At 40.4% G+C, this 288,358-nt stretch overlaps 1 protein-coding gene, 3 long non-coding RNA genes, 1 other non-coding gene and 1 pseudogene across 11 annotated transcripts; 2 read left to right on the forward strand and 4 right to left on the reverse strand.

The window, feature by feature from the left end:
* Positions 1-7,031: 7,031 nt before the first annotated feature.
* Positions 7,032-41,451, forward strand: LOC148161873 (elongation factor 1-alpha 1 pseudogene; annotated as a pseudogene).
* A 16,286-nt stretch (positions 41,452-57,737) lies between these two features.
* Positions 57,738-144,353, reverse strand: LOC148161874 (uncharacterized). 3 transcript variants are annotated; one of them, XR_015767323.1, is made up of 4 exons: positions 144,240-144,353; positions 67,973-68,080; positions 58,415-58,590; positions 57,738-58,174 (listed from the first exon to the last, which is right to left on the reverse strand). It is a non-coding gene; the product is annotated as an uncharacterized LOC148161874 (long non-coding RNA). The 3 variants fall into 3 exon arrangements; XR_015767321.1 differs by lacking the exon at positions 144,240-144,353 and adding an exon at positions 69,586-69,998; XR_015767322.1 differs by lacking the exon at positions 144,240-144,353 and adding an exon at positions 68,756-69,323.
* LOC148161875 (uncharacterized) lies at positions 67,855-214,013 on the forward strand. 5 transcript variants are annotated; one of them, XR_015767317.1, is made up of 7 exons: positions 67,855-68,090; positions 69,796-70,027; positions 142,972-143,052; positions 147,544-147,649; positions 148,391-148,551; positions 149,771-149,819; positions 160,474-161,717. It is a non-coding gene; the product is annotated as an uncharacterized LOC148161875 (long non-coding RNA). The 5 variants fall into 5 exon arrangements; XR_015767319.1 differs by lacking the exons at positions 67,855-68,090; positions 160,474-161,717 and adding exons at positions 202,008-202,063; positions 213,572-214,013 and having other exon boundaries at positions 69,555-70,027; XR_015767320.1 differs by lacking the exons at positions 67,855-68,090; positions 160,474-161,717 and adding exons at positions 202,008-202,063; positions 210,426-210,820 and having other exon boundaries at positions 69,555-70,027.
* On the reverse strand, positions 163,129-190,131 carry LOC148161876 (uncharacterized). The gene is made up of 3 exons (XR_015767315.1): positions 189,726-190,131; positions 167,822-167,961; positions 163,129-163,224 (listed from the first exon to the last, which is right to left on the reverse strand). It is a non-coding gene; the product is annotated as an uncharacterized LOC148161876 (long non-coding RNA).
* LOC148161877 (U6 spliceosomal RNA) lies at positions 196,888-196,994 on the reverse strand. Its single transcript, XR_015767325.1, has one exon. It is a non-coding gene; the product is annotated as a U6 spliceosomal RNA (small nuclear RNA).
* Positions 206,887-210,351, reverse strand: LOC148161878 (breast cancer metastasis-suppressor 1-like protein). Its single transcript, XM_088020523.1, has 4 exons — positions 210,287-210,351; positions 209,531-209,570; positions 208,764-208,890; positions 206,887-207,074 (listed from the first exon to the last, which is right to left on the reverse strand). Exons 1-4 carry the CDS (start codon positions 210,332-210,334, stop codon positions 206,957-206,959), a joined length of 333 nt encoding a protein of 110 aa, XP_087876649.1. The 5' UTR covers positions 210,335-210,351; the 3' UTR covers positions 206,887-206,956.
* Positions 214,014-288,358: the final 74,345 nt, after the last annotated feature.

A 288,358-nucleotide genomic window follows, 5' to 3' on the forward strand; every position in this document is an offset into this window, starting at 1 on the left:
GAGCCTGATGCGGGACTCGATCCCGGGACTCCAGGATCATGACCTGAGCGGAAGGCAGTCGCTTAACCAACTGAGCCACCCAGGCGCCCTATATATATATATATATTTTTTTATATAAAGGAGGTGTGCTTCAGCGGGATTCCTTCCTAGCTCCCGATTCCTTGGTCTTTCTTGACCACTGTGTTTGGCCCTGTCCTGTGTCAAGGGCCTGCACTAGCATGTGGTCCTTACACACACACTCAGTGTTTGACGTCTTTTCTCTGCCTGCTTTCTCAGGTTCTGTAAGTACCTGTAAGGTTGCCCAGAGAAAGGAATTAGTTAGCATTTCCAGATTCCTCCTTGCCAGAAGCCTGCCAGGGAAGCATAAAACCATCATACAGCCGGCAGTTATAAAATCTTACGTCTGACGTCCATTAATTTTAAACAGGGCACTTCACATTTGTTCTGCTCTCCACCTCAAGGGTATTTCTGAAGACAGTGATGGTTTAATAATCTTTCTATATCAAGCACTCTGGGCAATGTTATTTACTAGCTTCAGCTCTGATCTAATTTCTGTTACATTTGCCATAGAACAGGAGAGCAAACTGAAAATAAGTGATTTTACTGCATTCTTGGGTCAGAATGAAGATTACCTTTTGCATCATTCAGTTTCCACAGCAGCTCTTTGAGGAAAAGCTAGTGTAATCATAGTAACAAAACGGATTGTAATGCTTCTATCAGAGTGAATCGGGTAGAATAGATCTAGCCATGCAAGCGGTTCTTAGACAAAGGAGGTCTGGATCGTTAACACGGCATCTTCCACATAAGCTGTGTTCGTGGTATTTTGTTAATGGAAAGCCAGATAGACTGCGTAGGTGATCAGTCAGTCTGCGAGGACTCTGATTTTCGGTCCTTCCTTCTGTCCACTCTTTCTTCTGAGTGTCTCTGCATGTTGGAGGTGTGGATGGAGTATGGAAAGGAGAAACCAAATCATACCTGGACTTATACTTCCTGCTGTCCAGAGACAAACATGCTTAACATAAGCTGCACATTTAGTGTGACCTTTGCAAAGGTACGTGTGCTGCTTGTGTCTGAGTTTCCCTGTCTTAAGTAGAGCTAAGCGTTTCTGTGGCATTTAAAAGGTAGCTTATTTAAAATACATAGAAAAGTTTCTGGTGTGGTTAAACTGATATTCTATCAATAGAATTATATAATTATATAATTTAATATTTAATACATGATATGTCAGTAGAATTTTTTCTCTTTTTATAAAAATACCTCTTGTTTTGGCACTTACTCCACATGGCCCCTGGGCCATCCGGAGAAGTAGGAAGAAGGAATTCTACTTTGTGGTACAAGATTTAGTCCCGGCCCATGAACCGGCTGTGTGACACATTCCTGTCAGGCATTGTGACTGACAGACTGATGCCACAAATACTGTGGTTTTGCTGTGGAATACCGTCACCCTCTTGGGTTTGCTTTTGGCTCTTCTAGGTGGCATTACTGTAGCTTCCATCTTTGACCTGCTTGGTGCTGAGGTCACGGGAGGGTCCAGGTACTCCTGTGGGGCCACTTGTCCACATCTTCCATAGGCCACCGGTCTGTTCTGATCCAGTTACGACCCAGTAGATCTAAACCCTAAGGGTGGAGGCCCATGTGTGGTAGACTCCAGTTGTTAAGAAGGAAATGGTGGCATGGCATCGGCTGTGCCTTTCTCGTCACCTGCTTTATGTTGCAAGGCTGGCTCTTGGGGCTTTTCTCAGGGTAGATATGCCGGCGACTGCCATGGTAGTATGGGCGTGACACCTCTTGGTTGTTGCTGGTCCTGCACATCTGTCCTGTATTCAGGTAAACCCTAGATTTGAGGTGTGGCCCAGAGTGGCTTGCAGGTCCTAGCAGTCTTTGCCTGTGACCAGGGCTCTGTCTCCTTGAAGAGTGCTTACCTCCAGTTTCAGAAGTTGGGACCTGCCCCTATTTGGTGATCTTCTCTAATATTACTGCTTTAGAAATGAGAGCTTATTTTCACTTCCTGAGTTCTTGGAAGCACTAGGAACTATTATGTTTTGTGGTTTATAATTACTTGATGCATGGAGAAGTAACTTTTGCTGTCTTTAAGCCATAGGTGTCCAGGATGGAAGTCAGACTGACCTGGAGAGTCTAGGTGACATATATATGTGTGGGCCTGTTCCTTGGAGAGGGGAGGTGAAAGTACACGTCCCAGGCAGAGGGCTCGAGCAGATCTGTAGTGCAGAAAACCTTCCCGGTGATGGTGCCACGTTTGCCTGATTCAGAGCCACTCCTCTGACAATACTGTCTTCAGTCTCTAAGGAACATAGGCTTGACAGCCATTGTCCCCTCTCTCTCTCAAGGCAAGGGGGTCACAAGTAGAATTGTAAGAAATTACGTATACACTGTGAACATGGTCTGCAACAGTAAATATTCTCCTGCCTGAGAACAGCTGCATAGAACTGTATTTCCTGCTTCGGTGGATGCGTTATGTTTCATGTTACTAACACTCAGTTGAGACTTAGAGTTTTTGTTTTTAAAGTGGTATTGTCTTCCCACCTGAGACTAACCGCATCTTTGAATTCAGGAAATACAGTATTTCAACATATGAGTGTACCATGAATTTCCTATTTATAGACATTCAGGTTATTTCCAGTTTTTTATATTGGATGCTGCTGGGATCCTTGTTTTTTTGTTTTGTTTTGTTTTTTAGGATAAATTTCCGGAAGTGAAACTGTTTGGTTAAAGTGTGTGCAAATTTTAAGGCTTTTGATAACACTAAGTTTGTTAAGAGAATATTTTGGTGTCTCCTGCTTTGGATTTTCATAGTTTTTTCTCTGTCTTTACCTGTACTAAAACACATCTAGATAGAAAGGGAAGAAGGAGGCCTGGGCTCTTTTCACAGTGGCGTGATCTTGTACGCTGGGAAGTCTGAGGTGTCCACACACAGAGAAATGTTAGAACTAAGAAATGAGGTAGGAAGGTTGTCGGGTACAACATAGATACACAAAACCACTTGTATTTCTGTATACCAGCAGTGATCATCTGAACATGAAATTACAATAACAGTTTCGTTGTTGTGGCATCAGAAAGAAAAAAATAGGAATAGATTTAGCTAAAATACAGGGTTGCCTGTTGGAAACTAATAAAATATTTTTTTTAAAAAAAATCAAAGATCTAAATAAATAAAAGTCATCCCATGTTCAGGAATTGAAAGACAGTATTGTTACAGTGGCAGCACTCTCCAAATTGATCTGCAGATTCAGCACAATCTGTCAAAAATCCCACTTGGCTTTTTGGCAGAAACTCACGAGCTGACTCTAAAATTCATATGGAAATGCAGGAGACCCAGAGTAGCCAGTGCAACCTAGAAAAGAAGATCAGCATTGGAGGACTCCTGCTTCCCCATTTCAGAGCTCATTTCAAAGCCACAGTAATCAAGAAGGTGTGGGACTGGCAGAAGGATAAATGACTAGACCAACGAACACAACGTAGAGTCCAGGAATAAACCTTTACATTCATGACAGATTGGTTTTCGGCAAGGATGCTCACACCGTCCGGTGGATTGTTCAGTGCACTCCACGAATGGTGCTGGGGCACCTGGACAGCTGGATGCGAAAGAAGGAAGTTGGGCCCCTCCCTCAGGTCATACCCAGAAAACCCCTCGTAATGGATCATAGACCTCAGCGGAAGAGCTAAAACTGTAAGACTCCTGGCGGAAAACATAGAGGCCAATTTTTGTGATCTTGGACGGTAAAAGCCCAAGTGACTAAAGAAAAACTTACATTCTATTTATCCAAATTAAAAACTTCTGGACATCAGAGGATACCATCAGGAAAATAAAATGATAACCTAGAGTGGGGGAAAATATTTGTACTCTCACATATGCTAATCCCATGTCTAACGAGGTACTTGTTTCCAGAATAATACAAAGAGCTCTTACAGCTTCACAGTGAAAAGACAAATGACACCGTTAACAAGTGGGTGTAGGATCTGAACACACATTTATCCCAAGAAGATACGAATGGCCAATAAGCTCCCGTTAAGGGTTATAACCACTTTGGGAGGAAGCTTGGCTGTTCATCAAAATGCTAAACGGGCCACATCACCCAGAAGAGGCGAATTCATAGAGACAGAAAGTTGGACTCATGGTTGCCAGGGGTTGGGGGCTGGAAGAGATGAGGGTGACCACTGTCCAGTGTGGGATTTCTCTCTCTTTGGGGTGATGAGAATAGTCTACAGTCAGATGACGGTGATGGTACAACTCAGCGTAGCAGGGAGGATCAACTTTGAGTAAACACAAGGGCTCACCTCATGTGGCCTGTTGGTGACACAGACACAGCCCTGGAGTGACAGACTGTTGTCCTTTGAGGGCAGTTGTCCAGCGTTGGGTCATTCACAGAGTAGCCTGGGGAATGCGCGTCCGTGTAACATGCAGCCTTCTGAAGAGTCTGTGGTCATAGAGAGGTAGACTTGAAGAGTGTTCACACTCGGAAAACACAAGTGTAGCCTCTGAGCTGTCAGCCACATGTCGGGGGCATAACAGATTTCACAAGAGATCACAAGCACATCAGAGTTTATTTCTGTAGCCTCAAGTTGACCTGTTGAGGTTTTGCTTACAAAGAGGACAAGCCTGCACAGGAGGAGGCTGTCGTGTTGGGATTGCGCCGCGTTCCTTCCTGCTTTCTTCCACCAACAGAATTCAAGCGCAGAAAGCATAAGATTTTATGTCAGCCTTTGGTAATTTGATATTTAAAGGCACGAGCGTTCTAAAGAGAATTCCTGGGGTTTTTTTTGTTTTTTTGTTTTTTCAGATTGTTGATTTCTTTTTTCTTTGGGTTACTAAGTATTTTCTGATGTTTAGCTTGTACATGTTATGATATGAATTTAAAAAAATTATTTGGGAATAGGGAGAATTGTAAATCATTTAGTATGTGTTATATTCCTCTTGTAGTGTTTCATTATTACTTTTTTGTCTTTTTTCTTTGTTTTCGTTTATGTTTTAGAAGTAATATAAATGGGGGGGAAGTAAAACTGCTTTGGTAAAAGAATATTCCCTTAACTTTTTTGTTAAAGCTAGTTTTCTCAAATACCATATTTTATTTTGTTTTATAGGGATTTGTTTTGGCTGTTACTATCATGAGGGAAGCAATTGATGAATTCCAGCGTTTTCAGCGAGACAAGGAAGTGAATTCACAGCTATACAGCAAGCTTACAGTAAGAGGTTAGCAAGACCCTTTTGATCTAGCTTATCATTTGCTAACTGTAATCATCATTTTAGAGTGAACATAAGTGAAAGAAAACGTGTCTTAATTCTGTTACAAAATAGTATTTTTCGATTACATATGGTATCTAATTAATTTTTTTTAGTAATCTCATGACTACAATTTCAAGAGAACACATGTGAAACCCAACTGGTGTATGCACATTTTCTGTGAATATCACCTTACCTAAAATCTCTGTTTGTGTTCTATTTAAACACAGTCGTAAGGGTCGGACAGACATCTGGTACCATGGCCTTAAGTGAAGGGACTCGGAGCCCCTACAATAAATGTCATGATCCAAAATGATAACTGCTTTATGCCCATTTCTCCTTCACTTCATTCAGGGCTTTAACCCTTCCCTAATTTTATGTTGTTAAGGAGCTTGTTTATTTGGTCTCTCAGTCCCAGTGGAGAAGAAGCGATGTGTAGAGGAGTGTGGGAGAAGCCATTATAGGCGGGAATTATGCCTGTCGGAAAGTGACACCGTGACAGTCATTACCTCAGGGAGGGACAGTGAAGGAGGGCACTGAAGAGCTAGACAAGTATGCATAAGAACTTGGAAGCCTGTTTATAAAATGAGGTTTAAAGTGGAGTTTGTATCTTCTGTTTACATGTGGACATTTGTACACTGAATTTATTTATTTGAAAGAATTCTCCAAAAAATATTTCTGTAGCTTATTGGGATATATTTCATATAACATAAAGTTTATCCATTTAAAGTATACAGTTCAGTGGTTTTTGGTATGTTCACAGAGTTATGAAACTATTAGCACCATCTAATTTTGGAACCTTTTTTTTTTTTTTTAAAGATTTTATTTATTCGACAGAGAGCACAAGTAGGCAGAGTGGCAGGCAGAGGGAGAGGGAGAAGCAGGCTGTCTGCTGAGCAGGGAGCTGGACGTGGGGCTTGATCCCAGGACCCCAGGATCATGACCTGAGCTGAAGGCAGCCGCCCAACCAACTGAGCCACCCAGGCGCCCCTAATTTTGGAACATTTTTAACATTCTAGAAAGAAACTGAATATATTAGCCATCATCCCATTCTTGCCCCTTCTGACCCTCTTCCAGGCCCAGGCAGCCCCCGGTCTGCTTTCTGTCTCCGTGGATTTGCCTCTTAGGACAGGTCACAGAAGTGGAATCGTGCAGTATGTGGGCTTTTGTCACAGGCTTCTTTCACTTGGCATTCTGTGTTCAAGGTTCATCGGTGTTGTGGCACCTGTCAGGCTTTATTTCTGTTTGTTGCCAAATAATATTCCACTCTGTGGTATTCTGCGTTGTGTTCACCGATTCATCTGTAGACGGACGTTTGGTTTGTTTCCACTCTAGGCTGTTGTAAATAGTGCTGCTGCGAATGTCCGTATGTGAGTGTTTTTGTGTGAACATTGTTTTATTTCTTTTGTAAATATACCTAGAAGTGAAATTGCTGGATTATATGGTAACTATGTTTTTGATAAACTGCCAAGCTGTTTTCCTAATTGGCTACCCCATTTTGCATTCTCACCGGCAGTGTGTGAAGGTTCCAGTTTCTCCACATCCTCACGGGCACTGTTACTGTCTGTCTTCTTTATTGTGGCCGTCCTGTTGGGTGTGAAGTGGTATCTCACTGTGGCTTGATTTGTCTTTCCCCGACGACTAGTGCTATTGAGCATCTTTCCATCTGCTTATTAGGTGATTGTATGTCTTTGGAGAGATGTTTATTCAGATTTTTTGCTTACTGTTTTTTTTTTTTTTCTCATTGTGTGTACCTCTTTTAAGATACCACCTTTTTTGCTTTTCGCAACGGATTTGCCGCCAGAACACAGGTGTCGTGAAAACCACCGCTCAACCTAAAACCAAAATGGGAAAGGAAAAGACTCACATCAACATCGTCGTCATTGGACACGTAGATTCGGGCAAGTCTACCACTACTGGTCATCTGATCGACAAATGTGGTGGGATCGACAAAAGAACTATTGAAAAATTTGAGAAGGAGGCTGCTGAGATGGGAAAGGGCTCCTTCAAGTATGCCTGGGTCTTGGATAAACTGAAAGCTGAACGTGAACGTGGTATCACCATTGATATCTCCCTGTGGAAATTCGAGACCAGCAAGTATTACGTGACCATCATTGATGCCCCAGGACACAGAGACTTTATCAAAAACATGATTACAGGCACATCTCAGGCTGACTGTGCTGTCCTGATTGTTGCTGCTGGTGTTGGTGAATTTGAAGCCGGTATCTCCAAGAATGGGCAGACCCGTGAGCATGCCCTTCTGGCTTACACACTGGGTGTAAAACAACTAATTGTTGGTGTTAACCAGATGGATTCCACTGAGCCACCCTACAGCCAGAAGAGATACGAGGAAATCGTTAAGGAAGTCAGCACCTACATTAAGAAAATTGGCTACAACCCCGACACAGTAGCATTTGTGCCAATTTCTGGTTGGAACAGTGACAACATGCTGGAGCCAAGTGCTAACATGCCTTGGTTCAAGGGATGGAAAGTCACCCGTAAAGATGGGAATGCCAGTGGCACCACACTGCTTGAAGCTCTGGATTGCATCCTGCCACCAACTCGTCCAGCTGACAAGCCCTTGCGTCTGCCTCTCCAGGACGTCTACAAAATTGATGGTATTGGTACTGTCCCTGTGGGCCGAGTCGAGACTGGTGTTCTTAAACCTGGGATGGTGGTCACCTTTGCTCCAGTCAATGTTACAACTGAAGTAAAGTCTGTTGAAATGCACCATGAAGCTTTGAGCGAGGCTCTTCCTGGGGACAATGTGGGCTTCAATGTCAAGAACGTATCTGTCAAATTGTTCGTCGTAGCAATGTGGCTGGTGACAGTAAAAATGACCCACCCATGGAAGCAGCTGGCTTCACGGCTCAGGTGATTATCCTGAACCATCCAGGCCAAATCAGTGCTGGATATGCACCTGTGCTGGATTGTCACACGGCTCACATTGCTTGCAAGTTTGCTGAGCTGAAGGAGAAAATAGATCGTCGATCTGATAAAAAGCTGGAAGATGGTCCCAAGTTCTTGAAATCTGGTGATGCTGCCATTGTTGATATGGTTCCTGGCAAGCCTATGTGTGTTGAGAGCTTCTCTGACTATCCTCCTCTGGGCCGTTTTGCTGTTCGTGACATGAGACAGACGGTTGCTGTGGGTGTCATCAAAGCAGTGGACAAGAAGGCAGCTGGAGCTGGCAAGGTCATCAAGTCTGCCCAGAAAGCTCAGAAGGCTAAATGAATATTATCCCCAATACCTGCCACCCCAGTCTTAATCAGTGGTGGAAGAACGGTCTCAGAACTGTTTGTGTCAATTGGCCATTTAAGTTTAATAGTAAAAGACGGGTTAATGATAACAATGCATCGTAAAACCTTCAGAAGGAAAGGAGAATGTTTTGTGGACCATGTTTTTTTTGTGTGTGTGTGTGGCAGTTTTAAGTTATTAGATTTTAAAATCAGTACTTTTTAATGGAAACAACTTGACCAAAAATCTGTCACAGAATTTTGAGACCCATTAAAACAAAAGTTTAATGAGAAAAAAAAAAAAAACATACAACCTTTTTTTTTTTAATTTTATTTTACTGTGTTATGTTAGTCACCATCCATTACATCATTGGTTTTTGATGTAGGTTCCACGATTCACTGTTTGCGTACAACACCCAGTGCTCCATGCAGAACATGCCCTCGTAAATACCCATCCCCAGGCTCACCCGTCCCCGGGCTTACTGTTTTAACTGGATTAATTGTTTTTTAATTATTGACTTGTAAGCATTCTTTATACAATCTGGATTTAAATCTCTTGTCAATATATGGTTTGGAAATATTCTGTCTCGTTCTGTGGCGTGTGTTTTCTTCTTCTCGGTATCCTCTGACGCACAGAGTTTTCATGTTATGATGTCCAACTCATCTGTGTTTTCTTCTGTTGCTTTTGCCTTTGGCATTGGAGCTAAGAAACAGTTTACCAACCCGAGGTCACGAGGATTTACTTCTTTATTTTCTTCCAGGGATTTTATAGTTTTAGCTCTGACATTCAGATGTGTGATCCACTTTCATTTCATATTTTGTGTATGGTGTGTGATATGGGTTCACATTCCTTTGCATGTGAGTATCCAGTTGTCCCAGTACCATTTATTGAAAAGACTATTCTTTTGAGGTTAAGTTGAATGATTAACTATTAAGAAGCTTTGATGCTTAAAGCTGTGGCATGATAGAGGTTAGGTGTGTTGTAGAAAAGAGGTATGCTTGCGTTTTGGAAAAGAGAGTCCCCAGAATGGCCAGGCAAATTAGGTGTAACCTTGGTATGTCTTTTTTAGAATATAATACAGATCCTGGCTTATTTTTTAAATTGTTTTTAACTGTGGTATTTGGACTGTGTAAAGATTTGTTTCTGTGTATTAATTGTATCATTCAGAACTAAATGGTATGGTGGCATCTGAGAAACTGGCAGAGGAGGCAGTCCTGCATGCCCTTCCTTTCTTCCACAGAAGCACGGAAAAGTCAAGCTCCTGCCATGAGGAATGCAGCCCACAATCTGGACTGGGGACTCTGGACCCTGCTCTGAAGGGAGTAGAGCAGAACTTAATTGCAGAGAATTGTGTCTGTCTGTCCAACCTGTGAGGGACACATGAAGGACGGACTCAGGATGTCTTTCTTTCATCTAACATGGATGTCACTCAGGACAGAGGAGCCAAAAGCCGGTGGGCATTTCTCAAGCCCATGTCAGGCTTAGGAGAGGCAGCAGTAGCTTGGGGCCAGCATTGACAGTCGACACACAGAATAGAGGGTCACGTGCCAAGCCGAGGAAGCTGGAGAGGGGACTTCTTTGGAAAATTGGGGCATGTAAAAGTGCCCGTGTTTACTGGGGAGTTTTGAAAGTCAAATCCAAGGCCAGCCCTAGATCACACTCAGAAAAGACCCCGAGAAAGCGTTTTGCCTCTGGCCAGTCTCTAGGCTCAGTGCAAGCAGAGGTGAAAGCTCAGGCTGAGTTCTAGGCAGCCTGGCTCTGTGTTGGAGTCCCCAGCACAGAGGCAGTCTGCGACGATCGGGAGAGGTTGGTCTCCCTTTCTCCCTCCCTTGCTTCGTTCCTCCCCCCTCGCAACGCCTTCCTTCTTCCCTCCCACCATCCTTCCCTTTCTTAGTCTCGCCCCCTCCCCATGCAAGGAAATCCTTTCCAAAACACTGGCTGAAAGACTTCTCTCCATACATGACAAAGAATACACACTTTACAAAATGAGTCTACAAAAGTCACTCTACGTGCATGGCTGCAGCATATACCGAACAACAAAACAAACCCAGAAGAGGGGGAAGTGCCTGATTTCCTGAGTTACCAGATTATAATAGTCAAAGTGTACAGGTTTCCACAAAAAACTTACAGAACATGCAGAGAAACCATGTGGCCTAGTCACAGAGGAAATGAACAGAAACCGTCCCTGCAGAAGCCCAGATTCTGGACTTAGGAGACAAAGTCTAGATTAGCTGCCTTAAGTCTGTCCAAGGAGCTAAAGGAAACAACTGAAAAACACTGACAGGATTAGGAAAAATGATGGGTTTTTTTGTTTTGTTTTGTTTTTTTGAGATTATATTTCTTTCTTTGACAGAGACACAGCGAGAGAGGGCACATAAGCAGGGGGAGGGTCAAAGGGAGAGGGAGCAGCAGGCTTCCCGCTGAGCAGGGAGCCCGAGGTGTGGGGTTCGATCCCAGGACCCCTGGGATCATGACCTGAAACGAAGGCAGACACACTTATCGACTGAGCCACCCAGGCACCCCGAAAAATGATGTATTAACATACAGAATACCAATAAAGGTATAGAAATTATAAAAGAAGCAAAAGGCAAAAATTCTGGTGCTGAAAAGTACAATAAATTAAAGGAAAAACTCACTGGAGAGTTTCAGCAGAGTTGAGCTGGCAGAAGAAGGAATCAGTGACCTTGAACCTAGGTAATTTCAATAACTAGATAATTTCAAGTGGAATTACCCATTCTCAGAAGCAGAAGGAAGAGTGAAGGAAAATAAGCAGGTCCTAAGGGACTTGTGGGTGGTGCCAAGTGTACTACATGTGCACACACTGGGCATCTTGGAAGGGAGAAAGGGTGGAGAGAATGTTGTAGGGAGTAGTAGCCATTAACTTCCCAAATTTGATGAAAGACATGACTCTACATACTCGGGAAAATCAGTGAATCCCTAGAAAGATAAATGCAAGGAAATCCGCACTGAGACACATGACAATCAAACTGTTGAAACCCGAGGACCAAGAGGATATTCTGAAAGCAGCAAGAGAGAAACACACAAGGAAGGGCTCTTGAGTGAGAAACGCTGGAGGTCAGAAGGACGTGGGGTGACATTATTAAGATGGGAAAAGAAAAAAATGATCCACCAAGCATTGGATGTCCGTAAACCTCTCATTCACAAATGAAGGCGGATTGAGACATTTCCAGATGCCTTTAGAATCGAAAACAGGGACTCAGGCAGATAGGCATCCACCCATGTTCATGCAGCACTATTTATAATTGCCCACATGTCCACCGGTGGGTGAATGGACAAATTATGGTGTTTTTTCACATTGGAATATTATCCAACCATAAAAATTAATGAATACTGATAAACCCGGATGCCCCTTGGAAACATTACACTCTGTGAGAGAAAGCAGACACAAAGGGTCACGGACTCTATGTCATTTACACGAAGTATCAGAACAGGTAGATGAATGGAGCTAGAAAGCAGGTTGTGGTCGCCACGGCCCTGGGAAGTGGCGGCAGCGGCGGGCGGGGGGCAGCTGCTTAGTGGGCATGACACGTCCTCTGTGTGAGGGAAATGTTTTTGAGCTTGATAGAGTGGGTTGCACAACATCGTGAATGGACTCAGTGCTGTATTCACTTTAAAATGGCTGATTTTGTTATGTCATTGTCACCTAAAAATAGTAAAAAATGAAGAAGGCATACTAATCATATCTTTTACACTTCTGTGACACTCCAACTCAGAATATTTTAAAAATAATTGTCAGTGGGTTTATTTCAAAGACAAATGCAAATTTACCTTTTTAAACAAGATAGATCATCATTGGTGATCTTTGGAAGGACATTTTTACGTGTAGATGATGATGATACTGCTTTTTTTTTTGACTTCCTCGTGAGTGTCAGTAACTTGCTCATTTGCATAACTGCCATTCAAGGTAGGTTGGCTTATCTCCATGTTACAGGTGAGGGACCTGAAGCTCAGGCCATGTGATTTGCCCTGAGCCACTGCAGTTTTGGTAGAGTTCATATTTGAACCCAGACCATTCTGATGTCAAACCCAGTGTTCTTTCAACTGTAGTGCTTTGCTCCGTGGCTGGTTATTCTGATGCAAATGACTGATAGGTAAAATCTGGGATGTAAAAAAAAATGCATGTATATGCTCATTGACTTTAGTTTGAAATTTGTTTTCTTGTGAAGAATACGTTCATCTCCTTAATTTCTAGTATTTCGTAGTGATCTGTTCTTTGAATGGCATTGGTGGCTACTTCCTTATGTGACTTAACTGTGGTTTGTTATATTTACAGTATTTGATCTTTTTGTATTTGGAGTTCTTAAGCACATTCTTGTAGAAATACTCTGGGAAAAGTTTTCTCTATGTTTTCTGTGGAAAAGGAAAGCCATGTCCACTTTTAAGTATGCTCCTATCTTTGGGGTGCTTTGTTAGAAGCAGAGAGTATTTTAACTGGTATGCAATGTCAGTCAACACTGAGATTCTTTATTTATTTTTTTCAGTTTATTGATTTATTGTTTTAGTCATCTTTGCACCCAGTGTGGGGCTCAGACTCACGACCGTGAGATCAGGGGTGTTATGTGCTTCCTGTGGAGCCAGCCGGGTGCCCTGACACGGACGCTGTTTAGTTAGCTGCATGTGTCGTTACTTGAGAAGCTGCTTCTCTTGCCGTGTGGGAATTCTCTGTGTCTGCTGCTGCCCCTGTCACTGCTTTCTCCCTGTTTGTGATGACTTTATTCTTCATGTTTAGCCCAATGGACAGCATCTGAGTCAGAGCCTAGCAGGAGAATGTGAAATTGTTGGCAGCTCTTACAAAAATCCCTGATGAGGACTTTGAATTGTGGGGCCGTTCTGTACTTTGATTCTTTTTACCTCTTGCTCAGGAGAGGTGTCTGAACTGCACACTTGGCTGCAGTCATTCCACTGGCTGGCTCTCAGTTCGGTTCCCGATAGTCCCTAAGAACCCAGTGTGTGTGAGACACTGCGATGACCTGACGGGATTCAAACATGAGTAAGTCCTGGACGACGCTTTTTAAAGAGTTCATGCACTATCCTAGCAGGGACGATAAATTCAGAGTTTTGTTTTTGTCTTCATCAGCCACCAGATCTCAGCAGGACAACATCGTGTCACCCACTGTTGGTGGAAATTCCAAATTTACACCTAAAGCTAATGTGGGACTTTCGATTCAGAAATGGATCTGGAATTCTGTGATTGCAGAATGATGCAGGTGACTGCAGGTGATGACTGCAGTCAGTCTTAGCTGTTTCTTGTCATGGTTACGGCATTTTGTTATTTAACGTGCTTTCTAATATTCAGACATAGGAGAGAGGGAAGTCTGTTGTCTTTGAACATTGTGGGCATTGTGCGTGTGTGCACGTGTGTGTATGCGAGGAAGAACATTTACATATTTACATGCTTCTGGTGTTCCAGTTTCCTTGCCAAAAAGGAACTTTATCCACAGAAAGTGGCCATGTCCTTTATTCCTGTCTGTTTTAGCATCTTTGATCCTTACCGTCAACACTGTTGCTACATACTTGTTAAAATTCTTAGTAGCTTTTTTTTACATAAAATATCATGAATTATCTTAATGAAATTCATCTTTTAATGAAATTGTGTGTCATAGTTATTCTTGAAAAATCAAGGGATCTTAAAATCCGTCCTTACTGCCTTTTACACATTGTGGGTGATGTGCACTTTCACAGGGAAATCCTAATATGTAACTGGTTTCATGAGTTACTGCATGTTCCACTTGGTAAGAAGGATTTCCTTTTGTGACAGTCATGTCTTCAGATAGTTGGGTTTTTTAAAAAACAGTATTCTCAAATGTTAGCAGAATTTTCCCATCAGAAATTGCTTGAGAGCTCCTAAACTCAGAAGTAATCAGAATGGATTGTCGCCATGCAGTCCGCAGAGAGGCGTCAGTGACTTTCCTTCTCTTATTCGAGTGGTTTCATCTCTCAGTGGTCCACTTTTGTGACAGTGCAGGTGAAGAACAGTGGGTACTTGGAAGTCCTTTCTGTGTGTTTTCTGTATGTAGTCAGAGCAGTCCTTTGATAAATGTGCTCACCTTCTCACGTGTTTACATCATGCGGTCTTCTTTCCTGTCTGTGGTCTGAGCAGCGTTTGGAAAGCATCCATAGAAGAATGTACAGTATACATTACTACATTTGTACCATATAATAGTAGTTTTTTTTTTTTAAGATTTATTTATTTATTTATTTGAGAGAGAGAATGAGATAGAGAGCACATGAGAGGGGGGAGGGTCAGAGGGAGAAGCAGACTCCCTGCTGAGCAGGGAGCCCGATGCGGGACTCGATCCCAGGACTCCAGGATCATGACCTGAGCTGAAGGCAGTCGCTTAACCAACTGAGCCACTCAGGCGCCCAGTAGTTCTTGATCCTAGTATGTGTCAGGAACACACAGACAGTTGAGATTTGTTATCTCATCAGTTCAGTTCTCTGTGGCTGTACCAAGGTGGACATAGATACCCGGAACTAGGTATGTACTCATTACCCTCACCAGTCTTTCTTCCTCACGTCACCCTAAGAGGATCTGTATGAGCTTAACTTCATGATATTCATACACCATGTTTTGTGTTGTTTTGTTTTTTAAGATTTTTTATTTATTTGACAGAGCACAAGCAGAGGGAGAGAGAGGGAGAAGCAGGCTCCCTGCTGAGCAAGGAGCCCGATGTGGGACTTGATCCCAGAACCCTGGGATCATGACCCGGGCCGAAGGCAGCCGCTTAACCGACTGAGCCACCCAGGCATCCCCCTTTACACCGTGTTTTTTATTGCATTGTTTGGAGATTAGGGGCCACGAGAAAGTAATGGAAAAAACTGGCTAACACAAAGTACCTTTTCACAGGTGAGAAGTGATTGTTGTTTTGTGTGTAGGTACCTATATGTGCTAGCATCTGGGACCTCTCTCTGCTACCTGGTGTCACTCTGGTGGTCACCCTTAATTATCGGCTTCTCAGCTGTGTTCATACCGCTATTTTCTCCCGAGTTACGCAGGGCGGCTGGCATATGTAGGGACTCAGGAAATGGGATGACACCCGAGGAATTTCCAGATCAAATAGGAAAAGTTTGAAGCCTGATCTTGTCAGCCAGCCGCCCAGTGAGGGTTCCCCTTTCCTGACGTCCTTGCCCGCTTTACTTTCTTTAACTTGCCAACTTCCGTGGTGAAAAATGCTCTCCTTGTGTTTTGCTTGCTGCTTACCTTTTAACATTTCATTGTTCATTTTGATCTTTGATAAAAGTTTATTCATCTTTTTTCATACATCTTTACCTTTTCATAATTTCTCTAAGAAATTTATCTGGTGACAAATATTTTTGTCTTGACTCATTTTTGTATCTTTTTCTTTTAAATGTAGATAAATTTGTACTTTTTATGTATGTAGATCTGATCTTTTCCTCTGTGGTTTTTACTTCAATCTTAGAAGGTCCATTCAACCCCGATGTAAATGAGTGTTTTAATCTCCCTACAGTGTTTCTGTGTGTTCATTTTCCGTAGCCGCTTGTAATTTTACGTATCAGGTGTGCGTTGTATGGAGAAAGGGATCTGTCTTCTTTTTTCTCCTCAAATGGTTAGTTAGTTCCTTTAAAAGCAGTTATTAACGTGACTAAAGCTCTTTTCTCAGACCTTGGAGAAATGGATCAGATTTGTTTGGGCCCTTTTCTTCGCTTTCTTGTCTGCTGCACGGGCTCATCCAGATTTCCGTGCCAGTTCCATTCCAGTTTTAAATAATGTTCCTTTTTAGCATGTTCTAGTGTCTTGGAAAATCTTTCCCTCGCTCCCTCCTCCCCTCCCTTTCTCCATCAGTTATTTTTCGTTTTCATTTTTTTCTTGTTTTCCCTGAGAAACACGAAACACTCTAAATATAAGATGATTGGGAGTTTTTCCTTCTGCTTGTGAGTTAGACCAGTGGCGTCGAAACCTCATAAATAGGCTCATGGTGGCTTGCCGTCTTCATCCGTGATTTCTTCATTCTTCTACCAAGGATCGATGTCAGCCTCCACACTTGGGAGTCTTTGAGCAGTAAGAAACTGCCATGGGATTATTGAAAATCTAAGGAAATGAGAGACTAGGGACAATTTTGAACCATCTTTAGTTCATATACCTCTCAGTAGTAATGTCACCATGCTGATTCATGTAGGGCCTTGGAGTTTTTGTACCTTTGTAGGCCCAGGAGAGAGGAAGGCTTTTCATAAAGCTTCTGGTTTTCGTGTTTGAGAACCTTAGAACTTGTTAATTATGGACTGTTCATATTAACAATATTTTGTATTTTAACATTTGGTAGATGTATAACAATTCTTTCTAAGCACAGAAAACAAAGATTAGACATTTCTCTTATGCAAACACCAGCAGGCTTCACCAAGACTTTGAAATGTCCTGTCAGTAGTAAGACCCTAAAAATTTTCATTTGTACCTGTTAGTTGAGAAAATATTTAGTATTGAGATACTAATTTTTCAAACCCTTGTACTTTTCTACAAAATCTTCAGTTAACGCAGTGAATTGCAATCGATACTTAATTTCATTATTTAGTTCTGCATATTGCTTCAGGCAAAAGATGTGTGCCGTGGTGGGCTATAAAGTATTCTGTATGGATACGCTCTTCTGGCAGCTTCTGAACTCTGTTGGTAATTACATGGATGGTATAGACTGTTTTAGCTAGGGACATCATTTTAGAGGGGAAGTGGTTGCCTCATATAATTGATCCAGTAAAGAACATTATGTGCTTTAAATGTTTCTTACCACGATAGAATATTTTATTATTTCCATATTCTTTCTAAAGCTATCTCATTTTTTTTACTGATGGAACAAGAAAAAGATTTGATTTTGTTTAACTTGAGCATCTTAATTTTTTTGTTATTGCTAAAGAATGCTTTTTAAAACTACTCTAATTATTGCTAGTGAATGTTTAAGAGTAAAAGTTGGTTACTTCCAGCAAGATGCTTTATAACCCTCACCCCAAAACAGCAGTATTTCCTTTTTTTTTTTTTTTTTTTAATTTCCTAGGCTGTAATTACTACCGTTCAGACATCACTGTATTTGATCTCGCTCTGCTTTCTGTCAGCTCTCTGGAGTGTAGGTTTCCTGTGGGCAGGGCCTTGCCCATTTTGTTCCCACTTTTGTCCCCAGCCTGTGTTGGGGGAGGGATACCACATGCCTCCCTGCCCCTGCCCGCCTTCAGCTGAAGGCAGAATGGGCCACCCAGCCGGAGCAGAGTCCTGGCCTGTGTGCTCCCAGACGGGTTTCACGGGGCCCGTCTTTGTTTCCATCGCTTACCGGGGACAGCCTCAGACTGTAAAGCGCCCTTCATTGTCACGAGATTTTGTCCATCTCTATTCGTACCCTTGCCTTTTCCGCTGTGTTTCTAGCCCTCAGGTTCCTTCCCTGCCTCTGGCTCCCACTGCAGACCTCTCTGATGTACCTGGTGTACCTTCTGGACTTCATTGAGTGCGCTCTTCCTCTGCAGCCCTGTCACGTGCTGGTGGTTTTTCAAGCAGGGCCTAGGGCTGCTTCACCTGGCGCCAGGCACTCCTCCTGTCTCTCCCTCTTCCTCCCTCCTACACCCGATCCAGTGGCTTTCAGCTGCCGATTCCTTGCTCTTAATGCCTTCACGCTGCTTCCAGCCCCTGTCATGTTCTAGCTGAAGAAGTCTGATTTGGCAGTTTTTTCCTTTAGGATTGTGCTTTTGCTTGGCCTAACTAAAGTTCAGAAAGATTTTCTGCTATATTTCTCCTATGTTTCTTCTTCTAGAAGTTCTTTGGTTTTAGGGTTTGCCTTAGGTATATCCATTTTGAGTAAAGTTTTGTACCAGTACCTGGTGTTTGTGTAAGTACTTTTTTCGCATGTGGATATCCAAATGCTTCTAGCACCATGTTTTGGAAGAGTGATGTTTTTCACATGGCATTGCCTTACACTTTTGTCAAAAATCAGTTGTCTTTTGGGGCGCCTGGGTGGCTCAGTTGGTTAAGCGTGGCTCAGTCGGTTAAGCGCCTGCTTTCGGCTCAGGTCATGATCCCAGAGCCCTGGGATCGAGTCCCGCATCTGGCTCCCTGCTCAGCCTGCTTCTGCCTCTCCCTCTGCTGCTTCCCCTGCTTGTGCTCTCTCTCTTTCTCTCTCAAATAAATACATAAAATCTTTAAAAAAAAAAATCACTTGTCTTTTATCTGTGGGTTTATTTCTGGACTCTCTTCTCCATTTATCTGTTTGTCTCTTTATGCTAATACCATTCTTTTTTGATTACCATTGCTGTATAATAATTCTTGAAATCATGTACTGTTTTCCCTTCAACTTTGTTTCTCATTTTCAGAGTGTCGTCTAGGTCCTGTGTATTTCAATATGACTTTTAGAATCAGCTTGTCGATTTCTGTAGAAAATGCCTGCTACGATTTGGACTGGGATTGCATTGAATCTATAGATAAATTTGAGGGAGAATCAACATCTTATTCATACTACGTCTTCTGACCCATGAATGAGATAGATCTTTCCCTTTATTTAAGTTTTAAAATTTCTCTCAGCAATATTTCTTTTCAGAGTCTAGGTCTCTTTTAAAATATAGTTTACTTCTATATGTAAATAAACGTATTAATTACATTTCCCAGCTACCCACTTTGCTTCATAATCCATGTTAAATTCGGCTTCTACCTCCTCAGCCACTTAAAGTGTTGAGAGAGTTGGTGGGGGGTGCCGGTCCCACCCAAACAACAAAGACAAGCCACACGACCTGCTAATGTAGTGTGCAGTTGTCTGCCTGGGAACTACATGTGTCATCCCCTGGTGACCTTCTAGAGTGCCATTTATATGTCATCAGTTCCTTTTTTAAAAAGTTGCTTAATTATCTTCCACTCTTATTGCCTGTGTGTGTTTTGTTGGGAAAGAAGTAATGATATAATTTCATCCTTATTTGGTAATCTGTGTCTGGTTCAGTGTGGCTTATAGAGCTACTTTGCCATTGGTCCATTACGACATTTGGCTCATTTAACTGATTAAGAATAGATTGGTCATAAACTTGTCTTGTTTTGAAGTGGGGTAAGTTTGATGCATTTGCAAAAAACAAACTAAATGTCATAAAAGTATATTTCAGTTATGCTTTGAACCTGTCACAGGATCTGGGTTTAGTAGACACTGTGATGTTAGTCTGTTCATAGCAGGTAAGCACATTGTCAGAGGTGTGCGTGCATACTGGGCGCTCATGTGGGTCCCTGAAGGCTTTGGGAGGCTCTGTTTGCTGTGGAATTAAGGAGGGCTGTGAAGGGAGGGCTTCCAGTCAAAAGAAACAGCAAGTATAGAGAACTCGGGCCCCAGAGAGTTGTAGCATACAGTGCTAAAAGCAAATGTAGACCCTTTTAAAGCCAGAAAATTAATTTGAGATTGGTTGTCAAGAATATGTGTATAATGATGTAAGTCTGAATTATCTTCTAAGTAATTGTCAAATAATGGAGATTTTTTTTTGGTGGAGATAAACATAATCCTTAGTTTTGCCACCCACTTCATCTGGAATTCATATTGAATTAGGGAGTTGATAGTAATGGAGACCATTTAGGGGAATATTCTCTTTATTCAGGTAAAAAATGAATAGCACTGAGATTGGTGGGCAGGGTCTATGTTTAAGAAGCTTTGGAGTAAGGAGAAGTAGTCCTTTGAGTTACTTCTTGATCTTTCAAAGAAGCCTGTGAAACTTGGTTCATGCAACAAGCCAGTCGAATGCTTTTCTTCTGTGAGAAACATGTAAGCTGCTGCACTTTGGAAGCATGGTGGCTGGGAACATTTTTTGCTAGGAGGAGAGCTTAATGGAAGGATTTCATTGCAGTAGTTTAGAGAGGGGGAAGGATGGCTGTTAACCTTATTTGGTAACATTCACTGTTAACCATTTCACCAGAAAAGGCCCCAGCTTGTACTCCAGGTAAATTGAAAACAGTATTTTTAAAAACAACTGTCCTTAGGTATAAGTGCTGGCCTATACATCATTACTGTATTTAGAACTTGCTTCTCTCAAGTGTAACTCTGAAATTCTTAAATTTTATTTTATTTCATTAAGATTTTATTTATTTGTTTGACAGGGAGAGACACAGTGAGAGAGGGAACACAAGCAGGGGGAGTGGTAGAGGGAGAAGCAGGCTTCCCGCTGAGCAGGGAGCCCAATGCGGGGCTCGATCCCGGGACCCCGTGACCATGACCTGAGCCGAAGGCAGATGCTTAACAACTGGGCCACCCAGGCACCCCTGAAATTATTAAATATTAAATGCCCATTTCAAAAACACTTTGCGTTGTTGATGGCTCTATTGGGTTGTGAGAGCAGGTGGCAGTTCTGTCTTTTCTTTGTGCTATGACATGTAAAATTTAGGGATTTTCTTTTTTTTCTTCTGTGATCAGTCCCCCAACTCTGATAATAGTATGTCACTATGGTCAGCTGTCAGCTCAGTTCACAAAGGGTGGCCGGAAATCAAACCGTTCTTGTGGGCATGAGCTGTTCCCATTGGGCAGCGAGGGTCATGGTGCTGGGCTGTCACTGCAGGGGGTCAGGTGCCTGGGGAGCAAGTAATATTCCTCCATCTTTTCTGTCTAATGTCCTAACTGCTCTTGAAGAAAGAGAAGAGAAGTCAGTGAGTTCATGGGACCAAGGCTGTAAAGGAAGTACAAGGAGTCCCCTGCACAGAGATTAATTAAAATTGTTAGAGAGCCAAGAGCCATTAAGCAATTTGACCAATTCTTCAAAATTCAGAAGTGTGTACTTTGAGGAGGTATGTGAGGCAGATTGCCATACTGGTTTGACATGATAGCCTTCTTCTGTTTTGTTCATATTGTCATGTTCGTAACGTGAGAACTTTCTCCAGTGTATTTTACTTTCACTTGTCTTCCTGAAACATATAATTGTAAGTAAGTTCCATAGAAATGAATAAAAATCACTATATAATGCCCCCAAACTAAAGGCTATTAAATATAAATTGTGTTTGTTATGTGACCGAGTGAGTAATATCTCTCTTTCTCAGAAATATAAGATCTTGATTAAGGAGTCAGAAAAGGATATATTTTTCTGTTTCAAAATATGTATCAATTGTTTATACATTTATTTTATCTTATGATTACAGCTGTTTCTCTACCTCTCCTTTTTGAATGGGTCCATTATAAAGAATATAGAAAAGCAGAAGGGAAGCAAAAGTGGATTGGATAGTAGGAGAGAAAATAAAATTAAGTGATAAGACAGGCATTCTGTTGAGTAATACTCAGCATGAGATCAGTGAGTAACTTTGCTGCCTGGTGCTTAGCTATAGAAAACATAATCGTGGGAGCACAGACAATGAAGCTTGAAGGGACCAAATGAAAAAATAATTAAAATAGACATTCTTTTGTAAGTATACTTTCTGGCTATGAATAGACGTATACTTACCACTTATGAAGATATCTTAAGATTTGTTTCACATGTAATTTTAAAGAACATTGCTATTTTATAATATGAATAAAAAAATAGCTCCCCCCCACTAGTTCTAGTCCTTATGTGTTTATTGTATATTTGAGGAACATGAAAAAATATAATAGTTACAGAACTTTTTTTTGATGTCCTCAAAACATCTTTAGGAACAGGTGTGACACTGATGAAACTCAGCTGCTTCAAGAAGTATTTAGGAAATAAGTTTGTAATAAGTTGAACGTGGTCTAAAAGTGGTATGGCTGGTAATGTTAGTTTTTGATAATGTGATAGGAACTTACCTCTTGTTCTGTGAGCTTTCAGAATAAATTGAATGTAAAGACATAGGTCTTTTCCCATGTTAAAAGAGCCACTAAAAGGTAAAAACAGATCCACAAGGCTGTTGCCAGTTCTAAAAGGGAGATTGACGGAGGGAGGGAGGGTCCAGAGTCCCAGGGAGAGAGAGAACTTGAGTAAGTTTTGTTACTCATGTAGGATGGCATCTCGAGTTATGTATATAACATTTCATCTACTCTGTATGATCTTCACATTATATAGTGCTGTCTGTTAAATTTTATAGATGATTATGATACTAGATATTATATAGATAATCTAAGAATTTACACACTGTATCATGTAGAAGAATCACTTCTCGATAAGGCTTTCAGCCTTATCGGTATCAGTTACCAGTACGGAACCATCTGTAAAGCTACCAGTGCACGGTGATTTTATGTATCGTTTTCTTTACTTTTGTTCTGTCAGTTCCGTGTCCATCAAGGCATTCACAATATTAATATGAGGATCTTATATCTTCATTTTATTCACTCATTAAATCATCTTTAGTGCTGCTTCTCGTCGTCATTGCTGGACCCAGACCTGAAATAATGGCAGATTTGGGAAGAACCTTCCGGCTGGAGCCATGTCCCACACCCCGCATCTTTGATTGGGGGGCAGTTAACTGTTTGCACTTTGGAGCTGACTGAGAGAAGTTAATTTTTAGTGACTGTGTCTGTGTGAAATAAATTTATTTTGAAAGTATAAGTACAGATAAATTCCTAGTGTTTCCCCCCCTCCCCAAAAGTTATTTCTAAAGTATTATTTTTCAATTGAAACTTTAACTCTGGTGTGCTGTTGTTTCCTTGAGTTGATTATACTTCTTTTTTTTAAGGTAAAGTGCACGTTAAGAGTTCAGACATACAAGTTGGAGACCTCATCATAGTGGAAAAGGTTGATGCATTTTTTATATATTTTAGACCTGTCTATGCCAGTGATTAACGTTTAGCCTGATTGCAGTAACTTTGAATCTGAAGAGAAATGGTCTGAGACACTGATTCTAACTCGTGACTCCTTGTGTAAGATACGATGGACATAAAGGAAACCCAGACTCTCCGGAGCCGGCTTCAGTGCACTCAGTGTGTGCGGGTGAAAGTGTATTTTGTCTAAAAGAAGACATGTGTGAACTGCTTAATATTGCATTGTTAGGATTATTTCATTGGACCAAAGAATTACATTAGTTAGAACCTATTTAGAATATGTTTCATTTTCTAAAACCTCCTTTTATAGACAGATATATTACACATGGGAATTGGATATTATTCTTGGGATTGAGAAACTTGAAGAAGGAAAGGTCAGTGGAAGTAAGAGAATCTTAGAAAGAAAAGGCTTATTAGGCCATTGTAGGAAAAGGCCATTAAGAAACCCCTCAGTGTCAGACTGGGAAGTTTTCAGGTGCCCTGCTGGGTGACTGGGTGGGCCACCTGCTGTGGATGCAGTACTTCTGCATGTCCTGACTTCTCTGAGGAACGGTGCATGAATGCACAGCCTCTGGTTTTTCTTTTTCTTTCTTTCTTTTTTTTTCTCTCTGTTTTTAAGGCTCTAGAACAGCTTTGAAATAACATTCTTGTTTGAGAAGTTCTATTAGGGCCTCTTCCAAGAATAGTTGGAGCCCATGCTGCCATCTGGTGCCATGTACCCAGCCTGAGCCACATCGTGGAAATGTTTGGTACAAAAAGGTCTTTTTCCTCAAGACTAAAGTGGGCTTTATCTTGCTACAGTAATCTGTATACAGAGAATGTTTTTGGGTATGTTTGATTTTACAAAATGGGACTAAATTGAACAAACTGATTTTGGAGCTCATTTCTATAGCATTCAGTTGTCTGGACACTGTAAGTTACTAGCTTTTGATCCATGCTTAGATTTTCAGGTGGTGTCTGTGTTGTGCTGTTATTATAAAGTGCTGTGTGAGCACCCTTCTACATCCATCTCTGCCTGTTTCTGTAGGATAAATGCTGACATGAGAGATGATTGAGCCATATGTGAGTCAAACACCAGTGTTGATTACCTCACAGTTTCTGTGGTCAGGAATTGGGGTATAGATTGGTGTGGGTCCTTCTCGGGGCTGTAGTCAGCCAAGTGGCCGTCACCTCCAGCTCACTCGAGGCTTGTTGGCAGGTTCAGCGCCTCAGTTCCATGAGATTTTGGCTGGAGGCCTCCCTCATTCCTGTCCACAGTGGGGAGGGTTGGGGGGGCCCTCCACAGGGCAGCTCACAGTGGCCTGCCTGGAGAAGGTGGGAGTGCCAGCAGTGTGGACTCGGGGCTGGGACCTGCTGTCAGCAGTGACTTCCATCACCTCTTGTTTCCCTTGTAAGAGACGGTATAGTGTTGATGGTGGGGTTTGAAGAGCAGATAGTCTCTCGTTGTGATTCAGGGAATGCTGTTTGGCCTTCTCATTTCCTTTGCTCTCCTGTTTATGCGCATTCTCCTTCCCTTTGCAGCCTAGGTTGGTGGAGTGGTGCACCCTTTGGTGCTCACATTTTTACTGAGTCACACGTGAGCCCATCTTGGCCACGTTGTAAGAGCTCATCTCTTCAGTTCTATAGATGGATGTGAAAGACAGACATCTAGATCTGTGTCTGGGCCTTCCCCTTGAGCTTCTCTCTGGCCCCCAGGTTGCTCTCCACCTGTGAGAGATGGATGAGTGACGTGGGCCTTTGTAGACGTCCAGGGAAACGTTTTACTTGAATGCGGTGGTAGCTGTACGTCTTTCTTTCTGTTTGTCACTTCAGTGCTCCCTGGGCAGCACGGTGTGGGTAGTCCTCCCGCACTAGATCCATATTGTATACGAGCATGTGTATGGTCCCTACCTGACCCTGATGTTTACAGATTTGGTAGCAGCAGGACTTCTAAAATATTTTCACTAGCCTTTAGGAAATGTTGTTGTACGCTAAAAAATAGGGGTGGCCTCTGTACCTGACTTAGTTTTTTTATATTTCCAGTTTTACACTCATATTGAAAAATTTGAGATATAATTTCTAGTAATTACTATGAAATGATAAATTTTTAGTGGATTTATATTTGTTAAACCAATTTTGTGATTTTTGTAGTGATAAAAGTTACTGGTTGACTTAACCATCATAAAGAAATAGTAACAATATGGTTGCAAATTGCTTTGTCCTTTTATTTTTTATTTAAGGATCCTAGCAGTACTTATCACTAACCAGAAAAGTAATTTCTCTGTTATTTGACCATACTGCTACTCAGGAATTAATGCTTGGATATTTCCATGGTGGATTTTACATTTGAGGGTAGCCCTTTTAATTCTGTATCTGAATGTGAAATTAAACTTAGTGTATTGATAGTCATTGTGTGGGTGTTTGAAGTGTGTTCACCAAACCTGGACCAGGTTTGCGGGTATAGGGAGTGTTGTACAGCTCACAGGAGAGCAGCAGCCTGGACAATGGGAGAGAGTAGAATGTGGGCTTTCATGTTAGATGAGTCCGGGTTTAAACTCCTCGTTTTCCAGCCTCAAACTCTCCGTAGGAGAAGCAGCTCATTGACATGCACTTAGAAAGTGGTAGGCTAGAACTCTGCAGAGTCAAGGTTAGATCATGCTTGCAGGGCGAAGAAGGAAAACCCGAAGAAGATTGTTTCCTGGCTTAAGAAGGCACCCTCCTAAGAAGCACCTAAAATTGTAGACGAATCTGTCGACTTCAATATTACTACTTGAGGAATGTGTCAAGGAGGGTAACTGTTTGGAACAGGAGACTTAGAAGTGGAAGGTTGTCCAGGTCCTAACATCGGCTCTGAAGTCCAGGTGTTTGAGAAGGATCCAGAGGGACACAAGCAGAGCAGGACTGAAGGTGACACTTGAGGGGTCCTCCTTCGTTACTCAGCCTAAACATCTTTTTTAACAGGTAAATTTGAAAGACAGTTTCTTTATCCTGTTTTTTTGAGGGAATGCAATTTAATAAATATTTTAAACAATTTAATAAGTATTAGCATGTATATTTTAGTACCCAGAACAAACACTACAAAAAATATGCATAGAGATACAGTCTGAGATACTAAGATGGACTCCTGAAAAGGGTTCAGGTAACACACAAGAAAGCAGGAAATTTGAAACCGAAGAATGAATACCAGAGGAAACCAATAGAAAACAAATAATAAAATGCAGACTTATACTCTAATGTGTCAGTAATTACTTTTATTATGAGCAGTCTGAATATACCAATCCTGAGATAGAGTGGATAAAGAAGTGAGACCCAGCTGTGTGCCATTCACGAGGAATTTAAATCCAATGACACAGGTAGGATGAAAGAAAGTAACAGGATGGGAAAGATAAACCACAAAAAATTGATCAGAAGTAGGAGGGCCTATATTAATATCCAGTGAAATAGAGCTCAGAGTAAAGAAAATGACTGGAGATAAAGAAGGACATCACATAATGATATCAGGGTTACCCATCAGGAAGAAGAAAATAATCCTCAATTTGCACTCACCAGATAACGGAATCACAAAAGTCATGAATCAAAAACTGTTGGAGCTGAACAAAAGAAATAGACAAATCCACAGTTATGAGTGAGAACTTCAGCGCCACTCTCTGAGCCTTGGATAGAAGTGCTGGGCAGGAAATCAGCAGTGACAGAAGATCCTCACTGAATCCGCCAGTCAGATCTAACTGACGTATACAGATCACTCTACCAAACAGGAGGAGAGCACATATTTATTTCAGGTGTCCATAGAACATGTACCAAGATAAAGCATTTCCATAAAACCTCAAAAAATTGGAAAAGAATTTGAAATCATACAGCGGTTGTTTCATCACAGTAGAATCAAAGTAGAAACTAGAAACAGCGCAACAGGAGAACTCTAAAATATGTGAAAAGTAAACAGTGTGCTCTAGTTATGAGATAAGTATCTCAGAAACAAAATATATATAACTGCATGAAAATGAAAAGACAACAAAGTACACGGAATGCATGTACAGCAGTGCTGAGAGGGAATTTCATAGCAGTCAGTGCCGACTTAAGATCTCAAATTAATAATCCAAGTTCCTCGCTTGGGAAACTAGAAGAAGAAGAGCAGAATTAAACCAATGCATGCAGAAGAAAGGAAATAAATATCAGAGCAGATCAGTGAAACAGAGAATAGGAAGACAAGATAGTAAATCAGTGAAAGCAAAAGTATTCACCAATCTCAGGGATGACAGAGGGGACATTACCGCTGGTCCCGAGCCATTGAAAGGGTCATTGCGGAATACGCCACCGACAGCTGTACCCCAGCTTAGATGAGATGGACCGATTCTTCCCAAACCACAGACTATCCGAACTCGGTCAGAATTAAACAGATCGTATGAATGGTTCTACAAACAGTAAGGAAATGGAGTTAGCAATTTAAAATCTCCAGGAAGGAAATATCTAGGTCCAGATGTTTTCAATGAAGAATTCCTTGAGACTCTTAAAGAAGACTAGTGTCATTTTTACACAGTAGTTTCCAGAATATAGTTGAGGATGGAACACTGCCCAGGCTCGTGTTAGGAGTCCAGTTACTATCCTCCTGTCAGCACAAGAGAAAGACAGCACAACAAGAGAAAACAAATATTCCCTGTGAATAGAGACACAAAAAAAATTCTTTAAGAAAATAATTGCCTGTTGATATCCGCAATATATATAGAAAATTCGACATCATGATGATGTGGAGGTTATTCCAGGTACTTAAGGCCCATTGTGACATTCTAAAATCACCCAGTGAAATCCACTCTATGAACAGGTTAAAAAAAAATTATATGATCATATCAACATGTGACTACATCCAACACCCATTCATGATAAAAACTATCCACAGTTTGGATTAGATGGTAATTACCTTAATTATATTTAAAGGGCATCTGTAAAAACATAGAGCCAACATCATACTTAACAGTGAAATTCTGAATGCCTCTCCTTTCAGACTGGGAGTAAGTCAGGGATGTTTGTTCTTAACCACTGTTATTTAACTGACATTTCTAGCTACATAGAATAAGGCAAGTAAAGGAAATTAAAGGAATTCAGATTGGAAAGGAAGAACTAAAAATGTCCCCATTTGCAGACGACATGATTGTGTATATAGACAATCCCAAGGAACTGATGAAAAACCTGGAACTAATGATAATGAATAGGTTCAGCGAAGTGGCCAATTATAAGATCACCACTCAAATACCAATCCCATTTCCAACATGTGGAAACTGAAATTAAAAATGAAGTACTCTTATAGGCAGTACTAATGAAAACAAAATCTTAGGTATGCTGAAAATAACTGTGTTCGTGAAAGTAATCAAAGACACTATAAAATTCCAGTTTTCCTAAAATTGAATATAGGTTTAATACAGTTCCCATTAAAATCTCAGCGAGGTTTTTTTTTTTTTTTAAGAGATTTTATTTATTTATTTGACAGAGACAGCGAGAGAGGGAACACAAGCAGGGGGAGTGGGAGAGGGAGAAGCAGGCTCCCCATGGAGCAGGGAGCCTGACGCTGGGCTCGATCCCAGGACCCTGAGAGCATGACCTGAGCCGAAGGCAGATGCTTAACCACTGAGCCACCCAGGTGCCCCGAAGTTTTGTTTTTTGTTTTTACTTTTTTAGACACAATAAGCTTATTCTAAAACTAATTTGTCAAGGCTAAAATGGCAAAAACGGCCTTCATAAGGAGAATAGAGTGAGAAGGGTCACTTCCTGATGTTAAGGCATACTACCTAGCTTTATTTACCAACACAGTGTGTAAGAAGAAATAAAGATCAGTGGAATGGTGTGGAGAACCCAGAAATAGACACACCCAAAGGCTCAAGTGATTTTTTTAAGAAAAAAATTCCATTATGATAACATTAAAAAGAATAAAATACTTATAAATGAAATAATTGTTAAGAATAAGCAACAAAAGTGCAACACTTGTACTTTGAAAAGTACAAAGCAGTGTCAAAATATACTAAAGGAGACCTACGTAAATGGAAAGACATCCTAGATATCATGGATTAGAAGTATTAATATTGTTAAAATGGCAGTACTCCCCAAATTGATCTACATATTCTGTGCTATCCCTCTCAACATCCCAGCTGACTTTTTTGCAGAAATTGACAAGCTGATTTTAAAATTATATGGAAACAGAAGGGACCCAGAATAGTGAAAAACAGTTTTGAAAAAGATGAATAAAATTTTAGTATTCACACTTTTCCATTCCAAAACTTTATTCAACGTTAGAATAATGTAGACAGCATAGAACTCGCAAAAATTCAGAATTGAAAGTTCAGAAACAAAGCCTTAAATTTGTGGTTAATTGCTTTTCAACATGGGTGCCTAGAAAACTCCATGGGGTAGAGGGGTATATTTAGGTGAGTGCTCTTTTTTTTTTTTTTGGACCCGGTACTGTTGGTGAGATTCTCCCATTTTGTTGTGGGTAGCCGTAATTCATTCATTTTGTTGTTACGTAGTGTGTCTTTTATCCATTCTACTGTTGCTGGATATTTGGGTAGCTTATTAGTCTTGCCTATTAGAAATGATAATTCCATGTCATACTTGACTCAGTTGGTGGGGAAACTTGGAGTTGGGGTTACTTGGAGTTAGAAGTGGGAAACGGAAGGAAAGAAGGAAGAAGATAGGTGTGTCTCTGTATTGACTCCCCAAGGCTTAACAGAGCCTGGGATTACAAGCTTTTCTGAAAGGCAGGGGCTCCCTCGTGGGAATATCCTGCAAGTATTTCCTGCTGGTTTTTATAGTCACATAAATAAAATGCACCCATTTTAAATATATGGTTTGATTTGTTTACATAAGTGTAATCATCACCACAGTCAAGATACAGGATATTTTCATCATCCCCCGAAATTTCCTCAAGGCTTTTATTGTCTCACCCCAAGTCCCGGGGGCGACCACTGATCTCCTCTCAGTCGATGTGGATTATTGTCTGTTCTTGTATTTCATATAAGTGGAATCCCACATTAAACACTGTCTTTTCATCTCACTTCTTTTGCTAAACAATGTTTTGTTTATTAAACAAATATTTTTCATATTTATTCCTGCTTGTTTGTAGCAGAAGTTCATTCCTCTCTACTGCTGAGTAGAGTTTCACTGTACGAATACACCACAGTTTGTTTATCCATTCACCTGTTGATGGATATTTGGATTGTTTTCAGGTTTTGGATGTTATGAATAAAGCTGCTATGGGCATGTGTGTACAAGTCTTTGTGTGGACATATGCTTTCATTTCTCTTGGGTAAATATTTAGGGGGGGATTTCTGAATCTTACAGTAAAGTGAAAATATAAGAAATTGCCAAACTATTTTCCAAAGTGGCTGTACCATTATGCAGCCCCATCAGCACTGTATGTGAGTTCCAGTTACTTCACATCCTTACCAGCACTCAATATTGTCTGTCTTTAATGTTAGCCATTCTAGTGTGTGTATAGTGACATATCACTGTGATTTTAATTTGCATTTTCCTGACTAATGTTCATTCATCTATTTATGTGCTTAATGACCATTCATATATGTTCTTTTACGAAACGTCATTCAAATCCTTTGCTCATTTTTAAATTGGGTTGATTCCTATGTTGACTTCAACTCTCAACTAAGGGTGACAGCACTTCTGACCAATTTGATTTAGAGCTGGTAATTTGAGGCTTTCTAATGGCACTGCCAGACTCAAAATTACTAGCCAGGGTTCAAGTGAAAAGGTCAAAAATATATGGAATGCATAAATCAGATCGCCATCACTCTCCTGCTTAAAACCTGCCAATGGCTTCCCTCGATTATTAGAATAAAATCCAAACTCTTTACCTTGGCCTCCAAAGTCCATGTGATATGACCTCTGCCTCCCTCTCCAATCTCATCTCTTGCCATTTTCCCCTCGCCCACCATGCTCCTGATACTTTGATCTTTTCATCCCTCAAACACACCACATTCTTGACTCTGTCCCCTCTGTCCAGGATCATATTCCCATAGAGTTCTGTATGTTGCCTCCTTCCATTCAGGTTTCAACCTCAATGTGAGGACTTCCCTGCCTAATCCTGATAAACAGCACCTCTCAGTCTCTCTCTATCTAGCTCTTGCCACTGTCTGTTCTTATCTGTATTTTATATGTGTTTCTCCCCTACTAGAACTCATGCTTCACGAGTACAGGTACTTTGTCTTGGTCATTGATGCATCTCTGGCACATATAAACAGTGTCAGGAACATAGTACCAGCTAATTAACTGTTTTTTGGAAGGAAGGGAAGGAAGACAGAGGGATAGAGGGAATGAGAAGAGAGGAAAAGAAAGCTGGTTTTCACAAAAATACAAGATAAGACCACTCCCATTCAGACTCTCTATATGGAAAGTGCTTCATTCAGGGCTTCGCACAAAGCCTGCTTCTCTTTTCCCTCAGCCGTTTGTCCCTGCAAAAGTCCCAGCCTCTAGGATCTGAACGGCCTTTGTCAGAGCCAGAGAGGGCCCTCCTTGAAGAATGCACCGAACGTATTCAATTCGAAAGCATCATCATCTCCCCAGGCGCCCCAGTCATAAGCAGGATTCATAAGATGAGGTAGGCAAGAGAAAAGGGGTAGCTTTGGGGCACAGTGTTTGGCCAGGAGTGGGGAAAAAGGACATTTCAGGGCGCCTGGGTGGCTCAGTTGGTTGAGCGACTGCCTTCGGCTCAGGTCATGATCCTGGAGTCCCGGGATCGAGTCCCGCATCGGGCTCCCTGCTCAGCAGGGAGTCTGCTTCTCCCTCTGACCCTCCCCCCATCTCATGTGCTTTCTCTCTCATTCTGTCTGTCTCTCAAATAAATAAAATCTTAAAAAAAAAAAAAAAGAAGAAAAAGGACATTTCAGAGATTCTTTCATTCTTTCACCTGAGCCGAATGCAGATGCTTAACCTTAACGACTGAGCCACCCAGGCGCCCCTCTGTGTATTTTAAAGATGAGATTAACATTTAAAATCAGTAGCCTGGGGCGCCTGGGTGGCTCAGTGGTTAAGCGTCTGCCTTCAGCTCAGGTCATGATCCCAGGGCTCAGGTCATGATCCCAGGGTCCTAGGATCGAGCCCCCCATCCCGCTCCCTACCGGGCGGGAAGCCTGCTTCTCCCTCTCCCACTCCCCCTGCTTGTTTCTCTCTCATGCTGTGTCTCTCTCTGTCAAATAAATAAATAAAATCTTTTAAAAAAATTTAAAAAAATTTTAAAAAAATTAAATATCTTCACAGAAACATCTAGAATAATGTTTGACCAAATATCTGGGTACTGTGGCCTAGCCAAATATGATAAACCGAAGGGTCAATTCATGAGTGATAAGAAAGGGTGCTAACATTTCCCGAGCACTGACTATTATGTGCCAAATCCTTTGCAGACATTAGTTCACATATTAAACCATTGGTAGATTATATATATTATCTGCTTTTACAGATCAAGAAGATAGAGCCTAGAGAAGTTGAATAACTTGTCTGAGATCATGCAATAAGATTCTAACCCATGTCAGTGTGGCAGTAAAGCCCTTGGCAACTTGGGCAAGAGAGTATTCCAGGTGTGCAAGAAAGGTAGCGGGTGGAGGGGAAGATTGGCTGGGTGACTTAAAAGTTCTTCCTCTGAAGTCAGGGAACTTGTTTTTTTTTTCCTAACTCATGATGTCATAATCTATCATTTTTCACTGAGAGATTTTTTTCTGTGTGAATATCTTTCTTAAGAATGGAAGTCTAGAGTCTAGATGTTCATGATTAAGCATGTAAACCTACATGCATGATAAATAAAAATAATATTTAAATGCTCTTCCAAAATGTTTATCCCTGTGTTCTTTCTAGTTTAGTATTTATGTCTGAAGTTATTGTTTTCTTTTAGTTTCTAGTTCTTTCTCTCTTTTAAAAACCACTTTATTGAGGTATGATTGACATAGAAAAATTTGTATATATTTAATTGACACAACTTGAATATGGAGGTAAATATACATTTGTGAAACCATTGCCACAATCTATGCCATAAATATATCCACTGCCTCCCAAAGTTTCCTCCTGCCCTATTTATTTACTTATTTTTTTTATTTTTACTGCTTTGTGATAAGAACGCTTAACATCAGATCTCTTAACAAATTTTTAAGTATAAAATACAGTATTATTATGTATAGACAGTCTGTTTTACAGTAAATCTCTCTGACTTATTCATCTTGAAAAAATGAAACTTCATAGCTTTTGACTAATACCTCCCTGTTTCTCCCCGCCCCCAGCTGTGGCAACCACCATTTTACTCTCTAAACTAAACCATTTTACTCTCTAAACCATTTTACTCTCTAAACTCCTATGAGTTTAACTATTTTAGATTCCTCATTTCAGTGGTACCATGTAGCAATTTTCCTTCCATGTCTGGCTTATTTCACTTACCTTATATCCTCCAGGTTCATTCATGTTGTCACCAATGGCAGGATTTCCTTCTTTTTTAAGGCTGAAGAATATTCCATTGCATTTATATATTACATCTTCTTTATTCATTCATCTTGTGATGAACAGTTAGGTTGCTTCCATGTCCTGGCTATTGTAAATAATGCTGCAATAAATTTGAGAGTGAAGATAGCAATTCAAGACCCTGATTTCAATTCCTTTGGATAGATAAAGCAGGATTGCTGGGTCATATGGTATTTCTTCTTCTAATTCTTTCTGAGTCCTATCACTTCATTTCTCTGTTTTTCTAATTCTGATTTTTTTCGGGGGGGAGTGGGTCATGTCTTGTATTTTCTTCATGTCTTCTAGCTCACATTAAAATAGGAGTACAGTTTTCATCTGTCCTATTGGCTTGTCTTTCTGGAATGGTATAATTATCTCTAACAGTGATTTTTTTTCTTACAGTTTTATGTAGGATTTTACCTCAATAATTTCTGTGGCTTATTTATCACATGAAATTTGTTTTCCTAAACTTTTATATGGAGGGGCGCCTTGGTGGCTCAGTCGGTTAGGTGTCTGGCTTCAGCTCAGGTCATGATCCCTGAATCGGGGTCCTGGAATCGAGCCCCGCATCATGCTCCCTGCCCAGCAGGGAGCCTGCTTCTCCCTCTCCCTCTGCCTCTTGCCCCCTGAGCATGCTCTGTCTCTCTCTCTCTCAAATAAGTAAATAAAATCTTTTTTTTTTTTTTCAAAGATTCTATCTATTTGAGAGAGAGAGACACAGCGAGAGAGGCAACACAAGCAGGGGGAGTGGGAGAGGGAGAAGCAGGCCCCCTGCTGAACAGGGAGCCCGATGCGGGGCTCGATCCCAGGACACCGGGACCATGACCCGAGCCGAAGGGAGACGCACAATGACTAAGCCACCCAGGCGCCCTAAATAAATAAAATCTTAAAAAAAAAAAACAAAACAAAAACTTTTATATGGAGGCCTAATTCGGGGCAGCTTTCTTTATAGAGCTCCCTCTTCTGTTGCTTTCTTGGTGTTCAAAAATATAGCAGCTTAACTTCTTATATTCCCCAGGTCTGTCCCCATCTCCCACCTTTACCTACACCTGCTCTTCCCCTCACCTGTTATCCCTGTCATACTCATCTGGGACACTAAGAAGGGAATCCTGGATGGTCAGTTTTGAAAATTCACAAGGGCTAGATTTCTTCATCTTCTTCAGGCCTTACCACTGTCCCCTTGCACTAACCCATTATCAGACTTGGCAAAACCTCTCCCAGAGGGGATATATCATTTTCAGGGATTGCAACCTAGCCCATCAGGCTTTTTAGGAAATACTTAGAGGCGACTTTAGAGATCTGCTCTTCTCAGGTCAAACATTGCATTGTTTCCCTCTGCTTTCCCCCAGTGAAGATGCAGGTCCCATGCAGGTATCATGATAGTTACTGGTTTTTCCTGCTTGCTAGTATTTTACAGTTCACAGGAATGCCTTATGTCTCAGGTTGGGGATTGCCAGAAGCATCCATTATGATGGAGTTTAGAGGGCAGAGTGCTTCTTAGGAAACAACACAGATGAAAGGAATGATGGGGCAGAAGGACTTGCAGAACTTCAGTGCATGCTGGCAATGCCTCCAGCAACCCAGCAGAGGTCTGGAGAAAGTATTGCCTGTCACAACTGTCCCACCGTGGATGCAAACGGCGCCAAGTGTATACTTCCTCTTGTTCAGCTCTTGGAAGTGGCCTGCCCCGGGAAAGGTATGATTGCAGGCAAGGTGGCTCTCTGCAGCTGAGGCAGATCCTGAAATCGCTGAGAGCTCCTCGGAGCTGGGCAGCCAGTCTTTCCTTCAGGGGCACATGTCCTTGTCTCCCACCCATGGTCACCTCGTTTTGTTGTAAATATTGTCGGCTGCAATTTTACTTGGGATTGCATTGAATCTATAGATGAATTTAGGAGGACTATGTCTTTACAATATTGAGCTTTACAGTCCATGAGAATGATACATCTCTCGTTTAGTTATATAGTTTTGTGGTTTTTATAAAGTTTTATAGTTTCCTGTATAAAAGTCTTGCATATCTTTTATTAGATCTTCCTCCTAGTTATTTAATGTTTTCAGTGATATTGTAATATTATTTTTAAAATTTTATTTTCTAATTGTTTGTTGCATCTTGAATTTTATATACTGATCTTATATCTAGTGACCTTCCGAAATTCACTCATTAATTCTAATAGTGTTTCTGCAGATTTGTTTGATTGTCTAGACATGTAATCATGACATTTACAATTCATGAAAGATGTATTTGTTTGTTCATTTGTTTCAAATTTTTATATATTTTATTTCTTTTGTTTGCCTTTTTCTGTGCCTAGGATTTCCAGGAAATGTTGAACAGAAGTGATGATGGCAGGCATCTGTCTCATTCCTGGGATCGGAGGGAAAGTTTTCAGTATCTCACCATTAACTATGATTTTACTGTAGGTTTTTTTGAAGACACATATTTACAGATTAAAGAAGCTTTCTCTATTCCTAAGTTTTTAAATAACAAATGTAAGTACTGAATTTTACCAACTGTGTGTTCATCTTCTGAGAAAATCATATTATTTTTCCCCTTTATTCTGTTAATGTGTTGAGTTACATTGATTGACATTTTTAATATTAAAGAACCTTGCATGCCTACCTAGAATAGAACTTGATTATGATATATTACCTTTTTTAATAAATTGATATTCTATTTGCAAATATTTTGTTTAGAACTTTTGTATCTATATTCAATTCTTCTGTCACTCCCCAGACAATATTAGGTCCTTAGAATATTTCAACTCCATTTACATCACCATCGCCTTTTTAAACTCTTATTTTCATGCCTTTTAATTGTGCATATATTTAAAACCCAATAACATCATTATTATGGTTTTTTTATACAATTTTTCCATTATCCATTATATTTTTCTACCTATTTACCTCTTCTGTGGTTCTTCATTTATTCCTGTATTTCTCTATTTCCTTCTGGGATCATTTTGCTTTTGCCTAAAGACCTTCCTTTAGTAGCTTTTTTTTTTTTTAGTGCAAATCTGTTTGTGAATAATCCTCTCAGTTTTTACCTGAAAATACCTTCATTTCACCTTCTTTCTGAAGGATATTTTTGCTAGGTATACAAGTTATTCTCTTTCAACTCTGAAAATTCTGAAAGCTACCTAATAATGTTAGCTAATGTAGCATAAGACAGCTTATTAAAGTGTTTTTTTTTTTCTTTATGTCTGCAACTAGGAGCGTTCATGACTGCAAGGTTGCAATGACTAGTCAGGTGTCCTATTGAATAATAATGATGAATCTTAATTATACTTTTATCATATACTAATTTCTTACTCATATTTAACACTGCCTCTGGATTATATATTACATTTTACCAATTACTCTGTCTATTCTTGGTACATAAGAAAACTGCTTAAATTATTTTATTTGTAATACATTAAATATTTAATAATGAAATTCTCTCTTCACTCTTTTTCTTTTTTAAAATTTTACTGATATATTCCCATCCATTTATTCTTCTGGGTAATCTTAAGAACTGTTTTATAAAGCTCCTACATAAGTGTCATTAGGATTTTCATTTGAGAGCAACATATTTATAAATTAATTTACAGTACATTTACAATATTCTCTTTAGCAACAGGACAGCTTCATTATGGAAGTCTCATGTTTCTGAGATTTGTGTGTGTGGGTATCCTGTACATTGCACCATAGTTTTGTTAATAAGTATAGAAGCATTTGTTGATATTATGGATGAAATATTTTTCTACAGTATTTGCTGACTGGCTGTTATACAGGAAAGTCACTGTGCAGAGCTTTTTAATTAGTTATAATCATTTTTCCTTAATCCTTTTGGTTTTCAAGGTAGACAATCATATAATTGGAAAATAAAGATAATTTTCTCTTTTATTTTCCAGTAGTCATGCTTACTTTCATAACTTAAAGGAAAATATTAAATAAGAGCTACAACTTAAAGGAAACTTAAAGAAAAATATTAGCCAACCAAATTACAGTTTTAAGGAAAATATTAAATAAGAGTTGTGAGATATGGGCATATTCATACAATGCAATATTATTCGGCCATAAAGGGTGATGAAGTACTGATACATACTAGACATGGGTGAACACTGAAAATACTCTAAGCAAAAGAAGCCAGTTACAAAAGACCAAGTATTATACGACTACATTTATATGAAAATCCAGAATAGGTAAATCTGAAGAGACAGAAAATAGATTAATTGTTTAGGGCTGGATGGAGGAAACATGTGGAGACAGGGGAGGGGGCAAAGGGGGTGATAAGCCAAAGAGCACAGGATTTCTCTCTGAGGTGATAAAAATTGCCAAAAATTGACTGTGCTGTTGGTTGCATGTATCTATGAATATACTAAAAAATCACTGAATTGTACACCTAAAATGGATGATGATATATATGTATATCATCATATATATATGCATATATACATATATATATATTTTAAAGGAGTTGTGATACCTTGCCTCTTTGTCTTGTCCCTGACAATAAAGGAAAATATTCCAGGCTACTATTTCCGTTTTGTATGATTTTGGTTACCAAGTTTGTACTTTGATATATATAGTAGGAGGGCTGGAATACCAAAGACCGCATTTCGCAGGTATTGTCACCAGCTGACTTTTGATCTTTCTGCTGGTGGGAGACCAGAAGACGAGGATGGAACCCTCTTCCTACTTCCAGTCTCTGATGGCATATCTGGTGGCAGCACAGCAAGGACAGTGGCAACACCACCACCAACAGTGACCGTGGCAATGGCCAACAGTGGTTGGGGGGTGCAGGCTCCTGAGTCCTGCGTAGCAGCTGACCAAAAAGCAGGAGCCTCTGTGGCATCATTCCCTTAACTGCTGGAAAACATCGTCCCTCAAGCCCGAGGATACTGGTCATTCACTGCGGTTACTGTTTTTAGTGACCTTACCTTCCTCCCGTCCTTCCATTATGCTTGTAATCAATTCCCATATCAAATTACTTTTGTTTTACAAGTCTAGAGTGGTTTCTATTTTTTTTAAATGGACCCTAACTGATAGAGATAGTAAGGAAATGTTTTCCATTCAAATTTTAACAGTAGTTCTCATCAGAATGGATGTTGAATTATAGTGAATTTTTTTTTTATCTGTTAAGAGGATTATATTGCTTTTCTCTGTGGATATACTCATGAAATTAATTACATGAAGAGATTTCCTAATATTGAATCATTTCCACATCTTAGTGTGTTTCCCCAAGAGCAGAACCAGAGGCAGGTATGTTGGTACAGGTAGTCTACTTGAGAGGTGACCAGGAAACTGGAGTGAGGGAGTGGGGAGAATAAGACAGGGAAGGAGGTGAAGAAAATAAAGGATGCATTGATAAGCTCATGACTACTGAGGGCAACTAGTGTTCAATTTCTTTTAAGCTCCCTCAGAGGAATTGTGTATGATGCACCTTGTAATTCATCCTCATTGAGTTTTCATCCCAATGGCTGTGAGTTGTCTCTGAGGCATAAATTCCTGCACACCTCTGGGCTGCACCTGCCTGTAGACAGCTCAAGCCCCTAGGCTGGGAGATGCCCCAGGGGCAGAATAGCTGAGGATTCACTTTGGTGGAAGTCTGATGTGGGCGGGGCATCAACACATCCACAATACCTGTATTTCAGAATAAACCTTAGTCCCGCTTGTTTTTCTAATCTGATACTTCTGCATCAGGCTAGCTTTATACATGGTTTTCTTTGAGCATCAGTTATTATAAAACCCAATTGTGAAGGGTTGAAATATTTAAAATAGTGTTTCTTTCAGGAAAGTTTCCAGGAATTGCTTGTAAGACTCTTTGGATCCAGTGCTGCCCTGGAGGTAAGTCTCTGACGACCTTCAAGATGTGCCTTCCTTTGCTTCATTCTATTATTATTAATTTAAATTCAATTAATTAACATATAGTATATTATTTGTTTCAGAGGTAGAGTTCAGTGATTCATCAGTCTTCTATAATACCCAGTGCTCATTATAACACATACCCTCCCCAAGGTCCGTCACCCAGTTACACGATCCCTCCACCTCCTCTCCCCCCACAGCAACCCTCAGTTTGTTTCCTCTGATTCAGAGTCTCTTATGGTTTGTCTCCCTCTCTGATTTCATCTTGTTTCATTTTTTTTCTCTCTTCCCCTATGATCCTCTGCCTTTTTTCTTAAATTCCACATATCATTGAGATCATATGATAATTATCTCTCTGATTGACTTATTTCACTTAGCATAATACCCTCTAGTTCCATCCATGTCATTGCAAATGGTAAGATTTCCATTTTTTTTTTAAAGATTTTATTTATTTATTTGAGAGAGAGAGAATGAGAGATAGAGAGCACGAGAGGGAAGAGGGTCAGAGGGAGAAGCAGACTCCCTGCTGAGCAAGGAGCCCGATGCGGGACTCGATCCAGGGACTCCAGGATCATGACCTGAGCCGAAGGCAGTCGTTCAACCAACTGAGCCACCCAGGCGCCCAAGATTTCCAATTTTGATGGCTGCATAATATTCCATTGTATTCACTGTATTCCATTCATCTGTCGATGGACATCTGGGCTCTTTCCACAGTTTGGCTATTGTGGGCATTGCTGCTATAAACATTGGGGTGCAGGTGCCCCTTTGGATCACTACATTTCTATCTTTGGCGTAAATACCTAGTAGTACAATTACTGGGTCGTAGGGTAGCTCTATTTTCAGCTTTTTGAGGAACTTCCATACTGTTCCCCCGAGTGGCTGCACCAGCTTGCATTCCCACCAACAGTGTAAGAGGGTTTCCCTTTCTCTGCATCATCGCCAACATCTGTCATTTCCTGACTTGTTAATTTTAACCATTCTCACTGGTGTGAGGTGGTCTCTCATTGTGGTTTTGATTTGTATTTCCGTGATGCCGAGCGATGTTGAGCACTTTTTCATGTGTCTGTTGGCCATTTGGATGTCTTCTTTGGAGAAATGTCTGTTCATGACTTCTGCCCATTCCTTGATCGAATTGTTCTTTGGGTGTTGAGTTTGGTAAGTTCTTTATAGATTTTGGATACTAACCCTTTACCTGATATGTCATTTGCAAATATCTTCTCCCATTCTGTCAGTTGTCTTTTGGTTTTGTTGACTGTTTCCTGTACTGTGCAAAAGCTTTTTATCCTGATGAAGTCCCAACAGTTCATTTTTGCCTTTGTTTCCCTTGCCTTTGAAGATGCATCTAGCAAGAACTTGCTGTGGCCAAGGTCAAAGAGGTTGCTGCCTGTGTTCTCCTCTAGGATTTTGATGGATTCCTGTCTCACCTTTAGGTCTTTCATCCATTTTGAGTCTATTTTTGTGTATTGTGTAAGAAAATGGTCCAGTTTCATTCTTCTGCGTGTGGCTATAATCAGCTATGGAATCAGGATATGATCCACTAGTTTTATATATGGAAACCAGCATGATCGGCCAAATAACCAGAGCTCTGCTTTTATAATTAATGTAAAAATGAAATCACAAAGCAAAATTTTTCATCAGGTTTGGGTATAGATAGATATATAAATGTAGATCATGGACATAGATATGGATTTTTAAATATGTTCATCTCTGTCAAGGAAAAGAATGTTGAAAAGTACCCAGAGATCTCACCCACCAAAAAGTCCACAGAGTACTGGATTTCTCAGTTCACAACATTCACTAAAAACAACTGAATTCTTTAACCTCAGCATTTCTGTTACAGTACATCAGGGCACGTAGAATATTCTCTATATAATAAATAGACAAATGTACCTGAGGAAAGAGGCAGCAAATGCTAAAGTGGAGGGGTCCCTAGGGCACAGTAAAAGATGTTTACATTTGAAGAAAGTTAATTTTTTTCTTGTCATGAAAAATAAATTATTTAAGATTTCACATGAGATGTTTTGACTTTCCCTTCTGTGCAAAACCATTTTTCTCAAATAATTTACCTAATAGACATGAAAAACTGCTATCAAGCCTTTTCTCCTCCAGTTGCAGCAGTGAGAAAATTATTTTACATCAGCTGCTGACAGCTAGTGTCCCTCTCAGAGGCATAATGAGAGAACTGTCAGGCATGATGAGTGTCCAGTACAGAAATATTTAATTAATGAGCTCTTATCTTGCCTCTAGGTAATTCTTCACAGTCCTAAGGATATATAAGGAGCACCCTCTGATCAGTCCAGGGAATTAAAAAAAAAAAAAACAACAGTTGCTGCTGAAAGAATTTCAGTTTTCATCTTTTTAAGTCCAGGTTACCTATAAAATGTCATGAAAACAAGGGTTCAAGGACAGTAGAAAAACTGAGGCAGAGTGAGGATGACTACACACCCCAGGAAGTAGCAAACCTCCCGAGGAGGACACTGGACATCTTCATACCCCATTCTTGCAATTTAACAGATGCATATAATTTAAAGAAATTAAATAGTTGACCTTCTCACTGAGGTAACCCCCAATGTCAGTATCTGGGGTGTAGATGCGCAGGTTTGAGAGAACACGAATGCAACCCTCTGTCTGAGGCAGGGCAGTGGGGTAATGTCTGTTTGCCAGTGATCTGGAAACAGGCTAAGGAAGGCATCCTGAGGATCCACATTCTATCTGTAGACTGGAACCAAACCCTCTAGTTTTCAGCCTCCATGTCGCCTAGTGTCCCATATTCTAGACTCTCTGGTGTTATTTTTTTAAGTTTTGATTTGAATTTCAGTGTAGTTAATACACAGTGTCATATTAGTTTTAGGTGTACAATATAATGATTCAACACTTCCATGCATTACCGGGTGCTCATCACGTCAAGTGCCCTCCTTAATCCCCATCCCCTATTTCACCCATCCCCCACCTACCTCCTCTCTGGTGACCATCAGTTTGTTCTCTATAGTTAAACTCTGGTCTTATTTCTTTAGAAAGAAAAATCTTTCCTTCTTCTATGGGCTGTGTTTGAGGAGCTAGAATTGTGATCTGGCTGTGTGGAAAGTGAAGAGGAACCTGCTCTCTACAGAATGTCAAAGCAAGTCCCACACTTCTAGGTGGAGGCACCTAGAGATGAATAAGAAGCTATCACGGATGGGGATGGAGAAGCAAAAGCTAAAATCCTCCGCGGTTGTGTGGAGTTGTGAGGACAGAGCAGAATCCCCGGACTGCGGTCAGTGAAGCCGCGCCCACCCACGGAGATCCCCACCAAACGCAGAACACACGCCCTCCCCCTGCCCCTCCCTTCTGATTTCCTGCTTGCCTCCCGTCCGCAGAATCTTCTCTTTGATCCTCCTGTCCTTCCAATAACCTCATCATAAATACTTTGTATTTAAGTTCTTTTGTTTGGAAAAAAAAATTTTACGGGCTTAATTTAACATGCTTAAAATTTTATTTTATTTTTTTTTAAGATTTTATTTATTTATTTGACAGAGACAGCGAAAGCAGGAAAACAAGCAGGGGGAGTGGGAGAGGGAGAAGCAGGCTTCCCGCTGAGCAGGGAGCCTAATGTGGGACTCGATCCCAGGAGCCTGGGATCATGACCTGAGCTGAAGGCAGACGCTTAACGACTGAGCCACCCAGGCGCCCAACATGCTTAAAATTTTAAAGGAGTAGACTGCCGCAGGATCCTGACCTAGGATCTTCTATTTTAGAGCTTATATTTATATTAAGAAAAAGTCCAACAGAAAGCTACTGTGAGTTCATTTCCACATCACTTTGTGGAAGGAACTTTGGAATTTGATCCTTCAAGCAGCACTTCCATGTATTAGGAAACAGCAGCCCAGGATGTGTGAGGTCTACATGCGGTGTGTCCACGAGTTGGGAGGTGTGTTTAGGACTCACAGATCTCGGGTACTATTTCCACAGTCCCGGGTTTGGAAACCACTCATCCTCTGGACTAGAACAATGCCAGGCTGATCCAAAATGTTGCTTCCTTACATCGAGGCCTTTTTACTCTTCCTGGAGATTCTTACTCTCTGCACCTGAGCTTGGTTAGCGTTCACTTTGAGAGCAATGAATAGCACCTTATTCCTAGGAGGAGATTCTTCCCTTTGGTTTGTTGTACTAAATGCTGTTGACAAAAAGACTGGGGCTCAGGGCACCGGTTGGAGAAAGGTGAGGTAGAGGTTCAGGGTGGATTGCCAAAAAGGCATTAGACTAAAACCCAGATCCCTGAACATCTAATGCACAGCCCTTGCCTTTTAACTAAGTCAGCAGGGGCGCCTGGGTGTCTCAGTTGGTTGAGCGACTGCCTTCGGCTCAGGTCATGATCCTGGAGCTCCGGGATCGAGTTCTGCATTGGGATCCCTGCTCGGCGGGCAGTCTGCTTCTCCCTCTGACCCTGCCCCCTCTCATGCTCTCTTTCTCTCAAGTGGATAAATAAGATCTTTTTTTAAAAAAACTAAGCAAGCAAAGAAAGCATTGAAAGAGTGATTAGGCTAGGGCCTCTGGCTGGCTCAGTCAGTGGAGCCTATGACTCTTGATCTTGGAGTGATGAGTTCAGGTCCCACTTTGGGTATAGAGATTACTTTAAAGATTTATTTATTTAATTGACAGAGAGAGAGAGACAGCGTGAGAGGGAACACAAGCAGGGGGAGTGGGAAAGGGAGAAGCAGGCTTCCCGCGGAGCAGGGAGCCCGATGTGGGGCTCGATCCCAGGACCCTGGAATCATGACCGGAGCCGAAGGCAGACGCTTAACGACTGAGCCACCCAGACGCCCCAAGGGTGTAGAGATTACTTTAAAAAAGTGATGAGGCCTAAAGCAAATAAAGAAATTAAATTTCCCCATCACCATTGTTCTTTGTCCACCAATCCAAAGAATTTCTTCTATTCCTGGTGAAATTAACAGCACATTTACAGATAGGGTTCACCATGGTTGTAATAACTCTGTAAAAACTGACTCTTCTTGGGCTCCTTTTGGTAGGTTTTTACCATGTTTAATAAAACAAAATTGTAATATTTTAACTTCACTTAACATTCTAAAAATCCTGAAGATTAAAGGCTTACATTTTTGTAATATTCATTTCCACTTAATACATTTAGAATAATATATTATTTTAAATGAAGGCTCTGTCTATTGGAATTAACTTTTAAGAAGTTCTGAAGATTATTCTAGAAGGCATAATGGTGGTCACCTGGCATGAAAACTGCACCCTGAGTAAAAACACTGGAGAATGGAAATTTTAAATGTATAGGCAGTAAAAGAACATTGTATTTTTATAAACATGACTGAAGACCTCTTTTGAAAAATTATATGCTTAAAGAATTCAGTAGCAATACAAACCCAGGGATCTGGGTTTTAGTCTAATGCCTTTTTGGCAATCCACCCTGAACCTCTACCTCACCTTTCTCCAAGCAGTGCCCTGAGCCCCAGTCTTTTTGTCAACAGCATTTAGTACAACAAACCAAAGGGAAGAATCTCTTCCTAGGAATAAGGTGCTATTCATTGCTCTCAAAGTGAACACTAACCAAGCTCAGGTGCAGAGCATAAGATTCTCCAGGAAGAGTAAAAAGGCCTTGACGTAAGAAAGCAACATTGTGGAGCAGCCCGGCATTGTTCTAGTCCAGAGGATGGGTGGTCTCCATTTGTAGCAGGCGCAGGATCTGCAGTATTTTTGTATAGCTACTTTCATATCAAACCTAAATCACTTCTGAGCTAGAGCCCTTTTAATCACAAGCAACACAAACTGTTCAAATTAGCTTAATCCAAAGGGAAGTTTTTTTGGCTTGTGTGACTGAGATGTTCTAGGACAGAGCTGGTGTCCAGAATTCAAGGTATGTTAGCAGGTCTCTCTCCCTCTCTTTCTGTTTCTCCCCTTTTTTCTTCCCTTCAGCGTCTCTCAGTGAATTGGCCTCATTGCCTCCTCCTAAAGTCAGCTTTCTCCTAGGTGTTTGAGAGCTGGGGACAAGAGAAGAGTTAAGAACCTTATTTGGCCAAGTCCAGACCACACCGGGGAGGAGGCTAGCCACTCAGAGCCAGGCAGACAGAAGCAGTATCAGCAGCTGGTTAGAAATACAGAATCTCAAGCCCCACTCCAGACCTATCTAAGCACAATCCAGATTTTTATCAAGATCCCCAGGTGATCTGCATGCACATTAGTGTTAAAGAAACTTTTTCTCCTAGGAAAGATGCAGTGGGGGCTGATGTCATTATAGGAGTGGCGGGTAAAGATACCAAATGTGCACTCCAACACAACTCTGAAAATGCAACTTCCTCTTGTTTAGCCTTCAGTGGAAGAATGGATCATTGTTCTAAGTAAATTTTAAGACTCATTTAAAGAAACGTCTGTAGGTCTCCCTGCAGTTTCCTGTTTTTTATAGTTCCTCTTTCCCTTTACTCTTACTTTTCTAGAAATTATTTGCTATACCAGGATTTTTGTTAGGTAGGAGGAAATCAACACCATGAGTGTTCCTTTCTGTCTTTGACTCTAACTAAATTGCTCTACTCCCTGCCAACATATGTGCTTCCTTACTGCTGGAGGTAGCACAGCCTACAGGTTATCAGCATGGATCAGAAGCCCTACAGGCTGGTTTGAATCCCAGCTCTGCCCCTTACTCGCTGTGATACTCAACCTCTCCTAACTTTGGCTTCCTCATCTGTAAAACGGGACTCATCACAATTGTGATTCATTATGTGAACTAATGCTTGTACCTGGCCCACAGGCCGTAGCACTCTGTAGGCTTCTGCAATAAATAAATGTTGATGACTTATTACACATCCCTGGTGCCACTGGTCGCTAATGGAAAAAGTGGTGCTTGGAATATATTTATTACTGGAGTAATTAAATCACCAAACTTCCCCATTTCATTCACATCTTATTCGCATTTCCGGTGACCAGTTTCTCCTAAGCATGAGACTGGGGAAGGAACTCTTCTAAACGAACAATAACCTCACAAGCTGATACTGCCAAAGCTGACATGATATAATCAAAGTTCCCGTACATTTCCCATAATTTAAAAGTTAAAATAAAAATCAGTTCATGATCTATATTAGCTGGAAAATAGCCTGGGTCAGAGTGGTTACCACTAAAAAAGAATTTATTGCCCTTATCACTTTGATTCAGAGCCCAGGAAGTTACAAATATCTGTTACTCTAGGCAAGTTACACTCACTCTGCCTCCTCTATGGGTTGTTGGGAGGATTAAATGATTAATATATGAGAACTGCTTAGACGATGCCTGGCACAAAGCAAGTAATCAATAAACTCCAGCTACCTTATAGCAGGGTCTTCCACATATAGGCTGTGGAGGTCAAGTTACAGTGACTGTGGCAGGTGACAATGCTCCCAAAGTGACTAAGGTGTCAATTCCTTTTCCCATACCCTCAGTCAACACCCCCAACATACACACATTCCCCTCCACAATCAGAAATGAGCATTAAAGAAAGGAAGAGTAAGAATGACAATTTTAAAAGATCACCAGGAAGTATGATCTGAATTATCTGGGGGCTCTTAACCAACTTATCCTCTACCCTAATTTCTCCACCTGAAAAAAATAAGCCAATTAATTCATTAAGGGTTTTTTGAGGCCCAGGTGAAGGGTGCTGTTTAGCAGTGGAAAGTGTTATAGATTAACAACCTTCCAAACAATTACAAATATTAGTAAATGTTCCAGCTCAAAAAGTCATGGTTTTAGTTGCCTAGAAAATATTGCAATTTATTCAAACATTAGTAGCTGTTATTTCTGGATGCTAATCAGTACTGTTTAGGTTGGGAGCCTGGAAAACGTGTGGACTGTGCAAGTGCGCCATCTGCTGGCCCTAGAGACTCTGGCGGGGCCACTGGGCAAGGATGCCTGTCCCACCCAGCTGGTTCATGAAAGGACTAGAGCACCAAAGTAGCCAAAGCTATTTCCACCACCTCACATCCTGGTGCTAAATTATCACAGTGAACACACTGCTTTTTCAAAAGAAAGTGATTTGTCTAAAAGTGTGTGTATGATATTTAAATTGATTTTTGTGTTTCTGTTACCATCCAGGGAGAAAAGATCATTTACTGCATCTCGGAAATAAAATGATCCTAAGAAATCATCTATTCCGAGTGCCTCGTTTTACACATGAGCAAAACGAGGTTTTGAAAGTTACACAACTTTCCCAAGTTACTCAGGCAAGTCAGGACCCCCAGGCTGCCACCTGGATACTTAGTCCAGCTGGAGAAGGTAAAGGAGGGCAGAAAGATGTGCCAAAAGGAAGCAAACTGCCCAGCCAGTTTCCTGTGCCTCCTGCATACATCCTGTTGATATGGGCACCTTACCCATTGTTTGCAAAGAACCATAACTTCTCATATCCATATACAAACTCACCTCTGGTTGTAGCCAAAGGCAAAAGTCCCTTTATAGTAAGTTTTATTGCAACTTATCAGAGAGAAAAATAACAGGTAGGGATACTCTCTTTTGTGATTATTTTCACCTCTTGAAAAAACAGAGATTTAGCATTTTAATCACAACACCTGTCATGCCATCAACACAGATGCCAGTGTCTTCCCAGGCAGACACCGGGATGGAAGCAAGGGCCATTCGAGCCAGAAACCCTAGACTCACTGCTCTAGCCAGAAAGCGGTCTCTTTTGGTTTAGACAGGCCAACTATAAACCGCCCCCTCCCAAAAAAGAGTTGGTCTTAGTCCAATGCTTATTTGCTTGGGTCACAGGCCACCTGACCAGGACCACTCATTCCATCTGGGCGCAGGTCCGGAGAGACGCTAGTGCCATCCGATAGAGGGCAGCGGTGCACAGACACTCGGGACCACCGTCCCTGCCCTCCCCTATCAGGAGAAAGGGGCCCCAGTGGATACTCTTGCAGCTCTCAGACTGTTCTGAGAGTGGGGCCGATTATTTTTCAGATGCCACAATTAATCTTACAAGTCAAGGATCTGACAAGGACAAATAGTAATCATTAATTATTTCCCTCAACTCATGTCTCCAGCTCCACATTCTACCCCCACCCCCCTTAAGCCTCCCTCTTTTACAACATGACAGAGACAAGCCTTGGATCCATCCGAAAACCAGGCTAAGTTTCTCGCCACCTAGCAAGACAAAAAAAACCCAAAAAAACAAACAAAAAAAAACACTAAACAGAATCCAAAAAATCCCCAAGGGAAATAGCTTCAAGAATCCTGAAAATCATACCGATTTTTGTTTGTAACGTGTGAAATTATTACAAGTATGTTCACCAAGAGGACTATTGATGGATGACTCACAATTTAGCTAAATTCAATGAACCACACACTGTGCCTATCCCAGTAGGTGACTCATGCATTTTTTATTTCAAGTGGCAAGTGTTTGCCAAAAACAGTATTTAAAAAAAATAGTGAAAATTGTTCTGAAAGAGCTCATGAATAGGGTAGGACTACCCACCGACAGCCTCATTTGTGCTCTGACCACTTACATGGGATTTGGTGGGTCTGCTCTAGTCACGCTCGCTCGGCAGAGTGTTCACCACAGCAACGCGGGCAGGCTGAGGGCGGGTTTCTGCCACTCACCGTGCATGGTTATTCTGCCTCAATACCCACGTCTCAGGAAAGATTTGGGATATGTGGGGGTGCCCCCATAATGTGCATGTTTGGGGTTCCACATAGGTTTTGCTAAAACATTGAAAATGCATTCAATTCCTATTCGACTTCTTCTGGGTTTACCTCCCCCCACCCAACTTTTAAATTAAAACAACACAAAAACAAAAAACTTAATTATCAGGAAAAAATGGAGGGCTGAAAGGTCACCCAGAGGAAATAATGAAAAGGACCTCTGGTGAGTTAAGGGACATACACTTTATGTTGATCATGAGTGTCTTCATATGTACCTGCTACTAAGCTATCCCCAAAGCCCTCAGTAGGAGTACCCCTGTCTCCGCCCTACTCTTTGACCAGCCAAAGGAAAAGTTTATAGCCCCCCCAACCTATTGATTTTCTCCTCCCCAAAAAACATTGAATTTGCTTATCACTCAATAATAGGCTTGTAAAGCTCAGAAAACCATTACTGCATATGAATTTGAGTGTTGTAATAAATATCCAAAGCTTTAAGGTATCTCAGGGAAAAGGATTTTAACCTTTACAAATGCTTTTTCAAATGAAGTGAGGTTGAGAAGACACAAAGTTCCTAGTATTTATTCCTAAAAATTATTGTCCTTTTAAATCACAAACAATGACTATTTTCAAGGTTATAAGTTGACATTCTTGTGCATTCATCATTTCAGGCTAATAATCATTAAGTGGGCACTGTCTTTTTAAGGTCCCTAGATACCTTCCTCTTTCTCTCCCCGTGGACATCACGTCTTCCTACAACCAGGTTTTAAAAGAGAAGTGCAGCAGGAACTTAGTAGGCCGACCAAATTCTTTGCATTCTATGGCCACTCCTTAGAGGTTTTTAATCCCTTGTTGCTTGGCAACATCATTATGATATAATTTCCATCTAGTGGTGAAATCAAGTATTTTTGTTAATATGAAGGTAAGCTGATATCTAGATACCCTACACAGCAAAGGAGACTTGAGTGCTATTTTATCCCTAGAAGGAGGGGGAAAAAAAAAGAGAGATGAGGCTTTTTCCTTCTTGTATGTTTCTTTTCTCTTCTGCTTATCAACTGCTGCATAATAAACCACTCCAAAAGTTAGTAGCCTAAAACAACTACTTATATTCTCTCTTAGAGTTCTGTGGTTTAACTAGGCTCAGCTGAATGGTTATGGTTTTGATCTTTTGTGCAATTGCAGTCAGATGGCAGCAGGGGCTGGAGTCTTCTGAAAGCCAGAGTGGGTTGGATACCCTAGATAGCTTCTTCTCTTTGTGCCTGGTGCCTGGTCTGCAATGGCTGGTGCATATGGAGGCTGGTCAGACATCTCTCCTTCCATATGGCTGCTTTGGGCTCCACCACACTGGCTTACAGGGGGTAGGGTGAGTGACAGATGCAGCAAGAGTGGAAAGGAATATTTTATCACTGTTTATAATTGGTTGTGCATGGTAATAATAAAAAGCAGACTAATTTTTAGTTGTTTTTAAGACTTTATTTATTTGACAGAGAGAGACAGAGCGAGAGAGGGAACACAAGCAGGGGGAGTGGGAGAGGGAGAAGCAGGCTTCCTGCTGAGCAGGGAGCTCAATGTGGGATTCGATCCCAGGACCCTGGGATCATGACCTGAGCCGAAGGCAAGAGGCTTAACGACTGAGCCACCCAGGTGCCCCTTTAGTTGATTTTAATATTGTTTTCAAATTCTCTATATCCAATGCATCCCTTTATTCTCTACATCCTTGGTGGACCTCTCCCACTGTCTTGGTACACCACTGCTTCATAATATGGCTCTCTCTGGATAATTGGACTTTTTGCCTGATGACTGGCTTCCTCCAGAGCTAGTATTCCAACAGAACAGGCAAAAACTAAAAGCCTTATGACCTACGTCCTAGAGTGTCACATCCACTGCATTCTGTGGGTCAAAAGCAAGTCTCATGGCCATCCTAGAGTAATGGGGAGAAGACTGAACGAGTGTATATATTGGAAAGTAGACTTCTTTGGGGGCCATTTTTGTTGTTGTTGTTGTTGTTTTAAGATTTTATTTATTTATTAGAGAGAGAGAGTGTGCACAAGCAGGGGGAATGGCAGAAGGAAAGGGAGAAAAGGCTCCCCGCTGAGTAGGGAGCCCAACACGGGGATCCATCCCAGGACCCTGGGATCATGACCTGAGCCGAAGGCAGACGCTTCACCAACTGAGCCACCCAGGTGCCCCAAGGATCATCTTTGGATACAAGCAGCCACATTCTCCACCACCATTTGTATTTCAGAACCACGTGATTATTTAACCAAAGTGGAGTTACTGGATTTCAACCAAGGAACCTACTACAACTTTAAAGGACTTTGCTGAAAGAGATTTTGAATTCAGGATTTTATCGAGCCTTGGAATCCTCCAATGAATTGTCTTTAATTATTTCTTGCTAAGATAATTTTGAGTATATAGTGCCAACCTACTGTCATGATCTCTGAGTCAATCCATTTACTTCAGCTTAACCTTAGGCCAAATTTCTCCCAAATGGCTATATTCATAGCTCAGCTCCATTTCTCACATGTCATTTGAACAACTGGGAACTTTCCAGAGCCGTACCACTCCATTATAACTCAAAATTGCTCACAGAAGTCCTAGGCCAGCTGTGAATAGAATCTTTAGGTTTCCTGAATCCATAAGTTATGGCCAACCTAAATGTCAATGACATTAAATATGTCTTAAAATAGCAATACTGAACGCTTATGTGCTAGACACTGTTTTCTGTGCTTTGTGTATATTAAGTCATCTCAAGCTCATAACAAAGCTATGAGGTAGTTGCCATTGTCATTCTCATTTACAGATGAGGAAACTGAGGCCCAAAGAGGTTAAGGAATTTGTCTCAGGTCCCAAAGTTAGCAAGCAGAAGAACTAATGCACTCTGATTCCAGAACCCAAGTTCTTAATAACCATGCTCCACAAATCACAGAGTAGGTATTGCTGGGCAAGAAAGAGCATCCATATGATTATGCACCAAATCCTTAAAAAGTCTCTGTGGTCAAAAGGATCAGTATCTACTGAGGGAGACATGAATGATACCTAAATAGTAAGTAAACAGTAACGCATGGTATTATAAGTCAGCAAGTTCTAAAATGTGTGCTGATTTAGACTATAAAGTGTTATAGGCATACAGGTAAGGTCAGAGAAGACATTGGAGAGAGCACTTTCTCATTCAGGCAAATCACAAAATGTAGGTTTTCTTTTCACACATGCACTGTCATTTCTGACTTTCAGTCTCTTATTTCTCCATGATTAATACAGAGTGGTCCACTAAAACTCAGACCCATGGCTTTGTCCAGCAGCCTGATTTCAGTCGACATCCCTCACAAAGAAGCCTTCACTCTGCACTGTTAGGATGTCATAAAACAATAACAAGGATGAACAAGTTTTTTTAATGTTTAACAAGGGCGTGACTTACTGTCTCAGCAGTTATCTTCAGGAAGGAAAGCTGAGGCCTCCACTAATTCCTTTACTGAAGAAGAAGCGTGGCTTGGCTCAGAGAATAAAGCACTCTCATGACTCAGATTCTAAGCTCCAAATCTGGCTCTGACCTTGGGGTGGCCACTTAACTTGCAGAGAGCAAAAATAAAGGTAAAGAACTTACAGGTAAATAACAATGTTGAAAATGCATTTATTCTTTTTTATGCATTGCCCATTATTCTACACTACAAAACTGCAAATAGACACTGCATTTGGATGAAAGCAATCTTTTGAGAGCACTGACCCACTCAAAATACCTAAGGAACATTTAAAGACTATTCTGGGTTCCCAGTCGAATGTCCTTTAAATTAGAAGCCATACATATTTTTACCACGAAGGCATGAACTATAAAAACAGCACTAAGGGGAAAGAAGCTAGGTGTATAACATAGAACAACACTGCTTTGCTGCCTCTGTTGGAAAAATAAAGTATGAGCATTATGATGAAATTAAGTTGATTCATTCTTATCACATCTAATAGGACTACTTAAAGAAAAACCACAAAGTGTCAGCAAATAACGATTCCTACTTCAATGGTAAATAAATATCTGCCACAATGATATTAAATTGCTTGAGATCAGACTCTGAGAGCATAATAAATTATTGCATATCTTAAACTTTGAGCCCAGAGCATTTTTTCAAAGAAATGCCTTCTTTTAGGAGGAGATTTAAGAGTCAGTTCTATTAATTGAGACTTCCTTGAAAATGGATTCAGCAAATATTCTTATTGTTTTCTAAGCAACTCATCAGCCTGGACATTTAGCAGTCGAATTCAAAATTCATCAACATCTTTGATTTAAAGCAGCTATCATAAAAACAGACCTCTTAATATCATATCTTTTGATGATGTTCAGGAAAATCTCGTTATTGAAGAATACATACTATTTTTCATTAGCATATTAATTTAACAAAAGTTTATCTCAAATTTTTTAAAGCACTAAAAGCTTTCTCACAAAGAAGAAATCAGGATAAAGTTGCTGCAAAAACAGATAAAAGATTAGGCTGATCACTTAACCTATTAAAACACTTACGTGATTACATCATTATAAGAAACATAATTAAATGTTCTTGATGCCATTAATTGTGTCAGCCCCATTAATTAACACTAGATGTTAAAAGGAAAATAATCCATTGATCTTTAAAGTTTATAGAACAAAAATCTTTTTAGTTCAATTTCCAATAAATATGAAACACTCTAAGTCACAGTTCCAATGGTCTTAATGATCTAGTTTGAGTTAAAAATAAAAGTTCCACTTAAATCCTATCACAGAAAAAAGAAGAAATCATCTTTGGATTTATTATCATACTTCAATTATCTGGAAACTGTTAGTTCAGCTCTCATAATTCCCGTAAAGATTTTCATCACCATGTCACAGAAAACTTAAATTATGTTTTTTTCCCTTTTTAAAAAAATTTAAATTCAATTAATTAACATATATTATTTGTTTTAGGGGTACAGGTCTGTCATTCACGTCTTATGTAATACCCAGTGCTCATTACAATACATACCCTCCCCAATGTCCATCACCCAGTTACCCCATCCCTCCCACACCCCTCCCCTCCACCAACCCTCAGTTTGTTTCCTGTAACTAAGAGTCTCTTATGGTTTGTCTCCCTCTCTGGTTTCATCTTGTTTCATTTTTTCCTCTCTTCCCATATGATCTTCTGCCTTGTTTCTTAAACTCCACCTATCAGTGAGATCATATGATAATTATCTCTCTGATTGACTTATTTCACTTAGCATAATACCCTCTAGTTCCATCCATGTCATTGCAAATGGTAAGATTTCCATTTTTGATGGCTGCATAATATTCCATTGTATTCACTGTATTCCATTCATCTGTCGACGGACATCTGGGCTCTTTCCACAGTTTGGCTATTGTGGGCATTGCTGCTATAAACATTGGGGTGCAGGTGCCCCTTCGGATCACTACATTTCTATCTTTGGCGTAAATACCTAGTAGTACAATTACTGGGTCGTAGGGTAGCTCTATTTTCAGCTTTTTGAGGAACTTCCATACTGTTCCCCCGAGTGGCTGCACCAGCTTGCATTCCCACCAACAGTGTAAGAGGGTTTCCCTTTCTCTGCATCATTGCCAACATCTGTCATTTCCTGACTTGTTAATTTTAACCATTCTCACTGGTGTGAGGTGGTATCTCATTGTGGTTTTGATTTGTATTTCCGTGATGCCGAGCGATGTTGAGCACTTTTTCATGTGTCTGTTGGCCATTTGGATGTCTTCTTTGGAGAAATGTCTGTTCATGTCTTCTGCCCATTCCTTGATCGAATTATTTGTTCTTTGGGTGTTGAGTTTGATAAGTTCTTTATAGATTTTGGATACTAACCCGTTACCTGATATGTCATTTGCAAATATCTTCTCCCATTCTGTCAGTTGTCTTTTGGTTTTGTCGACTGTTTCCTGTACTGTGCAAAAGCTTTTTATCCTGATGAAGTCCCAATAGTTCATTTTTGCCTTTGTTTCCCTTGCCTTTGGAGATGTTTCTAGGAAGAACTTGCTGCGGCCGAGGTTGAAGAGGTTGCTACCTGTGTTCTCCTCTAGGATTTTGATGGATTCCTGTCTCATCTTTAAGTCTTTCATCCATTTTGAGTTTATTTTTGTGTATGGTGTAATGAAATGGTCCAGTTTCATTCTTCTGCATGTGGCCGTCCAATTTTCCTAACACCATTTGTTGAAGAGATGGTCTTTTTTCCTTTGGATATTCTTTCCTGTTAAATTATGTTCTGGTCTGGGCTTAGAGTTGTTCCATTCATACCTTTAAAAACTGCACTTTAGACTTGTCTTTGGGGCCTATGGACAGGGATCCAGCATTCCACTGTTTCCCAAGGACTACGGGTCTGGATACACATGTGGTCTACTAGATGGCACTCTGGAGGGAGACACCATGCCTGGCCTCTGCTCCTAGATTCACAAGTGACTCCTTCTGTGATTCTGGAGGTCCTTTAAAGACGTGGCATGAGTCTTTCATCTGTAAAGTAAGAATAAATTCATCCATTTTCTTACCCAAAATTATAGTAAGACTTTGGGGGAAAAAAGTACAAATTACAATTTCTTACCTAATTTCTGATTCTTTGTAGAGGAAGTAAAGGTTCTCTGGGAAAATTAAGGTAGTGGTTTGCACAGTCTTTAAAATACTACAAATAAGGGCCCCAGCAATCTCTTTTTAGTTACATTCAAAATGCTATAAGAGTTTATAACGGCCCCAAACTGGAAACAACCCAAATGTCCAGCAACAGGAAGTGGATAAACACACTGTGGGCCTATCTATATAATGGAATATTACTCAGCCATAAAAAGAATCAACTACTGTCAACGTCTAGTGCGTTGGGGTCCCTGGGTAAGGGTTGCGAAAGAACCAGGACACAGGGGATGCAGAGCAAAGGCAGCACTTGCAACTGCATGCTGTCGTTTATTTTCCACACAGCTATGTACTTGCAGCAATCAGATAAACATAACGACGTGTACTTTCACACATAATGGGATTAAACTAACATCCTTGAAGAAAGATACACAAGATTTATCAAGAACAGAATGTATCCTGTTTATGTTCGCTGAATTAAAGAATTCTCTCAGCCACCCTCCCTCTGGAGACAGTATGTTCTTGTCTCAAGGAGGAACACCTCTAATCTAGGCAAGAGCCACTTCCTGCTGATCCAGGCATCCAGAACTTGCAACATGAGATAAGGGGAAGAGAACATTTTCTCTTCCTGGCCCAGGCCTGCCTGGCTGTCCTTAACCTCACTGCAGTTCTCAAATGACCCTGGCTCGCAAGGGGCCTACAAGCCTATACCATCTCAAACTACTGATACATAAAAAACAATATGGACAAATCTCAAAAGACATTAAGCTGAATAAAAAAGCCAGACTCAAAGAATACATACTATATAATTCCATTTATATGAAAGCCAAGTAAAACTAATGGAGACAGAAATGAGATAGTGGTGGGGCACTTGGGTGACTCAGTCAGTTAAGCAACCGACTTGGCTTCAGCTCAGGTCGTGATCTCAGGTTCATGATCTTGAGCCCCGCATCAGGCTCTGTGCTGAGTGCAGAGTCGGCTTGAGGTTCCTTCTCCCTCTGCCCCTCCACCCATCCCCCCACCGACACCACTCACGCATGCACCGACACACTCTCCCTCCTCTAAAATAAATAAATAAATAAAATCTAAAAAAAGAAAGAAAGAAAAGAAATGAGGTAGTGGTTACAATAGTGGGTAGGATAACTGACCAGAAAAGAACCCAGAAAAATGAGGAGGGATGGTCTAAGTCTTGTTTGGGGCGGTGGCTACACAGGTTTATACAATTATCAGAACTCACCAAGGTGAGCACTTAAAATGTGTGCATTTTATTCTATGTTACTTATATGTCAATAAAATAATCTTGTCACGACAACTCCTACAGGAGTTGCAATTTGCTGAGGACTCTTCCCCAGACCATAAGAATTGATTTAGAGTGAATAACAGTATTTACCTCTGGGGAAAAGAAATGGGGACCAGGATGAGAGTTATTGGTCAAAACGGACTCTAGCTTTATCTGTAATATTTTTCATCAGTTTAGCACCTTGCTGTTTTCACTTAATATATCTAGGAGATCAATTCACATCAGTATATAGAGCTGCCTCATTGCTTTCAAAGGTTACACAGTTGTGTCAGCCAGGGTTCGCTCAGGGAAGCAAAACCATTTAGAGTTATGATATTAGGGATATATTATAGAAATTAGACTCTATATTGGGGGGTAGCTGGGGAAGCAGAGATCCAAAAGGGGGAGTTGACATTTCAGAGGAATCACCAACCAGTCAACCTAAGAAGCCAGGCACATCCTGCTGCCAAAACAGGACCAAAAAGGAAAATGGGGGGCAAGTCTATGGGCAGCTGTTCCTTCTGCAGGTCTGTGGCAAAGTACCAGTCAGGAAGACATGGAGCAAAGAAAAGGACATCGAGCAAAGCTGGACATGGAGTAAAAAAGAGCAAGGGCCTGCTAAAAACCACCAGCACCCCTGAGTCTGTCTGGCACTACATCTCACTTCTACGCCCCTAAGAGAGTCATGATGCTGATCACTTCCATCTTCCAAGGCTTCCACCAATTCCTCTTTTAGACAATTCTAACTCAGGTATCCTCCAGGAAAGGGCATTCTGGGAAATGTTCTAGCTTACCCAGTTAGCTCTTTACAAACAAACACAAGACAGTGTTTCTTTGTATGACTTTACCATAATTTAATCAGTCACCCTTTGATAAAAATTTGGGTGGTAACTGCTATTACAAATAATTCTTGAATATCCTGGTCAATCGCCGTGCACATATGTAGCAATGCATCTGTAGGATACATCCCCAGGCCAGGATCGGTGCAGGTTGATCCAAATGTCCATTCTTGGTCATATGGCCATGGAAGTGGGGCTCCAAACCTGGACCCAGCCTAGTGAGGTCCTTGCCATCTGAGTCAGAGAGTAGGTGTATGGTTTATGGCTCCACCAAAACTGCATTGTCCAGTTCAGAGAAAACAATCCCCAAAGGAAGGTGGACACTTCTTGTACACCAGATTTTCTCAGCCTTGGCACTATTGACATTTGGGGCTGGATAATTCTTTGTTTCCACACAAAAATATCTTCTGGAGGATGAAATCAATCCCCATTGAGAACCCCTGGAAAAACAAGTTCCAACCATAAAATGTTTCTGTTGTGAAAGATAACGCTTACCATGAAATGGAAAGGAAAATTTAGAAGTAGAGCAATATCACTCTGCATAATAAGAGAAGAGTGATGTGGTATTTAAGAGTGACGGCCTGGGTGTAAAGGGGACAAGGATATTGGACGGAGAAAAAAGTAACTGAAGGACAGAGTCTGAGAGAAAGAAGTTCCCAAGACAGGACAGTATGTACTACCAAGAAATGGAGGCGCTCCTGGGTGGCTCAGTCTATTGGGTGTCTGCCTTCGGCTCAGGTCACGATCCCAGGTCCTGAGATCGAGCCCCACGTCGGTCTCCATGCTCGGCAGGGAGTCTGCTTCTTACTCTCAGCCTCTCACCTTGCTTGTGCTCTCACTCTCAAGTCAATAAAACCTAAAAAAAAAAAAGAGAGAGAGAGAAATGGAGTGTGCCCAAGGAGGAGCTACTTGGAAAATGTTTACATTAAAAAAAAAAAAGTTTATGTTTTAATTTTCCCTTAGGCTCTGAGAACAATCATTGTAAATACTGTACTCATTTTTTCCCCTATTTGCAATCCTCTCTTTTACCCCCAGATCTTCACGAAAAGTTCTCTACACACAACTGCCTTATTTATATCAGTGGTACTCTGGGGAAAAGAAGAAAGAAGGTGGTATCCAGAGATGAAGAGAGAGGAGAGCAAATGCCTAGACATGATGCTGCCAGGCAGTAGGATTTAGATTCCACACAAATACCTCCAAGAAATCACAGAAATATTACAGAGGAGGCACACTGGACTCCCACGTTGCATGGAATGGGGTGTTAAGCCATTTTAAGTGGATGTTAAAGGAAAGGTTAGCCATAGGAGGTGAACTTGGAAACATGTTACATACATTTTCATCATATGCATAAACAGAGATCTGGAAAGGTGTATAGAGTAAGAGCATGGACTCGAGTCAGGCTGTGTTTGAATCTCAATTCTGCCATTTAGAACTATGTTTCTTTGTGCAAGTTATGAAAGCCTCTGAAACTCCATATCCTCCCCAGTCAATAAGGAAACAGTATCTACCTTGTAGGGTTGTTAGGAGGATGCAATGAGGTACAGCTGTAAAGTGTTTAGATAAGTGCTTAGAATATAGTAATTGCCCTACAAGGGCTTGTGACGTAAAAGAAACCCATATACATCAAATTGTTAAGAATTATTTCTAGGGATTAGGATCATGAGGGGATTCAAATTGTCCACATTTAATACTCATTTCTGAATTGTTAAAATTTTCTACAATGATGCTGTGTTACTTACTAAATTGGGGGAAAACGATAAAAAGATTTCCACTTAGGAAAAACGCAACCCATTATCTTCACAAGCATTATCTTCGTGGTAAGCATTAGGAACCCCTTCTTTTCTACCATAAACGGTCACATAATCAACTTACTAGAAAGTTTTCTGTTAAAATAGAATACCTGTGTTTTAAAGTTCAAATCTGGACATGTGTCCAGTTCAAGATCTATCATCAGAAGACAAATAAGACTAACGAACACATTTGTTTGGATTCTACTTCTGTTTCTGGAGTTTGTTACCTTCATAGGACTCATTAGTGTTTGCATGTAAGAGATAATATGCTTGAATCATACAAATCTTGCATTTCTTAAATAGGGACCCAGATTCATTCATTATTGGTAAATAATTAAAATTGCTATCAACTATAATATTCTTCCTTAAAATACATTACGGGGTTGACAAATAGAATTACAAATAGAGGACTCTGCCCTGTTAGTCCCATCTGGACACAATAACAAGACGTAAAATGTTCACGTTTGGAGATGTTTACAAATCACTATGTAGCTCCAAGTACCTCTTTGACCTTTTATACAGGTTAAGCTTGGTTTAAGCTAACAACAGATCCACAGATATTTGTTATACTTTTGCCTGTGTAAGGACTATAGTTAGAGCTTCCCAGAATTTAAAGACACACATGCTATTGTTCCTGGCTCCTGGGTGGCTTACACTCTCCTTGTGAGGACCACAAAGTTTCCTGGGCTAGTGGCAACAGAGGGGAGGGAAGAGGACTTGCATTAGGAGACTCTCAGATTTCCTTCTGTGCCCACGGCAAACGCCATCAGTCAGCCTTTTCTTTCCCCTTCTTTCTGTAACTCAGGCGAATCAATTACAGAAGCAAAAATAGCCCCACTAACCCAGGCAAGTGTGGGGCCCAGAAAACACTCTGGCAGCTTTGTTTTCTACGGTCTGGAGAATGAAGATCCCTGCAGCTTGTATGATGGGGACTATGGAACATCTAGAACAGAATTCGCAACCTTGGATTTATGACCAGTAGGAGACACGAGGAGTATTAAACAAATCGAGGATTAGATGCTACTGTCAACCAACACATTAGGAGCCCTCACCCAGCCATTTATTTCCATATTCTGGCAAAGACACTCCTCCCTCATTTTGGAAATTTCTGTTCTCCTCCCCACTCCAGCCATGTGGTTACAACGGGAGCCGGTATGCTCTTACATGATCCAGCCCTCCTTGTCACAGCTGATTGGTCCAAGGGTGAGAAGCCACCTGAAATGGCCAATTGCAGTTCTTCCCCAGTATTTTTTTGACATGGATCTGGGAAAAAGAGAGTCTGTCTCCCTGGTGGAAAAAAAGTTGTAAAATGGGAAACTGTTAAACAAGGTGTCAATAACCCTATAACTGCCAAGTAGAGAAAGCTGGTTGGCAGTGGGAGAAAATAAAGCCAGCACTAAGAGAAGTGGAAACCAAGAAAGAGGCCCTTCCTCTGATTTGGTCGGCCTACTCTTCTTCCAATTATGGCAACTCCCCCAAGATCTTTCCAATAAATCCTCCTTTTTCTTAAACTACTTGAATATGGATTTCAGACACCTGTCTAAAGTATAATGACTCAAATACATTTTTCCCAGCACACATATATTATGGAGCAATCCTTAAATATGGCTTGGGTACAACCAGCCTATTTTTTGACAGAACAGATTCAGCCTGATACTGATATTCTATGGGCTTGATGTTGTAATGGAGTTCTCTAATTAGCAGAGGTTTCATACCAAGTCGGTGTGATAGATTTTATCACTGGGCTATTAGATCACTTTGATGGAAAGACTCTGAACGTGATACTTCCTCTTCTTGTCTTTGATCAACATTGCCTTGTATGTATTAGGTGACAAGCGGCAAACTTCAGGAATCCTTTGGTGAATGTCATTTTCCCACTGTAAATTGTCCTGTATGTAAATGACTTTTGGTCAGATATCAGGGCATCACAGGACTGAAAGAAATCTTACTACTTTCATAGACCATTTGTTGGAAGCCATCTTAAGTCTGGTAAAAATCTCCCGTAATCAGGTATGTGTTATGCAATCAATGCAACCTCTTTAGAACACTTCTATATTACTACCATCAATCCAAAAAGCAATAACACCATTTTCAGTGATATCCAATACTATTACAAAATACTAGTCAATACTATTACTATACTCTCATCGCTAGTTCGGGAACTCTCAAGTCTCCTCTTTCTCAGTCCTTTAGGATAGAGATCAATATGCTTTCTTATAAAAAGGAACAATAACAGTATTAAAACAAAACAGTAGCGTAAATAATAAACCATGCAATCTCATTTTCTTTGTGAAATAAGTTATTACAGTATTGCTGATTGCGTGCAGAGGCAAAATGCTACCAGTGGCAACTGCAGTAAATTCACTGGGGTTCATTGGCATACTTTCAAGAATTTAGAATGACTCATGGAATGAGTGTTAATGGAATGAAAACCTCCATTCCATCTACTCAGCGCATGGCAAGCCAATCTAATTGTTTTTCCCTAAAGCAACCAATGCAACAGTCAGGTATTTATGCAGCCCATTATTTCCTTTTATCCTGGAAGAAGCAGGAGCCTTGAGAGACAAGATCTAGGGAAGTCCTGAGATTTTTCTTTGACTTTTATGAGATTTCCTAAATCCGCACAACATGTTTGAAAGCCAGGATCGAACCATCAACATAGGTAATCACAGTGTTTAAGGGAGAAACTGTATGTTAGTAAATGAATATTTATTGGGTAACTACCACGGATTAAGTTCTGTGCTAGACACTCTTAACCTTATAACCTAGTTATATAAACTATATGTAGTTGTATACAACTATGAAACAACTATGAAAGGCGGTATGAGAACGTAATTAAAACTAATCTGTGTAGTGTTCATCCAACCCCATGCTACTCAAAGTGTATCAGCACTACCAACAACATCAGCACTACCTGCCTGGGAGCTTATTAGAAATACACAATCTCAAGCCCTATCCCAGACCTTCAAAATCAGAGCTGCATTTGGATAATATCCCCATTTGTACGTTCAAGTTTGAGAAGAACTGATTTCACCAACTCCCTTGCCTTATAATTGAGGAAAATAAGGCTCAGGGAGGTGAAGTGATGTGTCGTCACCAAACAGCTAGTTACGGACCCAGCTGGGATTCCCAGGTCTCCTCACTAGCAGGCCGATGGACTCAGGGTACTGCAGGATTTCAGACAAGAGGAAGTTAAGTGTGTTTCACTCCCTCAAATGACTATTGATTGTTCCCACCATCTCCATTCAAAGCACACACCGAGGGCCTGAGTGAACCCAATCACTCAGCCTCCTCCCGAAACCCCTTGCAGGCCAGGCTCACAGCAGCCTCCTTCACTTCAGTCCTCCCTGGAGGGACCTCCCCCTGCACAGGTCCCAGTTCTAACCCTTTCCCGGAGGCCCAGCTAAACAACTAGCCGCTTCATGAAGCCTTTCTCAATGACCCCAAACCCCTTTAGCCTCTCCCTTCCTAATTTAGATTTGCTCCTACGTTCTGCAGAGTACATCTTAGTTCCCTATTACAGCCCAACATTACAGCATTTTCTAACTTTCTGCACTATACCTATTGGCAAATGCTTTCATAATGATAATATAGATGCAATCTTTTTCTCTATTGCCCTTTTCATAAATTGGATCCGTGTCTCCTTTCCTAACTAGTTTGCTTTTATCTTATTGTATTAGACTATCATAATACCAGGCACAAAAATAATTCTAAACTCTTAATGGTAGAAGGGACCAAGCTCTTTCCCAATGCAGGGACCCCCGCTAAAACATCCCTGAGACACAGTCATTGAGTTTTACTTGCATCCTTTCTGTGTTGGAATTTTCTACATTTTTAAGGCAGCATTTTTTTTTTATTCTGAGTAACTTCAGCTGTTAGAATATTTGGGGCTGAAATCTACTTGCCTCTGACTTGTAGCGTGTGTCCTCAGTTCTGCCCTTTCAGGTACTTTAGAACAGGTCAGATAATATCTTCCACAGGAGAGTGCTGCAAGTATACCAACTAACTGGCAAGAAGTGATTTGGCAGCACAAGGCAGGCCTAGCAGTTAGAAGCAATAAAGATTCTTTCATTTCAAGCCTGTATCCTGCATTTCCTGCTTCCATACTTCTTAATGAATTCATGCTACTAATAAGTTTGTGTTGAATACCTAATATGTGCTAGTCTCTATGCAGGATGTGCCTTTCTGGGGGTTACTGAAACAGAGGAAGATCAGGAGATCACACACATCCTTGACACAATGCAGAATAGAAAACAAGTTTCCCAGTGGAAGCCTGGGGGCCACTGGATCCCACTCTGCATTTCATCCAGGTCTTCCTCAATGTCAAAGTATAAACCCCTCTAGTCATTGCTTCTCTCCCATCCTCCTCTCCTGATCTGGTTCTGTATTTCTCCCTGGGCAAGTGATTTTTCTCACGGCTGCTCTCCTAGATAATCCTTTCCACGATGCATTCTAGAATTCCAACTCCAAAGTAAATAAACACCCCTAAACCTTCAGTCTTTTCCCAGAACTCTCTCTCTACCTGCCTGCTAAAATTGCCACTGGGCGCCTGGGTGGCTCAGTTGGTTGAGTGACTGCCTTCGGCTCAGGTCATGATCCTGGAGTCCCTGGATCAAGTCCCGCATCGGGCTCCCTGCTCGGCGGAGAGTCTGCTTCTCCCTCTGACCCTTCCCCCTCTCATGTGCTCTCTCTCTCTCTCTCATTCTGTCTCAAATAAATAAATAAAAAAAAAACTTAAAATTGCCACTGAGGATGCTGCCTCCTCTATTAAAGTGAAGGCTGCTCATTTTCCCACACCACACAGTCAGGGAAGGAGGGCTTGGCATCTTGGAGCCTCCTAATGGCCTTCCAGATTTTTGTGCATTCATTCTCTCATTCACTCAGTAAATAGTGAGTGTCCCCTATGTTTCAGAGACACACCGGGGCCCTTTACCTAGTGTACAAACACCTCTTTTACGGTTACTAGAATATGTATTCTAGTTACAAGAGTCCCTAGAGAGTCATGTGACAAGTTCCTTTCTGCTATAGAGACAATTTGTTGTTGCTGGACAACTACAACATTAAAGCAAAAATCGCTGAGTTGAGGGCACATTTTCAGTCGGGTTTCTGAGCTCCATGTGCCTTTCTAGGGGAGTGAGACTACCACTACTGATGATGATTACTACTTCCTCATCATATTACAATTTGGGAGGGGCGTGGATTCTACTTTCACATATTCAAGAGAGTGAAAGAGAAACAAAGGAAATTAGTAATGCGAAAGGTTTAGAGAGGTTTTGTTTTTTTTTTAAAGCTTTTATTTGACAGAGAGATAGAGAGAGCAGGAACACAAGCAGGGGGGGTAGGAGAGGGAGAAGCAGGCTTCCCGGCCACCAGGGAGCCCGATGCAGGAACCTGAGCTAAAGGCAGACACTTAACGACTGAGCCACCCAGGTGCCCCGGTGTATAGAGTTCTATCATGCTTTATAATGAGATACCTGAGGGCAAATACTACTGGAAGATCCATACCTTTCTGCTTCCTCCTTAATGATGCAAGTTCCAATGAAGCTGGTGTTTGCAATCTTCCCTCAACACTTTGAACTATAAGGAACCTGAGGACTAAGGGACAGGGTGGAAATATGGGCCATTATTTTGGTGGCTTTTTGTGGATTTCACAAAGCTGCAAGGGCCAAGTGGCTCTAGAGAAGTCCCCTGGTTGACACCCAGGCCATGTCAGTCACTCTCTCTCACCAAGGCTTCACCACCTCAAGGAGTTTACCAGCTGAACTTCATTAACCAGTCGGCCCTGAAGAGTCTTCAGTCAGCTACAGGATATGTTTTTTGCATTCTGTTTTATGTTGTCTTTTCATCCCCAAGTAAAGCTGTCTGCAAACAGAGACCAATTCTACCTTTTTATCTATTAAAAAAGGCATAAAATCTATACATGTTGAATTGAGACCTCTCGTACTGTTCTCATCAGAATATACAGTTTTAAGAGCGGTGTGCAAAGTCTATTAGCGGAGCACTCCAGGTCATGGAAGCCCCTTCCGACTCACCTGGGGCTACCTGTAAGCAAGTAATTAATAAGCTTTTTTTAAATGACAATATACTAAAAAGTATAGCATCTAATAGCTTTTTGTCGCATAGACAAATATATAGTTCTAAAACAGAAGTACAAAATGGATGGGTTCTGATATTTTACCTAGGTTGAAAGCTGGCTTTTAAATAGCTGTAGCATATTGGTTGGCATCATGGAGGTGAATCTGAATTTCCAAGCAGGAATGCTTCACATTTCTGAATATCTGAATAAATGAGTTGTTCAAAGGTATTCACCACACACATACACACATACACACTTTGATCACTGGCAACTTTTCCCTGGATTAGTCAGGCTTGAGTCAAGTATGTTCACCCACTCTGCCTTTCACCAGTGCCATCTCTTCATATACCCGTAACTATCTGGCACAGGGTGAAATCATGATTTAGCAAAGGGGCAAGTAGGAGGCTAAATGGAGTGCTATCTCCCGTAATTGCTATTTAAGCGAGACAATAAAAAGGATGAAACAAATTAAATTAGCTAAGAAGCAAGAGCATCCCAATGAACTGGCCAAGATAATCAACTTGGAAAATTAGCTATTAAACCTCCACACATGCTCATTTTCATAATATTTTGTGTGTGCTTGTGAAACGCAACCCCCCATTGAAATTGCTGGGATGAAGGTGCTCTTCATTTCTCTGAGATAAGTCATTTGCAATTGGTCTTAATGAAGTTGGTAGTGAGATCTGTTGTTAATGCCCTAGTTCATCATTTTCCATTTCAGTGCTAGAGTGTTTTGATTGGGGTAGGGGAAGTACATAAAAGAGGAGAGCAGTTGACTCAAACTAGTTACTTCTCTGAATTTTTCTACCTGACTCTATTCTCATTTTCAAATATGTGTACTAGAGTATGAGTTTGGGGTTGTATTATTATTACCTTCGTGTTATCATCGTCGTCGTCATCATCATCATCATTTAAATACCTGATCTTTACTGATTTTCAGACTACCTTTATTTTTATGAGATTTAATAATTCCTATTTTTAAAATATTTTCTATCTCATCATCCTTGTCTCTCCATGTTAGCCACTCTTATATATAGGTCTTCATACTTACAAAGAGTTAATTCTTTATTACTCATGGCAGTCATCAAAAAACCACAAGCAGTAATATAATCTATAGACAATAAATATCTATGCTTCATTTTACGCAATTATTCTAATTTTATAGTCCATGGAGCTGTTATTAGAATACAAAATTTGGGTAGCCAAATGAGTTTATTTAATATACTTCTTTCTTTCTCTTCTCTGTAGTTTCAAGTTTTTATTTAAATTCCAGTTAATAACATAAGCGTAATATTAGTTTCAGGAGTAGAATTTAGTGATTCATCACTTACACAGAACACCCAGAGCTTATCACAGCAAGTGTCCTCCTTAACCCAACACCCATTTAGCCCATCCCCCAACCCACCTCCCCTCCCGCAATCCTCAGTTTGTTCTCTATGGTTAAGAGTCTTATCTGTTCTATAGTTTGCCTCTTTCCCCCATGTTCATCTGTTTCCTTTCTTAAATTCCACATATGAATGAAATCATATAGTATTTGTCTTTCTCTGACTATTTCACTTAGCATAATACTCTCTAGCTCCATCCATGTTGTTACAAATGGCAAGATCTCATTCTTTTTTATGGCTGAGTAATAGTCCATTTATAGACATATTGTACTATATATATTTGTGTATATGTATATGTATATATATACACACATATGTGGAATAATACTCCATGTTATATATGTATCTATAAAATCCACATGTCTTCTTTATCTCTTTATCCATTCATCATTCGGTGGACATTTGGGCTCTTTCCATAATTTGGCTATTGTTGATAATGCTGCTATAAACATCAGGGTTGCACTCCCTTTCTACTCATTGCTTTGCTAGATCATAATGGCTACTCAAGACAAAACAGGTATTGAAGCATGTAATTGAAACTGAAAATTTTTTAATAGAAAGAGGAGTAATGAATTTGGATGATTCACAATCAAAAATTATGAGAGCTGCTGTCCTGAAGATTATTCAGATAAGAATGCTTTAATTGAAGATTATGACAGTTAATTTCATTTGTCAACTTGACCGGACTAAGGGATGCCCAGATAGCTGGTAAAACATTGTTTCTGGGTGTGTCTGTGAGGATGTTTCTGGAAGATATTAGCATTTGAATCATTTGAGTGAGTAAAGATTGCCCTCACCATTGCAGGTGGGCATCATCTAATCTTCCAATCTTGAGAGGCTGAATAGAACAAAAAGACAGAGAGGAAGGGTGAATTTGCTCTCTGCCCTCCAATATCAGTTTTCTTGGTTCTCAGGCCTTTGAATGTGGACCAAGACTTACACCATCACCCCCAGTTCTCAGGCCTTCAGACTCACACTGGGACTTACCACTGTCGGCATCCCTGGTTCTCAGGCCTTCCGGTTCGGATTAGAACTACACCATCAGCTTTCCTGTTCTCCAGCTTGCAGATGGCAGATCATGGGACTTCTCAGCCTCTGTAATAATGTGAGCCAGTCTCTCATAATAAATCTCTTTCTACATAGTATCAAGATAGATAGGTAGGTAGCTAGGTAGGTAGGTAGATACAGATATCCTATTGGTTCAACCCTGATTATTTATAGAGATTAAAAACACATCCTTTCCTAATGGAGTATTAGTTTTGCCTACCCATCTTCCTCTTGGTTTATCTTCATGGAGCTATTTTTTCCCCCACCAAATATTTGACTCCACTCCCAAAGAAAATAGTTTCTATAGCCTTTTCCTTGTATATGTGAATAAGCTACATTCTGAACTTGGAGCAAGATTGAGTCATCTCAGAACTGTCAGACCAGAATTTCAGAGATCTCATATGTATCATGGAGCAGCTTAACAGTAGGGGTTTTATGGGCCTTGGGTTGTAGAAAAGTACAAACTTATGCCTGGTACTGAGAAAGCCAATTTTCAAACGAAGTAGTGCTCTGCATATTCAGTCTTATTTATTCTTTATCATTTGAGAAGAAAAAAAAAAAGGAAGACCAAATGAAGAGGGAAACTCTACATCAAAATGAGAAGATGATACTTCAGGCCAAGTGTCTGGCATTAGTATTAATTTCAGCTAAATAGATAATGCCTAATGGCTTGCAATTAGATTAAAATACATTTTCACTAGAAAGACAAAGAGGTCTTCTTACCTTTTGAAGTAGAGATCAATAGGGACTTTTGGTAGATACACAATTGCGAATTAATATTAACTTCGGTACACATTTTGAATTTCTTCATCAGAGATAGAATGATACATGTCCCTGGCTTACAAGTGTATTAAAACAATTAAAATGACAAGTACATTCACTCAACTGTCACGCCACCAGATGCATTTCTGCTTCATTAGGAGTCAGCACAGTAGATGTTCAGTAAGACAAACATCTATTAGTAAATTAGAGTTATTGGTATATTATTCTAGATACATTCAAGTTGTTTTGTTGCCTTTGTTAAGTTTCCCCAAATATTTACTGAGTGCCTGCTATTTCCCAGGGTATGGTATTTATTCTGGGGATACAGTATAAGGATGAGTTAGACAGAGCCCCTGCCCCCAAAGAGCTCACAGGCGTGAAGTGTGATGACAGACAAGGAAATGACAAGCTGGGAAATGGAGTGTGTATGTTGTAAAAGATAAAGTAGAATATTTGTACTTTCAAACAACTTAATCCATTTTGTTCCTCTGAGTTGTAGCTCATTCTTCATTATTTGTTAAATCTTACAGTTGCCTTACAGTAAAAGGAAAAATGATGAACGATAAACATCTATAGAATCCCAACTATATTCCAGGTATTTTACATTTAAAAATAACGCAACCTTGTCTCAGGATCACAGGCCTTAAGAGCCGAAAGAAAACTTGTATTTTAAAAAAGACTTAACATTAAAAACTAGCATGACAGAAGAAGAAAAGGTAAAGACAAGTTTGAGAAACCTTAATCTAGGTCACATGTTAAATATATGGGCTTTCATGGTCTCTTCTGGGTACCTCGGATGGATAAAAGATGGCTGCGAATTCTTTGCCACTCTGTCCATTAAGACGCAGACCCATTCTCCTTGAATCTGGGTGGTCTCTGTCACAATGTTGACCAATAGAATACAGCAGAAATCATGCTATGCTACTCTTCCAGGCCTAGACCATAAGAAACTGGCAGCTTCCACTTCCTCTCTCTAAGAACACTCAACTCTTGCAATACAGCCACTGTCCTGTGAGGAAGCCTAAGCAACCCTATGTGGAGAGGAACCAAGGATCCTGACCAATAGCCCCAGTCAAGCTCCCAGCTGACAGCCAATACCAAATTGCCAGCCATGTAAGTGACCACGTTGGAAGGGAATCCCCCAGCACCAATCTAGCTACCTCTGCTGACACCATCTGGAGCAAATGCAAGCTGCCCAGAGGAGCCCCTCCTGAATTCTTAACCCACAAAATTGTGAGTAAAATACAGCTGTCTTTTGGGGCAGGTGGTGGGGACGGGGGTGTCAACTGTTTACATAGTAATAGATCATGAGAATAGAACCTGATCATGATTAATATCATCACCTCCATGTAAAGTGGTTAAAAGTCAGGTTCTGAAGTCAAACTGCCTGAGATCTAGCTGTGTGACCTCAAGACAATTTAATCTCTGTGTCTCAGATCCTTCTTCTATAATATTCGGTTAATTATAACCTAAGTCTTAGGACTTTTTGAAAGAATTAAATGAAACAATTCACATAAAGCACTTAGAAACTGCCTAATGCATAACAGTATTGAAAATTCACTATTATTATTGTGAGAAAATGCTGAATTAGAAACTACTGACTTTTAAATGGACTTTGAGAACACATCTGTCACAGCTTGGAAGCTTGTCTGTCTGTATATTAGAATCTTCAGCTTTACTCTGCTCAGCCTCCCATATAAAATCATGAGCATTTCAATGACCGTCTCCCTCCGGGTTAATGTGGTGTTATCCCAAGCTCTTATATTTCATGTACTGTGAAAATATTGTTTCAAGAAATGGTCTGCTCATCAAAACCGTGTATCTCAATTGTGTTAAGTATATAATGACTTGCCATGTTAGCAAGATAAATCCAGGGTTAATTTAATGTAGGTATCTGAGATTTATTTTATTTTTTCTGGCTCTGTGAATTGAAACATTTCTTCCAGTTAATTTTTTTTCTGTGTTTAGTTAGAAGCGTTATTCCAACAAGCAGATTGACAGATCAAATACCAGTTTCCAAAATTCTGAATTGTTTAAATTGAGCAAGAGTTCCATCCTCATGAGCATTCTGAAAATTATTTATATTGCTCTTAAATGTTACTGAATTCTGCTGCTATGAACCAGATAACCTAGGGTTTGTCTTAGGGTTCAAAATTAATTTTGAACAATTCTGCTAGCCATAACCTATGAGATTACTTGTGGGGAGAAAAATCAAAGAAAGCTAACAACAACAACAAGAACAAAAACACACAGTCAAACAAAACACACAAAATACCACACATGCGATTTTTTTTTACAAACACAAGTTTGCAAATTGAGGTCTGATTAATAAATTAGTCTCATTAAATTACGGTTGTTAATCTAAAAACAACCTCCCTGTGACACATGAGTATATGTAGGAACATATTCTAAGTTGATTGTTGTCAGGAACTCAGACTAGTATCACATGTCAATTTGTATTACTTTCCTTACAGATCATGAATGGCTTTACTTGAAATATCTTAATTTGTGCATCAGGTTCTCTAAATGGGAAAATTCCCTGAATATTTGTGCAAAATGAAGGCAAAGAACACTATAAATTGAAAGGCAATAAAAGGAGTTTATTTCCAAGCCACAGCTTGGAATCATCTCTGTTTTGAATGTTGCTGGCAAAGAATGCATTCTTGATTAGGCTTTGTTGATAGGCAAAATGTAGAGCACATTTCCAGTTCCCTAAGTCTCTGAGACTCTAGAAATCCAATTCTGAGCTACATAAAATAGCTCAGCACAATTCTCCCCTCCCCCTGCCCAAAAAAGCAGTACTTAACAAGGATAGAGCTGACAGCACGTAAGAGAACTAATGATTTCTAGAGTGATCCGGATATATATACAAACTTTTTAAAAAAATTGATGTTTAAAAAAACATCATGGAGGAGAGAAAGATGAAATTGTCTTTGTTTTTCTTTTTTTTTATTTAAATTTTACTTGGTTAACATACAATGCAATATTGGTTTCAGGAGTAGAAGTCAGTGATTCATCACTTATATACAACACCTGGTACTCATCATGACAAGTGCCCTCCCCTTAGTACCCATCACCCATCTAGCCCATCCCCACCCACCCACCTCCCTCCATCAACCCTCAGTTTATTCTCTATTGTTAAGAATCTCTTATGACTGGGCGCCTGGGTGGCTCAGATGGTTAAGCATCTGCCTTCGGCTCAGGTCATGATCCCAGGGTCCTGGGATCGAGTCCCGCATCGGGCCTCCTGCTCCTTGGGAGCCTGCTTCTCTCTCTCTCTCTCCCTCTCTCTCTCATGAATAAATAAAGAAAATCTTTAAAAAAAAAAAAAAGAATCTCTTATGACTTGCCTCCTTCTCTTTTTCTTCCCCCCCTCCCATATGTCCATTTGTTTTCTTTCTTAAAGTCCACATATGAGTGAAATCATATGGTATTTGTCTTTCTCTGACTGATTTCACTGAGCGTAATACACTCTAGCTCCATCCACGTGGTTGCAAATGGCAAAAGGTCTTAGTAAGAAGTCCACCTCTGCCAATGACAAAGGAGAAAGAGGAAAAATGTGCAAGGACCGAGAGGCCAATGTTTGGAGAGGGGAGCTAGGAAGTATTCATGATCGAATTATATCACGTGCTATCAGAATTGCTTCTAGAGCAGCGGTGCCAGAAGTTGCTACCCCTAAAATCTGCAGATATCTTATAAAAGTAAGAACGAGAATAACTGGAATTAGTTCCCGGTTCCATCACTGGCCAATTGTATGATCGTCGAAATATCATTAAATATTCTTCGTTTCCCCAGCTATATATTAACAGCAATTACCACATGCCCGCTACTTGTCCTACTGAAATCCCACGAACTAAAATTCCTTGAAAGTCGTATGTCACTTAAATGATACAGCTTCACGGTTATCATTTTTGTCATCCCCATTCCCAAAGCCCATCCTAGGAGTGAACCTTCACAGGCACTGAGGCCTCGCCCTTTCTTCCAGTGCTGATTCCTCGGCGTCTTGTTAGTTCTGCTTCTTCCATTGAGGGCAGGCTCAGAACCTCCCACAGAACCACAGAGAATGTCACCAGTTTCCTTGTTGTTATTGTTGTCATTGACCCTGACCGACAGGTCCCATTCTCGGCAGCCCCCTCCTCTAGGGCTCCACCTCTCACAGGGCTACAACATGTCTGTCATCAGATTACCTCCAGATACACGGTCCCCCCACAAGCATTAAGTCTAATGAAAACACTACCAAAAGGTATTAAAAGGTGAGCCTGCATGTTTTACATTTCCCCTAGAGCCTTACTCTTGGTGATTTACATAACGGCTTCAGAATATTCAAAATCCATTTATAAATGTCACCATTTGCAGAGATTATTTGTATATTGCTCTTAATTAACTTCAACTTCAAAATCTAGTTGGCTAGGATCAGGGGGTTTTGTGCATCCTCTCTCCTGTCTCACTCGGCACTGGTTTAGTTATGTTCCCAGCTTGCTCTCACCTAGATCAAAAGAGGGAGACAGGACCTGAGAAGGACTATCATCATAAATAAAATCCGTTTGCTCGTTCTGTGGTTCCCCATTCCGTGTGCGTTTTCAGTTTGTATTGTAGATATACTGAATGCGCAACATGTCTAGTCTACGTATGATAATGCATCCAGGGTCCTGCAAACACTTAAATATTAAAACAACTGTGTTATTTAAAAACTGAACCTAGTTTCTAGCGCAACATTTTGTCTCAAGAGAATGTAGAACAAATAACTCACAGTATGTTTTTAATGGTCTACACTCTTTCAGAAACCATAGCAAGAGAAAAAGGTCATCCTAACCATTTACTCATAAAATAAGAGTCACACTAATTTTAAGATTGACGAAAATCACGAGATAGTATCATCTACAATCAGAATAAGCAAAGAGAAATTCAAGAGATGACAGATTCATGGAAAAACAAAACTAGCTACAGAAAACCTCGTGCATATCATTTGATTTTTTGATGCTCACTTGAAAAATTTTCAAATAGCGCTACAAGTATACAGCAAAAACAAGCTAAAGTGCATCTTTCTTCTTCACAACCCTTCAACCAAGTCCCACTCCCCTGTCATGGTGGCCCTACTCAGAACTTAGTATGCAGATGTTTTCAAAACAGTTTAATGCCATACATACACTACTATGTATATACGATGTTCATAAAATATAATCATACAAATAATATATATACGGATGTACACATTCATGCATTTACTTAATGATTTTCCTTTTGATGATCATAAAGGTTGTTGAATATCTTAACAAATACACCTTTGGGCATATTCAAAGGATACACTTTAATTTTGGTATTTACAGCCAAATTTGCCTTCCAAATAATGACTAAGGCAATTAAACTCTTACTAACTGTATGGAAGTGAACATTTTCCTCCATTTATCCACAGTGGACACTGTGTCACCATTCCTGTTTTCCAGTACAATTAGGAAGTTATTCTTTATTCTATAATTTCAGTGGAAACTTGGAAAAGAGCAGAGATAAAGTATATGCTCAGTCTTCTATCTTTTACTACAGGTACCACTTAAGTGAAGTATCTAAAACCAGGAACAAAATATATAAATCTTTTCTCTGAGCAAAATTTGGTTAAACACACACATGGTTATCTCTAAAATATCCCAAAGGGGTTGGAGTGACAATCTGGAATTCTTATAATATACAAAAGGGCCATTAGGTGGCAAATACCAGAAAGCCACAGTTGCTTCTGAAATTTTATGTAGTTCAAACCACAAGCTCTAGAGAAATAGAGAAGATTTTAAGATTGGAGATACTTTGGTATTTAAGAGCACCACTCTCCCCCCTCCAAAAATAACCTGCCATAAGAGGTTGTGGAGATAAAATATAGAATAATGACATTTATTTTGAGGTCTGGTTACAAGTAAAAATCCAAACAACTTTATTACTGTAACAATTCAACACAATCATGCCTTATGGCACTAACCATGAACAATTTGTCCAGCTTTTGTCTGAGTGGAGACAACATAGTAAGAAAGACACAAAACCAACTTCTACAGGAGCTATTTATAAAGCAAAAAGAATTAAAACGTGTCCATTTGCACATTGTGCTCAGTAGAACAGAATGGTGAGACTGAAAATATACCAACTATACTGTTTAAACATGAATACATTATAAAAGAGCATGTTATAAATAGGTGAGAATTATGGAACAAATGGTTTTGGGTGATTAAATCAAAATTCCATTAAAATAGGGATTTTCACTTTATGCCATTTAAGAAAATAAACTCCAGATAGATTAGAGAGATAAGGATAGAAAAGATAATACTTTGAAAAATTAGCAGATAGAGAATAGAATGATTGTCAGATCGACGGAGAACGTCAACTTTCCTATCCTTGAAATGTAGAGGTCACAAAGGTAAAGCTGACATTCAAATAAGAAAAACTGTCCATAAGTGATAGTAGCATTGCTATTTTTAAGAAGAACATCAAGGCCAAGGCTATAAACAACAACTCACAGAAAGAGTAAATACACACAAAGGAGCAAAGGTCATTCCTGCTGGTATTCATAACAAACATGAGGCACAGTGGCATATGTTTTAAAATGTGGCTAAAACTGTTGTATAACCCTTTTGGAAAGCAACGTGACCCTACCAATAAAGAGCCAGTAAATTGTACATACATTTTAATTAATAATAAGTATTCTAGAAATTTATCCTAGGAAATAAAATAAAACCACTATTTACTGTGCTCGGTACCTTACATACATTATCTTATTTAATTCAACAAGAGAATAAACCTCATAAGCACAGATATATTCTTTGTAGTGCTTCCTGCAAAAGGACAAACATTCTAAATGCCAACCACAAGAGAAAACATTAAAAGTATGGTCCACTGGCACAGAATGCACCCATTTAAGACAACAACAACAAAAACCATTTTGAAGCCTAAATAGATGTGCACAGTGATACCATAAAAATTATTTATTTGAGGGAGTTCCAGCTTTCTCCCCTCTCTGTCTCATAACTTGTACACATTCTCATATCTGTGTACCTTGTACAAATGTTTCCTTGGACAAATTCACCCTAGAATCAGAGTTAAGGTCATGGCGGGGGGGGGGGGGGCGGTGGTACAGGAAGAGACTCATCCTCCCAGAACACACATTTTGCTGTGGGAGAGAGCGGTCACTGTTGGAGGGTTCCAGCTGGAAGGCGGCAAGAGACTACTGAGGGACCAAGGAGATAAGAGCAAGATGAGAGAAAGCAAGTTCTATTGAGGGTGCAAGAATGAGAAGCTCCCTGGAGTTTCCAAGTGTTGAAAACAGGGGGAAACACTAGACTTCAGCAAGATTTGCTGACGTCTAAGGACATCTGCTCTGTTTAATGTGAATCAAGTTTGAAATTCCTTTCTGGGCTCCCCTTTTAAAGATTTTATTTTATTTTATTTTATTTTAGAGCACACATGGGGGGGCACAGAGGGAGGGAGAGAATCTGAAGCAGACTCTGTGCTGACTGTGGAGCCTGATGCAGGGCTCGATCTCACGACCCTGAGATCATGACCTGAGCCGAAATCAAGAGTCAGACACTTCACGGACTGAACCACCCAGGTGCCCCTGGGTTCCCCTTTAAAAAAAAAAAAAAGACCTAGTTTAGGCTACGTGAGTTTATAGTCGGTTATTCATTGATACAGAAAATGTTTATGGTATAACTGCCCCTCGCTTACTGGAAAGAATAGGAAATGGCCCAGTAGGAGTTGCTTGGGAGGAACATTACACTGGTGTGGGGAGCTTATGGGGCATCCCAAATGCCCACATTCTGAGATCTGAGACCTCAAATTTTGAGTTCATTGATCCAACCCCCATGGCAGCTACCAAAGCTTGGGAACCAAGAACAGATCTGATTCGTTTTCAGTCTGGAGGAGCTAGTGACAAGCAGTGGCAAGCATGTGGTAGTCAACACGGAGAACACAAAAACAAGCAAAGAGGCTTCCAGACAACGAGCACCCACTGAGGTCTTCCATTAGCAAGCCCCAATCCACTCCTCTGATGTGAAGGAAGACTATTAATGATGGAGCATGAAAATGTTAAATTTTAATTGTAAAAAAGCCGAAAGGGGGGATTTGTGTGATTTGTGGGGCAACTTGCTGGCTCAGTCAGAAGAGCAGGTGACTCCTGCTCCTGGGGTTGTGAGTTCAAGCCCCACGTTGGGTGTAGAGATTACTAAAAATAAATAAACTTTAGAGTGTGTGATTTGGCCCTTCTGACATTTTTCATAAATATAAAGGTCATCTAAAAAACTCTTTTTAAAATGCTTTTCACTCCTTTTGATGGCTGCATAATATTCCATTGTAGATATATACCACATCTTTATCCATTCATCTGTCGATGGCCATCTTGGCTCTTTCCATAGTTCGGCTATTGTGGACATTGCTGCTATAAACATCGGGGTGCACGTACCCCTTTGGGGAAAAAAATGCTTTTCACAGTAAAAAAAAATAAAAGTGCTGTGAGTAACCACACATTTCAGTATGCAAACACTCAGCGACTTTTATTATGTTTCAGTGAAATGCAGTAGAAAAGTGGCACTGGGCAAGGCGTTGCCTTCAGCAAGGGAAGAGAATATATAAAAGTTAATCTTCTGGGGCACCTGGGTGGCTCAGTCAGTGAAGCGTCTGCCTCCGGCTCAGGTCATGATCCCGGGGTCCTGGGATTGAGTCCCACATTGGGCTCCTTGCTCAGAGGGGAGCCTGCTTCTCCCTCTCCCTTTGCCCCTCCCCCTTGCTTGTGGTTTCTCATTCTCTCTCAAATAAATAAATAAAATCTTTTAAAATAAATAAATAAAAGTTAATCTTTCTACATAATAGTTTTCCACAGAGACATGGAACCTTAAGATGAATATTTTTTGCCTCCTATGAAACTAGTTGTTCCTATAATGCCATATTTCAGACTACCTGGGCCATCGGACAGTGAGCAGATGAAGTGCAGTCATCTGTCTAATCCATCGACAAATTTTCACTGACCATCTCAGATGTACAGGCCTTGAGTGAAGCTCTGCAATAATTTTTCCATTAATTAAAATCACTGTAAAAAAATCACTGTAGATAAATGGGTTTTTGTTTTTTGTTTTTAAATTTTAAGATACTATACTATTAGAGCTGATTGCAATTCAGTTGCAAATCATGTTTGCCTAGCTGGGGGAGGAATACAGCACTCTACCGGGAGGCCACCAGTATCCTGTGTCATGTAAAATGAGTCTGTGCTAGTAGAGCTGTGATCACAGTTGTAATTTAATACAATTTTGATCATCTTAAACCTCTTTACCATCAACTTCTAAAACATAAATGGTACATTTTTCTTATTATATAATTAGAAAGCAACCACTCATTAATTATTTGTGAATTACCTTAACATTTTAAGTGGTGAAATAATCAGTGGAGGTCACTAAATGATGTCCTAACTATGCTGGAGCCTCTACCAGACTGTGGAGCGGTAGGACTGAAACATCAAGGCTTATAGCTGAACATTAGTCCAGGGCACAATTACCTGTTAATGCTCTCAACAAGTGCTTTCTGGGATCTTTTACTCAACTCGTCAAAAACAGTGGCAAAACACCCCAATCAAGGGAGTTTAACAGCATTTATCTTAACGAGCAAAAAAAATGGTTGTGTGTGTGTGTGTGTGTGTGTGTGTGTGTACACATATATTCATAATTTTTACATACTTTTCCGTTTAGCATCTTAGACCAAATAAAATAATGTGTGTTATTTTATACATTATTGCAAAGCATAGTGTAATATTTTTTTCAGTGTAGGCTTTAGGGTCATAATTAAGATTCTTGAAAATTAACTGAAAATCAGTACATAAGAATCAGATATACCTAATAGGTATTATCAAGACAAAACATTTCCTAGGCCAGAAATAGGAAGAATTCAAACCTGGCTTTAAGCTAATCAAAGGTATAATATCCTTAAAGAAAGAACTTGTTGGTTAGGACGGAACATAGGAAAATGAAACTTTGGGTGCCTTTTGAAGTAGCTCTACAGAGAGAGTGCTCTCCTTCCCTTTTATTTTTCTTACTGCAGATTAATAAAATAGTGTATCTATACAACTGTCAAAAGTTTGGTTAATAGGACTCTATCGCTGAAAAACTGAACCGCTCTTAGTGTACAAAGTCCTATAAATAAATCAGCCTGTACACATGTGCATGCAAATTTAGTTTCTTGTAGAAGATTGATTTAAAACTTTTCAAAAGGTCTACCATGCTAGATAGGTCTTCAACTTTTTAAGAACCTAGTTTGCCCTGTGTAGAGACAGGTTCCAAGTAAATCTCATTTTCTTTATCTATGTTTTATACCTGTTTGTTTTGTTGAAATTTTAGTTTAGTTTTGTTTGTCTTCTATAACTCGTAATGGAAATTTTAAAAACACAAAATTTATCTTTCTTTCCAAGAAGGTTTCGAAGAACACAGAAGCACTTCTTCGGGATAGAGACAGCAAAGTGTTAGAAAGAAGGAAACTGTGAAAAAATGCAAAAGAGAATTTTCTGAGTCTCTTGAGGCAGGTCTCTTTACAACGACTTGAAGAGAATATTAGAAGTAACCATATGAGCACAAACATATCAAAATGCAATAATAATAATAATTTTTAAACTTACTTCTAGACTTCTATTATTGCAAATAATTAAGAACGGACTACAGTCAGAATAGCAGTAATATTCAAAATGGGTCTCAACAAAAGCCAGGATAAGACCAGATATCTGAGGCCGAGACACACCAAACAATTACATACTGACACAAACTGCCAAAGGTGATGTGGCAGGACTGCATATTTGAGAAAACATGCGGAGATCAGGTGTATCATAGAAGAATTCACAACATTTAGCAAATCAAACATGTGATCTGTATAATAAGATCAGCAGAGTTTTTAGGAAATACTTTTAGCCTAAATAATTTTTGGAAAACTAAAAAGAAAAGAGAGTAGGGGTCGGGGGGGGGACACAAGGTGGGGAAGGGAAGGGAACACAGAGGATTTTGATTCTGGGGAGAATGGTGAAAGGACAGCCATTCAGTTCTGTTTATAGTTATTCCTTACGTGATGACAATGTGCAGTAAAAACACCTTGTAAAGGAGAACATTAAGAATGACAAAATAAGAGACTGAAATCAATAATGTAAACCATTAAGAAAGAAAAACAAATAAAAAGCGACAGTTAAGGGTAGAAAGAATAAAGAGAATAAAGGCTTAGAGTAGTTTAAACTTAGACAATATTTGAAATATCAAGAATAGGAAATACGGGGCGCCTGGGTGGCTCAGTCGTTAAGCGTCTGCCTTCGGCTCAGGTCATGATCCCGGGGTCCTGGGATCGAGCCCCACATCGGGCTCCCTGCTCCGCGGGGAGCCTGCTTCTCCCTCTCCCACTCCCCCTGCTTGTGTTCCCGCTCTCACTGTGTCTCTCTCTGTCAAGTAAATAAAATCTTTAAAAAAAAAAAAAAGATTAGGAAATAAGAAACTCAGAAATATAAAAAGGTAAGAAGAGGACTCTATTAATATATTAAAAAGTAACATATTTCTAAATGTAAGAGAAAAAAGAATTAAAGGTGAAAATAAAAGTGAAGACAGATATGAAGAATTTTTTTTAAGATTTTTATTTATTTATTTGAGAGAGAGAGAGAGAGCACAAGCTGGGGGAAGGGCAGAGGGAGAAGCTGACTCCTTGCTGACTCAGTGCAGAGCCTGATATGGGGCTCGGTCCCAGGACCCTGGGATCATGACCCGAGCTGAAAACTGACGCTTAACCGACTGAGCCACGCAGGTGCCTCTGAAGACTTTTAGAAGATAAAATCATGATGCTTTACAAATTGCAAATAAAAAATAAAAAATGGATTGAATATATCCAAACATAATGTATTCTAAAAACCAGTTTTTTTAAGTAAGTTAAGGCCAATATTTTTAAACTCTTTGCTAGAATTCTTCCCACACACATCAGAATACAGAGAACAGCAAGGTTAACGCTCATGCCCCCACCTGTTCCTACAACCAAAAACCTCTAGGTGACCTATTTTCTCTCTACTTCCCAGTTCCCCTTCCCTCCCTCACCCCTCTTCCTCCCTCCCCCAGCTCCCCCTTCCGGGATTCCTTGGTGAAGTGCTCCTTCCCACACCCTTTTGCCCTCAGTGGTGTGCTCATCCAAAGACAGGCCCAATTCCCTAAATGTTCACTCCCTTTTGAGTATTACAACACTCTCGTTCCAGTTCTCTAGACTCCTATTCCTCATAAAACTCCATTCTCGTCTCCACGTTAAGGCCTTCCTTCTACCAGACACCTTTTTCCGCCCCTCTCCCTTCTTCCCTAGTGCTGGCTAGACTTGGTTCTGGAAGCCGGGTCTGGGAGAAGCTGTGCACCACACCCTCGTAGCCAGTTCTTCCAGTTGCTTACCTTGCTGTGTGGAGCAAGCAGAAAAGAGGAAAGGAACCCCTTTCCCTTTGGTGTAGGCCATCACTGTCCTCACTGTTACCGAACCTCACCGGATCACAGTTCTACCTCTGTGGCTGGATTCAAAGGCCAGCTGTCTCGTGGGGCACGCTTGTGGATCTCTGGAGGCCTTCGCACAGTGCCGTGAGGTGGGACATCTGTCTGAAGCCCGACTTGGTCATCCATTATCAGGCCCTGCCTTGCCTCAGCAGTCCACCCGTGGCCTTTGGCCTCGAGGGCTCCCTTGCTCAGCCAACAGTCCTCAGGAGTGGTTGGGGAGCAGCGAGCCGGCTTAAGTCCTGCGGCCCTCTGCGATGTCCACTTGATCCAAGCGATACTCTCAGATCCTTCTGTTGCACCACATGGGAGAAATGCAGGGCACTACCCCCCCACCCAACCCAACCCTTGGCACTTTTTGCAGCTGTGTCACCCTTTTTCCTTCTCACTTATGCCTGGTGACTTGGCAACATTCCAACCAAACGGATCACCACTCCCCAACTCAGGGAGGCAGGGAACCATTCCGGAACGGCCAGTGCTATCGGGGTGGGGGCCAAGTGCAACGACCCCGACCATCACCCCTGGGGACAGAGGAGGAAAGGGGACAGGGGTGTTGTTACCCTTCCAGCAGCACATGCTCCTCCTCCACACAGGCCTCCTAGGAGGGGCTCAGCTGTGCTCTGTGTTTTCTTCTTTATGATTTTAGATACATGTTCAAAGTTTTTAAAAATGAGCTATCATAACTAGATTTTTAAAATTAAATCTACCTATCCTTCAAAACTAATTGAAACATAACCCCTTTCATAAAGCTTTCTCGATCACTCATGTAATCAAACGGAAACCTCTTTCCTCTGATCTCTTAATTGTTCTTCTGTTCATTCTTAAGACATTTATCACAGATTATCTTATATTATGGTTATTTTTTTACATGTTTTATATCACTTATTATATAGGAAGCATTTTGCAGATAATATTTATGCATCCCCTACAGTGCATCCCCTAGCACAGTGACACACACAAATAAATCCCTCAATAAATACTTATTAATAATGAAGAGTATTTTCCATATATAGAAAGAAGTACTGAATAGTTGTCAAGTTTTATTATATCATCAAATCTCTAATATTTATTTCCAACAGCATGTAAGTACAGTCAGTCTCTAGCTGAACTTTATCAAAAGCCAAATTTAAATGTATAAACCCTACTTCAAGAGAACAGGATTTCTATTTATAATTCAAAAGAAAATTTGTATGTTATCAAAGCAATTGAAAACACAACAGAGAAAAACATTTTTTTGAAAAAGTGAAATCTAAGCCAACCCATGAAGGACTCCTTACAAGGGGAATCAAATAATTATATGTACAATTGTTATTGTATGTTTTCCCAATAGATTGTAAGCTCCATGAGTGCAGACATCATTTTCAACTATAAAACCAGCAACTAGCCCAGTGGTTGGTACATAGAGGCTGTTCACTAAAATTTGTGAATGAACAGAAGGAAACAACATTAAAACTAGAATTCTAGTTTTAATAATAGATAATAATAGATAATAGAGGCCTTTTCAAGCAAGAATAGCAAGGGGAATTCCTCATAATATTCAAAGTAAAACTCTGAGTCAATTGTCACCGATAAAATAATGGAAGCACACAAAGCTAGACTTAGTCCAGTGTGTATCTGCAAAGGCAGTGAGGCCAGAAAGGGCATAAAAAGGCACAAACATCACAAAATCACCAATCACATGCCATATCGTTCCAGGATATGCCTAAATTTAGGATTATAGTTAGCACACCCCTAGGGCTAGTCTAAATAACTATGTACCATATTTGGACTCCTTGCTGGAGTATTTTCTTCTTTTCCCAAAACATCAGGGCATAACATATTTAGCTGGGGCCAGGCATGGTCCCACCAGGTTAAATTTGGGGAAAAGTGTATGGAAAGCTTGCTCGTTAATGGCTTGCCTCGGCTGAGAAAATAGAAAACGTCATTTTCCAGTGGTGTGTACTTAGCCACCCTCACCACCAATAAAATCTATCTTTTCTTTTTTTTTCCAAGACCTAAAGGGGTTGGAAGGAGTGAAGCAATATTCAAATAATTAGCACCATTTAAAGGTGCTGGAAGCTTCAGAACAGCGGTGGGCAGCTTGTGAGTCAGACTGAGACACTGGGACACTTCTAGAAGCCAATTCGAGAGCTGCCAGCTAGCTAGCCTTTTCCCTCTATGAATACTGTCACACTTTGCTCCCATATTGCGAAAATTCATCTCCAAGGTCACAAGAGCTCAAAGAAAAACTAGGTCTGTGCTTCCTGCGCTTTAGGGAATCCAGTTTACATCCTGCAAAAAAAAAAAAAAAAAAAAAAAAAAAAGAATCTCTCTCTGGAATAACAACCTGGACCAATCAGAAGACATTGCTCTCCTGTCAAAGAGCTGAAACAGGAGCACGAATGCAGAAAAAAATACCACCGGATTTGCTTTGAAGCTACTCTGTTAGGTATCAGAAAAATTACAATCTTTGCTTCTCGCAGATTTAATATACGGTTCAATAACCAGGTAACTAATGTACTAGACTATGTGGGGGCATATTCTTGGGAGAAGGAGTTGAAAGTGTCTCAGTTCCCTGCCCACACTATGAAGGCACCATGCATGACTGGGGGTGGCTAACTGACTTGACCCCGCATGCTCCAAAACAACTACTTTCTTTATTCATAACATGTATGTCCAATTATAGGGGACACTTAAAACAAACTAGAATCAAATACCAGAAAGTATGCTGCAGAGAGCACCTGAGGTGACAACCCAGGAAATTGCCTGAGAAGGTTCGTTTTCAACGGCCCTACTTCAGATGTTGCTACCCCATCTCTCAGATGTACAAGGCCCTCGGAAGGTAAGAGACACCACGATGACCCAGGTTCTCTCTTAGTAACCTGCAGAGAAAAAGCAAGTCAATGATGGAACATGATGTAAATTGGTCTTAACCAAAATACTGAGGGCTCAAAAGGACCTACTAAGAGAACACTCAAAAAACACTTAATAAAAATCATTGACAAAGAAAGCAAGACAAGTGAATTAATTTACTCTTTAACTTGACAGCAGTGAGCCAAAATATAAACGTCTCCTTGCTCCTATTCTAATCTTGGCACTGGGTTGAAAATAATGAAAGGTAAGAGAAGGGGGTGTGATTTTTTTTTTTTTTACTAGCTTTATCATCATCACATGAGTAGGCCACTTGAGAAAAATGTGTGACCCGAGGAAAGGAGAGTAAGAAACTGTTTATTGGCAAAATACCCATTCTCTGTGAATTCTGGATTATATTCCATCACAGAGAATCATTCTATATGGGCTTAAAGAGTCACACAGCAACCCGACCAAAACTCTACTTGACAAAAGAATGATTATATTTTGCTAAGAGGATCAGATTCTTTATTCCTAAAGTTTTCTCTAAGTGAGATCAGAAGCATCAGAGGATTTGCCATGATCAGATTTAGATTTTTCAAGGAGAACTAGGGATCCTAGGTAGAGAACAGACGTGGGGAAGGGAGTAGTGACAAGAGTAGAAGCAGGGAGACCAGTCGAGAGACTACCGCAATGGTCCGGGAGGAAGATGGTGGTGGCTTAGACCAGGGTACTAGAAGTACAAATGGTTACAAGCAGTCAGATCCGGGATTTATTTTGAAAGTAGAACTGCCAACAGGATTTGTCAGTGGATTAGATACAGGATATAAATGAAGAGGAGAGCCAAGAATAATTCCAAGATTTTTTTGTCATGTGAAACTAGGTAAAATGTTTGGCCATTTACAGAAATGGTGAACCATGAGTGGAAAGCAGATTAGGAGGGGAAAGAAATCAAGCTTTTTATATGTTAAATTTGAAATACCTATCAACATCTAAAGAGAGATGTCATTTTAAAAATATCTACAGGAGTCTGAATGTCAGGGGAAAAGCAGGGGCTGAAAATACAAATTTAGGTCATCTACATATAGATGATATGTCAAGTCATGAGACCACCTAAAGAGCAAGTTGAGACACACAGAGAAAAGGCCCACTCCAACATTTGGTATCAGGAAAATGAGGATACAGCAAATAAAACTGGGAAGGACTAGCCAGTGAGACAGGGAACAAAAGAAACAACAACAATAAAACCAAGATACTGTGATTCACTGGAAACCCAATGAAGAATGTATTTCAAGAAATGGGGAACATATCTGTGTCAGATGATGCTGCTGGGCCCACGATGGTGAAAACTAAGAACTGATCATTGGATTTAGCCACATGAAGGTCACTGGCAACCTTAACAATGAAAAGAAACACTGTGAAAAAATATATACGTAACATTTATCCTTTTAACATTTTTTTAAAGGAAGTTGAGGATTTTTTTAAAATTTTATTTATTTATTTATTTGAGAGAGAGAGGGAATGAGAGAGAGAGAGCACATGAGAGGGGGAAGGGTCAGAGAGAGAAGCAGACTCCCCGCTGAGCAGGGAGCCCGATGCGGGACTCGATCCTGAGACTCCAGGATCATGACCCAAGCCGAAAGCAGCCGTCTAACCAACTGAGCCACCCAGGCACCCTATCCTTTTAACGATTTTAAGTGTACAATTCAGTGGCATTAAGTACATGCATACTGCTGTCAACCATCACCACCATCCCTCTCCCCCACTTTATCTTCCCAAACTGAAACTCTGTACCCATTAAATAATAATTCTCTTCCCACCTTTTCCCAGCACCTGGCACTCCCCTTTCTACTTTCTGTCTCTATCAATGGGACTAGTCCAGTAGCTCATATAAGAGAATCATACAGGATTTGTCCTTTGGTGACTGGCTTATTTCCCTTAGCGTAATGTCTTCAGGGTTCATCCATGTTGCAGTGTGTGTCAGAATTTCCTTCCTTTTTAAGACTGAGTAATATTCCACTGTGTGTACATACCACATTTTGCTTATTCATTCATCCATCGATGGACGCTTGGATTGCTTCCATCCTTTGGCTGTTATGAATAATGCTCCTATGAAGATATGTGTACAAATATCTGTTTGCATCCCTACTTTCAGTTCTTTTGGGAATATGCCCAGCAGTGGAACTGATGAATCATATGGTAATTCTGTGTTAAATTTTTTAAGGAATCACTGTACCATTTTCCACAGTGGCTATGCTGTTTTATGTTCCTATCAACAATGAGCAAGGGTTTCAGTTTCTCTACATTCTTGCCAACATTTGTTATTTTCTGGTTTTTTGTTTTTGTTTACTGTATCCATCCTAATGGGTATGGACAATGAAAAAATTTTTAAAGACTGTTTATCACTGCACAAACTTATCCTTGAAAATTGCGGTATGATCTATTTTTCCATTTTAATATCTTTCTAGGCAACAGTTTGTCCAGGGCAATGACTCCCCAGGGATGCTGACACTGGACATTGATTTGACAAAAGCATCACTCTGAAACAAAAATCTCTTAGTTTCCACATGAAGTAAGGAAAGTTTCTAGCTTTCTAGCTTCAACCTTTAGATATTCACCCATTCAACAAATACTTATTAAATGTCTGCTAGGTACCAGGTACTGTTCTAGGCACTGGGGATTTTCTTAAGAAAAGGCAGACATATGTACAAATCAGTGGTTACCAAACTTCCATCCCTTCCATCCAAAGACCACTTCATTGGGGTACAATGTTGCTTGGACCACCCAAACCCACTCATGATTAGTATTACTCCCAACAACTTCTCCAGAAAGAGTTGAAAGGAAAAAAAAATGGCACTGCTACTGATAAGACCCCAATGAGCTTTATTTTACCTATCACAAATAAATGTTTTATTCATAACAAAAGTCAAGGTTTTTAACAGAATAATACTCTTACAACAAACATTAAAACGAAAGAAAATCAGCCTATGTACCACTGCATGACCACACTTTGAAAATTAAAGCTTTAAACTGGATATATTGTACAATAGGATTTCTTCTATTTCCACCCTCTCATTCATGGGCTCTCCTCCTCAGAGAATCCTGGCTTTGCACAGCCCTGCATAAATCAAGCCCTGTACCCCTTCCACATCCAAATAAAAGAACCTAAATATAAGGTTTTATATTCAAAATAATATAATTTAGCTGAAATATGATATAATTTAACTGAAATTTTAGGAAAACAGGCCCACATCAGATTCTTTTTAAAAACTGAGTCTATCATAATACTCATACACATGAAAATATTTTTAACTACTATGGAATCTTCTGTAAAGTCGTTCAAGATATTTCACATATATGTTATCATCTTATACACTTATCTCCAACTTCTCTTTTATATTAGTTTCATTATTCAAAATTATAACTAAGATATTATAGCCACAGACAGGCTAGAAAACCATTGCAACATAAGGTTTAAAACAAACTTCCACAATCACACTCACTAGCTTTAGAGAGTCATTTGTAACTTTGTCTAACCAAGGCAAACAGGAAGAAATCAATATAACTACATAAAGATTATGTACATTGACAAAGCATTTAAATAAACTTGAACAAATAAGACAGTTTTGATTTGTAAGGGTAGTAGGGTTGTAAGGAGGTAAGCGTAGTAGGGTTGTAAGGAGCTTTTTCTAATTTTAGTAATTTTTTCAGCATATTACTTTATAATGTGATTACATTATTAAGTAAGTAAAAGTAGGGTAGTGGATGGGAAGAGTATATGGTAGTCTTTTTTTTTGGCTCTTTAAAACCTGTTTTGCTGGAACTTTTATTTATTTTTTTAAATAATTTTTTATTGTTATGTTAATCACCATACATTACATCATTAGTTTTTGATGTAGGGTTCCATGATTCATTGTTTGTGCACAACACCCAGTGCTCCACGCAGAACGCGCCCTCTTTAATACCCACCACCAGGCTGACCCATCCCCCCACCCCCCTCCCCTCTAGAACCCTCATTTTTCACAGTCCATCGTCTCTAATGGTTCGTCTCCCCCTCCGACTTACTCCCCTTCATTCTTCCCCTCCTGCTATCTTCTTCTTCTTCTTTTTTTCTTAACATATATTGCATTATTTGTTTCAGAGGTACAGATCCGTGATTCATCAGTCTTGTACAATTCACAGCGCTCACCGAGTATATGGTGGTCTTAAGACTATTAATAGGTAGCGGTGTCTTTCCTCCTTCAGTGAAGCGGTAGAATTGTACTTCTCTGATGCTTGAAGCTAGATTGGCCTGTGTTGGCCAAGAGTGTTAGCAGAAGCTTTAACAACTAGTATGTGCTTCCTCGTATTCTCTTTTCCCTCTGCCTTGGCAATGGCCAATGTTCCAGATGGAGGCTACTCCATCAACATAGGTTCTAGCATTAGGACAATATCAACAATGATGTAACACAGCTCACAACTGATCCTTACCAAGTATGTGAATGAGAATCAAACCTTTGTTATATTAAGCTATTAAGATTTAGGACTTATTTGTTATTGCAGTATAACCTAGACTATTCTGACTGCTACAGGGGGGAAACAAGCCAATAAAGAGGAATTTTGAATAAAGAGAGTTTATGTGACTTTCAAAGTTACATAAGTCATCAAGCACAAGGTTAAAACTAGAGCCCAGTTCCTGTCCTCCAATCCTTCAGGACTGAAACCTGATTAATTTGGTTTACCTGAAAAAAATATACATTTTTCCAGATGGGAAATATGATTTTAAGTTTAAAAAGCCTACTTCACTGTTGTGAAATAAAAGAATGTTATATGCATGAATCTTTTAAATTGCAGAAATAACAAAATTATCACTTTTGTGTAAAAAATAATGTTACTAAAAGTAACTCTCTTTCCACCGAGTAAATTTCCTAACTTTATGCTTAAAAATAAAGCTGGTCTTAATGCTCAATCTTTGGGTGTAAGTTTTGCTTTATCATATTATTATTAATTAGATATAATTTTACCAAGACTACTTTTAAATAAAAATAGAAAATTGTCCATATTTTTAAGTGGAAACACTTTCTGGCCAAAAGAATCCTTTGATCTTTGAAAATGCAAAACAAATTCTGTATTAAAAGAACAATATATAATTAGATAAAGTGAGAATAAAAAGGTGCAGGTTCGTGTTTCCCAAATACTTATACACTGCCAAAGAATGTCATTAAATCCATATAGACGAGAGTTACACCTTGAAATAGTAGTATTTAGGACTAAGCATGGGTCGATAGAACTCATTTTAATTCAGGAACAAGAAAATACATTTGTAAAAGTCTAAAATTTCTCATCCTCTATGTATGTACAGTTCAGATGAAGGGATATGTTTTATTTTGAGATTTCCCTAGTGATCTTTTTGTAGTATTTTATCAAATTACCTACAAAATCAGTGAAAAGTATAGTACAATTTGTCACAAGGTGTACCAGATCAGGCAGTCACAGGAAGAGAAATTAAGGGGGAAAGAAACAGACTAATGTTTCAGTTACTGCAAGGTTATTCATATTTAGGCCAAGAACAACCAAGCCCAAGTCACTGTAAAGAAACAAAGACAATAAATCTTAATAGAAACTGAGAGCTCGAACAAGTTATTGCTGGTCAGATGTGCTATCTCCTGGATCACAGTTTAATCTCTAAACTCTCTACAGTTCATATAAACAGACTATTTAAGTCTGTTTTACCTCCCTCTAGTCTGAAGAAGGTCTGGGACCTATGGTGTGAATGTATTTGTTTACCAGTCACAAAAGGTTTTTCAAAGACAGCACTATCAGATTCAAACCTAATGGGCCCATCATGTGGAAGATGTGAGATCTCATCTTAAATATCCCTTCAGCGCACACACACTTAAACACACAGCTTTACTTATAGTATACCTGAAAATACTTTCCAACTCTAGTGCTGACGAACACTGAGATTAGATAATTGCCTACCTTATACATGCACAGCTGTATAGATGCCCTTTACACTGAGCATAATTTGGAGGAAAAAGCATCCTAGACAGATGTCTGCTTCATGGTTTATAAGAGTATGTGATACCATCCACACTTTTCACAGCTAAACCCTTGAAAACTGGGAGACGGACAAAGGAACCCAAACGTGAACAGCATTCATTAAAAGATGTAAATAGCCAAGATCCGTGCTGTTTTGTTTCAATTCTCTTTATACTGTTGAAAACAGGAAAACCTCCTGTCATGCAGGCTCTGGGATTCTCAGGGCCCAATAAAGGTTAGTGGCATTTTCAATTCATGTTTGTTTTCATTCTTCTAATCATGAACCCTGTGTCAGCCTGAGAAACCAGCTGAGCGTAATCCATAACCTTTTACAAGTGAAACATTAACTCACAGCTCATTCTGATGTCTTTTTAATGTGATACAAAAGAGCAAAAACACGCATGATATACATGATTTAAAAAAAAAAAACAAAACATGGTAGCCAAATGGGAAAGTTGGTTGACATTTTCACAGCACAAAGTTCTACCTACTTTGAATCAAATATCATTCATCAACACTAACTGACCCTAGGCTACATTGAGGACAAGTACAAGTACACCAACCAGAGTAACATCCAAATAGATAATCAAGTGGAAATTTCTAAAATTTACAATTTTTCCCTTTAAATACTTAGGCAATGTTCATAATAGCCATGAACCACAAAAAAAAAAACCTTTTTTCTTAATCCATAATTGGTATGAATGCATCACTCCTTGGGAGATATAGTCTTTTTAGCTAAATGGATGAGTTTTCCAAGCTGATCAAAATATCCTGCTGCTTCATCTTCCCCAATACTCATCCCCACTGCCCTATATATAAAGTGCTCAAATCTAAATTGCAATATAGAATATGGGTCCAATTTCTTTGGTCCTAATTTATTGACAGATGCCAATAATCTACCAGACTGAAGTTAGGTCTCCAAAATCATCTCCTGTGAGATAATGGGTATAATTTCTCCTAGAGAGTACATTCCTAACCAGATATCTAAGAAACAGGCTTTGCCATCATAGTTGTGACTCTTTGTATCAAGGAATTAAGTGGAATGAACGTCAAAGACCTAAGGACACCAAGGAAGCAGCTAATAAGCAGAATCCAATTGGATTACACAATGGAGAAGCACTAAACCTGAGCCATCAACTCTCCAAAATGCAGAAAAGGAAAAGACCCACACTTATGACAAGTGCCAGTTTTCTATCCCAGATCAAGAAAAGACAGCATATGAAAGCAAAAGTTCCATAGATACGATTTATTCATCAGAGATGAGTACCTTGGCAAGAGGTATGCCACACCATGAGGAGCCTTCTGAAAGTTTGAGATCAAGAAACGTGCAGACTGTGAAGATTGATATTCTTCACCCCCCATGTCTCTAATACAGACAGAGCATCAATGGCTGAAAAGAATCCCAAAGTTTGAAGGAATCAGGAGGAGAAGGGCAGAAATGGGCTAGGGATCCTAGTCTTTATTAACATTTATTTCATTAGCTCTAACTGCCTCATTATTATAAACATTATTATATTCATATTTGTTTCATCTCAAACTAATTTAATTGATAGAATTCTGTGTCCTTGCTATTATATGATACAATTAGCTCTCATTAATTCACATTTCACTCATTTTCTCCTGACTGATTGCACTACATACTGATGCTCACTAATATCAATATGTAATGTAATCAGTCAGGAGTAAAATGTTGTTACAGTGTCTCTAAAACTATCATACTTATCATTCTGATTGTCTCCAAAGTACCAATATTCTTTTTATAATTTCTGTCTTAATAATGTAAAATTTGGTGTTAATAATAAAAATTTTACTATACTTATTGACACATTGATTAACCATCATTTAAGTAATTAAAGAGAGCAAATTATTAATAAATTTAAAAAGACAGACTGTCATTTGCTCATGTAGCCTTTAAAATCACAGAAAATGAAACATCAAATATTTCTTTGGTCTTCTGAATCACATGGTTTTTCCTTTCCTCTCCTTAATCTTTTGTTGTTGTTATCATCGTCGTTATGATCCTTCTGTAACCATGTGGACAGCTTCAAGAAAGCAAGAACCTGCAGCTGATGCTTTCCATGGGAGGTGAAGAGGTCCCTTGAATTGTGCTACTGTTAATTTGCCCTTTGAGCATCTACAGCAGGGAGTCTATAATGACAGAAGCAAAGACAGAGATTTGTCTATCTGATTATTACATCAGAAATGCTAAAGACTAAAAGGGAAGAAAAGGGCAAAAGGCTTTTTGTAATGAATTTTATAAAACCCATCGGGCTTTCAGTGGAGCCCATTTGGAAATGCCCTGCTAGTTTACTCAGATAAAATATACACAGAGAACCTACATTCTCCTCCTGGACATTTTAGTGCTATTACTTAGAATGGGAATTTGTACATACATTTATAAATAAAACACTTGCTGTCCTTTTTTTCCTCCACCAAGAATTATACCCTGTATTTCCCCCACTAAACTATGGAGCATTCTGAGCGAAATAATGGCACAACAAACTCCACTGTATTATTCCCCTGAACGGAGCTCCTCAACAATACATGTATTTAACAGTCTTTTCAAATGGTCTTGAGCAAGATCATAGGTTTTAAAAACAACAACAACAACAACAAAACACTGAATGCCAGAAAATTTAAAGCGGCAAATGGCTTAATGGTTTTGATTTTTGAGAAGTTAAAAACAACAATCATTTTAAGTAAATAAAAAAAGAGGACGATTCTGCATTAGTTTCGCAAAGCTAAATCCTACCTCAAATAATGGCAGAAGACATTTAAATACCAAAGTTGCTATAATAATCCCTGTTTGAATCATGGTTTCCCCGAACTGGGCTAAGCCTTTAGACAGAAACTAATTGCTACAAACACTAATTTTCGAGTCCCTTTTGTTTCCCTTTGCAGGCACCTCTGGACGCAGAAGGTACCCAATTAGCAGAATTCATGGTCCTGATTGTGTATTGTGGGGCTAGCGTGTGAGCTGTATAAACACTGCTGATTACCATTCCTCTGTAATGGCTGATTTTTTGATTGCTTAATAAGGCCATCTATTCTGCATCAGGGCCTGGCAAAGCAGTTGGTGAAATCAGTTAGGTCACTTTTTTTCTGGTCCGAGTAGCAGGAGGAGTCTGTGATGGTAGCAGTTGACTAAAAACATAATTACAGGCTATTTAATCGCATCTGTTTCCCCACTTAACATTGTTTATTCAAGTTAGACATAGTTAAGTAAATCAAAAGGACAATAACGGCAAAAACACGGAAAAATTACTATTACATGGTTAAAACTCTAGGGCTTGGTATAATTACAGAAAACATAGCTTGCAGTGATTTTTTTAAGGTACTTATTTTTATTAGCTTCCATTTTGCTTATTTTGGTGGTTGCTAGTTTTTTAGGATCTTTTTTTTTTTTAAGACTCCATGTTATGTAAATAACTATTATTTGTCTGGCGGGACAGATTTGATGTGAAGGGTCCTGCAGGGATGATATTGTTTATTATGATTTTTATGTGCTCATCCAGTGTTATAATTAGCAGTCAAGTAACTCCTATCCTGTTTTGTGATTAATAACTAATCCTATTAACACACCTTTCGCTACATAGGATCGTCTAATGGATGAGTCCAAGTGAGCGTCATACCCAAGGGCACCACCATTCACTCTAAGCTGCCCCTTTCCACCCTCTGAGTACCATACCTGTAATTTATCAATAACACAAAACTGCTCTACAATCAAAGGGATAAAACTGAAAGGCACCCAGACAGCCGGAGCTGCCAACAGGCATCGAGCCCATGTTCCGATGCCACTAAGCCGGCCATTGAATCCAGCAAGGATGATGAATCAGTATCAGGTCAGCTGAAAAGATGAGGCAGCTGCTCTTTCAGAAATATACATTGCACTTGGTCCTACGTAGAGCATGTTCGTACAATGACCTACAACCCATTAAGGCAGGGATTTTAGTAAGCAGTCCACAGCACATGTTTAAAATAACCATCTTTTGTTCATTGATGCAACAGAGAAAGCTGTCTTTTATAACCACCCGGGGAGATTGCTACAATCCGATGCTTCCCAGAGAAGAACTTACCAGAGAGCCACCCTCAGCTCCCAGGTTGTCTGGAAGGGGTCTGACAGAGTAGCTCTGCGCAGGGCCCTTAGGAAAGAAGTGCCATTTCATTCAAAGTCCAATTGTCTTTCTTAAGGATGCTTCTCAGGACAAGGAGACTACAATTTCAACACCGATTTTAAATGAAGCAGGCATACACACTTTATGAATCTGAGTTTTTGATAAATACCAGCTGCCTGACAAATCCAAATATATCTGACAGAAAATACCACTTAAACTGATTTTAGGATTTTGTGTCATTTTAATTAACTAATTGTCTTTAAATGGTCTTAACTGTATAAAAGTATCCTGAAAACAATCAGCACAGAGCACAGTTATCACAAATACAATTAATAAAATCTCTCAGTGATCTGCCAACTTGCACAGAGAGATAGCAATCATCCTACAGAACATCATGCCCAGCTGATAGCCATTTTTTGTTGTTTGGTTTTGTTTAATGTTATTTATTTTAAGTAAACTCTACCCTCGACCTGGGGCTCAAACTCACAACCCCAAGATCAAGAGTCGACCAACTGAGCCAGCCAGGCGCCCTGCCATTATTTGTTTAGCGTTAAGATATTTATTGAAGACTTGCTATATATCAGGCACTCTGCTGGAAAGATATTGAGGTTGCAAGAATAGAATGTTGAAGAGGGCATGGTGCCTGACTTCAGGGAGCTTACAGTCCAGTGATGGACACAGACAAATAAGTGATCAATGCAATCTGTGATAAGGTCTATGAAGGAAACCTATAATGCCCCACAGTGGAATGACCAGGAAAGTTGTTTCAGAGAAGGCTCTTAGAGACAACAGAGAACCCTATTTTAGCAGAGTCCTCAGGAAAGGAAAGGAGCCAGCCCTGTGAAGACCAGGGCCTCACGCACAGTGGGGAAGCAGAAAATTCCAGACCAAGGGCATGTACACAGGCCCCAGAGTGGGAAAGACGTTCCAGGTTTGAGGGATCAGATAGTCTATTGTGATGCCTCACGGCTGGTAAGGGGAGAGCATCACAACCTGAGAAAGGAGAGGTAGGCAGGAAAAGAGTGAGCAGCTCCACAGAAGTCAAGGTAAAGTGTCCAGTTGAATTCAATGTCCAGTTGAACTCAATGCCCAGCAAGAAGGTCTAAATAAGACAACACTATGATCTGATATGAATTTTGAAAAAGAAGTCTCCTGTGAGGGAATAAATCAGAAGTGGCAAGACCAGAAATGTGGAAGCAGATAGGAAGCTGCGGTAGTCCAGGCAAGAGGAGCACCCAGAACTCAAGTGCAGAGCATAACGACGGAGTGCACCGGCTATGTGTGGCTGCAGAGAGGAGCACCCAGAACTCAAGTGCAGAGCATAACGACGGAGTGCACCGGCTATGTGTGGCTGCAGAGAGGAGCACCCAGAACTCAAGTGCAGAGCATAACGACGGAGTGCACCGGCTATGTGTGGCTGCAGAGAGGAGCACCTAGAACTCAAGTGCAGAGCATAACGATGAGTGCTCCGGCTATGTGTGGCTGCAGAGAGGAGTACCCAGAACTCAAGTGCAGAGCATAACGACGGAGTGCACCGGCTATGTGTGGCTGCAGAGATGGAAAGAAGGAAGCACGTTTGAGAAATACTTTGGAGACAAAACGGAAGGTTTCATGGGTGTCTTGTCTTTCCAACCAGACCAGAACCTCTTAGGGAATAGAAATGATCTTCAGACATCTTTGTAAACTCCGTCTGTGCATGGTAGTCTCTTAAATTGAAGTAATTGACTGTCTGAAGTCAAGCGTCAGACATGCAGTTGAAAGGACCCTTGCCTCCCGATTTCCACCTCCCCACTGGGGCTAGCTGGTCTGCCCTGAAGAGAACTCACTTGAATGCTGTTATAATGGGAGAATGCAAGGGCCTGAGGCATCTCAGCAACAGGCCTGATGGGAAGAAACAGACAGTGTCTTGGTGGGACAGAGCCCCGAGAAGGTGGCCAGCGGTTCAATACCTACCATCTGGGAGGCACACACATAGTCCAGCACCAACAGCTGCAGAGTACTCTAGTAAGCAGCTCACTGCCAAAGGAGGGACACAGCATCGACCAGATTCCCCACCAAGAAGATCAAAGCTTTGTCCTGAGGACTATGCTGTCAAGTTTCTGATTGACTTCCTGCCCTTGTCATATTCCATCAAAAACTGGGTAATGCTAAGGAATACATGTGGAAGCATGAAGGGAAGGCAGACATTTCACCCAGCAAAAATTTATTGTGTACCTTCTATAACCAGGCCCTAGTCTAGGTGCACGGGGAAGGCAACAAACAAAAGTTACTGCTTTCAAGGAGTTTATATTCTAGTACGGGAGACAGATAAAAACAAAATAAATAAATAACATATTAGATTAAAAAGAAAAGCATGCTATGAAAAAAAACCCTAGGAAATGGTGGGTGGGTCAGCTTGGCTAGGACAGAGCAGTTATGGGAGAAAAATAGAGGTAAGACTGAAGCCAAAGTGTCATAGAAAGCAAGTTTGTTGGGATGAGAGCTGGAGGACTGGAAAATACAGAGGAGCCTGAGGTCGTGGTGATGACAACAAAGAGACTCAGCTGGGAGTGGAGGGTCACAGAAGAAAAGATACTAAATTCCAGAGAACTGGAGCTGGAGGGGCTTTTGAGATTGTCTATGCCAATTCCTTAAGCTTACGATGGCATGAGATGTACTAGCTCTGAGCTAGAGGGACTAACTTGAGCCTGGGGTCTCTGCCACCCTCCTCTCTCCCCCTCACTGCTGCGATCCCAGCATCCCCGTGCCATCCTGCCTCCCTGTGGCAGGAGGTGGCTCTAGAGAAGAACTCCAGGTCTGAGGCCCTTGTGGCAGAGCAAATCTGAATGACAGGTAAGATCCAAGGTGTGACTAGCCTTGTGAGTGGCTGAAGTGTCTGCGGAGTGATGAATTCTCATTAGCTAATTATCTGCTACGTGTTAGTTGCATTACAACAGTATCTTAGCCCTCTCAACAAGCCTGTAATGTAGGTATTATCACTGTACAACAGACGTAAAGACCAAAGACCCAAGGTTACACAGTTGGAAAGAATTCAAACCTGTGTGCACCTAACTCCAAAGCCGGTGTCCTTTCCATTATGCCACACAATCTCCTAGGATGTGCTCAGCATGAGTAAAATCAAAGGAGGCAGAGGGGCACTGGGGAGGTTGAGAGTAGGGAGATTGAGAAACAAGTGCCACTGTCCTTAATCATGAGCTCTCATCACAGACAAGAGGGTTGGGGGCAAAGCTTCCATGTGATGTGCGGAGGTCAAGGGGTTGATAGGCTCAATACTGTGGATGTTGGGGGCGGCTGGGTGGCTCAGTCGTTAAGGGTCTGCCTTCAGCTCAGGTCATGATCCCAGGGTCCTGGGACCAAGCCTCGCATCAGGCTCCCTGCTCCGCAGGAAGCCTGCTTCTCCCTCTCCCACTCTCCCTGCTTGTGTTCCCTCTCTCTCTCTCTGTCTCTCTCTGTCAAATAAATGAACACAATCTTAAAAAAAAAATACTGTGGATGTTGAAGTTCCTCAAGATGAGTTTATTAGGCAGTATCAACCTAAGTTCCTATGTAGAATGTGTTATGTGTTTGTGCACACATGAACACACACACACACATGCAAGTAAGGAAGAGAGACTAATCTAAATCAACACAGCTGGAGTTAAAACGAGCTCTGCGAGGTAGATACTCAAGTTCTCTGTGACTGTGAATGTAGGATTTTATCATGCTTTGATTTTGAAAATTACTCTAAAAATCCCAGAGATGCATATGCAAAAAAATCCAATTAACTAATAAATGTTCTGGGGCACCTGGGTGGCTCAGTTGGTTAAGCGACTGCCTTCGGCTCAGGTCATGATTCCGGAGTCCTGGGATCAAGTCAAACGTCGGGCTCCCGGCTCAGCGGGGAGTCTGCTTCTCCCTCTGACCCTCTCCCCTCTCATGCTGTTTCTCTCTTGCTCACTTTCTAATAAATAAATAAATAAAATCTTTAAAAAAAAAAAAACACCAAAAAACCCCTAATAAATGTTCTGGAATAGGAAAGCAAGAGTAAAGCCCATTTGCTATCGAAGACACAAGCAACAGTATAGGTTTTTCAATACTCCCAAATCAAAGGTTAGGAGCTGACTCTGTTCTCTGATACGAGAAGCCATTGACCAGAGTCCCAAACGGCAGACTCCATGAACACTCTGGACAATGTCTTCCGGCCACAGGTGCCTGCAAGCCCACAGAGTCTCAGTTCCTCTTGGTTCTCCCCTTCTTTCTGGAGAATAATGGAGAATGATGATTTCCTCGGTGGCTCTCAAAGTGTGGTCCCCAGACCACCAGCAACAGCATCTCCTGCAGCAACCCCGTAACTTCTTACAATTGCAACATCTCAGGGCTCACCTTAGACCTATTAAATCTGAAACTCTGCGGGGAGGGCAGCAATCTGTGGTTTAAAAGACTTCCCGGTGAATCTGATGTGTGCTGAAGCTTAAGAAACACTGGCTATGCCCAAAAGTTCTCCCAGAATCGGAGGACAATCTGGAGGCAGGAGAGATACTGAGCCAGCAATCGGGAATTACTTAAGGAAATGAAGGACTCTGTAACCTTGTTTTCGACATTTAAATCCTTCTTCTCAGATGGTCTGTGGTGAAAATGTCAAATTAATTTTCTTAAGTCACCAGGTAACATCTCAAGAAAAGCACAAGGTTATAGAGATTATGAACAGTACTTTACTTTAGTGGGCTCAGTTTTCAAACAAAGAGAAAGCTAAAGTCTTTGATTACATAGTGATCACAGAATCCTGCATTTTATTCTGCAGGAGAGGCTTTTAGTCACCTTTAGCTAGAGGGAGCACCAGCCGCCTGGGAAAGCCTGTGGGCAAGCGGCTGGGAAGGGGCTAGAGGTGGCAAGATGGTGATAGGAAACCACGGACAAGAATGACAGCAGAAGCCACCACACCACTGCCAGCTGAAAACAGTCCTCCCAACTCAGCTACTCCAGAGGGGAACTGCGATCTCCGCTCCATCATGGTAAAACCATTAATGCTCCTAATGACACTAATTCCTCAAGGAAAAGCTCAATTGTGCTTGGCATCCTCTTTAAGATAGATGGCCAATTCCACTAAGAACTTTCAAGTCATGCTTAAGGGACAAACTTTAGTTATCTAGAAAGCTAATATTTAAAACATGTTTTTCAACTGTGCCGGACAAATGAAGGCTTTTTATAAATGTTTTTATCAATCTTCGAGAAAGAAGTGATGATGGTAAAAAACACGGGGAGGGAATCTGAGGCCTGGCCACGGGTTGCAACACCAACCAAACTGTGATGGGGCAAGTTACTTAGCATGGTGACTGTAATTTATCTGGGTAGTTCGTTCCTTTCTCGAAGGAGGGAGAGTGGATGTGAGGGCGATCTGGCTGTGACATCTGTCACCCCACTGATCGCCAGGGTTGATTCGGCCGATCTGGCTGGCTAGGCGGGTGTCCCCTTCCTCCTTCAGCGCTCCATGTGCGCCCCTCCCGAAGCTGAGCGCTCGGTCGAAGGGGACGACCTTCCCCGACAGAGGAGGACCGTTCTTCGGTCAAGGGTAGACGAGTAGCTGCGCTCCCTGCTAGAACCTCCAAACAAGCTCTCGAAGGAGGGGGAGTACGTGAGCTCTAATGTCCCCTACAGCTTTAAAAATCTTAATCTGTTGTATGAGTTTGCATTTTTGTCTCACCTCCAGGTAAGAAATTTCTTCCCTTAGAACTATCTCACCTAAGATTCTACAAACTCCCTCAGGACCCCATTCCCTCTCATACTCTGTCCTCAGAAGTTAGAGGATTTAACAATTCACTGTAAGTGGTTACAATTCTGAACTTCAATATTCTTGGAAAAGGAATGTCATACTATATTGTATTTTTTCCAAGAAATTGTTTAATCTATATAAGTTATTTGACTCGGTCATTAGTGATCTTTGTGCCAAGATAGCTCCTAATCAAATTCTGGCAGAATATAAGTACCATTGAGAAGAAAGCGTACAGATCTTTCTTCTGAGAAGTACGTATTTTTCTTTCTGGTTAAGCAATGTTATGCAACAAATCTTCCAACTGGCTTTCTATCAAGGAAAATCTATTAAAGATGAAATGCTCTAAGGGACATGATCACAGGAGCCTGAGATGCTTGTAAGTAATTACATTCATGCTGATAATTAGAAGAAATAGTCTATGTAGTGGATAGAGTAAATCACCCTTTACCACTGGTCTTGGATTTGATTTCTCCAAGGAATGCCAAGAAAAGCCTTTATTTAGCAGCAGTTTATGCCTCCCTCAATCCACTTATTTTGTAATGTAAAAAGGAGAGTCTGAAAAAAGAGAATGGGCACCTTGACATTTTAACTGTTTTGTTTTTAATGAAAATTTTCTTCTTAGAAGTGAATATAAAGCAGGTATGGGCAACAAGCCAGTAAATGTTTATTTAACACCTTAATAGCCTTGCATGTCCTAAAATGCCTTAGCTCACACGTTAAAAACATCCTCATTAGATTTCTCCGCTCGCTTGCATACTATGCTCAAACAAATTAAAGCATTTCTTAGCAGCCAAAACAGCAGCACAAACACATATACGAGGAGTGTATACCCGCAACCTTGGTGCCAGGTCCCAATGCTCAGAATTTAAGAATTAAAGTTGCCTTGAAAGCCACCACTAGGTAATGCATATATATGGAGATAGTATATATGTGAATAGAGCAATTTGTCAGAATTGATGTTTCTCCCCCAACAGCACACTGACTGTGGTGAACTTGGAATAAAACCGACAGTAATTCTTTCTTATTTTACAGTGAATCTGTTGCCTGTAATCACTGTGGACAAAAATTTGTTATAATTTCACTTCTTAATCAAATGGACGTTCAAAGAGCAGAGAGGGCCCCCTAAACCAGAGACACTTCTAGGTCCTTAGCCTGTCTCAAATAGTTAATTCTGTGGTTCTCCCCCCTGCTCCCTGAAACTCTATTTTGGGTTTCCAGTGGCTTTCTCGACTAGTTATCATTTCCCTCTTCCCCTTCACTGGCTGCCAGTGCCAGCCCTTCAACCATACAAATTCTCCAGTGTTCTTCCCAGCCCTATACTTGTCCTCTACTCTCTTCCCAGCAGGAGGAAGCAACTTTTAGTGAAATCAAATAAACCTGGGTTCAAATCTCAGTTTTACCATCCTTCTGCTGTGTGACCATGGGTTTCAGAAACTTCCACTCAAATTTCCCTCCCTGGGTCTGCGTGAGGATTCAGTGAGATCAGATATCTAAGCACTGAGCAGAAAGCCTCACTCTTAAAGAGGTACTCAATGAACTTATGTTCTTCCTCTTTCTCTCTTCTTCCCCAGGCAAATGCTGGGGAACTTTCTGACTCTGTTGGAAAATTCTCCACAGAAAGTACTCCACACAAAATTCTTCAGTATATGAATATTCCCTATATGTAGGTGATGACCAAATCTATGCAACCAGCTCATACCCCCATCATCATCAGCCTGCTGACATGGGGCCCACAGGGACCTAAAATTCAGCACATCTAAAGCTAATCATTATTGAGTGACCTACCCCGCTGTTTTGAGTTGAATTGTGTCTCCTTAAAATTACTATGATTTAGTCCTAACCCCCAGTACTTCAGAATATAATGTTATTTGGAAATAGGGTCATTGCAGAATATAATTAGTTAGGATGAGAGAATACTGGAGTAGAGTGAGCCCCTAATTCAATGTCACTGGTGTCCCTATAAAAAGGAGAAATTTGGACACAGACACACACAAAGGGACAACACCATGTGAAGACTGGAACTATGCTGTCATGTGCCAAGGAACTTCCAAAAGCTAAGAGAGAGGTCTGAAATAGGCCTTTAGAAGGAACCAACCCTGTGATTTCCTGATCACGGACTTCTAGCCTTCAGAACTGTGAGATACGAGTTTCTACTGGTTAAGCCACCCAGTCTGTGGTGTTAAGGCAACACTGAGAAACTAATTCACCCCTCCTGAGGCCCCTCCGCCTCTAGCACAGCCCTGCTCCCAAGCTCCCCACGTCAGTGATGACCCACAGGGTCATCTTCCAGCCACCTGCGTGCAGTTCACGTTTGACCCATCCCTTTCTCCTCCACCATCTCACCCGTCTTGTACCAAATCCTTTCAACTCTACCCAGGAAATAACTTTCTCATCCCCTTTCCCCTTCCTACTGACACATGCAGAGTTTGCCTCGTCTTCTCTCATCGGGCAACAATATAATTGGTTTTCTGACCTTACCATACCTCATTCTCTTTAATGCAGCGTCCACACTGCCACCAGACTCACTTTTCAGAATCACAGATCACAGACCTGGAATGGCCCTTACAATCTGACCTCCATCCACCTTTTGGTTCCATCTTACAATGTTCTCTTTCTAACCTCACCTCTCACCCAGTAGCCCCCACTAAAGCATCACATCACATCCTCAGATACCAGGCAACTCTGCCAACCCCCACACTTTCATGTCCATATGCCTTTTGATCTGCTTGGAATGCCCTGCATCTTTCTTCAAAAGTCAAAATATTACCCAGCCTATTGAGGAGAGGGACAAGGTTAAGAAGAAAAGGCTGCGTATTACAGAGTATCAATCAGGGAGCAACAGTTAGGAGGAAAAGATGGTTGAAAGGTTTTCATTTTGATTATAAGTGTCATTGAGTATCTTTCAGACACCTAAATCTCTATGTCTGGGCACCTGTCCCTGTATGTACCACTCTATAAATCAGACAACTATGATAGTATGTCTTAGTTCGTACTTGTGTGACACCTTCAACTTTGAAACACTGAGTATAAGAGATCTCTGTTCATCCAGTGGCAAAACCAAGTAGGAAGAGTTCTAGCATAGCTACAGCTTCACAAATGCCTGGAGTGAAGTACGCCTCCAGGTTAGCAGGGCGGCAACCCGTTTGCCTAATTACATTATAGCAAAAGTTACATTTTTATCAGGAATATTCCATTTAAATATTTCATTTTTAAAATATAAAATCACTCTGAAAAATTTCCATGTTCCATGCTGTAGGAGGCATTCCATTTTTTGGTTTCATCCTCACGTTTGTGATTTTCCGAAAAATTCTGCCATTTATAAGGTATTTAGCACATTCTTCTTTAGGATCATTGTTAAGAAGCTCTTTTTCCAAGGCCTCACTCTGACCATCAGCCCCCGGCATCCTTCTCTTGACCTCAATAAAAAATACAAAAGTCTATGGGCGCCTGGGTGGCTCAGTCGTTAAACGTCTGCCTTCAGCTCAGGTCATGATCCCAGGGTCCTGGGGTCGAGTCCCACATCGGGCTCCCTGCTCGGCAGGAGGCCTGCTTCTCCCTCTCCCACTCGCCCTGCTTGTGTTCCCTCTCTCTCTCTGTCTCTCTCTGTCAAAAAAATAAAATCTTAAAAAAAAATACAAAAGTCTAAAATCAAGACTATTCTCCCAGCTTAAATCCCCATGTATGCCATAGAACCCAGATGGACTTCTTCTTAATACTCCGACTAACTCCATGGTATGGATTCAAGTTACGTTATCTCTGGGGCCTTTGAAAAATCTCACATGTATATACCTTACAGAACACACACAAAGGATATGTCATTCAACGTTCCATAAGCAGCTGTACTGAATCCCAGATGCAACCCTCAACCTTCCAAACTGAAATCCAATCCCCTTCCCACTGCAGGAAATGAAACCACTGAGACTGTCTTACTCTGCACTTACCCCCTTCCCAGACACGTGCACTGTGTGTGGCCCGTGCCCCATCCGATTCTGTATCCGCCTGCTTCCTGTCATGATTCACTGCCATTAACTCCCTTTTGCCATTCTGGCCAGAGCAGGGTGGTGGTGAACACTGAAGAAAAACTATTTTCCAAAGTAATTTTTCAAAGTGGCTCCGTCAAACTGGCAAAAGGTAATATTTATAATAATCATGGTAAAAAAAAGCATTATTACACCGTTGACCTTTGAGGTTGTATGAGAAGATTTCAGCCTACAAACATGAACTAATGAACAACGAATTTTAAAGCCACATGCTCTTCTCACACTCCCACCCCAGGACCCCATGTTAACTGCTTGTTTTCCTCGTCTTTGTTAAAGTTCAAGTGGGGGTAACACTGTAAGCTTAAATTTGGTGCAAAATAAACATATTTTATGAATTTGCAAAATTAAAAAAGCTCCTCATTGAAGAAGGGCCCACCATTTTCATGCTCCCCACCCCCCACTCCCCATAACGCAGAGCCACCTTATGTGGCTCTACACATTCTTCCTTCTCTTCTCTCATTTCTAATCATGTGGTCATGAAGTAAGGAGGAACATTTTTTAATTTAATGAATTTTAGTAATTTCCTTGTTTAACTCGACTCAGATGCTTTTACTTTTTATAAACTCTGCTTCCACTGGTATTTTTAAAATTAGTTTTTAAACATTTTTTTCTAAGTTTTGAATACAGCTTCTCTCTGAATTTAAACAGACCCTGTTTGCCAAATTAAAAAATCTGTGCATTTGCATATTGGCCTTCATAAAGCCACTAAGGGAAGCAAACCTGAAATGTGCTTTTACCTCACCGTGAGGCAGGCCCAAGTCCTTCCTATCTCAGATGCATGCGCCACGCATACGCGCGCGCACATACACACACCCCTTACTGGTATGTTTAGATACCTCAGAGCTCCTAAGGAAATTTGGCTGAGACTCCAAATGGTATAAGAGTTCACACGCAACACTTAATTTTCCAGTGTTGAAGATAGAAATCCAAACACAAAAATTTTTAAATTGCTAGGATTTGAATATATGCTTACGTCAGATCTCCTATTACCTCAATAGGTCTCCACTGATCTGTAAAGCTATTTCCACTTTCCCCATTTCTCTTCCTACCTGCTGATGGGTGAAAATTAAATACAAGTACTCTATTTAAAAAGACAACTATGCTATTGTGCTTGAGGCACTCAGAAATGGTTTATTCCTTTTCAATCTTTCATTCAAATTTATTTTCTCCAGAATCGTGGGACATGGTTCTTTATTTCTCTCTGCCCTAGACAGCGGGGACCTAAATTGCAAGAATTAGTTCTAAGAGGGCATGTAACAGTACTGAAGTTGGCTTTCATAACACACTCCACATCAAAGCACCAATCTTCAAGGGCCGGTTATATCCCTATTATGTAAGTTTATGAATTATTCCACATTCTGTTACATCTTCAGTTTTAAATGCAACAATTTCCCCATATAAAAAGTAGTCTGTGAAAGACACTGAAATGTTCAGTGTATGATTCTTCGTGGCAAAGCATGGGACTGTGTGTATGGACTTACTACATTTCATCTTCCTACAGGAAATGAAGTTTGCTTTCTTTCTATAAAATAAATGAGATGGACCCATATGAGCACACAGTGTGATATATCCAAAAAGGAGACAAATGGAAAAGAATAAAAACTTTTAACTAAAGAGTTAAAAATGAGATTGTTCAGGGTCGTCTGGCCAGCTCAGTTGGTGGGACTCTTGATCTCCGGGTCGTGAGTTGGAGCCCCATGTTGGGTGGAGAGATTACTTAAAAATAAAATCTCCAGGCGTAAGTCAGTCAGTTGGGCAACCAGACCAGCTCTTGTTCCGCTCAGGTCATAATTTCAAGGTCATGAGTACGAGCCCCACATCAGGCTCCCCGCTCAGTGGGAGTCAGCTTTGAGATTTTCTCTCTCTCTCTCCCTCTGCCCCTCCCCCTGTGCACACATGCACTCTCTCAAAATAAATAAAATCCGTAAAAAATAAAATAAAATCTTTTTTAAAAAATGAGATGGTTGAAAAATAACATGGTATATATTATTATCTCCATTTTACAGGAGGACACTGAAGCTCAGAGACAGGACCAGCAGGATAACTTGTAGGGTCCAGTGCAAAATGAAAATGCAGGGTCCCCTTGTTCAAAATCATTAGAGATTTCAAGGCAGTGGCAAGAGATCATTAAACCAGGCACAAGGCCCTGTGTGACTACATAGGTTCCTCCTCAGAGAATATGTTCCTACTCAGAGAGGTTAAGTAACATAAAATCAATGCTAATGAAAAATTGGTTTGACTTCAGAATTTAGAGCTCTCACTCTTAGCCACAAACAATAAACATAATTTACTGGGGGTTTTCTATAGACTGAGCATGCAAGATTATCTCATACAATCCATGCAGTAGTCTGATTAGATGGTCATTATTATCCCCATTTTGCAGATGAGGCAACTGAGCAACCTGAACACTGAAATATACAGTTGCTATTTTTTGGCTACCCGGCATCGATCACTCCTTCCTAATAGCACATCAATTCCCTTGGTAAGCACCCTGAGGGCAAGGATGCTTTCTTGGTTTCGAACAAGTGCCTAGAACAGCAGTGAATAATCGATAATCAATGCCTGCTGACTGAGATGTGTGCACTGTTTTCCCACAACAGTCAAGGGTGCTCGAGACTTCCATGTTCAGACCCCCATGTCACCTCCAGCACTGCAGGGCCGGGCAGACAGTGCATGCCCGAAGCTGTTTCTGGAACTTTGACCCGTGGGTAGGGTGCCACAGACACAGACAAATTAGAGCGGGATTACTTCAAACGTCCTGGCCCGGCAGGAAGTATAGTGGACCATGCTTTCTGTGCAGGTTCTGTCTTGAGTTTAAGCCTCACTCTCTAGCCTTCTCATTTCACAGACAAGCTTCTCACTATATATATAACTGAGTCTGGAGTCCCCAAGACCAGCCTCAGTTTTGAAGATTTGCTAGAACTCGCATCTCAGAAAACCTGCTCTACTCACCGTTGTGGTTCATTACAGCCGAAGGATACAGATGATCAGCCAGAGAAGAAGGCACAGAGGGCTGAGTCCAGGAGCCTCTCCTGCTGGAGCCACGCGGACCGTGCCGAATTCCGCCAGCCGCCATGTGTGCCAACAACACCCGTGACACGCTAAGATGTCATGACTCCTCACCCACGGAACCTCGGCGTCCACGGTTCGTATGAGGGTCCCATGGGCCCGCGGCACCTGTGTGACTGACCTGAGCTACTCAGTCTCCAGCCCTGCAGAGGTTGGCCTGACCCCGCGGCCTCAGCGGATAAAAACAGCCGTTCACCCGACGTCACAATTTTGGCGGAAGCGGTAGGGTCAAACTGACACAAAGTGGCCCGAAGCACCAAAATCCAAACACACTCTTCCCAGGTGGGATATTGCAAGAACTCAGGGGTAAGCTGCCAGAGCCCATCAAGGGCCAAGCCTTCTGAAGACAGGCCTTTCTTTGGCACATGCACGACTTGAGCAGCCTGGGCCTGCTGAGCTACCCTTTAACTGTACAACATCTGATAATGTTGGTGAAATTAAGTAATTGATTGATTCAATCCTACAGTCACACAGCTAATAACTATAGGCCCAAAATATAAGTTCCTTCCTGATTCTAAAATCTAAGCCAGGAAGAATTGGTTGTGACAGGTTACCATTTATAAGAGGAATTTATTAACTAGAACCCTAATGGTCTATAAAAATTAAGGCACCACTCAGCAGTCCTACTTCTCAGAATTTATCCTAAGGAAATGGTGAGTGAATACACAGATGGGTTTACAAATATACTTATTGCAGCATTACTTTTAGGACACAAAATTAGAAACAATGTATACATCCAACTAATAGGTGACTGGTTAAATCAAAAGCTGGCCAACTTTCTCTGTAAAGGGCCATACAGTAAATACTTTCAGCTTCCCAGGCTATGCAGTCTCTGTTGTAACTACCTAACTCTGCTACTATAGCACTAAAGCAGCCACAGACAATAATATGTAAAGGAATGAGTATGGCTGTGTTCCAGTAAAACATGAACGGACTGGAGAGGGGGGCAGAATTCAGCCACCAGGCCATAGTTTGCCAATCCCTGGGTTAAACTCTAATATATATTATCATACACAACAGAATACTATCCAGTCATTTTTTAAAATTAAGCAGATCTATATGTGCCAATATGAAAAGATGTCTATGACATACAACTAAGTGAATAAAACATTGGAATCATACCATATGTACAACTTTGGGGTGAAAAGATTTGTGTACATGCAGGAAAAATGTTGAAATGATGTACATGAGGCTGTCCAGAGTTATCTCTGGAAGGCTAGGATTATGTGGGACTTTCATTTACTACATCATACATTTCGGTATTGCTTGAAATTTTTTACCATAAATATGTATGATATTTACAATCAGATAGAAAAATCCATTTCAAAAAAAGCTTGAGGCTCTGGCCAGAACACCTACTTAGTCCCACACTAAATTATTCAAGCTTCTAGTAAGTAAGAAATCCTGAATACAGGACAACTTCTACATTCAGTACTTTAGGAGCAACTCTCCTAGCACAGGCATTAAAATGTAATGACTCCTTAAAGTTCTTTCCAAGCCAAGGTTCTTGAGAGAATTGTTTTATTTTTTATTTAGAGAGAGAGTGCACACATGGTGGAGGGGCCAAAGGAGTGGGAGAGAGAGAATCCCAACCAGGCCCCATGCCCAGCTTGGAGCCAGACGCAGAGTTCGATCCCAGGACCCTGAGACCTGAGCAGAGATCAAGAGTCGAACACTCAACTGATTAAGCCACCCATGCGGCCCTAGAGAGAATTCTTTTAGAACTTTAAGGCCAATGTTCTTTTCCTCTTCCCATCACAATAAATAGCGCACGAACAGTCTTCTCTCAAAAGGAATAGATGTTTTTAAAGATTTGACTTATTCATTTGAGAGAGAGAGAACATGAGTGGAGGGGAGGGGCAGAGGGAGAGGGAGAAGCAGACTCTCTGAGCAGGGAGCCCGACGCAGGGGTTCAATTCCAGGACCCCGGGATTGTGACCTGAGCAGAAGGGCAGATGCTTAACCGACTGAGCCGCCCAGGCACCCCAACAGGAATAGATTTTTAACCACCCTAAAAATACATGAGCCTTGATAGGAAAGAAATGATACTGTGAATTTGGAGGAATACTCTTTATTTACAGCTCTGTCACACTGGGAGTGCTTGGAATTCTAGTTAGTATTCATATTCCATTTCTAAAATATTATACAAAGCCTGAAACCAAACTGTTAGAATTAACAGACCAGCAGCACCAAGGCACTCAGTCCTTAGAAGCTACAAATAAAATACCTTCTTGAATTGAATTTATATGCTGCCTAAATTCATACCCCACAAAACACAAAATGTCCAATGCTAAGTTCCTTAGGATATATAAAAACAGATGCAAACATAATCCATTGACTTTTTTTTTTTCTGATGACTGCTAACTTTGCTGACAGTTTAGAGAACACAAGACGTTTTTGAAGACCGTGTTTACTTCCGAGGAGTCATTATGCACCAGTTAGCTGTCTTTCAGAAGGAAGCTCTAGCCAGTCTTACCAGCCACTCTTCACCGGAGGCTGGGTTTTCTCCCTCAACCACAGCGTCATATAATTTCAGACTAAGACCACCTGTTCTAGAATCACCTGTATTAGATATTTAAAAGATTGTTTCTCACTATTTTGTGTCAAAGAGATGAGGGCTTAGTATCTCCACGTTATTAATGTACGAAAACGAATTTACAGATAGGTTGCTTAGAGCCGATCAAAGAAAAACCTCCCTTTCTGTTAATTGCATAATTCATGGCATTTTTAAAACTAGCACTGATCCAAGTATCTTTTATGCTTATTGGCAGATTGATTATCCATGAAGAAGTTCTCTGTTATCTTTATTATCCATTTGGATGAGAAGGCCTTGGGGAAGGGACAAAGGCTTAGCTTTGTTTACACCCGACTCTACCCTTTCACATTCAGCCTCCTTTGTGAGTTGGCTATGATTTGAGTCTTCGGGGGAAGGGATGAATCTTGAAAAAGATCTTTAATAGAATTAAAATCTATTTCAGGCATCAAAAATAGAATTCTGATTATGTCCTTGCATCCATGGTTTCTGAAGGGTAAGGGGAAAATAAAACTCTGCCCACTTGCCTTTTTTATCTGCCAGGCTTCTTTTCTGTGCCCCTATCTTCTCACCCCCACCTCCATCGCTCTCATATTTCTATGACTAAAAAACAAAACCACGGGCTGGTTACCGCAACAGGATCATTTATTTGTGTTCTTCAAGCAGCCTGCAACACAGCCAGAAGATAATGGACACCTCATTTATTCAAGCTCTGAATGATCATATTTAATTCCCCGTGACAGCTGTCTTCCCCACATTAGCATTGCAAATAAGTTCGGTTTTGTAATGGCCTTCTATTGAACATGATTCCATTATGTGTGGTCTGTATCGAGGCAGGATACGGTCTTAGTATCTATAGCAATATTTCTGCAAGCTGCTGCTCTTTACACTGCTCACATTTAAGCTGGCTGTTCACCACAATGCTTTCCTTGAACTATATTGAACTGCCTACACTTTCAAATAAAATAAAGAGGAATGAATGTAATTTGAAAAAGCAGTTACCCGGGCATATACATATTACATACCTCCTCCCCTTTTACATATGTAATCAACCTGGAAGCACTTTGAAAAAATTGCCGATTGTCCCATTTTAAAACCCAGATAATAAAATCATTATGGCCAATTAAACGATTACATGATGCTAGACACACTGGGGTTCAATGCCTGGTTTTGCATATCACTAACACACTATTAGGCATAAGGCAATCAGTCTGAATTCAGAGTCATTTTCATGTAAGGGAGGTGAGAAGCCTATGCGTGGGGAAAAAAGCAGCTTCCTCAGCGCCCAAAAGAAGATTTCAAGGTGACCTGATCTTAGCAAGGGGTGAAATGCAGCCCTCTCGCCTCAAAAATCTACAACTTGCTAAATGGCTCCTGCCTCCAGAGGTTCATCTACAGATGTAGCCACCAGCTGGGTTTCCATGGGGTTCCCCGCCCTTGGCAGCTGTGGAACCAGCATGTATTAGGAAGACAGAAGAAAGAGGCAGCTGGGTAGGAGAGAGGGGCTGCCTACCCAGACTCCACAAGATGTCATCGCAGACCATGTGTCAAAGTGACTCTGAGGCCACCTGGGCTGGCTGCCCAAAGTGATTCGGGGTCTCCCAAGTCTCTGAAGGCTCTTGCATCGTCGTCTTGCATCCTGATGTTCGACGGAAAAGCAGGTGGAGTGGCTTGCCTTGTCCCTCATGGCAAGGAGGAGTAAATCCGGTCAGCTCCCCTCACTGTGGGAAGCAGAAACCTGGCAGCCGTGCCTTAGCCCTTCCCAGCTTCTCAGCCTTCGTCCACCCTTCTCTGTCTGTCTGTAGGGAAGGGTATGCTGCGCTCTGGTGCCCTGGCCACATGGGAGTGTAGTGAGGCAGAGCTGCCAGGGAGGTCTGATATTCGGGAGGTTACGCTCAATTCAGGAAAGGGTTAACAAGCATGCTTGACTCCACCTAAGTCATGTCTTCCAACGCAGCTTTTCTCAGTAAACAGGTTGGCATTCTGATCCACCTTCATCTGATTCCTGGGTCTCACTCCCCATTGGCTGAGAGCATGGAGAAGAAGGCAGAGTTAGTTATTGGCCTAACCCTTACACCTGACAGGTAAATCCTTCCCCTTCTGTTTGATATTAACTTAATACGGAGCAGTGCTTCACAGGTTCTACTATGCATGTACATCAGCTGGAGATCTTGTTAAGCTGCAGATTCTGATTCAGGAGGTCCAGGATAGGGCCCCAGAGTCTCTGTTTCTAACAGGTGGTCCAGGTGATGCCAATGCTGCTGGTCTCCAGCCCACACTTTGCTCGGCAAGAATGTAAAATGTGGTCTTCAGAACAGAGAACTCAGGGCAGACTCAGGGGCAGTAATAAGGGGAAACGGTATCCTACCCCCCTCTTCCTTCACCGCTTAAGGTGGGGATCCTCAAATCTTAGTGTGGATTAGAATCAACTGAAAACTTTTTAAAACTCAGATTCTTGAGACTCACACCCAGAACTTTTTGCTCAGTAATTTGGGAGTGGAACCCAGAAATCTGCACTTTTAAGAAGCATTTTTAACACTGAATATGCATTTTAACAGGCTAAATAAAGTCATACCACAGACCCCACCCGTGACACCCTACCAAGCAGGCAACGCTCCAGCTTACACCACCCTTGACACTGCTGACCCCACGCCCCAGCAAGTGGCTGTTGCTGTCACTCTTACTGGTGGCAAAAGAACTCCCAACTTTCCCTGTTTCTCTGTTACTCATTCCCAATTCCAAGTCCAGGGCACATGCCTCTGACTGGCCTAGTCTCGGTCACATTTCTAGATCACAGCTTTGTAGAAAGCGGGGAAATTAAGCATCAGTGATTGTCAACTTTCAGAAACCCTAACACAGGAAAGGAATTCAGATATTGGAAGCAAAAACAAAAGCAAAACCAAAAATCAGATACTCCAGTATGCTTTTTCTCTTGTATTGGAAAGTCAATCCAATAATGAAAAGATTAACACAATTTTCAAATGTCACCTTTAAAAGTATACCCTAAAAATAAGATGTCAGTATTGCCCTATAGCTATAGAAACTAGAAAGTGAGAGATATTAATAACTTTATAGTAGCTTTCATAACACAAATAAAAATATGCATAAAATATGATCACTAAATATCTAAAAATATATATATATAATAATCTAACTCTTAGAAAATCATCTTTTTTGTCTTCAGATTAGACACTGCTGAAAGAGTTCTCATAATACTTTGCCCAAAGTATGCCACTTTAACACACAAAGAATTACAGAGATGAGAGCATCATAAAGCGAGTGAGAATATGAGCGAGCCCCTTCTCTTGAACCACAGAGCATAGGCAAATACGTAAACAGTAGGCAGTCACTGAAATTTCACCAACCTGCTGCCCATAGCTCACTATATGCCCTAATCACTAAAGGTGTAATTTCTTATCCTAAAACACGGAGTCTGTCATAATAGATGTAATAACTTTCTCTGATGCCTCCTGGGCTTGGAGGATCCTTTAAAAAATGCCTCCCTATTCCATCCTGATTCCTTGCTAGTCCCTTTATTGATTTTCTGCAGCTGTTTTTCTTAAGCATATGAAGCAAATTATTCTAGTTGGTTCCTCCAGACATCTGCTGATAAATCTACGTTATTTAACTTCTTCAATTTCCTAGAGCTGTACTACAATCCTTAGGAGAATCTTTGACTCTTCCTTTCTTTCTCCTCTTTATGCTTGCGACTCTCTGGTGGTGCTCTCAGGATTCTAATTACACTCTCTTTTGTTGGCTCCAATGACACCCCTGGTCTCAATTCGCCCTCTATCTTCATCTCAGAGTTCCCCACATCCCTGATAACGCCACACCTATGCCTCAAGTGATACACAAACTATTCTCCCCTTGCTTGCAAGGAAAAGGTGAAGTACTCTGGAATCAATCTGACGTATTTCTGCCACGTCTTTTACCACAAGTGTGATGCCCACATCTCTGTGACAGCCACGTTCTCCGGTCTGGCTCAAGTCCAATCTTCCTGCATCCTGGCTCTCCACCCTCTCCCATGGCATTAAGCTCTTAGCCATTTAGAGACCGAAGTTAGACATCATCCTTCCTCTACTCAAGTGTCACTTATGAAAAGCATCCTGCTTTGTCCGTGACACTGGCAAACAGAAAACACGACAGCACAATGGGATTTTGTCACAAATGCAGAAGTCGTCACAGAGAAAGTTCTCAAAGCCTGTGCTGTGCGGGTAAACACTCACCCCGTAAATGCAAAGGCATTTTTTATTTTCCCCCACCCTGCTCCACCGAGTGTCCCCTCTCCTCCAGCTTGCTGCAGCAAACCTTGGCATCTTTGTCTCATCTCCCATTCCTTTCGCTTCTTGACACCTTCCTAAGACACCTGAACTCAATACACTGTATGCTCTCTGGCTTGCAATTATCCTCGACTGCAGCTTCCTCTGCCCTGGAAGTGACTGTGCCTGGAGGCTTTTCCAGACTCATCTCCAGCTTTTGTCCTTCCTTTACTTCATCTCTCTCCTCCGGGTCCCTGCCCTCCCTTTCACATCCTTCTCCCCGCGAGGGGAGGTGAGTTGTGTTGCTGAATCTCTTCTTCCCACATAATAATACGCACAAGCTGTCTTAGCAACCGAGCCTGGCATTAGCACAGTCTCACTTCAGAACTTTCCACTGAGGCCAAGGAAGCCCTGACAGGAGTCACTATACCATGCCTACGAGTCTCTGGGGACCCCCAAACCACTTCAGAATACTCCAAACCAATCTTGCAGGCACTTTGCAGGAGGCTGGCCCCACTTCAGCCAAGTGCCCTGCACTGAAAGACGATGTCGTTTCCATCAGTAACTAGTGCAGTTAATGAGAGCACTGGACACGCCGGCACTAAGGAAATTAGCCAGAATTTAATTCTGCCAATAATTGCCTTGGGCTTGATGACTCACCAAGAGCTTCCCCGGGGGCCTACTTTAAATTGTAGGTGTGTTTTAGGTCTTCATAAATCAGACATCATTGGCTCCTGGGCTGCAATAAAATGTCTTTGCTATAATAATCTGTTATTATATTTATGAATCTGCTCAGCACTTGGCATCGCTTCTGTAACAATTTAACACAGCCCTAAACAGGCACATTTATGACGGGCTATAAGATAAGCCCGAGACACACAGTAGCAATATATGCTGTATTTCTTCATTGGCCTTTCTCTTTTTCTCTTAAACCACCTTCTCATTAGAATACCTGTTAATACAGTGAATGGGATCTGTTTGACTTAAATCAAGCTCATTTTCCACAGGGTAACAAATTGTTGGTATTCATTGCTTGGAAATTTCTTTTGCTTGTAATATTTTTTTTGATTAAGTAAATTTTATCCAAACCTCAAATATATAGTGGTGACAATATAACAATTGGGAATAAATGAATGTAGAGCATTTTTTTTATTTTTAGGAAAAAATAGGGTTTAGTTATTTTAGGCTTCTAATTTTGCACCTTTTTAATCTTCTCTGAAAAATAATGTGGTATCTCTTAACACCTCAACTTCGTCGTGAGACCTCAGTCCCCACCCTCACCTGAGAAGCATCACGTCCTTTATTTCTGAGGACCTACTCCCATCTGCCCACACACACGAGAAGTACCTCGATCCAGGAAAACAGTAAATGCAGGCAAGAGTCTACAGAATATGAAATTAAATCTCAGCCTATCTTCCGATGATTTTTTTATGCATTTACATACATGGTAATATATTTCTGTGTATTTGTATAGGAATATATTTCTTTGTTTTATAAGTTTGGGAATCACTATACATATTATAACTCACTTTTCCATTTCACAACATCTATGAACACTGTTTTCATGCTTGGTTATTTTGGGATATATTTGCCTACAACTAAAAAATAAATTTAAGTTTTCATAAACAAAACAAATGTACTATCTAGCCAGAAATACATGCAAAAACTAAAGCCGTGGATTTAGACATCATTCCCTTACTCGAGTGTCACTTATGAAAAGCATCTTCTTTGTCCATGACACTGGCAAACAGAACACACGACAGCACAATGGGATTTTGTCACAAATGCAGAAGTCGTCACAGAGAAAAAGTTCTCAAAGTGTGTTGTGTGAATTATTCTATTAGTAATTTATTTTAATGTGTTTCTGTAACCAAATTTTAATTTGTTTCTTTCTGTTTTTTTGCAAACCATTAAATAATTGAGTTTAGCTTTTCTGTTAAAAAGAAACAGCATTCATGGGATGCCTGGGTGGCTCATTTGGTTAAGCATCTGCCTTCAGCTCAGGTCATGATCCCAGGGTCCTGGGACCAAGTCCCACATCAGGCTCCTTGCTCAGCAGGGAGCCTGCTTCTGCCTCTGCCTGCCACTCCCCATTTGTGCTCTCTCTCTCTGTCTCTCTGACAAATAAATAATACCTAGAAAGAAAGAGAGAGAGAGAGAGAGAAAGAAAGAAAGAAAGAAAGAGAAAGAGAGAGAGAGAGAGAGAGAGAAAGAAAGAAAGAAAGAAAGAAAGAAAAAGAAAGAAAGAAAGAAAGAAAGAAAAAAAGAAAGAAAGAAAGAAAGAAAGAAAGAAAGAAAGAAAGAAAGAAAAAGAAATAGCATTCAGGGGCACATGGGTGGCTCACTCCATTAAGCATCTGACCCTTGATTTTGGCTCAGGTCGTGGGATTGAGCCCCCTCGTCAGGCTCCTCGCTCAGCAGAGAGTCTGCTTGAGATTCTCTCCCTCTCCCTCTGCCCTCCCGCCCCCACCGCTTACCCACCCACTGTCTCTCTTAAATAAATAAATAAATCTTAAAAAAAAAAAAAAAGAAACAGCATTCAGAATTAGGTCATTCTCCCAAGAGGACCTAATTATTTAGTTCTCAGCGTTAAGAAAAAGACTAAGAATTTACTTATTTGTTTATTTTTAAAGATTTTATTTATTTGAGAGAGAGAGACAGCAAGAGAGAGCAAAAGCAGGGGAGAGGGAGAAGCAGACTCCCCATCAAGCCAGGAGCCTGACTCAGGGCTCAATCCCAGGACCCCAGGATTATAACCTGAGCCGAACGCAGACACTTAACCAAGGGAGCCACCCAGGCTCCCCAAGACCAAGCATTTATATAAAATTATTTGATGTATTCATGTCAAAAACAATATATGATTAAATAAATGTCTAGTAATTGCACAATGCATAATTATCATGCATAATGCCTAATAATACTATTTTATGCTGGTATAAATCTTTCCTTATGTGACTTGTGAAAACCTTGACTAATGCTTCCAAAATCATCCCCTGCCTATATACAACATGATGTACCAACATAAAAAATGATTCAGAAATGGTTATGTCCCCAGCAAGTACAAAGCAGAGTCCTTTCACCCTAGAGACTTAAGAGTCAGAAGTTACAGAAAGACTGAGAATTAAGTGTCCTTGTTCCCTTTTTTTTTTTTTTTAACTGGGCAAACAATTCCGCACTGGAAGAGAGATCACAAATCCACTCAAACATGGATGAAAAAATCCATTGTCTCTGTAAAAGAAATCCTTTTCTTAAAACAGCTGCCAAAGAGAAGCCACCAGCTGGCCCGATGATCTGGCCAGCAAAGCTGCCTAACGTGGAGATGATTATACAATGGCAGCCTCCCGGGGGCCTGAGCATCCCCAACCAAAGTAGGTGGCCAGCAACTGGAATCCCTTGGGGCAAGTCCCCATCTTTGCAGGCCGTCTGGCACAGAATACAGAGAACTGTTGGCAGCCAACTCTGATTATGGCAACTTCCAAACAAATTTCCCACATGTGACTCTGAACGGAGGTTCCAATGAGGGAGGCGGAAGTGGGCTGCTCTATTATCATACACGGGCTCATTCTCTTGAAGCAACCAGGTGAGCACACAGGCCAGGCCCTGGGTCCAGGGTGCAGCTTTGCCAATGGACAAAGAAATAATAAAAAATTTTAGTGCCTCAAATATACCCATGGTAGTTCAGGTTACGATACCACTGCCCAGTTTTACTCGGAGGAAATTCTCTACCAAATTTTATCTCACACAGGGGATTCCTCACCAGATCCTTGCTTTTTACCGCACCAGAAGAGGCTCTCCAATTTAACCCCTTGTGCCCAGGAACAAAGCAGAAGTCCTACAGCAGGAGAGATTGTGAGACTGGACTCAGCCCTTCCCCACACCGATTCATCACCTTCCCCCACCTGGTTCAGACCCAATCTCCTCAACAAGCACAGAGGATGGTCCCTTCTCTCTCAGCACAAAACCTGGTCTCCTATGCAGAGAAGGCGTGAGCTCCCTGCAGGCTAGTCACACATGCACATCCCAGACTGACCACATCCACACACATCTGTTCCTCCTTTCCCCCCATCTCAGAGAAGCAGACCTCTTCTCCCCACAAGTCATGCTTTTATTCTGCCCCTTGCCTTCTTCAAGATCCCACTGAGCATCTCCTTTCACCTAATTCTCTCATATTTCACTGCCCCTTCCCACTGCCCACAAATACATTCAGATTCTCAACCCCCAGACTGTAACTTCTAGCTCCCAGTTGGCTTCCTTCCCTTTACTGCTCAACTTCTTGAAAGGGGACCCTATACTAGCCCTCTATCCTTAACCTTGTCCTGCTCCCTTTATGAAAATCCATTTATTCCAACCACCCAAGTTGAATTCTATTTCCTGTGAGGACTCTGATGATACACTTTCCAAATCTCAGTTTTCTTGTCCTTAAAATCAGGATAACAGTACTGTACTCCTTAGGATGAAGGTTAAATTATTATAAAAAAGAGACCTCAAACTATGGTGGCTCACCATAGATGCTTATTCCTCTCTTACCTAACAGTCCTGAGATGAGAAGACCAGTTATCAGGAAAGCCACACTCCATGTGATACTCAGAGAAGCAGGATTTTTCTGTTGTTGGTTCATCAGACTTTCATGTGCATGTGCATCAGCTAGGGCTCTTGCTAAAAATGCAGATTCTGATCAGGGGTCAGAGGAGGGCCTGAGATTCTGCATTTCTAACAAGTTCCCATATGATGTCAGGCTGCCAGGCTGTGGACCCATACTCTGAGTAAGAAGAGTGTAGGGCACTGTTCATGCCTGTTTGATGAAGTTGGGGTCACAGGCATCTCTGTTTTCCAGTTCTTAAGAAGGGAAAGAGGGGCGCCTGGCTGGCTCAGTCAGAAGAGCAGATGACTCTTGATCTCAGGGTCATGAGTTCGAGCCCCATGTTGGGCATGGAGCCTACTTAAAAAAAATTTTTTTTTAAAAAGGGGTGCCTGGGTGGGTAGGTCAGTCAGTTAAGCATCTAGCTCCTGATCTCATTTCAGGTCTTGATCTCAGGGTTGTGAGTTCAAGCCCCGCGTTGGGCTTCATGCTGGGTGTGGAGCTTACTTAAAAAAAAAGGAGGAGAAGGAGAAGGAGGAGGAGGAAGAGGAAGGAGGAAGGAAGAAGGAGGAGGAGGAGGAGGAGGAGGAGGAAGGAGGAAGGAAGAAGAAGGAGGGAAAGAGGACCTGTAGAAACATGTCCAGTGTCTTGAGACTCAAATTCAGAAGTGGCCCCTATCTGCTCACATTCCACAGGCAAACATCAATCACACGGCCGTACCTGGATGCAAACAAGAGTGAGGGCATAGGCATTATTTTCATTGATTATGGTACTTTTCTAAGGGTACTGAGGTATAGGCATTAGTTTTTTTGATTTTGGTATTTTCTAAGGTACTGAGAACAAAGAGCAGATATATTCGAGTACGGAATTCTCCTCAAAACCAAGACAGTGATTGGAATGTCGGTGGAAGCTTCTGCCTACACTGGAGTTAAATGGCAGAGGAAGGTGATGTTACATTTCCACTGTAGTATGACCCTAGGAAGGCAAGTATGCTAACAGAAATGTAGGGTGACAATGCAGGGCACTGCAGATTCACAAGTAGCTCTAAGAGTGCCTTGCCCTTGCTGGGTCTAATCTGGCTCCAGTGACAGTCCCTATATTCCTGCATAACCCTGGGGCATTGTTCAAGATGCAGGACCCCTGCAAAGCTTGGCCCCATGTTGCCTGAGTTGAGGGCAACCAGAGTATGACATATATATAATAAGTTTTATCGGTACTAAAGCTACACTACACTCCAGTATAGGCTATGGAGCAAGACGCTCTGAGTTTAAATCCCAGTTTCACTACCTGCTGTGTGACCGTGAGCAAATTACTTAATCTCTCCGTCTCTCAGTTTCTTTATCTATAAGATGAGGATAAATACAGCATCTACCTCATGGGGTATTTTGAACATAAGTGAGGGGCCTTATTTAAAGGGCTTCTATAGTACCTGATACATAGTAAGTCTTTCTTTAAAAGTCATACATGTATCACATATATATGATGCATATCTCTACAACTTTATTTCCTTAAGGGGCTGACCTCAACAGAACCAGCCTCAAGCTCATTTCTCACCATTCTGGTTCCTTTTTTCCTCTCTCTCAAGCCCTACTTTGTTGAGTGAACCATTCTTGCTGATGCTCACTCCAGACTGAAAGAACAGGCAGCTCAGTTTCTATGGATGATCCTGGCAACCTCACACACCCTGGTATGATGGACATGGAAGAAACACATCTCAAATTAACTGGACACGAGGGCAAGTGCAACTTCTCATGAGCTGCTTTTATGCCTGACCCCAAAAGAGTAGAAAGTAATCTAATCATCCCTGAAACTATTAAGGACTCAGAACCATGCCTAAGAGTCCATGATGAGGTTAAGTCATTTTACTGTCCCCCTCCCTCCGCACTTGCCCTCATTGAAACTCTTTCATGAAACTGGGTTATAATATTAAGGGCAATATTGAAGAGAAAAAGAAAAGAATTACCAAAAGATTCAAGTCAACCTGTAAGGTAGAGCTTGAAAGAACCTACTCCTCGCTGAAGAGAGTAAGAAACTATAACAAACCACTGCTTTGGCAATTCTTTTTTAGCATCTTCTGACAAAACCATCTCTTTATCCCTCTGCAGGTATTTTCTTAAACCACTGCCATTCCTGGGGCACCTGGGTGGCTCAGTTGGTTAAGCAACTGCCTTCGGGTCAGGTCATGATCCTGGAGTCCCGGGATCGAGTCCCACATTGGGCTCCCTGCTCGGCGGGGAGTCTGCTTCTCCCTCTGATCCTCTCCCCTCTCATGCTCTCTCTCTCTCAAACAAATAAAATCTTTAAACAAAACAAAACACTGCCATTCCCATGAGCACACCCCGCCACCCCAAGCTGGTGCCTATGGCATCATGGAAGTGCCCCCACAGAAAGCTCCATGTGGCCGTGTTAGGACAAATGTCCAGTCATTGAGGAGATTTCTCCAGTAGGAATGGGAGCCCTGAAAGAGGCTCTGGATTGGAATGTTCCATCCAATCACTTTGTTTTGCAGATTATTCCTTAATCTAGACAACAAATAGGTTTAAGTCCCCGTGTACCTGGCACTGGATAGGTAAGGAACTAAGTCTCAAGAGTCTAAAGTCTCACAGTTAGTCCAAACCCTAGACCAGCAGCCATATTTTCTGACCCCTGGCCAAGGCATTCTCCATCCCATCCCCGCTGCTACTAAGGTCCCTTTTACTCTGAGAACATGAGCTGATATCTGCCATGGCATTTATCTTCAGGCAGACAAATTCCTAATTGAAAAATACACCACAGGACACCTGGGTGGCTCAGTCAGTTAAGCATCCAACTCTTGGTTTCAGTTCAGGTCATGATCTCAGGGTCCTGAGATCAAGCCTTGTGTTGGGCTCGGCACTCAGCATGGAGTCGGCTTGTCCCTCTCCCTCTGCTCCTCCTCCTGCTCTCTTTCTCTCTCTCATGAATAAATAAAGTCTTAAAAAAAAAAAAAAGAACACCACAGCAAATTTACAAAGAAGGTCCTCTTTGCTCAGGGCCCAGTTGGACACATAAAAGGCTGCAAGAAGCATAATCACAAATGTTAGGACTGCCTCTGTGCCAAGACCTACTCTAAGTGCTTTGCCTACAGTGTCCCATTGAATCCTCACAACTGCCCTCTCAGATGGGTACTCTTGTTATCACCATGTTACAGATGAGGAACACAAGTTGAGAGAGGTCAAAGAAAAAAAAAACTGTCCAGGATCTCATAGCCAGTAGGTGGTAGGTCCAGGCCTTAAACTCAGCTCTTTTCAACAAGAAAGCCAGAAATGCAGAACTGTTTTCCACAGCGCTACTGCTTGATACCATAACACAATAAGCCACTGATTGTACTGGTATTTCTGAAATCATAATTTCTGAGATGACACCAGAGCTTTGGCACAGACGAGTCACATAGGATTATTACATACTCTGTAACTATGATACCGTCAGATGGGAAGGATTTATCCTTATGCCTAGGCTCTGTCTGCTAAATCACTTTTTTTGGGTTTTGCAAACTAGGAAACAAGTGACAATACTGTTAAATCAAACAGGAACCATTAGTTATACTGTGCCTATATCTCTATGTAAATGTTAAGAGGTTTCTACTAATTCCCAGAGCCACCTTATCCATCAGTTTCTCTCTAAAGTGGAGAAACCATGCTTAAAGCATATCAGGCACGGCAGCGTAATAGAGAACCCTACCGCAAGGGGATTTCCCGTGTGTCTGCAAGGTTCCACTAATTAAGTCTTAGAAGCATTTAAGACTGTCTTCACTGTGAATACCCACAGTGCAGCCTTAAAGGAAAAAAATCCATTTCCATGAGTCATGCATCAACAAGAGTGAGCAAATGGATTTGAATTGTTAGACTCCATAACCATAGGAAATCGTTTTCTCTCTATGAAAAAGACTAGTTGTTCAGACATGCAGCTTACAGAAGCCAACTTTAGTGAAATATATATATTTTTTTCTTTGTAACGTGTCAAATAACCTAACACACATGCCTTTTGGCTGGGTATGACTTTTTTAATCACAGAGCTCCAGAAGCTAAAGGCACAAACTTCTCAGGAACATGCTACAGGGAGGTTAAGATGGAAGACTGTTTTGTTTCTAGTAATGAGAAAGGAAACATAATGAAAACATTCATGAAAAACACCGTAGTGCTACATCTTTGCTCTCCCGCATTTATATATACCTTCAAACAAATCTCATTACCCACCAAATTCAAAGAAATTAAAACAAAAGTCACCCCTGTGACATTTCGCCACCTAACATTATTCTCTTTCCATCAAAGATGCATAAATTGCTTTTAAGATACAGGTCTACCCATGGCTTAGCATAGTAAACCCACAATAGGCCCAGCTTCATACCCACGCATTTAATTAAAAAGCCTACTCTACAATCAAAACAATCCCCTGACTTAGCATGGGCAAATAAGACATGATTTAAGGAAAATACAAGAACCATAGACATGTCATTCCATTTAATCTCCATGGATCCAAGTCTATTCATCAGTTAAACAAGGCTATGGGCTTCAACCCACCAGGCTTTTGTAAAGCAAAAATAATAATAACAATTGAAAGGCATTTTTAACTGGGGAACAAAACTTTACTAACACAGTCTGGGGCTTGACCACCACCCGGAATCACAGCGTGCACAGGCCATGTCCAAGCTTCTCGACTTCTCTACACAAGGTCCACTTAAACTCTAACTTCCAGCCCCTTCTTTGATCCTATATAGTGATCAACTGACTTTTGAGTCAGCCCTCCTACTACTCCAATGGAGAGGTTCTTACAGCAAAACTCTTAGCTTATAGGGGAAGAAAAATATTCAAAAATTGGGAATGATACAAGAAGCCAGATCAAAAAAGGAATAAAGTGCTGATGACTGAGTAAGGACCAGAAGCTCAGTGAACATAAAAATATATAGGATTCACAGGGATTCTTTAGAGGCTAAAGAGAGGTATCCAAATAAGCCTCCTCTGCCTTGGACTTGGATATGCACTACTGCCGCAGGCACCGGGAAGTTCTGTACTGACCATGAGAACATTTTACCCTCCTACATCCCACTTACTGGTTGGGCAACATGTCTCTTCCTCACAGACCTACTGTACGCTCCATGAGGGTGAGGCGCTGCATCTGTCCGGTTTGCTCAGCTTCTGGCACCGTGCTTGGCACAAGGTTGGCACCCACAAATGTTTGCGGGGTCCATGAATTAACTATCTCATACACACTTCCCGCATAACCATGCAGAAAAACTTCGGTCTCAAAACATAGATACTTCTAGCTCTAATTTCCACTTCTTAACTGCATTGAGTTTTTCTAATTAAGTCATAAAAATACAAACCCAACTCACAGGATAAGGAAGTCTGACAGGATTCTGCTGTCCTTTCCATGCCCATTTTAGCTGGTTTTCATGGAGCCTGTGCTTGGGAGAACACTATGAATGTGTTTGGTCCACGGAGATTTTTTCCTTAGTTTCCCTACTTCCAGGGGAAGTAGCCTGCTAGCTGTGGTTTTAAATTCTGAATGATGCATTCAGAGATGAATATGAGTCTATTTTAAAAGGCATATTACAATAAAATAAAATGAAAACAACCCCAAACAAATAACTAGAAAGGGACAAATAAATTAGAACATGTTTATTACCACTCATGTATTTAACAAATTTTCATTATAATGTTTTGCAATAATCTACTTTCAAATCTTCTCATCGGACAATATTAAGTCCTTTCTAAAGTGAAATTAAGTAGGTGAATCTGCCAGTGACTCCCCGGTACCTCCCCGTTGATCTTGCATGCTAGGCCCTCCGCTGGCCCTTGCTTACCTCACCAGACACAGGCCTCACTCTTTCCCCAGCAAGACTGAACGACCTCTGCTTTTACTACGAAGCACCGTCTCCCCTCTGAGCGGTCACGTGTGCCGGCCTCTGCCTCAAGCTTCTGCTACCTCCTTAGCCCCTCTTGGGTTAAGGACCCCTTAACACCTGTTCATCTTTCAGAGCTTTGCTAGGACATCCTTTCCTCCAGAAAGCCTTTTCTGAGCACCACTACCACCCCTAGCATGAAGTTAGGCACCTCCTCTGTGCCTCGCATAATGCCTAGATCATACCTCTGTGCTACCCTATTCTTACCGAAGTAACTGCTTATTACCGGTGTGTATTCCGAGATAGCAGCCACTTGTAAGTATTACTGAATGAACGCACACCAAAAATGAACACATGCCTGCTAAAGAAGTGACAGAGATGTCAGAATGGGACTTTTCCTCTGTGAGTTTGTTTCTTATCTCAGCCGTATGAATGAATAAGAAAATCATCTTACATCAGGGCCTGTTCCCGATAACAAGTAGTTTCTGTGAAACTAAGGCCCAAATTACTGCTTCCATTTGAAGAGCCTTAATAGTTCCTGGGGCAACTTTATGTAATAGAGATGGGAAGATTCTATAATCGTCCTCATCCACTAACTGGGGTACTATATTGCTTTTAAAAGCTGATTTTTAAAAAGTTTTCATTGCTTGTGTGAGAATTATTAATGTTTCATCATACCCAGATCTGTCACGTGATTCACTGAGACTATCTACAGGGAGTCTTTAATTTTCACATTGTTTTAAATGTTCAGTTTCTGTGGGGTTTTGTTTGCCCACTGTCAATCAATAAATGTTTAATGACAACGGGGATGATCACGATACAATGGCAAGAGAAATAAATACTCTAAAAGGATGCCACATCGCCAAGAGCTCGGTTAACCTCTGAAAGCTCTAAACATGTTTTATGCGAGGCTCGTTTTCATACCTGGACAACATCATGAAAGAAATTCTCAGTTTTAAAAAGAAAACCAATTCTGAAAGATGTTGTTGACATTTGTGACCCCATGGAAATTATTTCAATCTGTGGGCAATTTGTTTTCAGTCTTTGTGTACAGCACAGAAAATTCAGTCGGCTCTCTGTCACACACCACCTATCCTGGCATTCGCTCGCCTTTCTTAGCTCATCAAGATACAAAATCATCTCAACAAAATGACTACACTGACATTTCCTTCAAATACCATAATAATTGCTAAATTGGACTCACCAGAGACAAAAGGAAATTTTATTTTCTGTTGATCACATACATCTTTTTATACATGAAAAACCACGACACTACCATTCTCCACCAGGCTGTTTCTGCCAACAACTGTGACTGCTTGGGATTCACATAAAGCCCCCAGCCTCCCATGAGCATGACAAGAGTGAAATTAGGTGGGCTGGGAGCAAAACAAAGAGATCCAGAAAAGGAATCATCTCAAACTCAGCATTTTGACAGAGACTTCTTCGTGCCAGTGTGCATGCTGCCTCATTAAATGATGTGTAAAGGTCAGAGGTTAATCAACTTCAATTTGGCATGCATACCAAGTAGTTTTTAGTCATCATTTTATGTTTCCAAATAAGAGGAAAGAAACACTTCAGGTTAATGGAGCATTTTCTAGTGATGACTTTTAACTCTTCACAGACAGAATTTCTCATTTAACTTTGGGTTTTGTTTTTTTTTTTTCCCTTAAAACCACTAAAAGACATTCAAGGCATAAATGTCCAGGTTGCCCTTTTTTGACAGTTTTATTGAGGTATAACTGACATTAAAAAACTGCACATAACTGAGGTGTACCATTTGGTAAGTTTTAATATAGGTATACACAGCTGAAACCATCACCTACAATCAAGATAATGAACACAGCCATCATCTGTTTGGGGGGATCTCTTTTGGTTCGTCCTGCCCATCATAATCCCTCCTTCCTCTTCTTGCCCCACCCCATTCTCAGGCAACCACTAATCAATCAGCTTTCTATCACTACAGATTACATACTCTTGAAGTTTATACAAATGCTTATGGTTATTACAAATAAAGTTGTTGTGAACATTTGTGTACAATGTATGGACATATGCTTTCATTCTTTCTTGAGTAAATACCTTAGAGTGCAATGATTGCATCATAGGGTAGGGCATATTTAACTGTTTTCCAAAATGTTTGTATCATTCCCATCGGCAGTGTGTAAGAGTTCCAGTTGCTCCATAGCCTCACTAACACTTGGAATGGTCAATCCCTTATACAAATAGAAATCTTTGTCCAACCCAAGTCATAAAGGCTTTCACCTCTTTTCTTCTTTACATGTTATGGGTTAGATTTTATAGTTAGGTCTATGATCCATTTGAGTTCCTATTTGTATATTGTGTGAAGTAGACATGGAAGTTTATTTTTTTATGTAAGTATCAAAAGTACTTGTTCAACTTGTTGAATGGATATCCTTTTCCCACTGAATTAGCTTTGCACTTTTGTAAAAAGAAAAACAAAAAACAAAAAAACTACCGATCTTTCCACTAAGGTTTTTAGAACCTAAAACTACTTTTAAAAGTCTACTAGTTATTTTTAAAATAAAAAGAAATCAACTAATCATACATGTGTGGGAGATTATCTTTTAGTTCCCACTCTTTTCTCCATGGGCTACTGAGAACAAAGCATCCAACAGTGGATTTCATTAGAAACATCATAGCAAATACCTGACCCTACAGGAAGTTTTAGTATTTGTTATAATCAGAACGCTCAAGAGAGTTGTAATTTCATGTTAGAGGGAAAATTTTATATCAAAGGGAAAGAAGATGCTTCCACTTACATGAGGAGCACAGAATATAAGCATTTATCTTTGCTTCATTCTCAACCCTATTAAACAAAATAAAAGAAATAAAAAGACATGAAGCCCCAAGGCTAAAGAATACAGGAGAAGAGACAACAGCCAATGAGAGATAAAGACAAAATTTTGTCATCTGGAAAGCAGAAGGATGAATGGCCAATAACCTAGCAGACCAGAGAAAGTTAAGAACTAAGTATTTACAGTAAGGAAAGCCAACAAGAAACAAGCCAATTCTACATAAGGACCCAGGAACTGGAGATACCAGTTACCTCTAAAGGCAGAATACTGGATGAAGCTGAAATGGGAAAAATAGTTTCTCTCCATTTAGGTCTCTTTCCATCTTGTCTCTCTGAAAGAACTAATTTGGTCTTCCTCACAGCAGAGTTGTTGAGGTCCAAAAGCAAGTGCCCCGAGAGAGAAAGAGCCAAGGGGAAGCTGTATTTTTTAAATGATTTAGTCTCAAACATAACATAACATCACTTCTACCATACCCTATTGGTTGGAGTAGTTACAAGTTCCTGCCCAGATTAAGGCAGAAGGTGGGGAGAAGAACAACACAGACCCCACTCTCAGCAAACAGTGTCAGTAACATTGTAAGAACATGTGAAATAGGATATACGGATTGGTATAGCCATCTTTGGAACATAAAATCTGTGGCAACCACTGACAAATTTGACCACTTTATTTTATAGGTAAGGCAACAGAGGCCCAGAGAAATCTGTATGGTCCAAATTACACAATCAATGGCAGAGCAAGACTAGAAACTGGGTATCTGAACTCTAGTCCGTGTTCTTTCCCACTAACTTACATTGCCTCTTTTTTTGTTTTTCAAGAGACAGACAGAGAGCAGGGGATGGGTGAAGGGAGAGGGAGAGAGAGAATGCCAAGCAGGCTCCACGCCCAGCACGGAGCTGACGTGGGGCTCAATCTCATGACCCTGAGATCATGAGCTGAGCCAAAATCAAGAGTCAGACATTCACCAAGCCACCCTGGCACCCTGCCTCTTAATTTTTATAAAATTCACACCAGTGAAATTACAGAGTTAATGGATAGACAGTATTTAGTATAATTAAAGTCTGACTTCTAGATAAATTTTTCTTGATTTAGTAAATTCAGACCACAAAGAACTACTACTCGCCAGCAGAGCAATGAAAGGGCATTTTTAGAAATAATTCTCAGACCAGAAAAGCTAATGAAATCAATGAAGGAAAGTTTTCAAGTTAATCTTCCTCATTGCTGAGTCTACAGACGTTATAAAATCTATGAATATGTTTCCCATACATAGTTTTATCTTTTTCTCAAAGAAAGGGAGTAATACAAATGATTCTAGTGTGACTTAAACGTCTAACCACAGGAATCTAGCATAGTTAGTTCTCTGACCATGTTAAATTTTAACATTATTACTCATTTTGAGATATTTTACTCTGCTAGTATATAAATTAATAGTAATGGATCAATTAGACGTTACCTATTGTAATGAAAGTGTCATCTTTAATCAGATGTAACTCATCAGCAACAGAAAAGAAGAATAAAAAAATAAAAAGATTAAGGACCTCTGCTTGAGTAGCTAGCAGACTAACCTATATGACCAACCCTCATGGCAGGAATAACAAGAAACTCTCAATAAGTTAAAAAGGGAAGTCATTTTCTTTCTTTCTTTTTTTTTTTTTTTTAAGATTTTATTTACTTATTTGACAGAGACAGCAAGAAAGGGAACACAAGCAGGGGGAGTGGGAGAGGGAGAAGCAGGCTTCCTGCAGAGCAAGAAGCCAGATGCGGGGCTTGATCCCAGAACCCTTGGATCATGACCTGAACCGAAGGCACACGTTTTAATCAATTGAGCCATCCAGGTACCCCATAAACTACTTTAAAAAAAAGAAGTATTTTATTTATTTATTTGACACAGAGAGATAGAGAGCAAGCAGAGGGAGAAGCAGGCTCCTGGCTGGGCAAGGAGCTGGATGTGGAACTCGATCCCGGGACCCTGGGATCATGACCTGAGCCCAAGGCAGACCCTAAACCTACTAAGCCACCCAGGCACGCCTAACCTACTTCATTTTTTTTAAGATTTTATTTATTTGACAGAGAGAGACACAGCGAGAGGGGGAACACAATCAGGGGGAGTGGGAGAGGGAGAAGCAGGCTTCCCGCTGAGCAGGGAGCCCGATGTGGGACTCCATCCCAGGATCCTGGGATCATGACCCAAGCTGAAGGCAGACGCCCAACGACTGAGCCACCCAGGTGCCCCACAAAGTCATTTCCTAAAGCACTGGAGAGCAACCAAGGCTTCCAGAATTTGAGGGCTAATCCTTGCGAGAAGGTAAATGCATTGGAACGACCATGACACCTCCTATCACCTTTTCTTTCAAGGCATTTACCAACTCCTAAAAGGCTCAGGACTAAGTCAAGTGGAAAAAAGTGGCTCAGAGATTTTGTCAATCTTATAGGGACAGAAAAATAAAAATTAGAATTTAGGACAATCAGGAATTCGGAGCAGGATCCGGGAGAAAAGGGAATCACAGAAAAACTAGCTAGAAATTCTTGGCCACTTTTCCCTTTGAGCAATTTACGAATTCCTAAATCACAAAAGGTGAGAAGCCAGGAAGCCAACCAGAAAGCAACAGCTAAATCTAAGCCAAGCTGTCAACTGTCTTTTGGTGTTGGGAGAGATAAAAACTGAAGTTTGAGGCCCAGTAAGGAAGAGATGATCTGATAAATACCCCCAAGCTTTCAATTCAGACCCCCCCAATGCTATGCCTTCACAGTAAAGAAAAACAGAAATAGACCAGCTCCCACAAAGACTTAAATCCATCCTTGAAACATCTTTCTCCCTAATTCAATCAATGACTTTCCTTCACTCTTTGTACCACTAAGACAAAAAAACTAAAACTAACTCCTATCTGGACTAGGATAACATCAGACTAGAACACGGAAAAAAATTGAAAATGCAAAAAGAGGGGGCTCCTGGGCGGCTCAGTCAGTTAAGCATCCAACTCTTGGTTTCGGCTCAGGTCATGATCTTGGGGTTGTGAGATCAAGCTCCACATCCGGCTTGGCACTGAGCATGGAGTCTGAGGTTCTCACTCCCTCTCGCTCCCCCCTCTATCCCTCCCCTCTCATGTACATGTGCTCTCTCTCTAAAATAAATAAAATCTTTTTAAAAATGCAAAAAGAGCACAAGAGATATGTAGAACATGGTAAACGGCTAATACCTGCACAAGCAAAGTTTCAGAGAAGTAAGAAAGAATCATGCAGATGCTCAATGAGAATTTTCAAAAACTAACAAAAGCCATCTCAAGCCCTGGATTAAAGAAACACAGGCAGGAGAGATATCCAGAAAACCACACTCAAATGCATCATGTAAAACTGCTTAAAGCTAAATTCAAAGAGAATATCTTAAAAGGAGCCAGAGAAGAAAGATACATTACAGTTAAAGAAGCAATAATTTAGTTGACTTGTCAACAGAAAAAAGGAAACCAAAGAAAATGAAGTGATATCACTGAATGGCAGGAAGAAGGTAACTTCCAATTTGCCATTACATACCTAGCAAAATATCCTCCAAATATGAAAGAAAAATAAAGATATGTCCAGGCAAATAAAAACTCTTAAGAACTTATTGCCAAAAGACCCATACTAAAATAAATGTTTAAGTTATTCAGGCAAAAGTACTATGATTTCAGATGGAAGCACAGGAATGCAGAATAGAATGGAGAAGGTAAGAGAACTGAATGCAAAAGGAAAGGTAAATGTGTGGTCAAATTCAAATGATTATTCACTTTTTAAAACAATAATGACTGGGTGCCTGGGTGGCTCAGCTGGTTAAGCGTCTGACTCTTGATTTCAGCTCAGGTCTTGACCTCAGGGTCTTGGAATGGAGCCCCATGTCTAGCTCTGTGCTTAGCAGGGAGTCCGCTTGCGATTCTCTCTCCTCCGCTCCTTCTGCCCTTCCCCCTCTCAAATAAAGAAATCTTTTTTTTTTTTTTAAGATTTTATCTATTTGACAGAGAAGGGCACAGCGAGAGAGGGAACACAAACAGGGGGAGTGAGAGAGGGAGAAGCAGGCTTCCTGCGGAGCAGGGAGCCGGACGTGGGGCTCCATCCCAGGACCCTGGGATCATGACCTGAGCCGAAGGCAGACGCTTAACGACTAAGCCACCCAGGTGCCCCAAAATAAAAAAATCTTTAAAAAAAAGTTAAACAATAATGATAATGTAGGTTTAAAATATATGTAGAAGTGAAATAAATAACAAATAGCACAAAAGGCAAGCCGGGGTGAAATAAGAAAAAGTGTTCTACAGAGCTTGTATTGATTGGGAAGTGGTAAAAATACTAATTTATAGTAGATCTATTTAGTCAAGCAATGATATGTGTTGTAATATCAAGAGCAACTATTAAAAGAATAACTTGGGCAAACAAAACTATTGAGCTAATAGAGGGGGAAAATTAATTTAAAATATTTAATTCATAAAAGCCAAGAGGAGAGAAGGGAGAACAGAGAACATGGGAAAAATACAAAATACGGGATAAAACAGTGTATATATAACCCAAATACATCAGTAAATACATTAAATGTGGGAATATATAATAATGCATTGTTATGGCCTGAATGTTTGTATCCCTTCAAAATTCGCAGTTTGAAATCTTAATGCCCAAGGAGATGGCATTAGGTGGGACCTTCCAGAGGGGCTTAGGTCATGAAGTCGGAGCTCTCCTCAACAGATTCAGTGCCTTAGAAAAGAGGCTCCAGAGAGATCCCAAGCCCCATCCACCATGTGGAGACACAGGAAGATGGTGCTGGCTATGAACCAAGAAGGGGGCTTTCACCAGAAAGCTAACACCTTGATCTTGAACTTTCAGCCTCCAGCACTGTGGGAAATTTTTCTGTTGTTTATAAGCTACCTAGTCTGTGGTAGTTTGTGAGAGTAGCTGAATGGACTGACACACACTTATCGAACTCTCAAGGAGGTTTCAGATGTTACAAATTTTTGCTATTACAATAAGGCAACAATGAAACAAGTGTGTGACAGTCTCTCTAAGGTGCTATTTAAAAGTGGAATCACTTCATCAGATCTTACCAAATTGCTTCCATCATAGGACAGCTCCTCTTTCACCCCATTCTTGCCAATGCTCGGGACTACCGGACTGGTAAAAATTTGCCAATCTGATGGGCATCAATTGCCTCACTGTTTTAATTTGGATTTACCTTAACACAGGTGAAGTTGACTATCTTTCATTTATTAATTATTAGGGTTTCTTCTTCCATGATTCAGCTTTTTATAGCATTTGCCCTTTTTGGTGGAGTTGTGTTTATCCTACTGACTTGCCCCTTAATTTAATCCATATAAAATGAAATTATTATTTTAATAATAATAATTACTTGAATTACTGGGTACATAATGATGCTCTTCATCCAGACAGAAAATAAATTCAGGCACGTTTTCCAGTAGCAGTTAATGAGTTCAGTGTGGGGTAATACATAGCAAATATCTGCTCAAAATGGTTAATTTTATGCCTTTTGCATACAAATTTTCATATAGTTAATATATTTATTTTCCCATTTGACTTGTGCTTTCAGTGTGAGAAATTCTCTCTTAACCTGGGGATTAAAGATATCCTCAAGTTTTAAAGTTTCTGTTTTCTTTTTAGGTCTTTAATCCCTTTAGTATTTAATTTTGTGTGTGGTGCAAAATAAATATCCAGTTCTTTTCCCATACAGTCAATTGTCCCAGTATCACTTATAAAAAGATCTGTACTTTCCCTATTGACTTACACTGCTATCGCTGTTATATACCAATGTTCCACATGTATGTGTATGTGGTCTAACTGCCTACCTTTGTGCCAATATTACACTGTTTTAACATTGCTATCACTTCCATTAAACCTTACTATCCAATAGGGTCTCCTTCCTCCAATTCTTTGAATTATTTTGGCTCTTCTAGGCACTTTACTATTCCATATGAACTTTGGTTTCAACTTGTTTCAAGATAAATTGTTGGAACTTCTATTAGAATAAATTGACTTTATAGATTAATTTGTGGAGAAATAACATTGATATTGAGTCTTCTCGTCCATAAACTTGTTACATATCTCCATTTATTTAATTCTACTTTATTTACTGTAGTAAAGTTTTATCATTGACTTCTTTAAGGTCTTACACATCCTTTGTCAAATATATTCTCAGTACCTTGAAGCTTCTTTCATTATTGTGAATGACATTACTTTTTGTATTTTCTAAATTTTTTTGTATATTTAACTTATATCTGATAACACTGACGAAATCTCTGGTGAGTCCTAATAATTAATCTGTAAATTTCCTTTTATTTGTAAAAGAGTATTTAACAAAGGGCAAAGGAACCTCCAACAAGTATCTGAATCCATTATCTTCTGAGCCAAGGAACTGAATATAAAGTCTTAAAATGGAGAGGGAAAGAAATATATATTTTCTTTCCTTCTCCTTTTTATAAATACAGACTACCACATGATTTTACCCCTACTATGAGGTCTTGTATGAATAATGACACATGTTCAGGGGTGGCTTCGGAGAAAGGGTCAGTCTTAAGTCACTCTTTGTGCTGCTATAATGAAAAAATGGAGACTGAAGACAAGAGGCAGGAGCCAAGTCACGCATGACTTGTGTGCCAGGCTAAGGAGTTTCTATTTTATCCTCCTAATTAAAGCAATTAATTAAATCAGGCTTGCATGCTGGACTTGCATTTTAGAAAGCACTCAAGCAGTACAGTGAAGGATGAACCGAGCCTGCGTTCTCTCAGCAAGAACACCAGTTGAGATGTATTGCAGTGATTTCCTAGACCATAAGCCTCATGAGGGCAGGGGCTGTTGGTTTTGCCCAACCCCCTTAATCCTCAGAGCCTGGCACCGTGCTTGACACATAAAAGATGCTCAATACTTGTTGAGTTAATTACTTAATCCTATGAGAAATACTTAGGGCAGAACCAAAAACAGGTTGTGGAGATGAAGAAGAGAAAGACAAAATTTATAAACACTGAAGAGAGGCATCAATTGTATATAGGGAGTGAGGGAAAGGGAGAAATCTAGAATGACTCCCAGGTCCCTGGCTGGGATGACTGGATATATAGAGGTCTCCAAAACTAGACAGGGAAAAAAGAGATATTTTCGGACATATATAATTCATTCAGTTTCGGACATACCGATTTTGAAGTACTATTAGGCAGATTAGTCCAAAAAAAAAGTTGGATCTCTGGATGTGTAGCTGCACAAAAGGGACCCAGCCCGGAGAGGTTGCTAAGGTTATGGGTGTCAGGGAGTCAAAGCGGAAACATGTAGAGTTCAAGTCTTCTTCCCCTGTGATGTGCTGAATCCATCTTATGCTAACCTAAGGTCTCAGTAAAATACTTACAAGGGCTTTGGTCTGAAGGTGCCTCTTGAAGAAAATGTGGCCCCAGCCTACAGGGACCTCATGACCCACCTCCATTTGCAAGCGAAGTGATGTTTCATTTAGGTAAGAACACAATTCAGTATATCTTCTTTCATAAAATAATGTCACCCCTGCCATCTCCTCATCTGCAATCCAAAGCATGTCATTGTGCCTTCAACAGTATATACAGTCATCTCATCAGAAAAGTTCACCTGGAATTGTCAAAGGACCCTTAGGCTGTTAGCCTGAGATCTGTTCTCTGTCCACTCCTTTAAGTATTCTACAGTATATTCTAGTATAAATGTAGAGCACCACATTAACTTAGTCCCTTCACTGAGGACAACTTCAGTGTTATTTTCAGACTTTAGCAAAGCCCAATCTCAGAAATAGACACATGAATAAAGCCCCAATACATTCGATTTTCTGTAGATATGGTCTCTATTGCTCAACGTTTCTTAGACAAATTTTTCATGATTAATTTCTCATTTTTATTTCCATTAGTATTCTTATTATAAATGTAGTATATGTTTATTGTGAAAAAAATATTTTTCAAGCCATATAAAAGCTCCCGTATCCCTCTTCTCCTGCCCACACAGCCCCATCCAGAGGTATGTAAGTAGTCGAGATTCTTTCCATTGCGAGGGACAGACCTGTAGCTTGAGGGACACTCGGTGCAAGAGGGGACTCTGAAGGCCACTAGGTCGGGACAAGGAACCAAGGCAACCACCCTGAAAACCAGGACAGGACCAAGGGCCCCAGGGAACGGACCTGGCCATGAACTCCTTGTCTCTGCTTCTACATGCATGGTATAGTCAGTCTCCCAGTTTTCTCAGGTCGTGCAGGGCAGGGCTTCAGGTGACTGAGGGATCTTACCCTTGCATCACTGTCATCTGACAGGAAAAGGGATTGTTTTTTTTTTTCCTCCCGTAGAAAAAATGTTAGGGAATTACTCTGACGGGCTTGGTTTAGGTCAAGGGAGCACTGTGGGTGGCAGCCCCAGTAACTCATGACTGAAACAGGAGAGGGGTAATTCCCTTGAGGGAGAGGGATGTTGTCACCAAAAGAAGGGGAAAGTGTGCGGAGCAGCCGAAGTGTCTGACGACTCTGTATTACCATCAGTAGTTTCCTGGGTATTTTCTTTGTATTTACAAGCATATAAAAATATTCTCTTCATGTTTTACGCAAATAAGAACATAGTATGACAAGTGTTTTTAGGAGTTTATCAGGGAAAAAATGTTCTTTCACAAAGTGCTGGTATACTTTCTTTGGATCAGATAATGGGAATTTTCTAATCCACTATTTCTTTCTCTTGACTACCAGGAAGCTCAGAGCTAAATCTAATGTTCAGTTACCATAACTATATTAAATCTCATGGTCAGAGTATTTACTTCCTCCTTCTTTGTATACTTTTAGATTTCTAATTCCTGGCTTGTCTAGCTTTATTGTCGTAAACCCCATAAAATTCTACCTGAAAGGAGAGAGAATTTTTACAGGTTTTTCTAATACCCAGTATTTTAAAACTTGTATACATCTTTCATTATGAAAGTAATGAGTGCTTATTATACAAAATCTAGAAAATAAGTGGCAAAGTAAGGAGAAGAAAAATCACCTATGTTCCTACCACCCATTATTAACATTTTAGTGTACTGTTTAGTTTTTTGTGTCTTTATTTGTTTTAAGTAGGTTCCACACCCAATGTGAGGCTTAAACTCACAACCCTGAGATCGAGTCACATGCTCTACTGACTGAGCCAGCCAGGCACCCAAATTTTTATTTTATTATTTTTTTTTAAGTAATCTCACACCCAACGTGGGACATAAATTCACAACCCAAGATCAAGAGTTGCATGTTCTACTGACTGAGCCAGCCAGGCACCCTGTACTGCTTAGTTTTAAATGTAGGAGAAACAACAGTCATATAATCAGCTCAACTGAATAGACTCCTTGCTAATCAAAAAAATCCCTGGAGCCTTTAAATTATGGGAAAATCCAAGGAGAAGAAAACATTTAACAACAAAAAAAGGAGATCTCTTGAAATTTTGACAATGGTTTCCAGAATTTACTCATATTAGGACTAACAGACAGTCTATTAGTCCATCCTTCCCCAATATTGTTTACCCACGCCTAAATTAAGGTAGAGCTGAGGGGCACCTGGGTGGCTCAGTCAGTTAAGCAGCTGCCTTCAACTCAGGTCATGATCCCGGGATCCTGGCGAGCATGCTTCTCCCTCTCTCTCTGCTGCTCCCCCTGCTTGTGCTCTCTCACTCTCGCTCTCTTGCAAATAAATAAAATCTTTAAAAAGATAGAGCTGAGAAACAAAATGCTACCTTTTTTGGTTAAGCTTCTACAACTGTATTTACCCATATATTCAGTGGAAAAATCATTCCAACTAAAACAGAAAGTCCTATTTTCTAGGTATCATAGCCAAAAGAATGGTTTTTAATAACCATTTAATAACTTTATTAGTAACCTTTTGATCCTCAGTTGTATAAAGCTGCCAAGGTGACAGTAACAAAAGAAAAGTCCTAGAATAACTTTTAAGAGTCGTGTGCATGCCTGTTCCCCTACAAACAGAGGCTGAATTTTGACTCTGAAGGAAAACTAAGGAAGTCACTGATGAGGGAAACAGAGGCAGAAGAGAAATTATTAAATTTCCTTACTACCTACAGCCCACTGACAAGTCCTTGAAACAGGCAGAGTGACCTTCCTCTAGGGACTCAGCTGCCTTGATGTTGACGCTTTGCTCACGGCAACAAGCAATCTTAGCCTGACACCCCCACACCCCCACCCACCCCAGGATCCTGTAAGTCTACTTTAACATATAAAGATTCCTTTGGAAACTTCCTTTATCCCTACCCGCAAGATCCGTGTTGGCAACCATCCCCCAAGCACGTGGCCCACTGAGCTACATCTGAGGGGTCTCACGACTAAGGTTTTATCAGACTGTAATAAATGACCTTGTCCTAACAATAGCTAGGCCCCTCAGGATCCTGGAAACCTGGTTTCCAAAATACCTTGGAGGCATGTGCTGTCCCTAACCCCTTCCCATTCTGAAGGTATAAAATCAGTCACCCCTCACAACCCCAGTGCGGCTCTGTCTGCCCACGGGTCCTGTCCCCGGGCTTTCATTAAGATCACCTTTTTGCACCAAAGACGTCTCAAGAATTCTTTCTTGGCTGTGGGCTTCGAACCCTAACCTCTTTCCTACATCAGTAATCATACCAAATGTTTAATCCCTGCATTAGTCAGTTTAGGCTGCCATAACAAAATGCCACAGATGAGTGGCTTAGACAACAGTAATTCATCCTGTCACCATTCTGAATGCAGGAAGTCTGAGATCGGCGTACGAGCATGATTGGTTTCTGGTGAGGCTTCTCTCCCTGGCTTATAGATGGCTGCCTTCTTGCTGTGTGATCACGTGGCCTTTTCTTGGCGTGTGCACACCCAGGGAGAGAAAGCTCTGGTCTCTCTTTATCTTCTTATAGGTACACTAATCCTATCAGATCAAGGTCGTACTACTATGACCTCATTTAACCTTAATTACTTCCATAAAGGCCCTATCCAAATACAGTCACATTTGGGTCTAGGGCTTCAACATATGAAGGGGGGTCTAGGGGCACAATTCAGTCCACAGCAATCCCTTTCCTCTGATAAGTCATCTCCCTGGCAATAATTTCATTCAGCTCTCAATATATTTAAAATAAGCACTTCCGGAGGGGTGAGCTCTTTACCTCTTCTCTGAATAACAGTTTACCGATAACTTCACACAACAAAAAATGTTTTTGAAAAACTTGTTACAAAGACACATGTCGGAAGATTGTGTGTGTGTGTGTCTAGAAAGAGAGAGATTCAAGGTTCATTCGTTTCTGTGTCATCAGAAACCTTTAGCTATCACCTTAAGATTCGGGTCCTAAAACATCCAGTGTCACAAATCTAGCTAGGCTGCTAGGTTGATGGGCAGTTACAGTACTAGGAACTAGAACTCTGTGACCAAAGTGGGTATACATGAAGTAACTGGATTCAGACTGACAATGCAAGCTGAAATTAGAACGTTTTGTTTTGCCTTATCTTTTATGTAAAATGTGCTTATGTTCAAATATAAGAGCCAGAAGACTATTTTGGGTCAGAATTTAAAATAGTCCCACTTTTTGTACGTCCCAGTAACATCTTTGTCTTTGAGTTCTTTCATCTGAAGTAAAACACTAAACAAACAGAAAAACATAAATCAAATATTTGGGCCCTTCCCTGGTCCTCCTATCATGGGGTGACTCTATTCAGCATGTATTTTCCCCATGACATCTGAAGTACAATATAGAAATTCATCCTTTTAGTGAACTGGGTCTTTTCCCAAGATTTTTATTTTGCATTTAACAAAATAACAGCAAATTTCAGGTATTAGAAGGATCGAAACAACCTCTTCTAGTCTGTTGTCCTTAGAACACCATCTTCTCTTGTGGTGCTGGGAGGCAGATTCTGTTGCTCTAGCAACGCCCTGCATATCCTTGGGGATAGCTTACAGTTTTACTTTTTTTTTGAACAACAAAGAGCCATTGATACTACATGTTGCCAAAGGTTACAAAAGTTGAATTCTAAAATGAAAATATTTCTTCTATAGAAGTGGTACACCATATGCGTCCCACAAATTCAAAGAGATATGTAAGGATATGACCTTTGTGTGAACACTGATGAATCTAGCATAATACCGTTTGGCTTCAATGGATTATTCAGAGCAGAAGTAGTTGAAGTGTATGCCTTGTTTTCTAAGACCACTGTGGGGGACAAGGGGTTTATTCCCAGTATCTATAAAGATCCAGGAGCAGGAAAAGAAAAAAAAAAAAAAATCAAAGGTACCATCACTTACATTTTGTTTGTTACTTTGTAATCACCTTCCCATCCTCACCCCCACCAAAATGAACTGCTATATCAAAATCCAATTACACTTTGACAGTAAATAGATCCTCAAAGAGTGGTTGTGACTGAATCCTTGTTCCTCAGAATAGATGTTAAATATACGAGAGTGTCAGGAGCTCTGAAATCTGTATTCCTAGCTTCATTTTAACTGGGTTCTCTTCATCTATGAAAAAAAAATTCCTTAGCTAGCTATTTTGTAAAACCAGGGAAAATATTTCTTTTCAAGTATTCTTTTCAAGATAAGTTATCTCATCCCCCTAGAAATCTGAAGGGACACACTGAGAACCACAGATGAGGAGTGAGAGGCTCCACAGAATCGCTTCCTGGGAAAACAACCATAAGAGTTTATAGAGGGTCAGGACATGGGAATCTGGATTTTGCTCAATAACAAGAGAGTGAGCTACAGGCTGAAAATGTAGATAAAATATAAGAATGAATCCCAATCTCCTCCACTCACTAGAGCCTGGGCAAAATCACTTGGCTTAGAAGGCCCTCCCAGCAGACCAAGCAAACCCCATAATTCAAGGCCATTCATTCATTCATCAATATTTACTAGGTATATGTTATGTTTCAAGCCACCTGAAAGCTTTTCAAATGCTTACTAAATGCCTGATTGTACTCTTGAAGTCTTAGTCTCTAATAAAGTCTCTACTGATACAGTTTCTATAGCTATGATATGGAGAACTGTATTAAAAAATAACAGAGTTACAAGGTAATCATAGCTCGTAATAACAACCATACAGACAGTGGCATCTCTCACTAAAAGAAACCAAGTTTCCTTGGAGAAATGACTGATTCATAGCCTTGAACATCTTGTTCTTCAAGGGAAGCAAGGAAATGCTTAAACACCAATAGAGACATGTCAAAAGAATACTGGTGTTGGTTTGCGGCCATATCCCACTTTGAGCATCAAAATGAATGACAGAAATAATACATTAAATGAAAAATAAATGCATGAGTCCATAGTGAAACTCAAGAATAAGAAAGTGGGGGGAGAGAAGAGAGAAGAGGACAGAAAGGGAAAAATAAAAGAGGAAAAGCTCTACTTTACAGAAGAATACCAATTGTTATGGATTGAATTGTGTCCCACCCAAAATTCATATGCTGAAGCCCTAACTCCAAATGTGACTATATTTGGAGATGGGGCCTTTAGGGAAGTAATTAAGGTTAAATGAGGTCATAAGGGTAGGGCTGGAATCCTGTAGAACTGGTGTCCTTATATGAAAAGAAACACCAAGGTTCTCTCTTTCCACACACCATACAAAAGAGGCCATATGAAGACACTGAGAAGTCAGGTGTCTACAAGCCAAGAAGAGAGGCCTCACCAAAATCCAACCCTGATGACACTTTGATCTTGGACTTCTAGCCTCCTGAACTGTGAGAAAAATGCATGCTTTCTGCTATTTAAGCCTGAGCCATACAGCTAATACAACAGTTAATAAATATTAAGAAAATGACAGAACTGAAAAAAAAAATCACCATTTCTTAACCCACTATGTAAGAATCACTAATGGATGCTAAAATCACTGGGTTTATTGGTTTAAAAATATGTCCGCACAGGTTAACTTTACAATGGGGAAATTAGGAGTGCCATCACCACTGTAACCAAATGATCAAACTTAGCACCATCAATAATGGGACAACCGTTTATATACCTCTTGATGGATCCAATAAGAAATGTCCATCACCTATGCAGTATTCTTGCCAAGAATGTTTAACCTGAATCCAGTCATGAGAAAACAATGAGATAAATCCAAGAAAGGGAGACGTTTAAAAAAGCAATTGACCTAGATCTTCAAAATAGAGTCAGTATCAGAAACAGAAGAGACTACTTAGTTTTAAAGCCTCTAAACATCACAACCAAATGAAACTAATAAACCTTGCTTGAGTCTTGCCTCAACAAAAGCAACTAAATGGACATATTTGGTATAACTGGGGAAATTTTTTTTTTAAGTAGGCTCCAACGTGGGGCCTGAACTCAGGTTCCTGAGATCAAGACCTGAGCCAAGACCCAGAGTTGGATGCTCAACTGACTGAGCCACCCAGGCGCCCCATAACTAAAAGGCACCCTTTATAAAATGGGGATGTACATTTGATGAAAAAATTGAATTAGTGTTAATTTTCTTAGGTGTGAATAGTATAGTGGTGATATGGGAGATTGTCCTTATTCTCAGACAGTTCATGCTAAAGTGTTCATGGGTGAATTATCACATATCTGCAACTTTCTTTTAAATGGTTCAACAAGGGATGCCTGGGTGGCTCAGTTGGTTAAACGTCTGCCTTCAGCTCAGGTCATGATCCCAGGGTCCTGGGATCGAGCCCCACATCGGGCTCCTGGCTCAGCGGGTAGCCTGCTTCTCCCTCTCCCTCTGCCTCTCCCCCTGCTCATGCTCTCTCTCTCTGTATCTCTGTCTCAAATGAATAAAATCTTAAAAAAAATCATAATAATAATGAGTTTGAGACATTGTGAAAATCCCCAAAATATGACACAGAGACACAAAGTGAGCAAATGCTGTTGGGAAGATGGTGTCAACAAACTTGCTCGATGCAGGGTTGCCATGAACCTTCGATTTGTAAAAAACAAAACAGTATCTGCAAAGTACAATAAAATGAAGCACAATAAAATGGGGTATTCCTGTAAATAAATCAAGAGCAAAATAAAGCAGAGTAAAATGTTAATAGTTAATAAAGATAAAAGGTACACAGCATTCAATGTATTATTCTTCCAACTTTACTGTGGTTTGGAGTTTTTCAAAATATACAGTTTAAAAAATAAAAAATCTAAAGATATTAAAATGTTTACTATTTTATGGCATGCAGCTTTTCCTAACTACTGACCGTGCACCTACCAAGACCAAATAGTATAACTTAATGGTTAGAGAGAATGGATGTCGGTTACCGACAGACCAACATTCAATGCCTGTCTCTCAGATCTTAGGCAAGGAAGGGCTCCAAGCTCTAGGTTTCTGCAGTGAAATGAGAATAGTATCTAACTGGTATGCAGCTGAGAAGATTTATAAAAAAGTCTATAAGTTTATAAAAAAAAAGTCTGGCACACGGGAAGGCACTATTATGATTACCTGATGAAATGAGGATAGGATTTAGAGGGTACTTAGCCTCCATTACATGCTGCACACTCTGGTAAGCACCCTCTACTAAAACTCTGACCTCACTTACTAACAAGGAGTGACTGCATTATATCGTGAGTGACCATTTTTGTGGCAAGAGTGTCTTCAACCAAATGAAAATTTCCTTAAAGGCAGGGATCAGGGCTTAACCCTAATTTCTGTATCTCCTAAAGAACCTAGTTATACCTGGTTATTCATGGTACTATTTCACCTGTATATTATGCTAGATCAGGACTTCTCAATCTTGGCTACACATTGGAATCACCTGGAGAGCTTTTAAAAAAATCTTGGGTATTTTTATTTTGTTGGTCTGGAGTGGGACCTAGACCTCAATATTTTTTAAAATTCCCATGGTGATGGTAAAAAGTTTATGTTCTGTGTTTCTCCTTAGGGAAATGACACCAGCTATTGCTGCCAACTTTCTACCAGCTTTGGAGTAGCCTGGAGGTTACTCTGGAGTAACCAGAGGGAGGTAGGTGTGTATTCTAACATGTCTGCCTTCTTCTAGGATCAGTGCTCATCCTCCTACTTCTTGAGCAATCTCAGATCATTTGTAACACCTTTGTGTAGCTTGCATAGGAGAGAAAAAAATATCTTTTTCCTCTATCCTTCTGGGACTGCTCTAACAAGAGACAGATTAACAAGAGAAAAGCATACATATTTATTTAATATACACTTTACATGACACAGGAGCCTTATAAGGAACTGAAGACCCAAAGAAATAAACCTGAGAATTTTTATATTAGGTTTGATGAAGAGTGGAAAATTGTGGGAAATATGATGGGACAAAGGACATGGGGTAAGTGTAGTAAACTGGGGGAAGCTTAGCAAAGGCCTGTTCATTCAGCTCCTTCTCTGTGTCCCCTCATCTTGAGAAAGAAGGATGCTCCTTTCCTTTAGGTATAGGGAAGTCACCTCTCACATGAAGGTTTCACGACCTGCTTCAGGGGAAGATCAGAAAGTCCCTCCTTCACATGCTGTTTCTCAAATTCCTTCAGCTTAAAATAGTCAATATGCCACAGTACTGTTTGGGGATAGTGAGTCCTGAACCTCATCTGTTGTTAATATAAAATGTGATCGATTGGTGCTTCAATTTATCAAAATGAATAATTACACCTAATGTTGCTCTTTCTTCAGTTGGTAAAACTATAAAGGTGACTAAACCAGAAGTTTGGGTGAGACTTCACAGCACTAATAATTGCCTGAACAGCACAAACATAACGGTTAAAGTGCATTATTGATCATTTGGGCTTTCGCAATTCAGAAAATATTTTCATTTGTGCGCCAGAGAAACCAAATCAGAAGGCAGACCGTTTGAATGATAGAAGAAATGGAGATGTGTAAGAGGGGAAATCAGAATCAGCAAGCATAGTAAGAATATGAGAACATGAGCATTTTATAGCACAGCTATCCAGCCAGCTGCCAGTGTTGAAAACCACGTTCCTGATGAAAATATACCCAGGTGCTGGTTGGATGCTGAGCATGTCCCACAGCCCCTCAACCACGACAGCCCCTCCGGTCATGAGTCTCGGCTACAACCCCGGTGGTCTGACATATCTAGGTTTCGTTTCCCTGCCCTCGGCTGTGCCCTTAGAGGCCTTGAACTGCTGGGAAGGCACCGTGGATCATCAATAAAATACAAAAAGAAAGGATACTCACAGTAAGATATAATCACTAATTAGGCACTTGCTTCTTCAGAGGAATCAGGACTAGACCACTTCCAAAAACTCTCCAGTTTCCCCACTAATAGCCAGGTAACCACGGCCAAGTCACTTAACCTCTCTCTCCATGTCCAGGTTTTCCTGTCTGTCAGAAAGAGATACTAAAGGGCTTAATTCATAGGTTGTTATGAGGATTCAGTAAGAGAAGGCATGTCAAATGCTTAACACAGTTCCCTCATACATAGTATCATGGGCTAAATGGAAACTAATATTATTAATATAGTAATAAATCCAAACCCAGCAGTTTCGTGGGTAGAAAAATAAAATAAATTAATGGAAATCCAAATTAACCCCTATTTCCGTTCATTTGTACGAGAAAGCTTTGAAATTTCAGCAGATAGTAATGGACTGAAATATTCCAACTTTGTTCTGACAGTATCTTCAAACAAAATTTAGGTATTTAAGGCCACTGTCCTTGAAAAGAGAACCCAAAGATTAACTGCTTCTAGAAAAGATGGCTTCAAATTTTACAAATTTCCATTTCTTCTAACTAAACCTAAGACATGCCCTCCAAATAAATAACAAAGGTGATGTTATAGTGGGACCATTTCCACTCATTGCCAAGACATTTCTAACTAACAGTGAGGCAGCTGAGACTTTAAATTTTTAACTGAAAAGACTAATGCAAATGAGATTGAAAAACCCTGTTGGGTAAGACAACATCAAAGAACAATATGCTAAAGAGTTGGAAACCAAAGGAGAAAAAGCAATAAGCCTCAGTGGAGCAAAAGGAAGGATAATTCAGTGATTACTTCATGTAAGGAAGAAAAAATTTTCCTCTACTTTCTCAGAATCAGAACACGGAGCCCTTCAGATTAAACAGATAAAAGGCAGATTAACAGGAAAAAGGCACACAAAGTGTACTGATATTAATATTAACATCATGCATGGGGACATCACAGAAAAGAAGTGAAAATCAAAAGAAGTGGTTAGACTGCATTTGGGGGGAGGCTTATATATTATTTTACCAAGAGTGATGAACTGGGGAGAAATCGCTAGGCCAGGGCTCCTAGGAACGATAAATTGTGGGAAGGTGGCTGTCAGTAAGGTTTGTCAGGCAGACTCATCTTTGTGCTATCTCTGCTCGTCCTGGTACAGGACGTGGGAACACCTTTACAAATGGAAATTTCTGCCCTGCTTTTAGTCAGAAATGGGGAGGACTTTTCCTATGTCTTTCTCAATTGCCTTCAGCTCAAAAATAACCCTTATGCCAATGGGACATATCTGGGGGTGGTGTATTCTGGACCCCTTCACTAGAAAGCAACTGTGGACTCACACTGAAGTTTTCCAAAGGCAAGTTGCTCTGAATAACATAAATAGATAAAATTGTTCTACCATGTAATTGAAGTACCCTAAAGGAGAAATAGTAGAAGTGGACTAGACAGCATATAACAAAAGAAAGCTAAGGATTTATCACGAAGGTAGAAAGAAAGGGAATTGATTTTTTTAAAGATTTATTTATTTATTTTAGAGAGACAGAGAGAGAAAGAGTGTGGACACAAGTGGGGGGAAAGGCAGAGGGAGAGAATCTTCAAGCAGGCAGCCTACCATGGGGCTCGATCCCATAACCCATGAGATCATGACCTGAGCTGAAACCAAGAGTCTGATGCTCAAGAGCCACCCAGGAACCTCAGGAATTGATTTTTAAAATGCTAAAACGAGGGATGCCTGGGTGGCTCAGTCAGTTAAGCGTCTGCCTTCAGCTCAGGTCATGGTCCCAGGGTCCTGGGATCGAGCCCCGCATCGGGCTCCCTGCTCCGTGGGAAGCCTGCTTCTCCCTCTGCCTGCCACTCCCCCCACCCCGCTTGTACTCAATCTCTCTCTCTCTCTGACAAATAAATAGACAAAATCTTTAAAAAAAATGCTAAAATGAGAAAAGCTGAATGGTTATCAAAGGTTTTTTTTTCAGGGTAGTCAAAATTTTGATATTATTCTTGTTAACTTTTACTACAGGTTTAAAATGTTGGGAAAACATTTAATGAAAGTATCACAACAATGATAGATAACATGTAAATCAATTTTACCTTTAGTAAATTCAACATGAGGTAGAACATCTAAATTTAAAGATTCTAGCCCTAACAAAGAAAGACTAATTCCCACTCTAATGAAGCAATTCTAGATAAAACATAACGAGATAAAGTGTTACTTTTAAGTCCAGGCAGGTAGGCCTTTGGCAACCCACAAAGCCTCTGTTGATCTCAATCACAGTACGGATACGACAGACTATAATGGACCCTGAAGTGGTCTCCCTCGTAAGATTCTGTTTCAACATAAATGGATATGACTCTCTTGTTAAGATGTGCCTCTTCCTTTTCCTTCAGTCACACTTTTAAAATTGAATACGTTCCTCGTAAAAATAGTTGCATTATATTATGACACAATAAAAAACACAATTTCTTCTCAGTTCCTTTTACAGAACAGGATTACAAGTATTTTTAGGTTCCCAAAATCTTATAAAACCAAAATCTGGAACATTTTAAAATATCTTGCTATCTCAAGAAGTTGTAAAATTTTCTTAAGTTTGTTTTTTTATTTAAATTCAATTAATTAACATATAATACGTTATTTGTTTCAGGGATACAGGTCTGTGATTCATCAGTCTTTTATAATACCCAGTGCTCATTACATCACATACCCTCCCCAATGTCCATCACCCAGTTACCCCATCCCTCAACCCCCCTCCCAAGAAGCTGTAAAATTTTTAAGCAAGTTTTAATAAGTAAGCCTGGTTTGTCATGAATTGTTCATACTGTTATTAAAATGTCATTTTGAAAAATTACAGAACACTTTTCAAATTTCATGAGCATCTGAGTATTAGATCTCTAGATATTTGCATAGATCACATATTTAAGTTTGAGGGACCAATGTCTCTCCTACAGAAACTTACACAGCAAGAAGCTACAGTGTGGGGTCAATCATAATGAGGCATGCTGTTATTGACCACGTTGATCTAAAATGATCCCTTAACCTTTTTCACTTGTTCTTTTCCTTTATCTTTTTGCAAAACTTCAAAAACTTATGTTTTTTATCCTGTCTTAGGGTTAAAGGTTTTGAAATTACACTCATGTATTAAAGTTATAAGCCTACACATGTAAAAGTTCTGGTTCCCAAAGCAAATTTTCTCGTCCCTTAAGAGCCTGAACCTGAGCACCAGTAGTAGGGGGAATGTTGCCCGTGATCACCTTTCCCTTTTAAGAATGCTTTTTCCAGTTCAATTTGGTGACCCTTTCTTTTCTTTCTAGTTATTGGGAGCCTTTTCTAAGTACTACCAAACAGGAAATTACCACAAAGACAAGTGGAAGGAAGAAAACATTTTTAAAATAACTTCACACACCACCTGCAATTCTGGTAAGTGCCTCGCTCTCAGAGTGTGCGGGCATTTTTGAGATTTCTGTCAAATCAGTCGCACTGCCCCCCCACGGGGATCCGTGTTCCCTTTTCAGCTCAGTAATCAAATAGCTCTGACTGGTCCATGTCTGCTTTTGTCCACTTCTGACCTACATGTTCCCGTGAGGGACATCTTTGTCTCACTTTTCTTTGGTCACTGAGTTCATGTACCTCAATAGGCTAAGTCTAGCAGTCCATTAACGAGAATTCTCAGCTCAGCCCCAGGCCACCCAGAAACCCCGGTTGCATGTTCTCACTGAATGGCTTCACTGGTGGCCCATTCAAATGTGCTAATGTCAGAAAAAAGGGCTGAATGGGGTGCCAATGTACACCATTGCCGAGGCAAGTGACTGGGCTTCCAATAAAGCCTCCCCCGGGGTGATGTTAAGCAGAGTTAGCAATGGTGCTGAGGCTGAGCCAGGGCTAATGCTCCAATCATGCCAGCAACAGGTGGTACAGATGCAGCCACTGCAATATGAAATCACAGTGCAGAGTTCACCTGCACTTCAATCCTCTCTCCAGCTTCCAACCTGCAGATAAATGTGCAGTTACACCTCCTTCTCCCTCTGGTTGTGGGGCAGGCTCACGGAAGACGTTTTGGGTGGGAAAGGATATGGGCATTGTTTGTTTCCAATTGTTCTGAGGTTTACTTCTGTTGAGAAGCTTTCTTAGAGCCCTTCTATTTTCTCATGGACCGTACAGAAGCAGAGAAAGCATTGTCTCGAGGGTCACCCCCAAAGCATTAAAGAGACATTTTCGCTCAGCAGAAGACTATTTTGATCATGCAAAGCAGATGTCACATTACAGCCCCATGCTGCTAATTCTCATAAAAGAACATCTTGAACTGCAACGAAATTATGAAGGTATGATGACTAAACCAATCCCGCAGCCCCTCCTCCTCTAACTGGGGCAAACGAAAGGGGAAAGAAAAGGAGGGCACAACTCCCATTTTTCCTTCTAAAGGTGTCTGAGAAGAAACATAAAAGCAACCAGCCAGTCAGGATTTCCATAATTATTTTTCAATTCACTGAAGACCCCTGGATTTCTGAATTATTCACCAATATACGGTATGCCCACACATCAACCTGGAAGAATAGCCCAAAATTCTAGTCCCACTGTCACCCAAACTTGCCACCAACATGAACCAGTACCACTGCCTCCCAGATTCCTAACCCTTAAATCCTGGTGACAGTCTGCAGAGCCAGGCCACGGTCATGACAACCTCAGCCTTCCAGGAACACCCAACATTTTGCTTGGCCACTCACTACAAGTCAACATGTACAAAAACAATTTTCATTTCTTCAGCTCCCTCAAAACCATTCTTCCACTCCTGAATCAAAAATACCAACAAGCCGGGGCACCTGGGTGGCTCAGATGGTTAAGCGTCTGCCTTCAGCTCAGGTCATGATCCCAGGGTCCAAAGATGGAGCCCCACATTGGGCTCCTGGCTCAGCGGGGAGCCTGCTTCTCCCTCTCCCTTTGCCTCCCCCCTGCTCATGCTCCCTCTCTCTCTCTCTGTGTCTCAAATGAATAAATAAAATCTTTAAAAAAAAAATACCAACACGCCAAAGAGTACAGGATATCTCCCCATCTCGACTAACTTTGGAAAACTGTCATTTTGTTGGGGGATAAAGTCCAAAGCACACGATGCACACACATATCCAAAATGGAATTCAACCCACATGGAAGTGATTCTTAACTATTCCAGAGTGCTAACCTTGGGGATCTCCCAACTAGAGAGTAAGCCCTGAGAACTCATTTCGATCCAGGTTAAAGAGGGATGGTTTTTGTGGAGGGAACTCTCTGAGGCCCACGTTGTCTATCTGGTCCCTGAACAGAGGTCTTCCCCAGGGCTTCATATCTGGTTGCCAAGCCAGCAGCTGGTGCTGGACAGCTGTCCCTGAAGGAGACTTCTTTAGAACGGCAGCCCCAAGTTGACTCCCACACAGTCCTGTTGCTCACATATATTAAGGGGTTTATGGTGAATAAGATTCAAGGACAGTGGTTCTTGGGCACTAGAGAGAAGGTAAGGGGTCCCACAGAGCCTCTAGCCTAAAAATCTTTTTTCTTTTTCCTTTGCAGCCACATAAAAGAAGGTTTCTCCCTCATTGTCCCTCATCTTCTAACGTTGGTAAGCAACTACAGAAGGTTTTGCAAATTATTATAATTTTTATGTAATGTGGAATTCATTTCTTTTCCCTAATTTTTTATAATGGATATGGATTGTTTTTATACTCAGAAAAAGAGTTTTGTTTTTTTTTAATAGGAAAGTTAATTGATCCTCAATCTTTTATTCCTTGGAAGTGGAATTTTGCCCTCAATTCCCTAAGAGAAACTAAATATCTGTGTAACATGCTACTAAGAGAAACTACTGGCTAATTTTTGAAAAATGAAATTCAAATTACTCAATCAAGAAAAAAATCTCCCGTCTTCTCTCTCCATAATTTCCCTCCTCCTTGATCATACTTCACCCAACGCTATTTAAGGTGTAAACTTAAATTTAAAAAAAAATCTATGGCTTCTTGTTGGAACTGGTATCTGTAAAGCTCACACTCCTCTAACTGGGGTAGCATTTGAGGGTATTTAGATCTTGCTCCAGGGAACTACACCCATGAGATGTTAGAACTTACCCATTTTAGTTCCTCTGGTATATTTCTAAACAGAGAATGCAAGGATCCCTTCAAAACTATTACAAACTTACATGAAAACTGGATTAGGTTCATACCCAGCCACCTGGCTTGCATTATTTCTCTCATCTTTATTCCTTATGTAGACCAGCTTAAGAAGTCAGAAACTTAGGGGCACCTGGGTGGCTCAGTCATGATCTCAGAATGGTGAGCTCAAGCCCCAAGCCAGGGCTCTGCGCTCAGTGGGGAGTCTGCTTGGGATTCTCTCTCTCCCTCTCCCTCGGTCCCTCCCACCCCCACCCCCGTCTCTCTCAAATAAATAAGTAAATCTTAAAAAAAAAAAAGTCGTCACAGATTTATCAAGCAGTTTTTAAAAGATGCCTCTAGATTTTACGTTCTTCACTGCCTCTAAAGAGGCTCCACAAAATGCCCAGAAAGAATGGGCCAATCCCCAGCTGTCCCTTTGTTTATCATTCCTTCCCTCCTCCCTGCTGTGCCCTGCCCTGCTCCCCTCCCCCAGCCACCCAGACTTTGCTTTTGAAGGCATCCTTGACTTCAGAGAAGTTAGACCATGTCACGGATGTCTTCTCTATGGCAGGCTAATAGAGATAATGGGCCCTGTGGGAGAGAGGCAGCCGAAGAGAGAGAGGGATTCCTTTGGATACTTAAGGGAATTACTGAGGAGCCTCAGCAGACTCTGGCTAACAAATTAAAAAAAAAAAAAAAATGGAAAGCAGCTGATGTTGTTTTACTAGATCCTTTATGCACTCAAGGAAAGGCCACTGTGGAAGTGGAGATGGTGGTGGTTTGTTGTTTGGGGGAGGGGAGTAATTTTTTAAATTATCCTTAGGCCACTTACTGAAGACTCTGAATAAATGTTTCAGATAATTGAGACTATTAATTAAGACTACACCCAGGAAAAGTCATTAGCATTTTGCTCACTAGACAGAGATGGAACAATGAATAAATTCTAGTTAAACAAGAAAAAGTCAATAGCAATCATTTCATAAGTTAGAAAACCAAGTATTTAAGTGCTGCTGTGGGATAAATCAAAAAGAATTTAGAAGAAATCCTTTCTTTTCTCCAGCCTACATTTTTCACTGGAAACAAAGGACAAAGTTACACTCCTAATCTCCCTAACTTCAGCAAAGAACTCTTCACAGGATTCTTTTGATGTTGACTTCAGGCCCTTAAAGCCTGGCCTTTTCTGTACATGTACTGGGGATCATATGCACGAACTTTCGGATAGGGATATATCTACCAACCCTGCCCTCAGAGCAAAATCTGTCCCAGCCCACCTTTAGGCTAGAACTCAATGATGTGTGTTCTTATTGGATCCTCACTCAAACCTACCACCTCCTTTCCAAAGAATGACTGAAGTAGAGACTGCAACACAGAAATACTTCAGATAGGAATTAGCCGTTGGCTAACTGGCTCTAACCTTCCTGTATGGATACAATGTAGCAATGATACTGGTGAAGCCCACATTAACACCTTCCACATAAACAGCCCAATTCAAAAAGAAGAATGATTAGATAGACATCCCAAAGTACAAAAACAGGATAGATCACATGTGAGGCATTAATACAGACATACATAATGAACATTCTCCTATGTATTTTGTCACTGTTGTTACAAACAAGTGTTCCTTATATGGAAAAAATTGCATTATATTTTCTTACCTTTTTCTCTTGTGACCCAAGAGTAGAATCAACTTGGCATTGAATTGACTCTATTCCAAAGAGACAAATCCCTTCATTGAAGGAGAATCTTGCTTTAAGAACCCCACACTCAGCTGCTAGACTAAGAGAATTAACATAGAAAGATGCAAAAAAAGGCATTTTAGTACAATACAGCAAATTGCAAATTCTGTATATGCAAGTGGGTGGACCTGTATCACAGAGCAGCAACACTGCATAGAAGACCTATGCCTTTATGGAGTAACTTTTCCCCCTGCCTAACTAGGCTTCCAAACAAGCATCCAGCTTTGTTTTCTACTCCTACAAATGTCACTGATGTTGTAGAATCACTTTTTTGCAAGATATATGTGAGCGTGATTCTTAAAAGCAAGTGTCAGCTGAAGCTATTTACTGCATGCAGCTTCTAATTATCTTTTCTTACAAGAGTCTGTTACGCCAAGATCCCAAGCAAACCTACCACCTAGTGACACGCAGTGTATTTGTCTACACCTTCAGAGCTTGCCATAGCTACAGATGCCATCTTCCTAGACTGTCTCTGAAATCTCATGTTTTAGCACTTCAAAAAGGTACCAAGACAATAGTAGGGATGAAGGGAGTGGGTCCTCCTCCCCAATTCAAAAAATGTCAGACATATTTTATGAGCCTAAAGGACTTTGTGTCTCATTGTCAAAATCTTTCTTCACCAAAAGATTAAAACTAGCTAGAACACAGTAGATTGTATTAATTATATAGTCTATTAATTAGACTTTGTATGTAAAATAATTAGCAATGAAGTATCTATGCCAACTGATTAGTGTAGGCTTTTATTATTGATGTGGCGGCAAAAATAAATAGGATCTTTAACAAAATTATTTTTAAAGCTACTATGAGCCTCCCTTTTTTGTAGCATTCTTAAACAACTCTTAACTATCATCAAATGGCCCTGCTGTTCTCTCGAATGCCATTGGCAAGAGTTGCAAGCTTCTGGGTTAATTCTATGTAATAAATCAACATTTCTAAATAAGTTTCATATATTTAAAAAATCAGTTGCTGTGACTTCACAGCTTGATACAATTTTCTATACGAAAGGGCCTGATAAAGTTTTCGTTTTTTTAACAGTTTAAAAAAATAAGCAGTGGGGCGCCTGGGTGGCTCCGTTGGTTAAGCGACTGCCTTCGGCTCAGGTCATGATCCCGGAGTCCCGGGATCGAGTCCCACATCGGGCTCCCTGCTCAGCAGGGGGGTCTGCTTCTCCCTCTGACCCTCTTCCCTCTCGTGCTCTCTATCTCTCTCTCTCTCTCTCAAATAAATAAATAAAATCTTTAAAAAAAAAAAATTAAAAATAAAAAAATAAGCAGTGACTGGCACCCAAACCTAAAAGAAAGCCAGCAACAAGTCTAATGAAAATCGTGCAGAGAGCCCATCAGACATTAAGTAAATACTTTGCTTGTGTTTTCTAGTCCCTTTTTGTTTGGTTACCATGGCAACCTGTTTTTGTGGGGGTCACTTGGAATGTATAAGAATTTGCTGCAATTAGATGCTTGCGTCCCATTGGCCAGTATAATAGAGTAGTAAAACTAAAAAGAAGTAAAAGAGAAGGAAAGGCACCGGTGAATGTGGACAAAGCCAACATGCACTTCAGGAACCAAAGAAAAAATTTTGTAAGCCTAATTATCTTTCAGAGCTATTTTCAAAGTTGCTCTTAATAAAAATTTCCGTATCCTTTAGCCTGTGATTTCTCACCTTGTTGACCTTCCAAACTCCTCCTCAGCTCTAATGCACTTACTGCACTTGATTTTACTTCTGTTGTTCTCTAATTGTTTTATGGATATGTCTTATCCCTTCATGAGACTGCAAAAGTTCTTCAGGGTCAGGACCACACGCTATACTTTGGAGGCAGTGTGATGAAACGGAGAAACCCATCGAAGAGGAATTAGATGTGATGGATTGTGGCCTAGGTTCGGAAACCAGTTAGTTGTACACCACTGAGCCAAGTGCCTTCCACCTCACTGAACCTCAGTTTCCATATTATAAGACTCATGCCTTTCAAAGGTGTTAAAATTAGATTATGGTATACTATCAACAGTGTTATTTAAACCTGTGATATATGCTTATTATGTATGTCCTGAATTAAATTTAATTGATTCAATATTTTATTTTAGAATTCTGTCTCAGGCAGCCCTGAACATCTAGATTAAGGTACCTGCTACTTCTCCAATACTCTAGAGACACTATCACTTTGTTATGGACTCTCAGACTATAAATTTTAAATCCATGGTTAGGCAGAGTGAAAGTATCCTACCTCTCAGAAGAGAGGAAGCAAGTTAAATGTCTGTGAGTATATTCACAAAGAAAAATAAACAGCATTAGCACATGCTCAAAGATTTGCTTAGCCTGGTTCATAAGAAGGCAAAGAAGCATTATGGTGGTGTCTCACCCAGATCCAGACATTCTGAATTACAGAGGAATTGTTTACTTAAAATACCATCACCGCTTTGTTTTTGTTTTTGTTTTTTTTTGAAACAATATCTATTAAGGTTTAGACCTATCACTCGACATACCAAATGATTTCAGGTCACAACTTGATTGTTTACAATCGAAAGATCAGCTAAATTCTCCTCCATTTACCATGATCACTCCAGATGCTTTAAGCGCTTGTTCAGTCTGCTCAAGAAGGTTATCCATCCAGGCTTTATTTCAACATCTCCACTGGCAAAACAACAAAACAAAAAAACCCCAAAAAACCCTCACCATACCCCAAAGCCATTCATCCTGTGTTCAAGCAGCTCTAGTTGTTAGATAATTCTTCCTTATATTAAAACCAAATCCTTCTTCCCTATTACTCTATACATTGGTCCCAGGCTACAGTTGCTCTCATAACATTGTTTGGAATTCTTTTCCTCTGACTACACATCAGGTTTCCAAGTACTTCTTCAAGAGACATCATGACCTAAACACAATCCTCTGAGCTGGCTAATCAAGACTATGTACAATAGGACTATGACCCCATAGTTAATTCAATGAGCATGGTTGTGTGCCTATTTGAGGCTATATGCTGAAGATACAAAGACAAACTAGACAACATCTTTGATTTCAGGGAGATGATAATCTATAGGAGGAGCCAAGAATGTTAGCAAAGAGGTTCAACAAAAGTTAAGGTTGACAATACAGTAATGTTCCAAAGAGTATGTTTTCAGTGCTCCCTGGGGAGTGGAAAAAGGATAGAAAAAGTTTCAGAGAGGAGGTTTTCCCAGGTAGTCCAAAGAGAAAGAGCATTCTGGGAAGAAGCAATAGCATAAACAAAAGTTCTGACATTATGATTCAACATGATAAATTGAGGGAACTCCAAAAAGTTCATTATAACGGAAATGCAGGGTATAAGGCAAGACAAAGCAAGACCTTAGGTTAGAGAGGTAGGCAAGGGCCAGATGGTGGAGGACTGTGTGCGCCAAACTAAGGCATCTGAACTTTGTCCTACAGTCTAGTGGTCTCCAAATTCGGGTGTACATACCACAGGGGATGCAGGAAATGATCCAGCAGGGTAAAATATGAGAACTTCTAGGTTATTTGATTTTTACCCCAAGAATTAGGAAAATGTTAAGCTTTACTAATATTTCACTGGAATTGACACTGGCAACCTCAATACGTTTGAATATCAACTGTCACATCTCATACACCGTAAGCAAGCAAAGCATCTTGAAGGAAAAATGGGAATTCCACAACATGGAGGGCTGAACAGTTGGCCATCACCCTGTTATTCATTTTACTTTGATCAAAAATGTTGCATTTTATGGTGCCTAGTTAAGTAGATGTATGGATTATATTATCTACTTTTAAGTAAATAACCCTCATAAAATAGACAACTGACTTAAGAAAGATCTCTTCAAAGAAACCCCAAACTGAAGATAACACTAACAGGGTAAGCAAAATAAGACCTAAGAAAAGGGCAGAGCTGATCCTTCTACTCCTTGTATAAACTCTTTGTCAGGTAAAAATACTAATGATACATTCAGATCTATTAAATCATTGACATATAGATGCATATATGTGTGTGTATAGATATATATGTATATATACATAAAGAAGGTATATTTTTATTTAAGGTATAGATTTACATCTAGAATATGAAGACCTTACAAATTTTTTTCTAAATTTGATAAAGATTAATAGCTTCTTCTGCAGGATTAAAAAAAAATTATTTATTTGAGAGAGAGCGAGCACATAAGCAAGAGGATAAGCAGATGGAAAGGGAAAAGCAAACTCCCTGCCAAGCAGGGAGCCTGAAGCGGGACTGGATCCCAGGACCCTGAGATCTTGATCTGAGCCAAAGTCAGACGCTTAACCGACTGAGCCACCCAGGCACCCCTCTTCTGCAGGACTTACTTAACAGTAATAGCTTTGGTTAAAAATACTTGTTCTTTCTTCCTTAGAAACATGGTCCAAAGCATTCTGAAGCCCTCTGTTGACCTTAGCAGATGATGCAGTGACCCTGTTCACATACCTTCTTCATAACCTTGTCCCTGAGCCTTGGAGACTGCATCTTAATACACGGTAGCCCTCCATCTGAGGGCTCTCTAGATCCGCAAATAGGTAGGCCAGAAGAGCTCAGTAACTTTTGTCTGCTGATGACAGATAAACAGTTGGAGAATATTTACTGTGTCTCAAGTGGAACAACTCAGAAAAATTCTATGCTAGCTCCTGAGCTCTCCAGCTGGAGTGAGCTCCATTTGCTCATAGCAGGAACCTGCTTGGTGACACCTCCTTTACTGGATCATTCTCTTCCTTTTCTCACTTCTGCCATCCCTTATCCATGCTTTCTGGGATCTCCTTCTCCCAAATAAACTCCTTACACTCAAATCCTTCTTTCAAGATTTACTTCTTTGGGAACCCAACCTAAGACAGTGACTGATTAAAATGCATCAGATAAGGGGCGCCTGGGTGGCTCGACTGGTTGAGTGTCTGTCTTCGGCTCAGGTCATCACAGAGTCCTGGGATCAAGCCCTGCATCGGGCTCCCGGCTCAGTGAGGAATCTGCTTCTCCCTCTCCCTCTGTTCCTCCCTGCCGGCTCATGCTCTCTTGCTCTCTCACTCTCTCTCAAATAAATAAATAAAATCTTTAAAAAAAAAAATGCATCAGATAAATAAATGGAAAACAAAGCTAAATATTTGAAGAAATGAGTATCAGACACTCGCTAAACACTTGAGAACAAAACTATGGATGTTTCTAAAATGTTTCTTCTTGATATTTGTTACTCTCTCAATAATGAAATACATGAACAACTTTGGTGAGCCAGTAAAGTGAAATGTAGCGAAGAATATATATATTCTCATTAGTATTGATATCTTTGGAAAACACTCTGTCAGGGAAATAGTGGGTATAAATAGAAAGTTGACTAAAAAGAAAGAGAAAAAAGGCCCTAGGGTGAAGTGACAAAGTTAGCACCATAGCAAAATTCATTAACTATGTTATTATAAGCAAATTTAGGTGCAAAAATGGTAAAGCAGATGAACATTTTATTTTGTTGATGGCATTAATTTTATAAAAACAAAGACTTTAAAATGTCCATGTCTTGATAATATTTCAATATCACCTTTTAATGAGGTAAAAAATTATCATGAAAATCTGAGGTATTACACAGAGATTTTTATCTCACAGCAAAGAACTGAAAAAGAACTTTCACATATAAAGATGAGTTGCACATTTTCCTTTTACAAGCAGTCAAAACTTGCTTACCTTTCCTATGATGAGAATAATTTGCCATTAGCATACTACCTTGCAGATGGGGTTTTTTAAATAAATAAACATCAATCAAAGTGTTAACAAGTTATTTCATGAATATCAACAAACTGATTCTAAGGTATTTTGGAGATGCAAAAGACCCAAAATAGCCAACACAGTATTGAAGGAGGAGAACAAAGATTTACAATTAAGCTACAGTAATAAAGGCAATGTGGTTTTGGCAAAAGAGTAAACAAATAGATCAATGGACAGGATAGAGAGCCCGGAAACAGACCCCCATAAATACAGTCACTGCTCTTTGACTTTGAAAGGAGCAATGGTGCTGGAACAACTAGACATCTACATGCAAAAAAAAATCATCTAGACACAGACCTTACATCTTTCACAAAAATTAACTCAAAATGATCATAAACTTAAATGTCAAATGCAAAACTATAAACTCTAGAAGATGACGTAAGAGAAAACCTAGATGACCTTGGGTATGGTGATGCCGTTTTATTTATTTATTTTTTTTTAAATTTTTTTTAAAGATTTTATTTATTTATTTGAGAGAGAGAATGAGAGATAGAAAGCACGAGAAGGAAGAGGGTCAGAGGGAGAAGCAGACTCCCTGCTGAGCAGGGAGCCCGATGCGGGACTCGATCCCGGGACTCCAGGATCATGACCTGAGCCGAAGGCAGTCGCTTAACCAACTGAGCCACCCAGGAGCCCATGGTGATGCCTTTTTAGATAACACACCAAAGACACGACCCATGAAAGAAATAAATGATAAGCTGAACGTTATTAAAATTTAAACCCTCTGTTCCGCAAAAGACAGGATCAAGAGAATTAGAAGACAAACCACAGACTGGGACAATATGTTTGCAAAAGACATCATCTGATGAAGTACTGTTATTCAAAATATACAAAGAACTCTTAAAACTCAATAAGAAAACAAATAACTCAATTGAAAAATGGACAAAAGTCTGAAACGCCCCTCACCATAAACAGAATATAAGCATATGAAGAGATTCTCCCCATCATATTTCAACAGAGTAATGTAAATTAGAACAATGAGATATCACTATACCCCGATTTGAATGGCCCAAATCTGCAACACTGACTACACCAAATGTGGAGAGAATGTGGAGTAACAAGGATTCTTGTTGATTGCTGGTGAGAAATGCAAACTGATACAGCCACTTTGGAAAACAGTTTGGTAGTGTCTTACAAAATTAAACAAAACGAACTCTCACCGTATGATCCAGGAATCACCCTCCTTGGTATGTAAACCAAAGGAGTTGAAAGCTTATGTCCACACAAAAATCTTCCCAGGGACATTTATATCAGCTTTGTTCACAATTGCCAAAACTTGGAAGCAGCCAAGAGGTCCCTCAGTAGGTGAATGGACAGACAAACTGTGGTACATCCAGACCATCAAATATTATTCAGCACTAAAAAGAAATGAGCTATCAGGTCATGAAAAGACATGGAGGAAACAAACGCATATGAGTAAGTTGAAAGCCTATCTGAAAAGGGTACATACTGTATGACTCCAACTATATGACATTCTGGAAAATGCAAAAAAACTATGGAAACAGTAAAAAGATCAGCTGTTCTCAGGGGTGGGGGATGGGGAAATGAATAGGCAGAGCACAGATTTCTAGGGCAGTGAAAAGACGCTGCATGATGGTATAATGATGGATGTATGTTAATACGTATTTGTCCAAACCCACAGATTATACAACATCAAGAGTGAGCTTTAAGATAACTATGGACTTTGGGTGAGGTGATTATAATGTCAGTGCAGATTCATCTTTGATAAATATCATTTTTGATATCATTTTGTTATTTTGGTATCATTCTGGTGAGTGATATTGCTAATGGAGGAAATGTGTGGGAGCGGTAGGCATATGGGAAATCTCTGTACCTTCCTCTCAATTTTGCTGTAAACCTAAAACTGCTCTAAAAAATTGGGTCTTTAATAAATAGACAATCTGTCTTTTCAGAATAAAGGTGAGAGTTTAGCAATTAGTGAAAAAGCAACTGTTTTTCAAAAGAAACATGTATGGATGACAGAGCATACTCGAAATGGCAGTATTTCCATTATTGTGTGATTTCATTACCAAAAGCAATGCAAAAGCATCGTTCTCATGTCTCCACATTTAAAAGCATGAAAATTAAATTGTTTAACTTGTTCTAAAATTTTGTAAATAAAAGGTTTCAGTGGGGCTTTTTTTTGTTAAAAAATACTGAAATATAACACCTTTAGTTAGCTCACAAGAACTGATTGAAATTATGGAAGATAAAAATGTATTACCCAAATTTCAGAAAAAAAGATGTGAACTGAGGGATGGGACTGAAAAATAAAAATTATATTATAGTTATAGCCATTGATGCACTTCTATTTGTTTTTGAAGTATCCTATGTTTAATCACTGCAGCAATCAAAAGCAAATCTCAAAATAAACTGAGCTCTGAGTCACTGTATCAAAAAAATGTTAAGCCAAGTTTTTAAAAAATGAAACACATTTAAAAAAATAATGAAACACATTTCAGAATACTGCAAAAATAGGTTATTTTTATTTGTTCTATTAGTAAATGATATTTTGCATGATTTAAATCCCTATTGTATCGCATCCTTTTTAAATTCGTTTTGTGTTTTATGACGTGTGAAATATTTACATTGTATACTTATTTTTACATATTTATGTTGAATATACATCCTCCAAACATTCTTTTTTTTATTTATTTACTTAAGCAAGAGAGAGGAGGAAGAGAAGGAGAGGGACAAGCAGACTCTACGCTGAGCACAGAGGCGATGCGGGGCTCCATACCACAACCTTGAGATCATGACCTGAGCTGAAATCGAGGGTCGGACACTCAACTGACTGAGGCACCCAGGTGCCCCTCCAAACATTTCTTATAGATATGGCACATAGACAATGGGAAGACCGGATGAAAATCTACTGAAGTGCTTTAGAGTTGGGAAATAACATGATCACATTTGTGTTTTGAATGCATACACTAGAAATGGTGTAGATAGCCTTGCAAATTTGGAGACAAATGAATTAGGAAACTATCTGACAATCAAGTAGAGATAATTAGTCCTAAATTAAAATAGTAGCTACTGAGAGAGATGAACAGTGGCTAAAGTGACTAGAACTTGGAAGACCAATTGCAGGTGAGGGTCAGAGAAAGAGCTAAATAAGGATGAGTTGACTCCCTAGTTTGGGGCATAAGTGACTTCATTGGTAGTAGTGTTCTCACCAAGACAGGCCCTCCCAGACAAAAAATACCAAGAGAACATCAGGGTTAGGAGAAAAACCTAATATACCTGCTAAATCTAAGATGCTATAGGAGATCAATACTGATGGCAGAAGGCTGGGCTTACAGAGTTGAAAGTTGTCAGCTTGTATGATTACACTTCGTTACTTTATTAATGAAGCTTAAAAATAGATTGTTTTTCTTTATTTTGAGCAGAGGAAAAGTCAGTTATATCATCCTGCTAATTCATACTGAGTTTAAAATTAACTTTTAAATCTTTGTCACATGTGATATTGTTAAGGCACTTCTCATTATGCTGTGTATTTGCCATTAAGTATATGGCCCTAAGAACAGGACTTTCCCCTTGTGCTTATCTCATTTTGCCTCGCTCAAGCCAACACACCAAAAGGTTTATGAAGCTCTCCTTGGATGATGATGACTATCAAGCACACCAACCACAGGTTCCAGCTTCCTATCATCACTTGCTAATGTCTATTAATTGAAAATTTCATGGCATGTCTTTTTGCCCCTCCTGGCTCTCAGGCACCTATTACTGAATTGATTGGTTTATGGCACCCTATCATCATCAGTAAGCTGCATGCCAACTATTTTATTTTTACCTTTTTTGTTGTTCTTCCTTATACCACATTTCCAAACTCTTTTCTTTTCCTTCTAGTTTCCCCCATCATATTCGATCTGCACTGAAAAAATAAAATAATTGAGTGCTCTACAACTTAACATTGATGAGAATGGCATCTCTCCATTTATTCAGATTCATTCATTCAATGAATATTTCTTCAGTGCTGCCCTGTTTCAAATTCTCCTCTAAAAGCTATGATCATATTAGACAAAAGTTTGTATCTTTTAATATAAGAATTTTAATATTTTTCAAAAGTATTTTCTACATTTTCTTAGGTCAATTTCTAGATAGATACTTCAAGTTTTGTTGCTATAATGCAAGGCATCATATTTCCCATTTTATTTTTAGTTAGTGCAAGTATAGAAGAACTCTGTTGATATTTTTGTTGTTGTTACTGTTGGTCTTCTATACAGCAACCTCACTGAACTCTTTTTATTAGTTTTAAGAGTCTGTTAGTTGTCTTTTCTGTATTTGTTTATGAATCAATTACTGTAAAATTGCTATATATGCTTCTTTTCATTATGCTAATTCTATCATTACATTTTTTGTTTTACTTGGCCGTATTTTATGTTATTTATTTTTTTTAAAGGTTTTATTTATTTGACAGAGAGAGACAGTGAGAGAGGGAACACAAGCAGGCGGAGTGGGAGAGGGAGAAGGAGGCTCCCCGCTGAGCAGGGAGCCCGATGCGGGGCTCGATCCCAGGACCCTGGGATCATGACCTGAGCCGAAGACAGACACTTAACGACTGAGCCACTCAGGCATCCTACTTGGCTGTATTTTAGTGTCTAGTTAGCTAGTGACATTCACACTAAACAAAATATTTGGCACATGTTTGGAGTAGACTGTAACCCAGAATCAAATTTTAATGGTTTGTTGTGAAGCCAGGAAAACTGCTGCAACACCAGACACATAAAAATATATTCATTCAGCTAATACATGTTAACATTCAAGAAATTTAAATATACATTCAAATATAAAATATTTGAGAGCAGAGTTCAAGGTAACAATTACAGAAAAGCTGCCATATTAATAGGAATCAATAAACTAACCAGTTTGTTTATCTCCCTCCCTTTGCCAGAGAGAATATTGAGAGGAGAAATGACAAAAATGTAGAAGGGGAGAAATGTATACACTACACTTAAAATATGTTCTCCAAGATCATATTTCAGTTTGTAAGTGATGATATTGTACACTTTCCCTTCACAAGTTATATTCACTTACCTCCTATGATGAAATTTATTCAACATCTTCAACTACCACTTCCATACTCATTCAAAAATAATAATAATTACATCAAGAAAATAGCAAGCAATAGTACTTATTTTTGTGTTTTTATCCTGAGATGTGTGAACTATTCATTTAAGGATTGTTTTTTTCTGCTGGTATTAAAAAAAAAAAAAAACAACTCATATTAAGAGGAGAAGAGAGCAATAAACATATAGTGATAAGGGTAGAGCTGGTTAAAAGCACTAAAAGCAGAAGTACTTACAGATCACACTGCTTCAGCTCTTTCTAGAGCAACGATTCCAAACAGGGCTCTGCCTTATGTTGCTTTCTTTCACTTTACAGATGCTAAAAACTTTCATTTCAAGTTTCTATCTCCTAGAAGTGGCATGAAAAAAAAGCTGGTTATTATTCCTAAACCCATTGAAATTGCATTTGTGGCATCAAAATGGATTTTTTTTAAAGCAGGATGTTGGATTGACAGTAAAGCAGCTGCTCTGCAACAAACGAAAGCAAAAATTAATAAGAGACCTTAGCAAAAGAAAGACTATTGGTTTTGTACACCCAGAGCAAATTGGCTGGATTTAGAAGAGCACACTTTGATCTTTTCCAGACTAATTACTGCTCTGTGGTTTGACTGTTTTGTGCATTAGTTGCCCTTCATACAAAACCGAAACTGCTATGGTGCACAGCTGTAATACAAATGAAAATTTGACATTCAGTAAACAAAGCATGGCAAGGGTCATTCTTTCAGCACAATAACTGCATAATACAATTTTAGAATGCCTTTTGTATACCAAAAAATGACATTTTTTTTAAATTTTTTATTGTTATGTTAATCACCATATATTACATCATTAGTTTTTGGTGCAGTGTTCCATGATTCATTGTTTGTTCATAACACCCAGTGCTCCATGCAGAACGTGCCCTCCTCAATACCCATCACCAGGCTAACCCATCCCCCTACCCCCCTCCCCTCTAGAACCCTCAGTTTGTTTTTCAGAGTCCATCATCTCTCATGGTTCATCTCCCCCTCTGACATACTCCCCTTTTCTTCCTCTCCTGTTAGCTTCTTCTTCTTCTTTTTTCTTAAAATATGTTGCGTTATTTGTTTCAGAAGTACAGATCTGTGATTCAACAGTCTTGCACAATTCACAGCGCTCACCGTAGCACATACCCTCCCCAATGTCTATCACCCAGCCACCCCATCCCTCCCACCCCCAACCACTCCAGTAACACTCAGTTTCTTTCCTGAGATTAAGAATTCCTCATATCAGTGAGGTCATGTGATACATGTCTTTCTCTGATTGACTTATTTCACTCAGCATAACACCCTCCAGTTCCATCCACGTCGTTGCAAATGGCAAGATCTCATTCCTTTTGATGGCTGCATAATATTCCATTGTGTATATATACCACATCTTCTCTATCCATTCATCTGTCGATGGGCATCTTGGCTCTTTCCACAGTTTGGCTATGGTGGACATTGCTGCTATAAACATTGGGGTGCACGTACCCCTTCGGGTCCCTACATTTGTATCTTTGTGGTAAATACCCAGTAGTGCAATTGCTGGATCGAACGGTAGCTCTAATTTCAACTGTTTGAGGAACCTCCATACTGTTTTCCAGAGGGGTTGCACCAGCTTGCATTCCCACCAACAGTGTAGGAGGGTTCCCCTTTCTCCACATCCCCGCCAACATCTGTCGTTCCCTGACTTGTTAATTTTAGCCATTCTGACGGGTGTGAGGTGGTATCTCATTGAGGTTTTGATTTGGATTTCCCTGATGCCGAGCGATGTTGAGCACTTTTTCATGTGCCTGTTGGCCGTTTGGATGTCTTCTTTGGAGAAATGTCTGTTCATGTCTTCTGCCCATTTCTTGATTGGATTATTTGTTCTTTGGGTGTTGAGTTTGATAACTTCTTTATAGATTTTGGATACTAGCCCTTTATCTGATATGTCATTTGCAAATATTTTCTCCCATTCTGTCGGTTGTCTTTTGGTTTTGTGGACTGTTTCTTTTGCTGTGCAAAAGCTTTTTATCTTGATGAAATCCCAATAGTTCATTTTTGCCCTGGCTTCCCAAAAAATGACACATTTTAAGGCAGTTTTGAACTCAGAGTAGGCAGTCAAGGCTGTTTGTAAGGGACAGAGAGATTGCTCCCAACTCTGATCTATACATACAGATGGAAAACAGTTTATTTCAACATTGTAGAAATGCTAAGGAATTCACATATTTACAGAAACAAATGTGTCCATTTTTAGAAGATGGCTTTTCATTTGTCTATAAGGTTAATTGGGAGCAGATTTCTTAAGTAGCTGTTTACTGAAGCAATAATGGTGTTTATTCACCAATATGATTCTGGATTTGCTTCTGGGAAAGAATTCAGAGTATTTTATATGTAGACTTTATATCAAAATACTTAATGCTATATTTTTCAGAAAATGCAATGAATTAAATATTATAAATTATTATTTTCAACAACCCCAATTGAGGAATTTTTAAATTTTTCATTATTTATAGATCACCATAATTACTAAGGCATCAGTCTCTTCCTGACTAAGAGATATATTTAGCTTATCATCAAGTTATCCTTCTAAATGGCATGACTTTAGTTTGCATTTTTAATGCAGTTTTGATGGTCACTCTAATAAGCTGTACAATAAGTACATAAAAAATGGATCAAGTATATTGAAAGGCTTTTATATTATACTTGATTCAGTCTGTATTTAAATCAACTTAACCTTTGAAGCTATACAAACGTTACCCAGTTTTTTTTCAACACACACATTCACACAACTTCAAGATACCTACACTTAAAAGTGAGAGGACTTTCAATAATTCAGCTATTTAAAGTTGAAATATTTCAAATATAGAGAAATACTTGATTAAAGAAGTGATCTGTCAGAAACATTTCTGGCTAGGCTAGACAAAAAAACACCAACCCTTTTTTTATGCTTTATTTCTCTCAAACTTTTGAAAAGAGGTGATGTAGAGAATATTGATGATATAGTTCATGGAATTAGCCATTCACCAGAAACAGAAAAAAATCTGTATCTGGGATAACCGTAACTGGGAAAGTGTGCCAGAGTGTCAGAGACTGGAGATACCGAGCTCCTCTTTCAACCATTTATGAATACCACACGTTCAATGTTGAGCAAGTTGCCTCTGTCATCATTTAATTGCTAGAAGAATTATATAAATTGTATGACCTTCAGTGCCTCCCCTTTTCGCTTTCAAAACTTAACTGGATACATCCTTCGTATACACACAAAGCTGTTTTCTAAATGCCTGTTTCTGTCTGGCTCATTTACCTTTACCTAACAGAACAGCTCTTCTGGGGGGTGGGGGGGGGGTGGCAGCACGCAGAGTAGTTACCTATTCACAGCAAGAGACTTGAGAGTTCAGTACAATAGATTTTCACAATATATTTAGGAGAGGCCCAGAGCTACAGTGCTAAGCACCATGTGGAAAGGTAGATAAATACATAGAGATAGAACCATAGACCTCAGCCAAGTGGAGTGAAGAATAACAGAGAATCTATAACACTTTCTACTTCAGCAGCAGTCAAACCCAACCTCTGCAAATTAATCAGCCTGCAAAACACCACGGATGGAGAAAAGAGGATACTGATTCCTGGAGAAGTCACCTATATTTTATTTTCCCATTAAAAATAATCACAGAATGCTATTCTAAAATACGAACATTTTCCCCCATTAAGTATAAAAAAGACCAGTTCCTTTTTGCTAATACTTCTGAGATTATCTCAAAATGACTCCATGAAACACTTTTAATTTTCATCTGGGGAGAAAATTGTTAAATAAATCCTTAAAGCATTATTTGCCCTGCATGCCATGTTTTTCCTTAAGGGTGTTAGAGTCCTGGGGTTATAGTAATTTACTGATGACTCAGTTTAGTGCACTTTTGTTCCTGTGACCATTAATAATGTAATGTCCCTTTCCATTTGCTTTTGTCCTTCCTCATGGCTTTAGATTTAGAAACTACCTGCAAAGGAACAAGAAATTTAAAAATACTTATACCCAAATTAAAGATCCCTTCTAATTTACCCCCACTCAAAAATTAAAAATAAATGCTCATTGAGGTACAAATTTTTACCAAAAAAAAAAAATGTAATTCTGAGAAACAAATTCGGTTTATTTAGCAGGGGAAGCTGTTTTCCATGTTCTCTTAATTATCCTGTAAAATAATAAAGAATTCTTTCATGTGCTGCACAATCAATTATAACCTTATGATTGAAAGACTTTTTGAACCCCTGCCCCCACCATCAAATGGTTAATGTTCCAAGTTTGTGCTTTGGGGGTTGTTATAGTCACTAGTTCTGTTTTAAATTAAACACCTAATTAAAAGGAAGCCATTCATAAATAGCAATGTGCTGAAATCGGAATGGAATAACAGTGGCTCCACATATGTCCTGTTTTCCCACAAGGCTCTTAGAACAGTTTTTCCCCAGGAACAAACTGAAATTTGTCAACAAGCTCAACTGTAACCTTTGCTGAGTATGCAAACTGGCCACTCCTATCCCCAGCACGCTTCGGGGTGAGAGAATGGCAGCCATTGTCCTCTGTCTCTAGAAATACCCCTACAGCACAGTGTCCTCACAGGTTATTCTGAGACTATTACTAATACTTCCCTGCTTCCTTCTGGCAAGAACCTAACTCCACACAGACCAAGAGAGAACAAAATTCTCAACCTGTGGGTGAAATGTGAGTACTTTCTGGAAATCTCGTAAAAAAAAAAAAATTACTCCTGTATAACGGGGCCTTTAACTGCTCCCCACACCATTGTTCATCTTCTTAAGGTCGGAGGTTACAGGGTACTTTTTAACATGGGTTTAACACTTGCTGATCACTGAGAAGATGAAAGGCATAAATGGACAAGACTGGATATCAGGCTTCATTCACACCACCACTGTTTTGGTGTCTTGCTTTTCATTTCTGTGCATTCAAATGCTTACCAGCAAGATTTGAAAATTTCAGGATTCGTCCAGCGCCAGAGCAGAAGATAGTGTATTCTGAGTATTCCATCATCTGGTGACGGCTGGTTATACAGCTGACTGCCCTCTGGCCTCAGGAAGTTTTTTCACATTTCTCTTCCCTCAATATAAAGTGGGGATAAAAGATAGCTATGTGGGATAAAGGCTGGCAAGGGTGAATGAATGAAATTGTGTCTTTAAACGATTTGAAGTCAGGTGCAATTTAAGTAAAAAAAAAAAGAGTACCTTTAACATATTGTGATCTTACATCAAAGCAAAGGGAATGTAATCTGCTGCTTTTCCATCTGAACAAATCCAATAGCAATCATGCTTATTAAATATTTGCACGTAGTTCTTTCTGTGATAAAATTTGTACCGTCATCCAGGAACTAATTATCTCAAATGAGAGACTGTATGTGAAAGTACTTTGTAAAGTGTAAAGTATAAAGTACTACACTTGTAATAATAATAGTGATAGGCATTAAGTGCTTACCCTGTACCAGGCAATATGTTCGACAAGGGTTTATTTAAACCTCCCAGCAACCTTTGGAGATAGATGCTAACATTGCCACTTTAGAAGTGACAAACCTGAGAGACACTGAGGCACTTGCCTGTTCCACACTGCAAGAAGGAGAAACCAAGGAAGAAGCCCAGGTCTGTCTGATTTCCAAACCCAAGCACATGACCCACACTACCCTAATTGACGGATTGTTGTGACAGCAGCGATGACCTTTTTCCCATATTAAAATACAGTGCTTTTTCTACTGGGTATTTACCACAAAGATACAAATGTAGGGATCCGAAGGGGCACATGCACCCCAATGTTTATAGCAGCAATGTCCACAATAGCCAAACTATGGAAAGAGTCTAGCTGTCCATCAACAGATGAATGGATAAAGAAGATGTGGTATATATATACAATGGAATACTACTCAGCCATCAAAAAAATGAAATCTTGCCATTTGCAATGATGTGGATGGAACTAGAGGGTATTATGCTGAGCGAAATAAGTCAATCAGAGAAAGACAAGTATCATATGATCTCACTGATAGAGGAATTTGAGAAACAAAACAGAGGATCATAGGGGAAGGGAGGGAAAAAACGAAACAAGACGAAACTAGAAGGGAGACAAACCATAAGAGACTCTTAACCTCAGGAAACAAACTGAGGGTTGCTGGAGTGGTGGGGGGTGGGAGGGACGGGGTGGCTGGGTGATGGACACTGGGGAGGGTATGTGCTATGGTGAGCGCTGTGAATTGTGTAAGACTGATGAATCGCAGACCTGTACCCCTGAAACAAATAACACATTATATGTTAATAAAAAATTTTTAAAAGATATGGTGCTTTTTCATGACTGACAATTATACGTCTGAAAATGCAGATGTTATTATAAATTAGAAAGCTGAAACATGGCATGTTTTGTTCATAAAAGCCTTTTCCAAATGACTCTTCTTATGCAGTATTTACTTTTATAGAAAAGTAAATATTGCACCCTAGAAGAAATTGCTTTTGTTATTTTGTTGCTTAGATGAGTACAGTAAGTGCTATAAACACAAGCTGTCACATCATTACTTGTTAACAATTAGATTCTTAGGGGCACCTGGGTGACTCAGTCGTTAAGCGTCTGCCTTCAGCTCAGGTCATGATCCCAGGGTCCTGGGATCGAGCCCCACTGGGATCGAGCCCCACATCGGGCTCTCTGCTCCGTGGGAAGCCTGCTTCTCCATCTCCCACTCCCCCTGCTTGTGTTCCCTCTTTCACTGTGTCTCTGTCTTACAAAATAAATAAATAATAAATAAAATCTTACAAAAAAAATTAGATTCTTAAATATTTGATATTAACCTCTATGGCACCAGACTATATTGGTGACAGTTAACACTATAATCAAGTGCTATTACGTATTCAAATAAATATATAATTACCAATTCTACATATGAATTTCCTAATCTGGAAATTTCCTGATATGAAAATAACAGAACCATAAACAAAAGTTTTCACTAAATCATTTTAGTTAAGAATTTATAAGAATCCTATTTTTCAAATATCCATCGTATCACTTTTGATTACGGTAGCAATAAACTATTTTTTTTAAAAGATTTTATTTATTTGACAGAGAGAGACACAGCGAGAGAGGGAACACAAGCAGGGGGAGTGGGAGAGGGAGAAGCAGGCCTCCCGCCGAGCAGGGAGCCCGATGTGGGGCTCAATCCCAGGACTCTGGGATCATGACCTGAGCCGAAGGCAAACGCTTAACGACTGAGCCACCCAGGTGCCCAGCAATAAACTATTTCTACTTTACAAAAAAAAAATCTGTGTCACAGAAAAGTTGTAAGAGGTGGTGAAACAAAGTAGTTCAATTTCTTCTAAAAGTTAGGTGAATGAAAAACTGGCCCAACCATTTAAGGATACTTCTAACTTTTAAAATGTTTTATAAGAAACAAATCAACTCCAAATGCTCATTAACCACAATTAACATTTCAGAGTATTGCAATTAATTTTGGAACATGGTATATGAAAGAAAAAAGGACTAAGAGTTCACAATACAAACCTTGCTAGAATAATGGACTGTGATAATTGGGGGTTCCATTACAATGCAGAGGAAATCTTTTCTAGTATCAAAATATTTTCTTCATTCTACCATTACAGTACTGCAAAAAGTCTGGGAAAAGATTAGGAGCTATGTATTGAAGAAACTTGGTGTGAACTTTGCTAACAACAATCCAAATAAGTTTTTAGATTACTCTTTCAAGAAATTGCAGTATTTCATGCAAAACGGTATCCACTTTACCACTAAGGTAATTTTTTACTCACCACGAAATGAAAATCTATATTCTGCTCTCCCTTGCATGTCTCTTTAAAACCTCAAACCAGAGGAATGAGTCACATTTTGGGACCGTTTTCTTTTTTAATCTTCTTCACTCTTCTATTCTGTTTCTAAAGGGACACTTAGTTTTAACTAGATTGCAATTTCATCTGAAAAGAATTGAACAGGCTTTCTAGAATGAGTTAAAGATTACCCACTGAGAGTATTTTTGGCAGCTACCTTTAAAGATGCAAGGATCTGTAAAAAATGGTACATCTAGATTTAATACAGATAATACTTGGTTCTTTGAGATAGAAACGGTGTAATTGTGATATTGGCAGGAAAGATATGTAAGATGTGCTTTTCACTTATAACATCTCTTTGGACAAGCACAGTTTTCTTTATAGAATTTTATTACATTGAGAATGCTAAGTACATTAGTGAATTTCTTATACAATGACAGTAGAAACATCTGGTGTCATTTTTAATTCAAACGGTTAAATATACGCCGTATTATTTTATGTTACTTGCAATTAGAGTGTGAAACTCAAGGTGTGTGGTAAAAGTTATTTATTATCCAATCATTTCTATGAAAAATAAAGAGGAAAGGGGTACCTGGGTGGCTCAGTCGTTAAGCGTCTGCCTTCGGCTCAGGTCATGATCCCAGCGTCCTGGGATCTGAGCCCTGCATCGGGCTCCTTGCTCTGCAGAGAGCCTGCTTCTCCCTCTCCCACTCCCCCTGCTTGTGTTCCCTCTCTCGCTGTGTCTCTCTCTGCCAAATAAATAAAATCTTTAAAAAAAAAAAAAGAAAAAGAAAAAGAAAGAGGAAAGTATTAGACTCGTACTTTTGGAAACAGATACCTAAACAAATAGTTCAGGGAAAAGTCAAAGGTGAAAACAAAAACAAAGGTGATAACAAATAAGAAAAATTTTTTTTCTTTTTTGTTTTTTTTTATTATATCCATCTGATGGATACTAACGAAAGATATTGCGTTAATTATTTCACAATATATGTAAGTCAAGCCATTAAAAAATCATAAATAAATGTTTCCCTACGTGCCAAGCACTGTGTTATTTTACAAAAATTACTTAATTAATTCCTTATAACACCCACATGAGGTAGGTAGGTATCCATTTTACAAATGAGGAAAAAGAAGCTTAAAGGGTTAAATAAAGGGTTAAATAACTTCTCCAAGGTCACAGACTGAATTCAAGTTTACTCCAATCTTCAGTGTAGTCTAGTAACTGTTCCTCATTGTTCAATAGCTATGAAAACCATAACTTTCTTATTCACACTAAGACTTATGGTAACCAAATACACATTGGCACTACATTTCCAAATGAAGGAACTTAGAAATAGGGATTTCTGGTATATATTAAATATACATTTATCATGTTCTAGGCACTGGACCAGGTGTCTATGATATAACAATGAAAGAGAACATAGTCCTTGCCCTCCAAATGAGCACAGTCTAAAAGAAGACAAACATTTAAAAGGTAATTGCAATCAAGGGAAGTGCCATAAAATAATAACAGCTAATCCTTTTTGAGCACTTGCAGTGTGCCAGTCACTGTTAATAAGCACCTTATATGTTTACTCAAGTAATCTTCACAACAATCTATGAGATAGATACTAAAGAGATAAAGAGGTATATTGTTGGAACACAGAAAAGAAAGCCCTTTCGCTCTATCTAGATAGGCCAGACAATTGAGCTGAGTCCTATAGGATATATATGTCCACAAGAAGGAGGGATGTATCAGTCAGTATAATGTAAGATAGACCACAGGACACAAAACCCCCCAAATCTTGTTGATTTGTAAAAAGATTTATAACTGTTCACAAAACCCATCAGGTTAGCTTGGGGGCTCTTCATGTCTTCTCACTCTGGGACCCAGACTGACGGAGCTTCCACCATCTGGAGCATCACCAGTTGCTCTACGCAGAAGGGGATGTCGTAAATATTGCACTGGCTCTCCAAGTCTCTATCTCTAACAAATGTGTCACCAATGCTCTGTTTTCATTTGCTAAAGCAAGTCACATGGTCACACCTAGCTTTGATGGGGAACGGAAGTGCCATCCTACTATCTACCCAGGGGTAAGAGAATAACCCTAATGCTTACCAAAGGGTGGAGAAGATAAGTAAACCAAAGACAAAGGACATATGCAAAGGAATGGGAGTGAAAGAGTGTTTGATAATGGTGGTTTTGATGATAAAAGCATAGGGTGTACATAAGGGAAGCATGGGAAGGAGGAAAAGTCAGGTGAGTGCCCATCATGAAGACTCTTAACACCTGTGGCAAGTTTAGACCTCATCTTTTAGGCCATAGGAAGCTACTGTAGGATTTTAAGCAGGAAGAGAAATACTGTCAAAATTTTCATTCACAAAGGCCATGCTAGCTGAAACAAGAAAAAAAAAATTAGAAGAAAATAGAGATAAGGGGACTGTATGAGTTTCCCATCTCTGTGTAACAAGTTACCACAGACTTAGCAGCTTAAAACAACACAATTTATTAGCTCACAGTTTCAATAGAGTAGAAGCTGAGCTTAGCTGAGTCCTCTGCTTCCAGGCCTCACCAAATTGCAATCCAAGTGTCAGCTGAGTCACCAGAGGCTCCATAGGGGAAAGAGCCACTTCCAAGCTCCCTTATGTTGTTGGCAGAATTCGCTTCCCTGCAGCTACAGGACTGAAGGTTTTAGTTTCTTCCTGAAGGCCACCCTCAGCTCCTAAAAAGTCACTCACAGCTCTTTGCCACATGGGCTTCTCCAACATGGCCACTTGCTTTGTTAAGTTTATTTATTCAAAGCCAACAAGGGGGAGAGTGTCTTACCTTAAGGAGGGCCTAGACCCTCCTTTTTAAGGGCTCTTACCTGAATAAGTCAGGCCCACCCAGGATAATCTTGATTATCAGTTGATTTTGCAATTAAGTGATTCAGGACCCCCTTTGTGTGTGAATAAAAACATCATGGGATTGCCAGGAACCCAAACAGCCCAAATACCACCTCAGTGTGCTTGCTTTTTAGAATTCTGTGACATGCACATGCCGCCTGCTGAGGATGTGAAAGGGGACAAGTCAGAGAAGATAATGAACCAATTTCAGGTGTCTTCACATTCTGTCAAAGTGACCATTGGAAAGTGTTTATCACTATTATTTATAACATTGAAAGAAAAAAGATTTTGAAATTTGTGGTTGGTCTAGAACGCTTGGCTAACACTCCATGGATAATAACCAAAAGATAATTGCATAGTAAGACTGCTGTATTTCACTCAAAGGGAAACAATGAAAAAAGATGGTCTCGTGAACTTTTGTGTTCTCCCAAACTAACATTTTACATATAAAAATTAGCTCAAAACATATTCCAAGCATTTTTTATCACAATCATAACCCATTATCAGTTGAACAAATAACAAATGAATATAGCATCTTCTGTGGGAAAAAAACAATCTTATTTAACAATGAACATAACCTCTTATTGCCATATGATACAATAAACCGATTATATATAAATGTACAATTTGGCAAGTTTTAACATATATTTATAGGCATGCACAATTTTTCCTCATTCCTATTTGTATTCTCTATTCCTGTCCCTCACTAGCCCTATCTCCCTCATCTCTAAGCAGCCATGGATCTGCACTGTATCACTTTATTTTTTTTTAGATTTTATTTAAATTCAAGTTAGTTAACATATAGTATACAATTTCAAGGGTAATATTTAGTGATTCATCAGTTGCATAAAACACTCACTCCTCACTACATCCAGTGCCCTCCTTAATGCCCATCACCCAATTACCCCATCTCCCCACCCACCTCCCCTCCAGCAGCCCTGTTTGTTCCCTAGAGTTAAGAGTCTCTTATGATTTGCCTCCGTTTTTATCTTATTTTTCCTTCCCTTCCCCTATGTTCATCAGGGCACCGTATTACATTAAATTTCTTTGCACCTCCTAGAATTTTATGTAAGTGGTATGATTTATGTCTTGCTTTTTTCACTCATCATATTTATTTTGAGATACACCTGTGTTGTACTCATCGCTCCCTTTTATATCTTAGTATTCCACTGCGTAGATATAACACAATTTATTTATTCACCTATTGAGGGATATCTGGATTGTTTCTAGTTTGGGGCTATTATAAATAAAACTGCTAAGAACAACCATATTCAAGTCTATGTATAGGCACAAGCTCTCTTTCCTCTTAGGTAAACACCTAGGAGCAAAATGACCAGGTCATATGGTAAGAGTATGTTTAGCATTTTTAAAACTGCCTAACTAGTCGCCAAACTAGTTGTACTCACCTACATTCCCATTTTACATATATCAGTTCTGGTTCCTCTACATCCTCAACTCTTGATGGGGTCAGTCTTTTTCATTCTAACCATTCTAAAAGGTGTGTGGTGGTATTCACTGTAGTTTTAATTTGCATTTCCTTGATGAATAATGATGTTGAGCATCTTTTAATATGTTTATTTTATATATGAATATATTTTTGGTATGTCTCTGTTCAAATCTTTTACCTGTTTTTAAACTGGATTATGTATCTTTTATCAGATGTAGGCTTTGAAGATATTTTCTCCCACTCTTTGGTTTCTCATTTCATTCTCTTATAGTGTCTTTGAAAAGCAGTTTCTAATTTTAATGAAGTCTAATTTACCAAGTTTTCTTGCAGATCGTTTTCATATGCATGGAATCTTTACCTAAGCCACAGTCACGAAGATTTTCACTATTTTTGTATCCTTTGGATAAAGACCTAGTAGTGCAATTGCTGGGTTGTAGGGTAGTTCTATTTTTAACTTTTTGCAGACCTCCATACTCTTTTCCAGAGTGGCTGCACCAGTTTGCATTCCCACCAATAATGTAAGAGGGTTCCCCTTTCTCCACATCCTTGCCAACATCTGCTGTTTCCGGAGTTATTAATTTTACCCATTCTGACAGGTGTGAGGTGGTATCTCATTGTGGTTTTGATTTGTATTTCCCTGATGCTGAGTGATGTTGAACATTTTTTCATGTGTCTGTTTTACATTTGTGTGTCTTCTTTGGAGAAATGTCTATTCATGCCTTCTGCCCATTTCTTGATTGGATTTTTTATTTTGGGGGTGTTGAATTTGATTAGTTCTTTATAGATTTTGGATACTAGCTTTTTATCTGTCGAGATATTTGTCATTTGCAAATATCTTCTCCCATTCTGTAGGTTCCCTTTTAGTTTTTGTTATTGTTGTTGTTTCCTTTGCTGTGCAAAAGCTTTTTATCCTAATGCCGTCCCAACAGTTCATTTTTGCTTTTGTTTCCCTTGCCTCTGGAGATGTGTCTAGCGAGAAGTTGCTACGGCCAAGGTCAAAGAGGTTGCTGCCTGTGTTCTCCTCGAGGATTTTGATGGATTCCTATCTCATATTTAGGTCTTTCATCCAGGAGAGAGAGAATCTTAAACAGGCTCCAGGCCCAGCATGGAGTCTGACCTGGGGCTCAGTCTCACAACGCTGAGATCTTGACCTGAGCCAAAATCAGGAGTCGGAGGCTTAACCAGCTAAGTTACTCTGATGCCCCAAGATTTATATCTATCTTGAGTTAATTTTTATACATGGTATAAAGTATTGATGAAGGGTTTATTTTTTGCATTTAGATATTCCATTATTCCAGAACCATTTGATTAAAAGATTTTTCACCACTGAATTGCCTTTACACCTTTGTCAAAATCAATTGTCTTAAAAATGTGGGTATATTTCTGGACTTTCTACTCCGTTACATTGATTTATTCCTCTATTTTTACCCTAAGACCACACCATCTTGATTACTGCAGCTCCATAATTACCCTTGAACAAAGGTCATATTAACTCATGAACTTTTTGTTTTTGCTTTTTTTATTCTTAGCATTTCCTTATGAACTTTAGAATCGATTCATTAATTTCTATAAAGAGATGTGCTAAGATCTTTATTGAGATTGCACTGAATCTAAATATCAATTTGGGGACACTTGACGTCTTAACAATTTTGAATCTTCCTATACATAACAGGGTACACCTCTTCATTTAGGTCTTTAACTCGCTCAGTAATATTTTGTAGTTTCCAGCATATAGGTGTTGGGCATCTTTTGTCAGATTTATCCTTAAGTATTTTATATTTTTATGCTATATAAATATTATTTCAATTTCCAATTGTTTATCACTAGTGTATAGAAATACAATTATGATATACCGTACATGTTATTTAATATATTGTAACAATCTAATTGAATAGTTTATGTTCTGCAACCTTGATAAAATCACATTTAGTATCATATTTGTAGAATCCACAAGGTTTTCTGCATGTCATCTGCCAAAAAAATAGTTTTACTTCTTCCTTTCTAACCTGGACGCCTTTTCTTCCTCTTGCCAGTTGCACTGGCTATACCTTCAACATAATTCAACATTATATTGAATAGAAATGATGAAAACACACATCCTTTCCTTGTTCCTCATTTTAGAAGGAGTGCATTAATTCTCTGCCCATTAAGTATGATGTTAGCTCTAGATTTTTCATGGATTGTCTTTATCAGGTTGAAGAAGTGCCTTTATAGTCCTAGTTGGCTGAGTTTTTATCAGGAATAGGTGTTGGGCTTTGTCCAATACTGTTCATGTATCTAATGAGATGGACATACGATTTTTCTTTTTTAGTTTGTTAACAGGCTGATTTTTAAAAAGATTTTATTTATTTGACAGAGAGAGAGCACGAGTAGGGGGACGGGCAGAATGAGAGGGAGAAGCAGGCTCCCCATGGAGCAGGGAGCCTGAGCGGGACTTGATCCCAGGACACTGAGATCATGACCTGTGCTGAAGGCAGACGCTTAACCGACTGAGCTACCCAGGTGCCCCGATATGCTGATTTTTATCAGTTGATTTTCAAATGTTAAACCAATCTTACACCCTTAGGATAAACTCCATTGGTCACAATGTATGCTTTTTGTATATTGTTGAATTTGATTTGCCAAAATCAAATTCAACAATATACCAAATTTGATTTGCCAAAATTTTGATTTGCCAAAATTTTACTTAGAACTTTTGCATATATGTTAATGAGATATGTGTCTATAGTTTTTTTCTCTTATTATCTGAGTTACTCAATTTCTTTAATAGATATAAGACTATTCAAGTAATCTATTTCTCTTGAGAGAGCTTTAGTAGTTTGCATCTCTCAAGGAATTCTTCCATTTCATCTATGTTGCTAAACTTACTGGCCTAAAGTTGTTTGAAATAGTTTTTTATCCTTTACATAGCTGTAAGACAGACTGATTTCCTCTCTCATTCCTGATATGGGTAGTTTGTGTCTTGTCTCTTTTTTTTCTTGATCACTCTGACTAGAAGTTGATTACTTTGTTTTCTTCAAACACTCAGCTGTTGGTTTCCTTGACTTTTCTCTCCTGTTTTTGTTTTCTATTTCATTTATTTCTACCCTCTTTTCTTCTATTTTAGGTATAATCTGCTCTTCCTTTTTCTAGTTTCCTAAGGGGAAGCTGAGATCTTCTGAGACTTTTCTTCTTTTCTAATGTAGGCACTTGGTACTCTAACTGTCCCACTAAGTACTACTTCAGCAGCAGTATCCTACACATCTTGGTGTGTTCTGTTTCCCTTTTAATTCACTTCAAAATAGTTATATTTTTCTTTTGATTTCTTCTTTGTTCCAATGGGTTATCTAGAATTTAGAAATGTGTTCTTTAGTTTCCAGAGATCTTTTGGTTATTGATGCCTAACTTAACTCCATAGTGACCAGAGAAGATATGTTTTTATGACACGAAATGTCGACCTCTGAGAGTCGGGGACCTGGGGCAGCGAAGGAACTGAGAAAAAGAGATGACAGTACAGTGAGGCACAGGGCACCCCGAACAAACAGCCCGAGGTGCCGAGGTTTATTTTCCATACTCTTATATACCTTCCACAGCAGGGGCGTAGTAAGGCACATTCCTCCATGTACACAGGATTAGTCAGGCACATAAGAATCTTTAAAACAGAATAAAGGAACAAAGAGGGGAGTGCAGTGTTTACAGGGACGAGGGAACAAAGAGGGGGAAGGAGTGCCCAGCCTGCTGTTTGCAGCTGGCTTCCTACCTACTAAACATCTGCTGCTGCGGACTTTAGAACTGACCACACACATCCCAAGGGCATTTCACTCTGATCCTTTTGGGTTATTTTTAACCCTGCAATCTCGAGTTTTCTCAGAGATCTAGGAGTCTGAGCGAACATGCACCAGTGGTCGTTGTGGCGTTCTGTTTCCCACAGAGAAAACCTTTAAACTCATTTAAACATGTTCTATACCCCAAGATATGGTCTATCTTGGTAAATGATCTATTGCATATGAAAAGAATATGCATTCTGCTGTTTTTGGATGGGGTTTTCTAAAATGTCAATTAGTTGAAGTTTGTTAATAGGATTGTTCAAGTCTTTCACGTCCTTGTTTATTTTCTGTCTAGTCTATCAATCATTGAAAGGTTTTTAAATTTCTGACTATAATTGTGCATTTGTCTACTCCTTGATGTCCCATCAGTTTGTGTTTCTTGTATTTTGAATTTCTGCTAGCTGTATAAATGTTCTGGATTGTTTTGCCTCATGATACTCTGAGTCTTTTATCATTATGAAATCACATTCTTCATCCCTACTAACAGTAACTGTTCTTAAATCTACTTTGTTTGCTATCAATAACCATTCCAGCTTTTATATAATTAATATCAGCATGAAATATCTTTTCCCATTTGTTACTTTTTACCTATTTGTGTCTTTATATTTCAACTGTGTTTCTTGTAAGCAGTATATTATTGAGTTTTGCTTTTATTCAAAATGATCATCTGTGCCTTACAATTAGAGTGCTCAGACCATTTACATTTAATGCCATCAACGATGTGGTTAAGTTAGAGTCTATCACATTACTGTTTTTTTCTATATGGTCCATCTGTTCTTTTTCCCTTTTTCCTCTTTTTCTACCTTCTTTTCAATTGAATAAAATAAGTATATTTTTGCTGGGTATAGAATACTAGACGGGCAATTTTTTCCCCTCACTACTTGAAAATAGGTTGCTCCACTATTTTCTCACTTGTATTGTGTCAGATGAGAAATCTACGGTTATCTTTATCTTGTTTCCTCTGTTTGTAATATGTATGAGGTAAGCAAAAAAAAAAAAACAAAAAAATCAGCCATACCTGATTTAAATGATGAGATTTGGGACTTTTGAGCTAATGAGATTTAGATGAAATTCTTTACTTTGTGTTGATGCTGTAACTGGAGATTTGAGATGGGATGAATGTATTTTACATGTGGGACAGATATACTTGGGGGACAGAAAAATGGACTACGGTCAGCAGAAAAAATGGTTCTCAGAAATACTCATGTTCTAATTCATGAGACCTATGAATATGTTAGGTTAGATGCAAAAGGTAATTAAATTTGCAGATAGAGTAAAGGTTGTTAATCAGATGACCTTAAAATAGGGAAATTATCCTGCATTATCTGTGTGAGTTTAATCTAACCACAAGGGTTTTTAAAAGTGGAAGAGAGAGGCAGAATACAGTGAGAAAAAGAAATGTAACTATGGAAGAAAGATCACAGAGATGCTTAGTGCTGGGTTTGAAGATGGAGGAAGGGGCCATAAGCCAAGGAACATGAGTGGCCTCTAGACACTGAAAGAGACAAGGAAGCCAGGTCTTTCCTATAACTTCCAGAAAGGAAGGAATGCAGCCCTTGGTGATACCTTGTTTTTAGCCCAGTCAGACCCATGTCAGACTTCTGACCTACAAAACTCTAGGATAATAAATTTGGGTTGCTTTAAGCTCCTCAGGTAATTTGTTAGCCGCTATAGGAAATTAATACGATGTCTTTTTTCTTCTCTGGCTGACTTTAAGCTTTTTTTTTAATCACTGGTTTTGAAAGATGACATCTTTACATGCCATACACATACTCCCATCTTTTCCCCAGAAAAGGCACTAATAGAAAATGTAATTTAAAAAACTGTGCCAATAAAGAAAAAAGCAATAGCTGAGAAAAAGAGGAGAAAGTTTAACAATGCATAGTTGGGTCAATTATACAGAACACTTTCCCTTGAAGGTAGACCTTTCGAAGACATTGCTCATTTTTTAGTTAACTATAGGCAATATCAACATTTTTAGAATAATTATACATTATTATCAAGGTCCTAAGCTCTCAAAATAAAGGAAGAAAATTAGTATATATTAAAGCTGCTCCATGGGGGAACAGTATTCACAAAACAATAATATAAATGTTTCCTTATATGCCACTGAAGGACATAATGTAGGCTATTTTATCTTAAACTGGCCTAACAAATTCATTTCAAGAATAATGTGGGGCACCTGGGTGGCTTAGTTGGTTAAGTGTCTGCCTTCCGCTCACGTCATGGGATCCCAGGATCCTGGGATGGAGCCCTGCACTGGGCTCCCTGCTCAGCCAGGAGTCGGCTTCTCCCTCTCCCTCTGCCCCTCCCCCAGCTCATGCTCTCTCTCTCTCTCTCTGTCTCTCTCTATCAAATAAATAAACAAATCTTAAAAAAAAATAAAGGTGAGACCCATACCTTTAAAAAGAAAAGAATGCTTTAATGATGCTATTAACCCAACTAAATTCTATATTCTATCAGGATTATAGAATTAGATTGTGTTTTTTAAAGCTCCTTTCTTCTGAGAAACTCAGGCTGCTTTTATATATAATGACATTAAATGTCACAGTGGTCCCAAGAGTTTCATCAAGAGGCAATCAGAATTCCCAAATAAATCCAATTCCCCACCCCACCCCCAAATGCTAACATTGGGGAATCAGGCAAACTTTTTGTTTTCTAACTAAAGAAACTCTGAAGATATTTTTAAGTAAGTAAGGGCTAAGGGTTAAGAGAGGGCATTCAGCTGTGTAGGTACAAAACAACTGAATTTTGGCAAAGCAAGTTCCTAATTTTCAGATGATTTAAGATAAACTATGCCTATGGGAAGAAAAAAAACCTTTTAAACTTTTAAAAAAATTACACAAGTCATATGTGTTCATTTTCAAAAAATCAACCCATAATCCCACTGCCCAGGACAACCTCTATTAACATAGTGGCATACCTCTGTTGACCTGGATGTTTTCTATTTGCCCCTCCAGATCCCCTCTCAATCCTGCCACCCTGCTCTGTGCCTTAGGAGACAATCCCTTTGCAGCCTGATTTCTGCTTGAGCTCAGTGAATGAAGAACACTGGTTAAGAGTAGGGGGTGGAAGGAGAGGCCAAGACACTCACTCCCTAGCACCCACACTGTACAGTTGCTGTGGGAAGGCTACACGCCTTTAGAAAAAGTCATCAATCCTGTCAAAAGGTGTTTCCACATAGCTCTCCCTGCCTCACAGCCCCTTCCTCCAGCCCCTTCAGGCAGACCTGCAGGTGGTAAGAACCTATCCTCCACACCCTCACCAGCTCCAGGTTCTATCCCATACCTTGTTGTTTCTCTATAGCCTGCCTACACCTTGTGAATAATCCTGATATTGAACTCTCTCACATTACTCAAGTTGAGTGTGCCATCTGTATCCTGCTGCTACCTTGACTAAAACCCCTTTCCAGGTTTTTAAATGGAAACTATGTATATTATAATTACATATATATATTTACACACACACATTCTTGTTTTTAGATAATAAGCCAGCTATTATATAGCTATATTACAATCTATACAAATCACTACGATTCAAAATTTTCAGTTTCCATTTTCTACTCAAAACAGTAATGCAGTAAATACGTATATACATGTATCTTTGCCCTCTTGTCTATAGTACTGCCACAGGATACTTTCTTGGCAGCAGTATTTCTGGGACATATAAATATGCACATATGTAAGGCTTTTGATGTTGCCAAATGGCTTTTCATGCAGGCCATAATGATATTCACTTCTGCATGCAGTGTACAAGAATGCCCGGATGCCCATTGTCCCACCCACTCACTAACATTCTACCAAACATCTTTGCAGAAGGAAAATTCACCTCTTCAGTTCTGTTGTACACACACCACCTCATACTCTGCACTCAAGTCATACCCAAAGCCACCAAGTTGATAGATGGATAACAATTTAAACATCATCTCTTAATTCCAATTTCAGAAACCATAAAATAGAGCTTTTTGGTATCTCCTCCCTTTCCCACGTTGCCACAGTAAGTAGTCCTTTAACCTATAAAATGTGTAAAATTTTCCACTAATTTGTTAGAAGTGGAAAAACCATACGTTTAATCCTAAACCAAAAAACTAGGGCAAATTTAATGAAGTCCCTAAGTTTCTTTTACAGAGTCTAAAGGAAAATAATCACACATTAAAATTTAAGCCATTCCCATAAAAATGAATTGAACCCCAAGGTTGTGGAAGACATCAGAGTCCACTGTTATGAGAGGTACGAGCATGGGTGAAATGTGTCCTTCCCCCACAGCAGCTGTCTAACACAGGAACAGGAAGAGGCCGGACAACATTAAAGGTGGCTTAAGAGTGGAACTGAAAAAAATCTAAGAATGGGTTCTCTGAGGAACAAAAAAACCTCTAGCTAATCAAGAAAAAAGAGCAAATACATACAGAAAGTAAGGAATGAAATAAGGCTATAATGATAGATCTGGAAGATTTTTTTCTTTACAAAATACTGTCTACAACTTCATGCTAAAACTTTAAAAAATATATATGAAATATATAATTTCCGGGACGCCTGGGTGGCTCAGTTGGTTAGGTGACTGCCTTGGGCTCAGGTCATGATCCTGGAGTCCCGGGATAGAGTCCCGCATCAGGCTCCCTGCTCAGCGGGGAGTCTGCTTCTCCCTCTGGCCCTCTTCCCTCTCATGCTATCTATCTCTCATTCTCTCTCTCTCTCAAATAAATAAATAAAATTTTAAAAATATATAATTTTCTCAGAAAATAAAAATGACAAGCATTATTTGATCAGATGAATATCTAGGGAAGAAGCGGAAAATGTTGTCAAAGAAGGCAGAACAGACTATATACATTAAGAAGACAGCTTTAAATTCCATTGTCCCATTGTCCTTTTGACCCTGGGTAACACCAACTCCCCACCTCCTCCAACTGTCCCATGAGCTTTGCTGGAGAAAAATCACAGTCAAGTAGATGGAAGCTACTATAGTTTTATGGTCATCAACCTCAAATGGGCTCTCAGCACTGAAAAGAAACTACAGAATTATGTTTTTCTAGTTGTCTTACTTTTCTATTCTCCACATCTCTGTAACATAGATAAAAATCTTCTCTATTCTTCTCAAACTTCTGAATTCTGCCACACACACATCCCTCCCCACTCAGCCCTGCAGAATCACTCAGCAGGCAATCTGAGGCAATCAGACTTCTGTTTTCATAGAGAAACAAAAGTCATCAAAAGGACCCCCTCAAATTCCTGCCACCAGAACAATAACACAAATCTATCTATGTATGAATCTTCGTTTCTTCCCTCCTGTTTCAGAGGAAGAAGTGGCCTACCTCTTATGACTTCTCAAGTGCCTTACTCTATCCTGTATCTTCAAACTGCCTCACTCCGCTGGCTCCTTCCCATCAGTCTTCCAATACTTCCCCTCCTACGTGCTCCCTTCCTTTCTGCTCCCCTTCATTTCACAACCCACCACATTCTGGCTATTTGTCCCAACAAACTTCCCCTTGTCAAACTCATCACTGACCTCCATGTTGTTGAAACCAGTTGACACTTTTCAGTTCTTCACCTGCTTGTACCCTGGGCAGTATTTGATACTGCTGTCCTCACCTTTTCACCTTCTCCCTAATTAACAGGATTTTTATTATTTCTACTTAGCTCATATCTCTACGGATTGAATTTCCAATTTGTAATACAATTTGTAATGATCTATTGGTGCACTTATTTAATCAGCACAAGGTAAAAAAGTTCAAATCCTGCCAAAGTCAGTCTCCTTCCCACCCCTGCACCCCAGTCCCCCAATTTCCTTACCCAGAGGCATGTCTGTAAGCACTGTGTGAGCCTGGAGCTGCAGAGCACCATCTTTCCCACCATGAAAAATTCTGCTTGCGATTCAATAAATTATCTGAATCTTGGTTTGTGTAGACTTGCAATCTACATGCAATTTTAACTAAATCGATAGCTTTTACATTTTCATTTGTGTACATAAGCTCTCCCCACCCTTTTTTCAACATCCATTAGTTAACTGATCTTTGTAAACTGGCATTGAAACATTACAACAATGTTTTGTTGTACCAATTTTATAAACTTTTACAGTGCAATACGTGTTGTTTTTCCGAGACAAACCAAACTATTTCAAGGTTCTTGCTGCCTGCTTTAGCAGCATTTGATGGGAGGATCTTTTACATACATTTGTAATAGATGAAAAATAAACCAGATTGCAAATCCTTTTTTTTTTTAAGCTTAAACCATGCACCAAGTCTCTGGTCCAAATTGTGTAGGATAAGTTAAACTTAAATTGCATTCTATTAACCAATATGAATGTATTTCTGTAAGCATAGTTATGTTGAAATAAAGTTTTAAAAAGCAAAAAAAAAAAAAAAAAAATTCTGCTTGCCCAAGAGTGAAGCTGAACAGAAGGAACCAGAGAGGAAGGTTCCTGATGACACTGTTTTGAGTATATGGGTCTAATTAACTTTAATTAATCTCTAGACTTTTCTAGTAATAAAGAATAAGTTTCCTTTTTTTGAAAAGCTAGCTTGAATTGTGTTTCTGTTAATTTGCAGCTGAAGCAGTCTTCTGAGGGAGCAGGTTCTAGAAATTTCTAGAACACAAAATTGACAGGGTTTCATAATCAATTGTATGTGGAAAGTCAAATTTTCCAAGTGTAAACATAGGCCTGGAGAGAGTTGGATAGGGTCATAAGTTCAAGTGTGACAAAAAGGAGTTCACATTTCACAAAGTTGCCATATGTGATTATGTGAGGAAGGGTGAAGAGCAGAAACACTTTAAGTGACCCAAAGCTAGTCACTGAGGTGGATGTTCAAAAATAAGCCAAAGCCTAGCAATCAGACAGTAAAGATTCCACAAACTCTTGGCCTTGAGTAAGACTCAGGTTGGGAAACAGATCAGTTTAGCCAAGGGAATCTGAGATACCAACTGCCAAGAAAAATTCAAGGTTCTAGAAATAAACAGATCAAAGTTACACCGCATAGGTGTAGGAATAACCAGATCTTGATAAGCAAGACAAGTAAATACCCATGTGAAATAGAAAAAAGGAAAGAAAGTGGGTTAGGTGGAACAAGACTAGCACTCGCAACAAAAGCCTTAAAATTACCTCGGAAGAACAAGGACAGTTTGTTCTCTGGCTTCTTTTGCAGTTACTACTGAAAGAAGGTAGCTCTGGGTACAAAAGACAGTATAAAAAATAGTTGTCACTAATATTAGGTGACTGTGATATAATCGATATTAGGAAGGCTGGGAGAAGGGTAGGAAAACTGGATATACTGAGGTATTCTTATAGAAAAGGTTAAATGAATAGAAAGCATAGAGAGATCACAGAAAAAAGATCATGCATATTCTGAAAAATAAAGCAAAGATAAAGCAGAAAAAGACAGGGAAGTTCAAATGACTGTGGGCAAAAGCCCACAATCCAGTTGAACGTTGACACTGTTTTCCTTTGGGGAACGCAAAGAGGAAGTCAAGTAAAAATACTGACATTAGGGGTCTAAGACGTTATCCTCAGCTTGGATGTCTTTTTATATTAAAAGTGGGTAATTCTGATCTTGTAATAATTCATTGCACTGGTGGGGTAGGATTTCTGCACATCCTGTGTGAAGAATGGATCCCGGTTCAATTTTGGCTCTGTGCTAATTCAAACATACTTTCCATTCTGTGCACCACTCAGGATGAACCTGAAGGCTTTACCTGAAATTACAGAAAGCTGTCTGTACTGTATTGGCTGAGTTCCCCCAAACTGACCAGTCATTCATAAGGGGCAGCACAATTCAAGGCCAAGGAATGTAGGAACTGTCTGTCATTCCCTGTGTTTACTTAGACAATAGAGCCCATGTTAAACTTGTAAATTAGAAAACATTTTATCAGAGTTTGGGGATAGAATTCAGTGGTGGAAGAGGTTTTTGCTGAGTAGGAGGTTCCTAAAAATACCTTAGGAACCAGAGCAAGACTGCTTGCTCATGGCCCTCCAGACTCTCTCATGCACTTCTCTCAATTCATCCGAGTAAGTATAAAAACAACTAGAAGTAACATGGACAATTCAAAGAGCTAGTTTATTTCTATTTGTTGGACAAATGGATAAAGATCAACATGTTCTCTCCTGCAACTAAAATATTCAAACCATAAGGACAAAAAGCAGAAAGCTACATCATAAAAAATCATTTTCCTTTCATGTAGTGAAGCGGGCAGCCCTGGGGACTTCCACTTCCAGGAAGATGGAGCAGGCATAATTTTCCCTATTTCTTCCACTAAGACTGAAAACATGTAAAACAAACCTAAGAAGACTCTGTAAGGTGGAAAAGACACGCAGACTGGCTAAAGGACTTAGAATCTGAGGAACAACATGATGGTGAGTTCCCTGGGGTTTTGTTTTTGTTTTATTTTTGTCTCATATAATCTCAGACTTGGAGCTGAAAAAGCCGAGACAACCTGCTTTTGCCCCCGTCAGTGGGTGCAGACCAAAAAAGCCCCCCCAATAACCTGCCCTCCACAGCCAAAGTTCCAGGAAAGAGACAGTCTAGCAAGACAGAAAACTTCTAGCCGAATACCACAGAAAAAGCTGTGGTCCCACCACAGAGATTTATGCTGAGTTAAAAAAGCCAAGCCAAAAAACTACATACTGTATGATTCATTATATAACATTTTTTAAAAGATATTTATTTATTTATTTATTTATTTATTTATTTAAGGGAGAGAGAATGAGTAGAGGGGAAGGGCAGAGGGACAGAGAGAGAGAGAGAGAGAAGCAGACTCCCTGCGGAGTAGGAAGCCCAATGCAGGAACTCGATCCCGGGACCTGGAGATCATGACCTGAGCCGAAGGCAGACGCTCAACGGACTGAGCCACCCAGGCGCCCCTATAACATTTTTGAAATGATAGCTCACTCACAAGTTTGACAGGGTGCCCTATTATCAGAATGTCTTAGTTCCTCACCATGTGGACCCCTCCATTGGACTGCTTGGGTGTCTTCATGCGTGACCCAGGAGCCAGCTTCTCCCAGAGTGATCCAAGAGACAGCAAGGCAGAAACTACAATGTCCTTCATGACCAAGCCTCAGAAGTCACACACCATCATTTAGATAATACCCAACTGGCTGCACAGTTCAATCATACTGAGTGTGAGAGAGGACTACGCAAGGATGTGAATACCAGCAGTTGAGAACACTGGAATCTATCTTGGAAACTGGCTACCACAGTAGAATAGAAAATATCAGAGTGCAAAACAAGGATCCTTAGCAAGAAATGTGCGCATTTCAACAACCACTGCAGCCAACTACTATCAGTGGTCTGAGAGACACAGTAGAGCATACATGATTAATACACACATTAAGAAAGAGTCATTCAATCTTTTTTTTTGTTGGCATCTTTCTTGATTTTTGGAATCTGATGATCAATATGATCACTGAGAATTAATGTTGAATGTTCTGCAGTTTAAGTTTATATTAACATAATTCACAGTTGGTTATGAAGAGAACTAAGAAAAGCATTTTTCTGCTGCTGTTAGCAAAAAAGTATTAGGATTTTCGAGACTTTTAAATATCTCATTACAAACTTCCAGCGTGCTTGCTAGAAGGGATATTAGGAAATGGGACATTTTTCTAGTATAATCATTGTAACACTGTAACAGAACTGGTACTAATTTTTCTATAAAAGGATGGTTTTATTATTGGAAGAAAACAATTAGAAAGTAAAAAAATTATAGAGCAAAAACTACAGAGCTGTGTTCAAGTTCAAGTGCTGGATCTAGAGACTTAAATAGTAATAATATTAAGGGGTGCCTGGGTGGCTCAGTAGGTTGAGCATCTGACTCCTGATTTCGGCTCAGTCATGATCCTGGGGTCCTGGGATCCAGGCCTGAGTCAAGTTCCATGCTCAGTGTGGAGTCTGAGATTCTCCCTCTCCCTCTCCCTCCACCCCTCCCCCCACTCACAGGCACACACTTTCTTTTAAATAAATAAATCTTTAAAAAAAACAGAACAGCATTCACTGCAACAAGTAATCTTAGACTTTATTAAACTACTTCATTTTTTTTTTTTTAAGTAATGTCTGCAGCCAATGTGGGGCTTGAACTCAACCCGGAGCTCAAGAGCCTCATGCTCCACCGACTGAGCTGGCCTGGCGCCCCTAAGCTACTTGTTTTTCTAAGATGTTTATTTTTTTTTAAGATTTTATTTATTTATGGGCGCCTGGGTGGCTCAGTTGGTTGAGCGACTGCCTTCGGCTCAGGTCATGATCCTGCGGAGTCCCAGGATAGAGTCCCGCGTCGGGCTCCCTGCTCGGCGGGGAGTCTGCTTCTCCCTCTGACCCTCTTCCCTCTCGTACTTTCTATCTCTCATTCTCTCTCTCTCTCAAATGGATGAATAAAATCTTTTTAAAAAAATGTTAAAAAAAGATTTTATTTATTTATTTAAGAGAAAGAGAGAGAGCACAAGCAGGGGGAGCAGCAGAGAAAGACGGAGAAGCAGGCTCCCTGAGACCAACATGGAGCTTGATCCTGACGAAGGCACACGCTTTAACCGATTGAGCCACCCAGGCGCCCCTTAAACTACTCAACAACAACAAAAAAAGATTTTATTTATTTATTTGAGAGAGAGAGAGAGAGAGAGAGCAAGCACAAGCAGGGGCAGCGGCAGGCAGAGGGAGAAGCAGGCTACCGGCTGAGCAAGGAGCTGGATGCGGGACTCGATCACTGGGATCATGACCTGAGCCCAAGGCAGACCCTTAACCTACTAAAGCCAGCCAGGCACCCCTAAACTATTTTTAAATAAAGAAAAACTTATGTGCCAGACCTAGTAATAAATGTTTTCTTAAATATTTTAACAAATCTGCAAAATCCAAATAAACATTTCAATTTCTAATATACGTACAAATGAAAGGTTTAAAACTCCCAAATTCAAAAATTCTGGAAACAATTCAAATATTATCAAAGAAGGAAAAAATAGATACAGTTACCTGCCTGTGATGATTCATTTTATGTACCAAAGGGTGCCCAGATTAAACATTATTCCTGGGTGTGTCTGTGAGGCTTTTTCCAGATGAGATGAGCATTCGAACTGGTGGACTCGGAAAAGTAGGTTGCCCTCTCCAGTGTGTGTGGGCATCATCCAATCCTTTGAGGGTGTAAATAGAACAAAACGAGGAAGGAAAGAGGAATTCGTCCCTTCTTACTTCCTGTCCACCTGCTGAGTTGGAATATAGTCTTCTCTCGTCCTTGTTACGGTCTTTATGCCACCTGCTCCCCGGCTTCTCAGGGCCTTTGCATTTAGCGTGGGGTTGAGACAGTGAGGGACTACTGGAACAAACCCCAGGTGAAAAACACTAATGTAGCCAGTGGACTTCTGTTTCCTGTTACCGTTAATCCGCTTGTCCCACAGAGCAAGAGCACCATGCAGGCTATATATAAGGGGGAACCTAGCTCCAAATAGCACCAATGAGCTGCCTGAATTGCCTGCCAATACCAACCAATCAGGATAGGTCCTTCCAACCAATTAGAATGAGGCCCTTCGAACCAATCAGGAGGAAGCACTTCCCCCGCCCACCCCCGGCTTTTCCGTCGTTAGCACGTTGGACCGTGAAGTGAATTTTTCCACGTATAGGCAGGGTCTTGGCGTTGTTGCAGGAAGGTACCTAAATTGCTTCGTGTTGATTTTCTGTCTCCGTTTAGGTCATGCTGGAGCCCCAGTAAAGTCTTGCATGTCCCTTTGACTTTTGGGTCCAGCCTGGTAGTTTCTATTGTTGTGGGGTCCAAGAACCCGTCTCCGGTGACAGGATTCCACCATCAGTTTTCCTGGATTTCCAGTTTGCAGATGGTTGGACTTCTCAGCTTCCATAATCAAGTGAGCCAATTCCATATATAAATCCTGTTGGTTTTCTTTCTCTGGAGAACTTTGACAGTCACATCAAAACATGTTCAAAAGAGAAAAATCATAGTGTAAAAAAAAATCTAGAAATGTGGAATATTGTGTGTTCAATTATTTATATAAATCAACCAATAGATTTAAACTATACCTTTACTTTTATAAAATCTTACAGGAGTGCAGAAAATTTAGAAACTTTAGTCTTTAAGATGTCTGCTATAGATTTTGTTCATAGTAACAAATAGAGCAGATACATGACTTGAAAATTAAGATTCAGAAGAATTTATCGGTAAATTATAAGTAAACTAAAGGTAATACTGTAGCCTGGGTGAAATGCCAGAGTAATGACATCCTTAAAAACGTAAGGGAGGGGCGCCTGGGTGGCTCAGTCCTTACGCGTCTGTCTTCGGCTCAGGTCCTGATCCCAGGGTCCTGGGATCTGAGCCCCGAATTAGGCTCCCTGCTCGGTGAGCCTGCTTCTCCCTCTCTGCCTGCGGCTCTCCCTGCCTGTGTGCGCTCTCTCTTTCTTTCAGACAAATAAAATCTTCGAAAAAAAAGATTCCCTCTCCTCCCCCTTCCCCCACACAGGCCCCCTCACGCCCGCTCGCGATCTCTAAAAAACAAAAGTAAAGGAGGTAGGGCGGGGGTCCTCATCTTATCTCTTTAACGTCCAGGGCCAGTATCAGCAGAACTCATACTGATCGTGGCGGAACAGTCGGCTGTTCTAAAACCGAACCAAGTGATAGCCCCCAGCCGCCGCTGCTGTGTTGTGATTTTGAGATGTGTGTTATGTTTAACGGAACAGACTGACCAAGCTCCGGCATGTAGTATGCAGCCATTAATCTCGCGAATGTAGTCTTTTAAACCCTTACCAGGAAAAAAGATCGGAAGCAATTTACAGTCGCTTGCCCCAGACATCAAATCGCATTCATGGTCTTGTCCCAGGGTTATACTGGTTAAATTAATTCTCCTGCTCTGTTACAATATAGGCCAAAGGAATTTTGATTGCCTGGACATTTCACAAAATACTGTGCCGGTCAGTTGTATTGAGGCATCTTATTAATCAACCCAGGGGGTTGGGGGTGGGGTGGGGGGAAGGGGCAAGGACTCTAAATGCTCTGGTAAGAAACATGGGCATTAGAAAGTGGAAGAAGACCCTGCAGTGATTGGAGGACCTGCCCCGTTAATGAAGTTACCGTACTGAGACTGGTTGGGGGTCATGCTGAGGTGTACTAGCTAAGGTAAAGAACACCTCACTGAACCTTGCATCTTCTACTAAGAAAGGCGCAATTTGTGGTAGCCATCTTCAGATTTTGGAGACTGTGTACACATTTGGGAAACCAGCCCATTGTTCAGATGACTCCAAATGCGGCGAGTTAAGGGTAAGAGAGGGGTCTGCCGCAGACTGAGTCTGTGCTACAAGCAACCCTGGTGTATAGGTTACAATCCAGCAAATACTGTGCACTAGATGTGTGTGTGGTAGACGAGGATGCTTTGCTGTCTCTCCCAAGTCTCAAATAGGAGAGTTGGACTGCAGACCTCCAGTGTTCTGGAACAACAGCAGAAAATTCCAACATCATTTGAAAAGTAGCTTCTGACTTGCTGTTGGGCCTTTGTAGAGACTGAGCCCCTGACCAGGGGACAGGAAGTGACTATGTGGCCAGAGCTAGTCAGTGAGAGTTGCATACAGTAATAAGTAAGTTGGGGCAAGGGAGACAGAAAGGACTGCACAGATCCAGAGGTCAGAGAGAAAGAACACAAACATGTTGCCCATTTGCCTGCCTTTGTTGCACCAACACCTCTCCCTCAGCTCACGGCTGTGGCCTAGTAAGTGTTCCCTACAGCTACTGACAGGAAGAAAAAACTGAGGCCTGGTTCATAGGTAAGATGGTCGAGTATGTCGGTGCAAGCTAAAATTCCACCTGGAAATAATTTTTTAGAATCATTTTATCATAAAAGTGAAGACATAAAAATCACATAAAACAAATGTATAACCCCAGAAATTATCAGAAGGCAAACATCACCCTAGTCAAGAAGTAGATTGTTGCTAACAGCTCCAGAAGCTGCTTCCAGGTGTTCCAGCCTAGTCACAACCCTTCTGCTCACATGAATAACCACCATCTGGCTTTTATGACAATCGCTTCCTTGCTTTGTAAAAATGGTTTTGTCACCCAAACATGGATCCCATCACACTATCAGTTAGTCTTGGTTTAAAAAATTTATACATCTTCTTAAGTATCTCCTCCTCTATAAGTTCTTCTATCCCCTCATTTCCTTTCAGTTTTTCAGTCGAGGAACCTGGGCCATTTGCCCTGTAGAGTTTCCCACAGACTGGATTTTCCTGATTGCATATTCTTAATACAACCCAAGATTTTCTTTCGTCCTCTTGAATTTTCTGCAAATTGTGAGCTGGATCCAGAGACTGGATCAGACTCAAGTTCAGAACTTATAAGAGGCATGTAATTCTGATTATCTCTTTATTCTGTGAATTTAGCAGCCATTGATGTTTTGTGCTTCTAGCCATTCATTAGAAATTGCCAAATGGTGATATGCAAATTCTGTCATTTTATTTGTTGGATTACCTTTATAGTAATACACATACCCTCATCTACTCTTTTATCACCAATCCTATATGCAATTCATATAGGAAAGATGTTGGGATTCCTTTCCTTTATCCATCAGTTTTCAAGATAACAAATGGTTTCTTTATCATTTCCAAAAGTTACACACACACACAATCATTATGAACTTTGCAATTTAAATATTTTGATGGGCTTCAGTCTGTTGTAATTGTTATCATTGAGCTCCAGTTGTCCCATGTTTGACTACTAGGAGCCCTTTAAAGCTGTTCCCTGAATCATGGACATGACTCTAGTAGGATTTAATAGTTTTCTTTCTATCTGGTAATATACGATATTCTAGGCTTGTTTTGTTCATTTCTTGCCCAACTCCTAGATTTGACCATTTCTCTAAGAAGCTCTGGTTTCTTTTAATGAAAATAGTAGTAAGAATTGTATATTGTACCACAATCTGGGCACAAAGGATGCTTATTGTTACTAGGCTGAGCACTATTTTTAGGCCTATTCGGCAGACAGAACTAAGAAATCTATGTAAAATATCTGTTGCATCCAGATTGAGAGCTCCAGTTCCAACTCAATCTTTTATGTAACCTCTTTTCTATTATCATTGTATCTCCTTTTTTCCATATTAGAAATCTGATTCTCAAGAATGTAGAGGATGATAACATTAATATATCCCATAATTACTCATTTATCTCATACTACACACACAGCAGTCTCAGAATAATAATACTAATATTACCACCAATATGGTTCCTGAAAACATTTTAAGAATTCACACACTCTTCGGGTGCCTGGGTGGCTCAGTTGGTTAAGCAACTGCCTTCGGCTCAGGTCATGATCTTGGAGTTCCGGGATCAAGTCCCGCATCGGGCTCCCTGCTCAGCAGGGAGTCTGCTTCTCCCTCTGACCCTCCCCCTTCTCATGCTCTATCTCATTCTCTCTCTCAAATGAATGAATAAATAAAATATTTTAAAAAAAAGAATTCACACAATCTTCTATTCTTAAGGTAGTTATACTCCATTTACTTTGTCAGACCATTACATACTACACTTTCTCCCTCTTATCCAGTGGTATGCTGGGCCAGCTCATACCAGCTCAGGACAGCCAATTGTTAAATATTCAGGAACTTTGCAAGCGGGTTTTTAGACACCTACATTATCAAAGTTAAATTATATAAACTTAACCACTGCATATATTAAAAGTAAAGGTAGAAAATACTCAAAACTCATCAGTTCCTAATTATTTTGCTACATGTTATAACTAGCTATGCTTTTCATGTTATTTACATCTGTTACATCTGCATGGTGGAAACACTATATTACTATGTAATGGTGAGCACTGCACAAGGTTTCTCAACTCTGCATTCAGTGACATCACATTGGTAGCATGAAATCAACCATAGTAGGAATATTCACACCACAGAAATGGGTAAATGATACAAATTAGGACTTGATTTGTTGTTTTTTATGATTGTCTAGACTTTAAAAAGTGATGCAGAAAATGTTAATAATGCAAATTAAACTTAGAAGGGTATTGTGCCTGTAGCCATTTTGAATAGGACCCCAAAAATGAGGAAATATTTGAAAACTATTACCTAGTTCATCAAAGAGGTCACTTGCATCATTGACAAATGAGTGACCTTCTCTTACATGTCTTCATTATTTCACATTTGTCTTACTCATTAACAGAAACAAAAATAGCAACCAACATTCATGTTAAAAGGAATCTCATTCAGGGCACCTGGGTGGCTCAGTGTGTGGAATGTTCAGCTCTTGATTTCATGATCAAGACTTGATTTCATGATTTCAGGTCATGATCTCAGGGTTGTAGGATTGGCCTGCATTGGGCTCCCCACTCTGTGGGGAGTCTGCTTGAGATTCTCTCTGTCCCTCTACCCCTCCCCCAACGCATGCGCACTCTCTAAATAAATAAAAATTAAAAAAAAAAGAATCTAGGGGTGCCCGGGTGACTCATTCCATTAAGTGTCTGCCTTCGGCTCAGGTCAGGATCCCAGAGTCCTGGGATCAAGCCCTGCATCGGGCTCCCTGCTCAGCGGGGAGGCTGCTTCTCCCTCTCCCTCTGTTGCTACCCCTGCTTGTGCTTGAGCTCTCTCTCTCAAATAAATAAATAAAATCTTCAAAAAAAAATCTAATTCATCAATGACATGAGTGACTTCGTCGCTGAATCAGATAGGAATCATGCATTTATTCAAGTCAAGATTTTTGTGACACAATTGCTGGTGAGATAATTTTAAAAAACTGGTAGTAGACTTTGTAAGAGGTAGCATCTCACAGTGAAGTTATATAGGCTGAAAAACGAGGTGTTTTATTTTGAAATTTATGTTAGCCATATATTTAATCCTTGTCAGTCCTTATTTTGATGTCTCTGGTCATTTTGATTGTGTGATGCTCATGCTCTTGTAGATTCCTTAGGTTGGGTTCACTGGAATAATGTTCCCTGAGTTGTTTTTTGACAACAGTTTGTGCCCTTTATCTCTGAAGTCATTCTTACTGAATATAAAATGCTTGGCTCACACTTTATTTCCTTAAATATATTCAGTGTGCTTATCCATTTTCTTCTGGGATAAAGCACTCTGTTGAAAATCCAGTGATAATTTTCTTTTCCTTATAAGTCATATGCTCTTTTAAGCTTGATACTCCCCCAATTTGTTCCTTTTCCTTTTCGTTCAGTAATTTTACTAGAATATGTGTTGTCACTGGTCCTTCTAATTCAGTATTCTCAGTTATGCTTTCAGTGTGAAATTCAAATCTTTTTTATTTCAGGAAAGTTTTCTTAATTAGAGTATTTAGTAATTGTTCCATTCTTTTACTTTGACGTTCTTTTTCAAGGATGCCATAATCCATTTAATAAGCAGTCTTCTTTTTCCATCCTCAGTATTTGTTACCTCCTCTTCCTCTTGAATCCCTTTAATCTCATACTTCATTGATTTTTTGTTTTTTAATTTTCCTCTTTTCACCTTCTGTTTCTTTTAAGGCAATATGTAATGGATTTGTTCACTCGTGTTCCTTCTAGTTTAGTCCTCACTTTTGAAATAACTTTTTTTCTTTTACTTTTTATTCTTTGCTGAGTTCTGTCACCTCATTTCTGAGTTTTTCTAATTACTAATTCTGCTTATCTGTGCAGAATCTGTTCCAAGATCCCCAGTGGATATCTGAAATCACAGATAGTACCAAACCCTACATATACTATACAGTTTCCTATACAAACATACCTATGATAAAGTTTAATTTATAAATTAGGCATAATAAGAGATTAGCAGCAATAACTAATAATGAAATAAAACCGTTATAACAATATACTGTAATGAAAGTTGTGTGAATGTGGTTTCTCTGTCTTTCAAAATATTGGATTGTACTCCCCCCTTCTTATGACGATGATGTGACATGCCTACATGATGCGATGGAGTGAGGTGAACGGTGTAGGCGTTTTGACGCATTGTTAGGAGACTACTGACCTTCTGATGATCTGCCAGGAGGAGGATCATCTGCTCCCCAACCACAGGTGACTGCAGGCAACTGAAACCACAGACAGCGAAACCGTGAATAAGGGAAGACTGATGTATTTTGTTTTTTCACGTCCTGTAACATTTTCTTAATATCTTTTAGTTATTTTGAAACAGGAGATCACCGTTTTTTTGTTTTTTGTTTTTTGTTTTTAAATATGGAATACTTTGTGAATGTGCGTGTCAGCCTCGTGTGGGAGCCAGGCTAATTTTCTCTGTATATTGTTCCAGTTGTAGTATATGTGATGCTTAGGCTCGCTTAGATGATCACAGTAGATCACAGTTTTCACCTGTATCGTGGGCGTATCTTTCTGGCATAGGAACAAGTAATTCTACTTCTTTTTCTCTTTTTATTATAATAATTTTGCATGGGATTTGACCTTCATACTTTTTAGTTATTTTTATATAAAAAGGGTTTTCCTGGACATCTACACTAAGCAAGGTACGAAACCTTCTCTAACATCACAGAGTTCCCTCTTTAGTTCTTTTTGTATGGGGCTCAGTAATAGGGTGCCTTGTTTTCTGAGCTTTTCTTGGTTCTATTGCCAAACCCCACTTCAATTTGAACCTTCCCTTTTCTTCATCTCTGCTGTCTATCCTGCTGAATTTTAATTCCATTTCCTCTTTGGAAGCATTGTGACTATTCTTGGCCTTTTGTTCTTCCACAGACATTACCAAAACAAGTTTGTCAGTTTCCTTGAAAAACCCTGTTAGAATTTATTTTCTGTATTTCATTTAAGTATTTAAAAATCATATATATCTCAGGGCACTTGGCTGGCTCAGTTGGTGGAGCGTGCAACTCTTGATCATAGGGTCCTGAGTTCAAGCCCCACATTGGGCATGGGACCTACTTGAAAAAAAAAGGCAACAAAAATTATATATATATCTCTTTCATACATTGTTAAGGGTAAATACTGCTTCAAGGTACTTTTGTTTTAGATGCATGTGTTGTTTGTGTATGTATACATACACATGAGTGTATTAGGATATGTGTCTCTGTCAAAAAGCATGACAACCACTGCCCAGAAGGCTACTTCAGCACTGATTCCCCCTTGGGCTTCCTCTTTTCCATTTGGTATTCATTTTCTTATTGACTAAACTAGACTGTTTTAAAGCCACATGTTTTTATTACTCGGTTCCATACAGATCTCTAGGGGAGAACTGCTGGTAGTGGTGATGGAGTTTGAAAGGGGCTGAGGGAAAAAATGCAGGGAGTTTCCTGCCTCCCTTAAACCTCACCCCTCGGGACCCTTTCTTACACATCTGCTCATGCAGTCAGTTGGGAACTGCTGCTGGGGTTTTTAGATAGCCTTCTCATCCCTTGCCAGATGGTCTAGGGGTTTGTAAAAGTAGACAAGAAATCAGAGGGAATAAAGAAATATTAGAAATGTCTTCACTCTTAGATCAGTTTGAAGACAAATAGTCTATATTCCTCAGCCACCAAGGTGTTGGAATTCTAACAGATAAACCTCAAAGCGCCCTCTGCTGGCAGCCAGTATTAACCCCCACTAGTCAACAACGAAATAATGCAGATTTCATTGGTACATATTTTTAAGACGGTAATCACACATAGGGAGTTATATTTATATTCACTATTATGTCCTCCAACTAACCAAATGGAACTCAAGCACCATAAGTTAAAATAGCTCTAAATTATGCAGAATCTACAGTTTTGTTCTGTTTTGTTTTTACTACGCTTTTAAGTATTACAAACAAATCTAAACACTATTTGAAGATGAAATGGACTAGTCATTTATAATTGTTGAGAATAATTGTTATGTTAAAAATAATTGTTTTGGACATTTTTATTATGAGCAGGTGTCAGTATTTCTGGAATAAATAAATGCTGTGTGTCTGTGCTTCTAACTTTACATTTTTCCCTGGTCAAAACAAACTCATAACTAATCCTCTTTCAGTCTTTCTGTGAAATTTCTAACTGCCTAAAAGAGATTATCATAAAGGAGAATAAAGCTAAATTCTTGGATTTATAAAATTAAACTTACATTTACCATGGTTAATAGTTTACTACAGTACAGCCTTAAAAATAAAGTTAAATAAAATTAAATGGAGGAATGAAATAACATCTTGAAAATTCAAATCATCCACTAATTTCTAAATTGATAGTTACTCGTGTATTAGCATAGTTATAGGAAGATATTCAAAATATCAACATCACTTATCTTGTTCAACAGAATTAACTATTTTGTGTATTTATACACTAATATATACAGGACTTGCTTAACTTTTTTCTAAAAGGATTAGAGAAATTTTATGGTTCCTAATTTTCAAAGCTCTAATAATCTTGTGCCTATGTACTGAGGGCACTAAAACCTCACAATAACTTTTGGTATAACTCAATGTACCAGTGATAGTGTTTACCCTCAAGAGAAGAAACTCTGAAACAATCTAGTTTTAGATCTTTATATAAAAGATCAATAAATTAATTCATTTTCCAGTATGAATTAATATTTATTAATTTGCTATTTGTAAAGCTTCTGTATTAAATTACCAGTTAGGCCCTTCCTGATTAATAAGTCTATGGAGTCTACTGATTATAAATAGATCCTTGGGGAAAAACACAACCATAAAAAATTCTTTTTTTTTTTAAAGATTTTATTTATTTATTCATGAGAGACAGAGACAGAGAGAGAGAGAAGCAGGCCCCCAAGGAGCAGGGAGCCTGACGTGGAACTCGATCCCAGGACCCTGGGATCATGACCTGAGCCAAAGGCAGACGCTTAACATCTGAGCTACCCAGGCACACACAACCATAAAAAATTCTATTTTAAGAATATTGAGAATAAAATTGGGAAAGTGTGGGGCAAAAAGCTTACCAACAGGGTCATAAATTTAATAGACAAATAGAAACTATCTATTTGATGCCATTCAGAGCACTTTGATCTGTATTAAAAGTTCTGTTTCCTTTTGTTTAATTACATACTTTGTTTCTATAGTAACTCTAAAGCACTGAATCCGTTGAATGTTCCTAAGCCTTTTACATGGTGACTTCTTTTCAGTCGGTAAACAGTAATAACAATATAATCCTTGTTTAGAACTTCATCTTCTTCCTGAAGCTCCCTTAATTAGTACGCAATAGAATTAAATGCAACTGCAGTCTCACTATACAAATTTGAATAATTAGAAGAAAAAATACAAATCCTAAACTAAGTACCTTAGTTTTCTAGGAATTTACTGCCACCTTCAGGTTTTAATCAAAATGCTTTAGTACTATAGCTTTTACATTTCTAGGAGAGAGTCCCTGGTTAATGCAGTAGAAATATTAACATTATTTTCTGGTTTTGAAGGCAAAGTGCTTTCTAACTTAGATTGAAGTACAAATGTCTTTCATGAAATGTGCTTTCATTTTGTCTTGTCTTTTATGAATCTTCTATAACATGTAATTGAAAATCAAAACCTACAGTTTGTTTTATCAGTCATTATAACTATAATTATACACTGGGAGCTCCTAGAAGACTGTCCAAAATATACTTAAGGATCTTTAGGTTAAATCTAATGAAAAACCCTTCAACAACAAAACTGTTTTCAGTGTTCCATGTATTGATGCCGTCCAGCCAAAGACCACCCTGAACTTACCTGGAATTTAACAAACTGGGTCTCTTGCTCATTGCAGTGAGGAAGCATATGCCATAGGGGATTGTGGGTGTCTGATAAAGAAGGTATTTTATTTTATTTTTATTTTTTTTAAAGATTTTATTTATTTGAGAGAATGAGAGAGGGAGAGAGAGAGAGAGAGAGAGCATGAGACGGGGGAGGGTCTGAGGGAGAAGCAGACTCACCACTGAGCAGGGAGCCTGATGCGGGACTCGATCCCAGGACTCCAGGATCATGACCTGAGCCGAAGGCAGTCGCCCAACCAACTGAGCCACCCAGGCGCCCAAAAGAAGGTATTTTAAAAAGGACTTACAGGATTGTACTGTATCAGGGGATTTTTGGTAGGGCTCAAAGAAGTGTCAGAAAGTGGGGGCAATTCTATGATTTGGCATCTTGATTAATCTTATTTATAAGACAGGAGGAATGAAGTGAGGCCAAAGATGTAATAGATAAAGAAGTAGCAGTCAGTCATATTAGCAATAGGGGGCGGTTGCATGTTTTCCTTGTCTGCCGACTGACCTTGTTTCTATCTAGACTTAGACAAGCTTGGGAGGGGGAGAAGGTCTTGGGTTTTTTTTTGTCTCGCTTCATCACAGTCAGAGTGGCCTTGTTTTAAGAGGCTGTTTATGCTTAACGGGAGAACCCCAAGGTCTAGCAATGAGTGCCAGGCAGTTCCTAGTTTTCTTTCTCACATATACATTTGCAGCTCTACCAATATCCTTATTTTTTATTCCTTGAATTTGTGGTGAAATTACCAAAGTTTATTATAATTTTTAAGATGAAAATCAACAGAGTATGAAGCCCTGGTGTTTGTGATAAATTTTGCAAGGGTCAGAAACCCAGCTCAAAAAAAAAAAAAAAAAGCAAAAGGGGAATTTATTAGAAGACTCATGTGACATGAGAAGGATTGTAGTACAGAGGGAGTGTGGGTCCGCTGAAAGCAGGAAGTTAAATGCCAACTACCTGTCGGTCCCCTGTCTCTTCAGCTCCCTGTGTCATCTTTCTACACAGGGCAGGAAACTTAATTGCCTGTAGTTCTTAAACTTTATTGTCTTCCTGGTTTCAATATGAGATGGAGACGGATTCTGTTTCCACAGTCACAGCTTGAAAGATCTCAGCAAAGGGTACTAATCAGGACAGCCTGGGTTACATGCCCACCTCGTCTAAACTGTGACCGAGACTGGCAGACCATGAGAGAAATGGGTGCTCCCGCTGAAGCCACATGATTGGGGGAAAAGCCTTTCTTGGAAACAGTGGAACTGCAGTGCCCTGCAGACAAAAGAATTGAGGCCCAGCAGGGAGCAAAAATATGATAATAATAATCAGTTCTGGGTTAGAAATATAATATTTGCTATAAAGAAAAAGGGCAAGAAGCAAGAAGACCAGTTAGACCATCACAATCATCCCAATAAAATACAGTAAAGGCTTGAATTAGGGCAGCATCTGGGGCACAGGACAAAAGAGGGTGATTTCAGAAAATGTTTCAGAGTTAAAATCTGTAGGACTTGACAATTAGAAATGGGGAGTCAAAATATGTAAATAGCCCTTATATAGGATTTATCATGTAATAGCCACTGTTCTAAGCACATAGTATATATTAATTCATTGAAACCTCCTCACAACACTATGAAACATTTAGAATTACTATTTTCATTTTCAGATGAGGACGTTTGGAGGCACAGGAAGGTTAAGAAATTATCCACAGTCATACAGCTGGTAAGTGACAGAGTTCACACACACTTAGTCTTGCTCCGAAGCCCATTGAGTTTAGTCAGCTGCCACAGCCTGCCCAGGGCCTGAATTTGGGTGGATGGCTTCATGAATCAAGGGTGGGAACAGAGGAGGAAGACAACTGGGGTTGGGGCAGGGATGTGAAGAAGAGATAATGATTTGGTTTTGTACGTGTGAAGTTCAAAAAGCGTGACCACCAGATGGAAATGCCCCGCAGGTAACTTGTAATATATAACTTGGGTTAGGGCAGAGATTTAGATTTGGGATTGTCAGAACATGCATAGCTGAAGTCAATGTAGTCATTGTAGTAGTCATTAAGTAGATGTACTTAAACATCCTGAAATCATAAATTTATCCTCAAACAAGTGAAAGCACCTGTTTTTTCCATTAACAATGCCATTTTTTAATTCTTTCAATAAGTGAAATATAGTATTTCTTTTCCCATCCCTCTAATAGCAGATGTCGTTTAGCCTCTGCTCAAGGATCTGGTTTCTTAAGCAGTTTAACATAAACTGTAATCTTTCTGGTAGAGATGAAAAGCTACCATGTGGCTGCTTCTGGACTAGAATTATGACACTTCTCTCCTCAAGAGAATGCAGCAGTGTGCTGGCAAGGTCACCCACCTCAAAACTGTATTAGACACAGGAAAACAGATAAGGAAAGGAAAAGTAAACTTTAAAGACTGTTACTACATAACGTTTTCCCTTGACCTTTAATAATAAAATGTGTCTTTGAAAGAGAATGCATTAGCTTCAAGTTTAAGAGCAAAGAAATTTTAGACTTACAGTTACTTTCTAGTAATAGAAAGATGGATGGATGGATGAATAGGTGGGTGGGTGGGGAAGAAGGGAGAGAGAGATAAACACATTTTTCAGAAAGATTAGCAACTTGAGATAAAATCAACTCAGTTTTAGAACACTCTAAATATGGGCACCTGGGTGGCTCAGTTGGTTAACCATCTGCCTTCGGCTCAGGTCATGATCCTGGGGCCGTGGGATTGAGGCCCGCATCAGGCTCCCTGCTCTTTGGGGCACCTGCTTCTCCCTCTGCCTCTGTCTCTCATGAATAAATAAATAAAATCTTAAAAAAAAAACAACCCAAATATAAGTTCTGTCACAGTATTTTGCCTCTGGTACCTTGTGAAAAACCTCATGACCAGAAATTCCCAATATATATAAAGAGTAAACATATTAGAATTCTTACATCATGTTCATTTTGTTTTAAACATGAAAAATATTAAATAACAACTTTCTGTTTATACGTCAAATACAATTCCTGGTACATGGCAAGCATTAAAAATTACAGGTACAGGCTGCCCGTGAAGTCAGGGTCCATTCTGGTCCAATAAGCTGGCCAGAGTGGGAAAGCCTATGGCATAGAAAGAACTTAGAGGGGGAAGTGGGAAAGGCCTGCGCAGCCCAGTAACAGGGGAGAGATCTTGGTCAGCAGGGCACCAGAAAAAAAAAGAAAGTCAAAAGTAAGATGATAGCAGTGTGTCCAGCACAATACCAGAAAGGGGATGCCCTCACCAGAGAACTGATGACTCTCACCAAAACAAATCTGATCACAAGGTTGTTTTCACACAGATTTTCCTAGAAGGAGAGAACTGACTTGAGGAGTCAGGTCTCCTTCTCAACTATACTTCCCAATTTAAATTATTAAACTGACACTTGGCTGCCCCTTCAATCCCCTATGAGTTGGTCAGCCTAACTTCCCCAGAGCTGTCACCTTGAGGCGTGTTACCAGTTTGCTAGGGCTGCTCTAACAAAATGCCACCGACTGGGAGGCTTAAACGACAGAAACTCATTTTCTCACAGTGCTGGGTATTAGAAGTCCAGGATCAAGGTGTTGGCAAGTTTGGTTTCTTCTTAGGTCTCTCTTCTTGGCTGGCGGGTAGTGACCTTGCCCTGTCCTCACACAGCCTCCTGGGTGGGCACCTGTCGGATGTCCAAATTTCCTCTTCTTTTGTCAGTCAGATTGGATTAGGGTCCACCCTAAAATGATCTCATTTTAACTCATCACCTCTCTAAAGACCCTATCTCCAAATACAGTCACATTCTGAGGTGCTGGGGGTAATGGCGTCACCAGATGAATTTGGTGAAAGGGGTGGAAGGCACAATTCAGCCCATTACAGGATATATAGATAAAGTTCAAGTTTCTGGGCCTGTGAAATAAAGGGCAAGGCTGGGCCACAGTGTCCAATGGGGGAAACTGCCTCAGTTAATCCCTCCTGACCCAGCAGCCACAATTCCTGTAGTTCATCCATAAAGACAATATAAGGAACATGCATTTTTCCCTAACCCCATTCTAAACTTCCATGTTTTTTAAAAAAAATATTTTAGATTTCCTTATCTTCAGCAATTAAAATAGTTTATATTCCAATTTCCATGGGACTACATAAATCCTAACTAGTATATTCATCCTGCATCGACTTTTTTACCCTATAAATTCATTTTAGTTCAGTTTTAATGTACTGAACTTACTGGGTCCACAAACAAAATCTTCGAAATAACAGCCAATGTCCCTGTTTTTCTTTTCAAATAATTATCAGTGAGGTGTACACAGTTCTCTGAGTAGTGTTTGAGTTCTAAGTAACAATATGTATTTGAGAACAACCTGAGGAAGGCTGCAATGAAAAGTGCTCAGGCTACCAATGAGAGGGACAGAATGAGGAGTGTGCTCTTAATTTGCTAATAATTATTAGTAATGCACTGGATTAGTGATGGTTGGGGTGTTTTTTTAATGGAAAATGGCCGGAAGGGATGGGCTGATTATGAAATACTGGGAGCTGTGGGAGGAAAGGCCTATAAACTGATCCTAAAACAGAGACTGATTATAAACATGACAGCAGCGGCAGCAACTGATCATATCACACTTCACAGATTCTAACAATCCTCCTAAACCTTTTGACCAGAGTCTAATGGCAAACTGCCAATATATAAATATAAAAATATTTATAAATGCATTTTATAGTACTTTATTTTATAGTACTCTATAGATGATTATAGTTGTATATGTTTTCAAAGTAAATGCACTAATCGTAGTTTTTAAAAATATTTTCTATATTTAGAATTTCAGAACATATGCGGTACATTTTTGTTAAAGTATAACATATATGTATATTTTAAAATTAAGTATAACTTGCCCATCTTGAATATCTAAATATACCCCAACAGAGGTTGAACTGTGATGTAGGGAAGCAGAAACATTTGTTTAACACTCCAACTCTCTGTACCTATTAATGTAAATTGGCTGAAATCATTCTTAGAAGTGGACAGGTTATAAAGAACTTACCCACGAGTAATTCAAGACACTACAAATGACACTCAACACATCTTTTTATTATATACTAAATTTAAAAATACAAATCTTATTAAAAATGCTTATGAAACATTGTATACATAAGTACTGTCAAATACTATTGGATTATGACATTATGTACATTTGTTAAGGTTAATTAGAAACAGAACAAAGTATATAACTTTGCTGATAATGAATTTCAGAAGTCAAATATTTTAACATTTGGCAACTGTGAAGTAGTGATCTACACAGGAAGATGTTTGCAGAGGTAAAATAGTAAGAAAACAAACGGAATAATGCAGATATTCCTGCCCTGTTAATAAGTAGCTCTCTTCCTCATCCTCTTCAGTCTCATTATAACAGAAATTAAAGTGCACAAGACCACCAGGAAAACTTGACTTGGTTGTACCCTAATATATACTACAGCCAATTGTGCTGCCATATTGAGGGTTTCAATTCTTTGTGGGTGTCTGAGCCGAAGGCAGTCGCCCAACCAACTGAGCCACCCAGGCGCCCAAAAGAAGGTATTCAATTCTTTGTACTGTTCCTGAGGTTTTAGAAGTTAATTTTGCATGTGGCTAAGGGAAGAGAGGCCAATACTTTCTAAATTGCACCAAGTGGCCTTAAAGTGTAGAACCACCAAAGATAAAAATATTAATTTGGGAATAGACTCAAGAATATTATCCCTGTCTACTTTGCCCTAGGAATAAAATTAAGATAAGAACCTAGTTTTACCTCTGAAAAATGCTTACTAAAAATCTGTTTCAAAAGGTCAGACATGAACAGCAAGCACCACAATACTGTCAGTTACTATTCACCACTTATATACTGCATCATAAATACCAGGCATAAATACCTGACCTCTACAGGTTCACAAGAAATACAGGTAGAAGCATGTTATTACTTGACACTAATTTTACTAATTAAGTATAATTTGTAAAAATAGGTCACCACCATACAATCAAGGAAGAGGAGAAGAAAAGCTCCTAGTCTACAAAAGTGCTCCCTTTAGCTTTCAAACCCAATAGCTTCATTTTGGGTAAAACAAGATTGTAAAGAAAGGTCATCAGTTCTAAATAAGCTGATGATGCCATATATACACACTCACGTATATATGTTTAAATTTCAATTCTGATTTAACACAATGTACTAGTACAAACCATTTATAGGAAACATTTTATCAGGCTTATTTACAAACACAATGAGTGACAAAGATATGGAAAAATCAAAGAAATTGTAGACAAATATAGCCATTTAGCAACATAGTTCACTAAAGATAAAACAGATTTGCATAATGTTTTTAAAAAACAAAGAAAAAAATTTAGTAAGAAACCCCTACCATATATATATACCTATTGGTCATTGGACCTAAAAGGCAAATAAATGTAATGATCATGATTAAGTTTTTATTACTATCTCATTGACATATCAATATGAGGTTTACTTAAGAGTACTACCTACAAATACAGTCTCATGATTCGATGAGAATATTAAGTTATTGAATACATTTTTAACTCCCATGGCACATCACACTTGATAACACTAATAAGGTAGCTTTAGATAACACTTAAATCATGATTATGAATGTTTAATTGAATATTTTCCTTTCTGTAGCTGTGAAATGTAAAGCTTAGATTTGCTTCCATCAGGCCTCTTAAACCAAACTTCATCATGGTTAATTGTTGTAATTACAGCACTAAAAAGGGGGGGGGGAAAGGAATGAATGAATGAATTGCAATACGCCTCCACCACTCATTTTAGAGTACTAGCCATAAAACCAAAATAGCTGGACTGCAAGAGTAGATTCAGATATATAATTGTCATTTACCACAATGCTGCACTATCAGCAGGGCATATTGTCAAAAACATCACATTCAGCAACACTTAAGAGACAATCTCCTTTCTTTCCTTAATAGAACTGGTCATATTTACTATAAGAACTATTAAATGCACATTGTTCCACTACAGCCCCACCCCAACCCACCCCCCAAAAACACACAGTGGAGCTAAAAACACTAATTATATAGTATTACACCTCCAATTTATATCAGCCCAGGCAGTAGGAAATCTTTGACTGTTTTAAATTTTTTTCAAATGCTTTATTTTTTCAGAGTATCCACTTACTTTAAGTTTTTATTTAAATTCTAGTTAGTTAACATATAGTGTAATACTGGTTTCAGGAGCGTAGGAAATCTTAAAAATACCAATCCCTAATTCCCAGTGTCAAAACATCTGTAGGTACTTGTATGGATTCTTTTTTTGACACTACTTATCTTTATGTAGAAATATTTTTAAAAACAGATTTGTGTTTAATACTCTTACAGTATTTCATCTCTTTTTAAATCACATTTATGCTAAGTAGTCAGTAAAATGTCTTAAAAGTAGTAAGATAAAGCAAAGAATCTAGGGGTATCACATAGAACCTAGTAATTAGCTCAGGGCGCTTCTATGAGGAAAGTTATTATACACAATGCTCCTACTATCCTAAAACTTTACAGATGAAATTACAGTCCAAGTAAAACCACTATATTTGGAAAATGAGTATTCTTCCCTAAAGACAAACACTGCATTTACCAGTCATACCTAGAAAAAGATACTTTCTTACTATAGAATGTTACCACTCTGAGAATTAAATCCTAAACTACTGAAGGAACAAAAGCAGTGATTAGCATTAATATTTTCCAAAAGCTACAACCAGATAAAACTTAGAAGGCTATCAGGGTGCCTGGCTGGCTCAGTCAGTGGAGCATGTGACTCTTGATCTCGGGGCTGTGGCTTTGAGCCCCATATTGCGTGTAGAGATTACTTAAAAAAATAAAATCTTAAAAAAAAAAAACCAGAAAAACTTAGAAGGCTGTATAATTATCGAAACGTTTAAGCTTAGACAGATTGAGTCTTTTAAAAGGCAGCTTTCAGTTTTCAAGTTACACTCTAATTACTGTGACTCTTAAGGCTTTCCTTAATTTTCCATTCTTTTCCTACTCTAATTGATACATATTCTTTGTATCCAAAATACTGTAACACAACCAAAAAAGTTAACGATTAATATATCTACCCAAAACTCATAACAGATGGTTTAAAGATCATAATATTAAAATCCTAACAATTCATCTACTTTAAGAACTAACAAATAGGACCACTTACCTGGGCTAAATAATTCCAACATTTCCTCTTGTGTTAATGCTTGTGCTCAAGAACTTAATATGTGATGTAGGTCTATAAATATTAACACTGGTGAACACACATGCTAATCAAATCATATGCCAAGAGAAAAGAAGGATCCATAGGCAATTAATGGTGCATTATGAATGTACTACAGAGGGGGCAAATATTTATTGACAATAATGTTGTAAATACTGAACAATGCTGAAGTGATAATTTTTACCTTGTAGGACATTCATCTTTTTTATCAATACATATTGTTTGTCCACGTATATACCATTCACCATCATAGTATAATCTTCCTTCTTCGGATCTAGCACTGTGCAGATGTTTTTCCAGTTTCACAGGTGCTAAAGGGATCAGTTCAAAAACTGTTATATTAATAAGACATTGTCAGAAAAACAAAAGTGCAGAACATTAAGCAGTAACACCAATCCATGCATATAGGTGAAAAAACACTAAAAATATTTCTTAGATAACAACTATAAATCTAATAGAAATAAGAGAGGGGCGCATGGGTGGCTCAGTCGGTTAAGCGACTGCCTTCAGCTCAGGTCATGATCCCAGAGTCCCAGGATCGAGCCCCGCATCGGGCTCCTTGCTCAGTGGGGAGCCTGCTTCTCTCTCTGACGCTCCCCGCTCTTATGCTCTCTCTTTCTCACTCTCTCTCAAACAAATAAATAAAATCTTTAAAAAAAAAAAGAATTTAATTTCTTATATAATTAAGTTTTTAATATAACGACAAAATAAAGCTGTACAATGTACAATAAATCATCAGTTAACTAGACAAGTGCCAGAAGGGGAAGAAGGTGCATTATCAGTTACTAGTGCCAATTTTAAGTAGGATTTTAAAACATTGTAATTCCAGGAGTAGTGCTCACTGTTGGAATGAAACCACTGACAGGGGCGCTGTTTGGTATGTGGATGACTTAGCCCTGATTCAATCAGTCTCCACAGAGAAGATTCCCGAACTTAGATTAAATGACTTACGTTCTGTTTTCACTCTGTGTGGACCCAGTGTAGCCATTGCCTTAATTAAAAAAAGAAGAAAGACACTGAGTTTATAGACTGAAAGTACATTGTGGGATCTATTTAATGTCTACAACCCTACTGACGACCTCAGTAGCTAACAGTGAAATACAATCTTCAGCTGCTCTAATAAATTTTAATGTCTAAGACCATAAGGAATATAAAGAATAACCATTCCGCCTAAAGGTGTTATCAATACCTGAATTCATCTCTTGCAACTAAGAAGTTTCTGAAAACGGAAAAATTTAATACAAAAAATAAGTCTCCACTTTCAAACAAGCACAGAAAATCCTATAATTCTTGAATGTTTAATGAGAGAATGCAAGACATACAATACGAGTTCAAATATTCACTTTCATTCATTCAACAAATATTTATTGAGTGCCCTCAGAAAGCCAGGACTGGGCTAAGGACTAAGCACAGAAAGATTATATATTATTACTTTTGTATAATAATAATAATAATTATTATTACCCTAAATAAATGCTTTTCTGGACTTTTGCATAAATTATTTATTACATTATTACAGGAAAAAATACAAATTGCTGACATGTCTCTCTTAAAGTATTCTTGCAATCCACAGTTATCTGTATTAGCATTAACTGCCACAGAGAGAATGTTGTAAAGTAAGGCATATTAACAATAATCGTATTTTGATGTATTAGTGAAAAACCACAGAATCTTACAAAGTAAGATTCCATTGCTCTTTAATCATACCTTCCTAATTGTTGTCCAGTCTTCAAGAATATCAAGATCTTGTAGCATATAAACTATATATGGACGTGGAAAAGTCAAGGTCAATTTAGCTGTAAGAATTTCACACTTTGAATTTTATTTCCAAACTTCTGTTTTTCAGAGAATTGGAACACTGATTTGTGGACATAATCCTTTGGCATGCTGAATTCTGACTTCAAATTATTCTCCAAAAAACTCAGTACGAGGATAAATACATTTCAGTACTTCAGATGCTATAACCATATTCTCTTAATTCTAAGATATCACTGATTATAAGATATACCACCAACGTAATCACTGTTTTGAGGTGGGGATGGGAAAAGACAGGGGTAAAGGAGGAGGGTCCCACAGGGAACACCACAGGGAACACCAAGACTGAAAGCACATACTAAGTTAAAGACACTCCAGTTTTGGAGGCTCATGGGTGGCTCAGTCCATTAAGTATTTGACTCTCTTGATTTTGGCTCAGGTCATGATGACAGGGTCGTGAGATTGAGCTCCGCACAGGGCTCCGCGCTGGGCATGGAGCCTGCTTATGATTCTCTCTCTCCCTCTCCCTCTCCCTCTGCTGCTTCTCTCTCTCTCTCTCTCTCTCTCAAAAAAGCAAACAAAAAATGTAAAATAAAAACCTCAGGAACATTGAAAAGTGTTAAAAAATATACATGTGAATTAATCATGCTATATTCACATCAAAGCCTTTGTGAGCTACAAAGCCATATTTTCAAAGTTGAGATCATGACTAAATTTCTACTCCTTCCCTACCCCTTTTGATCTAAACTATATTCTTCTGCCTCAGTTTTGTAAATCATCTTTTGCCTATTACAGGATCATATAAATAAAGTCAATGTATACTAATAAAAATTACAAAGACAGGCACAATGCAAAAATGTATACCAAGGCAAAAAAAAAATTTAGAAAAGGATATCTGAAACAACAGCTGGCTTCTTTTTGTCAGGACTGAAAGGATCCTTCCTCTTTTTTCTTGACTGAAGCTCATCATTCCACAGCTCTGGCAAGTAAATAAAAATTAAGTATTAGCTGATTTCTGGAGATCAAAGTAAGGGAAAAGGCTTTGTAATTTCATGGTAGCAAAATTTCATTGGAAGCTATGTATATACACATATGACTATATAATTTCATGAGCAGCTCTATATTCATAAAATTTCCTGTGCCTTTATTAAAGTAAAAATCAACTTGGCATTTACTGACTACTAACTGATGAACGTATGTCAGGTACTTTGTTAAATACACACTGCGTGCATTATGTCATCCTCAAAGCTATCCCTGAGGTAGTGTTCCTATTATTTCCATTTTACAGATGAGGAGACTGATTTAGAAAAGCTAAAGTGACTGTTCACAGTCACCCAAGCAGTAGGGCCTGGGGCAGTGGTGTGACAAGTTCAGCGTGTCTCGGGCGCCTGGGTGGCTCAGTCGTTAAGCGTCTGCCTTCGGCTCGGGTCATGATCCCAGGGTCCTGGGATCGAGTCCCACATCGGGCTCCCTGCTCCGCGGGAAGCCTGCTTCTCCCTCTCCCACTCACCCTGCCTGTGTTCCCTCTCTCGCTGTCTCTCTCTGTCAAATAAATAAGTAAAATCTTAAAAAAAAAACAAAACAAAAACAAAAAACAAGTTCAGCGTGTCTGACCCCACTGTGCCTATTCTACACCGGAGAAATAAAATCTCTGAGGGGAAAAGCAATGTACACGCAAGACCTGGAGAGTAACCCAGTATATCTTCAACCTAGTGTAGAAAGCCTTTCCATAATACCCCTGAAAAGGCAATTTCAACCTTGGACTGATGTAATTATTAATGAGTTTTTCCTTTTTCTGAGACAAAAATCTACCTCCCTGTAATTTCCGGTTTGTGTGATACCAAAAAGAAAAGGTTTTTATTCCTTCTTCCACCTGATCTTTCAAGACTTAAAGAGAAGAACATATACTGTAGTTGTCTTCCAGTACTATTCTTATATTATAAAGATATTCTTGCTGTTCTTATAGTATACCATTCTTACTCCTGTAGCTGCTGTCCTACTTCTCTTTTGTCCCTTTTCACGCATTCCCTTTGCTATGTCTTTCTGAAATGTGAATGCAAATCAAAGCAACAATCACAAGCCCGTCAAATTCTTTAGAAGTCTCCCCCTTTCTCATTAGGACACTTCACTTACATAACATCTGTGTCAGGAGACTCGGATATGATGAGACACTACAGCAAAGCCCAGGTTCAGTGTCACCTAAAGTAACCGTCCCCAGCACGCCACCCCCATTCCCTGAGCTAATATCAAGGCTGTGCCTGTCCTCCTCAAGTCTTCTTCTCTTCTCCTCCAGCTCACTCTGGACTGTATCATACAACAAAAGCTTTTCACTCTGCGGAAAAAAAAAAAAAGATTATGCATAAGTGGAAATAAAAAATCGGTCTTAACTATGAGTACTAAATCACTTGCTCTTAAAGTACTTTAACACATGATGCTTTTGTCTGCTAACTTAAAATTTTTTAAGATAAAATGCCAAAAACATGAAAGAAATAAAACTAGAAAATACAGAATCTAAGTACAGATTTAAATACATGCAATTAAATTGTTTAATGACATCTAAATTTATATGTGATATGAGGGTAAATGTTTACATACAATTCACAGTAAGCGCCAATGGCCCCTTTTATATATAAGCAGGTCCTACCTGTCACTATAACAGAGAACCTGTACTATAAAGTAGATCATTATAAAATGGTTCATGTTTTCTCATCGCAACAATAATTGAGCCTTTATTCCTAATACCTCAATATCATACAAAATAGACTACTATATCGCAGAGAGGGATTCAAGTAGGAATTCTGTAATCCTTTTAAATCTAATGAGAGTCAAAATCATAAAACTACAGACTATATCCAGATCTCTCAACAAAACTATAGAAAGACTGAGGGACTTGCTAAAAGAGACTATTTACTACTAGCAAATCAGACTAGAACCCAGGTCTACTAGTTCTAGCCCCTTGTTCTTTTAATTAGAAAACATTATATCCCTTATTTTCAAAGGGATAAAATATACATAAGTATAATACCTAGATTTGTTCTATAAAAAGCTTATGACAGATTCCCAACCCGCCCACCACACCCTTACTCTAGTGAGGAGAGGCTACTAATGCATAGTTAGATGTGCCTGTCGCCTCATAGAGACTACTGGAATACAGTTAGATAGGATTTCTAGGGGAAGGCACAGGCCACACCCATTTGGCAGCACTCCCAGTGTAAATCATGAAATCCTCTCTTCCAGGTGTGAAATTTAGAGTCTACACATGCTTGAAGGTTCTCCTGAGTGGTAGAGAGAAGATGGCTTTTGTCAATTTGAGGCAAGCCAGGAGCTTGAGAAAGTAAAGCTGAAGACTAAAACTCGATCTCATATGAAAAATCGTCTCCTTGCTTGCTACCCTCTATGTTTATTTCTTTTTACTTGTTCCCCCACCTTTGGTAAAGCCTTATGAAATCTTCCAGTCTTATCTACATTGTGCTACAAGCACTGGGAAACATTATATACCAGAGGAAAAGGGAGAGCAGACCCCAGCCATGGTCAAGATAGTGTGACAGCTATAAACAGATCAGATTCTCCAACCAAAGATGACTCCTAATGCAGAGTGGAAGTGATAAAGCTTTTGTTTTTAAGATTATGAAGATTTAACTGCTGCAGTCTCTTTCATTTCTATTGATAAAATTGCCCTAGGTCAAGCAAAAATTCTAAAATAAGTCCACTAATCATTCTTTATAATTAAAACAAAACACAATGATCCTGAAATATTTAAAGCTTTGAAGACACCTCTGAAGATATTAAAAGTATAAAGGGTACAGATAGAAGTGACCTTGAATCTATTCACAGTGTCATTTCTTTGTCCTTCTCTCTCTTACCCTCAGCCCCGTAAGATCCTCAAAAACCTTTCCTGAGTAGGAAAGACAGTCATTAACACAGGAGCTAGAGGACACCTGGAAAAGAAATGGGCATCCAAACTCCCTTGCTTAGGTGCTGTAGAGGCTTCTTTGTTCAATAGGTAATTCAGCTTTTTTAAAGTACTTACTATAATTATATATTTGGCTTCAAAATCCCATACCCCTCCAATCTCCCCACTGACACTTACTCCTTTGAATGTGGATAGGAGTTAGTGACTCACTTCTAATGGACAGAATGTGGCAGAAATCTAGGTCATAAAAAACATCGTCGCTTCCATCCTGCTCTCTTGGATCACTCACTCTGAGAGATGCAGTCACTGGGTCCTGGGGACCCTCAGGCAGCATCTGGAGAGGCCCATAGAACTAAGGCTTCCAACCAACAACCAGCAAAAACTTGCCAGCCTTGTGAGTGAGTCACCTTGGAAGCAGATCCTCCAGCCCCCAGTCAAGCCTTCAGATAACCGCTTCGGCTGGCTGACCTCACTGCAACTTTATGGGACTCCCTGAGCCAGAACCAACCAGCTAAGTTGCTCCCAAATTCCTCACTACAGAGACTGCAAAATAATAAACTTTATTGTTGTTTTAAGTCACTAAGTTTTGGAGTAATTTATTACAAAGCAACAGATGACCAATACAAGAGCTCTCAACAAGCTTATTTCTATACACCTTTTCCCAAGAAGCTACTCTACCCAACTGAAAATGAGAACAAGATCTAGTGGAAAAGACATAAAGGGAACTTCTTAGAGTGATGGTAAAAAGACACCCAGGAAGACAGCGATGCAGGTGCCCCGAAGTTTTGTTTTTTGTTTTTACTTTTTTAGACACAATAAGCTTATTCTAAAACTAATTTGTCAAGGCTAAAATGGCCGAACGGCCCAGCAGGTAACGACGGCGCCGACCTCCCTCCCCCCCGCGGCGGCCCTCCCCCCGCGCCCCGTCCGGGCCCCCCGCCCCCCGGCCCCCGGCGGCGGGTCTGTCCCAGCTCGCAGGCCGCGCACAGTGCTCCGACTCCCGCGCGCCTGCACTCTGGGGGGGCGACCACCCTTGGGAGAGGCCCTGGGACCCAGCGTCGGGGCCGGGCGGGGTCACCCCCAGCTCCGCCCCAGTCCTGGGCTGCCTTGGCCATCGACGCCCTCGGAGGTGGGGGCCGGCGTGCGGCTGCGGCGCTCTCACGGGAGCCGGGCGGGCGGGGCCCTCATCCCGCAGACACTGCTGCTGTCCGAGCCTCGGCGTGGTTCCCGTAGGGACCGTGAACGTGCAGACACGAAGCACACACCTGAGTGGAGAAGCACGGCCTGTCACAGATGCAAAGGGTTCAGGTCATGTGCCAAACCCAGGTGCACTTAATCATGTTCGTTGGCCAGAAGTTTTGCTTTTAGCAATGAGAAACGGAGCTTTACAAGGTTAGATTGTTTAATGGGACCCCACTTCAGTCGTCCATTTAAAACATAGAGACCTTTCGTTGAAAATGGAAGCCTCCTCCCCTAGTTGGTTTCAGCTCGCACTTAACTTATTTCTCGCCCGAAGAGAGGAATACTACATTTTATAAAAAAGGAACTTATAAAAAGAGGAAATACTGTCTTCTGCAGTTAATCGAAATTTTATTCCTAAGGAACTGTAGAAGCAATTAACTTTTTAAAAAAGTTATTTGAGAGAGAGAGTGCGTGTGCGTGCGGGGGGAGGGTCGGAGAGAGAGAGAGAACCTCAAGCGGACTCCCCACTGAGCGTGGAGCCCTAGGCGGGCCTCGATCCCACCACCTGAGATCACGACCTGAGCTGAAATTGAGAGTTGGACAGGTGCCGCAGAAGCTGCTAACTTTTAGTACAGAAGAGGAAAAAAAAATTTCAATATCCAGTTGCTTCAGGATTCGAGTTTTAGAGTAACTTTTGTTCTGGGCTTTTTGAGAAGCTGTAACATGGAGTCAGAAAGTATGTGTTGTAATGTTGTAGAGCTGAATTGAATCGTGGCTCATTTACTGACTAGCTGTTTGATCTCATTAACCTGAACGCCCATTTCCTGGGATGTAAAATGGGGGGGAATACTGTTGTTTTCCTACAGGATGGTGAAGGGTTACAGGAGAACCTACTGAGGTGCCTGTGTTTAGCGTTTGGCCAGAAGTACCATTTCTCTTTTCCTCCTTGACAGTACCTGTAACAGTGATTGTGTGAGAAATTCTCTGAGTGCTTGATTTTGGGAGATCATTATTTGGAAATATGCTCTTTCTTTCACAATAGGTTTCCGTCGTGGCTTGCATCTCAGTTTTTGCTGCAGGTATTTTGAGGCTCTGTCATTTGGTGTGTACATATTTAGGATTCTTATGTCTTCTGGTAGAGTGTTTCTTTTATTGCGTAATGTTCTTCTTTGTCTCTGGCAATTTTCTTTGCTCTGAAATCTCCTCCTGCTTTATTTGTGGATTAATGTTTGCATGGTGTTTGCTTTCAGCCTAAGTTGAATTTGGAGTCTCTTTGTTGGATCCTGGTTTTCCGTTATGCACTCTGTCATTCTCTGGATTGGTGTATTTAGACCCTTTACGTTTAAGTTAATTATTGCTTCATTAGAGTGTAGGTGCTATTTTATTATTTGTTTATTTTGTTTCTTCTGATTCTCATTCCTCTTCTGTTTCTCTTTTTGACTTCCTTTAGGTTATTTGAACTTTTTTTGGAGATCTCTGCGGGGTTTTTGAGTGTAGGTCTTCTTGTAGTTTTTGTAGTGTGTGCTCTGTTGGGTATTGCAGTATACGTATGTGACTTCTCACCATGGGGCGTTGGGATTCGTATTTTAGTCTGTGGAGTAGAGTGTGTAAACCTTCCTTGCATTTTGGTCCCTTTACCCATCTTCTCCCCCTACACTTCAAATATCCTATCTTGAGTATCAGATGGTGTTACACTTTTTGTTTAAATCATCAAATATTTATAAAACTCATGATTATAAGGATAGTCTAATGTACGTACCCATGTTTCTGCTCTTTCTGTTACTCCTTCCTTGTATTCCAGGATTCTTTTTTCCCCATTCCTTTCTATTTGAAGTGCTTCCTATAGCCAATTTTTGAATTTTCTTCCACCTTAGAATGTTTTTATTTCCCCTTCATTCCTGAAGGATGGATGTATTGGGTATAGAATTCCTGGTTGACAGTTCTTTCGTTAGCCTTGAAAACTGGCTACTGCCCACCTTGCCTTCATGATTCCTGATGAGAAGTTCACTGCTGCGCGAGTTGGCGTTTCCCTGCGGGTAACGTGTCATTTCTCTCTGACTGCTTTCAAGGTTTTATTTGTTTTTCATTTTTACAAGTTTAACTGTGATGTATCTTGGTGTAGATTTCTTTTGGTTTATCTTGGTTGGTATTTAGTAAGAGATTTTAATCTGTTGGGTTTTGTTTCACCAAAGTTAGGGAGTTTCTTCAAGGACTCTGGTTTCCACTGTCTTCTCTCTCCTGCTGGTAGTGGGGTGATACAAATGTTGGATCTTTTGTTAGTGTTACATAATTCCCTTAGGTCCCCCCCCAGTTTCTTTTTTCTGTGTTAAGATTGTGTGAATTGTATTGATTTTTGTTCGCAAATTCCCTAATTCTGTCCTTTGTCATCTTCACTCTTCTGTTGATTCCATGCAGCAGTGTTTCATTTTAACTAGTGTGTTTGTCAGTTTTATAATTTCTGTTTGTTTCAAGAGAATTGTTATTGCTTGTTGAAGCATGTTTATGTTTGCTGCTTAAAATGATTGTCACATAATTGCAGTATCTGAGTTAATTTGAGTTTTGGTGTCTGTTGATCATCCTTTCTAACTCACACTGTGAATCTTCTGGTTCTTGATGTGTTGGATGATTTTTTATTTTATCCTGGACATTCTGTCTCTTATGTCTGGAGAATGTGGCTTCTGTTTATATCTTTTACTTTAGCAGGTGATCGCCCTGTTTAGGTTTACCTTGTAGGTCCTGGCCTACATTTGTGGGTTGTGATCCCAGTGACAGTTTAATTTTGTGTTACAGTTTTTGGTGTGCTTGGTTTATGTGGTGTACTGGGACTCCTTCTTGTCCCTGCTTATCGTGCTGAAAGGAAGAGGCGATCTCCCCAGGCCCAGTGTCTCTTGGTAAGAGAAGGAATGGTCAGTCCATGTGATGAAAAGGCCTTGTTGGATGGGCAGTGGTTGTGATTGTACCCGCTCTGCACGAGCCTGCTGGCTGTTCTGGTGTGTCTGGTTAGGGGAGGAGTCTCAGCACCGTTGTGGCCCTTGGAATCCCTCTTGCTGGTGCTTCCTGCTGCTCTGGTCTCTGGTGGCAGAGGAGGGGAGTTCAGGCCCTGAATAGAAGCGGTTTCCTGGACTGGCTGCTTCTGACGTGGGGCTCTGCTTGGTGATGCTGCCTGGTTTCCCTCCTGGTGAGAGAGGGGCGTCTCGGCCCACGGGGACACAGGGGCTTTCTGAGGCTTCTAACCTGTTTTTGTGGCAGGGTTCCTCTAACTGCTGCCGCCCAGATGCCCCACTGTCCCTCGATGGGACAGGGGAGTCTTAGGTCCATGGGGAAGGATGCCGTTTCCCACGGCACTTTTTGATCTCTCTTGCTGGTGGTGGTGTACTCTTGCTCCCTCCAGGGGAGGAATGATCTTTCTGGGCTGCCTTTCCTTGCTGGGTTGGGAGTTAGGGAATGCCAGGCCTGTCTCCTTCCTGCTGTTGGGTGAGGGCCTGTAGGACGTCCTGCCGCTGTGTCGTTTCTCAGTCCTTGGTCCCAAGCCCCCCTAACCCTCTTCCTCTTCACTGCTGCCTTCTCGCCCCCTTCCAGAGCTCTCCTTTGTTTGGCTCTTGCTTTATTTCCAAGCTTATAGTTGGGCTTAGGGAAGAGGAGCAGGGAGAGATGGATCTTAAACTGGAAGTTGTGCTTTATTTTGTGAAGGTTGGTTGTATTTTATCATAATAACATATGGTAAAAGGCTAATGAGAATATACTGTGGCTCTGTACTCCGCTTATTGCTTCCTCCTTACCCCAGCCTCTCACCCCCAAGGCACTTATTTTGGATTCTTCTAGCTGTTTCTTCTGGCATTTAAAATCTCCATGTTTCAGTGGCTATATTTCTGACTCTGTCAGCATCGAAAAGTACTTTTCTTTTGAAGCCTTCCATTATCTCAACCCCAGGCAGGATAGAGTTAGATGCCCCTGCTGGCTCCTACAGGCCCCTGTTCCTCCTCAGAGCACAGATTGCACTTGACTGTAGATGTCTCTTTTCCATGAATGGAACGGCAGTGACTGTCAGATTTTACCCCTGATGCCTGGCCTCATGAGATGACTTGGAAAGTGTTCCCTTCTCTCCTGCTTTCTGGAAGACTTCGAATAGAGTTGCTCTCTTCTTTAAATGTTTGGTAGAATTCCCAGTGAAACCGTCTGGACCTAAGAGATTTCTTTTTTGGGTGTTTCACTTTACAAACTCAGTTTCTTTAATAGTTAACTAGGCTATTCAAATGAGCTATTTTGTTTGGGGTGAGTTGTGATTGTGCCCTTTGAGGAATCGGCCCTTTTCAGGAAAGTTGCCATATTTATGTGTGTAGTGTTGTTCGTCATATATTCTCTTACTATCTTTTTGATGTTGTTTCATTCAGATATTGGTGGTTTGTGCCTTCACTCTTTTGTTGGTTAGTCTTACTAGAGGTTTGAGTTTTTTCAAAGAGCCATCCTTTATTTTTCTTATTTTTTCTGTAGTTGTCTGTTTTCACTTTTATTAATTTCTGTGCTTTACTTTTCTTTCTTTTTGTTTGCTTTTTTAGGTTTTATTTTTTATCTTCTCATTCTTGTTTCTTATGGTGGGAGTTTAGATTATTGATTGGAGAGTTTTCCTCTTTTTTTAACATAAGGATTTTGTCCTGTAAATTTCCCTCTCAGCACTGATTTATCGGTGTCCCACAAATTTTGGCATTTTGTTTTACTTTGAGACTTCCCCTCTTTCTCATGGATTACTTAGGAATGTGTATGGAAAATTTGCTGTTATATTTCTGTTACTAATTTCTAGCATGATTTCTTTGTGGTTAAAGAACATGCTTCGTGTTACTTCATTTAATTTTGGTGGTTTGTCTTGTGACCAAGAATATGGTCTGTATTGGTAAGAATTTCAGGGCCCAAAAGAAGGTGTATTGTGCTGTCGTTGGGTGAAATGTTCTGAAATGTTGATAAGATCCTGTTATCTTTGCTAGTTTATGTTCTAGTTGTTTTCTTGTTTGTTGAGGGTGGGTGGTTGAAGTCTCTAACTGTAATTGTGCATTTGTCTATTATCAATTTTTACTTTACTGTTTTGCCAGTCTGTCATTTGGTGCAGACATGTTTGGGATTGCTCTGTTTTGATGGACTGATGCTTTTATTATTTTATAATTTCCATCTGTCTCTAGTAATATTTTTGCTCTGGGCTTTACTTTTTCTGACATTTATATAGCCACTCATGCTTTATTTTGACTAATGTTTACCTGGCATATAATTTTCCATCCTTTTACTTTCAACCTGCTTCTATTTGAGGTAAGTTTCTTGTAGTCAGCATATGGTTGGCTTATGTTTTTTATCCACTGTGCCAATCTCTGTCTTATGATTGATATATTTAGAACATGTATGTTCAGTGTAATGATTGACAAGTTAGGGCTTATATCTGCCATTTTCCTTTTTGATTGCTGCGTTGTTTCTTTGTTTTCTTTTTCCTGTTTTTCTGTGGGTTACTTGAACAATTTTTGGAATTCCATTTTGATTTACCTATGGTGTTTTTCCACTGTATCTCTTTGTATAGATGTTATTTAGTGGTAGTTCTAGATATGACATTATACATATGTGATTCATCACAGTATTCTGGTGTTGATATTTTATCAGTGTTAGTAAAGTGAAGAATTGGTACCTCTTTACATCCCTTTACTCATCCTTACTGGTAAAGTAATTATCTTGTACAATTACATAAATACTTTAATTTTGCAAAAGTACATAAATATTTCCCTTACATATGACTAGAGTTACACATCAGTGTTAATTTTTCTGTCTCTCAAACATAATCTAGAAAACTCAAAAGGAGAAGAAATGCCTATTCTATTGACCCATGTTTTCACTATTTCTGTTGTTCTCTTATTTCTTGAAGTTCCTGAATTCGTTATTATTTCTGTTCTAAGAATTCCTTGCTATTCTTTTAGTGTAGGTCTGCTGAAAACAAATTCTCTTAGGAATGCTGTATTTGGATAACTGTTATTAATATTAACAAATCATAGTGTTTGAAAGCCTCATCAGGAAAAGATCAACAAGAGAAACAAGCCTACAATAACGTGGTTCAGCGGCATGCCCACAGGACCCAGGGTGGCTCTAGGGGTTATGGCCCCACATACCCCGCCTTTGCTGCACTTGTGTGACTGCACACTTTCATATTGCAGCTGCTCACAATGAAAAGTTGTGTTTCTTCATCAGCATTGTGAATGTAAATAAACTTACAATTTCAGGAAAGCAATAAAGAGGCAAAATGCTAAAGGGTTAAAAAGCAATCCTAATGATAACATCTGGGACATAATGCTCTATCAGAGTATGCAGCAAATATCTACACCAGAAAACCGGGATTTAGTCCCTAAGTTCCTTTTAAGTATGAATTTGATTATAAAGCAGGTGTTCTAAATAGGAACAGGAGCGTATTTGTTATTTAAATACTTTGTATCACTAAAAAGCCTTAGTTTTACATAAAGTTCTGAATGAGGAGCGCTTACTAATCATTTGTCGAAAACTACTTGATAGTATTTTATCATTTCTGAGCAGTATAGTTAAATTCTTTATAACCAAAGTCATAACAAAGAAGTACAGGGGCACCTGGGTGGCTCAGTTGGTTCAGCGTCTGACTCTTGATTTCGGCTCAGGTGGTGATCTCAGAGTCCTGGGATCCAGCCCCGAGGAGGGCTCCACGCTCAGCAGGGAGTCTGCTTAGGATCCTCTCTCTCCTTCTCCCTCAGCTCCCCCACCTAGTGCCCGCTTCCTCTGTCTCTCTAAATAATAAATCTTAAAAGAACGAAAGAAGTATAGTTTATTCAAGAAGCAAATATTTTCATAATTGTCTTTGTTTTTTGAAATCCTTGTTTCCTTACTCCGAGCCTATAAAAACTTAGAAATTTGTGGAAGTTGTGATGCCTTTCGATCACAATGTTTCCATCTTTTATGAGCTCACAAAACTGAGTACTTACCATCATCAGATAATCCTGAAGCCTTTTTTGGTGGAAGCCATTTTGGACAGGTGAGAAATGGGATCTGGAATATCTAGTAGAACCGAGAGTAAGGAGTAAGACCAGTTTTAAAACTTGGGACAGGAACTGAAGGAAGGTGGAGTGTGGGTGACGATGGTATGAGTGGAGACTGGGAAGGGGGGTAATGAGGTTTTCCTGTTGCTTTGAGATTCCCAGAGTCATGTCTTCTTCCCAAGAGGGCTGTGGTGGGTCTGAGTGGTACAGACCCACAGTGCAACTGTGCACACGGGGGCCTTCCTCAGGATCAGGAACAGGTTGTGTGCAAGGTGTGGGTTCAGAAGCAGACTTTCCTGGGGGTAAATTCCAAGCCAGGCCAGCTAGAAGGGAAGGCCACATGGGCTCCTTACTGTGTCCTGGGAAGGCCTACTGTGCAGCGCGTTCGGCCCCTACGTTGGCTCCTCCTCGTTAGAGAGAGAAGCTGGTCCTCGGTGGGGACATGGACTAGCCAGCACTTGGCAGGCCGTGCAGGGTGCTTGTCCTGGGGGCTGAGGTCTCGGTGGGTTTGGAGGCCCGCTGGCTCCTTGTGCAGGGCGCCTCCAGCTTGCTGCCCGGGCCCCAAGCCTGTCCCCCGGAGAGCTGGCCCCACGCTGGCCACCATGACCGTGTCAGACCTCTGGCATAGTGCCCAGCACGTGTGCTGAATGATTAGATAGTTTTACTAAGGAGCTGATTGTCTTTTTTCCCCTCCATAGTCAATTTTTTCTAAGCGACAATTGTTTTAAAAATATTCCTCAGAAACAAATCTTAAAACATCTGGTTTCAACTTAATTGTCTTCTCATACTTCTGAAAATATATTCTGAATGCTACCGTTTTTTAAAAAATTTGAGTTGTCGTTAGAGTAGCAACTGTACCAAAGTTTCTTTTTTAAAACTGCATTAACTAAAACGTGTGTATGATAAATTTAACGTGAAATTAAATAGCTTTCTTTTCTCCTATGTAATTAGCGGTGTCAGCTAATAATTACCTTTTGTTAAAACTTTAAAATATATCGTGTGTGTGTCTGTGTGTGTGTGAGCTTTCCCACTGTGATGAACTGTTGATTGCCTGGGATTTCTTTCTGAGGGCCAGTCATCCACAGCAAGCATCTCTGAGTCTTGTTTTTAAACTGTGTAATACCATCAAAATCAAAACTTTTTTGAGGCCTTGAGTCACAATGACATTTTTGAACACAGTGAGGACACAGAAACTTCTGTGGGATAAGTTACACATCAGACAGTCCTTTTTTTTTTTTTTTTTTTGGTTTCAGTATAAATTGAAATCAACATGCCAGGGTATTTCTTCATAGTATTTTCTAGAGGCAATAGGAAAAGTTTTGAGCGAGCCCAAAACATACTGGTTAAAGGTTAATTAGTTCCTTCCTCCAGTGAACAGAGCCTCCAGTGGCAAAGCTTTAGCAAAGATCAGTGAAATACTTACTGTTTGATGTTTTTAAATTCTGGTGGGAGGAGCGCTGCGCGGGGCTGGGGGGGTTGGCTCAGAAGGATGGTGGTCCTGAGGTCACAGGGGACAGGGATGCGCAGGGCCCGCTGGGTGTTTCACGTAGTGTAAAAACCCCCATCCTAGTGATCATGTGAGCTTGGTCCTGATGCAGGTTAGTTAATAACTGAGGCCGGGTTAGTTCGTGCAGTGGGCTGGCTGAGTGAGCTGTTTGGTTGGTTGATTTGAATTTGTGCTGAAATGAGGCCGAGATTGAGAGGGCCCTTCAGAAGAGCACTGTCTTGTGTTACTCTCACCCTGAAGAAGGAGGGCCGCTGGCAAATGACAGGGAGACCCACAGTGACCCCGAGGTGCCGACGGTGCCGCCCGGGGGCTTCGTGTCAGCCTGGGCACCTGTGTTAATTGGCTCTTTTACTCCATTAAAACTTCTAAATTTTTAAACAACCAAGACATTATTATAGACAGAACTATAACATTACATTCTGATTATGAATCTTATTTTTTGAAGCACATCTAGTTCACAAAAATTACTTTCAGAAGAGAGGAGAATTGTTTGGAATGCAAAGTTTGTACAAGTTTTCACCCTGATAATTTAGGGATTTAAAATGATCTATTTTATACAGATGCACAGCAGTGTGGGTATTAACTTTGAAAATACAGTTACTGCCTAAGCTGCAAATCACTGTTTCCGCAGCGGCTCCTCTGGCAGGAGACGGGGTCGTAAAAACTCCGGTGAATTGAAGATGTGCGCGCTGTGTGAGAGGGTGGCGTACCTGTGGGCTGGTGGCTGGAGCGCCAGGCTCTCATCGTCGTCTTCCCTTGCACCTGCGCCCTCCAGCCTCCCCATCCCCTCCCATGCGGCTAGCCTCCCCCATCCCCCCATGGTTACCAGCACCCACTCCCGTCTGGGGCGCCCCTCCGCCCATCAGGGTTTCCCATACTTCTGGGATGGCACCCCATCCAGGCAGTGCTGCCATTCCCTCACCTGCACAGCTCAGACAGCTGCAGTCCTGTTCTCTTGGCATCACACATGCTCACAAAGTGCAGATTGGTTGAGGTTAGTTTCCTGCCCAGAGCCATTCCTGGGGTCCCTATTTCTTTTTCTTTTTTCTTTTTATTAGCATATAATGTATTATTTGTTTCAGGGACACAGGTCTGTGATTCATCAGTCTTACACAATTCACAGTGCTCACCATAGCACATACCCTCCCCAATGTCCATCACGCAGCCACCCCATCCCTCCCACCCCCCACCACTCCAGCAACCCTCAGTTTGTTTCCTGAGATTAAGAATTCCTCATATCAGTGAGGTCCTATGATACATGTCTTTCTCTGATTGACTTATAAGTTTCTTTTCTTTTTTTTTTTTTAAAGATTTTATTTATTTATTTGAGAGAGAGAGAATGAGAGATAGAGAGCACGAGAGGGAAGAGGGTCAGAGGGAGAAGCAGACTCCCTGCTGAGCAGGGAGCCCGACGCGGGACTTGATCCCAGGCCTCCAGGATCATGACCTGAGCCGAAGGCAGTCGCTTAACCAACTGAGCCACCCAGGCACCCTCTCTGATTGCCTTAGTTCACTCAGCATAACATCCTCCAGTTCCATCCACGTCATTGCAAATGGCAAGATCTCATTCCTTTTGATGGCTGCATAATATTCCATTGTGTATATATACCACATCTTCTTTATCCATTCATCTGTCGATGGACGTCTTGGCTCTTTCCACAGTTTGGCTGTTGTGGACATTGCTGCTATAAACATTGGGGTGCACGTACCCCTTCGGATCCCTACATTTGTATCTTTGTGATAAATACCCAATAGTTCTCTGTAGAGTTTTGTACACCTTTTGTTTGGTTTATTTTTAGGTAGTTAGATTTTGTTGATGCTGTTTCATTTGTTACCTCTTAAAATTTCATTTTCTATTTATTGCCATATAAAAATATAGTTGCAGTGAAGCCTTTTATTCCCAAATTGGTTTCCCATTAAAAATATTAAATGCATACTTTGCATTTTAATTACAGATCCCAGTCAGATGTTGAGCACTGTCATCTCAAGAATTTACCCTGTCTTGGGGCGCCTGGGGGGCTCAGTCAGTCAAGTGACCGCCTCTTGATTTTGGCTCAGGTCATGATCTCAGGTTGTCCCGTTTAACATTCTCTCTCTCTGCCCCACCCCTCTAAGAAAAAATATTTACCCTGTTTGGCCAGCTGATAGTTTCTTAAATGAGAAACTTGGTGACTTGTAGCACAAGACTTCACTGCTGTTGGTCAGGTGCTGAGGCCGCCTCAGGGCCCTGGGGAAGCTATTTCCTGTCTGTGTGAGGGAGGCAGATGGTGGGTCCCTGATGTGTAGGTGCAGAGGCTCACAGAAACACTGGAAAAGAAAGCACAGTGACTTGTCAGTTTGGGCTGCTGATGTGCAAGACCATAGTGCAGGATGACCCTGAATACGTCGGTCCCGCCATTTTTATTCCAACTCCGTACACTCCCATGTGTGTTCGGAGCAATGGGGTGTCGCTTTGAAGATGCTTGCCAAAGTCCAGATCTTACTTTTCACTCATGGAATCGGCCAGGCCAGAGCCAGCTCCTTAGTAGTTGTGGGCGCAGCCTGCCCCTGACCGTCCTGACCGGTCCTGAGTCACTCTTCTGCCCCTACCCCACTCACGGGCTCTGTGTGGACAGGCTGTGAAATTCACTTCTGTCTTCTTCCTCCACTGTTGAGATGGTGATGTGTGTGACCAGTGGCTGAGGGGCCGGAGCCGACATGACCTCCTGTTGGAGAAAGCTGTTCCAATGATTGGATTTCAAAAGGGGGAAAGATCTGCAGCCTCCAAGTGAGCTATTCTGTAACAGTGTTTTTGCTTGGATTGAAAGAAATGAGACCAAATGAGAAGTAGATACTTCATCATGACATTAGAACAAGAATGATGGTGGTTGGCTGCCGTGAGCGGTTCTCCTGTTCCAGCTGTGGGCCAGACTGCAGAGGTTCCAGGGCCGCATCCCAGGCCGGCAGCCTGAGTCGTTCATGCAGAGGGCTCACCGTGGAGAGGGTGCCTTTCAGCCAGAGACCCCAGCGGGCCCAGATGCATCTCGCCTTGAAAGAGCTTCCAAGGGCCACACTGGGCGGTGCGTGGGGCCAGCGGCCTGGCGGTGCTGAGTTGGCCTGGCTGAGAGGCGAGGCTCTGCCCGCGTGCCCGCCAGTACTCCGTGTGTCTCTCCTGCCCACAGTCCGTCACTAGTTGTGCATCTAGAGAGAAAACAAAGATGGCGAATTTGCACACAGGCCAGATGACATCTTGGCACTTCACGCGGACGTTGTGCACGCAGCCCTGTGCACGTGGACCATTCTCGTGGAGTGGGGCCCCAGGATGAAGCGTGAGCCCCTGAGCTCTGGGAAGACACGTGAGCTAAAGCCTGCCTGAGGCCTGTTGTCGTCGTGACAGGCAGGTGGGAAGATGGGGTGTGCCGCCGTGGATTATAGGTCCTTAAAAATAGTCTGGGAAGAATTAATTCGTTTAAATTCTAGTCATTATGGTGCCATTTCCTACCATCATGCCATACTTATTTTGAAAGGAAATTGAAGAAAAATTAGCTTACCTGCGGTGGATCATTGTTTAAGAGAAATCTGATGACCAACACTCACTTCAGGCAATTCACAGCAGCTTCTTCTATAGTTTAAAATGCTCTTCATGTAAGTTATAGGATTATCCTTTGGGAGGAATATGTGTCTCACCTTGCTGTTTTCTTGAGAGCATTGTTTTGTAAGGACAGTTAATCATCCGTCAAGTATCAAGGCTCTGAGAGATGCTGAAGGACACAGAGGAGTGTAGAGTGCATCTCTGGGAGTCCTTCAGGACTGCATTTCCACGTGCCCCCACCCTGGCTCTTCGAGGACACCTTCCTGCCCGACCCAGAACCTCAGGGCTCCACACACACCGCCCCGTCCCTGCTTGGAACTCGGTGGAACCCACTTAAGAGTGTGGGAAGGAAGGCTTGAGGTAGAACAGGCAGGTACCGTGGGGTTATTTGTCCTTTGATGACTTTGCTGGATAAAAGACTTGCCTTTGTTGACTGTTTACTTTCTTGGTCGTTGGTTTTGGTCAGTCGTTTGATTTAGTCTGTTCTGCTTTCCCCAAAGTAGTTGGTGCCATGTCAGCAAGTTTTAGCACATTTAGATAAAAACAGTGGAGAAAAACATTTTGATAAGCAAAATTTGACCAGTCTTTATTTTATGGACCTTGTGGAAGTATGTGTAGTTAAAGGGAAGTGCTACCAGAGATCTGATTATGGGGATGAGTAGTCCCAGGGAGCATCCACAGCTGGGCTGTGTCTGGCCCAGGAGGCCAGACTGGAGGAGGAGACCGAAGCTCCCGGGAGGTCAGCCACAAGTGCTGACCTCTGATGGAGTTAGGAAGATCCACCAACGGGAATCACGCAGCAGCCCTTGGGGAAGGCCGTTGGGTGGGAAATGGCTAAGGTCATCAGAGGTCTGAAATTAATCAGACCAGAAATGAAAACTCTTTTATGTTAATTATTAGTGTGGAATTACTCTTGTTAAAGTAAATCAGTTACTTATGCATTTATGTTTTGTTTGCCTGGAGCACTTTTGCCTGCATTTTTTTTCATGTAGAATGTAGCCTGACGGACTCCAGTATTGAACTAGCTCACGGTGGGTCCGTCCCCCAGTCAAAATGCACAGCCTCTCGGAAATCATACTGCCCCTTGTCTCCTCACATCTGGCCTGGGTGCTGTGTCATATTTTTGAGCACCAAGGCTTGATAGACGACGACCTCTGAGATTCTGAGACTCTTCTCAGATCGCCGAGGAGCTGCAACCCCATACCCTCTTTGTGATCCGTGCCGTGTGTTCTCCGGGAGCAGCTGAGGTGCCGAGGAGCTTTCAGTGCAGACCCACTCGGCCATGGCTGTTCCCGGCTTCAGCCATAAACAGCCCTCATCCAGAGTGAGAACCTGTTGAGTGAACCTGATTTCTTACATAGGATACCAAAAGCACAAACAATAAAAGAAAAACTAATGTAGCTCCCCATTCATATCTCTCAGGTCACCTCCTCACCTGGTGTCCACCCAGCACCAGGCCTCCTGGTACTTATCAAATCTTTAAAAATATCGGTGGAATGAATAAATAAACAGATGAAGGGATGTAGGGAATCTGAGAATGGGGACTGTTTGCCAGGTTTCTCAAAAGCCCTGAACTCTATGTTCAGGTCTGCATGGGGTCAGTCATGGGCTAGATGTTGCTGGAACCACAGTGTATGGAGACCAAGGACAGAGCCCCTGCTCCTCAAGAGTCCCAGAGCAGGTAGAGCACTGGTCCCCGTAGCCTGAGGTCAACCTAGACAGCACAGTACGCTGGGAAATGGGGTCCGGGAGAAAACGATCAAGAAAGAATTCTTGAGATGTGTTTAGCTCAAAAAGGGTAGTTTTATTAAAGCACGGGGGTAGGACCCGAGGGTAGAAAGAGCTGCACTGGGGTCATGAGGAGACACTGATCCTATACTTTCAAGTTAGGGGGTGTAATGGATACTGCTAAGTCTCCAAGGAATTTGGAAGCAAGGTTTCCAGGACTCCGAGGGGCTAGCTGCGGTTAGGAAAACGTCACTTACTCCCGCCCAGTAAAACCTTAGTCGTGAGACCCTCCAGAGGTGTATCAACGGTCATATGCTTGGGGGATGATGGCTAACACATATTGTGGGGGCGCAGAGATAAAGGAAGTTTCCAAGGGGATTTTTACAGGATCCTGGAGGTCAGGCTAATGTCAAACTAAGGCTGTCTTCTGCCTCCAGCAAGTGTGAACATTGGGGCACTTAAAATCCCAGGGGAAGGTCACGCTGCCTGTCTCAAGGACTTGTCGATGGGCTGTGAACTGTAAGGAAGTTTGATTTTTCTTTTCTCTATTTCTTTTGCCTTTGTGTTCCACAGCAAGTACCAGAGGCCTGAGGGACAGCCCGTGGGGGGACACGTGCGTTGTCTTGACAGGAGCGCCGGATCCGCAGGTGTCTACATGGGTCACAACTTACTAAGCTGCACGCTTCGTGTGTGGTTTATTGTATCAATGCTGTGAAAGAATTTTTCAAGGAAAAAAGGAACAAACTATGATAAAGGAGGCTGAGAGCAGAACCAGGAAGGACGGGCTGCTGCTGAAGAGACCTGGATCACAGGCTCCGGTCTGGCCCTTCCTGCCTTATGACCCGGGAGGGCGACCCTGATCTCCCTAAGCCAGTTTTGCACCAGTGAAATGAGAAGCACACTCACCACCCGGCTTTCCTGAAGGTCAGTGACAGGAGCAGAGCCCGGGCTGACAGTAAGCAGGGACGACTCGGGAGTGATTTGGGGGACAGCGAGCCTGAGCACACATCCCACAACAGCTCTTTCCAGAGACTCCAGGCCGCGGCCTCCTCCCCCAACCTCGGTGACGCCTCTGTTCTACCTTAACCCCCCAAACACTTGCCTGCCCTAGGACGCAGGTGCACACAGTCTGGAAGTTAGCGCACCGCGAGCCCCGGGGCCCCTGCGCCTGGGCCACAGGAGGGCTGTCCCCACCTGAGCCCGCGTTCTCCCGTGTTCTGCGCCCAGGGTTGAGTCCTGGGGGCGGCCCCCACTGCGCCCGCTCGCCGGCTCCCCACCCCAGCCCAGGCCGCACAGCCCTTCGCCCAGCCCCGAGCACCCCAGTGCAGAGAGAGCCCGAAGCGGGTGCACAGGGGGCGTTGGCAGGACCGGGGAACTCCGCGGGACCAGGACCGCAGACCCCAGGGGCGCCCGCGGCTTCCCAGTCTCCTGGCTCCCAGCACACCGGTCCCAGGAAGCTCCGGACCTCCCGTTGCACCCTGCGGATGGGCGCGCCCCCTGCAGGCCCTCGGGCGCGCTGCTCGTCGTCCCTGCCGCGGCCCCTCCTGCCAGGGGACCCGGGGACCTCCCGTCAGCGGCCTGACTCTGGGGCAGTTCAGCCATGGCCCCGGGTCCCGCGGAGACCTCCTCCCGTACCCTTGGCGCTGCCTGCACCCCAGCCCCTCCGCGACCTTGCGACCTTGCGACCTTGCGCCCCGGCTTCCCGGGGTCGGACTGGGACGGCTCCGGGGAACCCGACTCCCCAACGCCCGACTGAGCGAGGGGAGCGAGAACCAGGGTCCGGAGAGGAAATCTCTGGGTGCCTGAGGACCCCGCCGGGTGGAGAGACGGGGTTTCCGGGACCTGCCCGTGAGCACCAGCCTGGGTCCCCAGTCCCGCGCCCCACGCCGGGTCCCCTGCTTGGCCAGCCCAACGTCCGGACGGAACCCGGGCCCGGATAGATCCGCGCGCCCCGCCCGGAGCAGCAGGAGGCCCTGGCAGCCTGGCCATCCCGCCCAAGGTGGAGCACCTCATTCACCGCCTTGACCCCGGGGCCCCTTCGCCCCCTGCTGGAAGCTGGCTGAGCGCTCCTTGGTGCCACCAGGGCTTTGCCCTAGGATGGCTGGGCCGCCACACTGTGTCCCCGCCAGGGGGGCTGGAAGGGACATTCTGAGGGCCGGCGGGATGCCTGCGATCGCCCCCTCCTCTCCAGCTAGTACATGGCCGGCCACGTGGCAGAGGTTTCTTTCTAGTCAGCAGGGCACCTGCGGTAGGTGCTAGGGTGCTCCTCCTTCCACGGGTGAGCAAGCTGAGACTCAGGGAGGGAAGCACCCCTGAGGGTGGACTCACCTGCCCTCCTGCCTCGCTCAGTCCTGGAATTCCTATTCCTTACTATCCCCCCCCCCCCCCACTCAGTTCACCCAGGTTCTTTCCGCTCAGAATGTCACCTCCCCTCCACTCCATCAGGGAGCAGTGTCCCCCAGAAGCCCAGTATCCTCGGCTCGATGCTCCTCTTGCTCACTCTTAGGGTCCTCCATCAGCCCCTCACCCCTTCCCGTCTCCAGGCAGATGATGACATTTCCCCTGGCTTTGGCCCCGCTGACCTCAGGGTGGCACATCTCTAAAGCGCTCAGATTCTGTAGAGACACCTGCACACAGCCTCAGCTGATCTGCGCTGTGTCCTCAGCCCCACCCCACCTTCCCAGGCTCCGAGGTTAGAAGGGGAAATACAAATGCAGCCCTCCAGCGCTGGCTCACGGGGGAAGCTGGGACACCACCAACATGACTCAGACGCAGTGGGACAGGCTCGCTGGTCATCTGGAGGGTGTGGTGGCAAGCAGAAGCTGAGGACACTGTGCTCCAAGACGGATGGCCACCTTGCACACACCAGCCCAGGCTCGAGAAGACTGCTGAAGAGCTCGCTCAGCGTGGACACCTCAGAGGGAATTAAAGGGCATTCCGCACCCGTGTCTCAGACGAGGATTTAAGAAGAGTCCACTACAATGAGGGCTCTTAGACGAGACGCTAAAATATCTGGACGACACCCAAGAGTGATCCCAGACCTGGAAACAAAGACCCCAAAGTCTCATTGCACGAGGAATAAACAATGGAGTTTTCATCAGAATTGTGCTGAGCTGAACAGCGGTGCCCAGTGGCTGCCGGAGGCGGCCACAGGAGTGCCGCTCCCGTCCACCCGAAGGCTCACAAGCCAGGGCTGGTTCTTCTGAGGCTGGGATTGAGACTGCCGCTTCCTCTGCCCCAGCACCTGGTGGTTTGCTGGTGGCCATGGGTGCTCCTCGAGGGCTGGTGCGTCCCCCAAAACTGCCCCCATCTCTGCAGGCCATCCTCCCTGTGTGCCCGTCTGGCCCTTCCTGAGCAGGTGAGAGATCCCAGAACACAACACACAAGATCGGGGAAGAGTGTCTGGAGAGAGTGCAAAACGACGGCAGGTCTGACTCACGCCGGGTGGAGCAGGAGGGGTCAGGGAAGGCTTGTCGGAGGAAGGGACATTCGGAAGAGAGCTGAAGCACAGAGGTAGTTAGGGAAGTTGGGTGGGCTTCCGCGGAAGAGGAGACCACTTGTGAAAAACCCCAGAGTGCTGGAAGCAGAGGGAAGGGTGAGGGGGGGAGAGCACAGGCCGTGGAGGGAGGTTCAGTCCGAGGACAGGGAGCCCCGGGCAGGCTCGGGGCCTGAGCTTGGAGCCCAGGACCCCCAAACGGAAATGCCACGTGGGGGGCTGGAGTTCAGAGGACAGAGAGATGTGGGAGCCGGACTCGTGGAGTCACCAGTATGTAGTTGGCGATGCAATTCGCTGGTGCAGTTAGGGCCACCTGAGGAGAACCCAGTAGAATGGCATCAGTCAGCTACTGCCACGTAAGGACCACCCACAGGATCTCTGTGCTATGAACCGACACGAATGTACTTAGCTTCCTGTCTGGGCAGCATGGGGTCAGGTGGCGCAGGCCGGCCCTGCTGGGCGGCGGGGGTCTCCGCAGCTTGCGCCCGCCTTGGGGGGTGGCTGTCCGTGATTGGTTCGTGCCGGCTCTGCTGCCATTGTCCCCCTCGCACCGAGGGCGGCCACGTCCTGCTCGTCTCACGGCCACGCCGAGGCCACAGCAGGCGAGGCCACAGCAGGCTGGGAGGAAGGGCTCAGCACAGGGTCTGTCGAGGGTCACAGCCCTGGGCACGCACAGGAGCCCAGGCTGAACCCAGCTCTGTGTCCTCACACAAGGGCTGCACCCAGGCCTTGCGTGGGGTGTGGGTGGGGTGGGGTGTGAGGGTGTCACTGTATAGATGGGGCATGGGGGGGGTCAGCATTGAACAGCTGGGGGAGGGGCCCTCGCGGCTGGGGCTCTTGTCTGAGGAGGAAGTTGGGTGAGGGGACCCCGGCCATGGTGACCTCACTTCCCTGACAACAGAGCCCATCAGAATTTGGAACCCAGGTAACCAGGAACCCACATTCCAGAGACAGCCCCCGGCCCACCTCATTACTTTAGAGATAGTCAAACCAACATGTTCGCATGCTGTGTTCCAAGATCCGGAGGTTGCCGACAGAAGAAAGCGCGCCCAGCAAATGCTGTCTCAAGATGTCCTTTTAGGGCTCCCCACCGCCTCTGGCCGTTTGGTCGGAAAGACCACAAGGTGACACCAGGAGCCCCAGAGCCGGCCACCCAGCCCCACAGGGTCTAATCCACCTGTGCAGCCCCAGGTCCCCACCCGTGTGTGTGTGTGTGTGTGTGTGTGTGTGTGTGTGTGTGTGTGTGTGTGTGAAGAGGGGTCATGTAGGGTGGGCCAACCCCATTCAAGAGCAGGCTGATGAGGGGTCAGATACCCAGTGGGCAGGTCTTGTTCAAGGTCAAGGGTGGCTGGGTGGGACGGGGTGTGTGCGGATGCGAGCTTCTGCCCTGGGTTTATCCCAATTGCCCTGGAGCGGGGGTCACTGTACCGCGTGCAGGGCTGGGCACGCACAGGTGTGTCTGATCTGGGAGCAGGAGGGGGACAGGGCAGGGGGACAGGGAGGCTGGCTGGGCAGGGCTGTGATGCCTCTGGGCCGGCTACCCGTCCCTGTCTTTGCAGACCACGGATGAAATCGGGAGGAGGCTGGCGGACAGCCGTGACGTTTCCGCGACCTGGGGCGTGACCCCACAGGGGTCCCCAGGAGCAGGTGCTGGGGATTGCGGGGGAAGGCCTCCGACACCACCCAGACCACTGTCCCTGGTGGTCATTGAGTGGATTGTGCTCCAGGAATGGAGCCCACGGAGACCGAGCTCGAGGCTGAGAAGGCTGGGGCGGGGTGCCTGTGGGTGTGTGGGGACGGGTCGGGGCCGGCCCCACAGGGAGGAGCCCCGAGAGGCTGGTGTGGGGCCAGGAGCAAAGACTGTGTGCAGAGCACCCAGCGGGTGGACTGCAGTCGGGGAGACGTCCCGGGGAGGGCTCCTTCCTGGCTGCAGCTTCTCTGGGAGGCTCTGGGCTGGGCTCTGTCTTGCAAATACCCACGGAGAGCAGGCACGGGGGTGAGCTTTCCTCCTCTCACAGATGTTCCACGACCTAAGGAGCTAGAGCCGGCTCCAACTCCATCAGCAGCTCTCCAGGGAGGGGTGGTGCCTGCAGAGACTTCAGCAGGAGCCCAGGAGCCGGCAGTTGACCCGGCACCTGCCCACGGAGAGCCTGACGCCGACCAGGAAGGGCCTGCTCGAGAACCTGTGCCCGGAGAGCCTGCCCCTGTTCCTGCCACTGTTCCTGCCGGAGCCAGGGCCCCTGTGCCTGCCCCGAACTGTGGCCCTGCTCCTTGCCCAGACCCCGCTCCTGCCCTGGATCCTGACCCATCCCTACCCCTGCCAGTGCCCCTGTCCCTGCCCCTGACCCAGATACTGCCTTGGTTCCTCTATGTGCCATTGCTGCAGACCCTGTCCCTCCCCTTGCACCTGCCCCTTCCCCTTCCCCTGCTTGTGCTCCTGTTCTGGCCCCTGACCCAAGTCCTGCCCCTTCCCCTGCCCATGCCTGTGTCCCTGTTTTCGCCTCTGACCCAAATCTTGCTCCCACTCATGTCCCTGCCCCTGCCCGTGCCCCTGCAGCTGCCACTTCCCCAGCACCTGCCTGTGCACCTGTTCTTGCCCCTGCTCCGGATCCTGACCCAGCCCCTGGCCTGGATCCTGCCCCTTCCCCTGCCCCTGCCTGTATTCCTGTTCTTGCCCCTGTCCCGGCTTCTGCCCCTGCAACTGTCCATTGCCCTGCCCCTCCCTCTGCTCCGGTGCTTGCCTCTGACCCAGCTCCTTCCCCTTTCCCTACCCGTTTCCCTGCCCCTGCATGTGCACCCATTCCTGCCCATGACCCACCTCCTGCCCCTGCACCTGTCCGTTCCTCTACCTGTGTCCCTGTCCGTGCCCCTGCCAGAGCCAATGCCCTTTCCCCTGCCTGGGTCCCTGCTCCTGCCCCTGCCCCTGCCAGAGCCGATGCCCCTTCCCCTGCCTGGGTCCCTGCTCCTGCCCCTGCCCCTGCCAGAGCCGATGCCCCTTCCCCTGCTTTCCAGGGCCGCGGGCCCTTCCCTTGGCCCTGCCTGTGCTCCTGTACTTGCCCATCACCCAGCTCCTACTGTGCATCCGGCCCCTGTCCCTGCTCTTGCATCTGGCCCTGCCCATCCTCCTGTTCCTGCAGGGCTCCCAGAACCACAGCCAGAGCCCACATCCTCGTGGGGAGAGCCGCTTGTACAATTACCCTTGTTTCCATCACCCGACCCTGATGCCCCGCCAGATTGTTTCATCCCCTCCCACTGTGTTCTTTCTCTCTGGTACATATTAACTGTTATATTATCTTTCCTTATCCTCTACGCTGTTTATTATTTATTTTAAATAAAATTAATTGTTTTCTGTTGGACAAGTCTGGAGCATTAATTATATTCTCAATGCTGTGCCACCGCACCCCAGAACATTGCTGCACAATATCTGCTTCCGCAAAGGACACCCTGAACCAGAAGGCCTCCCTGCCCATTTCTCCCCGAGCCCAGCCCCTGGCGACCCCTAAGCTGCTTTCTCTCTCTGTTCCTTTCCTGGGTGTTTCCTGTACGTGGAATCACGCAATAGGGGCTTTTGCGTCTGCCCCCCTATTTTCAAAGGGAACTCGTTTCCTTCTGTATTTATTGGACAGAGAATTTCCCTTATTCGATATTGAAATGCCTGGGGGTTACAGATCAGACGTAATCAGAGAGGCCACTTTAGGAATTATGGGCACAATCTTGGGGCCGAGACCCCTGTTCCTGGTGGGACACCTCAGCCTGACCCCAGACAGGACAGGGCTGGTTCCTCCTGTGGCCCACACAGAAACCAGGGAAATGCAGAAAGCTGGAAGACACACCCCAAAGGGCAATGCATTGCTCACAACCCCAGGCCAGAGAAAGGTTTCAGCGGACTCTGGTCCAAACCACGCTCCAAGTCACTGGGTTCCACAGGGAGAGACCACACGCATGCAAGTCCAAGTGGGGACAGGCACGGGGGGAGTCAGAGAAGCGGAGCTACCAGGGAAGGACTCTGGCAAAACAAAAAACTCTATGGAGGCAGCGCTGGTCACCCTCAGACCGGCAGGTGTCTGGTCTGGGGACCAGCAGCCCTGGGGAGAACGTGAGGAAGCGGAGGTCCCCTGGAGGAAAGGGTGACGGCACCCCTGTCTGGGAGGACAGTGCGCAGCACCCATCCCAGCCTGCAGGTGCACCCATCACCTACTGTGGACAGCTCAATCCCAGCTTGTGGAGGGAAGACCCGTGTCCATAATCCCCTATTTGCAACAGAATCCATAAAGGGGAGTTTGTGGGTCAACACGTATACAGTGTTTAAGGTACAAGTCTCGAATTCCAACATCCATGGTCTGCTTGTCCACCTTGAGCCTTGTTTGGGAAGCAGGGGTGGGGACGCCCGGGGCTGTGACCTGTGGGAGGGGTGGGGAGGGGGAGCTCTGAATGGAGTGACCAAAGCACACGGGGTGACCTGCCCAGGAGGGACTCTCTCGGGCCCCAGCCCCTCTCCTGACCTCGCGCACGATGGCGAGGGTGTGATGATGAAGGTGCTGGCCCTTGGCTGGCCAGTTCCGTAGCTGGTGTCGGAGCTGCTCAGGCTCCACACTGGGCTCTGATCCCAGAGCTGGCGCGAGAGCTGAAGCTGCAGCTGCCCCAGTCTCGGGAGCTGCGGCTCGCATCGCTGTTGGACCTGGCTCGAGCTCTGGGGCAGGTGCTAGAGCTGAATCCCCCTCCAGAGATGATCTAGATCCGGTTCCGCACTTGGATAAGGCTCTTGAACCCACGAACGGCTTTCCTCCCCTGCCCATTTCATGGATGACAAAACTCGGGGCAGTGACGGGACCGGCTACCTGGGGGTAATGGCTACGGGGGGATTCAGCCCAAGGATCCTGCATGACCTTCACCTCGTGCCTCATACAGGTCGGTCCTGAGCTGCCCGAAAGGGGGAAGGGCCTGAACCGCTGCTCCCGGCACCTGATCCCACCTGATCAGAGACTCTCGCCAGGGACGTGAAGTCCTCGTTTGACCTCTGCTCCGGCCAGCCCCACGTGAGCAGGGACCGTGCTTCCTCACCGCTGGGTCCCCAACCCCAGAACAGTGCCTGGTAGTGGTATCAGTTCACATTGTAGTGAATCACAGGGATCCCCCAGCAGCCCCTTGATGTGGGGGATGTTGCTTACAGAAGAGAGATCTGGGCCACAGACTTGTGTTCACTCTTTCATCCACTCGTGCAGCATCCCCACCTGTGTCTGTTTGCTGGAATTCAGAGGGGACCCCCAGACACCCTCCCTGCCCTCGGAGCTCCCAGCCCAACCAGTAGGTCAGCATCTCACCTACAGTCCGCAAGGGGGCGATACAGACCTAGAGCATCTCTAGCACCAGACCTTGCAGGAGGCATGGGGCTGGGCCCGCCCTGGTGGCAGCTAAGATCTAGAACCATCTGACGCACTAGAACCTGCCCCAGTGCTGACTCGAGCCAGCCGTGGAAGCAGCTCGAGAGCCTGAGCCAGTGCCCCCACATACTAGAGCCCGTCCAGCTCCGACCCGATAATACTGGTATTATCAAAATCATTCTGTAGACAGAACCCGAGAGAAATAGTATGCTTGTATATACCCCACCCACTACCATACCGTACAACACTAGTAAAAAACAAGAACCACTAATCAATCACCAATTACATAGGATATGATCTGCACTATCTTCACAACTGATAAAGGCTAAAATATGTTTAATTCTAGCTTTGTTAACATAGGTATCCTTCTTGAAATGATCCTAAATATCTTCCTAGCTCTGGGGAAAATCTGAAAGAAGCCCAGAGCTGATATATTTAATGTCATTCAAACCCAAACTACTTATTCCCAACAAAACAATAAATTGTGAGAAGTTGATGGACAAAGCAAAAGGGTAGAAACCCTATATATGTATATCCTTTCAGCTCCCTGATGAGGTACATTCATAAAAAGCAGTCTCAAAGCATGTAACTCCTATCAGGTATCAAATCTGCCTAATTTCTATAAAATTTATTTACAGCAATCCAATAATTCCCAGTATTTCAACAAATATTGATAATCCCTTATTATCAACAGGTTGAACACTCACAGCAAAATAAAATAGTAAAATAAGAATAAATACCAACACACAAATAAATAAGTACAAAAGCTGACCGACCTAGGAGAAAAGGGTGGGGTGACCCACTTCAGCAGGCCACCACTGAGGGCCTCCCCCAGGAGATGACCCTTGAGTCCTAAATGGGAAAGACTGGGCAGATGGACAGCACCGGTACAGGCAGCGGACTGGGCTAAATTAATCCAAGACAGGCTCTGAGCCTACAGTAGGCAGGGGCCCTATCTTTGTGGGTCATGATATCAAGCTTCTTTCCCATCAATATTCTCACCATTTCTACCATTTGGATCACAATCCAGTTTTTACTTTTCTTAAGGTCTAGCCCATACAAAAAGATTTCCTCTTACGATGCAAACTATCCATTAGTGACTTACCACCATGGGTCTGTCTTCATGTGAGTGAGTGACAATGAATGGCACACCGATATTTGTGTTAAATGCTTGTGTGCCTCATCCCCTTGATTCTACAACAATCCAATGTAAAACAGACTGTTATCACCCCCATCTTATAATATGCCAAGAAACAAGGGTTTGGCAAAGAAAAGTTATCTTCCTTTTAAAGCCTATACTCTTAAACACTCTGAGCTGATGGGGACCTAAATATGAGTCAAACACAGTCCCTGACCTCAAACAGCTTACGTTCTAGTGTCCAGGAAAAACAGAATGAACTCAAAAAAATAATTATAGGGTGAAAATAACTGTCATAACTGAAGCAAAAATAAAATGTTACAAAAGTTCAGAGGAAGAAAGACCCCCAAATTCTAGGTGGGAAGAAAAAAGTTTTGGCGAGTGTTTTTGATAATAGTAGCCTCTTAGCTGATAGCTTAGCTTACTAAAAAGGGGAAAGGCATTTGGATCAGAAAACACTGTAAGCAAAACACAGAGATGAAGAGGTATGAAGTACACTCAGCAATAAAGCGGTTCGAGTATTCTGGAGCTTATGGCAGAACAAAACAGTGGTCCAGAGCCCAGGGTCTGTAACCAGTCTCTGGGTTCAAATCCCACCCCATCATGACTGATCTGTAATCTCGTACAAGTGACTTAATCTCCCTGAACTACAGTTAATTCAGCCATAAAATAAGACCACCACCTAACTTATGGGTTTGTTAACACAATTAAATGAAATGTGTGTAAAATATAGTACTTATCACAAACATAGAGCCTACACTGAATTGAGTATCATTAATATTGGATGTTAGGAACAAGAAAAGAGGTGAAGATAATTAAAGTTTCGAGAATAATGTTAATAAAGAGACAAGTTTAGGACAAAAATCAGCTTTGGGAAGGGCACTAAGTAAGTAGTTTGGTTTTCTATAAGCTGAGCTTTCAGCTCCGTTGAGTATTCGGGTATAGCATTTACAATGTGGTGTAGTTTGTTTTCGGTGCCTTTTGCTCCCTAGAGCTACACATTTAGAAGTGTAATGAAAGTGGCAGAGGTGGTAAGGAGAACAGAGCAGAGCAACTTTAGACCAAGGACAGAACTTGGAACATTTGCCTATCTTAGGGGGCTAGGAAATAAAAACGGAAAAGGAGACCAAAAAACAAAAAGAAAAGCTCTGCCAGAGAATCAGGAAAAAATTAATGCAGTGTCATGAAACCTCTTCAACAGGGAAGTGAATTTCAAGATTTGATAGCATGTTTTGAGTGTGTATACATTTATGTAGCAAGTTAAATAATCCAATTTTATTTTTTTAAAAGACAGGAAAAAATTATTTGTCACTTATTTTTTTAAATCTTTCAAAATTAAGCAAGCATTACTAAAGGAATGTCTACTACAATATTTCCTCAAATTTTTTCTGATTAATCACCTCAATAGGAAAGACAAACATATAACCAAAATAATTTAATAGGTACTAACAAAGGGGAATATGAAAAGCGCAGAGAAAGGAGCTTGATTATCTCAACTTAAAGAAGAGGTGAGGCAAGGTTCAAGAGTAGGCAGTGGGTGCAGCAACATCAGAGCCAGGCCTTGAGGAGGCGGTCGGGCGGCTGGAGCAGGCAGGGGGCACTGACAGGAGAAAGCCCCGGACACGCCTGCTAAGTGAAAGCACGCGGCCCGTTGGGAGCACAGCCCATTCGCAGCGACCGTGCAGTCCGAGCCGCGGGGGCAGGAGCACAGGCTGGAGGTCAGCGGACGAGGGAAGAGGCTGTGAGTCATTCAGACCTGAGTCTGTAGGCAGTGAGGACCCATGAAAAGAATGTAAATGGCAAGTTCCTTAAATGCAGCTAAGAATTACTACCAACTGAAAATCAAAAATGAATATATGGCAACTCTGAGATTCAAGTGAAAAGTATAATCAAAATGTAACATGCAGACAACTTCTCAGAGACATAACTGCTCTGTAAATCAAGGAATATATGTGGTAAATTTTGAAACATAACAGAGTTACTACTGATACAACAGACACCTAAAATACCTGTATTTGTAAATTTTGTCTTAAAATTTGCTAGAAGAATTTCTACCTGAGTGTCTATAGTTAGTATTTTAAAAGCAAAAACAAATTTGTTTCCAAAGATGAAAAAGATTAAAATAAAAGCAACAATAACAAGGAGGTCACAAGCCCACAGAAATACACTAATGTTTCTGATTGCTAATTCACAACCTAAAAGATGTTCAAATGTAAACACACTTAACAAACAAGATGACACACTTACTGTTGGCTTCACCAGCAACTGACCCATCACTGTGAACATGCGGGAAAGGCCAACAGGGGTACACACTGCAGGAGAGGTCACAGAGAGGAGGCTGATAAATGGCTAGTGCAAAATACAGAACAGACTCCAAGACGATCGTTGTAAGAAAAGTCTTGCTTCAAATTTAGATTCTCTCAGTGTTTTATCAGAGGAGCCTTCATCAATAAAGAAGCTAGAGAGGATGACAGGTGAAAGATGAAAGATACCCAAAGACTGAAGAAGGCTTAGCACGTGCAAGACTCTAGCAGTTGAATAATAGTATTTTCACTTAAAAAATTAAAAAAAAAAAACTAAAGAACAGATTAAAATTTCAAGTACTGATGGAGTTGAGAACCAAACAACTATTATCTTAACTCCTTTTAACTACATTTATCTGCTTATAATATCCCTGAGATATGCTGTAATGCCTCAGGTAAAACTGAGTACATTTTAACTAAATTAAACCACAAATTCACCACACAGGGTCTATGTTACCACTCAAAAGTAGAATCTAATGCTTCAGTGAGTGTGGGCCTGTGTGTGTGTCTCTCCACAAGAGAGGCTTTCCTTAAAGAACAACACATGAGTATTATTTCATGGCTTCAGTTTATCAAAATTTATCTTAACATAAAAAAAGTTAAGGGCCAATTTTAAAAACATCTCCAAGCTGTTAAGTAATTTCATCAGGAAACCTTAGTATAATTTTCTAGAACAAAGAACTCCATTTTCCCATCAACATTAAGCCAGAAAAATACTTACAGAGAAGTAACAAACATCCCGTCCGAGATATACAGGAATATAAATAGGGTAGGTAGAACTCCCAGAGATCTGTAAAGAAACACAAATATATTTTAGTAAATCCAAAATATTGTACATTAAGATATAGGTTGACTATAATGTTTGATAAACATCATAATTGTCTATTTGAGTCTACTAAACCATATAATTTCTAAATTGTACAATAAAAAGATCTAAAACAGAAAAGGAAATACCCCTTTTGCAAAACCTGTTTGGAGGGAGAAAAAAAGTCTCCATGGAATTTTAAGAACAGAAACCAACTAAGAAACAAAGAAAAATCTTAAAAAGCTGCTTGCTCGTTCTGAATACAGCAAACACAGGAACACTCATTTATGTTCTTAAACCTGTCTAAAGACTTGTGAACTCTGTAAATTAACAACAAGGGCTGACCACACAAAGAATCAATACAACGTTCACGACAGCGAACGTGTAGTCATAGGCCGGTTCAAGGTCCCGGAGAGAAGCCGACTGACCGTACAAAGACTCCATGCTCGCGGCGTCCTTGTCAACGAGCGCGGAGGCCACCCACACCATCCCCAGGATGAGGAGCGCAAGCAGGACAAGCATGACCAGAGTTTCTAAAATTCGGGCTCGGATTCCCTGAAAAAGATAATGGAGATCTAACTGTATTTCATTTCATCTCATGATTAATTAGGCTTCTATCTGTAAGAAAGCACAAAAATTCTTTGGAAAGGGAAGAAATTTCTATTTATAAGGAAGACAGAAAACACTAGCTTTACAGTGTCATGTTTAGACTACCTTTGTTTTACCAAATTATGTAGAATACCATCAAGCTTTAAAAAACCAAAAAAATTCGTCACGAAAACATTTTTCAGAGCAGTGTTTTAAGGGGCGCCTGGGAGGCTCAGCCCGTCAAGTGCCTGCCTGCCGCTCAGGTCATGGATCCAGCCCCACGCGGGGCTCCCTGCTCAGTGGGGACCTGCTTCTCCCTCTCCCTCCCGCTTGTACTCTCTCTTGCTATCTCTGTCACCGCCTCTCTCTCTCTCAGATAAATAAAATCTTAAAAGAAAAAACAAAAACGGGTTTTAAAACACAGATTGATGAATTTTTGTCTGTGGCTCTAAGCAAGGGCCTCGAGGACGACCACGGTCCGGGGCCAAGCAGCCATGGGAGCGACGGACCCCGCGAGCACACACAGCCCCCAGTCCCCGGGCGCCAGCCACCTGCACCGCTCCCGCAGCCGCGGGTGCAGCCGCCAGCGTCCCCACCCCCTTCCCCCACGCCCACAGGGCCAGCGCCCCCTCCCCCGCTCCCGCCAGCGCCCCCCTCCCCTCTCCCCCCGCCCTGCAGCGGCCAGTGCCCCCTCCCCGACTTCTGCCAGCGACCACCTCCGGCTCCCGAAGCCCGTGTCCCCCCTGCTCCCGCCAGCAGCCCAGGGACTCCCTGAGCAAAGCCCGCAGCAGAAACCAAGGCCAGGCGCAGTGCACGGTTATCGATTATGTACTACACTTCTTTCTTCACATTAGATAAAACCGCCATTACTTCATGTGCCTGGAATATAATAAACCATCTTTCTGCACAATTTTGTTTTAAATATAAAACAAATTCTGACCTCAGGGCCAAACCAGAGGCCAGGCTCCTAAACTTGAAACCTATTGGACAAGCCAAACAAACAAACGAATAAAAACAACTTTCTTATATTCCTGAAAAGTCACCAAATGATTGAATCCATACCTAAATTCAAAGATTCACATTGTCGTTTTATACTATAATGTACATGGAATACAACAAACAAAATTAGAAGTAAATCCATGTCTCTCGATAAAAGAGTTGGAGGGGCCTGCTCTTATAGCCCAGTCTTACACAGGACTGCCCTCGGCCGGTTAAAAGATGTCCCCAGGTGTGGAGTCAGCACACCTTAAGTGTTTCCAGTAGGGAGGTCGGTGGACCAGAGTAAATGACGCTTGTATTTTATTTAACGCATCAGATCTAACAGTAGTTATGACTCAAGTAAGATGAAATATGAACAGTCCCCAAACATACTACTAAAAAACACACTCCAGCTTTCCTAAAGAACTCTCCAAACCCGCACTTTACAACTTTCAAACCACTTAGGATACCAAAACATGACCACCACCCCCCTTTTTTCTTTTTTAAGTAGGCTCCACGCCCAGTGTGGGGCTTGAACTCACAACCCTGAGATGAAGAGTCACAGGCTCTACCAAGTGAGCCAGCCAGGTGGCCCAGACAGCCACCTTTTAATGGTAATTTCTTTTTCCTTCCTTCTCTCTTTCTGAGCAATAGTCTTTTTTTGTAAGCAAGAATCTTCTTATTACACATCAAATATTACGTGGAAAGCTTGTAACAGATAAAAAGAACAGGTGCTTTGATGAGAATGTGTAACACCCTTTCAGCTTGTCTCCTCCTATCTCTGACTGGAGCCCAAATCCTGCCTGCCTCCAACCAGAACTTAGGAATACTAAGGGCTCCCAAAACACCCAACACATGTGCCTTAAGTGTTATGACATATGAGCTAAACACTGCAACCATGTTTGATACAAAACAGTAGTGATCCTTGGAACCATCTGAGACCCACTGTCCCCAAAAAAGTGTTTTAATAATATAATTATTAAACAATTGTAATAACGTAATAAGTATATAACCATTACGATGATATTAAGTGTTGGGGAATCAATCTACCATAAGATTTACACACTTCCTCTGTTATTTTGGTAAGAAATATCTGTTGGCAATTAAATGTATATTTCTTCAAATATGTTATTCTGCTTCGGGAGCTAATGCTCCATGGGCCTCTCTCATTTCTGTGCATCTCAGGCAGGGATAGACCTTGTTCTGGACTTTTTTTTTTTAAGATTTATTTATTTTGGAGAGAGAGCATGCATGCATGCAGGGGGGAGGGGGAGAGGGTGAGGGAAAGAGAATCCCAAGCTGACAAACCACTGAAAGTGGAGCCCAACAAGTGGCTCAATCCCATGACCCTGAGATCATGACCTGAGCTGAAATCAAATTGGATGCTTAACCAACTGAGCCACCCAGGAGCCCCTGGACTATCTTATTAAGGATGTCTGGATAGCAAACAGCCTTGGAAAATAGAGACGCTGTCTCTCTGAAGCAGGTCTGTTTCATACAGAGCAAAGCACAGACAAGTTTGCTTGAAGCCCATTTGTGGGTTCCCCTGAGATTCCTCAGCTATGACTTGAGCCCACTGTAGGAACAGCCTCCACCTGAGCCACACTGCCCCCATGAAGCTGGGGGGTGGGGGTGTTGTCCTGGAGAACAGGAAACTCATGGCTTGCCTGTTCTGAGTAATGAAGTCCTTTGTCTCTGATCCAGGAGTCTCATGTCTACAACTACCATGCAGGAATCTAGCAGACTGTCAGCTTGCAAGTACAGTAAAATCTCAGACCCTCCACAATTCTTGCAGCTTTGGGTGACAAGGGTAGGCAGCTAACATGGCTTTCTAGAGAAGAACAAATAAGGGCCCACAAGGTTGGGTTAGGGGCAATGAGAAAACTCCCAAGATCTAGCAGGGAATGCTCTTACCCAAGCAGTAGGCAAGTGGGAGAAGTATGAGTCCCCCAAGGACCTGACGTGCTAATGCCTGTCAGAGGCTGAGCTACAGGTGGAGCTTGGTCATAGCCCCTTCTCCCAGAGAGTAGGGGTGTTATCATGTTCGTGTAACACCAAGCCCTACAAGGCCAACTAAAAAGACTATGATTACAAGGAACTATTTTTCTTGTAGACTTTGTCCTTTTCTGTATTTTCCAAATTTCATAGAGTGAATGTGCAGGGCTTTAAGTAATAGGAGAACAAATTAATGTTGTTTTGAATTTTTAATTTTTTTCTTAAAAGAACTAACTTCCAAGAGATTGACACTCAGAAAAATAATTTTTAAAATATCCAACTTCAGTTTATGAGACAGTATAGCGAGCTAGTTCAGGACCCCAACTCCAGCAACAGACTGCTTGGGTTCAAAGCCTGGTCCCATCACTGACCAACTGTGTAACACTGTGCAAATTTCTAAACCTCTCTGTGCATCAGTTTATTTCTTCATAAAATAGGTTTATCCCTACCTTATGGGGTCATTATAAGGATCAAATAAGTTAAAATAAGTAACATGCTTAGCATTAGGCTAGGTGTTTAGTAAGCACAGTATAAGGGTTAACTGTAACGGCTCAAATTACTGCCTTTGTTTTTAAATTTTCCAAGGCTTTGTAGTTCACCTATCATTTGTGTTTCTGGATTAAATTTATTTCTCCTAATGCCAGCTTATCAACTTCTTTCCATCTGTCACCTATCATTCACAGACCTGTAAGACAGCACATCCACTAGCCTGACTCCCTCGTCTCTCAGACCCATCCTAAGATCTCAGACTGTGAGACTGCTCCATATTTCTCTGATACCTCCAGTCCTCTAACCTACACTGTGTCTTCATCATTATAACCTCCACTCCCTCAATCCACCCAACTCCTCCAATCAGTCTTGTTTTCACTTGCTTAAACCCTATGTTGAACTGTGTATTTTAATGATAATCCAGTACCAATAATATTCTAATATTCCTGGTCCCTTTGATTTCCACCAGACTACCTTAATTCCACTGGTGGCTCATTCCTTTGAATTCTCAGTCCTGTGAAAGAAATTTACAAAATCTTGAGAAACATGTGCTACTACATTCCAAAGTGGGTCTTTGCTGTTACCTGGCAATACTTATGCTGATCTCTGGCTAACGATTCCCTCAATGATTTTTTAAATGTTTTCCATTCTCCTTGACCCTAAATCTCATCCCCTGCTTTCTAGCAAATTGCAGCTGCCCTTACCTCTTCCTTAGTAGGACATAACTGGGGAGACTGCACATCCCTCAGCTTCCTTCCCCTATCTCTGGTTTCTCTGTCTCCATTCTTTCTTTCATTCTTTATATAAAGGAAAATGCCTCAGATCCCTTTTTTCCATGGCTCAGGCTTAGATGTTCATCCTTTCAACATGCCGGATTAGTGCTTCTCAAACTTCAGCACATGTCAGCATTACCAAGGGGCTTGCCAATCCCTGAGAACCAGCCCAAAGACACTTCAGTCAATTCTGACGAAGCCAGTTCATGTGACGAAGCCAGTCCAGATAGACTGCTCTGTTCTTCCCCTGGGTGATCTCGGCTCCTCACGTAACCAACGGCTCTAAAGTTTCCATCTTTAGTCCAAATCTCACCACTGAGACCAAGATCCATACATCTAAACGGCCACCTCCCCTCAAGTATCTCACAAGTACATAAACAATTCTAAAGTCAAACTCATCACTTTATCCCCTAAACAAGCTCCTTCAGTGTTACATACCCCAATTAATGGCACCATTACCCACTGTTTTTTCCAGATGCTGCAAACATCCTTATCATCCCCCTTGCTGCTGCACCCTCTCTCTCGCTCTCTCGCTCTCTCTCTCTCTCTCACACACACACACACACACCTTGGACTCTGATCTATTCAAACACCAAGTCCTTCTGATTCTACTGTGTCATTACAACTAAATCCATCCGCTTCTCTTTCTGCCACTACATCCAACTCACCTGGACAACTCCCTACTTTGCTAGCTAGTAGTCCAAAATGCAACTCTTAACTCTTTCTGCCTGACCTGTTGCCTACATTGCAGTGGGAATGCAATCTTTGCAAAACACAACTCTGATCGTGTCACTCTTAGTCAGAACTTGCTAACAGAAGTACAGGCCAGCAACAGGGAAACAGGTGCATTAATGCAACAACACATAAACATCAAATCTCATTAGCATCACTTCTAAGAAAATGAGGTGCTATACACATAGATCCTTAAAGCTGGGTCTTACTCTGTCTTCTGCTGTTTAGATGGTAGACAAAATAATTAAAGACAAAACAAATATAGATGAAACAAATTATTTATGATTTAATAGCATACAAAAGTGCTGTCCAAAAGACCCTTCTGTGATGATGGAAATGTTCTGTGTTATCCAATAAGAGAGCAACTAGCCATACGTGTTTATCAAGCACTTAGAATGTCGTTACTATGAATGAAGAGCTGATTTTTAATTTTATGTAATTTTAGTTCTTTTAAATTTATATAGCCACACATGGCTAATGGTTACCATATTGATCAGAGAAGATTATTAACAGCCTGTTGCTAATAAAATCTGATATAAGTACTCTCTGTACTCTCAAGTACTTTCTGGTTATTTTTTTTTAATCCATTTGTTATTCTGTTTTTTTTTTAAGATTTTATTTATTTACTTGAGAGAGAGAGAAAGAGACAGCACAAGAGGGAAGAGGGTCAGAGGGAGAAGCAGACTCCCTGCTGAGCAGGGAGCCCGATGTGGGACTCGATCCCGGGACTCCAGGACCATGACCTGAGCCGAAGGCAGTTGCTTAACCAACTGAGCCACCCAGGCGCCCCTACCTTCTGGTTATTTTTCTAAATTTAACCTTGATATAAAATTATTTGAAAAACAGCTTGGTTAAAGTAACCTCATTTAACATGCTATTGCTCTACTTAGTATTTTCATTAGCATTTATGTCAAAAAGAGGTAATCTACTTTTAATTCAAAAACTGCCCACTTCTGTTTATATTAAGAAAAATTACATTCTCTCATTAAGAAAAAGTTTTTAAAATGCAGCCTACATATGACCCATCTAACACTGATACTAAGGTTCAAGACCCACACACTTATTCCCATACACTGACAAACCAAGTCCTTAAATAAATATCTTTGTGTTAAAAAAAAATAAATTATATGTGAACAGTTTTTCTAAAAAGAAACAAGCTATGTAATTCCAAGAAGATGCTTTTTTCTATTACAGATATATGAATAATATCAAGAAGAAATGTCTAAAATGTATACTCACATGCTTAAGCAGTCATATAAAAATCATTTAGCAAAAAAAGACCTCTGTAGTCAAATCATATAAATGGTTCAAAATTTACTATCAATATTTCTTTTGAAAAATACTAAATAGGGCGCCTGGGTGGCTCAGTCGTCAAGCGTCTGCCTTCGGCTCAGGTCATGATCCCGGGATGCTGGGATCGAGTCCCGCATCGGGCCCCCTGCTCCGTGGGAAGCCTGCTTCTCCCTCTCCCACTCCCCCTGCTTGTGTTCCCTCTCTCGCTGTGTCTCTCTCTGTCAAATAAATAAATAAAATCTTTTAAAAAAATAGTAAATAACACAAAAAGAAATCTGCTCATTTTCAGTTATCAATCTAAGCACAAAAGAGTGAATTAGCAATATTACATGTACAGAAAAGGCTGCCACAGAGCAGGTCATCAAAACTGTTGGATAGGATTATGCGTGTTATGAAATACTGATAACTGCTGTAGGAAGAAATAACCGTTATTCTGACTCAGTCCACTAGGAGGGCAGGACAGTTATGTTTTTCTTTTAATTGTATTCTTTTTTTTTTTTAATTAAACGAGACAAAAATCAGCCCAACTTGAAATCAGTGAAGTGTCACATTTATGAGCTTTAGCAACCCCAATAGAAAAATATAAATTTTTTCATTAAATGCAACGTGGCAGCTTTTTTTTATCCTCAACAACTTTAGGACAGAGAGAAGAGGGGTAATGGGGCTCTAAATAACCAGAGACTTCATCTGTTAATTCAGAATTGACTGGCTCCTGCAAGTGCCAAAAATACATAAACTATGGTTACTACCTTTCTTGAGACCATAAAAGTATGACAAAGCCTAAAAAGTACAGGCTTTGTGGCATGGACTATGTGAGATTTTTAAACTTTTGTACGTGATTCTGCCTGCAAAAGTAATGAAAGCATTGAGAGAGCTTTTATCGCTACCACTAATCACCAGCAGGACAGCATATAAGCAAAAAATATGCCTACTGCTCATTTTTCCATTAAGAGTCAGAATGAGGAGCTAGGATCCCCAAGGGGAAGGTTCCTATCAACTCTATTCTCGCATATGCTGAGCTGAAAGATGTGCCAGATGTCAGAATAACTTACTGAAATACCCTGCAAATAACAAAGTGGCAAAACATTGTCAGAGGGGAAAAGGTTTCCATGTTTATCTTAAAAAGTAAGGAAAGTCTCCTGAATATAATAAGATCACAAACTATAAGAACTTGAACTTAAACAGTTGTACTTCAAGTACTTTTGAATGCTTATCCTCTATCATATATTACTAAGATTTCAAGAACTCCATAATATTTTTATCCCCAGTATAAATACTGGGATAATCCCTCCCAAAAACCATGAACCTAAGTTACTTTAATGAAACTCCACCCCTTTTATTAAAATCATAGTTCAATAAGCACTCCATGTACTAGTTAAAAACAGCATCGAAACTAAGTACTTCTTTCTGCTAACACTTTCTGAAACACTACATTGTTTTTAAGAAAAGCAAGCTACATAATTACACTAGTTTCATATCAATATCATTTTGAAAAATTACAACCATCACAACATAGTAACAGGTTAAATTAAGTAGGCTAATAAAGACGAAATACATGTAAACAGAGATTTCTTTTTACATTTAAATAAGCACTGAATCGGTAAAAGTCTAAAACATTAAAATAGTTATTGCTTTTTGAACTTTTCGTGCTGGTCAATTACACATTTAATTGCTTTGTGCTGAAGATCAATGAAGTGACAATTACAACGTATACACAAAAGCTCTAACAATAAGCTGACATGTTTCTGTGGTGATGAACATTTAAACAAGATTTTGCCTGGACATCTTGACCTCTCAGAAGGTATGTAAACACCATATTATATACTATGGCTCCACCCATCAGGAAAGCCTGGTAAAAATTTCTACAATTATAGAACATTTAAAATATGTATCAAGCCACTGTTCATTTAACAAAAAGAGTCTCTTAGTAACACTAAGATACGGTTTGCTCAGCATGCCATCAAGACTGCACCAAACAGGCTCAGTCGTTAGGTGTCTGCCTTTGGCTCAGGTCATGATCTCAGGGTCCTGGGATCGAGCCCCACATCGGGATCCCTGCTTGTCAAGAAGCCTGCTTCTCCCTCTCCCACTCCTCCTGCTTGTGTTCCCTCTCTCGCTGTTTCTCTCTCTGTCAAATACATAAATAAAATCTTTAAAAAATAATAAATTAATTAAAAAAAAAAAAGACTGCACCAAACATATATGCTGTCATCTGGGGAAGATTGACAGAAACACTAATAAGGAACAGAAAATAAAGGCAGGTCTTAATTATTTTAAACCATGAAAATAGCTACAAACAAGCATCAGTAGAGTGTCACACATTTCCCCCCTTTGCTCCCAAGGTAATCATTAAGAATTTGGACAAAAAAAAGTTTTGGTCCCAGGGCAAAGAAAACAGCTTTACAGAAAGCTTTGTTAAGCTACAGTGAAATATTTTTAATATTAATATTTTCTGCATTTAATCTATTTAAGATGGAAAGATTAAAACTATAAGATGTTCAAGCTATTAAAATTTGACAGAGAGAATATATTTTAGGATAAGATAAAATAAAAACACTATGATTGCCAGTTTATTTAACTAAGATGTTCACTGTATTCAAATTTATAAGAAACTTCCCATGATGTTAGACAAACAAAAATCCTCAAAATTGCAAGTAAATAAATTAATACAGCAAGTAAATGAAACAAGTAAATAAAAGAACTGAACCATAAAAAGATTGCAAAGAATTTATATTAAAATTTTAAAACGTAATTCTAAATTTGGAAAAAAAGTATTTCTCGGTATACTACATCATATCAAAATAACTTAATGGACAGCCAGTAAAGACCTTTCCTTCTACTTCTTTTCCAATAATCTTTAGTTATCAATTTCACAGAAAAGAGATGGGAAATGACATTTGCCAAGCTCCTACCAGTTGTTTTATATGTGCTCACTGAACCTTCATGATAAATTAGAAGGTAAGTTGTATTATAAATGAGAAAGCTCACACCCCAAAAAGTTAAATAATCTGCCTAGAGTCACCCTGTTCAAGGTTTGCCTGCACTCACAGTAAACACAGGTCTGTCAGCTTTCAAAGCCTGTGCTTTCCACCTCCTCACACAACAGAAATAAGACACCAAAGACAAACTGACATGGAAATAGGGAGGTGGGGGAGAATGCTTAAAACATATTTAAGACAAACCTCTAATTTAGTAAAAGAAATAAAGCAAAATACATAAAAGCTTCTTTTACTAGAACATTAATTTTCAATCCCATAATAGCAAACTCATGCTGAGGTCAAATCCTCAGTCCCGTAAGACACTTAATACAAAAGAAGTCAATACCTTACTATTGGTTTCATAAAACACCCAAGCATAAACTCCAATAAAGACACAACAAAACAGAGATTAGGGTTTTTATCACATTACTAGAGCAAAATGTACAAAATACTAAAGTGTAGAATATAATAGAAAATACTGCCACATGATTTAGATGTAGCGTCACATCGCTTATATGGCAAACAGTACATTCACACAAAAAGCACTAGGAATTCCAAAACACTACATAAACCTTAGGGCTATCTGCCCTCACTCCATTATCTGAGTTGGGCCCATCTCTCCCTGATTTCCACATTCCCTCCAGCTCTCAATAAAAGCTGCGTTGGGTGGATAGGTGTGCACGCATGTGTATTTTACAGTTTTCCACTGAAAACCAATAAATTGGCATTTTAGTTTTACCTATCAGCTTCAATTTGGGTAATGTGAGCCCATCACCAAGAAATAAACAGCCTTTTGTTCCTTCCTATTTTTAAATAATGACAGGATACTGTTTAGCTCTGTATGTCTATTAAATACTTGTGGATTTACCACCCAACTTAAAGGAACATCATCACAACCACTGCGGCACCCATGTGGCCCTCCCAACTGCACCAAACTTCCATACCAAAGTGGCCAAATGTAACCACTAATTTGAACTGCCATCTTTGTCATTTATTTACTTTTATTTTTGATTGTGGTAACATACACAGAACATAAAGTTTACCATTTTGAACATTTTTAAATGTACAGTTCTAGAGCATTAAATACATTCATTCACACTGTTCTGCCATCACCATCACCATCCATCCCCAGAACTTTTTCACATTCTCCAACTGAAACTCTGCACCCATTATAACAATGACTCCTCATTCCTTCCTGCTCCTACCCCCAACCCCTAGCACTTACCATCCTATTTCTGTCTCAATGAATTTGACCATTCTAGGGACCTCATATAAGTGGCATCACAGTATTTACCTTGTTGTGTCAGCCTGACCTCACTCAGCATAATGCTCTCAAGGCTCACCCATGTTGCAGCATGTGTCAGAAGATTTCTTTACTTTTTAAGGTGAAATAATATTCCATTGTAGATGCAAACTACATTTTGTTTATCTATTAATCCATTGGTGGATACTTAGGTTGTTTTCACCTTTTGGCCATTATAAATAATGCTGCCAGGAAAATAAGCATATAAAGGTCTGTGAAGGAAAGAGAGGAAGATGGCGGTGGAGAAGGAGGACCCTAGGCTCACTGGTTACCAGAGGGCAGGTGGGCGAGAGGACGGGGGAAATAGGTGATGGGGATGAAGGAGTGCACTTGCGATGAGCACCAGGAGGTATATGCAAGTGTTTCACTGTGCTGTACACCTGAAACTAACATTACTCTGTATGTTAACTGGAATTTGAATAAAAACTTTTATAAATAAATAAAGAAATATCTGTGGAGTTCTTGCTTTCAATTCTTTTGTGTGTATACCCAGAAGTGGAATTGCTGGATCATATATAGTAGTTCTATGTTAATTTTTTGAGCAACCACCATGCTGTTTTCCGCAGCATCCACACAATCTTACATGCCCACCAACAGTGTACAAGAGTCCCGTTCTCTCTACATCCTCACCATCACTTGTTATTGTTTTGGGGGTTTTGGCAGTTGTTAGCAGCCATCCTAGTGGGTGTGAAGAAGTACCTCACTGCGGTTTTGATTTACGTTTCCCCAAAGACTAGTGCTGCTGAGGTCTTTCATGTGCTTATTGGTCACACGTATGTTTTCTTTGGAGACATGTCTATTCCAGTCCTCTGTTCCTTTTTTATTTGATAGAACAGGTACCATCACCATGTTCTTCAAAATTGCTTTGGCTATTCTTGGCTCTCTGTTCCTCCATAAGAATTTTATCTATCTGCTTATTACATTCTTTAAGATAATTTGCTGGAACTCTTTTTAGAATTGCATAAACTCTAAAAAATAATTTGAGAACTGTTATTTTTACCATATAAAGAAAGTCATAAACACAGAATAACCTATCCATTTGTTTAAGTCTCCTGTAACATCCTTCAATGAGATTTTTTGTTTCCATATATTATTTCCATAAAGATTCTGCATATCATTTGTCTAATTTATTTCAAAATACCTTAAGGCTATCTTGCTACTATAAAAATATTTTTAATTAGATTTTCTTTGTTATTTGATTTTTCTATATTAATTTTCTATTTTAATCTATATTAATTTTTTCTATGTTAATCTTTTTTTTTTAAAGATTTTATTTATTTATTTGAGAGAGAGAATGAGATAGAGAGAGAGAGACCATGAGAGTGGGGAGGGTCCGAGGGAGAAGCAGACTCACTGCTGAGCAGGGAGCCCGATGCGGGACTCGATCCCGGGACTCCAGGATCATGACCTGAGCCGAAGGCAGTCGCTCAACCAACTGAGCCACCCAGGCGCCCTTTCTATGTTAATCTTATATCCAGGTTCCTTGCTAAATTTTTTTTTTACTTGAATAATTTATCTTTAGATTCTACGGGATTTTTCAATAGACAATATCATCTAACAAATAAAATAATGACTATTTTATTTGTTCCTTTCAAGTGTTCCTTTTCTTGTCTAAATTGTACTACTAGTAACTCCATTACAGTGTTATTATTAGAAATAAAGGATTTAAGACGGCATCCCAATTTTAAAGTAAATACTATTTACATTTTTACCATTAAGTACAATGTCAGTTACAGACTTAGAGTAGATATCCATTATCAAGTTAAGAAAGTTCACTCAAGTTCTTAGTTTGCTTTTTAATCATGAATGGTTACTGATTTTGCTAAATGTGTTTTGTGTCTCTTTGGAGGTGCTCGCTTGACTTTTTTTTTCCTCATTTACTTTCCTAATATGAATTACAGCCATTGATTTTCTAATGTGAAACCAATCTTACATACCTGAAATAAAATTTTCCTTGATGATGATTTTTTGCATACATGGCTGAATTCAGCTTAATATTTTCTGATTCACAAGTATTCGCAAATAAGAATGGCCTATAATGATCCTTTCTTATACTGTCCTTGTCTACTTTCAGTATCGAGATTATATTAGTCCCATAAAACTCTGAGTGTTCGTTCCATCTTCAAATCTCTGAACAAATTTGTATGAAACTGAAGTCATCTAGGGGCGCCTGGGTGGCTCAGTCGTTAAGCATCTGCCTTCAGCTCAGGTCATGATCCCAGGGTCCTGGGATCGAGCACCACATCGGGCTCCCTGCTCAGCGGGAAGCCTGCTTCTCCCTCTCCCACTCCCCCTGCTTGTGTTCCCTCTCTCGCTGTCTCTCTCTCTGTCAAAAAATAAATTTAAAAATCTTAAAAAAAAAAAAAAGAAAGAAACTGAAGTCACCTATTCTTTGAAGTCTGGTCAAAATATCTTGCAAACTGTCTGGACTTGATTTTTTTTAAATCTAATGACTATAGAACTTTCATTTCTGGCAATATTGAGAATAAGATATCCTTAATTCCCTCCGCCAAAAAATGTCTAAAATGCTAGATCAAATATTTTTAAATCTCCCTGAAATCTTCTCTTTGTCTATTTATTCTGAGCAATACATTGAGTTCGGTACCTCTCACAGTGTTGGCTTTTCCCAATGTCAGGTCATCTTCTGAGTCCCTACTCATCCTTATATTTAAGAGTTTTTGTCCCTCCCAGTTCTCTTTATCACCTCCTGACTCTGGTGATGGTAGAACTAGTAAGTGAATCTAGAAAATAGATCTAGATAGGCAGGATCTGATTCTGAGTGACGTGTCTTGGTAGCTTGTATCCTGGTGGACACTTTTAAGTATTTACCAGACGCTCTACCACCAGAACCCCCATTTTCTATGTCGTCTACAGTATTACTGCTGCTTGCTAACTGCAGCTCCCCTCTGAGTACCCTGATCCTTTCTGTTCCTCACATCCTTTACCAGCAGAGCCAGATGGTTTTAATTTTTGTTAAGACCAGGTCAAACAAAAATGTGAAAAACAGGGCGCCTGGGTGGCTCAGTTGGTTAAGCAACTGCCTTCAGCTCAGGTCATGATCCTGGAGTCCCGGGATCGAGTCCCACATCAGGCTCCCTGCTCTGCGGGGAGTCTGCTTCTCCCTCTGACCCTCTTCCCTCTCGTGCTCTCTATCTCTCATTCTCTCTCTCTCAAATAAATAATAAAATAAAATCTTTTATAAAAAATGTGAAAAACACAGATATACTTAGGTAACTGGAAATGCTAAAATCAATTTGCTAATAGATGCAAAACTGGATAGTATCCTATGGGACAACATAATAAAATGTTTGGGGTTATCTTTTGTATAGAAAAGGAATCAATTCTATCAGACAGAATCATTTTCATTGCTCTTACTTTCCTACAAGTTAACTCTAATCCTAAAGAGATGTAAAATAGTCAAGTCAATAGAAAGTCAGCCAAAGATACACACCCCTACAAAATCGGATGACCACCACGGTCTACTACACAATGCCTAGGACTCCACTGACAGAACACCCAGGATCTCCTCTGCCCATTTCCAAGTCTTGGACAACTCTTCCTGGCACCAGAAAATTTATGTATGCAAAATAAATTATTAAAATAAAAAGGATATAAACTATATGTACACACTAATTATAATTACACAATACTCCAAACACAAATATTGACAGGTAATCTGAATGATATAAAGTATAATGACAGATTAATTGGCTTTCTATGAAATTGTCTAAAATTAAAATATTAATGAAAAAGCAACAGAAGTCAAGATACATAGGACAATCAAACAAAATCATCAGCCTCATAAGTATGCTTCATGCAAGCCCAATATGACATAGGAAAAGTAAACATTAAGGATCCTACAATACAGATGCATTCAGGAAGGATGTGTACATTTGTAGAAACCATCTTGGAATCTTGAGGATTTCTGAACATTAGATTGAAAAAGATCTTCTTTGAACAGTAAGGCCATGAGAGGCCAAAACAGTTTACAAAGCTAAAGAGGAGAGGCCAAAAGAAAAGACTGGACCCCCATATTTGCTGACAAAATCAGAGACAATTCAAACAGAGACCACAAAATCTCCCAATCTGGAAAAAGACCCAAGAATGTCCCCAAATTAACAATTAGCAAATTAACACTGTATTCCAGATAAAGGGCCAGTAAAGTTAACAGGTAGAGAGAAAAGAGGAATCAGGGAGATTGGTTCAAGATGATGAATTATCATAGAAGACAGGAAAAATATATAATAATCAATCAATCAATTAATCCGCACCATCCCTAGCAGCTGTAATAATACCAAGCATACAATAAATGGCCAACAGGAATTAACTGAATGAACTATGCTAGAAGACAAGACTGCCATCAGTAGACTAATAATGTTAAGAAATCCCTAAATGATAGAAAGTAGATGGGATCAAATCTATAGAGAAATTATAGTCTTAAAAAAAAGGGGGAAATAAGAAAAGAGCAGTGATTCTAAGAGCTCTAAGCTTCTAGTCAAAAAATCCAAAAATTACAGATAAATATAGAAAAGATCAGAACACAATAAAATATTTAAAATAATAGATAAGAGTAATATTCTTATATAAATTGCCCTAGAATTGAATAATACAGAGAAAAATAATTTAGATTCATTCTTTTTAATCACCTCACAAAATTAACTACATAGATTTAAATACTAGATCTTTGTAAAAACTCACAGAAAAGGGTAGCTAAAATAAAAGAGACTACGTTATTCATTCTTGACTTTGAGGGATGATAACACTTAACAAACTAAACCAATATCAAATTACTAAGAAAGAGTATAAGTTTAAAGTGTACAAAAGCTAGGATAAAATGAAACCAGGTTTTATTTAGGCCTGCTTATGTAACATTTATTGTCAGGCCTGAGTTTTCTCACACAATTAATTTAAAGGCAATTAAACAACACATGTCATAGTTAAATAGGACCAGGTCAAAAACATATATGGATTATGAATCTTGAATTATAGTAAATGAACTTTCTAAAACCAACTTTAATTACATATTTATATAAACCATTTTTAACTAAATTTTACTTAAAAGTATTACACATTAGGTTAAAATGACAAAATGATGCATAATGCTTTGAAACAACTTTTATGCTAATTTCTTGTCTTGGGATTTCCCAGCAGTTGTTAAATACTGAACCCCAACTCCTAGGAGGTAAAGGCCTGTGCAGTAACTCTCTACCCAGAACTAAGGCTGACAGTACAGTCTTCCCCTATCAGTGGGCAAAGGGTGTGAGTGTGTGTGTATGTGTCTGTGTGTCTGTGTTAAACAAGGAGGCCCTTTTGCTGAAGGTTTTCAGAGGGGCCTCAGTTCCATCTCCTTGCCTCTATGCGCCTATGATCCTCTGTCACCATATAACCACCTCGCTGTCCTGACCAACGCAGCCAGGGCATCACCTACTCACTATTCATGTTTTTGGTGCCTTTTCAGTTTTGTCTTTGGAGATCTTCTTGCTTTCCTGGAACTTATCTATGCATTTAATCATACAGGGATTTGGTTATACAGTTAAATTTTTGACTTGGTTCTCTTTAACAATGATAGATGCTATTTAACTTCCTTTAAACTAACTATGTAAGAAAACTCATGAGTTGGGGCGCCTGGGTGGCTCAGTCGTTAAGCATCTGCCTTGGGCTCAGGTCATGATCGCAGGGTTCTGGGATTGAGCCCCGCATCGGGCTCCCTGCTCCATGGGGAGCCTGCTTCTCCCTCTCCCACTCCCCCGTTTGTGTTCCCTCTCTCACTGTGTCTCTCTGTCAAACAAATAAGTAAAATCTTTAAAAAAAAATTCATGAGTTGGCATCAAACATCATATACGCAGACCTAAACAAAGCCTTATGTATAAAATATATAGACTAAGTTTTCTCTATGTATTACATCTTACAGTATTTTTTTAAACTCTAACATCTCAAACTTTTAAAAACCTATTTTTTATAACCTTCATATTTTATTTCTACATATTGAAGTAAGAGAAGATTTCAAGCAGTTATTTGCAAATGTTCCTCAATAAATAACACTCCAGGCCCAAGTTGTCTATTTTTAATACATAAAAAGCCAAATTAGATAAAATTATTATTCAATTTTCTCTGGTTAGCATTAATTTTGAAGCTCCAGGGCCATCTTAATGTGCAGTACAGAATTTTTAATGAGGCAAATACCTTCACCACAACCCGGTGAGGATTTACTGGGTGGGTCTGCAGAATCATGATTTGTCTCATTATTAGTTGCATGTTCTCTATCCACATTGCACTTAAACCTCAGTGCCCCTTAGATTCATGGTATTTAAACAATCATTCATTGTAGCACTAAATGACTAAGAATTTTTAAAAAAGAAAACACACAATGCTCAAAACCACTACTGTGGCTTGTGGGGTTCACCTGAGTGATCAATCAGTGGAGTACTGCAACCATGAGCATGCTCCCTGAATCTCCACTAAAACCTGGCAATCTCACCAAATACACATTCACAAGCTCTCAAGATATTTTCTTTTAAGGAAAAAATATACATTTATTGATTTTTTAAAAATAGAAATAGTATGAGATCTCTTTTTAGAATTGCACTGCAGGAACCCTTCTCTAATCTTGAGAAGGTTTGAGAATTATTTGATTAGTAAATACTAACACAGGGAAAACACACTCTTCGGAGTCTATTACGAGCTTTGCCATGGACCATGTCCTGGAAGTTTCCCAAGAAACCTGGGCTTCAAGACATTATCTATAAGAAATGTGCAATATAACTTGCCTTGGTTACTTCTCAGATATTTAACAAATCAAATGAAATATATGAAAGTAGTTTAAAAACAATAAAATACAAAGCAAGCATGAACCTTCAATAATACCTGGCTGCAGGGAAAAAAAGAGGCTAGTGCCTATTCTATGTGAGAATCAGATTTGGCATAGAAGACATTAGGTTAACAATATTAACGCTATTTTCAAAGTTTAACTTTTCATCAATTTCTATCACAAGTAAACACTAGCACCTGTCTTCCTGCCTCTCAGGCACTCCAACCCAGGAGGCATGCTAGTCCTCCACTGACAGGCCAGGCAGAGAAGGAAATTGGGAATGGAGCACTGTGGACAGAGGAAAGCTCCACTGCTGAACACGTGGCCCTTGAAAGGCATGGCCAGGAGAAGGAAGACCTCACACCCTGGCAGGTGGTCAACATCCTGCCAGGCAGGCTACAGTCAGGCTGAGCTCTAGCACAACAAGAGAGCTAGAACTACCAGTCTCACCCAACAGGCAAACACGGTGGTGACTGTGGGGCTCATTCCTAACAGCCAGCTAAAGAACCAGGATGGGGTGGGGGAGATACGGTTTTGTAAACCAAGCCAAGGATGGTAAAGATCCTGTAAAGACTCACTTCATTAGTGAAGAGCCTCATTATAATTTAACCCGGAGGTTCTGGACTAAAAGCCTAAGCTGTACTAAAACAATGCAAACTCTCATGTCTTCATTTGTGTTGAGGTTCTAAAATGATTCTAAAAATAACACACCCTGAAAGATAACCACGCAGGAACCCATAACCAGCCCCCTCCAGAAAGGGGAGCATTGATGCATTTTTAGATCCTTCCTCTGACAAACCAATGGAACCTAAGACCTACTCAGCTTTTATGCTTTATTTTTCCTGTACAAAAGCTTTGTCTGCAGTAGGCTAAGTATATATATTTGGGAATACCATGGTAAATAAGAGAAAAAGACACACCTACAAACAATCACAATAGAATTACAATCCCTAACTGCAGGGGGAGGAAGCAGGTCACCACAAAGGAGGCCCACCGGAAAGACTTAAGGAGCACCAGGAGGTAGCACTAAAAGACAGATTCCACTGGGAAGTGAGTAGAGGGCTTCCTGGCAGAACAGCACATGAAGACAGGAGGCCATGAAAGCACCTGGAAAGTCCTGGGCAAGGTGAGGAGCTCAGGGGGATACAGCTTGGGGAACAGGGGAGCCTCCTGAAAAATGTGGCCGAAATGACAGATGGAAGCCAAATTTCCAGAGTTGTAGACATAACGTTACAGATTTTAGACTTCATTTTGTTGGCAGTTAAAAACTATCAAAAGATTTTATGGAGGTTAGTTACACAATATCATTAAGAAAACAATGCTGGAAGGCAGTGTGGAGATTACACTGTATAGGAAGGAAACTGGAAGCAGAAAAAACAGTAGGACAGTGGTTTAAATAAATCCAAGCAAAAAATGATGAAGCCTGAACTAAGGTAACGGCAAAAAGAAAAGAGGAACATTCAGAACACTTATTCAGAAGTTATTCATAGTAGTGAATCCAGTACTTTTAAGCTATCTAATGCACTAAGTTCTTACTGCAAGGTAAGGTACTTTATTACATCTCTTCTAAAAAAAATAAATCAGAAGTATAATTTAATTCTGGGCATTTAAGAAGGAAACAAAAGTCATCATGAGATCAGACAAATCTTTATGATAACTCAAAAAAGCTTTAAAAAATTTTAAGCCCTTCCCACACCTGTTTAAAAAAAAAATCCCACGCTTATAATAAAAATTAATACTCATTAATTAATGTGTAAAGAGAAACATTAAATATCAAGTAATCCCAACTAAAATATGAAAGTATACAAGTATTTAAATCTAGCATTCTGAACAACTTCAAATTTCTTCTTTGTGTTCTAAAAAAAAGATAACAGGAAATGTTTTCTAAGAACTGGTCATTTCAGTACTTAATTCTAACTTTTTCTTCTGTTGATATAGCCTTATTTTTTCAGTTTTTGCCTGCTAATCTTATTTTTAATAACTAAAAGAACATACATTCATATATATACTTCTGACAATTCAGTGCTTTAAAATTCAATCATTCTAGAACAGTAAGAACTTGTCTTTTTTAGATAAGAACTTCCTTTGCTTACCAGATGTGCAAACCAGTAAATTTGTAAGTAATGAAACTGCTAATAACTTCAGTTTTTAAAAAAAGTAGGTATATCACAACCTAAAATATTCCCTAATGTCAAAACTATCAGGGGCGCCTAGGTGGCTCAGTCGTTAAGCGTCTGCCTTCGGCTCAGATCACGATCCCAGGGTCCTGGGATCGAGCCCCGCATCGGGCTCCCTGCTCACTGGGAAGCCTGCTTCTTCCTCTCCCTCTCCCACTCCCCCTGCTTGTGTTCCTGCTCTCGCTGTCTCTCTCTCTCTGTCAAATAAATAAAATCTTTAAAAAAAAAAAACTATCAAACAATCCAATCGCCTTTGATTTATCTGCTTAGGCAACATTTATTTCCCATACAAATGGGCCAAATAAATGGGTTGGTAAAGTAATATACCAAGTTTCAACTATACACTGGCAAACATTTCATAGAGATCAGAAGATTAACACTGTACCATGCTGAATAAATTATTTTATACACAAATAAATATGTTTAAATGCCAAACAGATTTTAACAGCCCAAACTCCAGCCGTCCTGTGGACCTGTGGGCATGTGCCATAACGTGCCATAACCAGGTAAGCAGCTCTCTAGTCAGCATGAAATTAGACATTAATTTTACTTTCAAATAAAGTTTATTCCAGCCAAGGGTAGATAGTTTTCAAGTCCCCTCCCAAGAAAAGTTTTGGAAAAGAGACTCTAATCGACAATGATTATTTCCATAAAATTGTTTCATGAATGTTGGAAGTAGTAGGGCCAATTTAATTACGAGTATAATTACTTTAAAATCTGAACCTATTTTTTATTTCCTCCATACTAAAACTCTTCATTTAACAAAGAGCCCCAAATTGTGAGACTTTTAGTTAATAATTTAATCATCATATAAAATAAAGTTTGAAGTCTAGTTACCTATTAAACATAATACCTATTTTTTTACAACTTATACTGTTACAAGATAAGGCAGTTCCTATTTCAAAAAGTAAATAAATAAAGCTATGTTGACACCACAATAGTATCTTATATGTAGCTTTGCTATCATATGTAAAAAATAATCCTACACAAATCTTCCTGATGTTTCATATCGACTTCCACACAGCCAATACATTTAAGCACTTACTAAGAGTGGCTGCTCCTACTGCATCTCATATGGTAGGTGAGACAAACAAGACCCTCAGCAACTCCACACCGAGATAAGTACTGCCAGCCCATTTTACAGATGCAGACACTAAGAAACATGCCTGAAGTCCCACGTCAGTAAGGAGAAGAGTCAGGATTTAAGTCAGTCTAAATGCCAAAGCTCACAATTTGTCCACTATACTATTATGCAAATAAAGAGAAAATTTAGCCTTAGAGTAGAAATCTCTCATTTTCTGATAGGACAGAAAGATGAAAGTGCTATATATTGGTCCAATTCAACACTCATACCATCTCAAAGTATATGGGTATACCAGGGATAACTTTTAGAAACACAGCTGCTATTTAACAGTAACAGTTACTGTTACTGAAATTATAATTTAGTTCCCTCCAATATGCCATTATACTAAGAACAGTGACAAAATTAAGATCATTTCATGAAGTAAATGATTTTTAGTTCAAAATCTTTATAAACTCAAATAATTTTAAATGAAACAAATGTATTCTTTTCCTCAAAGTAGTACTTTTATACATCTTTCTCTGAGATCCCATATGCCAAGCTTCAATAAATCATTATAACCACGCCTTTTACAGTAGATTAACAATTCCAAAAAGAACCCTGAGCATAACAACACTACCAGAATCAAACGTTTTAAAAATAATCATCTTTATCCATGTTGTTTCTATGGAAAACAGGGAGTGCTCCCAAGTGGGGGAGGGCAGAGGAATTCTATTAATAAATTACTGAATGATTTTTTTTTTTCTTGAAGGTGTTGGGAAAATCAAATTAACACATAACAATAGTTAGTGAGATATGACTCCATTTTCTGTAATAAACACCAAGATCAAAACGCACCCAAGGTAAATTTCCTTGCAAGTTCCCCAGCAGGAGTTTTCCTTTTTGTATGCGATTTCCTCTCACCCACAAAAACCAGGCCAAATACGCGCATGTGCCGCTAACACTAAGCAGCACTTCCTTATTCACTCATGTCCAACAATTTATGGATGATCAGTGGCAAAAACGAGCAAAAATAACGAAAGAATGCCATGAAAGCTCCCTGAGACCAAGCTGGACTTCCTACTCATTTCTGTGTCTCTTTCAGATGGAGGCCTGATACAAATTAGCCACTGGGGGGAAAGTCATCTGGTCATAAAATACAGTACAAGGTCACTTTTATGTAAGTTTGCCAAAAGGGACATAAACCAGGACAATTTCACACTGTGATACAGGATAGAAACATATTCAAACAATCTCTGTTCCTCCTCCATTGTGCTGTCACAGTGCTCAGCTTTATAGGCCTTCCCGGCACCGGCACCGGGCTCTTCACTTCCACCTGGTCAATCTAATTAATTAAGAAAGGAAGTTACCTCAAATTCTGTACTTTTTGCTTTTATTATCAAGCACTTCGTTTGAAGTTATAGGAGTTAACCTCTTAATCCTACAGACCGTGTGCTATGTTCTGGACATTTGGGGATGTCTGGATATAGCTGGATAATTGGTCAGGATGTTGCTGTCGCTTATGTTAAATTTTATGCCAAGGCTTCAAATCAAAGATAGGCACTAAGGTGAGGCACAATATAAAGTTACTCCCAGAAACATCTTTGGTTTGCGAATTAATCTGTCACTGATTATATTTTTTTCACTTTCATTAAATTGTTGAATTTTTACTTCGTAACATCTGAACTCAAAGTAAGATGTTAAAATATAATATGAAATAAATATATTCCTAACCCTTATTTCAACCCTGGCCAGAGGTTAGAGCCTCAGAGTTCACGATGCAATCAGCAAACATCTTCTGACATCATCCCACAGAATCCAGAGGCCTCTCCGAGGCAGAATGGGAAGAGAAACCCACACAGCTGATCTGAGGTGTGACAGGAACAGCAGTGCTGTCGGCCCCAATACCCTTGTACTCTGGTATATGACTGAGTGACCAAGACAAAAACTGCAGAGAAGGGATCTCCACCACAACACACAACACTCAGCAGATGCAACCATTTTTATCAGAACTGAAACAAACATTAAGATGCAAGCGTGGGATCAGGTTCAAACACACATGAACAAATATAATGCTTGACACAATACATAAAGGTGACTAATAATATAAATTTGATAAACATTTAGGTGCTAATAATAAGTTAGAGTTCTAAGATAAAAGTTACCTTCTTACTAAAAAAATGTTTTGCTTTAACCAAACCATTTACATTCTCCTACCCTTGAGAATATAAAGAATGGGAATAGTGAGGAGATGGTCCTAATAAAATAGAAACATGCACCATGGTAAGGAGAGAGAAGAAAGGCTCATTTAAGGCCCTTAAAAGGGCATGGTCAACCCCCCAGGCCTAAAATGTCCTGTTTGAATTAACATAGTGGTTTAATTAAAAACTAAGTAGAGAATTCTGCTTAATTTGATTTTCAATTCAAGCTCTGCATCCGCCCGTGGCTAGTGGCCAATTTCCGCGTCTCGGCACAATATGCAAGGGGCTGTTTTAAAATCGATTGCCCAGGGGAATCAATGGGAGTATGGTGGAGCCATATGCCATTTAGGGACTCCACCAGACTTAGACATAGTAAAACAGCACCAGGAGGGTGGCCAAAGGAATAAAAAAGAAATTTAACTTAACCATATTTCAAGTTTGTCATTACTCAAATCATTGTGCGGAATCTACCAATTAGAAGTGTTTTCTAAGCCCTCTTCAATATCCCTTCAGACTAGATGTGTCTAATGCCAATGAGCAAAAAGCTTTAAAGGATATACACAAAGGAATATCCTTGCTAGCCAGCTGTGTTAAAAGTCAATGTCTGTGATACATTCGCTTCAGTGAGGCAGCAGTACAAGTCTGGGATACAGTCTACCACACCGTGTAAAGAACTACAGATCTTAACAAACACGATGTAAAACCTGCACAAGTCAACTCCTAGGATCGTGTATTAGAGAAAGGCCTAACAATGAAAGGCTCAAACATAGTTTACACATTTAAGACTTAACCATGCAATGCTAATAACCCCTGCAACTTTCACGTAATTGATTTTAAAACTGAAAAATACGAATATTTAAAATAATATGTCACAATTACCTCAATTTTAAAGCTTTCCAAACAATTCTAATAGGGTCTAGAATGCACCTTATCTTCAAGCAGGTTTGATTTTGCTTCAGTCCATGTCATTTCAAAATGGGAAAAATAATTTGTAACCTTAAAATTGCCCAAGATAATATGTGAATAATTAAGAATGGACTGTACTGTACTCCGTTGCTTTCTGATGGCCCCATAGAACACTTAGTGGTGAAATGCATTAAGCTCTAGAATGACAGCACTAATAGCTACCATACCCTGGGCTGTGTGTTCTACATGAATAATCTCCTCTCATTTAATCCTTAAATAATACAGTAAGGTAACAATCATTACTATACTCATTTTACAGAAAGAGAACGTGAGGTCCAGATGAAAAAACCAGCCCAGGCTGTGAGACTCAAAGGGCAGATTTCCTCACCTTAGCACCCTCACCCTCCATCTCTCTGCCACAGGCCCCTCAGTGCAAAAAGAGCAGAATCATTCTGCCTCTTCTGCCTCCAGGCTACAGCCCCATTTTCCCTTCCCTCCTCTAAGAGTTTTAAAGACCAAGTTCTTTCATTTGGTTCCTACAACGCCCAATCATTGTCCAGAGATGCAAGTTGGACAAATGGTAACCACCCATCCTGAGCTCTGTCTCCTTGCCCTCCTTTAGATCCTTCGCTGAGCTGGGGAATCACCTGGACTGGTCATGTCGACTGTACCCTACAGTCATCCAACACATCAGTCCCCTCTGAGATCACGAAATGGGGCTGGTGATGTTGAGGGATTCTGAGGAGACTAACAAAGATGTGCTTAGAAAAGAATAGTCTTTTAAGTGCGTATAGAGAGACTAGACGTAAAAAACTTAGAGGAAAGAATGCTCTACAGTGGTAGGTATGAAATATCTTCAAGTACCTTCTTGTGTCCTTCCTCAAGCTGCTTCTCCCCTTGGACCTTAGTCTACAAGGGGGAACAAGAGAACAGTGACATGTCACTGGGGTTTTTGTCAGTCTTTTTTTTATTCTAGAGATGGTAATTCTACTCCAATAAATGTAGCCAAGTCCCTCTTCTAGTTGGTTAGTTCACAACAAGGGAGGAAAACAATTTGGAGACAAGAGGTCTGTCCACATTACACACTTTTTTAAAATAACCTATTTAACTAAAAACTAGAATTTTATAAAGAGTATAAATTAGGTAGAGAAACGTATACTACCAAATATGAAATTACACTTAACACTGAGCTTTACCAATTGTTTTTGTACTTGGCAAGATTACACACAAGGCAGAGATAGGACAAAAGAACAATCTGCATATTTAACGCAAACATCAGCACAACAATGTTGGGGACCTATGCTGCAACGCTGTTTAGCAGGACAAGGTGTGTGACCGATTCAGTATGGTGGTGTCTCCACATGTACTCCTTCCCTTAGTGACATATGTTTAAACTCTGACATATGCATTTATCTCCATACTCAAATAAAACAGTAGATGCAAAAATCTTTTTCAAAATTCTGTTGCCAACTCCATTATCTATAGATAATGGAGCACAAAATCCAAACTAACTGGCAGAGGATTCAAGGCCTCCAGGATGTGACCCCAACAAGATTCCATGCACCCTGATCTCTCACCAATTCTCCGTTCTGTAGCTAAGGGTCAGCCATTCCCTCAATCCAGTCAGAACCCGTGCCTTCCCCCAGTTCCCTAGGCAAATCAAGCTCTTCACTCCGCAGTGCCCCCCACCGCAGCGGTATGAAAGTCCATCACACTGCGTCCTGGCAGACTGCACCTCTTCTTTCTCCTTCCGCCTACCCCTGGGAGGCAGAAGCCCTGACTTCATTTCTGTCCCCAGCAAGGTCCTACAGTAGCATAATAATTACTTTCTAGTAGGTGCTTAGTAAAACTCTGTTGAATGAATGAATATCCACCAAAAGCTTTGGCTCTAAAATTATACAGAAATCGCTTTCTCAAGTGTCTCCTATGCTCTCACTTCTTCTTGATGTTCTTTCCAGCCCTCTTTAACACAGTATTTTACATTCCATTCTTCTAGAAACTCTGTCTTCTGGCTCCCAGAAAACCACACTTCTCTTGCTCCCCTGCCTTCTGGCAGGACCTGCTCAGCAGTCCCCTCCGCTTCCTCCCCCCGCAGCAGGCCGTGTAGCCCTCTTCTCTGCTCCAGCCTCACTTGTCCTCGGCCACCTCATCCCCTTGGGCGGCCCCAGTACACTCCACAGTGTTGACGTGTGAAGATCACAACCACTTTGGGGTGGTTAAAAGTGACCCTAGGTTTTAGTACCAGTTCTGGAATTGTACATATATGGCCCTTAGACAATTTAATAATATTTAATATATTTGGACCTCAGTTTTCTCCTTACAAAAGGAAGGTTTGTATTAAATCCCATTCAGCAAAACTCCTATAATTTCTTCAAGAAGTCATAAACACTCAAAGAGCTTTTTAAACTGAAACTACACAATTCTTTCACATTATACAGATGACTTAAATAATTCAAATACATCATGATAAAAAACAATTCCAATATACCAAAGCCAGTTTTCTCAATGTCAGGGTTGACTACCAAATACAACCATCCATTCTGATCTCAGTACATTTACTATATATGAAATCAACGCTGAGTTTTTCAGCTTCAAACTATTCAAGTATGGAATAATATCTAGAAAGCAAAAAGGTGCATCCACTAAAACAATACTTTATCACCTCTGTGACTCTTTCCCAGCATCCTTCAACACACAGACCTAAAAAGTGCTGCACTTAAGGTTTAAAATCAGAAGACTTATCAAAATGTAAAACTAAACAATTTCATTCCTAAGTACCTACAAAAAGTTATATGAAATAAAAAGTCATATAAATTCACAGTTTATGGCTTCCCTTGCCAGATTTATGGAACTGGCATTATAGTATTATTCAACAATAACATACATAGGCATACTTTCACTTCATGTATCACAATATGAATAGAACTAACAACTAAAAAGGTGTAATGTGTCTATAAATAAACTGTAACCTAGAACTCATTTTTGCCAAAAAGTATTAACTACTTAAATCTTTGCATTATATTCCAAATGTTTATAGCAAACACCTCCACAAGCTATAAACAGAAACATTGTTCATTTCACTTTAAAATGTTATATTCAAAGACAGATGAAGTTATTACCACTGATACAGTCTGGACTGATTGTTTAAGATGCCCTTGCAAAGTCTCCTGTTTTGCTCACTTCTAACCTCCCACATTCACTAAGATCAGTAACTCACAGTATCTTGAGAATTTGACTATCTCCAGGGCATGTTTGATTTTATAAAATGCTACTCTTCTGAAAATACTAGATATAAAATAACTTTTACATCAAGATACGTTTTACTATTTTGAGAATTTCATGTCATGCTTTAAACTAAATGCGAGAGAGCCTAGGAAAGGAAGAATGGCTATTTTATCAGCTTTATTCTCTACAAACATTCCACCAAGTAAACATTCAAAGTCCAAAAGATGACTTCCTCCCTGTGGGCACACAAAATCATTCAATATGCACTATTATTAATAGTATTGTCAACATGATTAATATTAATAAGATGTTATTATTACTAATTAAACTTTTGTATTTCAAATGGTGGCTCAAGCCTGCTTTTACTAGTTCAACATGAATGACGTATACTTCTTAATTTGACAAGTTTAATTCCAAAATATGATTCCCTTACCTTTTTCAGGCCAGCAAAACCTTCTGATTCCAGAAAGAAAAAGGCAAAGGGCATCAACACAAATAAACAAAGGTTGGAAAAGAGAGAAGCAAGATTCCACAAGCCTATAAGGAGATAGCAAAAAAAAGAATAAAGATTAGAGACAGGCCTTGTAAAAAAAAATTACTATGCTAAATTATGGTATTAGTCGAAGATCTATACTTTTTACTAATAAAAATAAACATAAACTTGAGGACAGTGGACTAACGAATCACCTAAACTTAGAAATGAGAAAATAATTACACATCCAAATTTCTGTAACTTTGTAACTTGTAACCTATTAGGAAAAGCCAATATAGAAACTAGAAATATTTTTCCTCATGTCCTAAAACAAATTCACTAAAGATATGACAAATGCAGAGATCCAAAGACACAGTCTCTTTAGACATACTGGCAACTGAATATTTAAATTACATCCACTAGCATTTACTGAGCACTTAATAAATGCCAGATACTCTACTAGACATTGTACATGCATAGTATCATTTAACTTAAGCCTAGTAAAAACACTAAGGGTAATAATTAGCATCTATTGAGCCCTTCTGTGCCAAGCACTATCCTGAGTGATTTACCAATATTATACAAACTCACATACTCTTCATAGGAATCCCCCAACAAGACAGAGGAACAGGCTGGTTATATAACTTAGCCAAGGTTGCAGAGCCAGTGGCAGAACTAACTCCTGGGATTTTTAAAAACCACTATATCATAGAAGTTTAAGTAAGCAATTCTAAGTGGGAAGGAAAATGTAAGAGAGGCAGGCAAATTCATATTACCTTTTCCCTTTTTGACACATTCTGTACTCTTGTAAAACCACAATAAAAAGGTACTAAGATGACAATAAAAATAGATTTAGAAAAAGAAGACTAAGTCTGTCTTTGGGATTATGTTTGGCCAAACATCTTATACCTTTTATAGGTATAACACTCAAATTTAAAACAATTTTCAAAATAATGCCTACTTCTTTTTTAGATTTTTATTTATTTGAGAGAGAATGAGAGAGAGAGAGAGAGAGAGAGAACATGAGAGGGGGGAGGATCAGAGGGAGAAGTACACTTCCCACTGAGCAGGGAGCCCAACGTGGGACTCAATCCCAGGACTCCAGGACCATGACCTGAGCTGAAGGCAGTCGCTTAACCAACTGAGCCACCCAGGCGTGCCAAAATAATGCCTATAATACTTATAAAATCAAAAGTTAAAGATAAAATTATGCTAAGCATAAATTCAATCTATCACATGCACTTATCATTCAGTGCTTTGGAAAATGGGAAACCAACGTTCTTTCAACACCCTTATTTAGAAGGCACCGTTCCAAGCACAGGAGACACAGGAACAAACAAAACACAAAACCTTTGTTTTCACCAAAATATGGTATGAGGAATCTTTTCAGTTTTAGCCATTCTAACAAGTATAAAGTGGTATCTCCTTACTGTTTTAATTTACATTTCCCTAATCAATAAAGAATAACATGAACATCTTCATTAACTTATCTGCCACCCATGTATATCTTCTTTGGTGAAGTCTCTTCAAGTCTGTTGCCCATTGTTTCATTAGATTGTTTACTTATTGTTGAGTCTGTCAAGTTCTTTATATATGCTGAATACAAGTCCTTTATCAGGTATATAATTTGCAGATATTTTCTCCCCATCTGTAGATTGTCTTTTCATTTTTTTAACAAGTATCTTTCAAAGAACAAAATTTCTTCATTTTGACAAAGTCCAATTTACCAATTTTTTCTTTTACAGACCATCTTACCCAAGAAATTATATGGTCTAGCCCAGTAACACTAAGACTTTCTCCTATGGTTCCTTCTACAAGGGTTACAGTTTTAAGATTTACATTTAGATCTATGATCCCTCTGAGTCACTTTTGTATATGGTGCCAGGTATGGACTGAAGTTCATTTTTTTCCCTATGATTATCCAATTGCTCCAACACCATTTGTAGAAAAGAATACCCTTTTTCCACCAAATTGCCTTTGCACCTTCTTTGAAAGTAAATTGACAATATATGTGTAGATGTATTCCTGGATCCTCTATTCCATCGAGTCGATCTATTTATCTTTATGCCAATACCACACCATCAATGATTACTATGGCCTTAATATAGTCTTCGAGTTGGGTAGTAAGTCCTCCAATTTTGTTCTCTCTCAAAGTTGTTTTGACTATTCTAAGTCCTTTGAAGTCCTATCTGAATTTCAGATCAGCTTTTAAATTTCTACAAAAAAAAAAAAAAAAGCCTGCTGGGATTTTGAATGAGGTTGCATTTAATTGGGAGACCCATCTGGGGAAAACTGACATCTTAACATTGTCTTCTTATCCATGAACATGGTATATCTTTCCATTTATTGTGGCATTCTTTAATTTTTGTCAGCAGTGTATATTATATAGTTTATGGTATATAGGTCCCACACATCCCTAAGTATATCAGGTTTCTGATGCTACTGTACACAAGTGGGCTTGTTTTTTTTAATCAATATCCAATTATTCATTGCGAGAATATAGAAATGCAATTGAGTTTTGTATATTTATCGTGTATCCTGCAACCCTGCAAATTCATTTATTGGTTCTAATAGCTTTTTAATAACAGATTCCATCACAATTTCTATATAAACAACCCTATCATCTGTTAATAGAAACAGTTTCACTTTTTCCTTTCCAACCTCAATGTCCTTTACTTTCTAAAAATCACCAGAACAATGTTGAATAGAAGTGGTGAGAGGGGACATCCCTGCCTTATTTCTATTCGCAGGGAAAAGAGCATATTCAGTCTTTATTAAGCATGATGTTATCTGTAGGGTTTTTACAGATGCTCTTTATTAGGATGAAGAAATTCCTTTTCATGCCTAGTTTGCTGATTTTATCAAGAATGGATGTTGAGGGTGCCTGGGTTAAGCGTCTGCCTTCGGCTTAGGTCATGATCCCGGGATCCTGGGATAGAGTCCTGCATCGGGCTCCCTGCTCTGCGGGAGACCTGCTTCTCCCTCTTCCACTCGCCCTGCTTGTGTTCCTGCTCTTGCTATGTCTCTGTCAAATAAATAAATAAAATCTTTAAAAAAAAAAAAAAGAATGAATGTTGAATTTTTTTTCTGCTTTTTCTGCATGTATTGTGGTGACTTTTCTTTTTTAGGGTTTGAATATAGTAATTACATTCATTGATTTTTCAAAAGTCATACTGTATTATCCTTTTTATATATTGCTGTATTTGATTTGCTAAATTTTGTTTAGAATTTATGCATATATGTTCATGAGGGATATTAGTCTGTAATTTTCTTTTCATGTAATGTCTGTCTGGTTCTGGAATCAGGGTAATGCTAGGCACCATGAATTAGGAAGTGTTCCTTCATTTCTAATTTTCTAAAAGAGTCTGTGTAGAACTGGTATTGCTTCGTCCTTAAATATTTGATAGAATTGACAGTGAAGTCTTCTTGGCCTACAGTTTTATTTGTGAGAACATTTGTAACATTTTTACAATGTCTGAGAGACTTTAGTAGTTTTTGCCTTCCAAATTTTTCCACGTCTCTAGGGTGTTGTATTGGCATAAAGGTTTTCACAATGTGCACTAATTATCCTTTTAATACCTGTAGAATCCACATGTATCATATGACCTCACTGATATGAGGAATTCTTAATCTCAGGAAACAAACTGAGGGTTGCTGGAGTAGTGGGGGGGTGGGAAGGATGGGGTGGCTGGGTGATAGACATTGGGGAGGGTATGTGCTATGGTGAGCACTGTGAATTGTATAAGACTGTTGAATCACAGACCTGTATCCCTGAAACAAATAATACATTTTATGTTTTAAAAAAAAGAAGATAGTAGGAAGGGAGAAATGAAGGGGGGGAAATAGGTGGGGGAGACGAACCACGAGAGACTATGGACTCTGAGAAAGAAACTGAGGGTTCTAGAGGGGAGAGGGGTGGGGGGATGGGTTAGCCTGGTGATGGGTATTAAAGAGGGCATGTACTGAATGGAGCACTGGGTGTTAAACGCACACAATGAATCATGGAACACTACATCAAAAACTAACGATGTAATGTATGGTGATTAACATAACATAATAATAAAAAAAAATACCTGTAGAATCCATAGTGATGTCATCTATTTCATTCCTGATATTGGTAATTGGTGTCTTCTCTTTTTTTTGCTAATCAACCTTGCTGCAGCTTTATCAATTTTATCGATCTCACTTTCTCTGTATTTTCTGTTTTCTATTTTACTGATTTCTCCCCTTATCCTTTTTTTATTTCCAATTTTCCTTTTTAAGACTTATTTATTTATTTGAGAGAGCGAGAATGAGAAAGAGAAAGAGTACATGAGAGGGGGAGGGTTAGAGGGAGAAGCAGGCTCCTCACTGAGCAGGGAGCCTGATGCGGGACTCGATCCCGGGACTCCAGGATCATGACCTGAGCCGAAGGCAGCCACTTAACCAACTGAGCCACCCAGGCGCCCTCCAATTTTCTTAATTCGGTATTCATTTGTTCCCCTCTTCCTGTTTTCTTAAGGTGGAAATTGTGGGCACTGATTTGAGACTTTTTTCTTTTCTAAAATAGACATTTTAGTGCTATAAATTTTCAAATGTTTTATTTTTGTTTTCATTAAGTTCAAAGAACTTCCAAACTTCCCTTCTAATTTCTTCTTCGACCTATTATTTAGTTACCAAATAATTGAGTGATTTTCTAAATATGTTTCTTTTACTGGTTTCCCATTTAATTTCATTAGAGAACCTATCTTGTATGACTTAAATTCTTCTAAAAGTACTGAGATTTATTTTATGGCACAGAATATGGTCTCTCTTGGTAAATGTGCCTACTGTACTAAAAGAATGTATATTCTACAACTGTTGGGCAGAGTGGTCTATAAATGCAAATTAGGCCAAATTAGTTAAGAATGTTATTCAAATCTTCTGTGTTGTCTTCTTAATTTGTTCTATCAATTATTAAAAAGAAGATATTGATAAATCTGAATAGAACTGTGATTTTGACCATTAATCCTTTCATTTCCATTAAGTTTTTGCTTTATGTATTTAATAGCTACTTATTAGGTAGATACATGTTTATTATGTTTTGATGAATTTCGTCATTATGAAATGATCTTATTTATGCCTGGCAAAATCTATACCCTTTTCTAATAATAATAATATACCTATTCCAGCTTTCTTTTTATTAGAATTAGCATGGTATACCTTTTTTCTTCTATTGCTCTAAACCTATTTGTGTCTGTATATTTAAAATGGGTTTACTGTAGGCAGCATATACTTGAGTCCTTCCTTTTTATTCAGTCTGATGATCTCTGCCTTTTTTTTTTAAGTTTATTTATTCGTTTATTTTTAAGTAATGTCTACACCCAACGTGGGGCTCGAACTCACAACCCCAAGATCAAGAGTTACATGCTCTTCCGACTGACCCAACCAGGTGTCCCCAATCTCTGTCTTTTAATTGGAATGTTTAGACCACTAATGTTTACTGATATGGTCAGGTTTAAGTCTATTGATTTGCTCTTTGTTTTCTATTTGTCCCATTTATCTTCCCTTTTTCTTCTTTTTCTGTGCTCCTTTGGATTAATTTTTATGATTCCATTTTATTTCTTACAGTTGCTTATTGACTGTATCTCCTTGTTGAGCTATTTTACGGTTATCTGCAGGTTTATCACATACACCCTAACTCATCACAATCTGCTTTCAAGTGATCTAATACTTCATGTACAGCATAATAACCTTCCAATAGTATATTTCCATTTCTTTCCTTCTGCCTCTGTGCTATTGTTGTCATGAATTTTACCTGTATATACTATAAAATCACAATACATTGTTACTACTTTTTAAGCAGCCAATTATCTTTTTATTTTTTTTAAAGATTTTATTTATTCGAGAGAAAGAATGAGAGATAGAGAGCATGAAAGGGAAGAGGGTCAGAGGGAGAGGCAGACTCCCTGCTGAGCAGGGAGCCCGATGTGGGACTCGATCCCGGGACTCCAGGATCATGACATGAGCCAAAGGCAGTCGCTCAACCAACTGAGCCACCCAGGCGCCCCTCTTTTTATTTTTTTAAAGATTTTATTTATTTATTTGAGAGAGCACAACCGGGGGGGAGGGAGAGGCAGGTTCCCCACTAAGCAGGGAGCCCGATGCAGGGGCTCAATCCCAGGACCCTGGCATCATGACCTGAGCCGAAGTCAGATGCTAACCAACTGAACCACCCAGGTGCCCCCAATTATCTTTTTAAAAGACATATAATAAAAACTTTTATATTTTGCCACAAAATTCAGCCAATAACCTGAATGAGCCTGGAAGCAAATTCTTACCAAGAGCCTTCAATAAGGAATGCAACCTCATGAAAACGTTGTCTACCAATTCTGAATCTGTGTCAATTGTAAGTCAGTTTTGACTTATTTTTCTCTTTGTTATGAGTTTTCCTTTCCTGCTTTGTACTCAGTTGTAGACTCAAGGTACGCAGAGTGAACCTCCAAAGATGTCCATATCTTAATCCCTGGAATCTGTGAATATGTTACATTACATGGTATATTAGTTTTCTAGGGCTGCTCTAACAAAGTACCACACACTGGATGGCTTCCAACAACAGAAATTTGTTCTTTCACAGTTCTGGAGGCTGTAAGTCCAAAATCAAGGTATCAGTAGGGCCATATCCCTTCTGAAGGCTCTAGACAAGAATCCTTCCTTATCTCTGGTAGAGACAAGGTAGCTGCATTCCTAGTTCTTATAGAAGTATCTCTCCAAATCTACCTATCTTCACATGGCCTTTGTCAGGTGTGTCTGTGTCTCTGTTTTATCTTCTTATAAGGATACTAGTAATTAAATTAGGGCCCACCCTAACCCAGTGTGACCTTATCTTAACTAATTACAACTTCAAAGACATTATTTCCAAATAAGGCCACATTCTGAGGTTCGAGGTGGACCTGATGGGGGAAAGAAGGGTGGGCAGGAAAGAGGACCATTATCCAATCCAGCATACATGCCAAAAAGACTGCAGGTATAATTATTAAGGCTATAGACCTTAATATAGGGATACAGATCATCTTAGATTAGCCAGGTGGGTGAAACCTACCCAATGAACCTTTAAAAGCAGAGAACTTTCTCCAGCTGAAGTCAGAGAGAAGCAGTAGAAGGGTAAATCAGGGAGGAACTCAAGCCACTTTTTCTGGAGGGGGTCACATGAAAAACATAAGAGGTGGGCAGCCTCTAGGGCAAAGACCAGCACCTGGCAAGGAAATGGAGGACTTCAGTCTTACAACCACAAAGAACCAAATTCAGCCAATAACCTGAATGAGCCCGGAAGCAAATTCTTCCCCAGAGCCTCCAATAAGGAATGCAACCTCACGAAAACCTTCATTTCAGCTTCCCCCCACAAAAGAACATCCATTTCATAAGATCTTACAAAGAGAAATGTTTAAACTGAGATTATGATAGTCCCTTAATTCTATTCATCTGTAAAACAAGATGTTTCTCTGTGCAACTCTCACCTGTCTAGTACTCTGCCCAGAACCTCCAGTCACCTGCCCCCCAACTATAGCCTGCACCCCCATTCTCTCGGCAGCACCCTCCAGCAGTTGAATGTATTTATTTATATGCTGAATTGCTATTCTTCAGTGCCTAGGTTTTCTTGAAAACTTAGTTGTTTTAGGTGACAGGGTATATACAGTCTCTCTTACTTCATCTTGGCCAGACTATATGTAGCTTTTAAACTTGAATGCTGATTTTAATTTTTCTTACTTCATACCTGAGCCTTAGTTTTTGATAAAACAATAAACACAGGGAATGTTCTGGGCATAAAATACCATAGCAGATCACTCATTCTTTACTCACTGTCCTCATGGATTTGTTAATCTTTAAAAAGCTGTTTTTAACGGGTAGTTACCCACTGTTTGAAGTTGACTTCCCAAATACTTATTGAGGTCCTTGACCCTTTTTTAAATTGTTTCAGCACACAACTCAATAAAGCCTAAGCCTCAACTCCTATGTCTTAGACAAAATTGTTCCCTATTACCCTATTGTAAAATATCCATTCTCTTTACTCTCTTGCCCTAAATTCCTAAAATATAACTGCTCCAGTACACATTCTATAGTGGGCCTCTAGGATAGTTCACAAAACCATCATGCTTATTCTTTTTTCTCCCTTTTCTATGCCCTGCCCATTATATTCTTTGATACATTTAGAAAGTGCACTCTAATCAAATAGGATAGTATCTTAGGGGCGCCTGGGTGGCTCAGTCAGTAAGCATCTGCCTTCAGCTCAGGTCATGATCCCAGGGTCCTGGGATCGAGTCCCGCATCGCATCGGGCTCTCTGCTCAGCAGGGAGCCTGCTTCTCCCTCTGCCTGCCACTCCCCCTGCTTGTCTCTCTCTCTCTCTCTCTCTCTCTCTCTCGCTGTCAATAAATAAATAAAATCTTTTTTAAAAAAACATAGTGTCCTAAAAACATATTAAACATAATGAAATCATTGCAAAGCCTCACTTTGTTAAGCTCCTATTATACTATTCAATACCTGCTACTTTCAATTTACACTCTGAAAGGAAAAAAAAAATCACTTAGGAAAAAAAGTACCAGTTTTATATCTTCTCAAAGAATTGTGTTAAATTAAAAGGACCTCTCTTCCTGTTTCTACTGGTCTAAATAAAGATCTCTTTAACAAAATACTTAAGCAGGGTAGACATACATTTGTAAGATTCTGAAATTAAGATTTATTCAAAATAAGCAAAAGTGTACTTTTAATGCACCAAGAATAACAAGTAAACACAGAATTTTGGAGCAGAAAAGAACTTTGAGATCCCTTGTTTAATTCACTCAGAAACCAAATTCTTTTTTAAAAATTTTTAAAAGTGGTTAAATAAATGCCACACAAATTACAAAACTTACAAATAATGGACAAAGGATTAGATCCAAGATCTCTTGCTCTTTCTACACTACTGTATGGATCTCACACTTACCATTCTGGATGAAAAAAGCACAATATTTTGAATTTTGTTAATATTATCTGCTGAAAAAAGTAATCAGTTTAATAAGATTTTACTAAAGGAAATGTTTAAACTGAGAATATGACAGCTTATTAATTCTATCCATCAGTGTAAAACAAAATTAGTGGAGCTTCTGATCAGTTTGAAAGACACTGAAACAGAATTCAGCACTAGTTTGAAAGACACTGAAACAGAATTCAGCACTTCTACATGTAGCACTTCTACATTATATGTGAGCACATGTACACCCAAGCCTCTGAAAACATCAAATACAGAAAGGTTTTAACAAATCCAACTCTGATAAAACACTGACTGTACTATAGGTACTCTGTGTGCTATAATGTCCTCTAACAAAACAAGGCATTCACACTATTCATGATTTAAAAGACCTAAAAGTCCTGAGGCCAGATGTCTGAGTAAGTGGCACTTTATGTCTGACTAGCCTAAGATTGCATCTATCAGCTATACATGAGCTGGAAAAGGAACTTCAACTCTGTGTCCTCATAAAATAGGCTACAACTTAACTCATAGGGCTCTCATAAAGAAAAGAAATAACATACCAAATACTAAACAAATGTCAGTGCCTCCCGCCAGCCATCTCAAAATAATGTAAATGTTCCAAACAACTGAAAAATTCTAATGCACACCAGCTTTGACCTGATAAAGACAAGACAGTGATTTACAGCTAAAATCAGCTCTCAACCTTTCCCTAAAGAATTATTCTCATTAGGGGCTTCCTGGGTGGCTCAGTCAGTTAAGCATCTGCCTTCAGCTCTGGTCATGATCCTGGGGTCCTGGGATGGAGCCCTGAGTCTCTTCGAGTCTCTTCGGGCTCCCTGCTCAGCAGGGAGTCTGCTTCTCCCTCTCTCTCTGCCAATCCCCCAGCTCATGGTCTCTCACACTTGCTCTCTCAAATAAAATCTTTTAAAAATTTTTTTAAAAAGCATGATTCTCATTAATTATACCCCAAAAAGCTTACAAAACAAAAACCTGTATACACACATTAAAAATATATAAAAACAGGGGTGCCTGGGTGGCTCAGTCGTTAAGTGTCTGCCTTCGGCTCAGGTCATGATCCCAAGGTCCTGGGATGGAGGCCCTCATCGGGCTCCCTGCTCAGCGGGGAGTCTGCTTCCCCTCTCACACTCCCCCTGCTTGTTTTCCCTCTCTCGCTGTCTCTCTCTTCATCACATATATAAATAAAATCTTTAAATATATATATATAAACATATATATATATATAAACAACGACCAAAAACAGAAACAGAAAATAAGCTGCAAAGAAATACACCAAATTACTAACAATGTGAATGTACTAAAATTATGGATGATTTGCTTCCTACTTTTCTACATATTATTAGTTTTCTATAAGGAGCAAATAAAGACCCTTAAACAAAATGAAATATATTTAAACCTTGTTGTGAAACTCACAATTCTCCAAATCCCTGTTAGGTAATCTCCCAACAAAATGCTGGGCTTCCCGTCAGCCATGCCATTCACTCTATTTACCAGCCTCACTGACAACACAGTTCAAATCCAAGCTTCAGCCAAGTCACAGATTACCACTTAGGAGGGAGCTCAAAGCTTGCTCTCAAATAGTTGCCACCATGAATATAAACCCCTGAATGCTTAAAATCCACTATACTTTTATAATAAGGGGTAAAACTTTATTAGTTTTTGTAATTTGAAACAACATTCGTACCACAGAAAGGAACTTTTTTATTGTTATTGAACTATAAATACACGTACTCCCAGAATTCATCCTTCTGATCATATATGTCTCCTTTCATGCAGGGAAAACTACAAATTGTTCTCTGAAAATCAAAAGTTAAGAAATAAAACGCTGGGGGCGCCTGGGTGGCTCAGTCGTTGAGCATCTGCCTTCGGCTCAGGTCATGACCCCAGGGTCCTGGGATCAAGCCCCGCATCGGGCTCCCTGCTCTGCGGGAAGCCTGCTTCTCCCTCTCCCACTCCCCCTGCTTGTGTTCCCTCTCTCGCTGTGTCTCTCTCTGTCAAATAAATAAATAAAATCTTGAAAAAAAGAAAAAAGAAATAAAACTCTGCCTTGGGCAAAAGCTCACAAATCAGAAAAAGTATCTGCTCTGACTAACCTACACACTTAAAATGAAGATAATTAAGAAAAGCTAAATAAAGAAATCTGTATCAACAGATATCAACAAGCAGCAATGTCTGCAGAACAAGTGGAGAAAATGATCAGTATGATCACAAAGATTCTGAATACCAACTCATTTAGTTTGACAGGAAATTAGATGCCTACATTTTTACATACTGAACTTTATATATAAGTAATATATGTGTGTACATATGTATATGCTATATATGTGTGCATATATAATACATAAGTGTGTGTATATATATACACATATCATTTAAATTTTTTTTTTATTTTCCCCCAATTGCCCCTTTTCCAGGAGACTCAACATTACTACTAATGGTTTTGACAACCACAATTGTAGAAAGGGATATGTGATACAGAACCTCCACTGTATTTATTTTTGCAAGAAATATTCACTTAACACAAAGAATTTGAGAGCTGAGGTCTTAACAGAATAATCATCTACACAAATAACCAGTTTTTATTCAAAGTCTAAATAATTAAATGCAAAGAATTAAGTGTATTTACCAGAGTAAGTAAATGTGAAAGTTTCAGGCTTAGCTTATGCTAATTTAATTATTAAATCTACAACATATAAGTTAAAGTTATTATGAGAAAAACATCTAATATAGAGAAATATATCTAACATACATTCCTAAGTAGTAATTATATTCTTGACAATTAAGACTTAATTAGTTTCCAACAGTTTACAAACATACATCAGACATATATACATAAATATCCCTTAAGAATTATTCTGTAATTTTGATGAAACTTTCCTAATTTTAAATTAGGACTAATATTTATAATATAACTTATTTATATGACTACATATTAATTTATAAAATAAAAATAATCAAATTTCTCTACTTCAAAAGGCTAAAATTACTTCATATAGCTAAAATCCCTCAATATAACCCAAAAAATTCAAAAACCTTGTAGTTTGTCTAAATCAGTATCAGTGACAACCTTTCTGAAAGATGTCCTATGCCTATCTCCCAAAGATGTATCTGAACTTAAACAAAGGTTATTTACTAATCCTAGAATACTTCATTTCAAACCAAACCAAACTGAATTGCCAGATCACCATAGGATGCATTAACTTCTAGCTCCATCTGCTGGAGTCACAAAATATTCCAAAATCTGACATAAAATACTATGAAACAAATGATCTACAATTTTATCATATAGACCAAACACTTCATGAATTTAAAACAGAAAATTAATCAGAGTTCAGCCATATTCAATAATTTCTAAAATGACAAATCTAAGTTAAAATCCGTATTGCAGTGGAATTGAGGATCTAACGCTATTGTCAAAAAGTGAGTTATATAATAAAAAAATTCTACCAAGAAAGCAGAAGCCTTAGAGAAAGACAAGTTTGCTTTTGAACAGTAAGTATTGTGTGAACCTCAGAATTAGAACAGCTTCCGTCTATTAGAAGAAAAACAAAAATTAAAAAACAACTTTAGCAATGAGTTGTGAAACTTTTTACCTTAATATAACTTTTTTCTTGTAACAAAAAAGCAATACATGTCCATTGCAGAAATATTATACAATACAAGCACCAAAAAAATGTTTATATCCTGTAATTAATCCTACCACCCAGGGAAAAACATGTTTTTCAACATCTTTCTCTATCAACAAATACTCTTCTACATCATCATCTATAATGGCCAAGAAAGCACTCCACTGTTAGGATTTACCAAAATTCAATTAAGCAAATTTCTTACTTTGACACTTAGATTGTTTCATTTTTAAAATTTTTATAAACAATACCTCCATTAATATCCAGTAACTATGGTGATGCATACTATGACAAATGACTATTAAGACCAATTAATTAGAAACTACTAGTAACATTTAACTAATAACGGTATATTAAACTTTATGAAGGACTGACTTTGATTTAATATCTATACATAAGTAGATGTAATACTTATTTTTAAGTTTAATTGCTTATAATCTAGAAGTCTTTTTTTAATCTTCTGTGGGACTTGAAAATGGCTAAATTAAAGATGGATTTTGCATAGTTCCTTCATGATATCCACAATAGCATATTGTCTATTCCTGTTGAAAAATCAAAATAAAACACCCATACCTTGAAAAGACTAGTCAGGTTCATGGTGGTTATCTTTTAACAGACCTAAATGTCAACTAGGCAATCATGTTATAAACGTGTGTCTCTGTCTCTTTCATAAATAAGTATGAACGGCTTAGCAAAAATTGGCCCCCAGTGGGGGATACCTCAAAAAACTGAAGAATTATTTCCTGACTTTATTTAAGGCTACAACTTAACTCCATCATTCTCCTACCTTCCAAAGATTTATTCCTGTTTATTTTTTAACTTTAATCTCACATTACATAAAATTACCATTTAAATAAGGAAGTAATTCAATGCATTTAGTGCATTCACAAATCATGCTACCACTACCACCATCTCACCCCAAACATGTCTATCACCCCGAAAGGAAAACCCATTAAGCATTTGTATCAGTTTTTCAATTTATGGAACTGAAAAGTTTCGTATTTTTCTGCTAAGTTTTTAACAAGATACAAAGAAAGTGAATACAAATAGATGCTTTCTTTTTCTGTCCATTTTTTACCCTTTTTCAATTTTAACAATAAAAGTGACAATACAAATTTTAGCTACCATTTTGTCATCTCTGCTCTCTTTGTACCATCCTATAACTATAGTTGCCGGCATGTCATACCCACACTAAGTGAATGATGGGACACACCTCACAACATCCAGCTGACAAGCAAAAAAGACCCTGGGCTAAAACTGCCAATGACCAGATTACCACTCTGCCCCATTCTAGCTCCAATATCATTTTTGTATATCACATTTTCCAAGCTATTTTAATCATTTTCCCCTTGTAGACAGAGATACATCTTGCTACACGATACAGATTTAAAACTAAGGGTAATATTTTATTTATTTATGTTATTAAATTCTGGCCCACAGAAGTGAAGTGGCATTCTGACGTAATGTGGTTAACATGTAATATCTCAAACCCAAGTGGCCCAAATCCAGACACTATATTTAATTCAAACTAAATATTTTTATACATACTAAAGCATTATCAACACGTACAGTGGCCTAATCCATATGATTTACACACTAAAGGCACAAGTGATCAAAACCATCCATACTGACAATTTTACAGGATAAGCCATTACATTTGTTTTCAAATTAAGTTCCTTTTTACCAAGGTATTCCTAATGACACAATAAATAACTTTTATTCACTCAACGATGAATCTTTATTGGACAATTTCAGTGTGGAAGTACTGGAGCAGTGATCCGTGGGAGATTAAGAGAATTTCAGACATATTCTGAGACCTCAAAGAATTTGGCATAAATTCACAAAAGCTTAACACAAAAAGACAAGTAACAACTTAAGAAAATCTCGTTAAGTGTTACAAGATGGTAAATGATTGACAAATGAATATGGATGATATAACTGCACTGGGGTAAAGGAAATCATCAGACTTTTCAGGGACTGCTTTTGGAGACCCAAAACATCACTGCAGCCCACCAGTCAGAGCAAAGGCTTATGGAGGTCAGCTGGTCAACTGAGTGTTAGCTCAGGTCTCACATGTGTCACAGAGGGTCTGCAAACCAGGTCTGTGGTCATATCCCCAGTGCCAGAATGCATAAGGAATAGATATACTTCACAGCTAACAGAACCCCTACTCTGGTCCCCTGACCTGTGTAGTAAGGGCTATGACAATGGGAAACGCCAAGTGGAAGCCCCCAGAATTGCCTCTAACTAGGAAAACAGTAAACCAAAAGTCATGCCACATCCCCAAAGGAAATGCAGAGATTAATGCCACCATCAAGGGTTTGAAAGACGCAGAAGTAGTGACTCCCACATCCCCAAAACAGACAGACCTTAGGACAATGACAGTGGATTACTGTAAGCCTCACTAGGTGGTGGCTCCCACTGTAGCTGCTGTTCCAGATGTGGTTTCACTGCTTAAGTAAATTAACACATACCGTGGTACCTGGTGTATGACTCCTGATGTGACAGAGGCCTCTGTCTCCATCTCTGTCCATAAGACCCACCAGAGGAAGTTTACTTTCAGCTGCAAGGCCAGCAAAGCACCCTCACTGTCTTACCTCAGGGACACCCCAACTCCTCAGCCCTGTTACAATTTAATTTGCAGGAATTTTGATCGCCTTTCCCTTCCACCAAATGTCACAGTGGCCCATACTAATGATGACACTGTGCCGACTGGATGTAGTGAGCGAGAAGTAGCAAGTACTCTAGACTTATTGGTAAGACATTTTCATGTCAGAAGGTGGAGAATACATCCAAAAATAATTCAGGGGCCTTCTATGTCAGTGAAATTTCTAGGGGTCTAGTGGTGTGTGGACGTGGGGATCTCTGTTCTCAGGCGAAGGATGAGTTGTTGAATCTGGCTCTTCCTACAACCAAGAAAGGCACAAAGTCCATGGGCTTCTTGGGATTTTGAAGGTAATATATGCCCCCTATTCCTCCTCTGGGTGTGTTACTGCAACTCACTTACCAAGTGACGCCCAGAGCTGCCAGTTTACAGTGGGGTCCAGAACAAGAGAAGGTTCTGCAACAAGTATAGGCCGCTGTACAAGTTGCTCTGTTATGTAGGCCATCTGATCCGCAAACCCAGCGATGCCTGAAGTGTCCACGGCAGGCAGGAATGCTGCGTGGAGCCTTTGGCAGGCGCTATAGATGGATCACAGCATAGGCCAGTAGGACTTTAGAGCAAAGCCCTACAGCACTACAGCCCCTCTGGGATATACCTGAAGGACAGCCCTGCACAGATAACCATTCTCGTTTAAGTAACACTTGTAATTTAATTTAATTAACACAGTAAATCTTGGCCTGTTACTGGGCCTTAGAAGAGACTGAACACTTGACCATGAGCCACCAAGTTACCATGTGACTGGAGCTGCCCATGATGAACAGGGTGTTTGTTGTCTGACCCACCGACCTGTAACATCAGACATGCAACAGCAATACTCCATCATCAAACAGAAGCGGTATACATAAGATCAGGCCCAAGCAGGCCCTGAAGGTACAAGTAAGTTACGTGAACAAGTGGCCCAAATGCCCATGGTCTCCACTCCTACTCTACTACTTCTCTTCCCCAACTAGCGCCTAGGGCCTCATAGGGAGTTCCCTACAATCAGCTGACAGAGGGAAGAAAAGACTCAGGCCTGGTTTACAGATGGTTCTGCACGACACCACCCAGTGTGGACAGCTGCAGCACCAGAGCCCTCTGAGACAGCAGTGAAGGGAAATCCTCCCGATGCCCCTGGTTGTTCACTTTGCTTGGGAGGAGAAATGACCAGACATGTCATTATAAATTCATGGGTTGTGTCCAGTGATCTGGCTAGAAGGTCAGGAAGAAACATGACTAGAAAACTGGTAACAAGGAAATTGAAATTTGGGGCAGAGGTAGTACAGACAGTGCTCTCTGAATGGGGAAAAAAACATGAAGATATTCATGTCCCATGTGACTGCTCATCAAAAGGGGACCCTGGCAAAGGAGGAGTTTAATAATCAAGTGGATGGGACTCCCTGTTCTGCAGATACCAGTCAGCCTCTTTCCCCGCCACCCGTCATGATCCAATGGGCTCAGAAGCAAAGTGGCCACGATGGCAGGGTAGAGATTAGGCACGGGCTCAGCAGTGTGCACGTCTACTCATCACACTCACCTGGCTATGGCTACCAACTGCATGCCTAATCACCAGCAGCAAAAACCAACACTGAGACCTCAATATGGCACCATACCCAGGGGAGATTAGCCAGCTACCTGGTGGTGGGTTCACTGAAATGGGCCACTCCCATCATGGAGAGGGCAGCAATTTGTCCTTATTGGAACAGACACTTACTCTGGGTACAGATATGCCTTGAACTTCGCGCAAAGCTGCTGCCAAAACTACTATCTGTGGACTTTCAGAATGCCTTGCCCACCATCATCACAGCAGTGCTTCTGATCTAGGAAATACTTCACAGCAGAACAACAACAATGGGCCCATGCCCTCGGAATTCACTGGTCATGCATGTTTCCCACGATCCTGAAGCAGCTGGTTCGACAGAATGGTGGAATGTCCTTCTGAAGACTGTTACGGTGCCCGCTAGGTGGCCATACCTCGCAGGGCTGAAGAAAGGTACTCTAGGAGGTTGTATTCGCCCTGAATCTGTATTCAATATATGCTGGTACTTCTCCCATCGCCGGGGTTCACAGGTAGAATCGAGGAGTAGAATCGGAAGTGGTAGCACTCACCATTATCCATAATGACCCACTAGCAAACTTTCTGTCTCCTGTTCCTGTAACCTTAGGAACCAGTGCTGCTAGACTAGAGTTCTAGCTCCAAAGGGAGGAAAGTTTCCACCAGGAGACACAACAATGATTCCACTGAAATGGAAGTTCAGACTACTGTCCAGCACTTTGCGGTCCTCATGCCTCTCAATCAACCAGCAAGGAAGGGAGTTCTGACCCCCAGGGGGAACCTGGACGCCTCCTCCACAATAGAAGTGAGGAAGAGCGTGTCTAGAACACAGAACATGCCTCAGGGCATGTCTTAGTATTACCATAATTTGGCCCCATTAATGATTTTTTAAAAGCCAAGAAGCAAGTATGTCTAAGGTTGACAAATCCTCAACCCCAAGACAATCTAAGGGACTAATAATAAGCACTCCCTTGAATGTCATCGACAAGGTTAAAGAAAGCTATGAATTTAGAAGAGAAAGATGAATTTAAAAGATTTACGAAATTCACTACATGCAGCAAAGGATACAGACCTACCAAAGATTTAGCAGAAACAAAGCCAGGGGTCATAAAACCCTCAAGGAAAATTTCCAGGGCTTACATCCCAGGCCTCCTGAAACCTATTCCTAAGGGTACATTTAGAAGCAG

Source organism: Eumetopias jubatus, unplaced genomic scaffold (assembly GCF_037043125.1).
Source record: "Eumetopias jubatus isolate StellerSeaLion01/CBP00866 unplaced genomic scaffold, mEumJub1_p1.0 scaffold_47, whole genome shotgun sequence".
In the NCBI taxonomy this organism is placed as follows: Eukaryota; Metazoa; Chordata; class Mammalia; order Carnivora; family Otariidae; genus Eumetopias; species Eumetopias jubatus.

Coding starts and splice junctions, on each gene's coding strand:
- LOC148161878 (XM_088020523.1), bottom strand. CDS start 210,334: ATGCTACAAGATCTTGATATTCTTGAAGACTGGACAACAATTAGGAAG. Junction 208,891..209,530: donor ACACAGAGTGAAAACAGAAC/GTAAGTCATTTA, acceptor TGATCCCTTTAG/CACCTGTGAAACTGGAAAAA. Junction 207,075..208,763: donor AAAGATGAATGTCCTACAAG/GTAAAAATTATC, acceptor CCCCCTTTTTAG/TGCTGTAATTACAACAATTA.